This window comes from Hyperoodon ampullatus, assembly GCF_949752795.1.
Source record: "Hyperoodon ampullatus genome assembly, chromosome: 6".
Taxonomy (NCBI): Eukaryota; Metazoa; Chordata; class Mammalia; order Artiodactyla; family Ziphiidae; genus Hyperoodon; species Hyperoodon ampullatus.
Window position 1 is genome coordinate 68,415,776 of NC_136919.1, and position 288,358 is coordinate 68,704,133.

Here is a 288,358-nt window from a genome sequence, read left to right on the forward strand (position 1 = left end):
TCATAAAGATCAGAGCAGAAATAAATGAAATAGAAACAAAGAAAACAATAGCAAAGATCAATAAAACTAAAAGCTGATTCTTTGAGAAGATAAACAAAATTGATAACCATTAGCCAGATTCATCAAGAAAAAAGGGAAAAGACTCAAATCAACAGAATCAGAAATGAACAAGGAGAAGTAACAACTGACACTGCAGAGATACAAAGGATCATGAGAGATTACTACAAGCAACTATATGCCAATAAAATGGACAACCTGGAAGAAACGGACAAATTCTCAGAAAAGCACAACTTTCAGACACTGAACCAGGAAGAAATACCAAATATAAATAGACCAATCACAAGCACTGAAGTTGAAACTGTAATTAAAAATTTCCAACAAACAAAAGCCCAGGACCAGATGGCTTCACAGGAGAATTCTATCAAACACTTAGAGAAGATCTAACACCTATGCTTCTCAAACTCTTCCAAAATATAGCAGAGGGAGGAACACGCCCAAACTCATTCTACAAGGCTACCATCACGCTGATACCAAAACCAGACAATGATGTCACAAAAAAAGAAAACTACAGGCCAATAACACTGATGAAGATAGATGCGAAAATCCTCAACAAAATACTAGCAAACAGAATCCAACAGTACATTAAAAGGATCATACACCATGATCAAGTGGGGTTTATCCCAGGAATGCAAGGATTCTTCTATATACACAAATCAATCAATGTGATACATCATATTAACAAACTGAAGGATACAAATCATATGATCATCTCAATAGATGCAGAAAAAGCTTTCAACGAAATTCAACACCCATTTATGATAAAAACTCTCCAGAAAGTAGGCATAGAGGGAACTTACCTCAACATAATAAAGGCCATATGTGACAAACCCACAGCCAACATCGTTCTCAATGGTGAAAAACTGACACCATTTCCACTAAGATCAGGAACAAGACAAGGTTGCCCACACTCACCACTATTATTCAATATAGTCTTGGAAGTTTTAGCCACAGCAATCAGAGATGAAAAAGAAATAAAAGGAATCCAAATTGGAAAAAAAGAATTAAAACTATTACTGTTTGCAGATGACATGATACCATACGTAGAGAATCCTAAAGATGCTACCAGAAAACGACTAGAGCTAATCAATGAATTTGGTAAAGTAGCAGGATACAAAATTAATGCACTGAAATCTCTTGCATTCCTGTACACTAATGATGAAAAATCTGAAAGAGAAATGAAAGAAACACTCCCATTTACCACTGCAATAAAAAGAATAAAACACCTAGGGATAAACCTACCTAAGGAGACAAAAGACCTGTATGCAGAAAAGTATAAGACACTGATGAAAGAATTTAAAGATGATACAAACAGATGGAGAGGTATACCACATTCTTGGACTGGAAGAATCAACATTGTGAAAATGACTATACTACTCAAAGATTCAGTGCAATGCCTATCAAACTACCAATGGCATTTTTCACAGAAGTAGAACAAAAAATTTCACAATTTGTATGGAAACACAAAAGACCCCGAACAGCCAAAGCAATCTTGAGAAAGAACAATGGAGCTGGAGGAATAAGGCTCCCTGACTTCAGACTATATTACAGAGCTACAGTAATCCAGACAGTATGGTACTGACACAAAAACAGAAATATAGACCAATGGAACAGGATAGAAAGCCCAGAGATAAGCTCACACACATATGGTCACCTTATCTTTGATAAAGGAGGAAAGAATATACAATGGAGAAAAGACAGCCTCTTCAATCAGTGCTGCTGGGAAAACTGGACAGCTACATATAATAGAATGAAATTAGAACACTCCCAAACACCATACACAAAAATAAACTCAAAATGGATTAAAGACCTAAATGTAAGGCCAGACACTATAAAACTCTTAGAGGAAAACATAGGCAGAATACTCTATGACATAAATCACAGGAAGATCCTTTTTGACCCACCTCCTAGAGAAGTGGAAATAAAAACAAAAATAAACAAATGGGACCTAATGAAAGTTAAAAGTTTTTGCACAGCAAAAGAAACCATAAACAAGACAAAAAGACAACCCTCAGAATGGGAGAAAATATTTGCAAATGAAGCAACTGACAAAGGATTAATCTCCAACATTTACAAGCAGCTCATGCAGCTCAGTATGAAAAAAAGAAACAACCCAATCCAAAAATGGGGAGAAGACCTAAATAGACATTTGTCCAAAGAAGACATAGAGATGGTCAAGAAGCATATGAAAATCTGCTCAACATCACTAATGATTAGAGAAATGCAAATCAAAACTACAATGAGGTATATCACCTCACACTGGTCAGAATGGCCATCATCAAAAAATCTACAAACAATAAATGCTGGAGAGGATGTGGAGAAAAGGGAACCCTCTTGCACTGTTGGCGGGAATATAAATTGATACAGCCACTATGGAGAGCAGTATGGAGGTTCCTTAAAAAACTACAAATAGAACTACCATATGACCCAGCAATCCCACTACTGGGCATATACCCTGAGAAAACCATAATTCAAAAAGAGTCATGAGGGGTTTCCTTGGTGGCGCAGTGGTTGAGAGTCCGCCTGCCGATGCAGGGGACACAGGTTCGTGCCCCGGTCCGGGAGGATCCCACATGCCGCAGAGCCTGCGCGTCTGGAGCCTGTGCTCCACAATGGGAGAGGCCACAACAGTGAGAGGCATGTGTACCGCAAAAAAAAAAAAAAAGAGTCATGCACCACAATGTTCACTGCAGCTCAGCACTATTCTATTTACAATAGCCAGGACATGGAAGGAACCTAAGTGTCCATCAACAGATGAATGGATAATGAACATGTGGCACATATATACAGTGGAATATTACTCAGCTATAAAAAGAAACGAAATTGAATTATTTGTAGTGAGGTGGATGGACCTAGCGTCTGTCATACAGAGTGAAGTAAGTCAGAAAGAGAAAAACAAATATCGTATGCTAACACATATATATGGAATCAAAAAAAGTGGTTCTGAAGAACCTAGGGGCAGGACAGGAATAAAGACGCAGAAGTAGAGAATGGACTTGAGGACACAGGGAGGGGAAAGGGTAAGCTGGGAAAAAGTGAGAGAGTGGCATGGACATATATACACTACCAAATGTAAAATAGATAGCTAGTGGGAAGCAGCTGCATAGCACAGGGAGATCAGCTCGGTGCTTTTTGACCAGCTAGAGTGGTGGGATAGGGAGGGTGGGAGGGAGACGCAAGAGGGAGGGGATATAGCGATATATGTATACGTATAGCTGATTCACTTTATACACAGCAGAAACTAACACAACAATGTAAAGCAATTATACTCCAATAAAGATGTTAAGAAAAAAAAAAAAAAACCCAGCTAGTACCTAGTTGTAGGAAAACTGAAGAGGAGCATATCATTGAGGAATTAAATCAGCATGAATCAGCCCTTAAAAAAAAGAAAAAAGAAGATCGTCTCCCAATCAGTTTATGGACTTATACCTCCAAACTGGCTCCTCTCCACACAATCTAGAATGCATTTGAACTTCCAATATGCTTAACTGAAAAGATAAGAGATCTGGATTAGAAAACAGCTGACCTGAGCTGAATCCCAGATGCTTGCAACTCAGCTGAAATTTCTGGGATAAATAAATTATGAACAAAAACAACATTTAGAAACTCTGGTGTCAGTGAGCTAATGGGCAGCTCCAGATAAAGACTGTAGAAGCAAAACATTGTCATTTGAGGATGCTAATAGAAGTAATTATCTGTGTGCCCAGAGGGGGAAAAAAAAACCCAAAACACTAAAAGCCCATGATGAATCCATAGAATCAGTCAACAAAAGAAAATTTCTAGAATTATTTGACCTAATTACAACTGAGGATTTGTCGGCTGTTTTTGTAAATGTCTTAAGGATGTAACACTCACCACAAAATGAGTTATATCATTAATAGGTCATGCAAATGTAAAACTCAGAGCCACAAAGAGCCTACGGACTATGGACAAAGAACAAACGAAGCAGTGGGAATAAAATGAGCAAATTAGCCACAGGATTAAGACACATTGAAGAGAGAAGGAAAGAATCTGAGGCTCTGACTGTGCAAAAGTATAAATGTAATACAATAAATGCAGAACCAAAGATGTGTATTCAGTGAAAGGACATTCTAACTCTAAATTCAGTTTAGATTATCAGCTTCAGCATGCAATTATCTCTGATTTATTTAACATCTCTACAAAAAAAGAGAATAAAACTATTGCTGAAATGTAATTAGCAAGAGATATTATTCCTGATCCCAATGGATTATTTTAACTTAATCAACCATGATTTAAGAGCCTAAATATTTGAGAGTATATAACTACATTTAAGACATGACTTGTGGCAGGGACAATCATTCTCAAAACATGTTTAACCACGTGCGAATCAGAATCTTCCTTTGGTGAATGCACCTTTCCAGGAAGTCCCATAACCTGGAAACCCCCAAAGCATCTGTTTTCCCTGCCTCTGTTCTTGGGTTGCTGAATGTTGCCTGAGAAAATCATATTACCTTGTAAGTTGGTTCCCTAACATTTTGTAATTTCAAAACTCAACTTTTTCTTTAAAGTTGCTTAAGAATTGCTTGCATATTGCTCTTTTGCTCTCTTATGCAATCCCCTAGTCTTTTACTGCTCCAAATTTTACTATCCTCCTTCAGGTCTGTTCCATTTATCATTTTCTATGTTCTTCCCCATTCCTCATGATAATTTAGCTTCCTACTTCCTAGCCATAAACTGCCATAATACTCCCTTGTCTACCTCTTATCTATACCTACATTTTTGCCTGTTGTTGTCTCCCTTCCTGTCTTAGAAGGGGAAAGGGAGTGGTGGAAATCCCTTCTGCTCTCCAAGTTTTATTCTTCAGTTATGCTTTGGAATATATTCTCTCGTCTCCATCAAACATTATTTGACCAACTTCTTTATTTATTTTTTCTTTCTCTCTCTGTCACCTTCTTCTTCTCCTTTCTCTTATGTTCAAATCTTCTAAGAAAACATTTGATTTTTCTCCATAACAAGCTACCATCTTTTTCTCTTCTTCTCTTCACAACCCGACTTTGAGGCCTTTGCCTAAAGCAGAATTTCTCCATCTTGGCACTACTGACATCTCGGGCCAGATAATTTTTGCTGTGCGATCTGTGCTGTGCACTGTAGGATGTTTAGCATCCCTAGCCTCTGCCTGCTAGATAGATGTCAGTAGCACTTCCCTAGTTGTGACAAATAAAAATGCCTCCGGACATTGTCAGAGGTCTCCTGGAGGGAAAAATCATCCCTAGTTGAGAACCCCTGTTCTAAAGTTACCATCTCCCTGTGTTTATGACCAAATTGCTATTCAGCTCAGTAAAATATGAGTTCTACTCTGACAACTCTATGCAAACTGCTCAGTCACAGAACAACAATATCCTAATGACCAAATCTGATGGTCTATTTTCTGTCTCATTTTTTGAGCATTTGACTTTGTCAGCAGTTTCTTCTTATTGAAACCTTCTTCTTCAGTGACTTTCTTGGACCACTCTCCCACTTGTTCTTCAATCTCTCTTGCTGGTTCCTCTTCCTCTACCCTACTTTTAAATTCCACAATGCTCATCTTTCCTTGAAAGTTTAAGTCTACTTCCATGACTCTAACTAACCAAATGCATATAGGCCAGTCACTCCACAAACTTAACTCTTCTAAGACTGTTTTGCTGAACTCTTATCAACACACTGATAGAAATCAAGGTATTTATTCCCAGTTATATCCCAAATGCACTTAAAAACTCAACATGCTACCTGGACTTCTCAGGTACATATTCTAAAATCAGGTCTTTTGTTGTTCACTATATCCATTTAGTGGACTACCATCCACCAGTCAGCTGTCAGCTAAGCTACCACTCTACTACAGTCAATATAAACTCTTCCTCCGTTCTGAATTCCCAAATCTGTCAGTTGTCAAATCCCTTGCATTTTAGTTCTGAAGTCTCTTTAACTCTGTTTTTTCCTTTTCATTCCTATGGACATTACCCCGATTCAAATAATATTCCACTTTTACATGGACTCATGACTTTAAACTTGCCTCTGATCCATCCAATTCATTGTATCTTTCTAAAATACATATCTGATTTTTCCATATCCATGTTTATAAAGCTCTCAGTGTTTCTCATTGTCTATAGCTGTATCTTCCAAATTGTGGTTCTCATAACTTTTGGTGACACCAAGGATGATTTTAGATGACGTGTACTTTTTTGCTGTTATTTTAAAAGTTTTGTGCTTATTGTAATTTGTATTAGGAAAAATATAGCTAGTACATCAAGTCTGTGATTTCATAGGCATATTACTGAGAATGAAGCTAAGTAAAAACACCGAGTCTATTTAAAATCACTCTAAGGAAAAAAATATCAGGTAAATAACAGCATATAGTGGTGGCAAAAGTTATGCAGGTTGTGTATAAGTGTCTAAATTATAAACCTACTAGATAAAATGGTAATTATGAGCCTACTGAAATCCAAAGTCCTTAAGTAGGCCATAAAGTTGCTTTCATAATCTGATCCAACCTCCCTATTGTGACTTCTCCCACAATTCCCCAATAACCACTCTATAGTCAAGCTACACAAGAACTTTCTATTACTGAACCTGCGATGTAATTTTATGCCTTCCTGTCTTTGTTCTTGCTGTTTCCTCTGTCTGGACTAGCACTGTGGCAGTTCCAGTGAATTGCTTCTCTTCGTATCCAGTCCAATATCTTATTGGAAGAGATAATCAAGAGGATGTGACCTGTGGTTGACCCTTGAGCAGGACCTGGACAATCAGAGCCTCCTCACCCCTTCCCCTGTCCTTAGGATGTACACTCTGTCTACTGTTGCCACAGTGGGAGCCTTTTTCAAGGCCACAGACTTGAGAGAGCACTGTGTTATTGAGAACATCTAGGTGGTACACATACATGACTGAACCCCATTAAAGCCCCTATATAAACTTTTAAGATTCTCGTGGGTAGATGTGGAGATCGATTCATCTTGCAGTTGGCAAGACAAGCCTCGAACATAAGTTCCCTTTCCTATTAAAATTTCCACCTGCCAACCTGGAGTAGCCTGCCTCCTTCTTCAGTATCTCCATGCTCTTCGTGTTCAGGGGTCAATTTCAGGTTTCCCCCAGGAAACTCCAGAGGTTGAAATTAAAATGTCTTTCTAGTGTGCCTCTTGTGTGGCAAGTTTAGAGTTCCAGGCTCTCTTGCACCTGGAGTTCTAGATGTGGGTTTGGACCCACCAATCAGAAACACATGCATGAGATTTCAGAGTTGGAAAATGACTCCCATGAGGCTGCACTTCCGTTGCTTCTGTTCCTTTTTTTTTTTTTAATTTTTCAATTTTACTTATTTTTTTTATACAGCAGGTTTTTATTAGTTATCCATTTTATACACATCAGTGTATACATGCCAACCCCAATCCCCCCATTCATCCCACCACCACCACACCCCACAGCCACTTTCCCCCCTTGGTGTCCATACGTTTGTTCTCTACATCTGTGTCTCTATTTCTGCCCTGCAAACTGGTTCATTTGTACTATTTTTCTAGGTTCCACATATTTGCGTTAATATACGATATTTGTTTTTCTCTTTCTGAGTTACTTCACTCTGTATGACACTCTCTAGATCCATCCACGTCTCTACAAATGACCCAATTTCGTCTCTTTTTATGGCTGAGTAATATTCCATTGTATATATGTGCCACATCTTCTTTATCCATTCATCTATCGATGGGCATTAACGTTGCTTCCATGACCTGGCTATTGTAAATAGTGCTGCAATGAACGTTGGGGTGCATGTGTCTTTTTGAATTATGGTTTTCTCTGGGTATATGCCCAGTAGCAGGATTGCTGGGTCATATGGTAATTCTATTTTTAGTTTTTTAAGGAACCTCCATACTGTTCTCCATAGTGGCTGTATCAATTTACATTCCCATTAACAGTGCAAGAGGGTTCGCTTTTCCCACACCCTCTTCAGCATTTGTTGTTTATAGATTTTCTGATGCTTCTGCTCCTTCTGTAGCAGCAAAGTCATGGGATGTTGGGTTTTCTGAAGAAGCAGATGGTCTTGCATGGGGCTGAGACACAGGCCAGGAGTCAGGCATTTGTGGCAGGTTTATTGTAACAGAGGTGATATAGTTCCAGAGTCAAGAGATGCGGTGGAGGATTTCAAACTCTCTAGCTTTTGGATCATTCTCTAGATTCTTAATGGTGACAAAAGTAGCTGCTCTTCTGTCAGCCAGTCCCATGGTACTGCTTCGGAAGTTGTTCCTAGAAACTCAAACTTGAGCCTGGTTCTCCAGGTTCTGCAAGGTTTCTGTACCTAAATCTTTATATTAAATTTGCATGTATGATTTGTAAATATTTATGTATATATGGGTAAATATATAAATAAATATATATATATATACATATTTATATTCATTGACATACTCAGAAAAAAAAATGTGCCTGCAGAAGAACCTAAGACTCCTCACAGTAAAAAGTGTCAAATCCCTGTGTTTCTTTTACCATGTCTTGCACCAAAATTGCAGCTTGTTTTGGAATCTCTGCAGCAACCCGATACCACAGCTCTGGTTATTTTATATCCATAATTCACTGAGTCAGTGGGTGGCCTTTTATCTCCCACATATTATCAAAGTGTTTATTATGAACTCCCACCATCTCAAAAGAAGAAGTTGTATAAGAAACCAAAACCCCAGATGAGGTCCTCTGTCCCCACCCCAAGCCTCCTCCCCTATTAAACAGGAGCCCTCCTTGCCACAGTGAGGTTATATTTGCATCCAGAGAGAGCAGACAGTGAATTTCTATCTTTCTTGGCACATTGTGCTGGTTATTTCAAAGTCTTTAAAAGAAGATGTTGTTATTTATTTATGTCAGGTTTTCAGTACCGTTCCAGGCACTGCCTGTTTGAGTTCTGCCTCTTTCTTGATGTTTTAATTCACTGCTAACAGCGATGTATTTCTTAGCATGCAGGTTGAAAGGTTGACCTCAGCCTAAATGCCGCTGTTAATCAGACTCCCTGGTTTGGTCCAGCATTTTAATTCATTTAATGAATTAATTTATTTATATGTTTGTTCATGTTTTCTCCCTGCTTAGAAGTTAACTATAGCTGTGCCTACCTATCTCCATGGCTTAGTAAGTCAAAATTCAAGCAATTGATGCCTGTTTACACACAAAATAGACAAATTTTCCTCCTCCAGAGTCTCCTTTGTTGTTTGGGATTAATTTAGGCATTCTATTACTCTAAGGCAAATAAAATATAATACTGGTAACTAACATTAATTGAATATTTAATACGTTCTAAATGAATCATATGCAAAAAATCACTTAATCTTTAAAAAGTCCTACGAGTTTGATCCTAATTTCACAGTTGGAGAAACTGAGGCTTAGAAAAGCTAAATAAGGCTTCTAATGAATATAAAGGATTCCCAGGTGCACATCTATGAACAACACTGTTATTTCTCAGGCCACATCACTCTGGGCGTAAATTAGTCTGCTCAAAACCTTAGAAAAATCATAAACCTCTTGTTTTGACTCTATTCTTAGACTGGTGGCTACTTCAGACTTGAGCAAAGCACTAACAACCAGCTCTAAGAAGAGTGTTCTGAGGGTTTCCTGTGCTCATTCCCCTTTGGGAAACTAGATGGTCCTTCCACTTCCTTTCTCTCTTGTTATTTCTGGTGCACTTCTGCCTACAATGCTTGCTGCTATTTCTTTCTAGTCTCTATTCTAGATGTATGAGTATTGAATCTAGGAGTATCCATTCTGCCAGCAGTGGTCAACTTTAGAACCAGAGAACTGAGAGGTCAGAGCCCTGAGCAGTGCCAATTTTGAACTGATACCAGAACCAGTGGTTTACAGCAAGTCAAAGTGGAAGGAGGGCCTTGTAGAAGACTAAATGAGGGAATCAAAATTGCTGTGTGACTGGCAAGGCCAAAGCCATGGAGAAATTAGCTGGAAGAGCCAGGGCCAACATCCATGGAATCAAAGCTGGGTCACTGAAGAATCCCTTTACCTCAAACGCCCTTTGAAAGTCCTCATTTTCTCAGTTAGCAGAATCTCAATGTTGACTCCGAGGATGTCCACATACAATCATCTTGTAACTAAAAAACATTCTTAATGTTTCCCTTTCTGATAGAATAATTCCTGGCACACAGTAGACACTCAATAGATTTTAGTTGGAAGAAAGTGCACGCATTCTGAAATGGAAGTGCTCATCTATTAAAATCAGGGATAGTTAAGTCAGGCTGAGAGATATGAATTGCACGGAACAATCTCACTTGGTTTTCAACCATTATGATTTTAGAGCTGCTTCTTTTGGTACTTCATTGCTGTTTATGCCTGGCTGGAAAAGATTTATCGGTTTAGAAGGAGAAGATGTGCATACCTCTGCACATGGAGACACTTAATGCTTCCCCAGACATCAAATAACTCTAATGATGTTTTGATGAATTAAGGGTAAGTGAATCAGAAATTTATTGATTCAATTTCCTTTGTAATACACAAGGGTTTAAAATTCTGGGAAGAGCTCAATTTGAAGATACCAAGTTTAAGACACAGGAAGCAAAATTTGCCGAACTACAGTACAATCATTTTCTCCCAATCCAAACTGAGGATGTCTATAAAATCAATGGTAAATACATTTTTTAAAAGTTTGGTTTAATGTAAAACTAGTTGAACCTGGGTTATTGGTCCTGGTCTTCTATCTCTACTTCCATAAAACGAAGTGACAAAAATGATAGTATTTTTTTAGGACTTTAGTATCAGTCAGGCGCTGTTCTAGATGCTTTACATAGACTACCATATTTAATTCTCAGGATAGTCCTATAAAGTAGGCACTACTCCTGTTATTGTTTTATAGATTAGACTACTGAGGCACAGGGAGATTAAAGACTGTCCCAGCTCAAACAGTTAGTAATTGAAAAGCCTAGCATACAAACCCAGACAGTCCCACTGCCATCTACTTTTAATTCCTTTAACTAGATATCCTCTAAGGTCCCTTCCAGGCTGATGTTTTTTGACTGTTCGTTCTCTTTCATTTTGATGTTAGACGCACTGGAACCATATCCACACCTGTGGAGGACCAACAGAGGGAGACAAGACACTTAAATAATTAAATGAAATATCTATGGATTCATGGGATACGTGTTATTTTGGAAAATGGGTCTGGGGAATCTAAGGTGAAAGCCGAGATATGTCTTCCAGGTACCTCAGGAATCCCAATGGCTAGAACATGGCTTATTGATGTGTCCTATGGTCTGAGAAAGTGGGTCAACAAAAGGTTTAATACTGTTTTGACTTAGCCCTGTCTGGGATGGTATGCTATCCCTACTCAAATGCTCTGAACTCTACAGAGCACCAACCATTTCCACTAACTACTTCCACTGAATTTTGTTAGTCTGACACATAGGTTATAAATTAAGAAAAATATAATTAATGTTTGCTTTTCATTTGGGGATGTAGTATCTATGGTTAGGAGAAGAGTAAAGTACAGTGATCAAAGGAACACAAAAAAAATCATAGAAATTACCAAAAATAAGAGACTGTTTAAAGTCTGATAGAGCCATAAAATGGAATATTTTACACATTAGAAATGTTGGTAAGCCCATGTTTCTCAAAATATGAATGTTCAAGATAAAATATATGAAAAGAGGAGAATAAAATACTGAACACAAATATGACTATAACAATGTAAAACAAACAATAAATCAAGCACAAATAAAAGACTGGAAGGAAATTAACCAAAATATTAATCATGTTTGTCACTACATGGGAAAATTATACAATTTTTCTCTTTTTTACGAACTTTCGTTTTCCAAATTTTTTATAATGAGCATGTGTTTTTATTATCATGAAATAAAACCTGATGTAAAAATACATAAATATTTTTTAAAAGGCTCTCTAAAATTTTTGACAAAATCTTTACTAACACATGCAATTCTTGTGAAAGCCCTAATGATGGCATGACATCCAGCAGAAGAAATATATGTGGTGGTATGAAAAAAGTATGGAAAGAATAGTACATTATAAATCAGATGATGTGGTTTCTTGGATTTGCTATTCACTAGCTCTGTAACCTTGAAAAATCATTTAACCTCTCCAAGCCTCAATTTCTTCATCAGTAAAGTAGAGATAATAATATTTTCCCTGTATACCACTGAGAGTTGTTGAGAAGATTGAGTATGTACAGAAAAGCTTTGGAAAAGTTAAAAAAACATACAATAGACATCATTCTTATTAAAGAGTAACAGTTAACTATTTCAATCTCTGTAAATAAAACAGGGATTTCTATTTATGTGTTCCTTAATTAACTCTGAATATTTACTTTTCCAAATTCCTTTGACCACTTGTGAACAGCTCTATTTTTGAGTGTAATAAATAAAGGCTAGAATTTACCACGTTCTAATATAAGTGGTGATAAAATGAGGAATGGAGTACATGTGACAAATGATTGAGGGAGCATCACTGACCCCAACATCTCCATTGGAAATCCTGGTAGAACCATGGAGGAAATTTTACAACTATTGAGTGAAACAGACATAGAAGATCCTCAGAGGCAGAACATGGCTCGGTGATACAGGATGTCAGGAAAATGGAATTATTAAATTAAAGAACAAATGCCTTCTTTCCTTTCTTGTACAAACCTGCTTTTACAACCACTCTAAAAACAAATCATCTCAATACGATATGTTTAGTGCTACAGTGGTATGTGCAAAAGGCTTTAGGAACATGGCGAAGGATGGGCTCAACCTGCCTACAGAAGTTGGAGAAGACTTCATAAAGTAGGAGATGATGGATGGAACTGGATTATGTGGGATGTTGTATGAGGAAAGAAGGAAAAAGCGTTCCAGGAAGAGGGAAAAGGAAGTGCAATGACAGGGCCATGCCAAGGAACATGGACAGTTGTTGAGACTATCCAACTGTGTCTAGAGTTACTTGGGAAAGAAGTGGGAGAAGAAGGTAATAGGTGGGACCTGTGCAAAGTGCATTATGGGACTTTATGAAAAGTGTATACTTCAGTTTAAAGATAATGGTAACAACTACTGTCTTAGAATATTGGAATTACGTGGGCATATTAGGCTTTTCAAAAGTTAACACCAGCAGCAAGGCAGTGAATGGACAATGGGAAATTTTCTGGTCAGCAGAGACCAGACAGGGAGACACTTTTTTGTAAGGGATGTTAAAAGCCTGAAGGCAATGATGGCAAAGTGGATAAAACAGATTTAAAAGATAATTGGGAGGAAAATAAAACTAGCTCACATTTATAGATCATTACTATGTGCCAGTCACTGTGTGATGAGCTTTACATGGTGTGTCTTATTTTATCCCTAGAACATTATGGTTTAGGTATCATTATGATGCCTATTTTATGGGAGGTACTGGAGATGGGGTACGGATCTAGCCTGCCTAATTTTGGCATAGAGATGGGTTGCTGGAGAAAGGTTGTGAAAAAATGGGAGAGGTCTAGGTGATTTCCTGTGGTTCCAGATTGGGATGAATGATAGAGAATATAAAAGAGGGGCATGTTTGAGGAGACTGATAATAGAACTAGTATTGGAATAGGTGACTATGAGATAGCTGGCTAGAGATTTGAAGAAACAAGTGGAAACACTGATTTAGCATCAAGGAGAGAGATCTGGGTTGGATACAGTAAATGCTTAATTAATTCAGTGGGTAGTTAAACTATTACTAAAAGAAAATGTTTATAAAAAGTCAGCTGGGTTAATTGAGAGACAGAAAAAAAAAAGAAAGGAAGGAAGGGGGAAAGAGAGGGGAGGCAGGTGTGTGGGAGAAATATGAGGGAGGGATGGTGAGGGGGGGAAGGAAGGAAGGAAGGAGGGAAGGAATCTGTATGAAGGGTGCCAGACCATCAACCTCAGAGAAGCAGAACCCCAGAATGTACTGTCAAGTTACACTGAGGGCTACTGGACTATAAGGACATGTTTTCTTTTCTTAAATCAGAAAAGAAGCCTAATGAAATGCAGGCTCTATTGCGGGTATGCCAGGGTGATCTGGGGTTGACAAAGAAAATGTCTTGCTAACCTCTGTGCTTAGCATGGCCTCCAAAACCCTGAGATATTTGTTGTAATCCATTATTTTCCCCCACACGAAAGAACACTACAGTTCCCTTTGAACTCTGTGTTTGATCAGTTAATGAAGAAATCCAGTATTTATGCTGAGATGCAGCTAAAGCCACATCTTGACTTATTGACTCTTCTGGCTTTGATGGAGCAAATTACATACCATCTTAGTGCAGTCAGAATATGCTTCTCTGAGAACAGTTACCTCCCCCCCACCGACCAAGTTCCTCTCTATTGATTCTTTAAAAAAAACCACCACAGTATCTAAAACAAAACAATGAAACCAGTGCTCATTTACATGGGTGAAGTATTTTAAACTGTGTACTCCTTCTGAGTAATATTCTCCAATGTGAAAGCTATTAATCCTTTCTGAATTTTAACAAACCCAAAGAGCCTCTCCATCAATTTCATGTGAGAAGGGCTGGTGAGGGCCACTTTCCACAAACTTTAATTTTATAATAGATTTCTTCAGTTCAAATGGGCTTTTGACCTAGTTAATTTAATTGTCTTTGTTATTGATAGCTGCAGAGCTGTAAATAAAGTTAGTCTGAGAATATGCTCCTGAGGTTTACTATCTTTTTTTTTTTTTCCCCAGGCTTGCTGTCTTTATTAACAACATCAGGGATGCCAGGACCCAGGGTTTACTCCAAACAACATTTTGGATGACCCTCCACATGACAAAATTTCTTTTTGTTTCTATGAAGGTATACTGTTTTTCATCATAACCAGTGTAAGGGGGTGATATAAAGTGTTTATTATGGCAGAATATGAGGCATCAAAATGCTTTCCTTCCTCGGAACCATGCTTCCACTGGGATCATCCTGGGCTGGCTCCATAACCACTTTGCCAGGGGAAATACATAGTTAAATAAATTAAAATATCCAGTTTGTTGTACCTTTCTGCTTCGTCTGACTCATGCTTCTCCTAACTGAATAAGGAGGATGGATACAAAGTGGCCTGGAGGGGAATGGTCTTTGCTGAGGCTGGGTTAAGAAAGAGCATCTGGGAAGAGTATGTTCCCTTCCTCCTTGTCATCCCCTGTGGAGGTTGTTTGAGTCACTGGAATTTCTGGAGTGTGGGAGAACCTTAGGGGAAAATGGCTAAATGGTAGTGCCTGGGGGAAGAAGAAAAGACCAATGCCCAAGATTTTTACATTTCTTGAGGGTTGTTGTTTTTGTTTTTGTTTGTTTGTGTGTGTGTGTGTGTTGTTTTTGTTTGTGTGTGTTTTGTTCTGTTTGTTTGCTTTAGTCTTTCCTACAGAGAGCTGAAGAAATCATGAAATATCATCATCATGGGTCCATGCAAGGCCTAGCTCATTTTCCCTCCCTCTTTTTCTTCCTACCTTTCTTCCCTGCTGACTCGAATCCTTGCTCCTATTTCCCACATCACCAACAAATAGGCAACTATTTGTTTGACATGTATTCTAACATGTTTGACATGTATTCTTTATATATATATAACATCTGTATATATATGAGTTATATGTATTTTTAATGGATAAAAATGGAATTAGGCTCTAAATCTCATTGTTACTTCCTTGGTTCACTCAGCACTGTTTTTTAAGATCTATGTGTGTTGCCGGGGGTCCATCTAGTTGGTTGCTTCTAAGTACTCCGTGGTATCCCGCTGAGTGAATCACCATGTTTTACTTATCCAGTCTCCCAGCTATAGACAACTTGATTGCCTCCAACTCCCCCTTATCTAAAAAAAAATGCCACACTTAAGTGTCCTTGTGTACACTGTCCACTTTTCCTTCTGATATATATCCAGGAGGTATATTCATAAGACATACTACCTGGCATTTGATTCATTTTGGCTAGAGCGGTTTACAGAAGGACTACACCAGGCTGCATTCCACTGGCAGTACATGGTGGTTCCCTTATTCCCATAGTTCCATCAAAGTTTGACATTGTCCAGAATGGTAAACTTAGTGCATCTTACTACTGATGAATTAGATTACCTCTTTGTATGCTTGCTACCCTTTTGAGGTTTTTCTTTTGTATATGACCTGTTTATATCTTTTGCAGTTTTTTCTATTTGGTTCTTATATTTTCTTGTCAATTTTCAGGATTTTAAAAAATGATATATGTAAGTTCCTTATAAACTTTAGACTTTACAAGTAACTCCTTCAAATTTATTATTTACATATTAATTTTGTTTCTGATGTCGTTTATTGAACAGAAATCTTTAATTTTAGTGTGATAAAATCAATAATTTGTTTTGCTTCTAAAATTATCCTATGTTATCTTCTATTATCTTTATATATTATCTTTCACATTTACATCATAATCCTAAATCCTTAATCCTGGAGTTCCATATTAGTTTGAGAATACATATTTATTTTATTTATCTATTTTTCTATTTGTCATCTATCAAGAAACAGATGGCCAATTTTCTGAAAAGGCCCTCTTTTCCCATTGGTTTGTGGTACCATTTAATCATGTATTACATTTATCTATATATGGGATTTTATCACTGAGCCCTCTATTCTGTTCCAGAAATCTATTTGCCTGTCCTTGCACCACTGCATGAACAATTTTTACTATAAAGACTGTGTAATATGTTTTTTTTTTAAGACCATACTTCATTCAGATTTCTTTTGCTTTTTTTTTTTTTTAATTTTATTTATTTATTTATGGCTGTGTTGGGTCTTCGTTTCTGTGCGAGGGCTTTCTCTAGTTGCGGCAAGTGGGGGCCACTCCTCATCGCGGTGCGCGGGCCTCTCTTGTTGCGGAGCACAGGCTCCAGACGCGCAGGCTCAGTAATTGTGGCTCACGGGGCCAGCTTCTCCGCGGCATGTGGGATCTTCCCAGACCACGGCTCGATCCCATGTCCCCTGCATTGGCAGGCAGATTCTCAACCACTGCACCACCAGGGAAGCCCTGTAATATGTTTTAATAAGACAAGTTTCCCCTTTACATTTTCAAAGGTGACATTTTTCCCCTTCCACACAAATTTAGAATACACAAATTTAGGTACACAAATTTAGAATACGACTTTATTAGATTGCTCTAAAAATATCAAGCTGAGATTTCTTTGGAATTACATGCAATTTACAGATTCATTAGAGTATCTAATATATTGTATATTATCAAGTTGTCCTATTCAGGTGTATGCAATGTCTCCTCATAATCAGTTCTTCTATGTTCCTTAATAGAGGTACATTTTTCCTCCCCCAACAGAGAGCTTGCGTACTCTAGGTTAATTCCCAAACCTTTAAGGGTTTTGTTTCTATTTTGAATGGTATTCTATTTTTGGTTATATTTTCTTTTTGTCTTGACTCAGTTGTTCCTCATCCCTCCCCCACCTTTAGGCTTATGTCTGAAAAAAAAAAAAAATCAGCATTCTCCCTTCATAGAAGGGCTAGTATTTTCTTCATGTGGTGGATCTAAAATACACTGAAGGGCTTCCCTGGTGGCACAGTGGTTGAGAATCTGCCTGCTAATGCAGGGGACACGGGTTCGAGCCCTGGTCTGGGAGGATCCCACATGCCGCGGAGCAACTAGGCCCATGAGCCACAACTACTAAGCCTGCGTGTCTGGAGCCTGTGCTGCACAACAAGAGAGGCCGCGATAGAGGCCCGCGCACCGTGATGAAGAGTGGCCCCCGCTTGCCACAACTAGAGAAAGCCCTCGCACAGAAACGAAGACGCAACACAGCAAAAATAAATTAATTAAAATACACTGAAATCCCAAATATGGCTGAGATTGAAACTTTTATACCTATGTCCAGTCCAGGATTTATAACAATAACATTTTTATTACTAGAGAGATTTGAACTTTCTTTTAGGGAGTTTAAAATATTTTGCAAATATCACCCCCTTAAAATCCCACAGCACTTCTAAGAGATAATGATGTAGATGGCATGGGTAAGACACTGTCTTATCTGTCATCCAAGGCTAAATCTTGACTTCATTTGATGTACCAACCAGTGAGACTCAAGGATGAGCCCTACAGCAGTGAAGACAACTCCCTGACTAGCACAATAAACCTATGCACAAGCTTCGCAATGGGCTCCCTACATAGGCACCAGTGGCTGAAGCCAGACCAGTGTCCCCATGAGGAAATATTTTGCTTTGCCTATATTTGCCTTTTCCTCCCACTCTCTTTCCAGCCTACCCTTTCCCCATTTTTTTCTTTTTTCCAAATCCAGATATATAAAAAAACAGTCAAAGTTAACCCAAAACAAACTGCCAAATATATTTTATAAGCTTCAATGTACGACTTAAAATGCCAGACTATTAAACACCAGACATCAAGTGCATTCTCAAGGGCAATGACTGTAGGTGCAATGTTTTTACTAGTCTTTAGCCAACAGCCTGTGATCTCTGTACCTGTATTATTCTACTCTCTTAGGAAAAAAGAAAAGGTCTTCTCTCTCTCCTCTTCCTCCTTCTCCCACTCATCTGTCTTCCCCTCTTCTGTGTTAATAACAGACCTTTTTAAAATGAGGCAAAATAGGCAAAAGAATGTTGTAAAAGCATAAACACATATTATTACCATTTTATCAGTGATATCCAAGGAGATTGATAGAAGAAATGAGAGGAAAATATGTCTTCAAATCTTGCCCAAATAAAATTGGAATTTAATTAAAATAACATGTATTAGTTTTCTTTTTTTTCCTTATGACTTAAATCAAGACATGGACCTGAGATAAATTTAAATTTTTACAAAATTATTCTCACAAGTACTTCTATGATATTTCCTCCAAAAGGTGAAAACAAATATGTTTTAGTCACTTTGATAAAAAATCCAACTCTAAAGATAATAATAATTCTTCCCCACACAATAGCACTACTCATACCATATTCTAGTATATACATATTTACTTCTGGTGACTTTTCCAGATTTATAACAATTTAGTTTCAAGTATTCCCTAATCACAAACCACTTGATCTGGGGATGATTTGAAAGAAGAAAGGATGAAAAATAGGTGTGGTTTCTGTAACGCAGAATTGGAAGATGTGAAAGCATTGAGAATGATTTTGCTTTTAGAATTTAATCCAGCTGCCTATTTATATTGTTGGGATTGAACTTTATGGAGAAGGGACAGATGGAAAATTAGCCCAATCTGCAAAGTTTCAGTGTTCTCTGGCTTGAAGTTATGATGAACAGAGAAAATATTATAAGTAACCCTGTCTTTGAGGACAGCATTTGAGAAATAAAAGTAAACTTATTAAAGAAAGATTCCATCAGTCTCCCTTCATCTCAGGTATACAAGTTACTCTGTGCCCCTGGGATGGGTTATAGACCTCAGAGAAGAGAATCAGTAATTTCAAACCTTAAATAATAAAGTATCAAAATTGGAGAAAAATTACACTGACACATTTTAGTTTATGTATAGATCAAGTTAAAACACAGAAAGGATTTAATCCACTAAATTAGTTGCTTAAAAAAATGTGGGAGGGCTTGAGGAGTAGACTCTAGGCACAGATTCCCAGAATAAATTTGAAAGCAACACTACAAAACTGACTCACCAAAGGAGTTGCTGCCACTGACACAATAAGAAAGGTGAGGGATAATCACAAAGTTCAGGAACAGGGAAGCCATTGCCTCAACTGTGGGCTCTGAACCACACTCCTTTGCCACCATCTGAGGACCAAGAAGCTACTGCCAAAACAACTGGCTCCAAAACCACACCATCAGAGTCACAAGCCATGCCAACAGGATGGATAGTCCATCAAACTCTCAATATCCACAAAATTATGAACTGGATGCTTAAAGCCTTGTTTCTTCTATTGCTGAAAAATCAAATGCCCACTAGCAAATGTCTCCCATTTCATTTTTGCATGCCAGTTCTTTCATGGGTGCATCTGCTTGGTGGGAACCAAATAGTTACAGAATTCAGGCTCTAAGGCAGTCTTGTAATAAGGTATAACACAAGGGGATTAGAACAGAGTTGAATGAGTTAATATCTATCACATACCACAGTAAGCATATTATTTGCAACCAAGCAAAACAAATTTATGGGCATCTCATAAAAACTGTTGTGGTAGGAAGATCTTGTAAAGTTACCAGTGGACAAAAATGACAAGAGAAAATTAGTTGTAGTCCAAATTTATATTAATTTTAGATGTATAAATATCACTGGACCATTTATTTAGTATTATTTTACTAGAGGTAAAAATATTTTCAAAATCATCATCAGTTTACGTACAACCTCAGTCCCCCTGACTGTATTTTTTTTCATAAGTTCTCATACTTTCATCTGTAATTCCTTTACTGTCAGAATTGTCAGAGACCTAACTGTCAAAGTTAGAGAGGGCATATTCAATATGAATCATTTCTATTAGTATAGAGGTTTATACTTCCAGTAATATATCATCTTAAAATCTCCATCTTCATGTTTTCCTTTTTCCTACTACACTGTAGAACTTTTATCCTAATCAGTCAGAGATATCCAGATTGTTTCAAATTGTATTTTTGAAAATGAAAAGTGAAGGCCTAATTACAGAAAGACACACAGACCATCTATGCATTACACATGGCTTTAGAGAGACTAAAGTAGGGTAACCTGGGCTGGAGAGTGAGGGGTGCGGGTTGTGACCTCAGAGTGGATCTGGCCTGACAGGATGGGGTGGGGCATTTGGAGAGAAGTAACGTCAACATTGTCCAGCCATGAGTGTGGGCTATGCAGAAACCTGATTGGGAACTGGGCCAAAAAATAAAAATAAAAAATAAACTCTACTAATGTCTCCAGAACTTATTACTACTCCAGAGAGTCCAACTCATCACTTGGGCAGCATTCTGTATGGTCTCTGAGGTGAGGGCTTTCTTCAGATCAGAAGTAAGAAGCTCATCAATGCCACAAGACTTTACTAAGCTCCATGTTGCCTGCCCTTTGAGAAAACTTTGCTCATTTTAAAGAGCCCAGAATACCCATAAGCCTCGGATAATAGAGTGTGCATGTACCGGTAGTCAGGAAAGAGATCGAATGCAAGGTAACTCTTAGAACTAGTACTAGGGTGGCCCCAGACATTGATGACACACTTGCTTATTACCCAGAATACTAGAGGTGTTCATTTACATAATCTCCTTTGACCCTCACAATATTCCCAGGCAGAAGACACAGAAGTTATTACCTTCATCTAACAGCTAAAACAATAATGCTCAGAGAGGTTTTAAAACTAGCCAAGAGTCACACTCTCATAAGTGATGAAACACACAATTGGAACCAAATTTTTCTGACTCCAAGACCTGTGCTTTGTCAATGCATTGATTCTGTTGATGTATATCCACTGTAGAGGGGAAAAAACAAAGAAAACTGTACCACAAAGTTGAATTTAGTCAAAGTGTTATTCTAACTGCAGTAGATTGAAATCAGTAGGTAAATTGCCTTACTAAGAGGAATAGGATTCTTGAAACCTGAACTTAACTTGTTTGAGTAGAAATATATCCTGAAGCTACGTTATCATAAGAAAACAAATTTTAAGAAAATCATCAGTGTCAAAGCAATGACTGATTTGGTCAATTCAACTAAATTCCCAGTTAGTTACATGAAAAAAAGTTTAAAACTAGGAAAAGATGCAGTCAAGGTAGTTTTTGATGTGAAATCAGATCAACAATCATTACATTTTTTCCCACTTTTTAAATAATGGTGTTGGCAATGTAGGGAAAAAAACTCTGGATTTATAGGATCCTATATTAATGTTTCTCATTACATTATGCATCATTTATTAAACTCTATATATTTCTACACAAAGACTGAATTGCCAATCCTAATTTTACTACCATCTCCTCTACCTCCTGTGCTAGAAAATTAATTTAGATAATTTATTTGGTATTCTTTTTCTTCTTTATTCATTCCATACAATTTTAAGCACTACTAGGTGACAAGTACTGCTACAATGAAAATTTAATGGCATTTCTGCACGAGAGAGAAGCTGACCCTGAAAAACTGTGCTTGAACCAGAATAGATCTGGTGTTTCTAGCTCTAGGCAAAAGCTCTCAGGGAACCCAAGAGAGAATCCTTAAACAAAGATATAATTGATGACACTGGCTATAATAATTAGGCAAAATTTCTGGTTGAGTGAAGGAAGGATTTCATCATGTTTAAGATACTGAGATCTGAAAAACGAAACAACCCAAATGTCCATCAATGGATGAATGGATAAACATACTGTGGTACATCCATGAAATGGAATAGTACTTTGCAATAAAAAGCGATGACTTGTTGATTTTTTCAACAACATGGATGAATCTCAGTGCATCTTACTACATGAAAGAAGCCAGACTCAAAAGCCTTTATGTTTTATGATTTCATTGATATGACATTCTGGAAAAGTGAAAACTATAAAGAAAGGAGACACATCAGTGGTTTCCAGGGACTGAGAAAAGGGGAGGGGTTGATTACAAAAGGGTATGAGGGGATTAGGGAAGATAATAAAATTGTTCTATATCTTGAGTGGGTGGCAGTTACATGATTGGGTACATGTACCAAAACTCATAGAACTATACACCAAATAAGATCCTCTCACTGTATAGAAATTAAATCGAAAAGATGATATTGGGTTCCAGAGTTTGATTTGTTGGGCTCAAATCAAATCCTACCTCAGCTGTATGTTATTTATATACTTTGGGCAAATTACTTTGCTTATTCATGTTTATTTTAGAGTCCTCATTTATAATACAAATATCAATAATATTGACCTCATTGAGTAGTCATGAGGATTAAGTGAAGTAACCTATGTGAATTGCCTAGCACAATGCTTGACATGGATTTACTTTCAGCAGAGAGAAAATCATAACTTCATGTAAATAACAGCTGCATACTTACCACTGCGGCCTCTTTTGTTATGCCTATCGTCCCCCCAGTATATCCTCACATTCACACAAATTCTTCCAGGACCACAATTCATGTCCTGGACTTTCCCATTTGCCCCCAAACACCAGTAAGCCTACCGTAAGTACACCACCATTCCATCCTTCTCCTTTTGCCAGTCACTGGTGCTTAGAAGAGCTGGTTCCATGACACATTTTCTCTTAATGGCAGCCACACACCGTGCTTGCCAAGCCTAGAAAGAAACAGATGACAGCACACAATTCAATCATCTCTCTGTTGATTTATTCATGGTGACTGACCGTTCCTATTTTTTCTATCCAAAATATCAAAGAATGTCATTTATAAACAAAAATAAGGAACGCTTGCAATAATATATGCAACTCCTTCCTTGCAGTTTGTTTCAAAGCACTACATTATTAGGTCCTGGAAACTCCTCTAGGCAGCATCATTTGGTACTGCAAAGAGTCTAGTTAGTTTGGAGGTCAAGAAAAAAAATGGAAAGTACTTTCTTCCAATATCAATAGTGAGGAACCATGGCATGGATCCTCTAAAACAATGGATAGTGCCCAAATTCTCTACATGGTACAGTGCTTCATTTTGGAAAACATTATCATCTCTTTTTCCAACAGATTGCTTTTGTAATTATATTTTGCTTATGTCACTGCCATTACTTTGCATTCTCTGAAAACTCAACAAGGACAACTGGGGTGAGAGGAAACAAAATGACCTAGGGATATACGAGACATCTTCTGGAGGTCAAAAACCTGAATGTACAGTATTACTTCCTCAACTTGATACCCTAACCAAAAGAAGTGATATCATAAGCCTTGGTCTTATGTTACATGCAAATTATTCTGGAGAGATAACATATTCAATCTTGTTAGTCATTAACATCTTAGTGAGAACAAGTTTATAACATGATTTGTTGATGGGGGTGAGGATGGAGAAGAGGAGTAAATAAATGAGAGCTTTTGGCAACCATAGAGAGTGGGGGTGATACATTGCTAAGGGTTGTAATGATGGAGAAAGTAGACACCGGGGTTACTAAAGCCCAACTTCTGTTACTAACAGTTATCAACTCTTTCAACCCTTGGATCATAAAGTGGCTTATTTTTTTTAATGTACTTGGAAGCTGGTTGTACACTGAAATGTTTCTGAATTTTTTTCTACATAACTAAATAGTACTCCTTCTGATTCTTGCTGCAAAAGTGAAGTGCTGGCATCCAACTAGTCACATTAATGCAATATAGCCTTATGTGAGACTTTTTGGAGAGAACACACACACACACACACACACACACACACACACACACCTCCTACCTGCACAGACTCTTTTGCCTGTTTTATAAATAGAGCAAAGTTTAATTCCACTCATTATCTGTACCCTGTGCATGTATACAGTATATTACACTTTCTGGGGTAGTCTCAAAAGATAGCCAATAGCAATGTTTCCCTCCTCATACAAGTGTTCCATTCTATCCATCAAGAAGTAGAGTATATTTCCCTCTTCTTTAGTCTAGATGGGAACTCTGATTTGTGACCAGAAGAGTGTGGTGAAAATGATATTTGGGACTTCTGAGGTCAGACCTTAAGATTGACAGTCCCGACTTCCTCCTCTTAGAAGCCAGCTGTCATGTAAAAGCTCCAGGCTACCATGTAAGAGACCACCACGCTGTGAGTAGCTGGTCACATGGACTATACAAGTGAGTGAATCCCAGTGAGTGACCCTAGTGGACCTCACATCAAACAAAAGAACCACCCAGCTGAATGTATTCAACTAACAGAATGAATAATAAATTGTTGTGTTTTAAGTCACAAAGTTTTGGAGTGGTTTGTTATTCAGTAATACATAACTGAAACATTTCCCTTCCCCATTCATTCACATGCGTCACATCCCACAAGGATTAAAAAGAAGAAAGTCAATAAACATGCATACCAAGAATTATAGTTGATCCTTAAACAACATGGGTTTGAACTGCATGGGTCTACTTACATGCAGGTTTTTTTTTTCAATAGTAAATACTACAGTACTACATGATCTGTGATCTGAGGTTGGTTGAACTGCGGATGTGGAACTGAGTGTATGGAGGAATTGTAAATGCAGAGGAAATGTGGATGTGGAGGGTCGACTATAAGTTGTACTCAAATTTTCAACTGTACATAGTGTCGGCGCCCCTAACCCCCACGTTGTTCAAAGGTCAACTGTAATTAAGATGCATACACATTCATAAGTTATACTCTGTATGTCAAGACTCCAAGTAACCAAAAATTTGCAATTTAAATTAATCTTTCCATTTAAATTAAGCCATCATGACAGACAACTTTTTTTTTTAATTAAGAAATCAGCCTCCATATCCATTAAGTTTGCAGGATCCCTTTCCTATGTGGTATCCCATTCTTCTAATATAATCTGAAGGCAGTAGTAAAACCAGAAATGCATGTAATTGAAAAGTACATCCATCTATTCATTCATGTTGTTTTCTCCGATACACGTTTAAAAAAATTTATGAGCTTGTTTGAAAAATGTGAAAGAAAAAAGATCACAAGAGTAACCATGATTTATAAAGGTGAAACCCTCATGTCATGAATATTTTATCAGGGAAATGTGGAAGCCATCAGATTTTATCCAAGCATACTCCTCAATCTGATGTGGTAAATTCATAAATGGACCAACACCCATTATTAATGGAAATGATCACTGGATACATAGGAACAGCACAAGGGCTACAAAACAAACATCAGTTTCAGGAGGCTTCCAGGAGTTTTGGAAATAATCTAGATCAAAGGTGGTTAAAGGTCACTGCTGAGGAGAGAACAAGAGGTCAAGATTTTCTTCATGCCTTGCAGATCAACATCAAAGTGAGTCAAAAATCCCATAGTCTAGGGGCTTCCCTGGTGGTGCAGTGGTTGAGAGTCCGCCTGCCGATGCAGGGGATGAGGGTTTGTGCCCCGGTCTGGGAAGATCCCACATACCGCAGAGCGGCTAGACCCGTGAGCCATGGCCGCTGAGCCTGTGTGTCTGGAGCCTGTGCTCCGCAACGGGAGAGGCCGCAACAGTGAGAGGCCCGCGTACCACATAAAAAAAAATAATAATAATAATCCCATAGTCTGCAGGAAAATTGGGCCAATAGCTCCCCATTTTTCCTAGGACTAGATCAGATGCTTCCCTCAGAAGCCACTTCAGTGAGGAACCCAGTCACCTTTATCTTTCATGAGTGTAGATCAATTTTCCCAAATGTCCAATAGTTTTTAAGCTCTGGAGAGAGCTTAAAAACACACACGTTCTGAGAGCTCTGGAGACATTGATATACACAGTGGAGAAAGCAAAAGACATTTTATGAAGGAGAAACAGCTGACCACATTCAAGAAGCTCATAGTCAAGCAATTAGTGATACAACTAGTGGCAAAATAAACACCCATTGATCCCCAGCAGAATAGGAGGCAGCACAAAGAACAAGGTAAATTAAAAGCAGATCAAAAGAGAAGCATATTCAGTAAAGAGCTCAGGCGGAATGCTGCCAAGGCCAGCTGAGCACTGAGGTTTCAAATGGCAAAGTCATGATGGGTTGGATGGCCCAAGCTGTGCTTTGCCCTCAAAAGAGTTTTCAAAGATGGCCCATGGTGATGTGATTTCATTCTCAAGCTATTAATTTCATTGAAGAAATCTGAAACTTTCCAAGAGTCATTGGGAAAGACGCAGAAAGGGTCAGAAGTTAACTTAACAGCAGGGGCACTCACTGAGACTAACATGTTTCCTTGCAGAGGAAATTAATCATGGATTTGAAAGCAGTCTTTTCATGACTCTGAAAAACAAAGTCTGTACAGGTGTTTGTGCCTCCATTAATGAACTCCTTAACCTGGAGCTGAAAGTAGTCTGTTTACATTGACATCAGATCAGCGCAAAGCTGCAAGGTGGATGGGGAAATACAATTATTAAGGGACAGAGGACATAATGAGAAGGTGTGCTAGTGAGGAAGAAGCACATATATGTTGTGTATCAACGTTCTTGATTCTAATTGGCTGTGCCTTGTTGGTGGGGAAAGTTGGTGGTTTTCCTTACTTACGAGATTAACCCCAGAACAGAGCATACATGTTCAAGAGTCAGATGTGGATAGCAGAGACATTTAAAAACCTTTTAGAATGCAAAAATGTTCCTTAGTCTTTCCCTTACTTACTATGAATCATATTATACATATTAATATATGCACATACAAATAAATATATGTATTTTAAAATCAACTTTATACGGGGAAAATGGAATCTTTTTTATAGTCTTTTCTATATCTGGTATCTAGAAAGTAGGTACTCAACATATTTTTTACTAAATAAATGAAAGGAATGAATGAATGAATAAAGTTCATGGAAGTGTTCTGGAAATATAGGGCACATTTATATTTTTACTTAAATATTTAGGTTTCCTTCTTTGATTTAGAGCCAAAGTGGTGCAGAAAAAAAAAAAAAAAAAAAGTACAGCAAGGCAAAACAGAACACAATGAGCTAGACAGATAGGAATTTAGATTCTCATTTATGGAGTTTTACCAACTTGCTGGGCCTTGAGAATTTCACCCCCTCTGGATTTTAGTCTCCTCAGCATAAAAGGTAGGAAGGGCAGTGGGGTGAATGTTATTATGTACAAAGTGCTCTCCAGAGACAATATTCTATGACTCCATAAAGAAGGTGTATTTTTAGAGCATGATATGGGACTTCTCAGTAGCTTCATGAGATGAAAGAATCATAACATATGAGAGCTAAGGAATAATTTCAATAAAGAAATAGAACAGTAAGAAAATATTTTATAGGATCTGGTTGAACACCATACCTTAAGGAAGATAAATGATTAAAATATGCAGGATGAATGGTGGCCCCATCAGTCTTAAATATTTCCAGTCATGCCTATTTATCTAGAAGCTGATCTGGGATTGCTTAACTAATTGATGTGAATGTGAAAGCTCCAATGGCATTCTCTCTCTCTCTCTCTCTCTCAATCTCTCAATCTCTCTGTGTCTCTGCTTGTCTATCAGTCTCTCTGTCTCTGTGTGTCTCTCTTTCACACACACACACACACACACATACACAGACAGACACACACACACATACACACACACACATGGCAGACCAAAAAAAATTCCCAGGGGCAACCTTCAAACAATCTAGCAAGTAATAGCGGCATATAGCCTCCATGCTTCTTTCTGGCCTAGTTCCTAGCCAACGAGGCTTGAGGAATGGTATCTCCCTTTCTCTCACTAGCCATACATGAAGCAGCAGGTTATTCTGATTTTACTCTAATGATAAAGAGATTTGTGAATTAAAAAATGCTATCTTCATGTCTAAGAGTCCCATATTTTTGCTATACATATGCCATTCTATAATCTTCCACAGAGTAACCTGCTTATTGAAAGATAGCTTCTACTGAATGAAGCTAAAATGGACTAAATCAAAACAAATCTGAATTCCTCTGGTTTCCTCATTTCCCTCAGCCTCACCCTTCCATCTCTTAATTAGCTGACAAAACAGCTCAACTTGTAAACATGCATGAAAAGTGTGCAAAATGTCCTCTGAAAAGAGATGTTGGCAGTTTAGAATATGCCATTTTAGACTTATGATCTGTTATAACATTTGATTCACTTATTGAAAAGCAAAGATCCATGCTAGTTTTTTTCCTCCTTCATTAGTAAAATCAACTTTAAGGTCTCCAGGAGGTAAATTATTTTTAGAATTAGTTTTTATTTTATTAGTCAGGTTGAAGAGTGTCAAAACTGCACTGAAGCCAGTGGCACTTCGCTGAGCTTATTAATATTGATAGGATCACTCTGTTCTGTGCTGAGTGACACTGCTAACCTTCCGGGATGACGAGGATTCTTTTTAAAGTGACCACACAATTAAAAAAAAAAAAAAAAAAAAAAAAGATCCTCAGGTCTTTTCTTCTGGTGTTTTTGAAAAGGGAAAGTAGAATGTCTGCATCAGTTTTCTATGATTCAAATTATTCAACTGATGTTTCCTGAGCAACAATTTTGAGCTAACACAATGCTAGATGTTGAGGCTTCAAAGACCTCCAATATGTGATCCTACCCTTCAAGGGCTTCAGTCTACCCGGTAAAGACTTCTCTAGCACCTTATGTGCCAGGTGCTGTGTTGAGAGCTGCAGATTTTAAATGGTTACAGTATGGTCTCTATATTCAAGAGACATTAACTGAGGGGATAAAAGAATTATTCCAGTATAAAGAGCCCCAGGGGACCAGTGAAGTGAGAAATTATGTTCATGGGGAGGAAGTCCTCAAGGACAGATAATATTTGAACAGGGTTTGGGAAGATGGGTAGAGTCTGAGAGATGGAGATTAGGGATGCAAGAAAGGAGGAAAGGACTAAAGAGATGTTCAGAGGGGACAGCATGAGCAAAGAGAAGCAAATCTAACATAGAATATAGTTAGGGAATAGCAAGTAGTTCTGTTTAAACAGATAATGTGTTTGGGGATATAGTGGGTGATAGCAGAAATTGGGTTGTGGCCATGGTGCTGAACCTGGAATGTCAGCTGGAGTAGTCTGAGCTAAATTTCCACACAGTGAGTACCTAGCAAAAGTTTCCAAGAAAGGAATCAGATCCACTGCTTATAACAGTGGTTTTTGATGCAAGGTTACATTAATCCTTCCATAGGCAGGCATCACACTTGGGATAGCATTTTACCAAATAATTCTATTTTTCTTTTTGTAGCTGGAACACAGTTTGTCATTTCTGGTATAATCTATCAATCAAAATAATGCTCAGTAGTTATGGAATGAGAGTCAACCTTTGATTTACCATAGAAGATAAGAGGACATTTTACCATTTATATTAAATGTACAATCAGGAATTTCTTAGACTGTAACTGCTTTCAGTGTGATCTCCATCACTGTTGCCAGCACATTGTATATTCACAACTGAGATTTCAGAAAAATAAGATTCTGAAAACTTCTTTCATAGCATAGGGAAAAGAAAGTCTGAGGTCACCTGTCTTGAGTTGCTTGGGAATCAGTCTGGATCTAAGAAAGGACTTGGGAAAAATAGTCTTTAATCATAGCTTTGCCAGTCACTATGTTAAATGTAAAATGCATGCAATGAATTATAGGGTCTTTTGTTTTTCCCAAAACTTTTTCTGAAAAATAAAATAAAGCACATTGAGTATTCAGAACAAACATTACAGGAATCAGCAGAACTGAATCTAATATAACCAATATTAGAAACAAAACTCCGTTACCTTGTAAAGCATAATATTATACCATGAGAGATAAGATGTTGACAACTGATTTCATTTTCATTCACTCCTAAACACTATCTAATAAATAAATTAGCAATAGCATTGATGAAATAGACACAATTCAGCCAATTACACTGAGCTAATGGTTCCCCAGTCTAATTGGAAAGACAAATGTAAAGAAAAAATCATAGTATGAGTTGATAAATGTTTAGAAGCTAGGTAAAAGGTGAAGGATCAGCTAACCAGTTGCATGTCTGATTGACAGTATACTCCCTTCATCAACAAGATGCTATTCTCTCCTGAGTGATTAGTTCAGAATTAATAAAACAATTTTAACAGTGTTTTCACTCTAGTGTGGAAGCCAGGATCTAAGTCAGCATTCTCTAGCCTTATTTGCTTGAGTTATATCACTCTAATCTGTAGCAAAAGGAAAGCCTTCTGGCTTCCTTGAACTGGGAGTCCTTTCTGCCCTCTGAAGCACTCAGAGACCTCCAACTCTTTGTCCACGTTTTACATAATTGTCACCAAAAACAAGGACTTTATTAAGCCTCCAGGTAAGTGTGTCATCGTGGTGACACTACACAAAGGGAACAGGAATTACCCTGTCCTTCAGTGAACCAGATAGGCAAAGGCAAACAGATGCCAGCAATTATAAAAACTGAAGAACTGCATCAAGTCCAAAGCTAAGCAAAGAGAACAGTTAAGCATGTAGGATCCCAGAGCAAGGCTGCAGGGCAGGCAGGGACATGGTCTTCAGCAAATTCTGCACATCACCCAATCTTCAGACCCTAAGGTGGGACAGGGGCTGGGGGAGTCAAGTGGATGGGCTGGCCCATCTACCATTTTCCCATTCTCCTTATTTCTCTTTTTAGTCTCCTCTTATGGTTTTCCATCTAACAGATAACCAGACTAATCCAATCTGCCCTTGAATGAGAAAACATATATATATATATATATATACACACATACCTATGTATGTGTATATATGGTTATATATGGTATATAATTATAATTAATTTTCTCTATATAATCTCAATTATATCACTTATATTCTTAAAATGGGCTGAGAAATAACTTTAGCATTGTCATATGTGCAAAATTAAGCTTTTTTGTGACTAAATTAGTTTTGACTCTCTCCAATGAAAGTTGTGAAGGCCCAACTCGGAAAGGAATTGGACCCTGTAGGACTGACTGATTATAGGAGCAAGTAAGTGATACTGAACAATAAGGCATGATTATAAAAGGAAATGGTATGATAGAGAATTCCCTTTTCTCTTGCAAACGTGTAATTTTTTTCAGATTTTCCTAACTGAGAAGTGGTGTGTTTGTCTCTGATTTGTTGAAAGGGAGCAAATATTAATATGGCAACAGATGCCAAATAGCGTACATTGAAAAGCTCCAACATGAGTTGATATAATGTAGATCTTATTTTTATGATGTAATTGTGAATTATGTACTTTGTGCACTGGTAATTAGAGAGCTGAACAGATGGAGAAGGTTTAGCTTAAAGTGATGTGTCCATTAAAATAACCCGCACTGCCAAGAGTCTATTCATGTTCATGAGTATAGCAAATTTGTTCTATTAAATATGATTGGAAGATAAGGACTTATTGTCATTGTGTTGGAGTCATCCATCTAATGATCTGTAAATGTCAAATCTACCTATTATCCTATTTTGCTTTGCAGAGGGTTGTAACTGGACATTTTGGCTGCTGTGGAAATTCTGATGTTTGGCATCTCTTTCTCTCATTATTTAGACATTAACACTAAAGAAAATCAAACTAGCCACCAAATAAAAATAGCAATTTTAACTATTACTTTAAGTGCATATCTTTTAGTTTATTGCTGAAAGGATAGATGGCAACTAGTTTTTTCAATGTGAATATTATATTTTTCTATTCTCACTAGACATGTTTGTTCTTATCCCCCACATCTTTTCCCCAACCTTTTTCGATGGCATCTAGGGCTGCTCTTCTGCTTAGTTTTAATCTGCTTTCACAGGGAGGAGAAAATGAGAGTCCAGATTTCTCATGTGCTCCATCTGGAGATAATGCCACAGCTAAAGCATCACAATTGAGGGTACAGAGGCACACCTTCTCATATATTGTTGGTGAGGGTATAAACTGATGTGCTCTTCTGGGAAGGAATTTGGCAACATGTACCAGATGTCTTAGACAATTCATTACCAGGATTTCCAACCTTGAGAATCTATCTTGTAGAAATAACCACAAACATATAGACAAATACACACAGGCCCAAGTATAACAAAAAAATGCAAACAGCTTTATACCTAAAAACAATCATTGCATTCAGTATATAATACCTAATAATAGGAATTAGACTAAATATACTATAGAGGAGACGGTTAAGAAAATTATAGCATAGCCACATAAAGAAATGCTGGATAGAAATTTAAATTACATATGTGAAGAGCCTCTAATAACATAGCAAAATAGTTATAATGTAGAATAGAAAAATATGACATTTAAGATACTAATAAATAAAGATAATAAACACTGAGTGTTTTTTATATACCAGGTAGTTTTCTAAGCTCTTTATAAGTAAAATACCATAAAATACTCTTGTAACCCACTGAGGTAAGTAGTAGTAGAGCTGATAGAGCTGAGAGGAGCTGAGATTAAAACTCAAGTACTCTGATTTCAAAGAATTTGCTTTTAGTTTTTATTCCGTAGTGTGTCTTCAGTGAATAGCAACTAGGTAAAAAATAATACTAAATACACACACACACACGGCCTGAAGAAAACCATTTTATAGTTTTTCCAATCAGAAGATGGATTCTATTTCCCCACCTGGAATCTGAGTGGCACATGACTTGCTTTGAAAATAAAATGCAGTGGAAATGATTCTGTGCGGTTTTCAAGATGAGGCCTTAACAGGCTTTGCAGCTTCCACATTCACATTCTTTCAGTGCTGCCCTGAGATGGCCATGCAAGGAAGCCAGTCTACCCTACCGAAGAATGAGAGATCACATAGAGGAGAACAGAGATGCCCGAGCCCACGGCCAGCATCAACTGCCAGACATGTAAGTGAAGCCATCTTGAACTTTCCATCTCAGCCAACTCAACAGCTGAATGCAGTCATGTGAGCGAGTTCAAATGTACATAGAAAATACCAAACCAAACCTTTGAATCTTGATGAAAAATAATTCATTGTTTCAATCTAAGTTTTAAGATTGTTTGTTATATAGCAATAGATAACTGATATGGCCAAAATACTATGAGATGTTTCTAAAGCAATTATGGGAATATGTGTCATATTTTTCTTTTTTGTATGAAACTAATGAAATCTCAATATAGAAACTGTTTAATTTCTTTAGACTTTAGAACCTAACATGGACATTCTTTTGGAATAGACTCGACAGTTTTCCCAGGTTTGCCAGACAAAGGTGGAAGTCTTTCTGAAAGAACCAACCCTTGTGAGGCATGGTTAGTATGTCATTTCATGGTCGCTGAAAATAAATCTTCCTGAGTTGGGCACAGAATGAGCAGCTGTTGGGCAGTTAAGTGTTGAGATGAGGAATCTGCAGTCTGGGAGTCTGAGAAGGTGCTATGACTATTTCTCCCCATCAGCAGAAAGAAGTGCCGAGCTAACTCTCAGAATAAACACTAAACTGGGGACCATTTCACATTGGACCTCGTCTCTCATACGCTGACCCTTTAACTTTGTTGTTGGTGCTAGGCCACTCTCATATTAAAAAGAAGCTGCAGTTCAATTAGTACCTGCTTATGCTCTGGAAATTCTGCCTCCCTTGTTGAGTCACAGAAAATCTGACATTATAATCAGGGTGGAGCAAGGCAACTGTCAACAATCAAATTAGGAAGTCAGTATTTTATTAGAGAAATTGTGATGAGGATTAAAATGTCAAACTGAAAGTCAATTTCCAGCCAAGTGACATTTGTTACTGTTGATCATTTCGTTCTCTTGGAGAACTCTCCACTCCCTTGGCCTCCATGAACATTTCTCATGACTCTCTTTCTGACTCTCTGGCCAATGTTTCTAATTATCTATCAAGTTTTCTTCTTGAAATGCTCATCCCAAAATTTTGGTCTCTACTCTTCTCATCCTACACACTCTCTTTGAGTGATTTCATACACTTCTGTGGCTTTAATTACCACTGACTCCCCAATTTGCATATTTAGTTCCCAGTTCCGGGAACAATATCTAACTCTCCACTAGATGTCTTCATCTGAACCTTTCCCAAGTAGCACAGTGTTATCATAATCAAATAAAAGTTATTCTTTCTCCCAGATCTCCGTCCCCACCATCATTTCCATCCAGCTTTTTTCCGGGCTTTTAATGGAATATCCAATCAAATTGTGTTCTTTTGTACTCCTTAATATTTCTGAGAACAGTATTGCATCCATTCCCAGTAGCATGGCACACATAGGGTTCATGATCTGACCCCTGCGTCACCCCCCAGCTATTTTCTTTACACTGTTATGCCCTGAGCTGTAGTTATAGCCAATGAATTTCACAGTGGAGTGTGCCCTCACGCCTTCCTGCACTGGTATGTACAGTACCCCCTATGCAGAATACTCTTTCTTTCTGCCTTCCTCTGGCTAATAACCTCACCTTACAAAACTCGATCCAAAGGGACTTGTTGGAGGAGGCTTCTCTGACTTCTCTTCCCTGCAGCTGTGTAGATGAGCAGTCCTCCTCCCACACTGTGTTATGCATCGGTCCATCATTGCATTCTATCATATGGCTTGTAACCAACTCTTCTTCTCTGTCTTGCCTGGTAGACCTGTTTCCTAAGGGCAGGGACTGTGTGTTTTATCTTAGTAACTCTATTACTTAATACAGTGCTTGGCTCCTAGTAGGTGCACAAGGCATTGTTTGTGGAATGAGTGAATGTAATATAGCTGATCCACAGGACAGGGATCACTCTGGAAGGCTCAGCGTGAGTGTACAAGATGCGACAGAAAAATCACGAAGAGTTTGAATATAAGACTGAGTGACTCATGATGCTTAAGCATGTAATCAGTCTGTGTCCAATCTCGGGTGCTTTGCCAAACAACCACATGACTATGATTTTGCTAGTCACATTCCTAGATATAACAAAGGGATCCTGCCTTAGCCACTGGTGATAGGGTCAAATGTCTTACTCCTTGCAACTTGCTGGTCTTGTAATGACCAAGGTAATACATTACTACCACTTCCCACACAAGTTTATAGCTACCACTAGCAGAACCACCTCTCCTCTAGGCTCCAGCACTAGTCACTCAAATCTGAGGGAACTTGCTGGTCTCCACTCCCCTCTTAGATCCCAGGACATCCCCAGGTTTACACTCTGAGCATTCTGGGAGGGATTATTTGGCCAGTCTTCATTAACTTGAATAAACGAGAAAAATATGCACTTAAAACTGCTTCTCCAAGGCATACTAGACCCTTTCGTCTATGGCATTTGCCTGTTTTCACTTTAGAAAACTTCCCCCTCTGCCACAGCTGTGGCAAGAGCCATGCAAACTGCTGAAGTGTTTTTTCTCTCCGCTATATGCACCATACCATGGCCGCATATACTAACCGGAAGGAGTGTGTGTATGCTCACAGGCTGCACCTCCCTCTAGGACGTAGCTCTCTTCTTTCTGCCAAGGCTATTTACACCAGTTAAAACATCAAGCCATCAGTCTGCTGTGCCTGGACAGCTAAAACTATTTTAGTGCTAAGCACTAAAATAGGTGGTAGAGCATATCTAAGCTCCTGATATGGAGCTTAGAATCTCCTTAAGATAAAGAACATATGAAACATAACAAGGTTATGTAAGTAACAAGGTTAAAGACAATATGATAAATTGCTTGAGAGATTATGGCTCAGGTCTTTACCCATGGCACTTTTAATTTAATCCTCATCACCATTCATTGAGGGAAAGTATTACTAGACGAGAATTATGGGTGAGGGAATCAGGGATCATAGGTGAGAGGTAACATTCCCAACACCACACGGCCAGTGTGAGTCACAGCTGGAACTCAGGCTTATGCTATGATGTAATCTCTATCATATACTTTCCTCCTAGAGCCAGAGGAGTTTGGAAGAGATGCAATTGCTGTGGGTTGGAGTGCTCAGGAAAATCTTCACAGAGGAGGTGAAATAGAAGCTAGGCCTTAAAGTATTGCCAGGATTTACAGAAATGGAAAGGAAATACAAGAATATTGGGGGCAGCAAATATTTTTAATCGCACCCTTTTGTAAAACAAAGGATGGAGACGAAGCTAAAGATTCCTTGGCAATCCAGTGAGCCCTAAGAATTTCCTTTTTCAAAATAATGATATTTATTCAACCTGTAGACCAACTAACTTGCTTGTGCATTCTTCTCTCCACAGTAACACCAGGGTCACCGGCAGCTCTGGAGATCAGAAACAGAAGGGATATTTGCAACTTTACTCTGCTGTGATAACTCCTGTTTTCTCTCTGAGCCTGTCAATTTGATAACCCTCACTAACATTGAACAGGACTGAAAAGAAATGGGTCAGATAGCCATTGCTTGCAGTTTATACAATACAAAAATGAAATCTTGAAATAACACCAGCTGAAGAGACTAGCCATTAAATAAATACAGATACTTCTTTCCCGATCAATGAGCATATCATTGAATTGTGAGAGGTCTTCACTAATGCGAGTCAAATGTTGACTGATAGGGAAAAAACTATTTAGCTTATGAGGCTTTTATCCATCACTGGGGAGGTCTGAAAGAGTCACAGTGGTGTTTGAGCTACAGCTTTGTTTGCTTGGTGAAATGAGTTCAGTGGCAATGTCCTCCTGGGTATACCTTGGCAGGGAATCTGAATTTCCTCCCCAAAAAGGTTGTAGCCAAACAAACTCTACCACAAATATCTGATCTTCTGGGTAGCAGGAGAGAAAGTAGACCAGGTGACTAGGGAATCAAACAATCGGAGACCTACGTTGGTCTAGGCCTTTGTCTCGCAAGGAACTGAGATTTCCTCAATAAGCAGGTTCTCTTAAATGTGTCTTCCTTTAAAAACATTTCCTTTGATTTCTACTCTTCACTTCAGGAAGTAATTTCAATTAGTTTTTAGACCAAAAAACGCGGGTATCCTTTATTCCTTGTTCAGGGAAATAAGAAATCAAAAACCTGAACCATAAATATTTTATTTGCCTTTGGTCTCAACCCAGGTCACTCTTGAACTCTGCCTTTATCAACAACTTCTACTACTGCATCCTAAGGCTTCTTGTCTTTTTCCATGTAGAGTGTCACCAAGAGAAAGGCCACAGAGTATGTGTTCTCTCAAGTGTCTGTCTTGACTCAAACCATGACGTCAGTGTCACAGAGTTCTTCCCAACCAGCACAAGTACCACCCTGCTTTGTTCTCAGCTCAGTTTTTTGAGATCAAACAGGCAAATACAAGCACACATCCTTTTTCAAATCACCTCATGAGCAATTCCCTGTGAACATGAGCTTAAAACACAGAATTGACTTAAATGAGACCACCTATATTGAACATTTGGCATCATGCTTAGTGCATAGATCCTACTCAAGAAGTGTAGACGCTTCCCAGAACTTCTTGGAGAAATAACACATATGACCACAGTGAATTCGAGGTTACATTTGTATTCACATGTAGCCTACACTTGACCATCTCATAATTTACTAGTTACCTACAGAAAGTCTTATAAAGTTCTCAGTCTCTCTACAGACGCTTTACTTCCAGAGGCACAGACAAGGCAATCAGAATTAAACCACGCAAATTTCTTAAAAGGACAGAAGTACATCAAACTCAATTTACAAGATATCTGTGTCTTAAAGGAAGTTTAGTATCTATGGGCTAAACTCCACTTGAGTCCACAAGGTATTCAAGTTTATATGTTGACAACTGACTGTGACGGGTGCATAAAGGAATAACTGGTTTCATCCTGATCTCTCACGCTTTCCTTTTATGGGCACTTCCCAGTACAGGGTGGTAAACCAGTAATTGAAAACAGATCTCTGAAAAACACTGGGTAATGAGCACAGAAGTTGCAAGCCAAGTTTCATTTATACTCATCTCTCTTCCACAGACAGACTTTCATTTTTACCTCCCTTTCCCCTCCAACCTCTGAATTTCATTGAGTGTGTATGTGTGCATGGTATTTGGGTAACTGATTTGAGAACTTTGCTGGATCTTTCTGTCTGAGGCATTTATGCAGTGTACATGGAGATGAATGCAGTACAGGTGAAATGTAGCACAGGAAGTATGCAGTACAGGAAGTATCCCAAAGGGGGATAAAAGGTGGTGGGAAGGGAGTAGTGACCTGCATGCTTGCGGTATATATTTCCCTCTTAACTGGCAAGCACTCATTCTGATTTGGCTCCAGTGGAATGTTTGCTCTGTGACCTAGGCCAAGCCACATGACCTCTTGAGCTTGTCTTCGCATCTGTAAAATGGGGTTAATACCTCGTAGGGTTATAGCAAGAATTAAGTGACAAACCGTACATGAAAACATTTGTCAGTTTCTTGATGCATATCAAGTACTCAATAAATATTAGTCTCATCCTTTCTGAAGTTCAAAAGCAAAGTTTGTGAGAGTAGTCCATTCTACTGAAGGAAACCAAAAGGCATATATCAAATTCCACTTCTTCCACTGGAATGTCAGCACGCTGGTACATGTGCTGTATCTGTGCAAAGAGAATGAATTGAAACGGTTCATGCAAATTCTATTGAGGGAAAAAAAAATTCAAAACTGCAGGCAGGATTCACAAAGAAGATGATTTCCTTTAGATCTGAAGCCTGATTTTCTTTCAACATTCTCTGATTTCTTTTAAGCCCTGGGCCCACAGGCATATGCTTATATTCTGGCTGCTTGGAAGCATAATTGGTTTCTGTGGTGACTTGGCAACCTTCTTTTCTCCTATTTCTCCTTTATTTTCATCTCACAGAAGAACTGCCATTCTTCTTCCAAGTGATAGGTGCTTGATACACACTCCCTAGCTATGGTCTGTGGTTAGGAACTTGGATTTGCCTCCTTTTCCTACCCATGGGTAGAATATGTTCTTTTTATGATACATGAACTTGAGATTGCAGAACTTTTGATCTGGTTCCTTTATGGCTTTACTGGGTAATGGGTGAAAGGACTGTAAGTGAAGTTTTGGGGGAAAAGGAATGGGAACATTTCTCTCTAATTCCATGAAAGACTTGATTTAGAATATGTCCCTCTGGTCCTATCAGGAGAGGGCTTCTATAATTATGGATTACTTTGATAAAGCCTCTCTTTAAAATGCACAAAAGTGATTCAGAATCCCATTTTTTAAAAAAAAATGAAGTACAAAGCATTTATATACTTTGCTGATTTACTTATTAGAAGAATTCATCATGATTTCAATGAAATAGTTTAGAGATAGTTAAAACCTAGGTTACACAGTTGGTATGTGCTTGGTACTGTATTTTACTTCACAAATTATTGATGCTTAGCCATTTGCAAGTCCAGCTAGAAATTTATTGATCTTCCCCATTCTTGTAATTTGTATCTTTGTTAATATTTTCCAATCGGTACTACTACTAATAAAATATCATACATTTATTAAATGACTGTATGTCAGGATATATATATGATTTAATACTCCCACCAACACTCTGTGAAGGTACTGTTATTCCCATTTTATAGATGAGACTATTTAGGAATTAGAAGACAGGATATTTTCTCAAGACTGAACAGATACTAAATTTTAGAGGCAGGATTCAAATCCAAGCAATCCAGGTCCCTGCAGGGGCATCCTAGAGCCCTCAGCATCTGGCTGACCTGCCACATGATTGCAGACATAAGCAGGTCTAGTAGAGATCCACTAAGCCCAGCCCAGTTCAGCACCACATCCTTGCTGACTTCTAGAAACACCAGAATTAATAAAACGTTATTATTTTAAGCCACTGAGTTTTGGGGTGGTTTGTTACACAGAAATAGCTAACCAATGCAGTGCTGATCTGATTGGAAGTTTGTTAGTAAGTTTACATCCTCAATTGCAGAGTCATAGCATGTTCAAACCTATCTTAATCAACTTCCTCATTAAAACAAAAACAAAAACTAACATACACACACAAACAAAAACAGAATTCAAAAAACAAGGCCAGAAAGTTTAGTAACTCTCACACTTATCTCCTTATTCCCTGTCTGAGGCCCTTCCTGTTGTTATTCTGTTTCTATAGGGAGAATTTATTAAAGGCTAAAGTAAAGCAGCAGATTAGAAATAGTCTACATTTCTAGGCATACAAAAACCACACTAAATGGATTCACCAGAAATAATAGTTTAACACATTTCTTAATGCTGAGCATGTATACACAATCTTTGTTCTATTTTTTGGTGAGTGTCCAGACACATGACACTTGCTTTTTATTCTTCTATAGGGACCTTATGAATGGATTTGAAATGCGATTGCCAACTAGGCTTAGCAGACCTTATAAAAGAAAAGCGTTGTGGGACTTATCCATCAACTTAACACTCCTATCCTCCTTAAATCATAGAAATTCTAGAACTAGTATTTATTAGCTTGTTCTTTCTGTACATCAATTACCTTAGACCCTATATGCTGCAGCTCCATCAAAAGCATTAAATAGTTCCCAGTGGCAAATTCCTGGTTATCTTTAGCTCATGCTGTTAAGTAAGTTTCCACAGTCTTTATAGCTCCAGATTTTATTGTATTTTTTAAATTACTTGGTTTCAGCTGTTGAAGCCTAAGACTTTGACTTAAAGAGAAACTACTTGCCAGCATGTCAGTGTCGAATTTGACTTTTCAGCTTCGCCAAGGCCGATGTGTTTGGGGTATCCCTGCTATGTTGGGGAGTTTTCAAAAGATACTTGCTTGGGTTTCTGACATTAATATTTTACATCTATATTTCTAATAAACTGATTGACCCTCCATCTTGCTAGGTCCTTGACCACTTTGCTGGCTTGCCTCAGCTTTCTCCATCTGGAGGACTTTATACTTCACAAGCAAACTTTCTGCCTTTTTAAATTTTACTGTTTTCTGGATTGTGTGACTAGGGGTGAAAGCACATACTTAGCTCCCCTGATCCTCAAGGCCTTCTTTACCATGTCCCTGTTCCTCTTCCTTTCTTCCCTGGGCTATTAATATGACTGGAATGATGCTCCTATTTCACCTGCTTTTTTCTTGCAGGATGTTGCCCCTCCCTCTCTGCTTCCTCTACTCTTCTCAACCAGATGAGCTCTGCCTTTTGGATACATAGTTACTCTTTTAGGGGCAGGCAGGAGGGAGAGACACAATTAAACTCAGTCACAACTGTGAGGTGGTATTAATGCCTACAAGGTCCTGCCTGGAGTTTTCAAGTTTGTTATAATGTTTATACTGAGTTCACTGTCAATGTAGCAAAACAAAGCAATTGACCAAGTATATTATAAGTTATTTTTAACAAATTCTGTAAACTTTTTCTTACAATGCCATTTCCATGAGGCAAGGAATTTTGAACTGCTCTAAACAGAAAAACAGGCCAATCAGCTTAATGATTCCCCTGTCTAAATTTTCAATTTTTTATTAGTATTGCAATTTTCTTCATTCATTTATTTTGGGAAAATGTCTGTCCTGCGTTGATACAGCTTTTCTTCCATATGATATGTTTATTTTCTAAATAATTTTTTTTACCTACTTAAAGGTAAATAATTTTTCTACCTACTTAAAGCCTGCTAGACTTTAAGACTTTTAGTGTGGCTAAACTACTTCTTTTCCTCTTCTGTGCATGTGTCTTATTTTCTTAGAGCAGTAGTTTACAAACTTAACCACCCTTGAACACACTATCCAAATATATTGGTATTTATTCTTAAAAATATATCTAATAAGTGAATACATCATGAACATTATAAAATATTATAAAAATGAGAATTGAATAACAAAGATATAAAAAGTAGCTATGTTTTCTAATATATCCTTCCTGAATATCTAATACATCGCATTTGGACACAGTGGCTTGGAAATGTTACACTCTCTGCATGTTATTTATCTGGTGAAATATTTTAATATCATCCATCACTGAAATGGTGATAGGTAAGAACTTGGAAAATAAAGTTATCTTTAGACTCCAGATTTATTATATGCATGTTGAATTAGAAAGAACTTTCTGTGTTTTTAGTCACCAGATAGTTATTGATACTCCACAAACTACCTGCCGCATAAACTTCTATTGTAATCTATAATTCCCTGTCTGAGAAGGAAGATACTTTTATGGCCATAATAAAGTTAAGAATTTCATTTCCTCACCAAAAGATGCTAGCTGGCTTGTTTTCAGTTGACAACCCTTTGAAATTGCTGAAGCCAAACACATTTTGCCAACAGGGAGTAGAGCGCCACAGAACATTTGCATGGGCTCTGATTTGAAAGAGCTTAGCAAATACTATATAGGAGCAACTGAGGATGACTGAGAACAAAATAGACTTAAAGACATTATAGATAGAACAAATATTATTTCACACACATGTGTAGGAAGAAAACTGGGAGTGGTTTGTTACCACTTTAAGACAATTGTACTTATATAAATACTTAACTTCATTTTAAAAAGCCATGCTAAAAGTATTTAATATGCTTTAATAAATTTTCCAAGCTGTGACTATCTTCAAAACCTATACATATACATTTTGCTCTGTTGATCTCTGATTTTAGTCTGTATAAGTATCACTTTAGGGAGAAATATATATATATATATATATATATATATATATATATATATATATATATATATATATTTAGGAAGTTTAGTGTAACACCCAGGATCCCCCAGTGAGTCTTTTGAAGATGGATCAGGGATTCATCTTTGAGAAAGATGTATAACTTGTTCCCTCTGATTCCAAAGGGAAGAAAATATGAATGGAATTTTATTTAAAGGTTCCTTTTAGAGATGTGAGGAAACAATGTTATTTCAGAACTGATCTGTTTTACTCTTTTTCTGATGACTACTTGAGCTGTATGTGCTTTCCTGTATGTTAAACACACGTGTGCATGCTCGCGTGCATGCACACACACACATACAAATGTGTTTGCATCATCCCATCGTATTATACCATAGAGGCATACTTTTGTAACAATTTAGATACAGCATAAGTAACAGCTGTCAAATGAACCTAACTACTGAATCAATTAATTTGGGTATTTTTATTTTTGACTAGCAACAAAAACAAAGTGAGAGATGCATATGACTGAGAATTTATTTTTGGTTTCTGCTACTAAACTTCTTTCTTTATTTCTAACCTTTCTTTCTTCAGCCTTCTATTGTTGTTATAAATGTTTTTTCCACCTTATTGCAGTTGTGATTAGCTTGGAGGTACCTGTATTAGAGTAGAATCTACCAGAGGCTTCAGAGCAGCATGCCTGGGTTCAAGTCCCAGCTCAGCCAATTACTCTGACTTTGTCTAATCTTCTCATGATCCACCCACGCCCATTTTCGTGTGTGTTTTAATAAATATAAACATAAGTCATAAACCTAGAAAAAATTCAGAAAAGTATAAGGAAGGTAACTAAAATGATCTAGAAACCTATTACTCAGATACAATCACTGCAAACATTTTCATGTATATACTTCCTGATTATATTTAGATATAAAAATTGCACACTTAAACATAAAATAAGATTATACTTTACATACTGTCTTGTAACCTGTTTTACTTTGACAATGTATCATGGCCATGTACAAGTACATATGTTTTTATTTTAATTAATGACTACTTAATATTTTATTGTGTAGACAACCTCTTTTTACTGATTTTAATTTGGGGCATTTCAGAATAAATGGTGGAGAAAATCTATTTGCATAGTTGTGCTGCAAATGTAATTGGAGGAGTATATATTCTATATACATGCCATTTTTATACATAGGGTAAGTTCAATCTTCTACTTTTAAATATGAGGAGAATTGGGAAGAGTGTAAGGTTTTAAAAGGAGGGAGACGGTAAGAAAGGTGTATAGCAATATGGAAGAGAATAAAGCAAACATAAGATACTTGTTTTCTCCTTGCCTCTCCATGAGTTCTTGGTATATCTGCTCATTCCTGAAAGGTAAAGAAGCTTACTTTTATAGACTCAGAGAGTGAACGCTGATGCATCATCTATTGCATATTTTCCTTCTCATAACCTAGTCTATTAGAGGATGCTGAGAGTTTATCCATCAAAGTCCTTTCCAGGGAGAAATAACTCTTGGTGGAGACCAGAAAAATTGGCAAGAAGGAAGTGAGGAAATAAAGAGAATATGGAAGCAGCAGAGAAAAGGAATTTAGTTCATTTCTTTCACTTTTACTTTAATTGAGCCAAAATCATATCATTATTCCAAAGTATGTTTCACTGTATATTTGCTTAATGTGGGCTCCATTTCCATTACTGCATACAATATTTTATTCATGTTAATGTTTACTATGACATGTGTACTCTCTATCCTATTTCTTTAGGAAGAACCATTTTACTTGCAGATATTTTCAGAATTGCCCACATTTGTGACAAGTCGAGTAAGAGGTGTCAAACTCCTTGCACAGGTCCTGGCACACAGCCCTCAGAGATGTTTATGGAAGCAGATGCCAAATCTTTCAAAGTGAGCCACCACCACAGTCTCAGCCCCTTCATTTTATATTTAGAAAACACAATTCAGGGAGCATAAACTGTTAGCTTGTTTTCCTGCTGAATGGATTACTAGCCTGGTGTCTACACTTATAGAAAGGAATGCCTTTAAGTCCTCATGTACTTTAACAGCTATAACATTTGCAGAAGCTTCTGAATCAATCTTCCATCTTTCTGGTTTATTGTCATTTAAGAACAGATGTGAATTCCTTTCCTGTGTGAAATTTCATGGCTGGACTCAGCACTACTCTCTGGGCCTACAATTCGTCACTCTGTCAGACTGTGTTGAATTCCAATGTTGGGAAACTGTGGTATATTTCAGCAAGATAATTTTGTTTGCCATATTTCAGTTACCTTTAGGTATAGAGGGAGCCACTCATGAAGAGGAAGATTTAGGTTGTATCAACATTTAATGAACACCTCACTATATTTCCTCCTTGGGCCCCTCCCCATGACTCACTAAATAATAGTATAGCATCAGCTCCTTGTTTTTGTCTCTGCTAATCTTTCTCATTCTAATCAGGCACTGCTGTCAAAACTGTGGGCTCACAGTGATAAGTGCTCATGAAGTAAATAGATAGTCAGCCTCTCCCAGCTTAAGTGCTCCTTTGCTGCAGGGTATAAGCATTTGCCCAAGTTTTAGTTTTTTTGCATTCTTTCTAAGCAGAGAATTATTTAGTTGCTTTATTCTTCTGCTTCTATTCACTAATCTCATATAGTTGGATGTGCTTCTCTTTCTAACCTAGCAAATTTAATTTTTATAGGAAGATATGTATGTATGACATTATAGGCAATATGGCTAAGTGTATCTAGCATTTATCTATAATCTATCAATCAATCTATCATCAACTATTTACCTAGTTTAAAAAGTACTGAGACCTTGTGAACCTATTTTTTATATTTTTGATTTGTTTCTAGTGAATGTGGGTCTGATAAAATGTCTCATGTTCTTGTTGTTTTCTAGTTCAACTGAATAATTCATAAATGGCTCCAATTTAAAATAGAAAACCCATGGGCTTCCCTGGTGGCACCGTGGTTAAGACTCCAACTGACAATGCAGGGGACATGCGTTCGATCCCAGGTCTGGGAAGATCCCACATGCTGCAGAGCAACTAAGCCCGTGCACCACAACTACTGAGCCTGCGCTCTAGAGCCCACGAGCTACGACTACTGAGCCCACGTGCTACAACTACTGAAGCCTGCACGCCTAGAGCCCGTGCTCCGCAACAAGAGAAGCCACTGCAGTGAGAAGCCCGTGCACTGCAAGGAAGAGTAGCCCCCGCTCACTGCAACTAGAGAAAGTCCACGTGCAGCAACAAAGATCCAACTCAGCCATAAATAAATAAATAAAATTTATTTTAAAAATAAAAAATAAATAAAATGAAATAGAAAACCCACTTTGAATCATTAGCTATATAGGGGGCAATAGCTTGATCCTTTTCATTTTATTTGGGAAAATAAACAAGCATACAAACATAAAAACACAAAAGATGGAGATGTACATCCAATCTGGTGTTTAAAAAGACAGATTTAATCAAAAATAAATAAATATCTCTTTCTCATTTCATATATTGAAGAAGAACATTGAATTCACTGCTGGGCAGCACAGTTTGAGAAGAATAGATATAAAGTGAAACGCCTTACGAGGAGGTTACATTGTGAGAGAAACCCCAACACATGTTATTGACGAATCTGGGATAATATTTCTTTATAAAGAAAAAAACCTCAAAAAGTGAGGCATGGCAGGCATCTTTAAATAGTTGAGAGGCTGTCAGGTGGAAGTGGGCTTTTTCTTTTATGTCTAAAATGTATCATGAACACCAGAGACTATAGTGACTTAGATGGCAGACTCTGTTTAATTATAAGTATTTGGAATTCTCTAAGGGGGTCCCTAATAAATAGCATCCTTCTTTCCCACTTGAGTTCTGAGGTTTTTGAGAACAACAGAGGAGTGCCAGATAAAGATCAAAGCACTGTACTTATTAATGATTGAGTTCAACTGGAAGGATGCTCTTAGTGTGAAAACCAACCGCAGAATTAGGCAGATTCCTGTCTCAGGCAGCATCAGGCAGAGAGGCCTCCCCACAAAGGTGATGCCCCCAGAAGAAGGAGGGATGTGTATTCCCATGTGTTCCCAGATCTCACTTCAAAGAGGAGGAACATCAGCGCTGAGCCAATCATGCCCTGTATTCATCTCCATCAACCAGAGAAGCCATCTGCTTCCTTGGTTATAGAGTGAGTAAACAGGGCCAAGAGAGTCCAGGGGTGTGTTTAGGGAAACCACCTTTACATAGAAATCAGAAGTGAGGATAACATACCCCTCAAAAGGATAAGGAAAGTCTTTTTTATTGATCAGTACTCCCCAAGTTTCATGTACTGCTTTTGGAGTGTATTGAATATTTCCACTCATTCAATAATAATTGTTCATTGCCCCCAAGTTCTCAGGCTCTGTGCTAAATGCTGGGGACATAATAGTGCAGGAAAATAGGCACAATTCCTCCTCTCTTGGAGCTTAAAGTGCAAGAACATGTAAGCTCAGGGTAGTTTATCATTTGGTGGGGGTGTGGTAGAGTAGTGACTCTTTACTTTGGCTGCCCTTGGAAATCACCTGGAGAACTTAAAAAAAAAAACTGATGCTCAGGCCCCACCCAATTCTGATTCTGATTTAGTTGGTCTGAAGTTTAGTCTGGGCATGAGGATTTTCAAAAGTCCCCAGGTAATTCTCATGTGCAATCAGGGCTGAAAAACCACTGTGGTTAAGGGAATTTGAGGGTAGGATGGTGGATGAAATAGATGCCTATGCAGGTCTTGATCATGTTGATGCTCCCAGTGCTGGTACATTTATAGGTACTCAAAAATTAATTAATTGATTAAGATGATAAGCATTTACTGAAAGCTTCCTATGTACTAATTACTGTTCCAGGCAGATGATCATGGTGCCTGCTCTCAAGGATCTTACATTATGGAAAGTGGAAATTATATTCAGTGAATAAACAGAAAAATTAAGAAGGTAATTTCTAATAAGGAAATGTAAAGACAATAAAATAAGATGATAGGGGAACCTCAGTGATGGACCACTTTGGATAGAGTGGTCAGCAAGAGCCTCTGTGTTGAGAAAACATTAGAACTGAGACCTAAAATATGGTAAGAAGCCAGTTTCTGGGAAATAGGGTTCCAGGTAGAGAGAGTAGTAAAATGGGAAAGTGCTTGATGCAGCTGAGAAATGTATGGAAGGCTAGTGGTTGCAACTTGGTAAAGTGGCAAACAAACTTGTTTTTCTTGGGAATCATAACTATTGACTTAGATAAATCTACAGGGACACTTACATTTCTGACAATATGGAAGACTTAAAAACCCTGAATGGGGCTCCCCTGGTGGTGCAGTGGTTGAGAGTCCGCCTGCCGATGCAGGGGACATGGGTTCGTGCCCCAGTCCGGGAGGATTCCACATGCCACCAAGCGGCTGGGCCCGTGAGCCATGGCCGCTGAGGCTGCACATCTGGAGCCTGTGCTCCACAACGGGAGAGGCCACAACAGTGAGAGGCCCGTGTACGGCAAAAAAAAAAAAAAAAAAGCTCCGAACTTATAGAAGATGGCGGAAGACTAAGATGCGGAGATCACCTTCCTCCCCACAGATACATCAGAAATACATCTACACATGGAGCTGCTCCTACAGAACACCCACTGAATGCTGGCAGAAGACCTCACACTTCCCCCGGACTTAGAGAAGATGGCGGAAGACTAAGATGCGGAGATCACCTTCCTCCCCACAGATACATCAGAAATACATCTACACGTGGAACTGCTCCTACAGAACACCCACTGAACGCTGGCAGAAGACCTCACACTTCCCCCGGACTTATAGAAGATGGCGGAAGACTAAGATGCGGAGATCACCTTCCTCCCCACAGATACATCAGAAATACATCTACACGTGGAACTGCTCCTACAGAACACCCACTGAACGCTGGCAGAAGACCTCACACTTCCCCCGGACTTATAGAAGATGGCGGAAGACTAAGATGCGGAGATCACCTTCCTCCCCAGAGACACATCAGAAATACATCTACACGTGGAACTGCTCCTACAGAACACCCACTGAACGCTGGCAGAAGACCTCACACTTCCCCAAAGGCAAGAAACTCCCCACGTACCTGGGTAGGGCAAAAGAAAAAACAGAGACAAAATTATAGGGATGGGACCCGCCAGTGGGAGGGAGCTGTGAAGGAGGAAAGGTTTCCACACACTAAGAAGACCCTCCACTGGTGGACACTGTGGGTGGCGGAGGGGACAAGCTTCAGAGCAACGGAGGAGAGGGCAGCCACAGGGGTGCGAAGGGCAAAGCGGAGAGATTCCCACACAGAGGATCAGTGCCGACCAGCACTCACCAACCCGAGACGCTTGTCTGCTCACCCGCCGGGGCGGGCGGGGCTGGGAGCTGAGGCTCGGGCTTTGGTCAGAGCGCAGGGAGAGGACTGGGGTTGGCGGCGTGAACACAGCCTGAAGGGGTTAGTGCACCACGGCTAGCCGGGAGGGAGTCTGGGAAAAAGTCTGGAGTTGCCGAAGAGGCAAGAGTCTTTTTCTTCCCTCTTTGTTTCCTGGTGCGTGAGGAGAGGGGATTAAGAGCGCAGCTTAAAGGAGCTTCAGAGACGGGCGCGAGCCGCGGCTGAAAGCGCGGACCCCAGAGACGGGCGTGGGACGCTGGGGCTGCTGCTGCCGCCACCAAGAAGCCTGTGTGCGAGCGCAGGTCACTGTCCACACCTCCCTTCCGGGGAGCCTGTGCAGCCCGCCACTGCCATGGTCCCGGGATCCGGGGACAACTTCCCCGGGAGAACGCATGGCGCACCTCAGGCTGGTGCAACGTCACGCTGGCCTCTGCCGCCGCAGGCTCGCCCCGCATCCGTACCCCTCCCTCCCCCCGGCCTGAGTGAGCCAGAGCCCCCAAATCAGCGGCTCCTTTAACCCCGTCCTGTCTGAGCGAAGAACAGACGCCCTCAGGCGACCTATACGCAGAGGTGGGGCCAAATCCAAAGCTGAACCCCGGGAGCGGTGCGAGCAAAGAGAAAGGGAAGTTTCTCCCAGCAGCCTCAGGAGCAGCGGATTAAACCTCCACAATCAACTTGATGTACCCTGCATCGGTGGAATACCTGAATAGACAACGAACCATCACAAATTGAGGAGGTGGACTTTGAGAGCAAGATATATTTTTTTTCCCTTTTTCCTCTTTTTGTGAGTGTGTATGTGTATGCTTCTGTGTGAGATTTTGTCTGTATAGCTTTGCTTTCACCATTTGTTCTAGGGTTCTGCCCATCCGTTTTTTTTGTTTGTTTGTTTGTTTTTACTTAAAAACATTTTTTTCTTAATAATTATTTTTTATGTTTCATTTTAATAACTTTATTTTATATTATCTTCTTTCTTTCTTTCTCCCTTCCTTCCTTTTCTCTTTCTTTCTTTCTTTCTTTTTTTCTTTCTCTCTCTTTCTCTCTTTCTTTCTTTCTAATTTTTCTCCCTTTTATTCTGAGCCGTGTGAATGAAAGGCTCTTGGTGCTCCAGCCAGGAGTCAGTGCTGTGCCTCTGAGGTGGGAGAGCCAACTTCAGGACACTGGTCCACAAGAGACCTCCCAGCTCCACGTAATATCAAACGGTGAAAATCTCCCAGAGATCTCCATCTCAACACCAACACCCAGCTTCACTCAACGACCAGCAAGCTACAGTGCTGGACACCCTATGCCAAACAACTAGCAAGACAGGAACACAACCCCACCCATTAGGTGAGAGGCTGCCTAAAATCATAATAAGGCCACAGACACCCTAAAAGACACCACCATATGTGGACCTGCCAACCAGAAAGACAAGATCCAGCCTCATCCACCAGAACACAGGCACTAGTCCCCTCCACCAGGAAGCCTACACAACCCACTGAACCAACTTTAGCCACTGGGGACAGACACCAAAAACAACGGGAACTACGAACCTTCAGCCTGCAAAAAGGAGACCCCAAACACACTAAAATAAGCAAAATGAGAAGACAGAGAAACACACAGCAGATGAAGGAGCAAGGTAAAAACCCACAAGACCTAACAAATGAAGAGGATATAGGCAGTTTACCTGAAAAAGAAATCAGAATAATGATAGTAAAGATGATCCAAAATCTTGGAAACAGAATAGAGAAAGTGCAAGAAACATTTAACAAGGACCTAGAAGAACTAAAGAGGAAACAAGCAATGATGAACAACACAATAAATGATATTAAAAATACTCTAGAAGGGATCAATAGCAGAATAACTGAGGCAGAAGAATGGATAAGTGACCTGGAAGATAAAATAGTGGAAATAACTACTACAGAGCAGAATAAAGAAAAAAGAATGGAAAGAACTGAGGACAGTCTCAGAGACCTCTGGGACAACATTAAATGCACCAACATTCGAATTATAGGGGTCCCAGAAGAAGAAGAGAAAAAGAAAGGGACTGAGAAAATATTTGAAGAGATTACAGTTGAAAACTTCCCTAATATGGGAAAGGAAGTAGTTAATCAAGTCCAGGAAGCACAGAGAGTCCCATACAGGATATATCCAAGGAGAGACATGCCAAGACACATATTAATAAAACTGTCAAAAATTAAACACAAAGAAAACATATTAAAAGCAGCAAGGGAAAAACAACAAATAACACACAAGGGAATCCCCATAAGTTTAACAGCTGATCTTTCAGCAGAAACTCTGCAAGCCAGAAGGGAGTGGCAGGACATATTTAAAGTGATGAAGGAGAAAAACCTACAACCAAGATTACTCTACCCAGCAAGGATCTCATTCAGATTTGATGGAGAAATTAAAACGTTTACAGACAAGCAAAAGCTGAGAGAGTTCAGCACCACCAAACCAGCTTTATAACAAATGCTAAAAGAACCTCTCTAGGCAAGAAACACAAGAGAAGGAAAAGACCTACAATAACAAACCCAAAACAATTAAGAAAATGGGAATAGGAACATACATATCGATAATTACCTTAAATGTAAATGGATTAAATGATCCCACCAAAAGACACAGACTGGCTGAATGGATACAAAAACAAGACCCACATATATGCTGTCTACAAGAAACCACTTCAGACCTAGAGACACATACAGACTGAAAGTGAGGGGATGGGAAAAGATATTCCATGCAAATGGAAATCAAAAGAAAGCTAGAGAAGTAATTCTCATATCACACAAAATAGACTTTAAAATAAAGACTATTAGAAGAGACAAAGAAGGACACTACATAATGATCAAGGGATCAATCCAAGAAGAAGATATAACAATTGTAAATATTTACGCACCCAACATAGGAGCACCTCAATACATAAGGCAAATACTAACAGCCATAAAAGGGGAAATCGACAGTAACACATTCATAGTAGGGGACTTTAACACCCCACTTTCACCAATGGACAGATCATCCAAAATGAAAATAAATAAGGAAACACAAGCTTTAAATGATACATTAAACAAGATGGACTTAATTGATATTTATAGGACATTCCATCCAAAAACAACAGAATACACATTTTTCTCAAGTGCTCATGGAACATTCTCCAGGATAGATCATACCTTGGGTCACAAATCAAGCCTTGGTAAATTTAAGAAAATTGAAATTGTATCAAGTATCTTTTCCTACCACAACGCTATGAGACTAGATATCAATTACAGGAAAAGATCTGTAAAAAATAAAAACACATGGAGGCTAAAGAATACACTACTTAATAACGAAGTGATCACTGAAGAAATCAAAGAGGAAATCAAAAAATACCTAAAAACAAATGACAATGGAGACACGACAACCCAAAACCTATGGGATGCAGCAAAAGCAGTTCTAAGAGGGAAGTTTATAGCAATACAATCCCACCTTAAGAAACAGGAAACATTTCAAATAAACAACCTAACCTTGCACCTAAAGCAACTAGAGAAAGAAGAACAAAAAAATATCCCAAAGTTAGTAGAAGGAAAGAAATCATAAAGATCAGATCAGAAATAAATGAAAAAGAAATGAAGGAAATGATAGCAAAGATCAATAAAACTGAAAGCTGGTTCTTTGAGAAGATAAACAAAAGTGATAAACCATTAGCCAGACTCATCAAGAAAAAAAGGGAGAAGACTCAAATCAATAGAATTAGAAATGAAAAAGGAGAAGTAACAACTGATACTGCAGAAATACAAAAGATCATGAGAGATTACTACAAGCAACTATATGCCAAAAAAATGGACAACCTGGAAGAAATGGACAAATTCTTAGAAATGCACAACCTGCCAAGACTGAACCAGGAAGAAATAGAAAATATGAAGAGACCAATCACAAGCACTGAAATTGAGACTATGATTAAAAATCTTCCAACAAACAAAAGCCCAGGACCAGATGGCTTCACAGGTGAATTCTATCAAACATTTAGAGAAGAGCTAACACCCATCCTTCTCAAACTCTTCCAAAATATAGCAGAGGGAGGAGCACTCCCAAACTCTTTCTATGAGGCCACCATCACCCTGATACCAAAACCAGACAAAGATGTCACAAAGAAAGAAAACTACAGGCCAATATCACTGATGAACATAGATGTAAAAATCCTCAACAAAATGCTAGCACACAGAATCCAACAGCATATGAAAATGATCATACACCATGATCAAGTGTGGTTTATTCCAGGAATGCAAGGATTCTTCAATATATGCAAATCAATCAACGTGATATACCATATTAACAAATTGATGGAGAAAAACCATATGATCATCTCTATAGATGCAGAGAAAGCTTTCGAAATAATTCAACACCCATTTATGATAAAAACCCTCCAGAAAGTAGGCATAGAGGGAACTTTCCTCATCATAATAAAGGCCATATATGTCAAACCCACAGCCAACATCGTCCTCAATGGTGAAAAACTGAAACCATTCCCACTAAGATCAGGAACAGGACAAGGGTGCCCACTCTCACCACTATTATTCAACATAGTTTTGCAAGTTTTAGCCACAGAAATCAGAGAAGAAAAAGAAATAAAAGGAATCCAAATCGGGAAAGAAGAAGTAAGCCTGTGTCTGTTTGCAGATGACATGATACTATACATAGAGAATCCTAAAGATGCTACCAGAAAACTACTAGAGCTAATCAATGAATTCGGTAAAGTAGCAAGATACAAAATTAATGCACAGAAATCTCTGGCATTCCTATACACTAATGATGAAAAATCTGAAAGTGAAATCAAGGAAGCGCTCCCATTTACCATTGCAACAAAAAGAATAAAATATCTAGGAATAAACCTACCTAAGGAGATAAAAGACCTGTATGCAGAAAATTATAAGACACTGATGAAAAAAATTAAAAATGATACAAATAGATGGAGAGATATACCATGTTTTTGGATTGGAAGGATCAACATTGTGAAAATGACTCTACTACCCAAAGCAAACTACAGATTCAATGCAATCCCTATCAAACTACCACTGGCATTTTTCATGGAACTAGAACGAAGTATTTCACAATTTGTATGGAAACACAAAAGACCCCGAATAGCCAAAGCAATCTTGAGAATGAAAAATGGAGCTGGAGGAATCAGGCTCCCTGACTTCAGACTATACTACAAAGTTACAGTAATCAAGAGAGTATGGTACTGGCACAAAAACAGAAATATAGATCAATGGAACAGGATAGAGCGCCCAGAGATAAACCCATGCACATATGGTCACCTTATCTTTGATAAAGGAGGCAAGAATACACAGTGGAGAAAAGACAGCCTCTTCAATAAGTGGTGGTGGGAAAACTGGACAGGTACATGTAAAAGTATGAGATTAGAACACTCCCTAACACCATACATAAAAGTAAGCTCAAAATGGATTAAAGACCTAAATGTAAGGCCAGAAACTATCAAACTCTTAAAGGAAAACATAGGCAGAACACTCTATGACATAAATCACAGCAAGATACTTTTTGACTCACCTCTTAGAGAAATGGAAATAAAAATAAACAAATGGGCCCTAATGAAACTTCAAAGCTTTTGCACAGCAAAGGAAACCATAAACAAGACCAAAAGGCAACCCTCAGAATGGGAGAAAATATTTGCAAATGAAGCAACTGACAAAGGATTAATCTCCAAAGTTTACAAGCAGCTCATGCAGCTCAATAACAAAAAAACAAACAACCCAATCCAAAAATGGGCAGAAGACCAAAAAAGACATTTCTCCAAAGAAGATATACAGATTGCCAACAAACACATGAAAGAATGCTCAACATCATTAATCATTAGAGAAATGCAAATCAAAACTACAATGAGATATCATCTCACACTGGTCAGAATGGCAATCATCAAAAAATGTAGAAAAAATAAGTGCTGGAGAGGGTGTGGAGAAAAGGGAACACTCTTGCACTGCTGGTGGGAATGTAAATTGATACAGCCACTATGGAGAACAGTATGAAGGTTCCTTAAAAAACTAAAAATAGAACTACCATATGGCCCAGCAATCCCATATACCCTGAGAAAACCATAATTCAGAAAGAGTCATGTACCAAAATATTCATTGCAAAATGAACATGTTCATTTGTTCACTGTCTATTTACAATAGTCAGGAGATAGAAACAACCTAAGTGTCCATCATTGGATGAATGGATAAAGAAGATGTGGCACATATATACAATGGAATATTACTCAGCCATAAAAAGAAACGAAATTGAGTTATTTGTACTGAGGTGGATGGACCTAGAGTGTGTCATACAGAGTGAAATAAGTCAGAAAGAGAAAAACAAATACCGTATGCTAACACATATATATGGAATCTAAGAAAAAAAAAAAGGTCATCAAGAACCTAGGGGTAAGACGGGAATAAAGACACAGACCTACTAGAGAATGGACTTGAGGATATGGGCAGGGGGAAGAGTAAGCTGTGATAAAGTGAGAGAGTGGCATGGACGTACATACACTACCAAACGTAAAATAGATAGCTAGGGGGAAGCAGCCGCATAGCACAGGGAGATCAGCTCAGTAGTTTGTGACCACCTAGAGGGGTGGGATAGGGAGGGTGGGAGGGAGGGAGACGCAAGAGGGAAGAGATATGGGAACTTATGTATATGTATAACTGATTCTCTTTGTTATAAAGCAGAAACTAACACACCATTGTAAAGCAATTATACTGCAATAAAGATGTTAAAAAAAAATACAATCACCTTTTCAAATTTAGAGCTAAGCTCACAAGAAAGGAAAGGAAAATCCCAGAGGCCAGAAATGAACATGGAGCTGGAAATCAGAAATGTAAATGAAAGATGAAGCCTTTGCCTCCCTGTGGAGGGAGAAAGGGAGGTGAAGATGGAGAGAGTGAATAACTATACTGCTTGTATTTTAATGGCGCCTACAGTTCCATGAGACAAGGCAGACTTCCAGCCCACACACTGTGTAAAGCTGGAATGGATAACCCATTGTAAAGTCAGAACTCATGAAGCGTTCTACCCTCAATAAAAGGGTGGACCAGTAAAAAAATATTCTGCCCACTGGTAAGGGAAAACTACTAGGAATCCATCTTGGCCTGAGTGTTAAATAAAGGCTCTGAGAATTTGTAACCACAAGTCTGCTGCCAGGAAGGCCTGTGTTACAAGTTTTTAACTATAGTGTGATCTGAGAAAGAAAGCACAAATAGAAAATTAAATTAAAATGTCACAGATTAGCTGTCTCTGATAGGGAGAAAAGAGAATAAGATAAGGAAGAGGCACCTGGAAGGCTTCAAGTGTACCACTTATGTTTTATTTCTTAAGTGGAGTTACAGTAGGAGTTTGTAATCTTAATTTTAATTGTATGTCCACTTTTAAAATTAAAATTTCAAATATTGATATAAGATATAAAACTTTTAAAATAATGTCAAATGGTAAACTATAGAAAAAAGAAACAATCGCTTGACTAATATTTGGTCACAGATTTTCATTATGTGAAACCCAATACTGTGAAGACAATTCTACACATCTACTACCGTATAATTTACTCCTAATTATCACTGTGCAAATACTCATGTAATGTGTTATCTATCCAAGGCAACCTTCACTCCTTCCCAACTCAACAGCACATAGTTTCTTTCCCATTTCCTTGATTCTCTTGTTAGTGGTCACCAATATCATCATCATCACCACCACCACCATCATCATCATACCTAAATTCTTAACTTTTGTATTAGATTATGAGCTTCTTGAGGGCGAGACCCACATCAGATTCATCTCTGTATTTTCATACAGTAGATATCACCACCATCAATCAGCCTTAATAGAAACTAGGTTGTACTGAGGATTAGGAATACAAAAAAAAAAAAAAAATGAGAAGGAGTCTGGCCTAGAAGAGCTAATAATGTAATTGGATAGGGAGGGCATGCGGCAGTGTGGAATAATGACATCTTAACAGCTGGCATGAGATTTCTCTTGAAAAGAAACTATCTTTGGGGAGAAAACATCTTGATATTTTGGGATAGAAGGTAAGACCCTGATGGCAGAAATATTCACAAGCCAAACAACCAAAGTGATGGCTTAGGTACTCTGCATGAGAAACTGAGAGAAAGTTTGTTCTACTGTGAAAAGGAAGGGGAGAAAAGAGTGACTGATGGGGGAAGAGAGGTCCCAGACAGATGGTATGAGGCCTGGGGCATGACCTAGTGAATAAAAAGTCCCTCTAGGTGAGATGACTGAAGGAACAGGGATCTCCCACATTCAATTTACAGCTGTTTGTGTTGCCATGAAGTGGGTCCCTTCTCTATTATTCTCAATTCATCAGTAATAACTACTGCATTATGAATGCTTTCACTGAGGAAGAGAGACTCTGTGGAAACTGAGAAGGGGCTGAATTTTATATTTAGGTGTACCCCAAACAGAATAAAGGCCATACTCTAGGGCATTAAGATGATCTACAACCTGAAATATTTCAAAAGGAGTATAAGCCCACAATCAGAGGTGACCATATGAAAAGTAACCCCTAAAGGACTTTGAGGAAATCCTGAGGACGGCTTTGAATTTCCACTAGGTGTTAAATAGACTTTAAAATTGATGCTATTTAGCTCTAAAACTACCAAGAGAGCCTTGTTAACATCTGGGATTCATTTTCAAAAGGCAAATAGCAATATAAAGTGGAAAATATTAAGGACCAAATGAACACTACTCAGTGTTAAAGCAACATAGACGTGGGACATACTGAAGTTTGTGAGGGTCAGGCATGGAATTCTAGAAGAGACACTTGAGCTAGATATCCAAGGAAGAATAAGATGGAGGGGAAGAGAGAAAATCAGTGAGGAAAGTGATAAAGGGAATGATTAAGTACAGACATGGAAATGGGAAGGTTGGCCACCTGAGAGCTAATATGTGCTCAAGGAAAGCAAGCAATCTTTAACAGTAGTCCAAGCAAAATATAAATTATTTAAAAAAATTTTTGTACTACATTCCCAATCTAAATACGAATGGTGTTAGGAGTTTTCTGGTTTTTTGGACTAACTACTCTATGGCTTCCCTCATTAGTACATGTAACTGTTTCTATGAGTTACAAGTAGCCAACTTGCATATTCTTGCCAGGCGTGGGAACTCTGTGTGTGAGTGTCTTGTGTGTGTGTATTGTGTACATGTCAATCACATATTTGGGAACAGATAGCAAACCAGCCTATTTCCTTGGAATTATCTCAGAGGAGTGCAGGTCTCTAGGAATGGATAAAAAGCCTAGTGGTGTTCCAATGGGCTGCTCTCTAGTGGTGGTCCTTGTCAGATGGAATATCTGACACTTTGCTTTCTGACAGTGGATATGTTTGGAAGAGTTGACATGAGGCCTGAATTTCACATTGCTTCTGAGGCTACAGGTAGCTGAGCCCCGCCCTGGGAGTCTGAAAGCCAGGCTGTGGCCCAGGTGAGGTCAACAACAGAGACACCCAGGGAGGACTGAGTAACAAAAGGACACATGCAGCACCACCACCGAGCACACATCACCAATCTGCTGCAAGAATGGTAAGATTACTTAGCATTTATATGGAACTTTTCGATCACTAATTAGTTAATCCACAAAACTCCCCTGTGAGGAGAGTATTTTTAGTTCTTTTTTGTTTCCACATGAGGAACCAAAGACATAGTGAGGTTAAACAACTTGCCCTAAGCTAAACATCAAGTCAGTAAATAGCAGGAGTGTTGTGGGAATATAGAGTTTCTAAATTCTTATTTTGTCCACTTAGTCCATAAATACCCCTTGGTCTTTGGGGAAAGATGGTCAAGTTGATCCTCAGAGAGATGAGACCCTTCACTACAATAAATGGTATCTTTTTTCTGCTAATAAGACCTGCTTAGGGAGAGTTTCTGTTTCAGGAGTGGGTGCTTTTTGCCCACTCTGAAATAATGAAACCAAAATAACATCTACTGTAGCAGGGCATTTGGTTTTGTGAGCTGGGATGAAGGGACTGCTGGTGTGTTCCCAGCAGCATTCAGGCACGGGGATTTCCGTGTTGTACTTTGTAAAGTAGTGAGTATTGGGAATAAGAAGAGGCTGAATGGAGAGGGGAAAAAGGAGGCAAAGAATGGAGCCCACTTCTTATCCAGCCTTTTGGACAGAGTCTGACTCTTTGTGGTTTGAGAGATGCGGACCAGAAATTGATGGAAGTATTCTTGAGAGTTTTTGAAACGGTAGCACAAAGATTACTGCATCCAGGTCCAGATGAGCAGGTGTGGTTACGAAAATGGAGGAGGCCCTTCTGTCTGTTCTGCAAAGATTAGAAACATTGGAACAGTCGGACACAGTGTCCTTGGCACATACTTTGATCACAGCACCATCAGCAGGGGCAATGACAAGGCTTCTCCAAGCTGCTTTGAAGACAGCAATGTCAAGGAGAGGGATCAAGAGCAGTGGAGAAAAAAACAGGCTGAGTTTTTTAGGGACCCTCGTTGATGGACTGGTTTGTGAGACACCCTGTTGAAGATTTCCAGAAGTACTTGGCATGCATTTTGGAAACATGCAAGTTTATCACTCAGAGTCACAGCAACATGCAAGTTTATCACTCAGAGTCACAGCATATGTAACCATGGCTTTACATTTATGGGAACAAGCTAGTGAGGGCAGGGGCCATTTGGAGTTTATCACTGCAGTAGATCCTCTTCCCCTTTGCTGCACATCTTACCTTCCTTCTGTTCCAGTAAGTTAATCATGTTTTTTTTAAATATTAAAAGTGAAAAGCAGTTCCATATGCTTGATGATGATGTCTTACAATTACATCTGAGAAGGCTGAAGAACAATCTGATGAGACTTTCTTGGTTAAAACACTTTTACAATGTAGTGCAGTAGGAAGAGCATGGCTTTGGAATTAAGAATCCTGGGTTCAAATCTCAAATCTATTACTCGGAGCCATAAGCTTGGATAAGTCATTTAACTTAATTAGTTTCAATTTCCTTAACTATTAAGTGGGAACGTAATGCTATCCTCATGTCATACATGTCTGGGGGCCAAATGGCATGACATACGCAAAAATGCTTTGCAAAGTGCAATTTATGATTTATAATTGCTACTTTTGCATGATTACTTGCTGTTACACATGTTTCACGGATTACTCAATCAGGAACTCTATGAGGTAGGCACAATTACTATGTGGATTTGTATCAGTTAGGGTCCTGCAATAAACAAATAGCATCCTCAAGTGGGAATCACCTGAGGAGAGTTTAAAAAAGGAGCTGTTTACAAAGTCATGGGCATGGTGTATGGAAATTACAAATATAATGGTACCCTGGTGATGCTCACAGAAGGCACAGTTAACCATCCCTGGGCCTCAAGGGATGAGAAAAGGAAGCAGTTACTGGAACCTGGAAATAACTGCCTGGAGAAATCCACCCAATAGCTCTTGTGGCCTTTGGTCAATGGCCTTAGCCAGTTGTTGCCAATACCACAAAGAGTAAGTCAGGGAAATCAATACCCTGGTAACATTCTCTTCTCTTCTTCTATACTCTTGGCAGCCAATTAAAATGCAATGTCAGAGGGCAAATGAACCCACTCTCATAGTCCATTTATGGGATGACCATATTTCTGGGTTTGCCTGGAACCATATCAGTTTATACCCTTTCCTGATATGGATAGCCCCTTCCCTTTTACTTCCATGTGTCCCATTTTGGACAATAAATTAAATTTCCATTCTATCTAGAATGGTTTGCCTCCTAGTATTGGTACAAGATTGGAGAAGGGAGTTCAGTGGATCTGGAGGGGGGAAACAGAACAAATCCCACACATTATTTTCCAGAAGAAGAAATAAAGACTTAGAGCCCCAAACAACCTGCCCAAATTCACACAGCTAGTGAAGGCCAGAGTGGGGTTGAAGGCAGGCAGTGTGAAAGCAGTTGAAATACAGAAGCTAAGTTCATAACCACTGCTGCAGGAGGTCCCTGACATGCAGAGAATATTTACCTAGAGGGGGATTAAAAAGTTTGTTTTAAGACTCAGTGGCTCAGGCAGTCAGTATTATGGGAAGAACTTTAGTTGCACTGGTGAATCTAGCATAACTGAATATCATATTTTCTTATTATTACATTTGGCTGACAAGAGGCTAATGCCTTACAAGGGGAACAGACGGCCAAATCTGTAGTTCCCATGTCAGGAGGATTTCCTGGATGCTCCCCTTAAAGGAGTGTATCAAATCTGCTCATTTTAAAAGACCTCTTAGGGCTTCCCCTCGTGGCGCAGTGGTTGGGAGTTTGCCTGCCGATGCAGGGGACGCGGGTTCGTGCTCCAGTCCGGGAGGATCCCACATGCCGCAGAGCGGCTGGGCCTGTGGGCCATGGCTGCTGAGCCTGCACGTCCGGAGCCTGTGCTCCGCAGCGGGAGAGGCCACAACGGTGAGAGGCCCGCGTACCGCAAAAAAAAAAAAAAAAAGACCTCTTAGATGTACTAATTCAACACTCGTACAGATAGAAAACCATCAGTTCATCCTATGATTTTGCTCTATTTCAGTCAATTCTCCACAGTCTTTTTGGTGGAGTGAATCTTCCTAATGACTTACACTTACGGCAATAAGTGAAAACAAAGGCAATAAAGAAAGCCCAAGGATGTTTTATGGCTTTGGTCTTTTTTAAAATGATGTCTCCTGGAGATGAAAGTTGGGTCTTACAAGGTAATCGAAGAGCCTCCCACAACCTTTTTAAGATGCTCTGCTTCAGCCTGCCTGCTAGAGACTGGATGCAGGCAGTACATACTCAACCACAGCTCTTGGCAGGGAGCTGTGGCCTATTTGAGAACTTGTTTCCTTAAACCAAGTACAGTAAGACTGAGCCACATAAAATTATTTTGAAAGCAACTCATCACCATTGTCAGAAATAATTAACTGAGCTCTTAATTCTTTTTGTTTGGAGAAAATTATGCAAACACATGATGCTTTCCCTTTGAAAGCTTAAACTAATTTTGTCACGAGTGAAAGGAATACACAGACATAAAAATAAGATATTGAGGGGGCTTCCCTGGTGGCACAGTGGTTGAGAGTCCACCTGCCAATGCAGGGGACGTGGGTTTGTGCCCCAGTCCGGGAGGATCCCACATGCCACAGAGCGGCTGGGCCCGTGAGCCATGGCTGCTGAGCCTGTGCGTCCAGAGCCTGTGCTCCACAACGGGAGAGGCCACAACAGTGAGAGACCTGCGTACTGCAAAAAAAAATAGAAGATATTGAGGAAGGCGTGGATGGCATTGAACATAATATATACCTACCTACATACTTTTATATATGCATGTACATATGTATATAATACATATTTATGTACATACATATACAAGTATGTAGGTAGGTATATATTATCTTTGGTTCCATCCACGTCTTTCTCTATAACATATATACACACACACATATATGTGTATATATATGTTATTTCATATATGTGTGTGTATATAGATATATATATATACACACACGAAAGAGAGGGAGATAGAAGATAGTGAGAAAGTCCACCCCTAAGTCATATATGTATGTATGTATATATATTTGTAAATTAACTTTAAAGGTGGCTAATAGGGACAATTTTTATAATAGAGAAAAAATTTAAGCCTTCTTATCTGAGCACCAAGGCACCAATGCCATATTTTCAACTATCTATACAACCTCTGTGCTTGGATGTTTCATGATCACATCAATCTCAATAAATTTGGAAGATAAACTCTTCCTCTAATCAGGTATTTTTCCTCTAATCAGATCTCTTTCCCCAAAGAACACCAATATTTCGGAGTTGGAGAGATATTTTTGCCCATGGATCATCTAGCTTATGCTTGAACTCCTGAACAGTTCTCAAACAGTTCATTCCAGCATTGACTCTTTGGGCTCTGCAATACCCTCCAAGAAAAACTAGGCCCAGGGTGGGTTCATGGAGATCTTTGCTGGGCAAAGCAGGGGATGGGGAATTGGCTGGCATGAAGACTGTGGAGTTCAAGGTGATCTCAGTCGGGGGTTCAGGTATTAAAATAAAATTGAAAGCCAACCATACAGTCCAATAGACTGTCAAATAGACTGTTATTTGAGAGACAAAAGCCAAAGTCTGAGGCAATGGGGTCAATCAAGAAAATATGAAACTGAATTAATTGGGTTCAAACTGTGGATCACAGGCAGCATACAGCTATTGGCTCCCTAAACACAATTTATATAATTTTATCTAAGGGTAGGATAACCTTATTAAAAAGTTAAATGAGCTTAGTCAAACAAAGTCTGAGAGGGAGAATAAATGTTTTTGCCTCTCCCCCTAGGCTAACCCCTCAAGCTTGCTTTGATGGTATTCTTACCACTTTCTCCTTCATCAGTTATCCCCACATCTCTTCTTTATCTTCAGGCTTTGTTTTCCATTGATTCCCCTATTCATATAAAGTTACTGTGAGTTCTTCTTGCCAATTCTTTTGCCCCCACAAGTTAGCACGGTCCCCTTTCCCTTTTTCAATGCTGAACACTTTGAAAAAATAACTGTACCCTCAATGACTTTCTTTGCTTCCCATTTTTTTTGTCACCTGGCACAATCTGACTTCCCCCCTCACAAGTTTACTTAAAACTGCACTCCACTAAAATCACCATGGGCTTCCTGAATGCTAAATTCAATGGTACTTCTCAGTGTATATGACTAACCATTCCTTCTAGAAAGCATCTCAACATCTGGCCTTAATAATGTCACTATCGTTGGTTATCTTCCTAATTCTTAACTCCTTCAATGATTTCTCCTCTTTTTTGTCCATTAAATGTTTTTATTCCCTAGGCTAAGATCCAATCCTTAGACCATATCTACCATGTTTTCATTCTGAAGCAATCTCATTAAATGCCAGAGATTCAATGTTAACACACCTTTGTGGCTGAAACTTATTCTACAGGTATAGCCTTGACTTTTCCTCTAGGTTCCAAGCAAATATTTTATATTCCTTTTGGATGTTAACATAACGATGACCTATTAGTACTTCAAACTCAGTATGTTCCCACTAGAATTTATTTTCACATGTCCCAAACCTGCTTTAGTTCCACATTCCTTATTTCAGTTAAGGATGTTACCATCCTCTCACTTACATAAACAAGAAATCTTAGTTAAATGGATGCCAATCAATTTTACATTCAATTAATAGGCTTTTAAGAGTCTACCTCTGCAGGTATTCCTAAATTGTTTCTTTTATTGTGACTATTTTCACAGCTCCCAGTCAGCAATACCTCAAGTTGACCTCATCATCACCAATCTTTCCCCCAACTGCTTTCCATAATCCATCTTCCATGCATGGTCAGGGTTATCATTATAATGCATTGATTTAATCTGTTGATTTCTCTGCTGAAAAGCTTCTATGACCCCCTCATTGGCTTCTTGATAAAGTCTAAATTTTCTCCTTGGGATTCAGACCTTCCCTGATTTTATGCCTCCTACATTGCCTGTCTATGTCCTTCCACCCTCCTCCCTAGACCATACACCCTAAATTTCAATTCTGCCTCCATTTCTCAAGAATGTCATGCCCTTGATGTTTCTAGCTTTTCCAGATCTTCATTTTTCATAGTCTTAGTGAGTCTTTGTGAAACCTTACCTAATTACCTCAGATAAAATAAATACCTATCCTCTCTGAATGCTTCTACTACTCTTTTTAGAAGCACGTATGGACCTGTATTGCTCAGTACTGAACTCACTACTCTATATCTGCAACCCTCATTCCAGATTTTAAACTCATGAAACACAGCCTTGTCCTCTTACAGTTTCCTGCAATGCTTTTCATAGTTCATTGTACAGAGATATATTCAATAAATGTTTACTCTATTGAACTAAATTCTTATTGCTGATTCCTTTGAAATATGTACTAGATTTTCCATTCTTTTTATTCCAACAATGCTATCCCCAATCCAGGCCCTAGGCACAGTTCACCTTGTTTACTACTTATGAAATTTCCCTTTCAACTCATCTTGTGTAAGTCATCACTTTCATTATGTTATTCCCTACTTCCAATCCCAAAATAGCCTTGATTTGTTTTGACACCAAATTCAGACCCTTCTGTCCATCTCTCCAAGTCATCTGAGATCCCCATCTCCTCCCTCTTCAACCCAAACTTGCTTCCTAATACTCATAAACTATATTCTTCATACCAGTCAGATCCACTTCGCCCTAAATTCCATACATTCCATGCAATTCTCACCTTTGGGCCTCTGCTCACCCTGTATACTTTACCTGAAATATCCAACTTTCATGTCATGCAATGTCTAGCTCAAATTTCACTTTTTCTCTCAGGCAATTTCTCATTACCATTCTTCTATGCATGGCTATTGTACTTAAAATCAGTATCCCAGATGAACAATCAATTGTGTTCTCATTGCTATAGGTTGGTTAGTTCTCTCTCTCCAGCTGGCTCTGTGAGGCTAGGTGCTATCACGCATATACTTCTCTATCCCTGCCAGCACTTTTAAGGACACTGCTGGTCACATAATGCTTACTAACTGATGAAGAATAATCATAAATGGGGGCTCCATTCCCTAATAAAATGGCATTATATAATTCATATATCAATACAATTCCAGGAAATTGCACATGGTGAGTGGCTTTTAGAAGGGCTGCCATGCTCTGGATTGGGATGCCCAGCCCTAAGCTCAAGTGGACACGATGAAGGACCAGAGAAGCAGCCGGCTGAGCCTGCCTTATTCAATGAGATGGTTTATTGTGCCAACCTCATCTGCCGATCCCATCAACCCTAATTATAATCAACTAATTCTATTAGCTTCTTAAACCTATTTCAGGAGAGAGTGCATTATACTAAGCAAGCATCATCGAGTAATAGAGTTATGCTCTTTCTACATCAGGCTTCATTCTAGTCAGTCAAGCAGAAAGAACATTTTGCATTAATGTTCTCATAGAAGTGTACAGTTTTCACTTCTAAAACTTTGTTTCTTTGGTCGATTATTTTAGTCTGCAAAAGTGCAAAACAGGTGTGATATTTATCTGCTGATTCTTAAGAGGGATAGGCAGAATGAAACAAAGGAACGTTTTATTTCATGCCATCAGGGAAGAACCAACCTTGATTCTGCAAAGCTTATTAGCTGGAGGTAATAGAGAAGGAAAGGTGTCTAGGAATGCTGTAACTGCTGACTTTATGGTGTTATGCAGAACATTGTGTCTTGGGGCTATTTAAAAATATTTCCCCAATCCAGAAAGACACCGTTATTCTCCACTCCCCAGAGTTCTGAAGCAGGTTAACATGAAATTTAATATAATATTAGGTTGAGATTCAGTTGTAGAAATAAGAAAGGCAAACACGTTGTCTATTTATCTACACTTTGGAAGGTGATGCCGGTGACAGAGGTGCTTGCCAGGAGTGAACTCCTAATCTGCAAACTAGAAGAAAGCATTAGGGATAAATTTCAAAAGATATAAACCATGACTCTTACATGGATGAAAAATGAACATGTGTTAAAGATTTTATTCAACTCCTTAATGAGGGAACTGGTCAGATGTTGCAACCAGCTCAAAGAAGAGTCCACAGAACACATGCATTTCTAGATTGGACACAGGGAAAGTAATGTGCCAATGGAGGCAAAACTAGCTCTTCTCAGGTGGGGAGAGAAGTCAGTGGATAGAATCTGCTTGTCTCTAGGCAAGAATGATTTTTCACCACTATCAGCTATCTACAATTTATAGATTTGTAACATGGCTACACTAGAATCAGAATCACATAGCCTGAGATGGTGTGATCTAGATAATGCAGTTTTCCAGTAAATCATCAACGTTTCCCTACAAATACTTCTAGGGTAATATGTGAAATATAATGTGCTCTTTATGAATTGAAGGAATAGGCCTTTCTCTAGGAAACTCAGAAAGAAAATGTTATTAAATATGATCCTAGGTGTACTTTATTTACTTATTTATTTGGTCGTGCCATATGGCATGCAGGATCTTAGTTCCCTGACCAGGGATCGAACCTGTATCCTTTGTAGTAGAGGCACAGAGTCTTAACCCCTGGACCACCAGAGAGGTCCCTCCTAGGTCTACTTTAGATGCTTGTTTAAATATGTCCAGATCCTGGCCAGAAGTGTATCCTTGAGCATAAGCCCTGCACACCAGGTCTGAAAGAAACTTCTCACTGGATGGGGATGATTTTAAATGCTTTTTCCCCCTCTATTTCCTTTTTTTTTTTTGGTTGTTGTTGTTATTCATATTTTCTTCCACCTTAAAAAGAAAAGAGCGACCACTTTCATACACAAAACAGTGGTTAAAATGATCAGTCAGCAGCAGGTAGGGGGAGAAGTAGGAAGCAGGTGGGGAGAAGTAACAGGACGGTACCAGCAGCTTCGGCCACTATTAACAGGCTTGATTCTACCCTTAGAACTAATCAGGCTTCTCCACCTCATCTAGGTCTTAATTTTATACAGGGACAGGAGCCATTAGCAAGAGGTTCCAATCAACACCAGAGAAAGGGAGGTGTTAACCTAATATTTGGAAAAATTCTTGAAATTGTGAGCTGTTTGTGGACAAAAGCTCTCTCTATGTATTACGTAAAACTATCATAACACTTTAGTGCCTGTTGCAAGAACTTCATGAATGTCTCTTTCATGGTGATTAGAATGTCTTCATTTGCATCAATAAAAACAAGCAAGGATGAACAAACTTTTCGACTTAGTTTTTTATTGTTGATCAACTCTTTACTCAGACCTAAAAGCTATCTATTATCCCTCCTTTCCTCCTCCTCGGCCCCCGCAGCACAAGGTTAGGCTAAGTTAGATTTTTCAACTTGTATGAGCATCACACCCACTCAAGATGAGCACTCTTACGCAAAGGAATTAGTTTTTCTCCCATCCAATCTATGCTTTCATTTTGCATAACCAATGTGTCCATTAAAAGATCTCTCTAACCAAATAGCATCTCCATCACTAAATGAGACTTTAACTGTCTGGTAAAAAACCCTTAAAATATTGAGGTTTTTATTTTCCCTCCAATTTCCCCTTCTTCTGCCCCTTCTTTATTATGGCAGATCTTGGAACTAAACAGTCTGGCCCACAAAACATAATATAATTACTATCTGGTCCTTTATAGTGGAAGTTTTCTGACCCCTGGTTTAGGATCTTGTCTCTGCCACTTTTTCATCCCAGTGACTTTGTACAGGTTATTTAGTCTCCTGATGTCTCAGTTTCTTCATTTGTAAAAGGGGACTAGAAATGATAGAACTCTCTCATTCGTTTATTATGAGGACTAAAGAGCTAAAATACAGAAAGTACCAAGCAGAGCATCTGGAATTTAGTAAACTCTATATGAACATTAGCTATTATTATCATTATTATTATTTCTATTTTTTCACTACTGCTAATATTTCTGTTATGCTCATATCTCCATTTATAGGGTGGCTTCTTTGTGTCAGGCACTGTGCTAATAATTTTTCATGGGATTTCTGTCCTCTCCATTTTTACGAATGAGGGAACAAAGGCCTGGTCAGCATAAATAACTTGCCAAAGCCACTTAGCAAATAGAGAAGCTAAGATCTGAATACAGTTCTGACTTCAAAACTGAAGTACATCCTACGATACCAGGGCTTTTTAACTTCTTTTCCTTTTTTTTTGTAATGAACCCTTCATTTTCCCTCAACCAAATTTTACCCAACATCCTGATTTTTCTGGTGGCTCAAAATGTTTCTTCTCTAGCTGATCTGGTCTATAACTCTGCCTGCCCCTTGCTGCCCACTGGCCCTTAAGTCAAACCCCGGGGAACTGTGTGTCTCCTTGAATGCAGCATGACAATGGCTGCACGTGCTCTCATGTCTGCTTCAGCAGCATAGAAATCTCGGATCTTCTTGCAGGACCATTCTTTGAGGATGGTGAAGAATGAGGGTGAAAGGTCTTGCCAATATCATATTAGCAGATTCCTTAAACTCAGCTGTAACAATAACATAGCATAAGGTGTTCAAATCACAGCTCTAGCACTTTCTTGCTCTGGGAAACTGAACACATCATTTAACTTCAATATGCTTCAATTTCCTCATTCATATGCCTACCTCTAGCATTTGTGCAGCCTGGGAAAAGAGTATGAATGGAGGCCCACTTATCATACATCCAATGAAAGATCATAACTCAAGCTAGTATACTGTTTTATCTTCTATCATTCTAGAAAGACAAAGTTCACATGTAGAATTCTCAGGGTATCATATCGGGACATGGTGGCACCAGGACAGCTGGCCAGTAGCTCACACTCCTTTCTTCCACCACGCTTTTCCTTTATGGTAAGGATACAATGTTTACACTACTCTGACCATGAATGTGAGCTCCTTCCATGACTCCCACAAGCAGCTACCACTTGGCTTTCTCTTGACCATCCAGTTGAACATGCACCCTTGGCTCCATAGACCCTTTGTCCACTGGGAGGGGTAGAGCTGGAGAAGAGCCTAAAGCAGAGCCTACTGAAGCACAGGGGTCAGGACAGAGACTCCTCTTGCCCTGCCCCAGGAGTGGTACTACTTATTTGTATATTGAAGATAATAATGGAGAATCCACTTATTAATAAGAATTAATAAGTTAATATATTTAAAGTCCTTAGAACAATGCCCAGTAAATGGTAAGAACCATATATATGTTTGCTATTACCATTAATTTTAACCCCATTGTCAATGACTAGAAATCTATGCTTTTGCAAACAACCAATGAAGAATGTGACTGGTTTGAGATAGATCTAGGAGTAAATACCAACTTGAAAAGAAATTACATAAGATGGAATGACCTTATATAAAGTCAGTATAGATTCTTGGCCAAGTCTTCTTTTCAAAACAACTTTAAAAACATATGAGATGCTAAATGAACAAAAGTTCAATACTACGCTATGGCAGTTGAGAATCTAGAGATTAACCTCAGTGTCAGTGAACTGATGACAATCAACTGGGATGCAAATCATACCTCTCCAACCAAATAACTACGAACGCTGGTACATTTTATGATTCTCTACTGCTATTCTTAACGAAGAGAGGCCATCTTTTGATCCTGTTCTCTATTACCAGTTCATTAAGAGTATATATCTAAAAGCAACCTACTAACCTTTGAAATTATATGTAGAACAAGTGACCAGAGAAATAATCACTGAGAACAACAAAAAATAATGCTAATACAACCAATACAGAATCATTTTAGAGTTAAATAGTGACAATGATACCTGCAATTTATCAAGTGCTTTACATATTTACAAATTAGAACCATTATTTTCATTCTACAGGTGAGAAAACTGAGGCTCAGGAAGGTTAAATGACTCTCCCAAGGCCATGCAGTTTGTGAGTAGCAGAGCTGGCATTTTAATCCAGAACTATCTGATGCCTAAGCCACCTTTTTGACTCCAGAACATGCAGTCTCTTAATGTGCAATGCAATTGAAAAGAGTATATTGTTTTATGTACAACATAGTGCCTAACAACTCTCACCCAAAGTGATCATCCCTGTGCTCTAGTGAACTTAATTCAGGTTTATGTGCCGCTTGCACGTGGCTGTTGCCATTTTGGTTTAGTCCCTGGATTGTCAAAATCTTCACTAATGTAGCCGTCATGGTCCCTGAATTAAGTTTTTTACTAAAATATCATAGACATAAACATCAAGAATGCCTACTGACAAGCAAAAAAAAGAAATCCCTAGCAGAAACCACATTCTATACGGTTTCTTTACCCCAGTCTTGGCAGGCAGAGTTGTTTCTTTTTAATTTTAGTTCTGGGAAGGGATGGCCAGAGTCATCCCCTTGACATTCTTTGCACAGATCGTTTTCTCCTCTGCAAAGATGTTTCCTCTTTTGTTCCATGTCTGCAGTGTCCCTGCCACCTGGCTGCTCATGAAAAAGGAACAGATTCTAGAACATCACTTCCCAAGGTGAGGTATATCCATTTCAATCTCTAAGGTGAGGAAACTGTTGGTGCAGAAAATCACTAAACAAAAAAGCATCTCCTTCAAATGCCCTCATGAAAGGACACATTCCCTGGCAGTGGGATGAGGAAGTGAGCAACCATTACAAAGGGGTACCAACACAAGGAGTATCTGTTCATTCCAAAGTTCTGTGCCAGTCTCCCAGATCTGTTAGCCATTGAGTGCTATGCTAGGCCAGCATGGAAGCACTGACAGCAGAAGAAAGACCCCAGGCTTAATGTTAGGTGTTGGAATTGATGCCAAGGAAAGCCCTTGCTTTTAGCAATCACAGTCTCCGAGATCCAAAAATCAGTGCTTGACCAAGGCCAATGTCATCTCAACTCCTCACAAGGGCATCCCATTCTATCCTGATATGATTTTGCTAAATACAGAGCTCTGTTTTCCTAGAGAAAGCTGTGTTATAATGGAAAGAATTTTCTAATCTGATGTAATATTAGCTTTCAATTCCCAACTTTTGCCTCTTACTATCTGCATAAACTCCACCAAATTCCGTGAGCCTGTTTTCCCAATGACACAAAGGAAAAATAATATCTGCCCCTTGGTGTTCTTGTGAGAATCAAATGGTATATTGTATTGAATATATGAAACCTCCTTATAAAGCTAATAACATTATCCAAGTCTATGTTGGTACAGCCTAGTTACTTCTGTTCTATGGGTCGTCTCCATTTTAAATTGGCCTTTTGGTTTAGAAAGGAAGCTATTACCAAGAGCTGTGGAAGTCAAGAGTATAGGCTCTAAGTATCCTATCTTTTCTCCTAATCTTCTAGCAGTGTTTCATCATAAAGTGGTTGTCACCAACCCTCTCTTGAACAGCCAAGATCCCCCTGTATAGGGGTTGTGTTAGGTGACAGTGAGATATGAGTAGGGCTTGTTAAAGAGAAAGGGTAAGCGCCTTCCACTTCTGGCTTCTTTGATTAAAATTATACATTCCCTTGACTCTTCAGTGTTGTCAAGGAATTTAGCTGTCATCCATCCACTGTATACTCCAGATTCCTTTTTTGGACTGCTGGCAGTATGATTATTGACAGACAAGCAAGTCTGAATACTGAGGCTGGTGAATGATTGGCATCCTTAAACATGGTAAACGTGAAGACTTTTCATGTGTAAGACACTGATTCTCCTTCTGGCAATGATGAGGGATGGGTCATGTCAAAACCAAATGAGAATCTACAGTTCTGTGAAAAAACAGACTTCTCAGAAAGGAGAACTTGCTGCTGGATCTGACTTAATCAGTCTTTTCCCAAGTCTGCCTTCTTTGCTTTTTCTCTTCCTTTGCCTTTTTCTTTAGAGAATGATCTTTACTAGTTCTTCACCTCTCTTGCCTCACCTTCCATAATAAAATATACAATATATAATCAACACATAACATCCTAACTGGTTTACCTTCACAGTGTCTTCTCAGAATTGTGTCACTTAAATCTCAGCGCATTCACCGATCTAGCTGCATAACCCTGAAAAGCTTATTTTACCATTCTCTGATATGGAGCTGCAATGCCATAGGCTTTCCCTGCTCAATCCTCATGCACATATACTCACACCCCATTGGGGGCAAAATTAAGAAAAAGAAAACTAAAAACTGGTTATATACACAGGATGGAAGTAGAATCTTGTGTCTCCCAAACAGGAAATAGTTGATCAAATCTAATGAGCTTTCAGCTCATAAAAAACAATGGAGTTGGGGCTTCCCTGGTGGCGCAGTGGTTGCAAGTCCGCCTGCCGATGCAGGGGACACGGGTTCGTGCCCCGGTCCGAGAAGATCCCACATGTCGCGGAGCGGCTGGGCCTGTGAGCCATGGCCGCTGAGCCTGCGCGTCCGGAGCCTGTGCTCCACAGCGGGAGAGGCCACAGCAATGAGAGGCCCGCATACCGCAAAAAACCCCCCAAAAAACAAGGGAGCTACACAGATGGTCAAGGACAAATGATTTTGAAGAGAAACAGAAAATAGCTTGAACTCAAGAAAACTCCTTGGTATTTATTTGTTTGTTTGCTTGTTTTCAAATGTGCAGATTCTACAAACACTAAGCATATTTTATGCCAGGCACTTCCTCCTCTACTTCAATTCATTGACATTTATATATAATAAGCTGGCTCACCAAGTTACACGGGCAAATGTTCTACAAAAATATAGTTATAAAGAGTCTTAGGCATCATCAATTCCAATCCTCATTTTACAACTGAGTAAACTGAGGTCTAGAGATGTAAATTGACTTGCAGAAAGTCACATAGTCCACGGCAGAGATGAACCTGGAAACCATGTCTATGGAGTTCTAATTCATGATTCTTCCTGGTACACTAAGGCCTGGCAAATCTCAGAGAAATAAGCCAAACATTTTGGTGGAGATGAACCTGGAAACCATGTCTATGGAGTTCTAATTCATGATTCTTCCCGGTACACTAAGGCCTGGCAAATCTCAGAGAAATAAGCCAAACATTTTGGTGGAAATCAGAATGTTATGTCTTTTCCAAAGAACGAAAAGAACATGGGCCTCTCAGCAGAAATTGCTGAAATTTAGTATTCCTAAATTCTTGTATAGCCCTGCAACTTGGCAAAAATCTTTCAGAAGACTTGTGCTATTATCAAAAGGATAAATGGGTGGCTACTTACTCAAAACAACACTGGAAGAAAGAAACATAGAAGAGTGTGACATAGATGCCTTCCCATTGCATAGCTGCTATTCTCCAAGAATCTCATAGAGAAAACACTCTTTCAGGAAGTGCCAGCTGAGCAAAAGTGGAGACCTAAGAGCTTGCATAAAATTCACAGTTTGCAATCCACAGTGGAGCCTCTGAATTTTAAATTCTGTGGTATGACAATGACATAAAGCAAGTTTGTTTGTTTCTTTTTTCTTAAAAGCCTAATAAAGACATTGTTCAGAATATATTATTAAATCTTGGCTGGAGCCTTTAATCTAAGGTCTGATGCCCTAAAAGTTCAATCACCACAAAATGCCCACCACAGCTGGTATGCTGACTTGAATGGCAAGTCACAGAGCCAGCAGCATTGGCAAAATGACAACAGCTACACACACACACACACACACACACACACAAATACACACTATATTTTCATGTGTATATGTGTGTGTATATATATGCAAGCCCATACCACTCTCTTTGATAATAAGAATCTTTTACCCTCTGAAGAGCTGCAGAAATCTCAGCTACTACTGTAGCCCTGTTAACAGCCAACTCTGTGACAAGGGCCTACTCAAAAGAGAGGAGAGTCAATAAAAGTAAAGTGTAAGTGTACTGTTAATGACAGGTTCTTCCAGGCACTTTCCCCCAAATTATACCATTCCTATTCAAATACCATCTCAAGAGTCTCAGACAGTGTCAAGTGCAATCATTGTTATTGCAGTTGCCAAGGTAATCAATTGAAATCATAATGAAGGGAACAGAAGGAAATCAATAGAGTCTGAAATTACAAATAAAGAGAAGCTATCGTTTAAGAGCATTTGGCTGAAATCTTCCATATTAATGGAGTCAGAAATGGCTGTGTCATTCAGAAGCAGTGTGGTGCATAATTCAGCCGAGTGCATTAGAACACCTAAAAGAGGCTGCAATAATTAGGACTGCCTACCAAGAATCTGTCCACCTTAGAAGGCATATTGCTGAGTTGTTTATTATAGCTCCAGTGTGTTTTTATATCTCAATATTTTCAATCATCTCCCCAGCACCCTTAGGTAGGAGGCAGGATTAGCTTGCTCCGAGACATTAAGAACAGGTTGTTAGTCCAGTCTGACTCTGAGATTAGGAAGTAAGGGGGACTAATCCATTTTATTTTAGAAGTATGTTCTTCTACAAAAATTTTATTGATTTGGTAGAGCAATATATCTGGTAGAGAAAGCAAGGGATAAGTATGGAAATAGATTATAGGAAAATTGATTATTGCCTAGTCTTTAATCACATGCCTGAAAAGTTCACTGGGCTCCATTAGAGTGACATAAACGTTTTCAATTTCACTGTTATTTGTAAAGGTAAAATGAACATTCTAGAAGTGCCTAATACTCATGATCAACTACACCCTAAAGAGAGAACAGGAACCAAATGACAATAAAGGTTGAATAGCTATCCAGTTCTTTTAACAGAAAATAGTCCATAAAAAGGATAAGGAATTATGAAAAAATCATGTACTTTCCTATATTGGCTTATCTTTGGGAACTGAAAATGACAGGTTTATGGATTTCAGCAGAAATACATTTATTTCATTTTCAATAGTCTATGACAGGCTTTCCATATTCCACTCCACTGCTTTGCAGGCCTTGGCTTACAGGCTGTCTGTTTGAGAAATCCTAAACTTTTAATCTCAATCTATAGATGGCAGGAATACATAAAAAGCTTACATGTGTTTGGCATCAATATCACGAGAACACTGGGACTACAAGCATATAATTTATACATATTTAACTACACCCTTTCGGTCAAAAATAGAAAAAGGAAGAGAGGAATACAACAATTAACATAGCGTGAGTTCTGATTGCCATTCTGCTCAGTGAACCTATACCCAAGAATGAACATGAGACGGGAGGTTAGAAGATATTTTTCACACAGCAGGCTTAGTTCCCACATGCTTCTCAGAGAGTAAGCATTATAATTCTAGTGTTTTAAGATATTTATCTGTTTAACTATTTATTTACCATTTATTTATTTTTATGCCACATGATCTCTACCTGTAAATTGACTCCTTCATGTGGTACTCAACCAAAGAATTATCAAATTTCTGCAGACAAGACAGTGAATAAACTCTCCACACCATGTTGATCAAAATTGTTTTTCCAGTTTTAAATATTAGCCAGACATAGAGAATGTTGGACTGTAAGGCTTGGGTGCACAGTCTGGATAAAACCAGTTAATTATGTGCATTTCACTGATCCTTTGTCAGTTGTCAAACACTGAAGGATCAACCTAAAGATATACTGAACTTATTGAGAAAACTGTGCCCTTATTGTGCCCTTCTCCACCACGGCAACTTCCTATGATATTTTCAAAGATAATTTTAACTATATGTAGTGTTGGCTGATTTTAGAACCCAAACCTCATCTGAGATATAAATTCTTCATGCATAAATTTTCTGCCAGGCCTTAGCACTCATTTAATTCACAACAATAGACACATGTTTTCTAGGACTTAAAGGTCACTTGTTGGTCTCTTTGGGGAGCATATTAGAAATGCATACATACTCTCAGGATTCACTCCAGATCTACTGCATCAGAATCTGTACTTTAACTAAATACCCAGATACTTAATATGCAAGTTCATGTTTGAGATCCACTGTGTTTGAGAGGGAAATTTATGGCGTAATAGACCCTAGAGCATTATCCAATTGCTAATTAAGAAGAAAGCAAGAGAGAGAGAAAGCCTAAGCACATTTGTGCAGGCGTAATAGTTGGGGCAGAGTTCTATTGCTACATGTACTAGCATATTATAATCACCACATTAGCTTTGGCATTATGGTTATTAGTAATCATAAATAGATTCAGAATGTGTTTGTATTTTATAATATTGAATTATCTCCCCTTCCACCTCCAGGCCAGAAGAATGCATGTAAACAAATAATAAAAAGATAACATGATAACTGCTATAATAAAGATATAAATAAAATGCTTGGAAAGCTGAGAAAATTGAACCATCCATTTTGCGTGCAGAGATTGAAGAAAGACTTTTTCAAATAGACAGGTGGATACTGAGGAGACGGGTATTCCCAACAACAGGAACACAAGGGGTAATGAAAGGCTTTGCCATTTTGTAGTTGCTAAGTACTTGAATGTGCCTAGAGCTTATGGTGTATGTGGTTTTGCAATCTCTTTAGGGGAGGTAGGAGAGGAAAGGATGGACAGGAAAAGATGAGGATGAAAAGATTGGAATAGGGTAGAGAGAGCTGGACTCTAATGCTGAGGCATCACCACAAGGCCTAAGATTAACATATTATAGAGTTATTGAACCCAAGAGTCAAACTTATTAAAGCTGATATGATATGGTCAGATTTTTAATGGTTTTATCAAAGCCACTTATATAAAATTGCATTTGTGTATTAAGACTAGGTTGCTGAAAAATCAATGGCTGGTCCATCCAATAAAATTGAAAACCTGGTTTTCAGGATATGAAACACATTATAGTGTTTGATATCATTTTTTGCAAAAGAATATACAATAAGTCGTATAATACTTAAATATATACTTTATCTTCCTAGTGTTAGGGGTGGCTGCTCATTCGTTTTCAAACATATAAACCTCCGACTCTAACACCTATGGATTTTTAAATCTTTCCCAAGATACACATGTAGTAACTTGGGTGATTTTGTCTTCATATCCTTCTCTGTGTCTGGGCTCTTGTACCCTCATGTACTATCTGTACCGGGTGCTGTACCGTGTGAAGCTAAACAAGAAACTCAGTTCCTCCACCAGCTGCTACAAAACGAAGCTGCTCAGGCATTCTTAAATGTTTGAAGGCTCAAGAGAGAATAATACCACACAGCACAGAGTTTTGTGCTACCCACAACTCCTCTTCCCTTTCCCCTCTCATCACTATGACCCTTCCCAAAGTCTTAAGAAAAGGACAAATACTTTCCCCTCTGTTAGGGAAAGCAGCTTCCTCCCCGCCTCAGGAGCTCACCTTCTACTCCAAGCACTTACTAAAGTAGTTGTCAAAAGTAGGAACTATTCTATGCCTTAAAGGAATTGTGATAGCCACCGTTAAGAGAAAAACTGTTTAACTTGTTACTCAATATATACTATTGAGACACACAATACATTTGTGTGTGTATATGTGTGTATATATACATGCATGTACTTATACATATTATATATATACCCACACATACAGATATATATATATACATATATTTGTACATAGTGTATGAACATATATATACATATATTATGTACATATATAAGCATAAGGTATGTGTGTATATTCATTAACATACATATGTTGTATATATATACATATATTTGTACATAGTGTATGAACAAATATATACATATATTATGTACATATATAAGCATAAGGTATGTGTGTATATTCATTAACATACATATGTGGACAGAAGGTTGGAAGGATATGTAAAACAATGTTAACCATGGTTATATATGGGTAATGAGATTATGGATAATTTTTACTTTCTTACTTTCCCCTATATGTCTGTGTTACATACAGGAATATGTAATTTTAAAAAATTGGTTAGTAAAAGGGAATGTGATGATTTTATTTGAAGGAACAGTTTCATTTGAAGAGTGAGCAAAAGCTGACAAGCAAGGGCTTCCTGATTCAATAGGTGCTGATGGACTTGAGGCAATCTATGTACACTATGGTTTGGAGAAGTTGTGCCTTGAAAAGAAAGGTCAATTGAGATGGTAGTTCTAGAGTAGTATTTTTTGCACTCCTCTTTTTTTTTTTTTAGGTTTTATTGGAGTATAGTTGATTTACAATGTTGTGTTAGTTTCTGCTGTACAGCAAAGTGAATCAGATATACATATACATATATCCACTCTTTTTTAGATTCTATTCCCATATAGGTCATTACACAGCATTAAGGAGAATCCCCTGTGCTATCCAGTAGGTCCTTATTAGTTATCCATTTTATATATAGTAGTGTGTATATGTCAATCCCAGTCTCCCAATTTATCCCTCACCCCCCACTTTCCCCCTGGTAATCACAAGTTTGTTTTCTCCATCTGTGACTCTATTTCTGTTTTGTAAATAAGTTCACTTGTACCATTTTTTTTAGATCCCACATATAAGTAATACCATATGACTGACAAGGGATTAATCCCCAAAATATACAAACAGCTCATGCAGCTCAATATCAAAAAAAGAAACAGCCCAATCAAAAGATGGGTGGAAGATCTAAATAGACATTTCTCCAAAGAAGACATACAGATGGCCAAAAAGCACATGAAAAGATGTTCAACATTACTAATTATTAGAGAAATGCAAATCAAAACTATAATGAGGTATCACCTCGCACCAGTCAGAATAGCCATCATCAAAAACCTACAAACAATAAATGCTGCGGAGGGTGTAGAGAAAAGGGAACCCTCCTACACTGTTGGTGGGAATGTAAATTGGTATAACCATTATGGAGAACAGTATGGAGCTTCCTTAAAAAATGAAATATAGGGCTACCATATGATCCAGCAATCCCACTCCTAAGCATATATGTGGAGAAAACTGTAATTCGAAAAGATACCTGCACCCCAATGTTCAATAGCCAAGACATGGAAGCAACCTAAATGTCCATCGACAGAGGAGTGGGTAAAGAAGATGTGGTACATATACACAATGGAATACTACTCAGCCATAAAAAAGAAAGAAATAATGCCATTTGCAGCAAAATGGATGGGCCTAGAGATTGTCATACTGAGTGAAGTAAGTCAGAGTTCTAGAATCATATTTACTAAACTAATTCCAGAGTTGGTGCTTAAGGAATTACATGTAGAAAACACTGTCTAAAGAAATTTTTGCACTATGTTTTATCTAGCATTTCCAAATGTATTTGACATAGAATCCACTTTTTTGCATGGAATACTATGAAATACTAATGAAAAATTATTGTTCCATAGAACACATTTTGAGAAATGCTACTTTAAGGAATAGTGGAGTTAATAAAAGTTTATATTTGCTAGACTTGACTATGCTTGTGGGTCTAGGGGAGGGAGGTTGTGAAGAAGAAATTGAAGATGTAAGACAAAAGGAAAATAGTTTTTTGACCAAAGTTCCAGAGAAAGCATAAGGGGATGAAAACTAAGACATTCCTACTCAAAAGACTGGTTTCTAAACCAGCAATTTCAGCATCAATTGTTGACATTTCATTTTAACAAGGTTCCCAGGAGATGCATTTGTACATTAATATTAAAGAAGCACTGCTCTAAGAAAAAGGAATCATGTCAGAGGCCTGAAAAATGTGGGAAAACGTTTGAAACAGCTAGTGTGGGGAATGTGACAGGGAATTGACAAGGGTCCATTTGATACTGATTCTAATCAGTGTCTTGGTTTGGTTGTTATTTAAGTTTCTCCAGTGAAGCTCAGAACTCAAGAGTAGAGAAACAGAATTATGGCTGTGGCCCAGGTTGGGGATTGACAGAGGAGCATTACTGAAGAACAAGGCAGTAGGAAGTCCTAAAGCAACCGAGAGAGTAGTATTGAAATAGCTGAGTTAGAGGGCATTTGAGGATCCAAAAAAACCAGAAGGAACCTGATGCGTGGAGGGGATTAGGAAAAACTTCAAGAGGTGTGAGGTGAGCAAAGTGATAGATAAGGAAGTCAGGTTTGGAAGTGCTAATTTCTGGTATTTCATTTGTAGAGGACAGAAGATGAGGAAAACAATGGGAACAGATAAAGGGGAAGAGATGATAGGAAAGTCCAACGGGTACAGTTTTTATGCTGTCTACAGAATTGTCATGCAAAGTGCTGGGTGGGTCAGAATCTCCTCCCTTCTGTGGTTCCAGAGTGGGCTGGAATGAGCCAATGTAATCCCCAAATAAGGACTGTTTTTTATACTCTTCTAGATTTTATATGTGGCCTTAACCAGCTTATAGTAAGACTCTTGGGTTATGCCGTTTTCCATGCTGGCTATCAAGGATCAGTGAACAGAAGTGGGATTACTAGGGTGAAACCAAGTTTCATTTTAGGAGAAACAGTAGAGAACATGCAAAGAAAAGTTTCAATGCAGAGAGGAGTCTGGTCACAACAGAAGTAAGATAATCAAAGGGAAACTTTATGCACAAGATATTACTAACTACTACTACTGCTGCTGCTGCTGCTACTAGTAGAACACTGACTATTTATCAGGTACCTCTAAGCACCGTGTGTATTTATTACCTCATTCAATCTCCAGAATAGCTCTATAAGGTTGGTATCATTAACACATCCATATTGCTAATAAGGAAACTGAAAGATGTTAAGTAATTTATCTGAGGTCATGCGGTTAATAAGAGGTACAGCCAGGATTTGGTCCTATTTAGCTAATTCCAGATTCCATGTTCTTATTCACCTCACTATACCCATTATCTTTATGCAGATGCAGTGACCATTTTCATCATCATCACCCTAATCATCATCATCATCCTCATCCTCATCACTATTAGGTCTTATATAGTGATTTAAGATTTATGAATTACTACCTTCATATGATGAGAAGGCTTTTAGAGCTTAAATCAAAATGTATGGTTTCAACATCCAATTCCTTGCTCTCTACAATCTTGCTCTAGACCAGCAACACCAGTAGCACTTGGAAGCTAGTTACTGAATCTGAATCTGAATTTTAACAAACTTCCCTAGAGAATCTACATTGTTTGAGAAGTTCTAATCTACACTGTTCTATGTTGCAATGTATTGCCACGAAGGACCATTTCTGGGAAAAATTGAAATAAGAGTTTTTATTATCAGGGCCTTCCTACTTTGTCCTCTTTTTTTTTTTTTTTTTTTTTGCGGTACGCGGGCGTCTCACTGTTGTGGCCTCTCCCATTGCGGAGCATAGTCTCCGGACGCGCAGGCTCAGTGGCCACGGCTCACAGGCCCAGCCGCTCTGTGGCATGTGGGATCTTCCCGGACCGGGGCACGAACCCGTGTCCCCTGCATCAGCAGGCGGACTCTCAACCACTGCGCCACCAGGGAAGCCCCCCTACTTTGCCCTCTTATAACTCCACTTTCCTCTCCTAGGAACCTACATCAGTTTGAAAGTTTCAGCAGCAAATATCAGAACACCATAAGTGTGACGGGCTTCAGCTATGAGGAAATGAGTTATATAACAGGATGTCAACAACTCAGAGTTCAAGGCTTACTGATTCAGTGGTTCATCCAGGCCATCACCAAATTCCTTCCATGAACTATGACCTCAAGTTAGTTTCTCTTGGCCATAAAATGGCTGCAGCATTTCCATGTTTTACCTTCCTTCACAGAAACATTGAGAGGAAGAATTAGGGAAACTTCTTTGTGTCTACTTGATAGATGAGGCTCCAAGTAGATTTTTCTCTCATGTCTTACTTGCCAGAATTGGGTTGCTTGTTACTTCCTAAACAAATTACTAGGTAAGGGAAAGGGATTGCATCGACCAGTTTACACTAATCTCTGGGATGGACTGGATGATGGAGAATCAACAAACATGGTTACCTCAGAATCCAAGTCACCCATGCTGCCACTGGCTTCCAGGAGATTACTGCTCCTATCTGCCATCCTGGTGTCCTGCTTTCTGCCCTCTTCCTCTACCTCCTCTCAGCTTGTTGTCAAGACACTCTTATAAACTCATTCATAAAATATTAATGACCAGTCAGATTTTGCCAGTGTAATCCATCTGAAAAGCTAATCCAATTCCAGGTGACTGTTCCCAGTTGTTTAGACAGCAACATCCCTTAAGTGGAAAGCTGAGTTCAAAAGGCAACTACAGTTAGATAGGAAAATAATATAAAAATAAAAGAGATTCCCATTGCTTTGATGACGTTTGGAGTGCCAAGAACATTGGACTGAGAGACCAGCGATAAGGCAGCTAAATCTGGAGAGAGGTGGTGCTCTGCCGATGTACACAAGTCATTTCACTATCTGAGCCTTGGTTCATTCATCTGAAAAGTGATCATACTTTGGCCTGGTTCACCTCGTACCATGAGGACAATAAATGATAATGCATAGGATGAATATCAGAAAGCAAATATAGAGTGTTATTATTCCTCCGGTACAAAGAACAGTACCTTGCTCTAGATATTGAATATATATTTGTTGAATGAATGATTAACTGTATTTTCACCTTTCCAAGAAAAGGTATTTAAATTTAACCCAACAAAGCATATTTTACAGTTTCTATCATGCTTCAGTAGCAGGTGTCTAGTGGCCTTTCCAAAGCTCTACAAATCATCCTAGTCCATTTATAAAAACTTACCTCTACTCTAGTCATATATGAAGGAAAAGAGCAGCTTTACATTATTTTGAGTAAGGTAAAATACCTATGAAATTTCATAAAAAGTTACAGACATGCCCTTTCATTCATTCATTGATTCATTGATTTATTGATTGATTGATTGATTGGTACACGGGCCTCTCACTGTTGTGGCCTCTCCCGTTGTGGAGCACAGGCTCCGGACATGCAGGCTCAGCAGCCATGGCTTACGGGCCCAGCCGCTCCGCGGCATGTGGGATCTTCCCGGACTGGGGCACGAACCCGTGTCCCCTGCATCAGCAGGCAGACTCTCAACCACTGCGCCACCAGGGAAGCCCTCATTTATTTTTTGAAAGTAAAATATTTATTTCTTTGATTACAGAAAGCAGTACTCATTGCAAAAAGAAGATTGGAAAAAGTATAAGATACAAGTTTAAATCTTATAAAATCCTATCACTCAGGTATAACCACTAATAAAATCTTGGCCCCTTTAAGGCTGTTAGCTTTGAATATTATTAATTTATATTCTTTTCTACCCATATATACACACACATTATTGTATAATAAAAATCATACTACATATGCTGTTTATCAATGAGCTTTTTAAACTCATCAATTGGAAATGTATATATTTTCAAATCAGTAAATATAGATAAACATTATCGTATTTTATGGTGGCCTGGTAGTTCTTCATGTAGATAACAGAAGATTAATTTAGTCAGTCCTCTGCAAATGGAATATTATGTTTCTCTCCATAGAGTTTGTTTTTTTCTTCCCAAGGAAGGCAGCACTTATTGTCATTTTTTTAAGAAGCAGGTTTTGGAAAAAGAAATGAGCTTCAGAAATTCTGCTTCTTCCCACCTGAATGACAATGTGTGATGCTATGGAGATCAGATGTTTAGGAGCCAGAGAGATGAGTGGCATCTGACCAAATAACATCTGTGTAATGGCAATTACATCACAGCCATTATTTGAAGTGCTATTGTAGCTCTGAAGAGCAGTAGAGAAACAAATACACATAATGCAGCCAGCCATTAGCCCATCAAGGAAAGCATGCTTATTAGAGCACTACAGAAATAAAGTCATTTCAGAAGAAAAAAAACACACTATTTCCCCCTCTTTTGGAACCTTCGCTTTAAACACAAAACTTGCCACAGATAATTTTCAGACACCCTGCTTTACCCAACAGCACCATAATTTTAGCTAGAGAGCAGAAGATTAAACGTGGAGGTTCTCTAATCTATTAAATTCTTTTTGCTTCTGAACATGAAGTGTGAGTTACCAGTTCCAGAGTTTGCCTACATATTTCAATGCCTCTGTCACTCCCAATTGTCTTTATACCAGAGGACGTTCATCTTTTGTCATAAAGGTCTCAAGGAGGCACCAAGTCACACGATAGGTCCCTGCTCTCTGACCCACCAGTCTCCAAAGACCTGATATGCATTTTGTCATTTTGGGGGCCTTCTTGTTCTGCTTTTTCCTACACTAATCATCTTCTCTGACTTTTTCTCCACTTCCTTTACCAGAAGACAGCCAGCATCCTGCTCTCTTTACTCTCTTTCCTACCAAAACTTTCCTTTAAACAGAACCCAATTCATTCATTCACATTACTATTTAACTATTGTGATGATAATGCTATATTACATCCCAAATCTCAGTGGCTTCCATTAAAAACCATTTATTCTGGGTCTACAGGCAGCTCTGCTTTAGGCTGCAGTTTGGGCTCAGGTCTGCTCCACATTTTTCTCATCCTCTTTGGACCAGCAGAAACCCAGGCATGTTCTCCTTGTGGTGACAGGTAGGAGTACAACAGGACATATGGTAATATTCCATGCCTTTGATGGTCTTGGCCTAGAACTGGCACACCATCACTTCTCCCACATTCCCTTGGTCAAAGAAAGTTTCATGGCCAAACTTGACATCAAGCTAATGGAAAGAAACTCTACTTTTAAAGGGAAGAACTTCAAGGTCACATGGCAAAGGGTATGGATATACAATTCTACAGGGAGGGCATGAAGAAAAGGGGAACAATGATCTAACATACCACACATCCTGAGGCTGATAACAGATTGTTGGTCCTTCTTGGGGAAATTTTTAACAGAGGAAACCAGCTTTAAGCCAAATTCCAATGAAATTCTAAATGTGTGTTTACAGAAAGCAATACACTCGAGATGAGAACATTCCAATTTTAGTATATGTGCTGCCGAAGCGAGCACCAAGATGAGAACATTCCAGAGTCCCTTTACAGGAACTCCTTTCCTACTCATAGAGTAGAACCAAAATGATAGTGAGCCGGTGGATAGATGAGAAGTCATCCATCTACTGGGAACCTGAAAGCATGTCCAGAAATAGTCTTGGGTTTGGGATTACAATGGAGACGTAGGTTTAAATCCCACTATTTCAGTTGTGTGACTTATTTTCCTAAGCCTTAGTTCCTTCACCTGTGAATGAGACATTAGGAATAACCACTTCTTAGGATTGCTGAGGGGACAGAATTAAATACTGTATATAAATTGCTTTGTTTCTAATAAAGTGCCTGGCACATAGTAGGCATATTCATAATTTTCCCTTCATTTATAGTCATCTTTCAGAAAAGAATTACCATGTTTATTATACTCTGAAGAGGAAGTAAACTGCGTTTGTTAAATAATGATCCAGAAGCCCATTTCAGGCTATTCTTTTTTTTTTTTTGCGGCACGCGGGCCTCTCACGGCCGCGGGCCCTCCCGCTGCGGAGCACAGGCTCCGGACGCGCAGGCTCAGCGGCCATGGCTCACGGGCCCAGCCGCTCCGCGGCACGTGGGACCCTCCCAGACCGGGGCACGAACCCGCGTCCCCTGAATCGGCAGGCGGACCCCCAACCACTGCGCCACCAGGGAAGCCCAGGCTATTCTTTACTTACTTTGTGCATTTCCTGCTGGTTCTGACATCCTTTCCATTGAAAATGACTCTAACACAGCCCTCTAACCTGTTTAAACATAGCTGCTGGTAGGCAGCTTTTAGGTACATGCTAGATCTTGGGGGCTAGAGAGAATGGGTTGAAAATGCAGTGACACTTTACTGTATTCCTAGCAACTAAACTGAGTTAATCCATGCACAGTATTTTTTCGTTTCCAAAGCTGCTATCCACAGCAAATACTGAAAGTGGGAAGCTATAGCAGGTTCCTCCTCAAAAGCAGTAACCTACTAACCATCACTTTCACTTTCACCAAATCCTCATAAATTATTTTATATCAGTTCAATCTTTAATCTGGTTGCAGCTCTTCCAGATTAAATGAGAGGTTCTTAGTGAAATTGACTAGCATAATGCCTAGCATGGAATAAGAGCTCAACAAATCCTTTTGAGTCTAGAAAAAAATCTGAAATGTCTGTCTAAAATCACAAAAGTAATAACCTCCAAAGGTATGATTACTTGTAGTATAGACATCTGTGGATTATCTCACTTTCTATATTGGGTTGGCCCAAAAGTTCGTTCTGGTTTTCCGAAAGATGTTATGGAAAAACCCGAACGAACTTTTTGGCCAGCCCAATACAAAGACTCATGCCCTTTAAATTGGGTAAAGAGACTCAGAGAGGGAAACAATGTTCTTAAGGTCACAGATCTAAAGAATGGTAGAGTTGGGACTTGAATGCAGGCATTTCCACTCTAAATCCAATAACCTCTCAAAGTCAGCCACTTCTTTACAGAGGTCAAGTTTCTGATTCAGTTGTGATAGATCACACAAAACTACAAAATGGCACAGAATGATTCATGTTCTACCATCACCCATTTTAAGAAGGATCAGCTCTTTTTCAAAAGCAAATGTGCTTTTTACTTATCAACATAGCTCACTGAGTAGTTAGGAGAGTGTGACACCAATAGAAAGAGACAAGCCTGACAGTATGCTGAATTTGATAAAAATTGTTTTAGATAATCTTGCAGAAGTTTTGGGATCTGGGAAATACCAACTATAATCTACTAATCAAGTTTCTATTTTAGTTTTAAAATATATGCATTTTGTGAGAAACAGAATTCTCATCTTAGCATGCATGTACTTTATGCAATGAATGGAGTACTAAAAATTGTGTAAAATAATTTTATAACACAAATTATTATATGCTTATACCGAGGTTGCTTAGTCCTTCATAGAATCAATGAATCTTAGAGCTAGCAAAAAGTCCTCAGAACTTTATCCAAAGCCGCATTTTACAGATGAACACTCAGACCCAGAGAAATTAAAGAAGTGCCCCAGTTATAGGTAGGTAGTGATAGACTAGAACCCAAGTGTTCTGTCTTCCAGCCAAATGCTTTTTCCATTGTAATACTAGGAAAACAAACAAAGGAACAAAAATCTTTGTGGTAAACTATTTTGAAAAGAAAATGCTATTTTTATAAATATTCAATTTTAATGTATCTCTTATTCTGACTCTTAATGTTGTATATTGAATTGCTTTTTAGTAGAATGCATATACATGTCTATACAAATGCATATATCTATATTTATTTTGGTTTCCATGGTAGCTATTTGCTTGCTTCAAATCATTAGATCCTCTGCAGCATGGACTTATTTTTTCTAATCCCCAACAGTCCCCGACACATTTATGATATTGCCATATGCACACTGGGTACTTGATAAATATTTGTGGTTGCTGATAGAACTGCCCCTGCTGATAAACTACTGTTGGAAAAGCCTGAGGTCTATATTAGAGAGAAGCTTTTCTCTTTTAAACTATCGATTGACTCTTGTGTGACATTTAATAAAACCTTTCCATTACCACTTACATAACAGCAATTAAAACCCTCATCAAATCTATCTTAACTGCTTAGAGTCTTCCACTGGGGAGCATTTTCCTTGGTAAACATCTGCAGTAAAAGGCTATTTAATCTTCATAACTGAAACAGCCAGTTATGGTAATTCGTCTCTTTTATTGTCAGTTTACATTGGAATCACACACAGCTCTAGTCCTTTCAAAAGGTACAGAAGAGAGCATAGTTCCTCTAGCAAAAATAGCTAGTAGTGAGGTCCCTGTCACTGGAAGCAGGCACATCTGGCCCAAGTGATCATTTGTTAATAACACTATCCAAAGGATTTCTCAATGGGAGTGAGTTAGACTAATGAAGACCTATGATGCCTTCCAATTAGAGATTCTTTATTTCTAGGTTCTCCAAGTCTAAGAATGATGTTCTCAAACACTGAGAGAGTGACTCCATATTAAAATTCTGAAACCAGGTTTCAAAGATGGAGAAAAAAATCTCCATTTATACTTCATTTTCCTTTTTAAAGTTCTTTAATTTGTTTCACTTCATAATAAGGTGGGGAAATACTCACTTTGGAGCATTTAAATAAAAATAAGGCAAGACGTAAAATTGTATATGCAATATAATCTTGAAATAATAATAAGAGTAGTAATTTGCATGTATCAAATACAGGCATGAGTCAAGCACCATGTAAGGGGCTCTGGTTGCTTCACTGTCTGTTCATATATTGATCATACATGTGTCACTGAGTCTTTTCAAATACAGCTTCCTGGGGTAAGTTACATTTAAGTGGAGTCTTTAAACACAAATAGGAGTTGGCCTAATATAATTGGTGATTTAATTGATGATATACATGTGTGATATAATTTAGATTGCTGAGTAGTATTTTCATTTTACAGAGGAGGAAAAAGAGGCTCAGGGAAGTTCAACAAGTCACCCAAGACCCACAGATAGTAGTATTTGAGTTAGTATTCAAATCATGCATATCTTACTTCAAAGTCCACAAGGAGCATTAAAAAAAAAGTGGGGAAGATAACACATTAAAATAATGGTAATGGTCATTTCTTTATACAGTTTGTTTTTATACTTTCTATATAATTTGTGTCTTCTAACCATTCTACAAAGAGCACCTACGATTTTTTTTTTTAATTTTGACTTTATAGTGTGGTTTAAGGTTCAGAGCAAAACTAATGGGTAGGCACAGAGATTTCTTGTATATACCCTGCCTTCACACATGCGTAGCCTCCTTTATTATCAACATTCCCAACCAGAGTGATATACATTTTTTTACAATTAATGAACCTATACTGACACATCATAATCATCCAAAGTCCACAGTTTACATTACAGTTCACTCTTTGTGCTGTACATTCTAGGGCTTTGGAAAAATGTACAATGACATGTATTCATCATTATCGTCTCATACAGAGTATTTTTACTAACCTAAAAATCCTCTGTGTTCTACCTATTCATCCCTCCTTTCACCCAACCCCTGCCAAACACTGGTCTTTTGCCTTTTTCAGATGTCATACAGTAAAAAACATACAGTGCTTAACTTTTTCAGATTGGCTTCTTTTACATTTACTTTAAATGTAAATGGATAAAGTTCTCTAGTCAAAAGATATAGAATAGCTGAATGTATTTAAAAAAAGATTAAATAATATGCTGTCTATCAGAGAGTCACTTTAGCTTGAAAAACACACATAGACAGAATGAAAGGATGGAAAAAGATATTTTAAGCAACAGTAACAACAACAAAAAGCTGGGATAGCTAGAACTCATATCAGAAAAAGACTTTAAAAATGGTACAAAAAATGAAAAAGAAAGTCATTATATAATGATAAAGAGGTCAATCCATCAAGAAGATAGTTATATCAAACATTTATACACCAAACATCAAAGCACCTAAATATATTGAGCAAATACTAACTGAACTAAAATAAGTATACAGCTATATAATAATAGGATCTGTAATATCAACTATTAAAGTTGGTACCAAGCTACAATTGTTTCACTCTCAATAATGGACAGATCATCCAGACAGAAAATAAGGACGGAAACAGTGGATTTGAACAACATTATAGAGCAAATAAGCCTAACAGAGATATAGAGAACATCCCATCCAATAACAGCAGAATACACATTCATCTCAAGTGCACATTAAATATTTTCTAGATAGATTATATATCAGGCCACAAAATAAGTCTTAGCATATTTAAGAAGACTTAAATCATACTGAGTATGTTTTTGGACCACAATGGTATGAAACTAGAAATCAATAAAGAAAGAAAACTAGAAAATTTACAAATACATGGAAATTAAACAATACACTCCTGAACAACCAATGCATCAAAGAAGAAAGGATAAGGAAATTTAAAAGTATCTTAGAATGAACAAAAATGGAAAAACAACATACTACAACTTATAGGACACAGAAAAAATACTTCTAAGAGGAAAGTTCATAACAATGAAGGCATACATTAAGAAAACAGAAAGATCTCAAACAACCTAACTTTATACCTTAAGGAACAAGAAAAGTAGTTAAGCCCAAAGTTAGCAGAAGCAAGGAAAAATAAACATTAAAGCAAAAATATGTGAAAGTTTGTACTCTTTTACCAATCTCTCCCTATTTCTCCCACCCCCTATCCCCTGGCAACCACTTTTCTACTCTCTGTTTCATTGAGTTCAACTTTCTTACTCTTTTTTTTTTTTTTCAGATTGCACATATAAGTGATACAATGTAGTATGCAGTATTTGTCTTTTTCTGTGAGGCTTATTTCACTTAGCTTAGTGCCCTCCAGATTCATCCATGTAGTTACAAATGGCAGGATTTCTTTCTTTTTTAAGGCTGAATTTTATATGTATATATAACAAATTATTGATCCATTCATCCATCAACGACACTTAGATTGGTTCTATAACTTGGCTATTGTGAATGATGCTGCAATGAACATGGGAGTACACATATCTCTTTTAGATAATGGTTTTGTTTCCTTTGAATATATACCAAAAAATGGAATTTCTGGGTCATATAGTAACTCTATATTTTAAAAATTTATTTATTTACAGTCTTTAAAGGAGTAAATCTATTTTTAACTTCCTCTGGAACCTCCATACTGTTTTTCATAATGGGTATCAGTTTACATTCCCACCAACAGTGTCAAAGGGTTCCATTTTCTCCACGTCCTCCTCAGCGTTTGTTATTTCTTGTCTTTTTTGAGAATAGTCATCCTAACAGGTGTGAGGTGACATCTTATTGTGTTTTTTGGGGGGGTAGGGTCTTCTATGTTATACTAAGTGAAATAAATCATTGTGGCTTTGATTTGCAATCTCCTGATAACTAGTGATGTTGAGTACCTTTTCAATGTTGGGCTTTTGTGTGTCTTCTTTGGTAAAATGTTTATTCAGGTCCTTTGCCCATTTTTTAATTGGGTTATCTACCTACCTATCGATTTATTTATTTATTTATTTGCTATTGAGTTGTATGAGTTCCTTATACATTTTGGATATTAACCTCTTATCATATGGCTAATTTGCAAATTAGGTTACCATTTTATACTTTTGATTGTTTGCTGAGCAGAAGCTTTTTAATTTGATGTAGCCTCTCTTATTTATTTTGCTTCTGTTGCCTTTGCTTTGGGTATTTGAGTATCAAAACCCAAAGCATAATCATTAAGACCAATGTCAAGGAGATTTCCCCACCTAGGTTTTCTTCTAGGAATTTATGGTTTCAAGTCTGATGTTCAAGATTCAAGCTGAACTGATTTTTGTGTATGATGTAAGGTAGGACTCTAGTTCCATTCTTTTGCATGTGACCCAGCACCATTTATTGAAGAGACTATCCTTTCCTCTTTGTATATTCTTGTCTCCTTTGTTTAAAATTTATTGACTACATATGCATGGGTTTATTTCTGACCTCTTGATCCTGTTCCATTATTCTATATATCTGTTTTTATGCCAATACTATACTGTTTTCATTACCATAGCTTTCTAATATAGTTTGAAAGCAGGAAGTGTGATTCCTCCACCTCTGTTCTCCTTTCTCAAGATTGCTTTGGCAATCTTGTACAGACCTAGGTTAACTCTTACTATATTTCTCAACTTCTTCTTTCTCTCTTGCTGTAAAACGTACATTCCTAGAGTGTCTATTAGACCAGAACTTTTAAAAAAGTTTAATTTTTCAACTTTAGCTTTTATTTCTATTGATTTTTTACACTTACATAATTTAAATACAAACAATTCTACATCTTTTTCTTTATAACACAAATAGTTTTTTTAAAAGCAGTGCCCTGACCTATTGTCATCTCTTCCTGCTTCTGCAGATTAAAAAAACATTCAATTATTCAATTGGTAATTCAATCATATTATCAGTCAATAATATGGTATTTGCTTTCATATTCCTAAATGTCATGCTGACACTGCAGCTTCTTGATTCTCAAGTTTAGATATCATCTCTTAATTTCTCGCATTTGCCTTTCTCCTTGCAAAGGAAATTTTGCAATTCGATTACTTCAATATTTCATATTTATATTATTATGATCATGTTATTCTCTTTTAAGAGCTGAGTCATATGGTCATTTATCATTAATTTTTTTTCTGATCAACAGTTAGTATTTCCTGCAGTTAGTATTTGGTTTTTTGTTTGCTTTCTATGTACTTATCATTCAAGGAACTCCAAACTCTCTACTATTTGTGTAAACCTCCTCTCAATACACTGAAACATATTTTCTATTACTTTGATATTCCTAATGATGCCTCATTGGGAGCTTTCTGACCTACTCCAATATGGACTGTTTATGATTTAGACCTGCTAAATCACAAGCACAGCTGTCTTCTTGAGATTTCCCTGCACCATCATCCTAAGGATTTTGCCCTCCTGTCTCTTTTGTTAGAGACAGGAATGAGACAGAACATTAGGAGGAGATTTAGTTATGAAAACCCCATCTCTGACTATCTCTTCCACAACTAATTTGTTGCCTATTCCTGGGCCTTTGAGGATTTCCGTGATATAATTTGCTTCTCTGTCTTCCCCTTTGTTGCCTTAGGATTTAGCTTCCTAGGACTGATAAATTATCACTCACACACTATCTTGTTTTATAGCTACAAAATTGTGTTGCTATGTCTTCTTTTCCCTTCTCTTTGTCCTTATGGGTTGCTGCTTTAACTCTTTTTCAGCAAGGCCATATTACTGGAGTTTGGGGTGAGAGAAGATCTAAATATAAATTTTCAATCTATCTGGCTGAAATTATAGATGAAAATTGCCAAACTTTAAATGTTTCCAAAATTTGTCAACTAATAAAAATCATTATTATTATTATTGGCCACGCTGTATGGCTTGTGAGATCTTAGTTCCCCAACCAGGGATTGAACCCAGGCCCTCTGCAGTGGAAGCACAGAGTTCTAACCACTGGACCGCTGGGGAATTCCTAATAAGAATCTTTAGAGATTTTTTAAAAACACTTATTCCGGGGTTTTATCTAAGATTTACTAAATTGCAAGCTTCAGGGAAAATGCCAGGGAATTTGTATTGTTAACAAGTGCACAAAGAGATGATATGATAATCTGATTCGTGAAACACCATTTCAAGGTGTGAAAAGAAGGAAATTTTCATGAATAACTTTAAGATGTCAGCATAGCCCTCATACCAAAAATATATAAACATTTGCACACACACAGGCATACACACAAACTATAAGTCACTCTGAATTACAAACATACATTCAAAATTTCTAAATAAGTATTAGCAAATTGAATATAACATTATAATAAAAGAATAATAATTACCAAGTTATGAATCATCAAAAAATTGCTAGAATGTGTCAGGATTAGGGAGGTTTTTTTCATGTAAATCACAAAATGAACCTTTTAAAAATATTTATGTAATGATCTCAGTACATGTTGAAAAGCATCAAGTAATAGTCAACACGCATTTCAGATAGTTATCAAACAATATCCTTCTAGGAATCACACACACACACAAAAAGTCCTTGACCAGATTAAGTGCTAGACACTCATAAACACCTTACTCAATGAGCTAATAATAGAACCATTTCCATAGAAAGCAGGAAAAAGGCAAAGACATCATTATCTCTACTATTGAATGTAGTTGGAAGCCTTCATCAATGCAATAAGATAAAATAATAGAGGTATACATATTTCAAAAAAAGAAACTAGCCTGTCATTTTCTACTTAGAAAATCCAAGAGAATCATCTGAAAAATAATGAGAATTCATTTAAGTGGTGTCTGCATACAAAATTAACATTTAAAAATTCAACAGAATTCTTAAATACTTACAGTAGTTAACTAGAAAATAGACAACAGATTGATGAACAAATGAGTAGTCAGAAACAGTACATGATAAAAGTAGCAGAGAAATAATGGAATATTCATAAAATTATTTGGAAAATATGTTCTTTTAACTTAGGAAATTCATATCCAACAAAATAGAAAAATGTGCTAAGTCTATAACTAAGAAATTCTTGAAAGAGATATGTGACTAATAAACATATTTTAAAATTAAATCTCATTAAGCATATTTTAAAAGCATATTTTAAAATCTCCAAGATATATTAAAATTATATTTCCCTCACTGGGAAATACAAATTACAATACCAATCAATTTTTTTGTCATTCACACGGGCAAAAATTTTTTTAATTTGACTCTATCTGTGTTTGTGAGAATGGTGGGAACAGCACTGGGATATATTTTTCTGCTAACACAGAATTTAAAAACCCACTTGAAGGAATTTTGCACCATCTTCCAAAATTGAAAATATATAAAACATTTACTCAGGTGTTCCATTTCTAAGAATCTCTCACATAGAAACATTCTCATATAAGCAGAGAAAACTATATCCCAAAATGTTAATTGAATAATTATTTTTAATGGCAAAAATATGTGGAAAATAGACTAGACATTAATCACAAAGGAAGCTTGAAACTGATATGCACATAACTATGGCTGTGTAATTCTTTAGAGGAATGATATATGTACTATCATGGAAAAAGCTTCAAGACATTCTAAGTAAAAAGCGCAAATCACAAGGATACATAAAATGATACCATTTAAAACAGAACTAAAGGGTTACACATGGAATGATTAACAGAGGTTACCTCTAGTAAGAGGAGTGGGAGTTAGAAAGTGATATTTATCTCTGCATTTTTTATGTTTTACAACAAGATACAATATCCCTTATATTACTTCAGAAATTATTTATCTACAAAAGTAGTCTTAGTTTCTGAAATTCATTAGATGCTGTTATGAGAATTTTCTCTTAAAATATTGGCCACTATAGTTGTTTATTTTTTCTTCATCTTTATCTAAATGGGAATGTGAATTTGAATTCTGCCTCAGCTCCTGTTGATTTGACAGAATAGAAGGAAAATAGTCTTCTTTTACCTCATGCCTTCTCAGATCTGCCAACTTGACTATCTTTTCTGTCCTATTGGTCCTTATTCACGCTCTCATTTCCTGAGAGATCCCTACCCTAGTTTTCTCTCTTGGCCAGTTAAAGCTTTTATCAAACAGAGAGAATGAACACCTACATTTGTGTGACCTATGTGCTGTTTTTATGAGTATTTCGAGATAAACCAGATTAGAGAAGGATACTTTTACTTTATAATGGGGTAGAGGGGAGGTGGTAAGAGAGCTCCCTGAAGAGGAGGTCTTCCTTGGCCTTGCTTCTTGGCATGAGCTGTGAAGTTTTTGAGGTACGCGGGCCTCTCACTGCTGTGGCCTCTCCCGTTGCGGAGCACAGGCTCTGGACGCACAGGCTCAGCGGCCATGGCTCACGGGCCCAGCTGCTCTGCAGCATGTGGGATCCTCCCGGACCGGGGCACAAACCCGTGTCCCCTGCATCGGCAGGCAGACTCTCAACCACTGCGCCACCAGGGAAGCCCGAGTGAAGTTTTATTTCTTATGACAACTATAAATTTAGATGCATGTCCACTAGCCTTTCTTTTTCCTTTTATTTTTATCATTTTAGCCTTTAAAAATGAAACCCAAACAACTTAATAAGCCAGATCTGGCTGGGTATGGCTTGTGGCAAAACATAAAAAGGAGGAGAAAGGAAAAAGCCAAACAAAAGAGTAAAATAGTATCACAACTGTTTGGATATAGGTAAAAAATAAATCAAATAGGTATTCACACTTTAAAGAGTGCCTTGAATTTTTCTCTACTGTAAACCCTTTATAACAGATCAATACCATTTACACCACTCACTCACAGCAAGCAGTAAATGTCTTTCATCTCACCTGTTTCTAACCATTTAACATCGTTAAAAAGATGGCTAGAAACGTCAATTGAGGTGATTTCTCCTAACCTGAAAATGGGTCAGTTAGTCTTGGTGACATTCATTGCATGAAACAGGACCTAGAGAAGGAACGGGGGAGGGAAAGTCACACAATGAATGTAAATGTATTAGTTTTCCAAGTTCATGAAAGTTAAGTTGGATTTCAGGGTTCAACAAAACAAGCTGAAAGAGGGAATGAAAATTCTGCTCTTATACTGTATCTCTAACTTGTTTGATACATTTGTACTATGGATTGCCTAAAATATTGATTATGCTGTAAGTATATCAAGTTAAACAATAACTCTGAACCTCCAGCCCTGGACATTTGTCATGTCAAATCTCTTCAGTGGCAGTGGAAATTGGTGATCAATGCCATTATAAAAGGAACAGATATTCATTATTAATAAACATGGCAAGGCTGAAACGAGGTAATTAAGTAGAAATAAATTAACTTCTGCTCTATTGAAAGGGAAAAAGCTGCCAGGATTGATTGCTGCATTCATTTAATTAATGTTTTAGTGCAATTCAGAAATAGTAGAAAGATTGAGGAGTGGCACATGCTATATAACATTCCAAAAAGGGAATGGGGATATTTTAGGAGAAAAAAATTGCTTTTTATCAAGTCTCACATTGCCTAAATTAATTGCTTAATTCTGGCAACATGATGTTTGTTGGAGTGGGTTTTACACTCTGGAACCCCAAACCCATTTCTTCTATGTAACCTGGCTAAAGAAAGGAATGAAACATGAACTTTTGGCCTGGGCAAACTATGGCTAAATTGATGCCTCTTTTAGTTTGTGAATGTGTTCACTTTTCCTAAGGCCCAGTGGGAAATGTGCTGAGTACTCCCTTGGCAATTTGGCATCACTGCTGGCTCCTTGGAATTCACTGCTGCATTGCAATGCAGAAGCTGGGAACTACATTTCCTAGAATCCCCTTCCCCTTATTGTTCCAGGTTCCAGTCAGCCCATAGAACACTTGTAGAAGAGCTGGAAGGTATTAGAAAAAGAGAGGCCAGTATGCTACAGGCAGATTTATGGGATTAAAGCAAATTTCCAGCTAATCCTGCAAAGCCATCCATTTTACGCTTGTAGACTACACAAAAAATTTCCCAGAAATTCTTAAGATCTGCAGTGGCTTATAAGTAAGCTGTTGAGAATCGTCCGCTTCAGGACCAAGAGGCTCTCTGGTACTCCCTGTCCTTTATTCCTCTGTTTTTCTCAATAATTGATAAGACTAACCTCCTTTGTTAAAACCCTCACACTTGGAATACATAGAGTTGCTTCTGTTTTCCTTTTCAAAGTCCCCTGACTGATATACCATTGTTGAAATCATCTTTGGATCATTGGAATGGATGTTTTTCCCAGTAGTGATACCTACTTCATCCAGAGCTAAGCATTCTCTTGGATGCAAAGCTAGAATTACAAATACCAGAAACGTTCTAAGTCTGTCACCTTGGTGAGTCTGACATGATATGACATTAATTCTGTGATTAATAAAGATCACATGATACCAATCAACATGAAAATCTTTGTTACATATAAGAGATGCCTCTGTCTGAACAGTCAGAGTAAGGGGCAGAGAACTGCGAGGGGCAGTGATATCCTGAGTGGAGATGCAAAGGAGTATTCAGGAAGAAGACTGAGGTTATGGAGGGTGTGTTTACCATGTAACAAAGATTCTAGGCGTGACAGAAGAAAGATAAGAGAGAAGAGGAACCGTGAACATGTGGGTCAACAGAAAGTAGCAGAGCAGAAAGGAATAGGAGTAAGAGGCAACAACGGGATGTGAATCATGAAATAGCTGGTACAAAATGTTATCGCTAAAAATCAGCGTGGTTGACCCGCTTCTGTTAAAACAGTCTTACTAAATGAAATGGTAGCAAGATTTTATTTGTTTATTCAGGAAATACTGAGCATTTTCTAAGTTCTAGTAACTGTGTTAAATGGAAGGTTTATAAAGCTAAACAAAATAGTTATTATTCTTTTTGAAAGTGTTCTCCAAAGAGTGAGGGGTTATAAAGAAGAGCCAATGTAATTCCAACTGGATTGTACCACTTCAACTGAACCTAGAAATCATATCCTGTTCAAAGGGAAAATTTTTTAAACGTTCAGCATCCAAACACTCCAGGTGTTCTCAAAGTTCTCACACATCCCTGCTGATCGTCTGTGTTGCCCACCGCATCAATACTGAACGCCTTAATTAACACTCTTGGTTGCAAGCAACAGAACCAACTCAATTTAGTTTAAGAATAAACAGGAAATTGTTGGTCATCTACTGAGTATTACAGGTTGGGTTCTCTAGAAGGAGATACTGAGGTGGAATTTGGCACATAGGAAATGTCTTAGGTATTCTAGCAAAGTGTGTTTGTGTGTGGCTGGGGTGGGGGGTGGGGAATGAAAGCAGATATGGTTAGAAAGAGAAATTATCCACTCACTGTGATCAGAAAGGGATATGGGCCATCCTGGAAAGGGCAAACTTTGGGTGAGGCAGCTCTCTGCAGCCAAGGCAAATCCTGCAGGCGCTGACAACATTCTCAGAAGTTAGGGGAGCAAGCCTGTTCCTGAAGGGGGATGTAGGTGGCACATCTTTATGGCCATCTAACTGTCTTGTGTTGTCTAAGAAAAAGAAAAATAATCAGGTCTTCCAGAAGGCCGGGGACTTGGGCAACTCTGGACTATTGTAGTAGCATTTTGTGGACTTCGTTTCTACATCTCTGCTTTTAACTTTATTAAGCTTTCAATGTCTAATCCTTTTGTCTCCCAATTCCAGTTCCCAAAAAGAGACTTTGACTGGCTCCGATTTGATCAGGTAATCAACCATGGGCCAATTCTTTGCAGTCAAGGTCCTATAGTGCAAACATGGCTTCCAGGATCCTGTTAGTAGATAAGTGGTGGTGTTGGTGGTGAATTAGTTCTCAGGAAAGAGAGAATGGCTCATGGATTGGGAAGACACCTCAAAAAGTAATCATGTAATCAGCAGCCATTGAAAGTGTTTTGTGATTAAGTCTCTTACATATCACTTATGCTGGGGACTACAATCATTCAATGCCCTAGGATCTTTGTTAAAGGGATGAAATTTGTAAAATTTGCTCTTGCCCAAGCTTATCAAAATGTGTTGGTAATATCTCTCACCCACCAACATTAAGCATAGTTAGCTTGGTATCTCTGTCACTAGCATATATTTCCTGGTACAGATTCCAGGACAAGATGCTTAGATTCTAGGCATGACAGTACATTTTCATGATGAATCACTGTGAGCAGTCTCTAGAAAATAATGTAAGGTATCCATGATGATACCTAAGTGAGGCTAGAGAGAGGGAGAGAAATGTGAGCCAGGAACTTAGTGTTGTATTCTTTCATTATTGCTTTAGACATTCATCACAGAAATGTAAGATGGGACTACTGCAAAAACAAAGGAAGAGCTATAAGCCTCCTTAGAGCTACTCAGTTTCTAAAATGTTTTACAAGTACATGAAATGCTACAATTACTGAAAAATTTCCCGCCCTACTAGAGAAAGGCAAGAGATTGATCAGCAGAAATAGAGAAGAGTGAAGATTAAGTAGTCCTTGAAGTCTGAGTCTTGCCTAGAACGTATTGATGAATAGAAACCACTGCCTTTTTTTTTTAAGCCATGGATAATTCACTTTATAGTGTTGAGGCTGTGTTCCCTATGAAAGGCCAGATGGCAGATATACACCAATTATTCATTCCTCAAAGATAATGTCACTTATAGCATGAGAATACACGAAAAGCCCATCTATCAAAAGTTATCACCTCCAGGCAGTAATGTATAGATTAAATACTCTGATGGTCCTTCCATTATAAAACTATACTAGATTTGGACAAAGTAGGATTTTTAATGAATTGCTAGAGCTAAATAAGAATAATCTCTAAGTGACTAAAAAAGTGAGGTTAAATAAAGGTAGTTGTAATCTTTTCAAGCTTGTGCAAAAAGGGGTGAGATTACCCTAAAGGCAACTGCAAATATCAACATAGCAATGAGGGGTAAGGTTGGGGGCATAGGGAGAAGACTGTGCCTGGGGCCAGCAAAAGATGGAAAGTTGAGTCTGAGGATCCTATCTTAAGCCTGGATCCGAAGGGGCTAAAATGTTTCCCACATTCCCATATGTTTTACCATCAACATAATGCTAGATTTTTACGAGATAATTAGTCAGTTGGTCACACCACTAAGTGATGCAAGCAACCTAATTTTTTTTTATTTTCTGTAGCCAGAGGAATAAAGCAAACTTTACCCTACAACCAATCACTTTACAAAGCTTTGAAAAGACAGCAAAATGCAAAGGCAGAGAGTGTAAGCAGTGAAGTTTACACTGATGGAAGGAAAGTTTATTGGTTTTCGTAAGAACAAAAAAGACTAAGAAAGAAAATGTGATTCCATATAGTGATAACATATTTTGGCTGGAATTAAGCTATTGTCCCTCAGCTTCAAATCCAACCCTCTCTCCCCTGCTTTGGTGATACTAGGACTGAAACTCTGAAAGTCATGTTTCTCCTTTGCCAGCTGGGTCCCTGTTACAGTTTATCAATAAAGAATGTAGATGGACACTTGCAGGTAGGAGAAGAAAGAGGGGACTTGTGTTTTCCTGTTTGCTTTCTGTGAATTCCAATAGAAGCTGTTGATCATAGTAGTGATTCTAATACTCACAAGCCAGTCTTATTGTGCTCCTCAGAGATATCAACAGCAGCCAGCCACACATCTGGCTCAGAAATTTGAGTCCCAACTCTGTAGGATCCCTCCTGTAAGCTCAGACTCTCTACCACCAACTAAGCAGCACCACTTATACTAGATTTGAGTCTCAGCTACATGGGGCTGATCCTCTAAGCTTCTAAGTTTTCATTATTCCAAACTCTCCTCTTTGTGTCTCCACCTCTAGGGAGTGGTAGCTGCTTCCTGCAATTCCACTCTCATGAAACCTTATTATTCCATTTTTGTCTATTCAATTCTAATTAATGATTCTTTACATTAAATCCTCTCTACTGAAATAACTGGTGTGGCTTCTGTCTCCTGACAAGATCCTGATGAATACATATATGGGACTCCTTATTTCTTAAACCAACTATTTTCATCCTTATTTTATCTTAGTGAAAGGTGGCCAAACACCTCAAAGGTCAAGCAATTTGAGGAATGAAATGATAGAGCGGGGAGCATGCAAGGAAGAGAAGGGAGTCATAGGCTTCTCTACTTCCTGGGCTGTGAGGTATGAAAGAACATGATATAGTTGACCTCAGCCCCTGCTCCCCAGCAACCTGAAATAACAATTGCAATCTTGATTTTAATGAGCTCACCACTGAAAATCAATCAGCAGTTGAGATCAAATGTTGAAACAAAACAAAACCAAAAAAACCCAAGCTATCAGCATTCACATAAAAATTCTGTCTTCTTTCCTGTTGATGTTTCCATTTGCCAACTATTTAAAAATGAGACTGCAGTGAGCAGCAGCAATTGCTTTATATTCAGTGCACTTAAATGAATGTTTGATATAAAGGGAAATTAACTGCATACAGTCCTTTTCTGTCCATGGTATTAAGCATGAGGTTTCAGTTCTGCACCACGTAGTGAGGGAAATGCACACACAGACCATTAGGACTGAAGAAATGACTATTCCATCTCTGAGAACTGTTCAGGATGATGTGGCTTCCTTCTGCTCTATATGGAGAAAGAGCTGTGTGCTTACGGGGAGGAGTGGGCATAGGACAGGGTGTCAGTTCAGACTCTCTTGAAAAGCCTAAGGTATTGAGCTAGTCATCACTGCAGTATACTTCAAAGGCTACGTACCCCAGACTGCACACCCAGATAAGAGGTTACAAGGACATTTGACATATTTTCAGGGCCTAATTGATGCCACAGCTGAGAGTGCCTCAGGGTAATTCTTGTGCTAAAGTAGGCTGGCCAAGTTGTAAAAAGATTTTTTTTTTTAATGTATCACTAGTTGGTTTGTTTCCCTGATAAATGTTTCTTTCTCTTGCATTTTTATCTTCTTGTTCTGGCAACTGTCAGGTAAAACTTAGATGGCATCCAACTTGAGAAAAGAGAAAGGAGTTTTTAGTTCATAAGTAAGATGAGGATGAGCAGAGAGAAAGAGAACAAAGTAACTCTGATAATAAGAAAAGTAAATGGATGTTGCTATGGATGCCATTGAGACTCTAAGAAATATTATTTAAGTAAATTGTATTTTGAGCATTAGAAACATGAAACAAAAAATGCAAATGTGAGGGCATTACTCATTGCTGTTCAGTTGTTTTTTAAGGAACTCCTAGGCTGTTCTAGAAGATGATCAATGTTGGCCTCTATCCAATCACCACACAGGCATGATAATGACACTGTCCCTTGTCCTGATGCTGGTGGTACATTTCCGGCTCTGGAGCAAATCACTTGAATCTTAATGAGCAAACATAGTTGTCTTTCAAAATCCTGGATCTACTGGGCAGGAAAGTTACCTACCCACTTGATTCACAGAAAAGAAGGTCAGATTTGCTCTGACATAAACATCTATAGCGAATGAAAGAGAAAGAAAAACTAACTTGATAGACATTTTAATAAGTGTGCACATTTATAATGGCTACATTGTTCCATATGATGGTCTGCTATGGGCTGCATGTTTGTGCCTCCCCCCACCCCACCCCAAATATTTATGTTGGAATCCTAATGCTCAGTATGATGGATTTAGAAGGTGGGGCCTTTGGGAGGTGATTAGGTCATGAGGGTGGAGCCCTCATGAATGGGATTAGGGCTCGTATAAAAGAGATCCCACAGAGCTCCCTAACCCTTTCCACAATGTGAGGATACAGTGAGGAGTCAGGGATCCAGAAGAGGGCCCTCATCCAACCATGAACTGTTAGAAAAAAACTTCTGTTGTTTATATGATACCCAGTGGGAGGTATTTTGTTAAGGCAGCCTGGCAGACTAAGACATGGTCTCTCTTAATTTTTCTTCTTCTCAATAATTTTGAGCAAATTTAACAGAAGATTAGTGGGTATGTTTGTGTTTAAGATATTAGGAAATAATTGAAATAGGTGGGCTATATCAGTGTCTTTTAAGGTTTTGAAACTATGGATAAGGATACTCATTTGATGCTCGGATGATGTTACTGTAATAGGTTATCAAATTCACCTCTTTGACATATATTGAGCACCAGCTATATACCAGGCTATGCTTGGTGCTAGAGATATAGAGATAAAAGACTGCCTTGAAGAATTTTAGTTTAGTATGGAGATTAAAAAAACCTAATCCTAGCAATGACAAAAAGTATTAATTGAAAGCACACCATGCTGTGAGAGTTCAAGAATGGAACATGTGGGTGTTGGAATGGGTGGAGGGGAAGAGATGAGTTAATAATGAAAGAGTTCCTGGGGGAGGAAAAAGGTGTTTAAACCAAAGGGAAGAAGATGAGAGATGATACAGAGAGGTAAATGAGCAATAAATAGGACTAAGGAGTTACTCTTGGTTTTGCCCTGTCTCCTTTCTTGGTTCTGTGCTTTGCTGACCCCATTCATAGATTCTCTAGGCTCCCCCTCTCCTTACCATCAGGCTTACTCTTCCCAGAACTAGGACATCCATTTTGCATTCACCAGAGAGCCATACAACACCTCACGCCCTTCCCAGATAAATGAAGTCCTTGGGGGAATGGCAAAACAATGTTTGTAGGGGCAAACTCATTTTGAAACACCTTACAGGATGTTCTTAGGTTCCTTTGAAGAAAGTTGCACTAGAAATAGAGGCATATCCTTGGACACAGTGTATCTACTTCTAGGAATCCATCCTACATAAATTAGGATACATAAATTTTATACATACACAGATATACAGACACAGACAGACAGACAGACACACACACACACAGCACACTATATATATGGTATATGCCTTCTGAAGATTTTGTCCTGGTTTCTCTGCATCTTCCCCATCTCCACCCTCCACTGAGATCATCCTTTACTAGAACAGTTCTTTTGGTGTTTAATGGTATAGAATATGGAGGTTGAGGGGAATGAGAAGAAAAACAAGAAACAGATAAATTAGGGTAGAGGAAGTACCTTAGAAAGGAGTTTTGAAGAATTCTAATTTTTATAATGAAAAGAAACTATGGATCTACTTACGTAGATTTAAAGATATGTCTACCCATATGCACTGATGCAGTTTCTTCAAGATATATGTATTCATAAAACGCGTTCATACATACATAGAAAAAAGCCTGGAAGGATACCCTCAATACTGCTAACCTTTATTCTAAGGAATGTAATTGAAGTAGTGGGCAAATTTTCACATTTTACTTTGTATTCTTTTAAAATAAGCATGTGTTAACTTTGTAATTTGACAAAACCATAAAAATTTTTAAAAGAAAGGCATAGATTCACAGTACTAAAAAAAAAAAAATCTGTGGCATTCATTTTGCCTCTACAAAAAATCATAGACGCCTAGAGCTGAAAGGGAGCCCAAGAGACCACCCAGCCCAGACAGGGATGTGTCTAGCCCATCCAGCAGATGGTTTCATATTCTTTTCTTTATGTTCCCTGGGAATGGAGAGATTCCCATGGTAGTCTATTCTTGGGTTCAGTTATCCTTCCCCTCCTGAAATTTCCACTTCTGAAGAAATCGATTCCCAAAGGTAAAAGACATTGTTAGTAAAGGATTATTTTTAGCTATTATTCTGAAGCATATGGGTTGAATGATGATGGTTAAAAATTTCAAATACCTGATACGTGTGCCAAGAAGAAATTATCTGTTGAATGACTTCTGAGTGACCCAGTATAAGTCATAGCATCTGAGATATTAGCATGTCCTAGAGGGAAGAATCTGAGTAAACTGGACACGTTTCTAACTATGACTTAAAGAAAGAGGTCTCCAGAATCTTGACTTAGTTCTATCATATCCTGGATTCTTGAGTATTCTACCACCTCACAACGGGATTAAAACCAGCTGCTAATTCTAATCCAAGAAAAGTTTACAGATAAATAATTTTAGATATGCAAAACCGTACAACTTGGGAAAGAAACAAGAAAACTCATCATCAAATTCCCTAACTGTATTCCGTAAGACTAGCTTCCAGGGTCTTTTTCTACTTCCCTCTATATCTAGAAAATATGAGAGCATTTTCTGCCCAGAACATAAATACTCCAAGAAAGCCATTTCTAGCATATTTGTTGCCATGTCCAAATAAGAAATAATGGTTTAAAGATGAAATCTAAAATCACTGGGGTCACTTTAGAGTTGATCTTGATTAAGATTATACCCATTCTGAACCTAGTCTTCTTTTTGGTTATTCTCATAAAAATGGCAGCATCAGAGATGTCTTGTTGAACTATTCATTTTGTAGCAAATAAAAACACCTTTCAGCCATGTGGTGTCAGGAGTTGTAACTCACATATACTCTAAAGAATAAATTATTTGCTAATATTGTATGAAGACTGGAAAGCATTTCAGGAGGTTTACTATTGGTATGCTTTCTTACTAGCTCTCTCCCACCTTAGTAACCTAACTTACATCTATGCACTTTAGATAAATATGCCAAATCTAAGTTGCAGGCAAACCTTTCACTATTGACCACTCAAAAGAGTTAGCTATTTTCAATTAATTTTCAGGTAAAATGAATACAATGCTTACTTAAGGAGATACATCATGTGTTAACTTTTATTACTTTAAGGAAACACTTTCATTCTAAAAACTTATTATCCTATTAGGATTATAGTTCAATATTACATATCTCACATGATGAAACAAAAGCTACATAATATTGCTTCACGTTCTGAGTAGATAAATAGAAACACAAACCTTGGGGCTTAGTAGAATTGAAACAGACCCTTAAAGTTGGAGGCCTAGGAAGTTGCAGCCTCAATTTTTTGCATGTTCAGTCATTATATTCTGGCCAGGAGGTGGACGGTGAGGTCAAATGATTAGTCAATAAAGCCTTAGAAGTGTTAGCTACGAAGAACTACCAAGATCTCCCGTATAACATTTTATTCCATATAAAACTACTTTTCATTCACTAGCCCACAGGTTCTCCACAGGGAAGGGAAAAGAACAATTTTGCCCTTCAGGGGACATGTGGTAACATCTGGAGATGTCTTTTGTTGTCACAATTTGAGGGGAGTGGGTGCCCCTGGCATGTGTTGGGTAGAGGCCAGGGATGATGCTGAACATCCTACCATGGATGGCACAGCCCTCACAACAAAGACTCCAGCCCAAGACGTCAATGATGCTGAGGCTGAAAAATCCTGCATTACAATGTTAATCTTTCTATTCCTTGAAAAATCCGAGGCTTTTCCACTTGCTCTTCTCTCTCCGTGGAAGGCTTATCCCCCTGGATCCCACTGTTGCTTGGAGTCTCTTCTCTGCTCAAATGTTACCCCTCAGAGGGTCTTCAGTGCACCCCAATCCCAGTTCCCACACCCCAACTCCCCATTCCAGCCAGTCTCTACTACATCTCCCTCTTTGCTTTTCTTCATGGCATATTCTATTTATTACTGTCTTGTCACCTCTATTTCTGTTGTGGAAAGAACCATGCTTGCCACATAAGCATTTGTAGTAAAAGTGAATATATACTTGTTTATATTTATGTTTATTCACATTCACACTTGGGATTATTTAGCTAAGACATTATCTAGGAGTAATACAGCCACAATTTATTGTGCACTTGCTATGGGGTAGACACTCTTCAAAGAGCTTTGCGTGGATTATTTCATTTAATCCTCACAACAACTCAATCAGGTAAGTATTCTAACAATTTCTATCTTACCAGTGAGGAACCCGAGGGTGTGGTAACTTACCAAAGTTAAGCAGTTAATACATGAATAGGCAGAGAGTCCACCTTGGCAATGACTGTGCTTTGAACCAGGGAGACTGCTCAAGCTCCTTCGTTATTAAATACGAGCCAAACTTTGTTTAAGAGACACAGGTGGATTTCCACATTTTTCCATGTGGGTGACCAAAGCCATAATTTTATTCAATTCATTTCAATTCAAGAGAAGTTTATTGACCATCTTCCAGGTTCCAATGCTGTGACTACTACTCAGCTACTGAGCACTCAAAGATGAATAATCTCTCCTGATAATAAGCAGACAGATCTCAATCGTTCTTTGGCAAATGACAATCCACAATGCTGGGTGGTCTCAGAGTCCTCTTGCAAAGAAAAGTTGACCGCATGGAACTGTCCTGCTCTTTCACTTTATCTTAATGCCATTAACATATACAAAATGTACATATTGTGTATGGCTTGGTGAAACAGTTTATATATAATGGACCAATCTGAAGTGCTGAAAGAGCAGAGTTTGCATTTAAAAATGCTGCCCATGTCTTGGGTCCTTCACATGCTTTTTAAGTTAAGAAAATTCTCTCTCTTAACCTTTTATAAATACAGTTCACAATTATATTGAATAAATCCACAGGCTGTTATTTGGAAACATAAAACAGGCACATGAACAAATTCACAGCAGGGTAACAATTTTCTTTTTCTTTTAACCTCTTGCAAATGTCAACTCGCCATTCCCCAAATTGCTCTTAGGAGAAAATAAAGGCGATATAGTTTTAAAACACACTCTAAGGGTGCTTGCTGTCAGGAGCGGAGCCATCTTGGCTTTCTCAGTTGTTTCTCTTCCCATTTCAGAATAACCTGCTTGGAAGGTCCTTGCCTTCAGCCAGATAACCCAGGTGTGCAGGAAAGATCCAACTATTTTCCTGACCACATGAAAAATCTTCCAAAAATGGAAAAGAAAAAATACGTGTGACCACCCCATCCTATACAATGACTCCTGGCAGCTATAAAGTATTTGAACCTAGAATTTATCAAACTTTCTTTCTCTTTCTCATTTCAAACAAAAGAAATTGATGAAACACAGTCATAGAATATCACACATGGACTTTGTTACTACAGGATATTCCTTATCAGAGATTATCTATTCCTTCTTCCTGCTTCAAGGAAAAAACTATACTATACATTTTGTCTTAAAATTCTGACAACATATTGCTTTAACATACCTTTATTGTACGCCCCTCCCATCCCTCCAAAATCTAATAGCTCTTATTACCAGCAGGGTGATTTTTTTCTTTAGTCAAGATGAAATTCTTCTATTATTTAATGCAATTTCTCTGTCTTGGGAAAAGATGGAGAACTATAACAAACTCTCTTAGCAAAGTACCTTCAGTTAATAGCAGTGGATATTTTTGTACTGCTTTAGATGTTTACAGAGGACTTTCACATACACTGTCTTATTTGAGAGTCAAAACATCTCGTCTCATTGTAGACATGAGGAAATTGATACTCACAGAGGAAAAGGCCAAGTAGCTAGTATGCAACAGAACTGGAATTCAACTTGAGTTATTTCTGGCTTTTTTCTCTTGAAGAAAAATGGAACTCTCATTTGTTTTAGCGGGTAATATTATGACACCATTTTCTCATTTCCTAAGGTTCTTTTTGAAATTTTACCAAATATTCCACATTTCTTAAATTATGCAGAGATGATTCTGGACATTGTTGAGGATAATGGGTGATGAATTCCTACAAATTTACACTGTGTGTGTGTGTGTGTGTGTGTGTGTGTGTGGCGGGGGAGGGCAGTTAGCCCACAGTACATTCGTGGTATAAAATGACAGTTCGTAATAATGACCTGTCTTCTGTTATTATTTAGTCATGTAACCTTGGCAAAACACCTCGCTCTTGGGACTCCGGGTCCTCATCTAAGAAGTGAAGTGAGAAGTTCAGAGTCACTGTTGTGAGAAGTGAGAGAGATTTCAAGACCAGGTGAGCCAACTTCTTGGACCTGATTTCCAGTCTATAAAGACCTGTTGAATTTCACTGAATTTGATTTTGCCTCTGAGGAAAGAGGAGCCTGGAGAAAGTGAAAAATTGACCAGTCACACAGCAAGAAGGCTACAGGATTCTGACTCTTGGTTCTTGGTTTGTACCCTATAGTCATACTTTTGGATCTCTAAGGACATTGCTCCCTTTAAAAACCTATGATTATTAAATGTTTTCTGTCTAGCTAGCCATTCTCTAAATTACATTCTGCACGTTATTTCTCTCCTTAAACGCCTTACTCATTACTGGTCTGCAATGAACTCTCAAGTGCTTGCTCAGACTACAACTTTATGCTGATATATACATTTAAAAAAAAATTTCCAAGGTGTGAATCATTTATCCCTACTTAGGACTAACAATAAATTCCAGACATTGCTACTTCCCCTTTAAAGCCCTACCTAAATTATTTTAGAAGTTTATTATGAGAGGAGACCTAACAAAACATTTAAGAGAGCAGGCTTATCACAATTTCTAGTTTTATCAGAGAGTTAATCAACAGCAACATGCTGCCTTTTCCAATTCATTCATCCAACAGTTTACTGTAGTTTTTAAGAGACCAGTTCATATCTGCCACTTTCCTTCAGTTTAACTTTGGGCAAATTATTTACCAAATCTAAGCCTCAGTTTCCTGATCTGTAAAATTAGGAATATTTGTAGTGCCTAATCATGGGACAGGTTTTAAGGAAAAACAGAAATAATACATGTAACAGACTAGGCATAACAGAAGGTTCCATAGAAATTGCTCAGTAAATACTGACTCATGAATAAATGACAAATATTTATAAGGTATCACCTATAAGACTGGTGCTGTGCTAGGCACTTAGGTCACAATTATGGACAATGTGGACAATATTTATCTTCCACCCTGGAGGAACTCACAGTCTAGCAGTGAAGACAGACATGGAGTCATGTGGTTGTAACAAAGAGATATATGTCCTATGATAAAGGGAGCACCAGGACCCATGGTGACATAAAGAAAAATGTGACCATCTTGGCTCTGGGGAAGTCAGAGAAGAAGCCTTGAAGGGAGAGTATGTGGGTCAGATAGAGAAGAAGGAAGCTATGATCAAAGAGCAATGAGAGGCCAGAGCATAGGACATATGGTAGGAAGTACAGGGTCATCAAACTTGAACTGGTGTTTTGGGACCAGATTGTGAAGGACCTTGAGGACCATGTTAATAAGGAGTTTGGACTTTGATTTTGGATAAGAGCAAGCCTGTTAAATAGAGAAGCAATGCAAAGAAATGTGTTTTTAGGAAAATGACTCTACTGGACATAAAGTGCACTGGAAAAGTAAAAGTCAGAGGACAAGAAAACCAGTTCAGGGGCTTTGTCATGGCTTGGAAAGGAGATACTGGGGCCTGGACAGTGATGTTGGCTGTGAGTGTGGACTGGAGATTGTAATAAGGAGCACAACGTTTGCAGCCATCACAGTGCATGCTGCAGGTTAGAGACCTCTGCAAATATATCCAAAGTATTAGAGCTCCACAAAAGATGCACTAATATGCTTTAATTTAAGACTGCTTTGATGGTGGTAAAAGTAAAAAGCATAGATTATGTGGAATAGTCCTTTTTTATTTCAATGAAAAGACTAAATTAGACGCTTTAACTTCCTCAACCACTCCCAGGACTTTTCTAAAAGGTAAAAATACTGGACCTACTCATTTCTTAATGACTGACTCCCACCTCTTCCCCAGGTTGGGTTAGATTCTTCTGCCTTATACTGTAGCCTGAGCTTATCTCAAATTAGCCGTTATCACACCTGTATTAGAACTGCCTTTTCACTGACTTCCATTCGTGTCCAAGTCACACGAGGGTGAGGGCAGGAACTGCCTGCTGATCCCCATTGTATTCCCATGCCTGGCACATAGATGTGCTCTAGAAATGAAAGAATAAATGGAGGAAACAAAGTCTTGGCTAGGAAGATAGGAGAAACAATCATGCCTGATATAGGTCTTGAATACAATAATACATTTTTCTTCTTTTGCATAAATCTATGCATTTTCCATCCCTATATGAATGGCAGAGACATACTGGGTTTAGATTGCAGGCCCAAACAGTCTCAAGGTACCTTTTAGTATAGTGAAAACTATGTGGTTTCTGGAGTCAGTTATACCTGTGTTCAGATTCTGCCTTGGCCAGATATTATTAGTTAATTCCAAGACTCGGTTTTCTCATCCATAACGTATAGATAAAAAGTAATTAATATCAAAGGATTGAAAAAGGATTAAATTAGATAATATGGTAGGTGATAGATGACATATATATATATATATATATATATATATATATATATATATATATATATATATATGGTAGCTGTTATTATTAGGTACTTCTTAATAGTTTCTAACAATCTGAAAAGCTTAAAAACCTTAAAAACAACTAAGAGGCCACAATCGATGATGGTATCCTTCTGAGCCGTGAGAAAGCCTCACCAGTGAGAACAGAGATTTTCATGAAAGAGTAAATTTTTTCCTGCTATCAAAATGGCTCCACATAGTCACCTAATAAGCCAATTAACTTAAAAAAGAAAATATTTCTACACATTCACATTGTAAATCAACTATACCTCAATAAAAAATTAAAAAATAAAAACAAAAGAAAATATTTCTCAGCACTAACTACCTGAAACTTACAAGTTGGAACTGTTCAGAATAGAATTCTGTACTTGAGGAGGCAAAGCTTTAAGAAAATGATCAATGAATTTCCAAAAGTCAGAATTTGGGTAAAATCTAACACTTCATATATAGCAGTTGTAAAAATAGTTCCATGACAGAAAAAAAATTACAAAGAGCTATTACGGGTTCAACAACACTCCTTAATGAGTTACAATTCATTCATTATAGCAGCATCACTGAATATGTTTCAATAATAAGGTGCTTATTCTGTCTGCAAACATTATTATGTAGGTATATGGAATTACAGATTCTACAATATCTGAGAATCTTTTATGCTCTTCTACTGATAAGTTGGGAACAACTGATATGAATTAAATAAATTAGTGAAAGAATTCAGGACACATTTGTAATGTAAATGTCTACTTCTTGTACATGCATCAAATATTTTAATCAAGGGAACTCTTTTTAGATAATCTGAAAGAGGACAAAACAGTAATAAGACCATTTGAGTATATTTCCTTTCTTGAACTGTTCTTGTTCTTAGTTTAGTTCTTAGTTCTTACTCTGTGCATCACACAATATTCCAAAATTTTATTGAACTTCCCCATGTAATTCCACATATCATTTAAAAAAATTCATGGATATAAATTTCACACTTTTGAATATAATGCTAACTTATCCATTATATGCTTACTTCAACAACTAGGTTGAAAGCTCTTTGTGGATAAAAATAATATCTTTTACTTCTTTTATACCCCTAAATACTTAAAAAAAATTTTTTATTGAGTTATAGTTGATTTACAATGTTGTGTTAAGTTTCAGTTGTACAGCAAAGTGATTCAGTTATATATATATATATTTTTATTCTCTTTCAGATTCTTTTCCCTTATAGGTTTTTACAAAATATTGAGTATAGTTCCCTGTGCTATACAGTAGGTCTTTCTTGGTTATCTATTTTATATATAGTAATGTGTATATGTTAATCCCAAACTCCTGATTATTCCCCCACCCTTTCCCCTTTGGTAACCATAAGTTTGTTTTTATGTCTGTGGGTCTATTTCTGTTTCGTATATATAAGATCACTTAAAATTTTTTTCTCCTAACAATTTTTGACAGTGTGGGAATAATAAATAATTGTCATTTAACAGGCTAGTTGGCTTGTTAACGTTCTTAAAGATCCTATGAGAGTTTTAGATCAGAATGCAGGTCTACTTTGGAACAAAGGGTAAGTGTGGGTAAAGACAAGGAGAAACTTTATTCATGAGCTGTGTCTGACCTTTGAGGTGTGGGAGAGAAAAAGAATAGCTGATGGCCGTGGGGCCTTGGGTCCACGTGGCCTGCAGTCATCGCGGTATCTCTGCCCTCCATGCTGACAGATCCAAATTAGTCTCCCTCCAATAATGATTCCCAAGTTAGTTTTAGTTAATGAACTGAAAGGAGCTGCAGGTACTTCTGGCCATTAACTGCCTTTCCTTGTGGCTCTGCAAGCTTGCAAGCTTTCTCTCATCCCAGAAGCCAATGGCAGCCATCGAAGGGGCCTGCTGTGAGGCAGATTGCAGGGAGACAAATCTGTGTGAGGCAGGTTCTCATTTGAGAGCCCTTGCCAGAGCCAAGAAGCTCATGCTTTAAGTTTTAATTAAAGACAAACTGAACCATTTTGGGGAAAAGTTTGGGCACTCCTTGCCGGGAAGACAGCCATATACTCTGTGTAGCTGGGGTTATTGCGGGCTCGTCTCCATCTGCATAGTTGGATGCTGAGGGCAATACAACTACCAGGTGTTAGGAAATAAGATGTCACTCTGGTCCTCGAAGAAACTTAACAGCACAAAATGGATAAATGCATAGGAAAAACAGAGAAACACAGATGTATTTCCCATACAGATATAGACAAATACAAAAATAACTTTAGAGAGAAAAAAAAAGATACCATAAAATTACCAATTGAGAGTTTTCCCTGTAAATAAATCTTATCGTACTGACTGAAGAGGCAGTTGGACTTTATAAACATAAAATAAGAAGAGTGTTTCAGAGGTCTTACTCTCCCACACTACATACTTCCGGAAATTAACTCTTATAAATTTGTCTTAGATGCTCCTATGGTATTTATATACTTGCAACACTTGTAGCTATGAGGCCCATTACACCTGGGGCTCTGGTTATTTTATAGATATGACTCATTTCTTTTGGTCCATGCTCTTTCCCAAACCTGAAGAACTTTTGCCTCCAGACAATATATTGAACTGATACCCACTAATAAACATACTAGAATTTAATGTGAAACTTACATAGAAAGAAGGAAACAAGTCGAGCATGATATCCCACAAGAGTCAAATATTATTCCCTTGAAATCCCACTATGTCTCCCAAGACTGTCTTAATGTTTCTGGATGAAAAATTTGTTTCAGAGTAGGTCCTTTTTTAAAAAATATTTATTTATTTGGCTGTGCCGGGTCTTAGTTGCAGCATATGGAATCTAGTTCCCTGACCAGGGGTTGAACCCAGGCCCCCTGCATTGGGAGCACAGAGTCTTAACCACTGGACCACCAGGGAAATCCCCAGAGTGGGTCCTTATAATCATCTTAAACACATTTCTTTTCTACCTTCTATGCTGTGTGGCTCATTGCTTTTGGTCTATTGCCATGACTGACTTAGCTTCTTTTTTGATGGGTTAACCATTTCCCTAGCTGGGGTCTTCTCCTAGCTAGAGTTGTACTCCTTCATGAACATCCTCAGGGCTTCCTGGGCACTTGAGGAATTATAGAAGTGATATGGTTGGAGACCACAGGTCTTTCAGAAGAGTACACAGATTTTTTTTCAAGAAAGCACACAGTCAGGAGTTCCCCACCTGCAGGTTGTTTTACCCAATGATACTTTAGATGCTGCTGAATGCCAAAAGCTGGCTCTCTGTGGAATTATTGTGTCTCCTAGCAGAGCAACAGAACAAGCGCCAACTTCTTTCTTTAGTTTCTAAGAAGGTCTTTCTATGTTAGCAGATAGCCCACTCTAACTAATAAGATTTGATTCTCTGAATCTCAGTTTTTCCTCCAAAGGATAAAGAGAATGCTTTCTATGGTGGCTGTAAAGATTAAAGGTAGGTTTAAGAGGCATCTGGTTTAGTTCTTGGCACATAGGTGTTAAAAATGGAATCGATCATAAAACTGGAGGCTTAGAAATGTCTTAGGATCCTCAGTGGTGATGCTGCTCTCCACGCCCCGTTCAGGTGAAGGTATGTTAAGTCAGGGAGATAGGACATGAGGGCCTGCACTTATCTTTGAGAATGTGCATAAAGACCAAGCCCCTCATGCTTCTGAGAATCTGTCCCACTGCACTTCCACTCTTCCCTGGTTGATAAGATGGAGGAAAGGAGACAAAACATGCATCTTATTATGACTTTGGGGAATCAGGCTCTAACCAGAAAGCTCCCACTGAAGGAAAGAATCTGGGCACTCAGACATGTCGATGAGTATAAGAAAAATACAGGATAGGCATTCAGAGTTGGGTTTTTAATATAACAGTATCTCAATACCACTTCTTAGCCTCCAACTCCTAAAGCCACTAGGGTGTGGGAATATAGGGAATTTGAGATTTTCTCAGGTAAAAAAAAAGAATGTATGGGATTCATTTGCTTGAACTTCAGAGGCTGTGTGGCTCATTTAGCTTTGGCAGGTAGAGGGGCTGTTTATGTCACCAGTGTCCACCAGTCACCAGTCTCACCATCAAGGATAATTCTCCTCTCTTCACAGTTCTGCAATTAATACCTATGCCTGGGTATAGTAAGCCTTCAATATGTGTTAACCAAATGAATGAGTTCATAAAAATGGTATAATGTGTGTGGATCATGATGGAGGGCTCTCATCAGTTCACCCCAAGAGAATAGAGAATGAAGAGGTCTAAGCTCAGAAAAGTGCAATGACATTTTATAAACAGCATTATGTGTTCTTGGCTAATGGAGGGGTAAATAGCACAGTTGAACTAATTCAAATTATAGAAAATCATTTATTTCAAAATTTAGGCACTTATAGCCAGTCTTTTTTTTTTTTTTTTTTTTTTTTTGCGGTACGCGGGCCCCTCACTGTTGTGGCCTCTCCCATTGCGGAGCACAGGCTCCGGACGCGCAGGCTCAGCAGCCATGGCTCATGGGCCCAGCCGCTCCGCGGCATGTGGGATCTTCCTGGACCAGGGCACGAACCCGCCTCCCCTGCATCGGCAGGTGGACTCTCAACCACTGCGCCACCAGGGAAGCCCTATACCCAGTCTTTGTAACTACTTCCAAACCTGTCTGGACACATAGCTTTATACTCTATTTAAAATATTTTCAAGGAAGAAGATTCAGTGAGTTTCCCCAATAAACATCTTCAATGTCTGACCGACTTATCTGATAATTTACTTTCCCTTGAAGCTATTTCTCCTTTGTTCTGTCCTTTGTGGTAACAGCAAATAGCTAATAGCCACTATCTACACATCCAAAGACCTTTTGAGGTAAATTATAGAAGACACAATTCCCACTTTCAAAGAGCATAGAATCTACCAAAGGAAAAGAAGAAATGTATTGGCTATGCTTGAGTGAGAGAGAGCTATTTGGGGTAAGACAAGTTAAATGACTCTTTATATATGGCAGCAGACTATGGTGTACTGTGAAAAGTTCATCGTCAGTAAAACAATACTACTTCTCAGGGTCTTTCAGGAGAGAGGATCACACAAGTATCCCCGTTAATAACTGGCAATAACAGGAAATGTGTACAATTTTGAGGCCTAATTTTTGAAAGAGGAAAACTTCTTATTTAAGCCAAGGTTATTTGTCTCAGAGCAGAGCAGCTAAAGGTATATTCAAACTAATTCATATATATATATATATATATGAACTATATACATTTAATATATATAATATGAATTATATATCTGAATGTATATATGTGTGTAAACATGAATTTAAGTGAAGGAAGGAATGAGTTGACTCAAGGAATATGCATATGGAAAAGTGTCTAGCAGAATGTTTGTACACAGCTGATACTCAGTTTTATTAAGTGTCTCTTCCCTTTCCAGTTTGTGTCCTGATGTAGACTTATATTTAAAGCAGTGGTAGTCTTTAGTAGGTAGTGTAGCCTACTCACCTTGAGATTGCCATTTTCAACTCACAAAGCTGATGTTAGGTGGGTAGGGCTGCTGGTTTCATTTTTAAGCCTGCAGCTGTAAGCTAAGACCACTAGTCCTAATTCAGTAGCAGCAAAGTAGGAACTCTGCAAAGATGAGGCACCACTAAATTCTCACTGGGCTCATAGCAGGGGCAATGGGTAGTCATGCTCTAGGGTTAGGGAGTCAAGCCAGGAACCCAGAGGTCATTCCCTCAGGGTAAAACAGGTCAGTCCCAGAAAGCTGAGCCTGGAAGCTGATGATAGAGACCAAGTTGTGATAGGAGGCCAAAACCAAGCTCCTAAAAAAACTGAAACAGAGAGAACAATTGTATCAAAATTCAGAAAGAGCAGCTGGAGAGCAGGATACTGAAACCATCAAAATTTGTAAATAAGAGGAGAGAGAACCAAGATGGAGTCTGGTGCCAGTTATCATTCAGTCTCAATCCAAGTAATACTGAGTTTGAGATTGAACTTAGTCTTTGCTTTGGGCAGGAAACTTTCCTAAGTTTCATATTTGGTCAGGAGGGAAGTCTGGCTAACATTGAGATGAGGGGAAACACATGCCTATAGAAAGAAGTATTGAAACAGACCAGGAACAGGGTTGACAGCACTCCTGACCCAGCCAGAGCTGACACACAATCCTGCCATGTTCATTAGTTTCAATCTTTCCTCTTCTAGATAAGATCTAATAAGGGATTTGAGTTTTCCATCTTCTTTTTCCTTTACTAGACCACTGATGGAGCTATTAATGAGTGTGAAATAGCCACAGAGCAGACAGCCTTAGAGAAGAATAGATGAAACAGATGGCAAGACTAATCCACAAACTGGATAAGGTCATTAAGAATCCACTCATCATCACTATTAAACATTCAAGAGGTGGTTTTCCTGCACATTAACTTGACAGTATAATATGAGTCACAGCCTTTCTGGGGCTGTTTCAGTATCTGTAGAATGTGAACCTTAGACTAGCTCAGCAGTTATTAAAACTGCTCGGCGGAATCCTAGGGTTCTAAGACAGTCCTTCAGGTTACCTCAAGAAACAAGAAGTCTCAGGCCTCTACTTTAAAGCTATGCTGCATTTATATGTTTTATGCAGTGACACGACAGTCAGATTTCTCCTGGTGGAAAAAAAAAATGGTCCCACTGCTAAGATAAAGTTTGTGAATCACTGGGCAAGGAAAATCCTAAGGACATCCCTGGCTCTAACAATCTGGGACTCTGTACTGAACAATCATCACACCTCTTGTCTACAACTTCTTTTCTATCCAGGTAATGTTGATATGGTTAAAAGGCAATGCCATATCCTATATCCAATGTTTATCACAAAATGTAAATCTGCTGCCTAAATTCCCACTTCCCAAATAGACAGGATATAAGTAATAAATTAACATTTTAAAAAGTAACACATCTTTAAATTATTCAAAAATAGACCATGTTTATATTTTTCAATGATATCTCATTGTCAGAGCTATAGTTTAGAATAAGCTAAAGTACGTGGTGGTGGGCAGTCCACCAGGACAAAGGGCAGTGGTGCAAATTTGAATTTTGGGAAAAAAAGTGGAGAAACCACTGAGAATGTCCACGCCCTGGTCCATCTCTACCACACACACCCTCTTTTATCCCTTCCCCTATTTTTGTGTCTGGGAGAGTGGCTTGCTTTGAACATAGTTAAAAACAAGAAAATTTTCACTGAACCCTGGCACATGCTTGTGCTTAAAATGCACTTAAATACAAACAAAAAGTTTATGCTTAAAACTTATGTCTCTTAATTCCTTTAATTCATTTTACATTTATTTATGTGGCACCTCCAATGAGTCAAGTGTCAGGTTTCCCTCTCTCTCTCTTTCTCTCTAGATGTATCTAGACCTACATAGAATGACTAAGACACAATTCCTTTCTATCTAGGAGCGCCAAATATGTGAAAATGTTCTGGATTCTAAAAGTAACATAAGCTCATTTAAAAAGTCACACTCAGTATTGACAGCCATGAAGTTCAACCACTCATATTCTGCCTTTCAGAGATAAATATAACATTCGGTATATCTTTTCATACTGTTGTATCTATCTATTAAGATACCTATATGAACATATTATTTAAAATGAGGTTCTACTGCATGTTGCTCTTTTGCAATCTGATTTTTTTCAGGTAAGGTATAAATGGTAGATGCTACCAATTATGCAACTGAGTCCAGTGGGGCCAATTTTGTCAGTGACACCAAAGACACGTAAAGTCAACAGCCAAAACAAATGCCTGCTTGAGACCCAAGTCAAACTGAGTTGAGAAGATGGGGCAGAGGTAGCAGAGGGCAGAGGCACAGCCCTGGGGCAAGGTCAAGCGGCGGTGCTCCACTGTTAATTCAGGGCTGTGGGGGGTATAGGCTGGGCCTTCCTCCACACACACTCCTGTCCCTTTTAAAGCTGTCATATTTTTGTGTTGCACCCTGACATACAGGGGATATTCTTATCTTTTGGGCAATCTATGGATTCACTCTGTCAAGTCAGAAGTTGAAAACTAGTAGCCCACAGGCTAAATTTGGTTCAGAGGTAGTTTCACTGGCTTGTAAGATTTATAAAGAAAAAAATGAAAAGACCTATATTTAAATTAAAGTTAAAAAAAACTGGATTGCTGACCATTCTTTAAAAGTTCACTGTAATCTTGTAATTCTATGTGAAACAATTGGCTGATGCTTTAGGGCAGGGGTTCCCACACTTTGCTGCATATTGGAGTTACCTGGGGAGATTTTGAAACTCCTGAGGCTCAGGTTGGACCTCAAGCTAATTAAATCAGAAGGTCTGGGAGTAGGAACCAGGTATCCGTGATTTTTTAAGATGCACAGGTGTTTCCAATGTCCAGAAAAACCTGAGAATAACTGCTTTAGGGCCCTTTGAACTCAGTATTCTCTCTGCCTGAAAGATTTATCCCTTCCTTTCAAATATCCTTGATGGCTACAGGTAATTCACTTTCTACCCTACCTGCAAATTTCCCTTCCCCAGCATCTGATATACCTTTACCCTACTTTGCTCAATTCTTCAGCACTTGTCATCATTTAGCTTATTATGTGTTCACTTATTTGTTTGTTATCAGTCTCTTACTACTAAAAGATAAAACCCCAATACGGCATGGAGTTTTGTCTGTTCATTGATATATTCCCAGTATTTAGAACAGGTCCTGGTATACAGCAGGTGTAATTTGTTGCATAAGTGTGGAATGATACTGAGAAGCAGTTGCTTTCTTTAGAAAGGGCATGTGTTGTTCTGTTTGCCACAGCCTGCTTCACTCTTCTAAGTTATCTTCCTGAGTCCTTTATGAATCTGTGACTCTGGATTTAGCTATTACCCTTAAGTTCAAATGGAAGTAAAAGGCATAGGAAATATTCAGTTAAGTTCATGGTTGGTTTAAGATGAGCTGCTAGAACGCTGAGAAAAAAATACATGGGTAAAGAAGAACTTCCCAATCATGATGTATTTGAGTGTTTCTTTATTTCTGAGTTAAAAGATGAATCATGACATTATCACACTCTCTGATCTCAGCTCAGTTTGGTACTCGACATACGGCGAATGAGGTGTAATCTGTTTAATAAGTTTTTTCTTTTCTCAGCAAGGGTGTAAACAAGTTGTTCTATAGCAGAGCACTGATCAAAAGTGGCAAACGTCATTATCCTTGGCAGATTACCAAGAATTCTGCAATTAACAGCAACATGAATAAAACTATTTTATGGACTTTAAAGTAAATGTAGCTTGATGAAGGAAAAACATTCATCTTGCCACAAATTAACCTAGTGTTAAAACTCTTCACACTGAATACATTTCTAAGGTTACTGAGAATTGCTGTGGAAAGAAAAGTAAGTGGAAACAAGAAATAAAATAATCTGTCACCTTGAAAGCTCTACTTCTATGAATTCATTAGAGAACAGTGTTTATTCAATACCCCCATGTGCAGAGCCCTGTGCTGGGTACTCAGGGTTATAAGGAAAGAAAGAGAGAATATTAGTCCATCAGCACTTACATAATACAGGGAATGAGTCCATGCAACAATTTAGACTAAAAGGAGTGAGTAAATATTGTGTTATATTATGGAGAAAGTGAGATAACTACGAACTGATTCATAAGAATTATATAAAATTTTGAAATTCTGTTCCTCTTCTGAATTTATGTAGCAGATAAATACAAAAAATATGAATAAAATATTTATACTTGCCTGGCAATATCTGACAGTATCTGGAGAAAAAGAATATATCTTCTATATCTGAGCTCATATAATCTATAAGCCTGTTTTCATGTGTGTGTGAATTATATTTCTATATTGAATGGTAAATGAACACATCTGTGTATGTGCCAGTTATCTACTTGCTCTGAGATATATCCCTTGACCTCTCCCTCTTAGCTTTATACAGGAGGCTGATTCCTAGAAACTACATTTCTCAGCTTCCCTCTCAACAAGCAGATTCAGAAGGAGGCTCTGGCAGGATATGAGAAGCTGAAACAAAGGGAATATCCAGGATGTTTCTTCCTCCCTCTCTTTGCTTTGGGTGGCTTTGTCAGCAGTGGCTTAATATCCTACCTTGTGCCAGCACCAGATGGGGTATCCATCCCTTTGCAGGGAAGCTCCCCATCACAGTCCTCCAAGTAAGTGGACTAGACACTTTCTTCTTGTTCCTTCAGCCTTACAGGGGCAGCAGTGATTTCCTGCTATTGTTGATGTTTGCTTTGGTCATGCAAGACCTGTATAATTAGTTCCTTGGTTTAAAATCCCTCTACTGACCTACTGAATTTTCTTGCTGCTTTCCTCAGGGACTCTAACCGACATATACTGAGTTTGTATACTTTTAAAATAAACTTATCTGGTACTATCCAAATTGGCATACAGTGGGGATGGACTTACTTTTTCTACCTCTTTGTGAGGAAGTAGAGAAATGCTAAACTAGAAGGTGAGATTCAAGATGAGGTGGAGAAGTAAAAAACCGAACCACACACAAGTCCTCTTAGAAAAGTATAAGTTCAGAGGTGTATCTAGAAGTTGGTTTTCTATGTTTTTTTTTTTTTTTTTTTTTTTTTTTTTTTTTTTTTTTTTTTTTTTTGTGGTACGCGGGCCTCTCACTGTTGTGGCCTCTCCCGTTGCGGAGCACAGGCTCCGGATGCACAGGCTCAGCAGCCATGGCTCACGGGCCCAGCCGCTCCGCGGTATATGGGATCCTCCCAGACCGGGGCACGAACCCGTATCCCCTGCATCGGCAGGCGGACTCTCAACCACTGCGCCACCAGGGAGGCCCGGTTTTCTATGTTTTTAAGTTTAAAAAGATTAGCCATTCTAAACCGTTCTCTATTCTTCAAACTTTCTCCACCATCTGATTGGTCCTCAGTTCCATGTATTCTACCTCTCAAATGTTTCTTGCATCTGACCCTTTTAAAGTTTCCTTTGACACTCCATTGGTTCAGGTAGACTCATACTTATCTCCTTAAAGTGATTTCTTCAGTCCATCCTCCTCAAGACTGCTAGTGAGTGCTTTCTAAAAGTTAACCCGGCTCACTCAAATACCTGACTACTTAAAACCACCTAATGAAGCCCATTTCCTACACAATAAAATTTAGACTCCTTTGCTGTTCATATACAGTCCTTCATGATTTGACCACTACCTATCTCTTATCCTTATTTGTGTCTTCACATCTCTCTATTTTCTATCACTTCAGCTGTTCTGAAATACTTGCAGTTCCTTGTATGGTATAAGCCATACAATGTCTGTGTTTGCAGGTATGCGGTGTTGTGATGAGAGTGTATGCAATGTCCTCCCCTTCTTCGTGGCTGTGAAAAAACCTGATTCATCCTTCAAAACTCAGTTTGCCTATCAGCATTCCTAGGAAAATTTTCCTGGCCTCTGAAAGCAGAATGACACACTCTTTGAGCTGGTAGAGTACCCTGTGTTTTAATTATTGCTCTTACTCAGTACTGTTACTGGTTTGCATATGCTTCTCCCTATCATGACTCTAGTCTCTATTGACCATTCTGTCCCAAGCATTGAGCCCAATATAGTAGAGCAGCGTTATATTTTTATTAACTGACTGGAGGCAGTTTTGGCTTAGTAACACCTATACTTTGATGTGCATCTCCCCGGAACTTTTCTAAGACTCCCCTCAGAGAGGGTAGGGAAGTTCTGAGACCGTTGATTCAGCTACCTCCCATGTTTTTCTCTGTGGAGCACACTGGGCCCCAGTCGTGAGCCCATTCTAGGTCACCCTTATCCACCTACTCATTTTTCTGTCCTTTCTACTTCTAGAAGCTCCAAAGATGAAGGGAAATATCTGCTGTGGTATAGAAAGTTGTAAGGAAAGAAGATTGTCCTCTGTGTGTGTGTGTGTGTGTGTGTGTGTGTGTCTACTGCTTTGTAACTTACTTGTTACATATAGTGTATCATTTTATGGGTAAAAACAACCAACAATTGTTGATTGAATGAATGATCTCTTCCACTACATCTTTCTGTATACCCAAAACTGAAGCCATACCAGATAAAAGATCATTCTCAAGAGACTGCAGACTTTTAAACCTACAGTTCTTACCTCCATGTTGTTGCCTCAGCCTGGAATATACTTCCCCTCATTCTCTAACTACTAATCAATCAGAGCTGAAATCAAATGCCATCACTTCTGCGAGTGTCTTTCTGATCTGTCAAAGAATAAACAGCTTTTTCCCCCTCCCCATAGCTTGTTGTCACTATCTCTATTTGGCATTTACTTTGGTCTTCCTTATAAGTTAATATTAGGTTTTTCAAATGTCTATCTCCTCTATGTGCGATTTTCTTGCGGGCAGGATACCTGTCTCCCTTATCTTATCTTCTTAGAACTCAGCATGCTCATTGGCACATAGAATAAACCTAACAAATATTTAGATAATTAAATCAAATTGAAATAAATGAATTAATCAAAGAATTCACATATGGATTATTTTTGAACCAGTAAATGTATTAGTTTGTGTGAAGACACTGAAAGCAGGATGAGCTCTCAACAATTTCGTGAGGTGTCAAAACTTGAAAGTGGCACATTTAAAACATGAATCTGGCACCTTCAAACTTCTGTTTCCACCACTCCTCTGCTGTTCACCCTCAGTCTCACATGACAAGGTTAGGTACAATATCTCAAGGCCTTGGTATGGTATCTAATATTAAAAACGTAATATCGACCAGTCCCTCCCATCAAGCCTCTTAGATAGCCTCATCCACCAGAGGGCAGACAGCAGAAGCAAGACGAACTACAATCCTGGAGCCTGTGGAACAAAAACCATATTCACAGAAAGATAGACAAGATGAAAAGGCACAGGGCTATGTACCAGATGAAGGAACAAGATAAAACCCAAGAAAAACAACTAAATGAAGGGGAGATAGGCAACCTTCCAGAAAAAGAATTCAGAATAATGATAGCGAAGGTGATCCAGGACCTCAGAAAAAGAATGGAGGCAAAGACTGAGAAGATGCAAGAAATGTTTAACAAAGACCTAGAAGAATTAAAGAACAAACAGAGATGAACAATACAATAACTGAAATGAAAACTACACTAGAAGGAATCAATAGCAGAATAACTGAGGCAGAAGAAAGGATAAGTGATCTGGAAGACAGAAGGATGGAATTCACTGCTGTGGAACAGAATAAAGAAAAAAGAATGAAAAGAAATGAAGACAGCCTAAGAGACCTCTGGGACAACATTAAACTCAACAACATTCCCATTATAGGGGTCCCAGAAGGAGAAGAGAGAGAGAAAGGACCCAAGAAAACATTTGAAGAGATTATAATCAAAAACTTCCCTAACATGGGAAAGGAAATAGCCACCCAAGTCCAGGAAGTGCAGAGAGTCCCATACAGGATAAACCCAAAGAGAAACACGCGGAGACACACAGGAATCAAATTGGCAAAAATTAAAGACAAAGAAAAATTATTGAAAGCAGCAAGGGAAAAACAACAAATAACATACAAGGGAACTCCCATAAAGTTAACAGCTGATTTCTCAGCAGAAACTCTACAAGCCAGAAGGGAGTGGCATGATATACTTAAAGTAATGAAAGGGAAGAACCTACAACCAAGATTACTCTACCCAGCAAGGATCTCATTCAGATTCGATGGAGAAATCAAAAGCTTTACAGACAAGCAAAAGCTAAGAAAATTCAGCACCAACAAACCAGCTCTACAACAAATGCTAAAGGAACTTCTCTAAGTGGGAAACATAAAAGACGAAAAGGACCTACAAAAACAAACCCAAAACAATTAAGAAAATGGTCACAGGATTATACGTAACGATAATTACCTTAAATGTGAATGGATTAAATGCTCCAACCACAAGACACAGGCTTGCTGAATGGATACAAAAACAAGGCCCATAGATATGCTGTCTACAAGAGACCCACTTCAGACCTAGGGACACATACAGACTGAAAGTGAGAGGATGGAAAAAGATATTCCATGCAAATGGAAATCAAAAGGAAGCTGGAGTAGCTATACTCCTATCAGATAAAATAGACTTTAAAATACAGAAAGTTACAAGAGACAAGGAAGGACACTACATAATGATCAAGGGATCAATCCAAGAAGAAGATATAACAATCATAAATATATATGCACCCAACATAGGAGCGCCTCAATACATAAGGCAACTGCTAACAGCTATAAAAGAGGAAATTGACAGTAACACAGTAATAGTGGGGGACTTTAACATCTCACTTACACCAATGGACAGATTATCCAAAATGAAAATAAATAAGGAAACGGAAGCTTTAAATGACACAATACACCAGATAGATTTAATTGATATTTATAGGACATTCCATCCAAAAACAGCAGATTACACTTTGTTCTCAAGTGTGCATGGAACATTCTCCAGGATAGATCACATCCTGGGTCACAAATCAAGCCTCAGTAAATTTAAGAAAATTGAAATCATATCAAGAATCTTTTGTGACCACAACGCTATGAGGTTAGAAATGAATTACAGGGAAAAAAAAAAACCCACAAAACACATGGAGGCTAAACAATATGATACTAAATAACCAAGAGATCATTGAAGAAATCAGAGGAAATAAAAAAATACCTAGAGACAAATGACAATGAAAACACGACGATCCAAAATCTACGGGATGCAGCAAAAGCAGTTCTAAGAGGGAAGTTTATAGCTATACAAGCCTACCTCAAGAAACAAGAAAAATCTCGAGTAAACAATCTAACGTTACACCTAAAGGAACTAGAGAAAGAAGAACAAACAAAACCCAAAGATAGCAGAAGGAAAGAAATCATAAAGATCAGAGCAGAAATAAATGAAATAGAAACAGAGAAAACAATAGCAAAGATCAAAAAAAGTAGAAGCCGGTTCTTTGAGAAGATAAACAAAATTGATAACCCATTAGCCAGAATGATCAACAAAAAGAGGGAGAGGACTCAAATCAATAAAATTAGAAACGAAAAAGGAGAAGTTACAACACGCACTGCAGAAATACAAAAAATCCTAAGAGACTACTACAAGCTACTCTATGCCAATAAAATGGACAACCTGGAAGAAATGGACAAATTCTTAGAAGACTGAACCAGGAAAAAACAGAAAATATGAACAGACCAATAACAAGTAATGAAAATGAAAATGTGATTAAAATCTTCCAACAAAAAAAAGTCCAGGACCAGATGGCTTCATAGGTGAATTCTATCAAACATTTAGAGAAGAGCTAACACCCATTCTTCTCAAACTCTTCCAAAAAATTGGAGAGGAAGGAACACTCCCAAACTCTTTCTTGAGGCCACCATAACCCTGATACCAAAAGCAGACAACGGTACTACTAAAAAAAGAAAATTACAGACCAATATCACTGATGAATATGGATGCAAAAATCCTCAACAAAATACTAGCAAACAGAATCCAACAGCACATTAAAAGGAACATACAATATGATCAAGTGGGATTTATCCCAGGGATGCAAGGATTCTTCAATATATGCAAATCAAACAATGTGATATACCATATTAATAAATTGAAGAATAAAAACCATGTGATCATCTCAATAGATGCAGAAAAAGCTTTTGACAAAATTCAACACCTATTTATGATAAAAACTCTCCAGAACCTGGGCATAGAGGGGAACTACCTCAACATAATAAAGGCCGTATATGACAAATCCACAGCCAACATCGTTCTCAATGGTGAAAAACTGAAAGCATTTCCTGTAAGGTCAGGAACAGGACAAGGATGTCCACTCTCACCACTATTATTCAACATAGTTTTGGAAGTCCTAGTCACGACAATGAGAGAACAAAAAGAAATAAAAGGAATACAAATTGGAAAAGAAGAAGTAAAATGGTCACTGTTCGCAGATGACATGATACTATACCTAGACAATCCTAAAAATGCCACTGGAAAACTACTAGAGCTAATCAATGAATTTGGTAAAGTTGCAGCATACAAAATCTCTTGCCTTCCTATACACTAAGGATGAAAAATCTGAAAGAGAAATTATGGAAACACTCCTATTTACCATTGCAACAAGAAGAATAAAATACCTAGGAATCAACCTACCTAGGGAGACAAAAGACCTGTATGCAGAAAACTATAAGACACTGATGAAAAAAATTAAAGATGATACCAACAGATGGAGAGATATACCATGATCCTGGATTGGAAGAATCGATATTGTGAAAATGACTATACTACCCAAAGTAATCTACAGATTCAATGCAATCCCTATCAAATTACCAATGGAATTTTTTAGAGAACTAGAACAAAAAATCTTAAAATTTGTATGGAGACACAAAAGACCCCGAATAGCCAAAGCAGTCTTGAAGGAAAAAAACGGAGCTGGAGGAATCAGAGTCCCTGACTTCAGACTATACTACAAAGTTACAGTAATCAAGACAATATGGTACTGGCACAAAAACAGAACATACATCAATGGAACAAGATAGAAAGCCCAGAGATATACCCACACACCTATGGTCAACTAATCTATGACAAAGGAGGCAAAGATATACAATGGAGAAAAGACAGCCTCTTCAATAAGTGGTGCTGGGAAAACTGGATAGCTACATGTAAAAGAATGAAATTAGAACACTTCTTAACACCATACACAAAAATAAACCCAAAATGGATTCAAGACCTAAATGTAAGACCAGACACTATAAAAGTCTTAGAGGAAAACATAGGAAGAACACTCTTTGACATAAATCACAGCAAGATATTTTTTGATCCACCTCCTAGAGTAATGGAAATAAAAACAAAAATAAAAAAACAGGACCTAATGAAACATCAAAGCTTTTGCACACCAAAGGAAACTATAAATAAGATGAAAAGACAACCCTCTGAATGGGAGAATATATTTACAAACGAATAAATGGACAAAGGATTAATCTCCAAAATATATAACAGCTCATGCAGTTCAATATTAAAAAAACAAACAACCCAATCCAGAAATGGGCAGAAGACCCAAATAGACATTTCTCCAAAGAAGTCATACAGATAGCCAAGAAGCACATGAAAATCTGCTCAACATCCCTAATTATTAGAGAAATGCAAATCAAAACTACACTGAGTTATCACCTCACACCAGTAAGAACAGTCATCATCAGAAAATCTACAAACAACAAATGCTGTAGAGGGTGTGGAGAAAAGGGAACCCTCTTGCACTGTTGGTGGGAATGTAAATTGATACAGCCAGTATGGAGAACAGTATGGAGGTTCCTTAAAAAACTAAAAATAGAATTACCATATGATCCAGCAATCCCACTACTGGGCATATACCCAGAGAAAACCATAATTCAAAAAGACACATGCACCCCAATGTTCACTGCAGCACTATTTACAAGAGCCAGGTCATGGAAGCAACTTAAATGCCCATCGACAGATGAATGGATAAAGAAGTTGTGGTATGTATATACAATGGAATATTACTCAGCCATAAAAAGAACAAAATTGAGTCATTTGTAGAGACATGGATGGATCTAAAGACTGTCATACAGAGTGAAGTAAGTCAGAAAGAGAAAAACAAATACCGTATAATAACACATGTATGTGGAACCTAGAAAAATGGTACAGATGAACCGGTTTGCAGGGCAGAAGTTGAGAGACAGATGTAGAGAACAAACATCTGGACACCAAGGGGAGAAAACCACAGTTGGGTGGGGATGGTGGTGTGCTGAGTTGGGTGATTGGGATTGACATGTATACATTGATGTGTATGAAATTGATGACTAATAAGAACCTGCAGTATAAAAAAAACAAACAAAAAACTAATACTAAAGTTTCTTTGGGTTATTTGTATGGAAATATGTTAATATAAATGTTTCAGACATTACATGACATTTCTAAAAATCTTATATATTCTGGTATAATGTGAAGTCATAATTCTAGTTATTACTTTACAATGTATATCTCAGAGATAACTAAATTTCCTTGTCAATTGAATTTTTATGAACTTTCATCAAATCTTTAACTGTGGTCATTTTTAAGTCTGTTGTCATTTACAGACAGTTCTGGATGTACTCTGATGCTTTTGCAAAAACGTTCCCATAAAAGGGTTTCATCTTCAAGGCATTCATGGAAAAGACTCAAAGACAAGTACAGGTTTCTGGTAACTGACTATACTGCTGGACTGAATGAATAAGCATTTTCAGAACTCTAATGGAAAACTGATGAATTCATAAAAGTGTTAACAAAAATCAAGATAAAAAACAATTAACTACACAGGACTGTGAACTGATGAGGATGATTATAATTTTTGTGACTTTCTTTTTGAATAAAAATAAAAAAGTCCCACAAGGACTCAGAGGCAGAAAATATACAAATTAATTTTCACTGCAAAGTAAAGGAGCTGTTACAGTGGAGGATTACTGGACTGAATGTCAATATTATGACATAGTATGAGTGTGTTTCGTGTTTGGTAATTGCAATCATTGTTGCTTTTGTTGTGGTCATCCATTTACAATGCTTGGTGTCAGTTTATTTATCTCTTGTAAAAATAAAATACAGTGTGTGTGTGTGTGTGTGTGTGTGTGTGTGAAAAAAAAGAGATACAAGTTACTATGTATAAAACAGATAAGCAGCAAGGATATATTGTATAACACAGGGAATTATAAGCATTTTCGTGTAATAACTAAAAAAAATAAAAATAAAAAAATAAATAAAAAATAAAAACTTAATATCTAATCCTCCCAAGAGCAGTTGCAGTTTAACTGGAAACTCTTGAAAAACAGTTAGCCAAAAAGGAACCAAAGGAACAAATCATGATGGGACTTCAGACAACCTGACAACTGGGAGAGGAAGGATAATGAGTCAGGTATGAGCTTTCACAGTCTCTCTCAAAGCACAAATACCAGCAGTTTCTGCCTTATTTTTTGTCTGGATAACTGTATTTGGACTTGAGTATGAATAAAAGATTTCTAAACACACAATATTAAAGGGACTATGCCACAGTTAGATTTCAACTCTTGTCAACAATCACCAGTATTTTCTCCCAAATGGAATAGAAATCAATCCTTAGAATAATTTAAGCATTTGAAAGTAGACTCCTATTATTTTAACCCTGCACAATGGATAGAGAAACAAATAGAAGCCCGGAAGTACCTTCAACATGAAAAAAGCTATCAGGTGAACATTAGTTTCTCCCTGACTTTGGTCCATTACACAGCTGCTTTGCTAGTGTCCCAACAGAGCAGTAAAACTGAAGGCATGAGTAGGGAATTGCTGATATTTATCAGGCAGGAGCAAGTTAAAATGAAAAGAAGGTGAAGTCAAATAAGTAAACCATGTGGAGCTTTCACCAGACATCTTTCTTCCAGAGAATGTAACACACTTTAAAAACCTCATCTCATTAACCTCTATTGGATGTTTTCCATGCTTTTGTAAATACATATAGTTTTAAATAGACATGTGTCAGAATGTATTAGTGAACTTATTGAGTAATTGGTGTTGTAGACTCAATTCTTTAGTGCTCACCTTAAAAAATAGCCATTGGCCAAGTCAAGGCTAAGAGAAGACTATGGAAAGCAGATAGGGAAAGTGGATGAACCAAGCAGGGGAGAGATTCAATTATTCTGCTTCTATGGGTTGTCAGGTAAGATTAAATCCTTTGATCTTTTATGTTCACCAAGTGACTTCTTCTTAGAGACTTGCTTTATAGTGTTGCCTTGTCAGGTTTTTCCTTTGTATTCTATATATACAAATCAGAGACATCAGACACAACATTTATATGTCTCTTACTCCAATCATCATCTGATTTGGGCAAAATAATGAAGAAATCAAAATCCACTCTAGTGGCATCCAATCTTCCCATTAAGCATCACCTCCCACACCCAAGGTCTCCTTTAAAGACTTATGTCGTATGCTTTCCTACTATCATAGATGACCTGAAGAAAAGACTAGAAATACTAACGGTATCACTCCTACTCAGAGAAATGAAGCTAAAAGTCCTTAAAGGAAGAAATGAACATATTAGAGTAAGATTTCAGAGAGCATAAAGAAGGCAGGCAAATACTCTAGAAGCCACATAAACCATGGCTAGCTCTGTCAGTGAGTGAGACAGTCTAGCTGTCTAGACTGGATCAACCAAAATACAAATTTGGAAAGCCATTATGACTCACAAACCATAGTGTGTGTGACACCAGAAACATTTGCTTTGTCATTGACTTTGTTGTCAGCAAATTTCACTCAGGACTCTTGTCCCTTTGATGTATTTGCATCAAAAATTATTGATATGTATGTTCCTATGACCATTTTCTTAATTGTTTTGGGGTTTTTTTTTGTAGGTCCTTTTCTTCTCTTATGTTTCCCAGTTAGAGAAGTCCCTTTAGCATTTTTTGTAGAGCTGGTTTGGTGGTGCTGAATTCTTTTAGCTTTTGCTTGTCTGTAAAGCTTTTGATTTCTCCATCGAATTTTGGTTGTAATCTTGGTAGGTAGGTTCTTCCCTTTCATCACTATAAATATGTCATGCCACTCCCTTCTGACTTGTAGAGTTTCTGCTGAGAAATCAGCTGTTAACCTTATGGGAGTTCCCTTGTATGTCATATGTCATTTTCCCCTAGCTGCTTTCAATAATTTTTCTTTGTCTTTATTTTTGCCAACTTGATTTTATGTGTCTCGGTGTGTTTCTCCTTGGTTTTATCCTGTATGGGACTCTCTGCACTTCCCAGACTTGGGTGGCTATTTCCCTTCCAATGTTAGGGAAGTTTTCGAGTACAGTCTCTTCAAATATTTTCTCGGGTCCTTTCTCTCTCTCTTCTCCTTCTGGGACCCCTATAATGCGAATGTTGTTCCGTTTAATGTTTTCCCAGAGGTCTCTTAGGCTGTCTTCATTTCTTTTCATTCTTTTTTCTTTATTCTGTTCCGCAGCAGTGAATTGCACCATTCTGTCTTCCAGATCACTTATCCATTCTTCTGCCTCAGTTATTCTGCTATTGATTCCTTCTAGTGTAGTTTCATTTCAGTTATTGTATTGTTCATCTCTGTTTATTTGTTCTTTAATTCTTCTAGGTCTTTGTTAAACATTTCTTGCATCTTCTCAATCTTTGCCTCCTTTCTTTTTCCAAGGTCCTGGATCATCTTCACTACCATTATTCTGAATTCTTTTTCTGGAAGGTTGCCTACCTCCACTTCATTTAGTTTTTTTTCTGAGGTTTTATCTTGTTCCTTCATCTGGTACAGAGTCCTCTGCCTTTTCGTCTTGTCTATCTCTCTGTGAATGTGGTTTTTGTGCTACAGGCTGCAGGCCGGTAGTCTTCTTGCTTCTGCTGTCTGCCCTCTGGTGGATGAGGCTATCTAAGAGGCTTGTGCAAGATTCCTGATGGGAGGGACTGGTGGTGTGTAGAGCTGGGTGTTGTTCTGGTGGCCAGAGCTCAGTAAAACTTTAATCCGCTTGTCTGCTGATGGGTGGGGCTGGGTTCCCTCCTTGTTGCTTTCTTGGCCTGAGGTGACCCAACACTGGAGCCTACCTGGGCTCTTTGGTGGAGCTAATGGTGGACTCTGGGAGGGCTCATGCCAAGGAGTACTTCCCAGACCTTCTGCTGCCAGTGTCCTTGTCCTCACGGTGAGACACAGCCACCCCCCACCTCTGCAAGAGACCCTCTAACACTAGCAGGTAGATCTGGTTCTGTCTCCTATGGGGTCACTGCTCCTTCCCCTGGGCCCCTATGCACACACTAGTTTGTGTGTGCCCTCCAAGAGTGGAGTCTCTGTTTCCCCCAGTCCTGTCAAAGTCCTGCAATCAAATCCCACTAGACTTCAAAGTCTGATTCTCTAGGAATTCCTCCTCCCATTGTCAGACCCCCAGGTTGGGAAGCCTGACGTGGGGCTCAGAACCTTCACTCCAGTGGGTGGACTTCTGTGGTATAAGTGTTCTCCAGTTTGTGACTCACCCACCCAGCAGTTATGGGATTTGATTTTATTGTGATTGCACCCCTCCTACCATCTCATTGTGGCTTCTCCTTTGTCTTTTGATGTGGGGTATCTTTTTTGGTGAGTTCCAGTGTCTTCCTGTCAATGACTGTTCAGCAGTTAGCTGTGATAGCGGTGTTCTCGTGAGAGGGAGTAAGAGCAGATCCTTCTACTCCACCATCTTGCAAACTGTACAGCTAGCAGGTCATTTCTGATATAAGAAAAATGCAGTAGAATCTGAAGAAGTATTGGAAGTAGAAGCAGAGAATTATCCAGGATACAAGTGCAAAAAATATATAATATACTGTGAATACTTATGATGGTATAAGGTACTGAGTTTCAGAATTGGAGACTAAGGCACATAGCTGAAACAGAAACCACTAAGTTGGGCACATTATAACTTTAGAAACCATCCTTTTTATGGGGCGAGCGCCCTCCTGACAGGGTTTGTTGATAAATGCCAGTTCACCAAAACTGCCAGTGCTGTCCATCTCATCTTTCCTTCCTTCCTACTCTGGTAGATGGAAGAAGAGGGCTGAGTGAGAGATGTAAAGGTCCTGGGCAGGTAAGGAGAGGGCAGTGCAATGTTCATGAAGAAAGGATATTTCTTTCCCTAACTTCCCTGTGGAGGATGGAAAAGTGTGAGGAAGGCCCCAGGAAAATCACTCATGTAAGTGCAGGAACACTCATGTTTATCCAGCAGCCTGAACATCTACTTAGCTTCTGGATCTTGTTTATTGCCTGTTTTCCATCAGAACACAGGAGAGATGGTGTAGCGTGGGCCAGGATTGACTCTCTCCATTCTGTGTGCTCCAGAGGTATAGAAAATGGGATTCTCCAGTGCCTGCACGTTCTAGGGCAGGGAGGTTGCTGAAAGTGCATAAGATGCAGGAAACATCATAGAGTCATAAAGAATAGGATAGACAATAGAGGAATGAGGCATGATGCTGCCAGCTGGAAATTGGCTGGCAGATATGGACAAACATCTCAAGGGGCCACCAATACCCAGGGGCATTGCTAAAATACTCAGAAAGGCAAGTGCAGGTCTAATTGGCAATGCCACTCTTTCTATCCAAAGCCCGTGGGGGACAGCTAGGTCAGAGTTATGGCCAATCAAGGAAGTAACTGAAACATAACCCAGGGCAGTGTATTTGTTAGAAATGTGCTTGGCTGCAAGTAATGCAAAGCCTACTTTTCAGTGGCCTTAACAAATAGAGATTTATTTTTCTCATATAATAAGATATCATCAGATGGGAAGTTGCTGCTGGCCTCGATTCTGTTTTGTAACAATTCTGAAATTCTCTCAGCCTTTCCCTCATGGCTGCAAGATGGCTGTCTCAACCCCAGGCATCCAGTCTGCATTTAAGGAAGGAAAAAGTCTGGGGGTGAGAAAGAATCTAAGTCTGTTACTTTTATCAAGAAAATAAAAGTGTTCTCAGAAGCTTCACAGCACACTTTTATCTCATTAGCCAAAATTGGATCACATTGACATTGCAGCTGCAAGAGATGTAGGAAAGATTTTAGCTTCTTCAACCTTTATATTGGAGGAGTAGTTTTCCAATAGTATCTGACACTGGGAGTCATACTGAAGGAAGCACTGCCTTCTAAGTCCCTCATTCTGCACTCCTACTCCAAACAGACCATGCAGGGGAGAGAAAGGTGAAGGGGAGCCCAGAATCTCACCCATGCAACAAGACACTGAGGCTTGCATTTGGCTTGTGCTGATGAGGAGATGGAGATGCGGAAGAGAAAGAGAAGAGTCCCAAACTGCATATGTCTTTTAATGAAGTATTAAAATGAACACAACAGAGTCTTAAAGATCTAAAATGAGGGTACTCTACTAATTGAAAAAAACACAAAAAGAAAAAGAATTGGATGAGAGGTTGTTAAGGGAATCTTCCACCAGCTAGAAAGGAGGCTTTGAATGAATAGTTAGTAGCTCTTATTAGCAGAATAAAATCATTTTATTCCTGTGTACCTAACAAATTCAGACTCCTCACTAGACTAGTTACACAAAAGTTAACTATTAATTTATTACAGGACCCCAGTGGGTAGATTCAGGCCTTCTTTAGCTAAACTTCTTTTGTTTTATGACGTTCCAATTGAAAGGAACCCTTAAGAAGACACACTTCATTAAAATACACACAACCCATTTTTGTGAGATCCTCAGGGTTGCTATGTAATCAAATACATGCTTGACAAAGTTGCATCTGAATAGAGCCTGGCTCTATTTGGGAATAATATGTGATTTGCAAGTGATAGATTAATTATTATTGCCAGTTCTTCATTTTCCTCAAACTAACTTTTGGGGATTTGTACCCCCTCTACATACACACATCTGACATACTATTTAACTGTGTAGTATTCTATCATTTCTGTCATCCTAACACATCTTTGCTTATACTTCCTCAAAGAAACAAATATACTCTTTCAAGCTTAAAATCAAACTCAGTAAGTCATTTTCCAAAATCTGCTTTATTTAATTAAGGGAAACCATTGGAGCCCTATGTTTGTCATAGTATTTTAGACATAAAAACTGGGAAATTTTAGATACTTCTAATACTGTTAAGGAGAAATAAACTGATTGGATCTAGTATGAGGTTTCTGATATTCCACTCCACAAACATTTATAGAATTTCAACTATGTGCAGTCACAATTATATGCTGTGAACATACAAAGGAAAAAAATATTCCCGGTCCTTGAGAAACTGAAAATTCAGCTGTGGATACATATACTAGTAGCAGCATAAGCTAATATCCATAACACATTGTGATAATTGCCATGACAAAACTATTTATAAAGGGCTAGGGAAACACAATTGAGGGAATAACTATACCTGTATAAAATTTATTATTAATTTATGAAGGAAAAATTAATTAAATGAGTTAATCAAGGTCTGAAAGTCAGCTAATTTCTTCCCTGTTGTTTGAGAGAGCAGTGTGTCCTTCTAGGCATGAAAGGAAGAAAACCATTTCTCACCCAGCTAAAGAAAAGATTCTCAACCTAAGTGCTGGCTGCCTCTGAAGAAACCTGCAGAGAAATTTTCTTATACTGCATCAGGTATAACAGAAGGAAACAGCTGGAAGCTGAGGGGCAAATATCAGCAGCTCCCATGTGATTAAAAAGAATTGCCAAATGCAATTGGTATATTCCTCCTCCTAGCAGTATCTTTTTCTCTTGGTTATGTGCTAAATTTAAAAATAATAAATAGTAACAGTTATTACTTATTGAGTGCCCACATGTCACTTATGTTTAGTCTGGCACTGTAAAATGGAACTTACTAAAATGGAACTTATTTCTAAACTATATAGCAATTCCACTATAAAGTAGACACTATATTACCTCCATTTTACAGACAAGGAAACCATTAAATAGAGAGAAAATTGTCCACAAGTGGAAGACTTAGGAGTTGAGTTCAGTTTTGTCTGACTTCAGTGCTTATGCCCTTCCCACTGTGCCATGGAAGAAAAGACAACACCATTATTGATGCCTCAGTTTCAGAGCAAGGGGAGGCATTCCTCTGTGTGCCTCTTTTTAGCCCTCCTTTAGAAATATACATGCAGTGGCCCCTCCCCCCTTGTAGTGTGACCTCCTCAGCCCTGTGTAAAGTCAGTGTTAGAGTTTAAAAACTGTTCTAGACTACCAATACTCTTCTTTCCATTGCTGCCAATTGATTTTTTTTTCCCCCTCAAGTCTGATTTAGGTTTTGCTAGTAAATATTGTTTCTGTCTCCACCCTCACTAGCAAACACAGCTGGTTTTGGCTGTCAGAGATTCAAAGAACCTTCTGCAAAGATTTAAACTATATGAAAACAATCAGAATGAAAAAAGGAAAGAATGTTTAAGCGAAAGATAACATCTCAAAATACAGGTTTGGCTTGGCTTGCATTTTTTGGAAGCCAATCAGAATTGAGGAAGAATTGATATTTTCATTGTCATTCTTGTCATGTGGTTCTCCTAATGATAAAGTCAACATTAAATTCCTGTGTTTTCCATTATCTTACAGCAAAGAAGCATGTCTTTAAGTCCTCACTTGGCTGACAACTGACCTCAGCCAGGTCCCTTTCTCTCACTGCATGTGTGCAGTTTCCTCAAATATATTATGAAAGGCTAGACTAGATGTTTCAGCTCCAGTTCTAACACTCCATTTTTACAGGTATAAATTATGGAAACACTATTTCTTAAGTGCAGTGATTCTATTTCCTCTAAATCCGTGTTTCTTCTAGATTTTACATACCCTTAGGGGCTTAAAACTTTGTATCAAAGGTGAATGGAGGGGCTTCCCTGGTGGCGCAGTGGTTGAGAGTCCGCCTGCCGATGCAGGGGACACAGGTTCGTGCCCTGGTCCGGGAAGATCCCACATGCCGTGGAGCGGCTGGGCCCATGAGCCATAGCCCCTGAGCCTGCGCATCCAGAGCCTGTGCTCCACAATGGGAGAGGCCACAACAGTGAGAGGCCCGCGTACCGCAAAAAAAAAAAAAAAGGTGAATGGGGTTACAGGCTATACATGACATAAATTTGGGGGAGGATCAATGCAACTCAATAATTTTGGGGGTAAGGCAATTTTTAAAACACCTGTTATTAAGGTATACTTGACATACAACAAATTGTACATATTTCAATTGCACAATTTCTTGTTTTGGCAAATATATATACCTGTGAAACCATCACAAAATAGTGAATATAAGTTGCCTCATGCCCCTTGGAATCCCTCCATTCCCTTTCTCCACTTCCATCTCTACTGAACTGCTTTCTGTCACGATAGATCAGTTTGCATTTCCTAGAATTTTATGTAAATGAAATCACAGAATTTTTTTTCTTTTGCCTGTCTTTTTTTAACTTAATATAATTATTTTGAGGTCCAGCCATGTTGCTACATGTGTCAATATATCATTCCATTTTATCAGTGAAAGTATTCCATTACATACATGGATATACCTCCTCATATTCGTCTATTTATCTAATGGGCACTTGGGCTGTTTCTGGGGCTTGGTGTTTGCCATACTTAGGTCCAAGTGATGTCAGCCTTCTCTAGCAGTCAAGCTTCTGGTTTTCATGGATTTGTCAATCCTGATAAAACTATCATGGCTGTAGACCTAGAGATGGTGCCTCCAGGTTATAACATCACAGATTCCCACTATTCTTATCTGATGTTCAGTAGCTTTTCTTGAATAATGCTTCTAAATATGGTATATTCCTAGAGTCCTGAAATAGTTGTTTTTAGCAATCTTTTCCAGTTTATCACTGCTTTTTGGAGAGAGGATTTGCCAAGCTACTCACTCTGTCATTCCCAGAATCCCCTGATTTTTATCTTGGTGTAATTTTTCTGACAAGTTACATGAAGAACAGGCTAGTCCCTACTTTTGAGAAAAGTTTCAGCTAATAAAGAAAATAGAATTTGTGCCCATGAAATTAAAATACAAGACAAAGACAAAGGCACCGTGTGAATAAGCAACCATTGAGTTCTTTAGGTGTTCAGAGGAAGGAAATATCATTCCCTCTGGAAAGGATTAGGAAAAGCATCCGAAAAGGGGAAAGCATTTGAATAAAACTTAAAGGGTTGGTAGGATTTCAACAGATATTGAAAGACTGAGCAGAGCAGTTGCATAAGTAGTTTGCTGACCTGGGAGTTGTTTAATTTCTGTTTGTAAGTTTTAAAAGTACTGTAGTATACGAATACATTTTATTATAAAAATATTTAAATAATACCGTTGGTAATGTTCAATCATCTCTATTTCCTTTGCCTCCCTCATCCTTTTCCCTCAGCTCTATTTCATTTCTTTCCCCACCACTATTTATAAGCTTTTTCCTATGCATTATCATACATATATATGTAACAATGGATTCCTGAAAATTTGAATGGAGTGATTTCATCCACAGTTAGATCAAGGAAAAAAAAAAGGAATCTTTCTAGGGCTAGGTTTATGGTGACACAGACAAATATTTATAGAGAATATCACCAGCAGTAGCAAATAGTTTACTGTCTGAGTAAGCCTAAGCAAGCTACTCAATAGCTAGGGACTTCAGTTTATTTATTAAGATACGCTAGGCTATGCTAACCCCCATGATCCCAAAGGCTTAATGCAATAAGAGCTGGTTTCTCATTCACTTCCAATGTTCTCTGAAATGGAGGAGCCCTTCCCTTCCAGCTGCACAGACTGGGAAGAAAGAGAGAGTAAAAGATTGTGCAAGATATTCCATGTCAGGCCTGGAAGTGATGTACATCATTTCGGCCTACATCCCATTGGACAGAATTCAGTACCAAGTATGTTCAAGGTGGGCTGGCAAATTAGTCTTTTTGTGTGCCCAAGAAAAGTTTAAAATAGTTCAGTTAATTTATATCATTTTCTCTGCCACAAGTTTCCTTATCTGCGAGGTGTGTGGTCAACTAGATGATGATAACAGCCTTCCCAATTCTATTCTTTTATGAGTATTGCATTCAATGAGAGAATCTGACCTCACTTTGGCATTCAAGTGGATTGAGTTTATTTTAACTTTAGTAATTTAAGATTTTTGTCTACCTGTCATTGTGTTGTGCATCATATCAAGAGACTATTGGATATGACAGTAATCTGGCTGCAACATGTGTCACCCCACTGAGCACCAGTGTTGATTTGGCTGATCTGGCTGACTAGGCGAATGTCCTCTTTCTCCCTCACCACTCCATGTGTGTTCCACCTGAAGGTGTGCACTCAGTTGATGAGAATGACTTTCCCCAATAGAGGAGGACCATTTTTCAGTCAAGGGTATGTAAATAGCTGAGCTCTGCTGCTGGAACCTCCAAACAAGCTCTCAAGGTTCATTTGTAGAAGAAATGTAGGGTGGTCAAACTTTCAAGGCTCCAGGCACATCCAACTGAGGTGCTGCATGGGCAGTCTGCCTTTAAAAATAATGTTAGATTATCTGAGTCATGTTCTTCCTTGCAAAATTCTCCCAAACTTCAAAAAGTAGTGGGAAAATGTAGAAACAGAAATAAAATCATTAGTTGTCTTCTAGGCAATGTGATATAATTGGAGGAGTCAAGATTTCTGAATTTAAGTCCCAACTCTGCTGTTGATGATAGACGATTTTGGGCCAATCATTTACATCATTTAGCCTCTCTGGACCTACATTATTTTCATTTCCATTTGTTAATAATTATGACTAACTCACTGGGATGTTATGAGGATCAAATGACAGAGTACACGGGAAGCTGCTTTGGAAACTATAAAAACCTATACAATTTATTTATACAATTTATAAACAATAAACAAGAGAGAATACAAAAGGGCAAGCAAACAAGAAACAGAAGAGAGCTAGAACTGCAGTATGCAGGAGAAACAGACCCTCAGAAGGGAATCAACGTTGGGTTTTGAGACCTCTGCAGCAATCCAAGATGGAAAACAGGTAGAGCTGGAATTCTAGAGAGAAGGGGAAACTGAGGAGCAGGGTGGAGACTGGGGGACAAGTGAGAAGAGGAAGGGATGAGGCACTGTGAGTAAAAGGAATAAGTTTATAGAGTATTTTTAAAAATAATTTCTTTTATTTTAGATCAAATTTAGATTTATAGAAAGGTTTCAAACATAGCACAGAGTCCTTGTCTACGCCTCATCCAACTTGCCCCACTGTTAACGCCTTATATAACTATAATATATTTGCCAAAAATATGACATGTAGAACACCAAGCTGAAACAGTATCTCACAGAAATAACAATGTACTGATTTATACACACCACTAGCACTATAAGAAACGGACACTGGTACATTATTATTAACTAAATGCCAGACTTTATTGGAAAACCTAAATTTTTGCTAGTTGTCAATTCAGTTTGCTGAGCTGAGCTGAGCTGAGCTTAAACTGATCCCTGTCTCCATGTGTCCCTTAGTTAACTTCTGGCTTGCTGACTCAGTTTCCAAAAACACCTTGGGAAGTAGAGTCATCACATTAGCCTTTCTTTGTCCTCAGGACAACATATATCTGTGTCCTGATGAATAGATATTCTGGGAATAACTCTTCAATCTTACTCTTCCTAGGGAAGTCCTTTGGAGGTAGCAAGGTAAGATGATTCAGCCAGCTGGGACAGTAAAGATAGTGCTATTGTTTTGCTTTTCTTTAACTTAGTCATAACCCACCAGGCAAAGAGCAATTACTTTTAAAAACATAAGGCATATTGCATAAGGCCCTAGGGAGAGGAGGCATTCTGAGTTTTCCACCTTCTACATAATTATTAGAGATAATGGAATATTACTCAGCCATAAAAAAGAATGAAATACTGCCATTTGCAGTGGTATGGATGTACCTAGAGAATATTATGCTTAGTGAAATAAGTTAGACAAAGAAAGACAAATACTATATGATATCACTTATATGTGGAATCTAAAAAATAATACAAATGAATATAATACATGCAAAATAGAAACAAACTCACAGATACAGAAAACAAATTTGTGGTTACCAAAGGGAAGAGGGAAGGTGGGAGGGACAAATTAGGGATATGGGATTAACAGATACAAACTACTATATATAAATTAGATAAACAACAAGGATATACTGTATAGCACAGGGAATTATACCTATTATCTTGTGATAACCTATAATGGAACATAATCTGCAAAAATACTGAATCACTATGCTGCACACAATATGCTGAAACTTACACAATATTGTAAATCAACTATGCTTCCATTGAAAAAGAGAAAGCTTGGTATAGCAGCCCTTCCCCAGACCACCCCAGGATAACCTGAAGGTCATTCTTAAAGTTTCATCTATTTGCAGTGATCTTCAAATGGTGATTTATAAAAAGTGTTTAGGTATGGAGCCACAATGACTCTTAGCATTTAGTAGGTCTGGAGTGAGAGATGGGAAGCAGCTTAGGACAGTCTCACACAGTGAAGAATTGTCCTGCTTAGCCACCAAGCAAACACTGGTGAATACTGCCAAGGAAAAGCTACATCTTTGGGATATCCATAAGGTAGGTGCTAAGAATTCATTATCAGCTTTCCTAGAAATTAGCATCTCCTATTTAGGCTAGCTCTTCAGGAGAATACCAATTGTCAGAAATGCAATGCCATGTGGGTATACTTCCTTCTCCATCATGGAGGAAGAAAGGAGGCAAATTTCTAGGAACTGTAAAGCACAATAACATAAATAAGAATAGCCATAAATGCATATACACATTACATGAATGGTTTTCTTTCTTTTGTGTGTCAGTACTACAGCAGAAATAATTATACCCTAGTGCTTGCCAAGTTTCTTAATGTAGTAACAGTTGCAAGTCATTCTCTTAAATTAATAGAATTCTGAGAGCAAATATCACTAAATATCATGAAAATGATTCTCATTATTCTACATATTTTCTCTCTGTATCTGTGTGTCTCAAAAAGGCCCTAAAAGCTTCACCAGGGGCAGGAGTTCAGCACTTCAACACATGTGCTTTTAAAAATGTTGGAAAATTCACAAATTAATTTGTCAGCTAAACTATGTAATCAGATCATGATTTATTCTCCTAGAGTACAGCTAGTAGGTTGCTTTTTTCTTTCCTTTTTCAAAAGGGGCAAAAAGATGTCATAGTTCCAAGAAGAGTTTTGCCAATATGTAGAGCTTTTTATTTTTAATCAAATTTTAAAATAATTAATTATTATTATTATTTTTTTTTTTTTGCGGTACGCGGGCCTCTCACTGTTGTGGCCTCTCAGGCTCCGGACACGCAGGCTCAGTGGCCATGGCTCACGGGCCCAGCCGCTCCGCGGCATGTGGGATCCTCCCGGACCGGGGCACAAACCCGTGTCCCCTGCATCAGCAGGCGGACTCCCAACCACTGTGCCACCAGGGAAGCCCTAATCAAATTTTTTTTATTGAAGTATAGTTGATTTACCATGTTGTGTTAATTTCTGCTATACAGCAAAGTGATAGAGCTTGCTCAAGGTAGAAATATCAGTCTTCCTTGGCTTAAGTTCATGGTATGGGGGTTATGGAACTGTGCAGAAATGGTCATTAAAAGTGTCATTAAAAAAATCTATTCATTCCCTTTCCCATTACAGGCTTTGCAAATGCAGCCCTGCTTGCAATTTCTAGAAAGCTAGCTACTTATTTTCTAGCCAGTATACCATTCAGAGAATTATACTAGACTTGCTTCTTACAACAAACACAAACTGATTATCTCAGTCAGTCCCTTTACCACTCAAACCTTAGCTAACTTCATTTTGGCTCTGATATTTACTAGCTTTGAATGGGAGGGCTAGGGATGGTATCCCTTCTAACCCCATGAACACATGCTAACTGTGCTATAGGAGGTAGAGCCAATTTAGAATCTTCACAGAATTTCAACAAAAAGGAAAAAAATCATGCAACGAAATAGAAATTAGTCTTGGCTGAAATCTTTGCACATTCTCAGCATGATTTTTTTTTTTTTTTTTTCCGGTACGCGGGCCTCTCACTGCTGTGGCCTCTCCCGTTGCAGAGCACAGGCTCCGGACGCGCAGGCTCAGCGGCCACGGCCCACGGGCCCAACCGCTCCGCGGCATGTGGGATCCTCCCGGACCGGGGCACGAACCCGTGTTCGCTGCATCGGCAGGCGGACTCTCAACCACTGCGCCACCAGGGAAGCCCCTCTCAGCATGATTTTATATGCAGTTAGTATGTTGATAAGTATTCCAAATACAGAGTAATCTAAGTTTTAATTCAGGATACTAAGTGTCACTGAAACAAAACCATCTCTTAGTTTAGCCTATGGATGCAGAACCAGTTCCTAGACCATTGAGTTTTTACCAAAAGATAGATTTGATACCTACTTCTGACAAAGAATAACCACCTATACCAACCTCTGTTTTATTTACCAAGGATAAATAATTGAATTTAAAGATAGCCTTAAGAGATTCCATTTTCTGTCACAGGAAGTAGCAATTAGAAGTATCTATGATACACACGCAGAATGCCATGTATCCACTGTCAGAGACAATGGCTAAGTCACAAGGAGATAAAGCATTAGTATTATTTTAATATCTTATATGTGCTTATTGTTTTCTCTGCAGTATGATACTGTATTGGAAATTTGGAATCAACGGCTTGGAATCAAGGGCTCTCCATGCTAAAAGGAAACTCAGAGACAAACTGGACAATTTCTTCTGCTTTATAGATATGGAAGTTGAGGTCCAGTGAGGTAAGGTGCTTTGCTCAAGACTGCCCAAAGTAATAGAAGACCTTCATCATAAATTTCCTCTTTTACAAAATACCTTTCTTTTTTTCTGGGGAAAAAATGTAAATTTAACAGGGAGCAGTTATAATGTTTATCGCTACCCAGATGTTCTCTGCTGCTGGATTTTGTTATACACCCTTAAGATAGTGTAGAGGATGAATTTCACTTACCTTATTCCTACTGTATGTGTTGCAACTGAGCCAATTTTGCTAGTTAGTCTTATATAAGAAACCATAAATGTTTTCATATTTTGATCAGACTCCAAGATCCTTTTTCTTATTAGAGGTTTATATATTCCAAAACATCATACATAAAATTCAAGATACAAGTCAAAATAAGGCCTTCCCAATCTTATTTCCCTTTATATTTTTCTCCATTCACCATATATTATTAAAAAATGATGATACGAATTATATAGTGCTGAATCAGAGAGAAACTGTTTTGCTCTAATCTGATCAGGTATCTTATCTAAGCATCTATAATCCATTGATCAGGTCACAAGCTTAAATATACAAAGTTCAAGGAATTACAGCAAATGTGTCTTCTCAAGTGGTTAATGCTGCTTACAGATTAAAAGAGACCGCATTTGTTAAAACAGTGACTGGCAGCAAAAAATAAGTCTATCGTAAGAAAGTGTATTTTTTTTTTTTTTTTTTTTTCGGTACGCGGGCCTCTCACTGCTGTGGCCTCTCCCGCCGCGGAGCACAGGCTCCGGACGCGCAGGCTCAGCGGCCATGGCTCACGGGCCCAGCCGCTCCGCGGCATGTGGGATCCCCCCAGGCCGGGGCACGAACCCGCATCCTCTGCATCGGCAGGCGGACTCCCAACCACTGCGCCACCAGGGAAGCCCAGAAAGTGTATATTTTAAGGGTATAGTTAAAACTCTTCATTGAGAAGATAGTTATTGCCTTGAGATGAATTCAGAGATAGGAACTCTTTCCACTGGCAGCCCAATGGAGTTTCATGACTTTTTTGACCTCAGCCATCAATATTATGGCTTCTAGCCATCCCGCCTATTTTGGTCTGAGTGCACAGGTGGCAAAATGACAAATAAAACAGTTGGGACATAGGTTAAAATGTCAGTGGCGGAATTTGAGCCACTATAACCTAGGGAGTTGAGTAATCATAACAGTACCACAGCATCTGTGAATTCAGACCCATGGCTCTATTCCAGACAGTGAAATTCAACTTACCTTAGCAGAATGAGTTAGTACTGACTTTCCCTCATGGATTTCCCACTTGTAATAGAGGCTCAGGTTCATCCACTTAATTCTGTTGTAATGACAGACAGAATCTGGGAGTCACAGTTTCTGAGATCAGCTGACCTAGGAAAAGTTAGATAATCAATACTACTTTGGATTATAGCCATTTTCTCAAATTACCCTAAAGCAGTGAACACGTTATCTCAACAATTTGTTTCATTTTTTAACCTACCTATAAATAAATAATGTCTCTGAAGTGCATACTGAATAACTATAATGTCTTATAGATTAATGATTAGTTAACATAATTCTAGCACTACCAAGTTTCCTATAGAAATTTGTCATTAAAATGGGTCTTACCATTGGATATCTTGTAAACATTGCTACTGTCCTAATATTTATAAAAATAAGTTTATTTATCTTCAGAGTTTTGTTTTACCAGTCCATAATAGGACACTTGACTTAGTTTCACAATTTAAAAAGGAAGTAATAATTGGTGCAGTCTTTAAAAAGCAGGAGTACATGTGTCCCATTTGCTTTGGGTTGTATCCTACCATACTGCCATAGATCTCAGGGGAAATACTGCTAGAGAAAGATGATTTTGAGCTGTTCCTTTGGGTTGCTTCTCACTGAAATGTTTTGAAATCTGAAATTCTACTTTGCCATTTTCACGAGTTATTTAAAGCAGTCCTTCTGCACACTTGAGAATGATGAGGATTTAAGGGTGCCAAGAACCAGCTTAAGCTCACTGTGAGTGAATTCTTGTTTCGGAGTCCTCTTATCTCCCTACCAATATCATACTCTCTTGAGGAATGCTAAGAAATCTTGTGGACTTCAGAGATTTTTCACATTGCCTTTTTATTTTCTTAAATATCCTGTTTGATTTAATTTTCTTCTAATTTTGGAAAGTAATATTTAAATAAAATTTCATGCTTCTGTATTCTTTGGAATCAATGAAAGATATTCTCTCTCTGTCTCTGTCTCTCTCTCTTTTCACTCCATCTTACTGGGACTAGCTGTGACAATATAGAAAAAAAGTAAGAGCACTAGCCAATAACCCGAAAGGCTGGCATTCATAATATAAATCAGAAAATATTTCTAGCTATGTGTATTTCTTCACCAAAATCTGTCCATTTGCACTGCCCCTCTGATGGTCGCTCCTAATGTTATCTCTTTACCTGTATACCTAAGAATTGTTTTCAGATGGATCTCTTTCTATTTACATGGTATCGTTTGCTGTCTACCTTCTTTATCTAGCTAATAGCAGATGTTTACCTACATGCAAGGAATATTTCTCTCAGGTATGTTATGAAGCCCCTCACTGGGGTGGGAAAAGAATCCCTGACACCTTTCGTCCTGAATATCCAGTACTTTCTCTTCTTCTGAAATATATCACTGCATATGTATTTTAATTAAACCCAAACTGCATTCACAGAGGGGTTTATGTGTTACCAATTATTCCTAATGAGGTTTTTTCCTCTCCCTTTTGAATGTTAAATCATCATCTGTCTTTCAACATGTGTGGAAAATGCAGTATAATTATTGTAAATAATATCTTTTCCTAAGCATGAATTTGGGATTCGGGCAGTTTACGTTTCTTTTTCTTCCAGCAGCTCAAAACAAACAAACAAACAAACAAACCAATTCAGTTGTCTTACTGTGGGTGTTTTCTAAAGTATAGTCACAAAAGAGATTGTGAAAATGACAATGTTGTGTTTGATATTTATTCTCTCGCACTGACTTCCATATCAAAACCGCTAAGTTGGGAAGACAAAAGATGCTTTCCCAACTGCTGGTAACACGAAGCTCCTTTGTATTCTGACTCTTCTCTTTCTCTTACATCAGCATCAATAAGAATTTTGTGGGAAAGACTGAAATGTCAGTCTTTCCGAGGAGCAAGCAAGTCCAGTTTATTCTTTGCCCTGTAATTAAAGCCTGTTTTTGTGAGAAAAGTAAACCAATACCCAGCAACCCAAGATAAACTGCTATGCTATTTTTAATCTACAGGAACCCTTTCAACAGTATGAACCCTTGGAGACTTGTTACAGTTTTTCATTCTTGAGCCAACAGAAGAAAGATTCACAGAGGACAATAGTGGGTAATAGTCTTACAGTATTAAAATGGGATGTCTTCTTTTAAATGCTTGTTTCTAAACAAACAGCATTACAAAGGAGGAGGATGGAAGTGGAGGATTTGATACATGTTCTTCACCCACCCAAAATATGGATGCAGTCCTTCCTTCCATTTCCCTGAGGAAGAGCCTAACCAACTCCAATGTCTGACTTTGTTACAGACTTAAGAAAAAAAAAAAAAAAAAAGAAGTTCCAAGACAGAAAGGGAGAAGATCTTAAAATTTGTTATTAGACATTACTTCTCCTCAAATTCCACCATAAGGGGTCTCCTAGAGCCAGCTTCCCCCTTAGCTTTCAGATGACAGCCACATTCTACTTCTAGGCCACCCTCATCCTCAGAAATATACTGTGCTCAGCTAACTCTTTCCTGAATCCCAGGCTCGTCTTCTCATGTTTGGCCGCTAGCTTATCTCTCTAGAAAAGAGAAAAATCTTAACCCCACAATAATTTCATCAATTCAGGAAAGCAACTCTTTCAGTTTTTAATACCAGTTAGGGTTTCCTCCATTCAATCCCCTCCTTCTATTATTTGATATTTATATAATCTAAAGGTGCCTTAAAAGGATTTCCTAAACCAAAATGCAGCCTCTCCCCAAAGATATGTAGAGCCAATCCTATGAAATTTTTAAATAGTAAGGTTTTGAACAGGTGAGTCTTTTCTCCTTAGCTCCTGAGTCCAAAAAGGGTCTTCTCACTACAAACTACTTTGTCCTGGTTACGGAAAATGTATACTATGTGAGCATTTGTAAAGGATTTCTCAGGGAAAACAACACCCTCACTCCTGAGACTTTAATGTGTCAACCCTCTATTCTAGTGCTGTCCAAGAGGAATACAATGGAAGCCACAAATGCGACCCACATATGACATTAAAAATTTTTCTCCTGGGCACTATAAAAAAAAGGAAAGAGGTGAAATTAATCTTAGTAATATATTTCATTCGACCTAATATATCCCCAATATTAGCATTTAACACATGCTCAATATTAAAATATCACTGTTGTTTTTCTCTCTTTTTTTTCATAAGGAGGCTCTGAAATTCAGTGTGCATTGTACATTACATCACATCTCATTTGAAATTAGCTACATTTCAAATGCACAATAGCCATACAAAACTAGAGGCTACTGTACTGGACAGCACAGCTCTATACCTTCACTGTCAGGTGAGTCCTTTATCTAGACTGAGAGAGTGAATACACAGATAGACAATGGCCAAATCACATATGACATAAACTCTGACCCAAATAAGAAGCCCAGGAAGTCAACCCACAACGTCTGCAGCAACTGGCCCAGAATAATAAGGACTTGGTCAAGGACTGCCAACTTTGCTTTCCCTCTCCCACCCCATCCCTACGTCTCAGGATCAACCAAAGAAAGTCAAATATGCTCCCCAATCAACCACATAAGATACCCACTTCTCGTTAGCTGCCTCCAGTTTTACATACCAACAAGCTCCAATCAGGGCATACCTGAAACCTCCTTTTTCACTAGAAAACTTTCCCACTCCCTTGCCTGCCATTGAGTCATTGTTGAACACAAATGGTGGCAGCTGACTGCTTCAGAGAGTTCTGAATTAATAGCCTCTGTTTGTTTTCATTTGGGTGGTCTTAGGTTATTTCTATAAGACTTGAGCTTCACTTTTGGTTATGTAGAAATTCTCCCTTACATTTGAAAATCCAAATATGTGAACTCAGTGAGGAAGGGGAGGAAGGTGGTACAGGGAAGATGTTTTTGAAGTTGCAACTTGAAGTTGCATGAAGCAACATGAAGGAGCATGAAGAGCAGCTATATTTTGCTGAAAACACACACATTGTGGTGTTTTGTTGTTGTTGTTGTTGTTAAAGATATTACTTTCAGGTAGTGGCAGACAAATGTTCACCAAGATTTAGGCATAATGTGGTAGAATGCTCGTCGGGAGCTGAGAAAAGGGTGCTTCCTCATCTCTGCTTAAAAGACATGTACTTTCAAATATGGAGAGGAAAACAGTCCTTGATATTCCTGGATTTTTCACAATCCATTTTCCACTCTGTAGCCTGTGCCTGTAGAGACACATCTTAAAACCTCTCTGATAATACAGGCTGGCGGTTGAGGATTTTAGGAGCAGGCAAGATGTCTGCCCAAAATGTGGGATTAGCACTTCATTTTTGGCTGAAGCTAAAGTACGGAGAAAGCCCAAAGAAAAATCATATTACTTCTGTGGCTGCACAAACAGTGGAATAATATATATAAATGGTACTAAGACAATCTAGAAAATGTTTGCAAGCCCAGCAATATAAATGCTGTTTTTAAGACTTGAATTAAAGGAAAATTTAATCAAGGGAAACAGATAATGCCTTTTTGTGTGTGTGTGTGTGTTACGCGGGCCTCTGTTTTGGCCTCTCCCGTTGCGGAGCACAGGCTCTGGACGCGCAGGCTCAGCGGTCATGGCTCACGGGCCCAGCTGCTCTGAGGCATGTGGGATCTTCCCAGACTGGGGCACGAACCCGTGTCCTCTGCATCGGCAGATGGACTCTCAACCACTGCACCACCAGGGAAGCCTGATAATGCCTTTTTTTCTCAGAGTTAAGTGAAAACTGGATCCATCTCTTGTTAAAGAAATTTAAGGAATTTCTTTCCAAATAGTGCCTCTCTGCTTAGAATTCTGACCCATTAAAATGGGTTTAAGGTGGACAAAATGAAAGCCTTTGAGTTTTGAAGTTGCCTTTAAATAGAAATACTTTATTTTAGGAAAAAAATTAAATGAAATCCATTTAAGGAAATTATGAGGCTCTACAGAGAAAGAGTATCTAATTATTTGCAAAGCATTTATGACCTGAGAGTCCAGGGCTCCCTGTTACTGTATTTACCATGTTATAGCCACACCTCAATGCAAGGAACCTTGGGGACTTGAAAGGGTCCGCAAAGTTAATCACTTCCCACTCCTGCAGTAACTAGTTATCTGGCAGTGTCCCACTCAATCTGTTTTAAAATGTTATATGAAATGCACTATTTTTATATGAAATGCACTATTTCTCAGATTCTATTAAAAAAAAAACTTCCTCTCACTATAGGCCCACTTTGAGATAGTATTACATGGCGAGAATGTAGCATTCCTGCCCTCTAAAAGATTTACAATATAAATATCATCTAAAGAGGGAAAATTACATCACCTCACTAAGAAGATGAGCTCTAGTTCATCAATCACTAATTGGGAAACTTAGCCAAATATTCATATAAATGTCATATCTCTGTCAGACAGGACACAGAGAAGCGGTTTTGATTTGGTCATAACTTACATCGCCTGTGAGCCTTGATATCTGCTATCTTGCCTGTGCAGCAAGGGTCTTATCTAGGATGTGAATTTCACTGGAAAGCTGGCTGTCTTGAAAAGGAAAGAAGAGATGAGAAAGAAAAACTAGACTCAGAGGACCAACAGCATTTTCATTCCTGAACAGTTCAGATTAACTCATAAACAACAGAAACATTTCATGGCTGGGCCATGGCACTCTGTCTGCTGTCCACATTCCTCATCCTTTGGAGGAAACTGGCCCAGCCAGGGTGACCTCTCTCACTAGTAATATGGAGACTTAAACTGCTTCTAGGACATGGTTCTTGCCACAGTGTAGCTACATATGCTGTAAGACATTAGAGAGCCAGTGAAGAAATTTAGTAATGACAATTCCCTCCTTTTTCTGTTTCAGACCCTTGGTATCTGTTGATATTTACTGAAATAGAAAATGTCACAAGGTGATAGAAGAGTAAGAGAAATCCCTCCCTACTGCCAAGTGCACACACAATGGGAAAGGTAGCAACTGGGGCCTCTGCTAAAAACCACATCATATGTGATTTGAAAGCTTCCAGAGATTAAGTCTAATAAGGTATCCATTTTGTGTCATAATTATGTGATCCACAACCATCACTGCTAAACCTGAGCTTGGTGTTTAATTTGCCATTCATAGTGTGTCACTCCAGACTTCAGGAATTTGGCTTCAACGCCCTCACGTTAAAGTCCTCTTGTAACACGTCTTCCCTACTAGATTATACCTGCCTAAGAATATTTATGTATTGTTTATATGTTGTTAGCATTTTACTCTAAGTCACTTTTATGTATTAACTCACATTAATGCTCACAGGAAATTTTTGTAGTAAGCAATAGAACTATTGAATCATACAGATGAGGAAACAGGCACAGAGTGATTAAGTAACTAGCCTAAGATTTCTCAGCCAGAAAGTGGCCAAGCCAAGTTTGGAACCCAGTAGTTTGGCCCCAGCCTCTCAGCTCTTAACCACCTACATACACTACTGCTTTCTGAGGACCAAGCCTATGTTTTCCTTATCTCTTTGTTCTCAGTCCCTAGTACAAGGCCTGGAACAAATGTTCAATGAATCGGGCATGACACTGAAAGCAGAATCTCTATGTAGTACTCATCACACTGAGGTGTAGATGCTCAGCTAACATGATCCTTGAAGCTTACTAAGTGCTGCATCCTCTATCAGGCTGACCTTGCTGTCATCTCTATTACTCAATCTGGACTCCTCTTTTTTGCCTGGGATTATTAATAAAGCCAAGGTAATAATAGCACTGTGATCATATCTCTGCCTTCTAACCTGTTCCTTCCTCTAACACTAGTTTACCTCTTTCAGTCCCTCTTTCTATTTCTAAATGAAATGTGAAACCTCTATGTACTAAACAATGGAAAAAAATGACCAGATATTGACTTGCTAATTATATAGCAAAGGGGACTTATTTAGTAAAGTCTGCCTTCTATAGTCACTTTAACTTTTGGTCAGTCATAATCTTCAGGAATATCACTGGTTAAAGAAGTTGATATGGGCTTCCCTGGTGGTGCAGTGGTTAAGAATCTGCCTGCCGATGCAGGGGACATGGGTTCAAGCCCTGGTCCAGGAAGATCCCACATGTCATGGAGCAACTAAGCCCGTGAGCCACAACTACTGAGCCTACATGCCACAACTACTGAAGCCTGTGCACCTACAGCCTGTGCTCTGCGACGAGAGAAGACACCGCCATGAGAAGCCCACACACCGTAATGAAGAGTAGCCCCCACTTGCTGCAGCTAGAGAAAGCCCATGCGTGGCAACGAAGACCCAACACAGCCAAAAATAAATAAATTAAAAAAAAAGAAGTTGATATGATCATATCACAATCCTATCCCTGAACCAAATCCCCACCTAGTGGAATAAGTCAGTTCCTTTTGCTTCATAACATTCTCACCTCATCTATGCAACTAAAATGTTTCCTATTCTCCTCAGTATATGTGTTTTGGAAACCAATTAAAGCAGGAGAAATAGGCACATGCCATCTATGTGTTTCTGGAATATGAGTGCTAATAGTTTCAACATTGGGAAGGTAAGGATCTACGTCCTGGAGTGGATATTCAGATTGCCTAGAGGCCAAGCACTTCCCTAGAAGTCAAACACTTTCTCCCAGTTAGGAGAGTATTATGGAATGGGGAGGAGGGCATTACTGAGCCTTGGACTTCATCACTGGTACATTAGTACTGAGGATACAATGATGAATAAGACAAGTCCCTGGCTTCAAGGAGCTCATAATCCATCAGAGGAGACAAATTATTTCTCAATGTGTTACCTATTATAATAGTCATCTATATAACATATCACAGAATAAACATATGCAGGAGTGGCTCCATAAGTTTCAGGGTCCAGTGCAAAATGAAAATGCAGGGCCCTTAGCCACAGCAATCAGTCAAGCAAGAAAAAGAAATAAAAGAAATCCAAATTGGAAAGGAAGAAGTAAAACTGTCACTGTTTGCAGATTGCATGGTACTATATATAGAAAATCCCAAAGATACTACCAAAAAACTATTAGAACTCATCAATGAATTCAGTAAAGTTGCAGGATAAAAAATTAATATATAGAAATCTATTGCATTTCTGTATACTAACAATGAACTAGCAGAAAGAGAAATTAAGAAAATAATTCCACTTACAATTAAATAAAAAATAATAAAATACCTAGGAATAAATCTAACCAAGGAGGTAAAAGACTTGTCCTGGAAAATCTCTAAGACACTGATGAAAGAAAATGAAGACAACAAAAACAAGTGGAAAAAATATACCATGCTCATAGATTGGAAGAATTAATACTGTTAAAACGTCCATACTACTTGAGAAAATCTAAAAAGTCAACGACATTCCTATTAAAAAACTCCCTGATTTCAAACTGTACTACAAAGCTACAGTAATCAAAACAATATGGAATAAAAAAGACACATTTTTATTAGAATAGAATAGAATAGGGAGTCCAGAAATAAGCCCACACTTAAAGGTCAATCAATCTACGACAAAGGAGTCAAGAATATACAGTGGGGAAAAGACAGCCTCTTCAATAAATGATGTTGGGAAAACTGGACAGCTACATGCAAAAGAATCAAACTGGACTACCTTCTCACACCACACACAAAAATAAACTCAAAATGAATCAAAGACTTAAATGTAAGACTGGAAAACATAAAACTCCTGGAAGAAAATATAGACAGTATGCTCTTTGACATTGGCCTTAGCAATATTTTTTTGGTTATGTCTTTTCAAACAAACAAAAGCTAAAATAAACCAATGGTACTACATCAAACTAAAAAGCTTTTGCACAGCAAAGGAAATATCTACAAAACAAAAAGATCACCTACTGAATGGGAGAAGATATTTGCAAATGGTATACCTGATAAAGGGTTAATATCTAAAATATGCAAAGAACTCATATAACAACATCAAAAACACAAACCCCCCAATTAAAAACTGAGGAGGACCTGAATAGACATTCTTCCAAAGAAGACACAGAGATGGCCAATAGACACATGAAAAGATGTGCAACATTGCTAATCATCAGAGAAATACAAATCAAAACCACAATGAGATATCACCTCACACCTGTTAGAATGGCTATTATTATCAAAAAGACTACAAATAACAAGTGTTGGTGAGGATATGGAGAAAAGGGAACCCTTGTGCATTGTTGGTGGAAATGTAAATTGGTGCAACCACTATGGAAAACAGTGTAGAGATTCCTCAAAAATTTAAAAAGAGAACTACCACGCAATCCAGCAATTCCACTTCTGGGTATTTTTCCTAAGAAAACAAAAACACTACTTTGAAAAGATATATTCACCGCTATGTTCATTGCAGCATTATTTAAATAGCCAAGATAGAAAAATATAGAAGCAACCTAAGTGTCCATCAATAGATGAATGGATAAAGAAGATGTGGTGTGTATACACACACACACACACACACAAGAAATATTAGCTGGCCAAAAAAAAAAGAACGAAATCTTACCATTTGAAACAACACAGATGGACCTAGAGGGTATATGCTAAGTGAAATAACTCCAAGGAAGACAAATACTGTATGATTTCACTTACATGTAGAATCTAAAAAACAAAACAAATGAACAAACATAACTAAACAGAAACAGACTCGTAGATACAGAGAATAAATAGGCGGCTGCCGGAGTGGAGGGGGGAGTAGGAGGATGGGTGAAATAGGCGAGAGAGATTAAGAGCTACAAACTTCTAGTTACAAAATAAATGAGTTAGGGGGATGAAATGTATAGCATGGTGAATATAGGCAATTATATTGTAATATCTTTGAATGGTGGCAGATGGCAGCTAGACTTATCACAGTGATCATTTTGTAATGTATAGAAATATCAAATCACTATTTTGTGTGCCTAGAACTAACACAGTGTTGTAGGAAAATTATACTTCAGTTATAAAAAAAATATGGAGACACTGGGAGGAAATGCGTCAAAATGCTAATGGGTTATCTCTGCAGGGGGATTATTGGGTGAATGTTATTTTTTACTTTATGTTTTAATGCATTTGTAGTTGTCTGCTATGAAAATGTATTGCTTATAAAATTAGAAAGAAAACAATAAATACTGTTAAAAATAGAAAAAAGAAAAGAAAATGCAGGGTTCTTGTTCATAAATTCTTAAGAATTTCAAAAGGCATTAAACCAAGCGCAGGTCCCTTGGACTGCACATCCATGAAGCTGGCCTTGAACACATGGAAGAGGTAATGGGATCAGGGTATGGAGCACTGAAAAGGCTTCGCAAGAAAGTGATACTTGTGCTGGTTCTTGCAGGATGACTAAGAGTCTGGCACGTGGAGAAGGAGGAAAGCACATTCTGGGCAAGAAAAGAAGTTAACAAAATAAAAAGGAAGAGTGTGTGAGAGCAGGTTGCCAGTCTACTTTGGGGATAACAAACTTAGACCAGAGAGTCATGGACTGCAGGATGCCCGGAATACATCTATAGAGGAAAGTGGAGGCCAGCGTGTCAGGAGCTTAGAGAAATAAACACAGGAAAGAATGAGGCAAATCATAATTTAATTGTAGTTTCACCACGTACTGCCTGTGAGTTCTTTAGTAAGTGACAATATCCCTGAGCTTCAATTTTTTCATCTGAAAATTGGAGAGTTCTAGCCTTGGCTCAGCCATTAATTAGTTGTGAGACCTTAAATAAGTCACTTTCCCTATCTGAATCTCAGCATCTCCACATATAAAATGAAAAGCTAAGGCTAGATGAGTGGTTTTCAAACTGAGCTCCGAGGAGGTGCCTCAGGAGATGTGGGGAAGGTGGGCGAGGGTGAAGGGACAGCCCAGCAGGATTTAGCCACCAAACACTTAAACTAGAGCGGCAACATCTTTATCAGTGTTATATATGTATATGTGTGCATATGTATTTGTTTTTATATACGCATATATGTGCATATTTACACATGCATAAATATATATTTATGTGTATTATGTATAGCATATGCTATATGTTATATGCTACAGTATGCGTTTATGTATATGTATGTTACATCACTTCATAAATATGTGCTATATATTATGGTATAATAAAATATCTTATAACATACTTGTCATATACGTATTATTTATTCAACAAAGCATCTCAGTTGCCACATCTGAAAACTGGGGATATTTAATAGTACCTCACTTATAGGCTAGTATGAAGATTAAATGTCAAAAATGTATGTAATGTTCCTAAAAAAGTATCAGGAACAGAGTAAGCATTGCTTAGTCTTAGCCCTTACTCTTTTATAAGTCACAATTTAAGCCCAAGAAGTCGGGAATATGTGCATCTTTTGTTCACTTCTGTCTTCCCAACACCTTGACAAGTGCTGGCACTTAGTGGATGCTCACTGTATTTGCTGAATATATGAATATACAGTGTCTACAACACACTAGTTTCTAGGCTAATGTTTGAGATGTAAAGGTAAACAGAAACATGGGCCCAGCCCTTGTGGCTGTTAAACATACAAACACACAATTAAAGAACAACTGGAATTTGTGTTTAGTGCTTTATCAGGATTACAGATAAGAATTAGTTTGAAGAAATAGCTCCCTCTCTGCTAACAGTTGGAAACCTCCAAGAGTGAATAGTCCCAAATGCCTGTCAAAGTTGTAAATTTTTCTAATATGGGAGGAAATAGGCAGAGAGATGGAGGGAATACTTCTCATCGAATAGCAGGGAGCAACCTGGCTGAGACTTTGGGCACGTAGAAATAGAAAGTAGGAATGATTGCCTTAGGAAAACAACTTTTCCCTAATAGGCTATATTCTCTATGTTCCTGCTGTGTCATCCTGGGAAGTGAAGAAGGAAGAAGAGATGGGCCCTGTCCTTAAGAAATTTCCCATCCATTGGAAAAGAAAGCATTACGATACATTCATAAAATAGTAGCAAGACCTTTCCTCCACCCACTGCTGCCATAAGCAAAGATATTCCCAGGGAACGATGTTGAATGGATTGGATGTGCTCTGGGAATGTTTAAGAAACAGATGAATTTACAGCAGAGAAAAGAGAAGAGGTGGCTGAAAATCTGGCATGGAGCAACTGGCTAAGTGACGAGCCTTCTATCCTGGGGCCAAGGACATAAGCAGGTGCTAGTGTGAGGCAAACGGGTTAGCAGAGATCAGCGTCTTGGGGGTGATGAATGAGTTAGCAAACGGCCCTATGGACACTTCCTGTTACTCAGATGGCTGAGTATTTTCACAGCAATAGAATTTCTTTGAACCCAGACGCCTGATTGGACTGCTATAGCCGTTTGTCAATTAGCTATGTTGCAACAATTATTTAATCCTACAAGGACAAGGAAAAGTAAAACTAGGACCCCCCAGGGCAATCATAACTCACCCACATGGCTCATACATGTTCATTTGGTTTCTACGTGGATTGCTTAGTTTATGACATGCTCAGTATGTAAGAGTTTTCTTAGAATTAGTGTACATTGTCCTTAATCAGAAATATGTCATGCAACAGTCTTTTTCTCCAAATGAGTATTTTACTAGTGGCACACAGCCTGTGATCATTAAGCCCAAAATTAAAGAACATGAAACAATTAACATTTTTCATTCCTACTGTTTCTTTTTTTTTTTTCTGTGCCTATGTTTGCAGGAATGGGAATGTTTTAGTTTCTCACAGAATCATTTGAGTAATGTTATTCTAACAATTTGAAATTCTTATCTTCTTTAAACCATGTAATTATGTACTAAACAAGGTAGGAGAAAATGCCTTTTCACTCACATTTTTCCCAATGCAGAGACTGTGATGAAAATCAGATAGTAGAGATTTATGTCTGCTGGGCTGGCAGTCATTTCATATTTACTTGGACTATGAGACTGAAATCAAATTGGAGGCTCCCTATCCAGGAATGTGTTATTTGCTATCTAAATAACTATATGTGAGCAAATCAGATGTGGATAAGATGTTTCCATCATCACTGTGTGTGTTAGCTCTGATTCTTGAAGTCCTAGCTCCATCTATGCTAGTTTTATCAAAGCTGCTCTTTTTGGTTTAATGTATTTGCTATGGTTGGACGGGAGAGTCTGTTCTCAATTTCTCAACTGGTAATAACAAAGGAAAAATTTAATGAAAGGAACCAAGGAAATACATTTTGTACATGAAAGTGGTTAATAGACAAACCCACTGCTGGATAAGGAATTAAGGGGGAAATTGTTCAAAGAATTTGTGGAAGCAGCAGGAGTTTGCTTTGTTCACACTATACAAGCCTCAAATTCCAAAATGCCAGATTGGAGACTATTTATATTTCCATTCTTCTATCTGGGGTCTTTTGTCTACTTCTTACTCACAATCTTACCTTTAGTTTGCAAGTAGAAAAAAAATATGATGCAAACCTATTTTTGTCATACAACTTCATAAACTCTATTTGACCTTAACTTTGTAAGCAGAGATATGCTTATTTACCAACAGTTATGCTATCAGTCAAGGGTCTTGTTTGCAAACCTACAGCTGATTTTGGATATTTTAAACAAAAAAAGGAATTTTTTTTTTTTTTTTTTGGAAAGGACACAACAAATACATCAAAGATATTTTAACAGGATCTCTCTGGTAAGAAAAGCCTTTCACTGCTGTAGATCCCCAAGGCTCCTGGTCACTCTCACAGCTACCAGGAATAATTCCTACCCCTCTTTTCATTAAGGAACTCAAGGCCCCAGGTAAGAAGGTCCAGCTGGCAGAGACAAGGTCTTGTGGCTGCTTGTGCCCTGCTATGAAGCCATAGAGAGACGGAGCATCTTTCCTGTTCAGGTTCTACAATGGAGGAAAGACACCATCCCCTTCAATGCTATATCCGTGGGCTGTTACCTCCAAATGGGAGAAGGAATTATATATTAGAATCCCCCGAAATGACAAAGGTTTGCTACTTCCTCTTTATTAATGATTTTATTTAAAGTAACAGATTATAAACATATTGATACTTTTAAAAAAAGTAAAATTGAACATTTCTGCACTCTTGGTATTTGATATGCTTTACAGTAAACCTTTTGGGACTCATTTTGTATTTAATGGGAATATAAAATTAGAGGGAGCTTTCATCTTTAACTGATACCAGTATTATCTCACAGATCTATAAGTAGTTTAAATGTCTAACTCTCCTTCTTAATTCCCAGCTCCATGAATAGCATGTTTATTTCAAAATGACTACTATGCCCTTACTACCTAAGGAATCTAGTGTGGATGGCCCCCAAAACCATTGCCATCCTCCTTCTCCCTTGAACATTCCACTATAGAGACTGGAAATGCACATACTTTCCCAGCCTTTTTTGCAGAGAGGGGTTTGTATGTAAGCCACTTCCAGATCATGACATATATGCAAAATTCAATCAGGGAAGCTTCTAGGAAAGTTATTGTTTACTGAAATTAAAGGACAGATGCAGCCTAAGCAATGCCCCTCACTTCCTCTACTTTCTACCTTGAGCATGGTCAGTGATACCTAGAGCTAAAATGAAAAGGCCAAAGAACTGAGAGATGTTAGTGCTGACATCTCAAGTCTCACACTGTTGGGTCTGTAACAATTTACATCCAACCCTCTCTTCCTTGGGGACAATTTAAGTCAAGTTTGCAGTGACTTGCAGCTGAGAGCATTCCTAAGTGATATGATGGTTTCAACAATTGACATCCATTCATAACTGGACATTTCAAATAACCTATTCCTACTATTTATTGAGCATTGATTTCAGGCTAGCACCATGGGAAGTGAGGTACAATCCAGATTCTCAAGGAGAAAAATAGTATATATAAGAAGATACATAAATAATACAATGTGGTAAATGCTAAAATGGAGTCATGTTCCCTGAGCTGTGAGAACACAGGTCAATTTTGGTATGAGCTATTAGGACTACCTCCAGTAAAATGGAATAATCTGGTAATACAGCAAGTTGTGGCCTATTTACCATGTTAGCAGGGATACTTAGTGTTTGACAATGAATATTATTATAGTAAATTATTATTTACAATGAATAATGAGAATAGCATATATTTGTTATTTATTATTATGGACACTTTTACATCATTATCTCATTTTATCTTAGAAAAACTGGTGTGAGGTGGGACACATATGTAGATGGGGGAAATTGAACTCCAAAAGTATCTAAATCAGGTTTTGTCAGCCTTAGCATTGTTGACATTGTAGGCTAGATAATTTGTTTTTATTTCACTGTGGTTATTAGAAGAGTTAACATGAGATCTACCTTCTTAGCAGATTTCAAAGTGTACAATATGGTGTTGTTATTTATAGGCACAGTGTTGTACAACAGATCTCTAGAACTTATTCATCTTGCATAACTTAAATTTAATACTCGTTAATTAGCAACTCTCCATTTCCTCCCTTCCCCTAGCTCCTGGAAACCACCATTCTATTCTTTGCTTCTGTGAGTTTGACTGGTTTAGATAATTCATATAAGCGGAATCATGCAGTATTTGTCTTTGTATGACTGGCTTATTTCACTTAGCATCATGGCATCAAGTTTCATCCATGTTGTTGCATATTGAAGGATTTCCTTCTTTTTTAAGGCTGAATAATATTCTACGTATATACCATATATTTTAATCCATTCATCCATCAATAGACATTTAAGTAGTTTCCATATCCTGGCTATGGTGAATAGTGCTTCAGTGAGTATGGGAGTGCTACTGTCACTTTGAGGTCCTGACTTAGGATAAGACTTCATTTGTCTGCGGCTATCCTGTGCTCTGTAGGATGCTTAGCAGCATCTTTGGTCTCTATCCACCTATAGTACCATCTGCCTAAATCCTGCTTATAGTACCAGCCTCCCCCAGTGGTGAAAACCAAAAATGTCTCCTGATATATAGCCAAACGTCCCCCGGGATGGAGGAACAAATTATCGCCTCCCCTCCAGTGAAAACACTGGTTTAGGGGACTTGAACAAAGTCACTCAGAAAGTGTGACAAAACCAAAACTAAAACCTACTCCACCTGATTTCCTGGTCTGTCCTTTCATCTTTGGAGAACTGGAATTCAGGGGATAAGATTACCCAGCTACTATAACCACTTATATACAGATATATGCCCAAGGATAACTCAGAACATACACTTTCCAGATATAAAGTCAAATCATCAAGTATAAATAGACACCCAACACATGAAAAGGATTACATGAGGCGCTCTGAGGGCAACTGTAATAATGTGCCACCTATTTCATGTGCCTATTTCTCATATTTCTCATAACCTCTGCAACTGGGCCAACCACCCTAGATTTTGAGGCCAAGCTTCTTCCCAATAGGAGAAATTTAAACAACTGCATGTCAGTGGACCACAATCACAAGATTAATTTAGACTTTGTTGAGACTGTACTCTAGTTCAGGGCAAACTTTCTTTGTCAAGGGCCAGATAGTAAATATTTGAGTCTTTATTAGACACATAGTCTCTATCACAGCTATTCAACTCTGCCTTTGTAGCTAGAAACCAACCATAAATAATATGTATATGAATGGATGCAGCTCTGTTCCAACAAAACTTTATTTACAGAAACATGTTGGACTTGGCCCATAGGGTATAAAGTTTGCCAACCTCTGCTCTAGTTGGATGAACTCTGTTTTTTCTTTATTTCCATATCAAATCCTTCTTCTATCCATCCCAGTATCCAAATTGCAGTCTATAAGCTCAAAGGTACATGATTTATAACTTCCTTTACTTTTCTATAACTTAAATTAATTTCTGTTTCAGGCCTGCTTTCTGGTAGGTGGCAAAAACTAAATCACAGCCAATTCAGATTCATCTCAGCTTATTCATAATACATTCAGGATTATCTCATTGATTTTAGAGCTTTCTCCATCAAATCAGGATGTTTCCCTCCATTCCCAGGTTGTGTCTCTGTTTAGGAAGGCTCCTGTAGTGCCATGTATCAGGGGAGAAAGTAACAGGTCCCTTGTCTTGATCCGTCCACTGGTCTTTTTTTTTTTTTTTTTTTTTTGTGGTACGCGGGCCTCTCACTGCTGTGGCCTCTCCCGTTGCGGAGCACAGGCTCTGGACGCGCAGGCTCAGCGGCCATGGCTCACGGGCCCAGCCGCTCCACGGCACGTGGGATCCTCCCAGACCGGGGCACGAACCCGTGTCCCTTGCATCGGCAGGCGGACTCTCAACCACTGCGCCACCAGGGAAGCCCGAGTCCACTGGTCTTAACATTCCTTCTGGTTTCTGCTTATTGCTCTCAATGTACTTCCTGTTTTAATATAGGTTTTATTATTATTTAGCTATGGTCAGGCCAACAGATCAGGATATAACTGCCATTGTAAAGATAGTTTGTTTACTCACAGATTCCAAAAGGAAGAGGCACGCCACGTGCCATGGGGGCCACATGAGGAAGCACTAGGGTCTCCAGGAGGCAGAGGGAGAGGCGAAAATGATGGATGAGAGATTTTACTGTGGTTTCTGTAGGAAGAAATGAGTGAAGCAGGTTAAGCAGGCTTAGGATTTGCTGGTTTGAATAATTTCAGCTGGCTCTGGGACACAGGAACTCTCCCTAGTTGTCTGGTACCTGGCCATGGGGTGATTAGGGTAGGTGGATAGTGGCATAGACTGTAAGAGTTTAAAAAGGAAGGTGGTTGGGAGCGTGGGCTCTGGATTGGTTGGTCTGCACTTGAAAAACTGGCTATCTGGACTAGCAAGTTGCTCACTATCTCTAGGAATTGGCTAAATCTGGGAGGGACAGTCCCTCCAGGATCTACAAGGACTCTGGTATTAAAGTATCGTAATACATAAAATAAAAGACACTGTTAATACACTTCCCTCTTCAGACTACAAGGCCTTATAGACCACTGCTCTTTGGGCTGAATTTATACCACTCTCAGGCATGTGGTGAAAGTTCTGAGGATCCTAACACCATGCTCAGGACACAGGAATTTCATAAGGTTACCTTACAGTGAACTAGAATCTTTCTGGCCATCTCTACTCCTCTGCACGGCACAGAGGAAACAGCCAAAGCCGGCTGCCACCTCCAAGTCCAGTTAGGAAATAAGGCACTGATCTATCCTACCATCAGTCCTCCCAGACTTATTTGGGTTTCTAAAGTTTCAATACGATGGAAAAACAGAGGCACAGGACCCATCCTCATGTGTCTAAAACCTTGCTTTCCTCTGGTTTAACTCTCTCATCCAGCCTAAAGAAATTTAACCTTGCTGGAGGCAGAGGAGAGATGAAGTGGGAAAAACTAGCTCTTACCAGCTTTGTATTTTTCCCCCATCTACTGCTTAGTGCATAAATGTTATGCCCAGTATTCCTTGGGGCTGTGGATTTTGAAAAGAAAAACCAAGGCTTTTGAAACTCATATCTCTTTTTCTCTCACACCACTCTCTACCACAGTTTTATTTATTTATTTATTTACTTGCTGTATGCGGGCCTCTTACTGCTGTGCCCCTACTTGCGGAGCACAGGCTCCGGACGCGCAGGCTCAGTGGCCATGGCTCATGGGCCCAGCCGCTCCACGGCATGTGGGATTCTCCCGGAGCGGGGCACGAACCTGTGTCCCCTACATCGGCAGGCGGACTCTCAACCATTGCGCCACCAGGGAAGCCCAATCTACCACATTTTTAAAAAAGTTTATTCGACACTTAAAAGCTGAGCTTTGACTCTTTTTTTCTTTTGTAATGTATCATAGGAAGAGCCCTGAGAAGAAGAAACATATTGGTAAATATAACAAAATATTATCTTGCAATACCAGCTATATGCACTGGGTACCTGTCTTATTCCCCTTGCTTAACTTCCACCTGGAAAGCTTGACTCTTCTGTCCTGGACTTTCTCATCCTGCTCCTTCTCTGGCCGCCCTTACAGCCTCCCCTCCCTGGTGGCGCTGTGTTCCTCCTGCTGAATAATGTTCCCACATGTACAGACATAAAAAAGGAGTTTCTGCCCTGGAGGTAACTATGGGAATTACATATTCTGCAATTTCACCTAGTATAACTTTTCTCTTCTTTTTCTTTCTTTCTTTTCTATTCTTTTTTTTTTTTTTTTTTGCTCTCACAAACCTGGATACCAGAACATCTGGATAAAAAGGAAAAAGTTTAATATGTCAGTTCTCTACCTTAGAAACACTGAGGGACTTTTAAATTTAAAATGCGAGGATAGATGAGAAATTAAAACTAAGTTTAAGGCTTTAGTGTGCAGCCAAATATGGTTTAACTATAGATTCTCAGCCCTGTACACAAAAAGGACCAGCTCCATTTCCATGCATTTTTCCATTGTTCCTTCAGTTCTTCAATAAATATTTATTGAGCACTCACTATGAGGCAGAAACTAATCTATTTGCTGAGGATACATTAGTGAAAAAAAGAGAGAAAGTCAGCCACCTTCATGGAATATACATTCTAATTTCAGGAAAAAAATGTTTAATTACTAACATTTATGTGGCGCTTATTATCTCTAGGCATTGATCTAATCCCCACAGGAGCATGATGAGTTAGCTTTATTACCATACCTGTTTTAGAGATAATAGTTAGCAAGTTGCTCATGATTTCAGCGCTAGTAAGAGGTGGAGCAATAACTTGAACGCAGGTAGACTAGCTCCAGTGTCTATTCATGTTCTCAATCCCTCTAGTCTACCACCACTAGCTTATAAGTAAATCTGTAAGAATTCAATGATTTCTATGAGGAAAATTAAGTATAAAAAGGGAGTAGAGAATGCTAAGGAAGGTTAGAATCTTAGACAGGGTAGTTAGGAGAGACTTAACTAAGACGTGATTTGAGTAAAAACTTGAAGGAAGTGAGGGAGCAAGAGAGATAAATATCTACAGTAAAGATGTTTAGGAAGAAGGAATAGCAATTGCAAAGTCCCTGAGGCAGAACCATGCCTGGAAATCCACAGGTGCAATTTTGCATTGTACTTCATCAAAATAGATCACACATGTTTAACACAAAATGCCCATCTTTGAGTTCTTCTATTATTTTGGCAAAATGCAAAACTTTCGAAAATAATTTATCATGTCTTCTAATAATTTCAAAACAGCATTTTTATAACTTGGATGAAACTAAGAAGAGTTAAAAACAAAGAGTAAGAAATAAAAGAAAGGCACTATTACTCCTTGATATTGCTGTGCTGCATTATAAGAGATTGATAAAATGTTGGGCAAACAAAAATGAAAACAAGCTCTGATTTTACCGTATGTTTCTTTCAAGGTGAGAATGATCATTCTTATTCTTACTAATTAAAAAAAAAAAAAACTAAATGGCATGAATACTGTTCTTGGTAATACATGCACCATGCTAATGGTAAACCTTCAAGGATCTGTCCCCAAAAGAGAAAGAATGCAGAGCGCTGGTCTTGGCTAGCACTAAGTTGGAGTTTGTTGTTGCATTTACTTTGCCCTAGACGTCTCCAAACTCATCTTCAACCAGTTGATATTGTTCCTGATTCACAGGAATTAGAGATTAAACAGCTTGCAAAAGAGGCTGCCCAGCCAGACTCTGGCAGAATTTATGTGAGGCTCACAAGTGCCTGGCTGTTTTGCTCTGCTCTGTAACAGATGGCTTGTTTCTAAGGACAAAGTTCTTTATTTTCTTTCAAGTTTTCTATGGGTTGTAAAAAGAATGGGGGTGCTGGCAGCTCAGTATTCACCCTCCTCAGTCCTAGACGACATTCATCAAGGTCTAATGGGTAGAAGAGATCTTAGGCTCAGATTCAAAAGAATGGGACACAGATCTCAGCCTTTTCTCTCACTAGAGGTTCAATTTATAAAAATGGACTTTTTATCCTCTCTAAACCTCAGTATCCTCATTAAAAATGAACACAAAAATTACTTCTCTACTGTTTTCATAGTATATTGTAAGAAAAAAGTCAGATAGTAGGTTGAAGTGCACTAAAAATTAAAGTATTTAGCAATAAAAGTTTTTCTGTTATCCTGTCTTATTTGTCCTACCTTTTTATTTGTTCATAATTCTTAACATTTTCCCAATCTGTTCATTCTCTTGTCTAACTTCTTAATCTTTCCTAGCCTCCTCTGTCTTTTTTTCCCTATATTTACTACTTAAGCTATTTCCCTTCAAACCTGACTTATTTTTAAATTATTTTGAATCAGTTCACTAACCTAAACATTCCTTAGTACTATAGTTTTGCTGATTCTTCTCCTCTGATATGTCCTCATGTCTGCACTTAATTTGTATGTATTCTTAGCTGACATTGGCCAGCATTCACTTTGATATAACACAAGGGTCCCAGCAGTAAACTAGATTTCATCCAAGTCTCTGACTGTACTGGTTTGGCCACACTGCTCCCACCTGCCTGGACCAAAGAGATGAAATGCAAACGGCTGGTTCTCTGGAACAGAAGGAATGCTAATGCATTTGGGTGGAAGTATGGAATCCAAGCTGAGTAAGGTTAAAAAGAAAAGGGAGGGGAACCTAAAAAAGACACAGCAAATCAGGACACACAGGAAAATGGTGTTCTGAATTAGATGGAAAGTTACTCACAGACTCTTTAAGGAGACTGAAGAGGTTTTTTCCTCCCTCTTTTCCACATTTTCCCCACTTTTATATGCAATATTTAATGACTTTCATTAGAAATATAACCTAGTCTCAAAACACTAATATGAAGATTGAGTCAGAAAAAAAAAAATTCTCCTCTGATGAATTATCTGATGTCTTTGGAGGCTAAGCTGATGTTAATTTCTCTTTCTCCTCTGCCATCCATTCTCCACTATGTCTCCCTGTCTTTATCCTGTCTACTGTATTTCCTTCAATCCTGTACTCTTTTCACTTTTTTTTCCAGAGAAAAAAGACCAGTGTCTGGTCTCTTATGCTCTCCTAGACTATGCTCCTCTTGAAGTCAGGGGTTGCCTGGTTTATACAGTATTTATATTCCCAACTCCATATACTAAGGTAAGTCCTCAGTAGGTTGATAAATGAACAGCCCTCACTTAATCTTGTATGGACTCACACTGCCATCACTAAATTAATCTTGCATACTAACGAAATGGTTGGAGATTCCATACTACTTCTACTTCTGATCTTAGTGCAGTGGTGGCCTCAAACTCTGTACCTTAGAGTCCGAGGGGCTCCTTAGATTCTGGATAAAAGAACACAAAAAACAGTGCTCCAGTGAGAAAACACAACCATGTCTAGTTGCAGCTTGGAATCTCCAGAAAAAGATGCTGAGACATTTTGGGGTGCGAGGTGTTTATTAGGGATCAACATCTATGAAAGTTGGTAGGAAAAAGCACATTTGGGAAGAGAAAGATTGCAAACTCTCACGTAGATCCAAAAAGCTTGAGCCAACCTAAGCCAGAGTGGGGGTAGGGGATGTCTGGAGTAAATACTGCTTGGTAGAGACGGTCTTATGCATTATGGGCCAAAATGGCTGTATCTTTGTACTCCCCCACCCCCAAAACACACACACACACACTCAGTCACTGTGTGGGCTATGACCTCGGGTGAAGAGGCTCTTTGCAGCTGAGGTCCACCCTGAAGGAGCTGCCAGCTGGAGGCTACTGGCTGACCACACTGCCCACAGCTGGGCAGCTAGTCTCTCCTTGAAGGGAAATGTGTGTGGCACATGATCTCTTGCAACCACAGTTGCAGAAAAGGTGGACATTATTTTGGGTGATAAAGTTGCTAGCCAAGAACTTCTACGCTTGGTGCCATTGTCCTCATATATCAGATACTAACAAAGGAGCAGGGGTCATATGCCAGCCCCAAATATGCTTCAATGAGCATCTGCTGTTAGCTGTATTAGCAAGAAGTGAATAGGAACTGTAAAAATTAATCAGAGACTTTGCACTTGCTGAAATATTTATGAGAAAGCGGTTATAAACCACTGCAATATGGTTTTCTCTTCTTTCTCTCTTTCTCTCCTCTCCCCTGATCCTCTGTCTCCTCTCCATGCTATCATGTCTTCCCTCTCTTGTTTGGACACTTCTGACTTTTACAAGTATATTCCCCTTTAGGGAATAAAAGGGGTCAGGGAGAAGGGGGCTGAAATTGATTGTATGAACTACATAGAAAGTCACCATTCTGGAGCAGTTGCATCTGTGAAAGTCTGTACCTATTCTCAGTGGTCCATGAGGATTGTGTGGTTTCCTGGCAAGGCCTGACCAAAGCTCCAGTGTTGTCTGAGGGTTCTTTCCTCCTGGGGTTTCACATATGTACAGATGTACTTCATTATAGCTTGAGCAGAGGTGTCACCAATAGCAATTACATCCTAACTTAATGGTTTTCCAGAGCAACTGAGCAAAAAGAAGTCATCAAGAGTTTACTCTTTTCTTCCTTGTTCAGACATGGGTAAATTAACATACAGCTGGGATTTCAAGAATCTCAAGGAGGGGCTGCAAATGAATCTATTAATTAGTGTTTGTTTGGGCAGTAGGCTGTTAAAATTTGACAGAAAATAAGAAGAGTACTATTTGACTTCTTTAGGCACAAATGTTTGCTGAGGGAGGTCTTCTAAGGGCAATGTTCATTACTCTAGGAAAGTTCTAGGGAACAGTTTTCATTCACTCTATGTTCAATGACTGAAATCACGACCATGGCCTTTTACTTATAGGTATGATCCATGTATCTGTAGCTCTGCTATAAAGGTTCAAATTCCTTATGTGTGTGTGTGCACGTGTGCGGCATGTGTATGTGTGTGTGAGAGAGAGAGAGAGAGAGAGAGAGAGAGAGAGAGAGAGAGAGAAAGAAGAGAGAGACAGGGAGGGAGGGAGGGAGAGGGATAGAGAACGTTCATGTGTGTGCTATGGGGCATGGAGGAAAGAGGTATCACACTTCACTTGACATAGTAACTACCAAGTGTCACTCAGAATAAATAAAGTACTAGATGGCAAATTTTCTCCCCAGTCATGCATGCATAGTTAAACTCATAGAATGTTAATGTTTACTGAGCATTTATTGTATATAAGCCTCAGTTCTGAAAGTTCTCTAAGTATACATGTTATTTAATTAAATCTTTACCACAGCCCTCCCTACTCTTAGGTGCTATCGTTATCTCAATTTTACAGATGAGGAAACTGATACTTAGGAAGTTTTGTTTTTTTGTTTTTTTTTTTTGCAGTACGCGGGCCTCTCACTGTTGTGGCCTCTCCCGTTGCGGAGCACAGGCTCCAGATGCACAGGCTCAGCGGCCATGGCTCACGGGCCCAGCCGCTCCGCGGCATGTGGGATCTTCCCGGACCGGGGCACAAACCCGCGTCCCCTGCATCGGCAGGCGGACTCTCAACCACTGCGCCACCAGGGAAGCCTGATACTTAGGAAGTTTTAAGCAGCTTGCTTAGGGTCACACATCTAGTAAGTGGCAGAGCCAGGACTGAAGTCAGCTCTCTGTGGCTCTAGAATGGATGGTCATCCAGACAGTAAGTGGCAGAGTTGAAATTCAAACCCAGGTCTTTTGACCCCAAAACTCATGCTTTTAACCAGATTTTACAGCCTTGGTATTTAGAAAACAACTTAAGAAATATTACATCTGAAGATGATATGTGGAAGCTGAACCCAAGAGCAAATACACACATATACCTATGCAATAAAACAAGCAAAAAACAAAATAAATGTCCTCCTCCTAATTTATGATGCTCAAAAGGCAAGGAAGTGTCTTGTCCCATAGGTTTTCTCTCCTTTTCTCTACCTTAGCTCAACGGGACCCACGATCCAGATTCTTCGGTCCCTCCGGAAGGTTCAGCTTTGTGTTTTGTTTCCTCAATAGCTGAAACAACAGGAGTGTTCTCCTGCCTCCTTCACAATCTCAGATCTGATCTACCAAATAATCCAAAATCAGCAGAAGGAAGGAGATAAAAGAAGGAGGCCTCTGTCTCCCAATCTTTTCCAAGGGCTGCTGTTTTTTCTTCTCCTCAAGAGGAACAACAGTAAAAACGAAGCAAACACATACAAATCCCCAGGAAATTCCTTTTTCCAGAGTTCTCAGTCACTAATTTGGCTAACATTGCTGCTGGTAACAGACCCAATGAATCCTCCATAACTGATGTGAGTTGCATAGGGAAAAGACTGGGAGGAACTCTTCCCTTCTCTTCTGTAACAGCAAACAGCAGAAATGAAAGAAGCAGGGGATTCTGCAAAATGCCAACTGCCTAGAATTAAGAACAAGAGCTTTTCTTGCCAGACCTAACCTACGCTGGCCATCATGAAATGGTATATACTGTCATTTTATAGTAATTTGATCATCAACAGCTTATTATAATTCTTAAGATCACATATTTTGCTGTATGTGTGTGTTAGTGTGTGTGTGTGTGTGTAGTAGAAGGAGAGAAAGACAGCTGGACAGCCACAAATGAGAACAAAATAGTTGTTGTTATTGTTAGTTCTCCTCAGAATGACCCTTCCGTCTGGAAGAACAATGTCCTATGATCTTTGGCTATGCAGGCTTTACATCATCCATATTACCCTGCAGCAGCAACAGATTGATGTGTATTTTCACTGTCCCCAGAGTTGTCCTCTAATCCTTCATTTGCCACTCCAGCACAATTGCACAGAAGCAATAGCAGGTATAGTTAGAGTGCAAACAATTGATTCCAATCTATCAATCACTTAAACTACAGTCTAGGACATCAAAAGGTAAAAAAACAAAACAAAACAAAAAAACTTTAAAATCAAGAAATGCTTTTGTCCATTCCAGGTCAAGGAAAATCATCATACAATTTGGCTTTATTCTTTGCCTTTAGTATAGTTTCCCACTTTTCAGTAGATGAAATTTAATGTCTGTGTGTGAACATTCAGTAACGAAGTAGTAGTGGACGTGATGATAAGCATTTTTAAACTGCATTTGAGGAAGAGCAGCTTCTACCTACCACAAACTTTGGATTCTATTATTAACTCTTCTGATTGGACATCATGGAAATAGGGCTTAGTCTAATTAACTTTAATGGATTTGGGGGAATTTAACCTTAGTTCATGGGCTCTCAAATATATACTTAAGGATAAGTGAGTAAACAGAAATAATATTTAGGAACTCAAGTACTTTTGATGCAAGCTAATGAACATTCATCATGTAAGGGACTGGTCCTATTCCTTTAAAAGATCAAAGATGACAGAGCCAAAGATCCCACCCTCAAGCTGCTTATAATCTAGTATAGAAGGGTAAAAGGCTACACATATGATGGAGTCATCTACAGTTCTGTATTTGAGGCCATTGTTCCTAAGTTTAAATTCTCCAATCCCACATTTATCGCCACTAGAATCAAAAGAGTCAATGCTAGAAATTGAAAGGCCATTATACCTTGGAATTATAGGAAGAGGAAGGAGACAGGAAGGACACTACAGGCAGAGAAAGCATACTGGAGTCAAAAGGATTACTAAAATGCTCCATATGAGGCATTAAGAGGGTGCACCTGGTACTTAGGTTTGTGGCTTCTTCAATAACTGTCTACGGTTAAATATAACCTAAAAGGAACAATGAAAAACAAAGGGAAAAGCTATCTCTACAAAAGAATAATACACTCTAAAAATTCTTAGGCATTTTCTCCTCATACTTCTAAGAAACAAGTCTTTACAGTTACAATTTGAGTTTAACTTTTTGAATGTGAAAAGCAATTCCATATGTGTATATACTTTTTGCAGCCTGTGTGATTTAGCAAAAAACAGGCAAATCTATTGCTTTCATACTTATATTAGAAATGCCAGATGCATAACCACAATTTAGATTTGATTTTTTTCAGCTCAAACAATAGTGTTCCTTTAAGCAAAATTGGCTTGACTTTGAGAGTGAATGCGAAAACTTAATGTTTTGAAATCTTGCAGAATAATTTGTTGGCAGCTCAAGATCTTGTTTTGCCAAGTTTTACTCCAAAATAATTTTCTTACTCAGAGCTGATACAGGGAATGGCAATTCTCACTTGACTGTATGGCAGTTACACAACTGAGCCAACTGGCACGCTGGAAGAGGGAGGACATCTTAGATTGAGGGAAGAGGCCTGGTTATTTCAGTGATGGGGACTCAGAGGCCCAAAGAGTACAAACTTGCCCTATTAACTAGTAGACAAGGCAGGACTAGTAATATGTTTGAGGTGAAGAGTTTTCAAAAATATTGCCCGAAAAAGACAAAATTAAAGAGAACTCCAGGAAAATGGTGGCTTGAGACATTCCACACACTTCCATTTAGTGCTCTAACTCCAACTCAGCCTCTTCTTGTGGGCCAATAGTCAGGGATGAGCCAAGACCTGTTACCCTACTCTCTCCCCTTTGCGTCAGTACTCTAGAGCTCAGTACAAAAGTCCAAGGAAAGGATGTGAAAGCAGCCCTCCCTAAGGAGAAAGTCCATTTCAGCTTTCCTGGACTTCAGGGTCTCCCTGACCCTAAGAATCTGCAGAGGAGGTGAACATTTGGGTTTACTCATCTCTACCTCTGAGATTCAGAGAACAGAAAGAGATCACAGAGCAAAGATGCTCTGTCTTCACTCACTGAGAGAATAGAGATGGACAGTCTGCTGTATGTTCAGCGAGCCATAGTGCAGAGATGGATGCTCCCTCCATTTACTCTCTGAAGCACTCCCATGGAAGCTGTCCTGATTAGCAGACACAGAAAAATGGCATCACATTAAAAGGGCAAATAAGCCAGAGAGCAGAATAAACAAAAATCAGAATAGACTACCAAAGAAATAGAGATGCTTCTTTTAAAACTACATTTAAAAGAAGTAAAAGAACATGTACAGGGCTTCCCTGGTGGCGCAGTGGTTGGGGGTCCGCCTGCCGACGCAGGGGACACGGGTTTGTTCCCCGGTCCGGGAGGATCCTACGTGCCGCGGAGTGGCTGGGCCCGTGAGCCACGGCCACTGAGCCTGCAAGTCCGGAGCCTGTGCTCTGCAACGGGAGAGGCCACAGCGGTGAGAGGCCCGCATACCACAAAAATAAAAAAAAATTAAAAAAAGAACATGTACAGAAATCCAGATATAGCACCCAGCACAGTTCCTGGCACTAAAACCATGATTTTTTTTAAATTTAAAAATTGAATAGATGAAGTGAAAGAGAAAGTTAGTACTATAGATGCTTAAGCTGGTGCCTTAGGAGATCAGGTTGAAAACTATATTAAATCATAGAGGGAAAAAAAGAGAAAAACTATATAGAAAATGAGGGAAAATATACACATTTTGAAAAAGAGATTCATGAGAAAAATAGAAGTTCTAGAATAAGAAAAAGATGCAAATGGAGACAAAAATTAAACAAATGGTTGATGAAATTTTCTGTGAGCTGAAGAATACCTGGGCCAGCAGATTTTAAAAGCTCATCAATTTTGAGATAGTACCTACACCTACGTGTGTCCTTATCAAATAACTGAACTCCAGTGATGAAGACAAATAAATATTTAGTGCAGCCAGATAGAAACAAGTAACTTACAACAACAACAACAAAAAGAATTAGATTGGTAATGAATTTGTACAATTCCAAAACCGTGAGGTGGTGGGATAGTATCTACAGATGCTTTCAAATAAAGGACTGGGTATGTGATAAGACATTATTCCCCAACAGTCTATAAGAATGTTATTCAAAGAGATTTTTTTCACTCATATACTCCATCTGAGGAAACACTTAAGAAAAGACTCAAACCAGAGAATAATAGATCTGAGCCTCATGACAGCTGGAACAGAAGAAGAGGTAAAGCTGCTGAGCAAAGAATTTTGTAATAGATTTATAATTAAATATAATTGAATAATAATAGCCTATCTGGAAATTTTTACACTAAGGGATAAACAAGAATTTGTAAAATAAAACAGGCAAAATGTGTGGAAAAATCTGATAATTGTATGAAACTCTTAAGTATTAAATTGTTTTAGAAGGAGTTCGGATGGAGAAAGAAGAGTAAAATAACAGCATTCCAGAAGTCTCATATGATGTGCAGATGGGGGGAAGTTAGTGAGCAAGTGAACATATTCTAGAGGTCTTGCCTTATTGGGAGGAGGGAGAGAAGCAGTAGAGGAATTAAGAACCTTAATAGGGAGTTATGACCTTGTTTTCATATAGTTTAAAATAAATATGCATATAAATATGAGAAGGAGGACAAATAAGGTAACCATTAATGAAAGTTAAATTATAGTAGAACTCCTTAGGTAAAAAGCGGAAAGAAGCAATTAATAGTTAATAAAACCATACAAACATAAGGAAAAAGAAAAAAAACAGAAAACATAAAATAAAGTAATAAAGTATCAATAGTATGTATAAAATCAACTATATCATGATCGAAACATAAAAGACTTAATTCTTCCAATAAAGACTAGGGAATATTAGACTGGAGTAAGAAATCAAATCCAAGCTATCTACTATTTATCACAAACACAGTTAAAAATGAAGTGATGAAGTTTGAAAATAAAGGGATAGACAAAGACTACGTGAATATAAATAAAAACAAAGTAGAAGGGACAATATCAAACTAAGACTAAGTTTAAAATCCCTAAATAGAAAAAAAAGGAGAGAAATTACATAATATTAAAAGGTATAATTTATGAGGCAAGAAAAACAATCATAACCCTGTAAACAACAAACAACACTAAAGTTAAAGAAATAAAACAAAACCTATAGCAATTCTAGGAGAATTGATTAAAAGATAAATGATGGTAGTTTATTTCTATTTTGATTTTTCAAACTCAGACAGATCTAGTAGAGGAAATATTAATAAGAACATAGAGAAATTAATAATATATTCAATCAATTTTATTTAATAGGCCTATTGAATCTTCTATTTTGGGAATAGAGAATACTTTTGTTACATTCAGTAGAAATATATAAAAATCAATCACATATTTGGATATGAATAAGACTTCAATAAAATTTTTCTATCATAAAGACCACATTGAAAATAACACAATAAGAAAAAATGCTTAATTGTAATATCTTATCCTATTTGAAATAATGAATCCTTTTTTTATATAACCTTTGGTTTAAGAGGGAAGTAAAAGTTAAATTACATCTGTCTGGAAAGAATGAAAGTAAAAAACACTGTGTACTAAAACTTTTTGAAAGTTTTTTTAGTTTTTGGGAAACAAAAGCAATATTCATGACAAAAGGGATGACTTTAAATGCCTTAATATTAAGTAAGAATGAAATGAAGGGAAGTTAACATTCATCTTAAAAAACGTGAAACAGGCCTGTGCGGCTATTCGGTGGGGCTAATGGTGGATTCTGGGAGGGCTCACTCCAAGGAGTACTTCCCAGAACTTCTGCTGCCAATGTCCTTGTCCACACGGTGAGCCACAGCCACCCCCTCGCCTCTGCTGGAGACCCTCCAACACTAGGTAGCAGCCGTGTGGCTGACAGAGTCTTGGTGCTCCAGCTGGTGTCAGGCCTGAGCTTCTGAGGTGGGAGAGCCGAGTTCAGGATATTGGTCCACCAGAGACCTCCTGGCCCCACATAATATCAAACGGTGAGAGGTCTCCCAGAGATCTCCATCCCAACGCTAAGACCCAGCTCCAATCAACGACCAGCAAGCTCCAGTGCTGCACATCCTATGCCAAACAACTAGCAAGACAGGAACACAACCCCACCTATTAGCAGAGAGGCTGCCTAAAATCATAATAAGTTCACAGACACCCCAAAATACACCACCAGATGTAGTCCTGCCCACCAGAAGGACAAGATCCAGCCTCATCCACCAGAACACAGGCACCAGTCCCCTCCACCAGGAAGCCTACACAACCCACTGAAGCAACCTTACCCACTGGGGGCAGACACCAAAAACAATTGGAACTACAAATCTGGAGCCTGTGAAAAGGAGACCCCAAACACAATAAGTAAGCAAAATGGGAAGACAGAGAAATATGTATCAGATGAAAAAGCAAGGTAAAAACACATCAGACCAAACAAATGAAGAGGAAATAGGCATTCTCCCTGAAAGAGAATTCAGAGTAATGACAGTAAAGATGATCCAAAATCTTGGAAACACAATGGAGAAAATACAAGAAACGTTTAAACAAGGACCTAGAAGAACTAAAGAGCAAACAAATAATGATGAACAGCAAAATAAATGAAATTAAACATTCTCTAGAAGGAATCAACAGCAGAATAATGGAGGGAGAAGAACGGAAAAGTGACCTGGAAGATAAAACTGTGGAAATAACTACCGCAGAGCAAAACAAAGAAAAAAGAATGAAAACAATTGAGGACAGTCTCAGAGACCTCTGGGACAACACTAAACACACCAACATTTAAATTACAGCGGTCCCAGAAGAAGAAGAGAAAAAGAAAGGGACTGAGAAAATGCTTGAAGAGATTATAGTTGAAAACTTCCCTAATATGGGAAAGGAAATAGTTAATCAAGTCCAGGAAGCATAGAGAGTCCCATACAGGATAAATACAAGGAGGAACATGCCAAGACATATTAATCAAACAACCAAAAATTAAATACAAAGAAAAAATATTAAAAGCAGCAATGGAAAAGCAACAAATAACATACAAAGAAATCCCCATAAGGTTAACAGCTGATGTTTCAGCACAAACTCTGCAAGCCAGAAGGGAGTGGCAGGACATATTTAAAGTGATGAAAGGAAAAAACCTACAACCAAGATTACTCTACCCAGCAAGGATCTCATTCAGATTCAACAGAGAAATTAAAACCTTTACACACAAGCAAAAGCTAAGAGAATTCAGCACCAACAAAACAGCTTTACAACAAATGCTAAAGGAACTTCTCTAGGCAGGAAATACAAGAGAAGGAAAAGACCTACAAAAACAAACCCAAAACAATTAAGAAAATGGTAATAGGAACATACATATCGATAATTACATTAAATATAAATGGATTAAATGCTCCAACGAAAAGACATAGACTGGCTGAATGGATACAACAACAAGACCCGTATATATGCTCTTTACAAGAGACCCACTTCAGACCTAGGGACAAATACAGACTGAAAGTGAGGGGATGGAAAAAGATATTCCATGCAAATGGAAATCAAAAGAAAGCTGGAGGAGCAATTCTCATATCAGACAAAATAGATTTTAAAATAAAGACTATTACCAGAGACAAACAAGGACACTACATAATGATCAAGGGATCAATCCAAGAAGAAGATATAACAATTGTAAATATTTATGCACCCAACATTGGAGCACCTCAATACATAAGGCAAATGCTAACAGCCATAAAAGGGGAAATGGACAGTAAAAAAATAATAGTAGGGGACTTTAACACCTCACTTTCACCAATGGACAGATCATCCAAAATGAAAATAAATAAGGAAAGACAAGCTTTAAATGATACATTAAAAAAGACAGACTTAATTGATATTTATAGGACATTCCATCCAAAAAAAAACAAGAGTACAGTTTCTTCTCAAGTGCTCATGGAACATTCTCCAGGATAGATCATAGCTTGGATCACAAATCAAGCTTTGGTAAATGTAAGAAAATTGAAATCATATCAAGTACCTTTTCTGACCACAATGCTATTAGACTAGATATCAATTACAGGAAAAACACTGTAAGAAATAGAAACACATGGAGGTTAAACAATACACTACTAAATAACCAAGAGATCACTGAAGAAATCAAAGAGGAAATAAAAAAATACCTACAAACAAATGACAATGAAAATGTGACAACCCAAAACCTATGGGATGCAGCAAAAGCAGGTTTTTGTTTTGTTTTGTTTTGTTTTGTTTTGTTTTTTGTGGTACGGGCCTCTCACTGCTGTGGCCTCTCCCGTTGTGGAGCACAGCCTCCGGACGCGCAGGCTCAGCGGCCATGGCTCACGGGCCCAGCCGGTCCGCGGCACGCGGGATCCTCCCGGACCGGAGTACGAACCCCCATCCCCTGCATCAGCGGGCAGACTCCCAACCACTGCGCCACCAGGGAAGCCCAGAAAAAGCAGTTTTAAGAGGGAAGTTTATACCTATACAATCTTACCTCAAGAAACAACAAACAACTGAGATGAACAACCTAACTTTACACCTCAAGCAATTAGAGAAAGAAGAACAAAAAAACCCCAAAGTTAGCAGAAGGAAAGAAATCATAAAGATCAGATCAGAAATAAATGAAAAAGAAATGAAGGAAACGATAGGAAAGATTAATAAAGCTAAAAGCTGGTTCTTTAAGAAGATAAACAAAAGTGATAAACCATTAGACTCATCAAGAAAAAAAGGGAGAAGACTCCAATCAACAGAATTATAAATGAAAAAGGAGAAGTAACAAACTGACACTGCAGAAATACAAAGGATCATGAGAGATGACTACAAGCAACTCTATACCAATAAAATGGACAACCTGGAAGAAATGGACAATTTCTTAGAAAAGCACAGCCTTCCAAGACTGAGCCAGGAAGAAATAGAAAATATAAGCCAATGAATCAGAAGCACTGAAATTGAGACTGTGATTAAAAATCTTCTAACAAACAAAAGCGCAGGACCAGATGGCTTCACAGGCGAATTCTATCAAACATTTAGAGAAGAGCTAACACCTATCCTTCTCAAACTCTTCCAAAATAGAGCAGAGGGAGGAGCACTCCCAAACTCATTCTACAAGGCCACCATCACCCTAATACCAAAACGAGACAAAGATGTCACACACAAAAAAAAAACTACAGGCCAATATCACTGATGAATACAGATGAAAAAAATCCTCAACAAGATACTAACAAACAGAATCCAACAGCACATTAAAAGGATCATACACCATGATCAAGTGGGGTTTATCCCAGGAATGCAAGGGTTCTTCAATATACGCAAATCAATCAATGTGATACACCATATTAATAAACTGAAGGAGAAAAACCATATGATCATCTCAATAGATGCAGAAAAAGCTTTCGACAAAATTCAACACCCACTTTTGATAAAAACCCTCCAGAAAGTAGGCATAGAGGGAACTTACCTCATCATAATAAAGGCTATATATGACAAATCCACAGCTAACATCGTTCTCAATGGTGAAAAACTGAAAACTTTTCCACTAAGATCAGGAACAAGACAAGACTGCCCACTATCACCACTATTATTCAACATAGTTTTTGAAATTTTAGCCACAGCAATCAGAGAAAAGAAATAAAAGGAATCCTAATCGGAAAAGAAAAAGTAAAGCTGTCACTGTCTGCAGATGACATGATACTATACATAGAGAATCCTAAAGATGCTACCAGAAAACTACTAGAGTTGATCAATGAATCTGGTAAGGGAGCAGGATACAAAATTAATGCACAGAAATCTCTTGCATTCCTATACACTAATGATTAAAAATCTGAAAGAGAAATCAAGGAAACACTCCTAGTTACCACTGCAACAAAAAGAATAAAATACCTAGGAATAAACCTACTGAAGGAGGAAAAAGACCTGTATGCAGAAAACTATAAGATACTGATGAAAGAATTTAAAGATGATACAAACAGATGGAGAGATATACCATGTCCTTGGATTGGAAGAATCAAAATTGTGAAAATGACTACACTACCCAAAGTAATCTACAGATTCAATGCAATCCCTATCAAACTACCACTGGCATTTTTCACAGAACTACAACAAAAAATTTCACAATTTGTATGGAAACACAAAAGACTCCAAATAGACAAAGCAATCTTGAGAAAGAAAAACGGAGCTGGAGAAATCAGGCTCCCTGACTTCAGACTACAGACTATACTACGAAGCTGCAGTAATCAACACAGTATAGTACTGGTACAAAAAGAGAAATATAGATCAATGGAACAGGATAGAAAGCCCAGAGATAAACCCACACACATATGGTCACCTTATCTTTCATAAAGGACACAAGAATATACAATGGAGAAAAGACAGTCTCTTCAATAAGTGGCGCTGGGAAAACTGGACAGCTACATGTAAAAGAATGAAATTAGAACACTCCTTAACACCATACACAAAAATAAACTCAAAATCGATTAAAGACCTAAATGTAAGGCCAGATACTGTAAAACTCTTAGAAGAAAATAGGCAGAACACTCTATGACATAAATCACAGCAAGATCCTTTTTGACCCACCTCCTAGAGAAATGGAAATAAAAGCAAAAATTAAAAAAATGGTACCTAATGAAACTTAAAAGCTTTTACACAGCAAAGGAAACCATAAACAAGACAAAAAGAAAACCCTCAGAATGGGAGAAAATATTTGCAAATGAAGCAACTGACAAAGGATTAATCTCCAAAATATATAAGCAGCTCATGCAGCTCAATATCAAAAAAACAAACAATCCAATCCAAAAATGGGCAGAAGACCTAAACAGACATTTCGCCAAAGAAGATATAGAGGTTGCCAACAAACATATGAAAGGATGCTCAACATCACTAATCATTAGAGAAGTGCAAATCAAAACTACAGTGTGGTATCACCTCACACCAGTCAGAATGGCCGTCATCAAAAAAATCTACAAACAGGGCTTCCGTGGTGGTGCAGTGGTTGGGAGTCTGCCTGCCGATGCAGGAGACGTGGGTTCATGCCCCGGTCTGGGAGGATCCCACGTGCCGCGGAGCGGCTGGGCCCATGGGCCATGCCTGCTGGGCCTGCGTGTCCGGAGCCTGTGCTCCGTGACAGGAGGGGCCGCAGCAGTGGGAGGCCCGCGTACCGCCAAAAAAGAAAAAATCTACCAACAATAAATGCTGGAGAGGGTGTGGAGAAAAGGGAACCCTGTTGCTCTGTTGGTGGAATGTATATTGATACCGCCACTATGGAGAACAGTATGGAGGTTCTTTAAAAAACTAAAAATAGAACTACCATATGACCCAGTAATCCCACTACTGGGCATATACCCAGAGAAAACTATAATTCAAAAAGAGTCATGTACCACAATATTCATTGCAGCACTATTTACAATAGCCAGGACATGTAAGCAACCTAAGTGTCCATCGACAGATGAATGGATAAAGAAGATGTGGCACATATATACAATGGAATATTATTCAGCCATAAAAAGAAACGAAATTGAGTTATTTTTTTTTTTTTTTTTTTTTTTTTGTGGTACGCGGGCCTCTCACTGTTGTGGCCTCTCCCGTTGCGGAGCACAGGCTCCGGATGCGCAGGCTCAGCAGCCATGGCTCACGGGCCCAGCCGCTCCGCGGCATATGGGATCCTCCCAGACCGGGGCACGAACCCGTATCCCCTGCATCGGCAGGCGGACTCTCAACCACTGCGCCACCAGGGAGGCCCACGAAATTGAGTTATTTGTAGTGAGTTGGATAGACCTAGAATCTGTCATACCGAGTGAAGTAAGTCAGAAAGAGAAAAACAAATACCGTATGCTAACACATATACATGGAATCTTAAAAAAAAAAGGTTCTAGAGGCAGGACAGTAATAAAGACACAGATGTAGAGAATGGACTTGAGGACACAGGGAGGGGGAGGGGTAAGCTGGAAAGAAGTGAGAGAATGGCATGACATATATACACTACCAAATGTAAAATAGATAGCTAGTGGGAAGCAGCTGCATAGCACAGGGAGATCGCTTGGTGCTTTGTGACCACCTAGAAGGGTGGGATAGGGAGGGTGGGAGGAAGATGCAAGAGGGAGGGAATATGGGATATATGTATACGTATAGATGATTCACTTTGTTATTCAGCAGAAACTAACACAACAATGTAAAGTAATTATACTCCAATAAAGATGTTAAAAAAAAAAGGTGAAAATCTTCATGGTGACTGTAAATAAACTATTAGAAGTTTTGGATTAAAAAAAAAAGTGAAACAACAAACCTACCAAAACAGAGTAGGGAAAGAGAATGAATTTAATGCAATCTGACAGTAATGGACTAGAAAACAAAACAAAATTTAAAAAAGAGATAAATACAAAAGCTAGTTTTTTGACAAGCCCCAAGAAATAAACATTTTATATTCCAAATTAAGGAGGAAAGAGAGAAAAAGGACAAAAATCTACAAGGTAATGGATAAGAATATAACCACATCTAGAAACAGAATAAATTCCAAGAACGTAGGAAATATTACATGCAACTCTACGGCAACAGATTTATAAACCTAGAGAAAATGGGTAATATAAATAACTCAGTTAAACGAAGAAGTGTCAGAAAACTTGAGTAGATGAGGCAATATAGGACAGGGTGAAAAAGCATAAATATTTTCTATCAAAAATAGCAACTGGTAACATTATAGTTGATTTTCACCAAGGTTTTAAAAGAACAGACCCTTGCATTTTTCCCTCCCATTCTTTGTGTCTTTCTTCCTTTGTACCTTAGACAAACATTCTAGCGTTTAGTATGTCAGTCACTGTTTTAGGCTCTAGAATGCAACAGTAAATAAAGCAAGGTTGGGCTTCCCTGGTGGCGCAGTGGTTAAGAATCCACCTGCCAATGCAGGGGACATGGGTTCGATCCCTGGGTCAGGAAGATCCCACGTGCCATGGAGCAACTAAGCCCCTGTGCCACAACTACTGAGCCCACATGCTACAACTACTGAAGCCCGTGTGCCTAGGGCCCATGCTCCACAACAAGAGGAGCTACCGCAATGAGAAGCCCGCGCACTGCAACGAAGAGTAGCCCCAGCTCTCCACAACTAGAGAAAGCCCACGTGCAGCAACGAAGACCCAACGCAGCCAAAGATAAGTAAGTAAATAAACAAATAGATTAATTAAATAAATAAAAATAAAAAAGTTTAAAAAAAAGGCAAGGTCCTTGTCCCCAAAGAGTTTACCTTGTATTTTACAGTTCTTAGATAAAGATGGTAGACTGCTCAATTCATTTTACAACATCATAAATTGTAAAACTTGTAACAGTATCAAAAAACAAATCCACAGACCAATCTCACTAACGAATATAAGTATAAAAATTATAAATGAGACATAATCAAATAGAATGTAGATAGTGTTGAAAGCCAAAGCTAGACTGACTAAAATTGTCTGTTCCAGGATTTTAATCATGGCCATAAATCAGGAAATCCATCAATATAATTCACTGTATCAACAAATGAAAGCAAGAAACAGTATTTAAACATACAAACAGAAAAAGTATCTGATAAAATTCAACAGTTCCTGAAATAATACTCAAACAAATTAGGAACAGAAGGAAAAGTATTAACTACATAAAGAGGTAAGATATTGGTCCTGTTATTAAGTAAACTCTTTTCCTAAAACACAGAGCCTTTTCCCTACATTTGAAGTAGTTCTACGGAATTAAAGTTTTTATACTAGTTTTTACATTTTACCAGAACAATTATAGCCATACCAGTTACAATGCAAATTCAGGATTTAGACATAGGCAAATCTAAGCATCCCCTGCAAAATGAAAGGCCAAAAGCCCAATGAGTTTCCTGTGGAATTTCCAGTCACTTGACCTTTGCACAGGAAAAGTGCTTAATAAATATTTGTTCAAGGTGAGCGAACCATTTAACCTCCATGAGCCCCAGTTTTCTCATAGAATAGGAAGGCATGCCCTGCCTGTCTCATCGAGATACTAAGACAATACAATCAATAATGTATGTGAAATTGTTTTGTGAACTGAAATGCCAAACAATTGTAAGTTCTTTTGGTTAATATAAAAGAGAATATGCTTAGATGTCAAATGAGTAATGAAGACAAATTCTAAGGGTTTTCAGAGAAGTCTGAATGAGGTCATTCTAGGCATGCATCCTCAAGAAAGACTTCTTGATGGACACTATCCTGGGCTATACACTTATCCTTACATCCTCTGGCCATCACTATCTGTTATTACAATTGTTCATGTTTTGATTGTTCTTGATTACCCTGAGGCTTATCTGGAATTCTACCCATTTAGTTGACAAATATTTAATGAGCATATTCTATGTGTTAAACATAGACATTGTTTTAGACAAAAGTGGCCAGTCTAGTTTCTTTCCTCAAAGAACTTACAATATGTGAAGAAATATTTCCAAAACTTCAAACATATGTATACTAATATCATTATTTATATTGTATCAACTATCTTAATTTTGTTTATTCAATGTTTTTCTTTAACTTCATTCAGTTTCTAAATTTATATCTTATGTTAGCTTTGACTTGAGCAATCCTATTCCTGAAACACCCAACTTTATATGCTAGTTTCACATTTTTCAAATACATGTTAAAGATTGCACATACACACACAAATTGTTTGCTTATTTGTGTGCCAGCGAAATGATCTCCCAAACCACCAGTAATACATGCATCTTACTCTTGAAAACAGAGAAGGAACACAGAGTAGTTCATAGTAAACTACTATGAGATGCACACATTGTGCTCTAGGGTTAGTTTAATGTTGAGGCAAGTCTTGTGTCAGGACTAAATTTGGCAGGTAAGAGGAAAAAGCTATATTCTCTTCCCTGCAGCCCCTTATTAGGAAGGTCAGTTGTCAACAAATGCAGAGGCAGACCCCCACCAGAGTACCTGAAACAAGAAGTTGAATTTGTTGCTTGCTAGGGAAGGAGAGGCTATGCTTGTAGAACATAATTTATCAAAACAAGCAAGTATAGGGTGTTGGGAAGTGTGGAGTTCAGAATTGGTAGGCTTTCAGAAGGGCCTGGTTACAGGATTGTTGGTCCTTAGTGCAGAAGCCTAGAGAGAAGGTGTTGCTAATGGGCTCTCAGAAGCTGAGGCTACCCTTGATTGGCTCTCAAAAGCTGGGGCTGTTACTGACTGACTGACTCTCAGAAGCTGGGTTCTGATGCACAAGAGCAAAGGCTCATTTGGAAAGGGTTTAACACCAGCGCTTGTGTGGCTAAAAAAATATTCAGTACCTTCCCTGGAAGACATGAAAATTTTATTCTTGCAACCAAAAAGGAGAGATAAGTAAGTAACAACATTTTTCTAAAGTGGACAATGAATTGATTTAACCAACTAGCTTCAAAACTGTATCTACTGAAGAATTATTTAAATTATTTATTTATTTATTTATTTATTACAAATAGTAAAACCTGTTAGAGCAGCACTATCAGTTTAATCACAACTGCCCAGACTACCAATCAAAGCTTAGAAGGAAAAGTGCCTGTGTGTCCATAAATAAATAAATCTCTTCTGCTACTTGCTCGGGAACCCACCATACAGAGTTGCCTATGTGAAAATCAGCTTCCTTTGAGTATGTGCTCTTGGAACTTTGCATGATGTCTTATTACTTATGGTCCATCTCAGTTTTAGCCACCTGTCGAAGGTGACTGCCTGTTTTGGAGGTGCACCTCAGAATTCCCAAAATGAATTTTGCATATGCCATACAGCCCTTATTTTAACTTTTATTATCCAAAATATCCCCACTCAATTTAGCGAAACACTGGTTACTCAATTTTTTCAGACACAGTGACTAACAGACAGATATATACATGTATAGTGCACATGTGGACTCAGGAATCCTCAGGTGCACAGATGGCTTACTTCCGTGTTAGAAACACATTTTTGCTGATACCTTAAATATGGAAGTTATGCTTTTCTGTCTCTTTACTCCCCCACCCCTCTGAACTGCATAGAGTAGATCCAGGCAACAGATTCATGATTTTAAAAATATGTGAAATATAATTTCTTTTATATATGTATAAATACACAAACATGCACATATATACACACACATATATGCCCTTCCATTAACTTGTGTGTGTGTGTGTGTGTGTGTGTGTGTGTACTTCTACTAACTGTCCTAAACATTGGGTAATTTTTTTCTTTAAAATGTATTTGAAATTTAGTTTATAAATAATTCCCAGAATTTAGTGTCATGGGACAAGGTTCACAATTAATTTAGGCATAACAACAAGTATGTAAGCCTCTTATATCACTAATTCATATTCTGTAAAATGTTCTCAAGTATTATACTGCAAAGTTATCATTTATGCCATGGGAGTACAGGATTCATTGTTTTAATTAATCCTGAGTGATCAAATTTTAGAACATTAATATATATTGGGACTGCTCTGTTGCAAATTCAATAACACCTTCCTGGAGTGTGACACTGCTATTATCTTTCCATGTAGACTCCTACTGTGCTTTTTCTCTTTATTTTTGGAAAAATAATGCGACAGTTAATTAATATTCTCTAGGTTTATATATCATGATATATAATTCACCACAGTTGCTAGGGAATGTGGCCTTTCCTATTATATTATTAATAAACAGATATTAATAATGATAACAGTAACAATAACTTTCTTATCTGTTCTTTCATTCATATTTATGAATCATAAAGCTTGCTGAGTTCCTACTAGGTGCCAATATTCTGTGAGATGCTTCAGGAGATACAAACATGAATAGTTTGCAATCTAATGAGAGGCTTATATTGTTACTCACAGAATCTCGATAATTTATAATGTGAACATGAGCTGTGAATGTACATAAAGTGGTTCTGACTCGACCACTTACAACCAGGGTTGGTTGTGACAAATTACCTGATTATTCTTAAGCTTCAATTTCTGTATCTGTAAAATGAAGACAGTGGTAATAAGATCCTCACAGAGACTGTGGAGCATCACTGAAAGTATGTGAGCAATATGCCTACACAGCACCCAGAACACTGTAAAGACATACTTAATTTTAAAAACTAATTTAATTGTTAAAATTCTAGAATATATGGATAATTTTGTTCAAAGAGCAGGAATGATTATTTCCTATTACACAGAGAGGTATAGAAAAGGGAAATTACTTATTCAGGGTCACCCAGCAAATCACTGGCAAGTCAATACCAGAAGTATCCTCAAGAAAAAGCGTGTCCAAATGTGGCTGGCATCAGTCACCCAGAGCTTTTCTTTAACTCAGAATAAAGCTTCTTGAGTGAAATCGTCAGATTAGGGATGACTCACAACTACTGTGGAGAAGCAAAGGACATATTTATTAGTTTTAAACCATGCACTTGCTTCCAACCCACCAAAGGATGGGATATGGCTTGCAAAGTTCTGACCATGAATTAGAATTATATACTGTATGCATGGTAGGGCTTACTTTTGCTTTTCTACCTACAGCCTTGGGTCTGATTGTGCTGCATCTCTCAAACAGTCTTTACTCCTGGCCAAAAGAAAATAGCCCTTGCTCTAAAATGCCCTCCTGAGTGTGTCTGTCTATTATGTTCTTTGAGACTCTCATTAGCTTATCTCTATGCTATAGATTGCATTTGGCAAATCCCCAGTGGGCAGGATTCCATTTAAAAACAAAAACTTAAGGATTGAAAGTGGAAAAGAAATTGATCTCACTGGTATTTCCAATGTACCACTTCTGGTAGTTTGTTTGCTTCATCCCTCCAGAGAGGGAAGGATGGCAAAGGCACAAGGTGTGTCTTTTCCAGCTGACTTTCTCAAGTACTATGTAGAAACAAACTAAATCAACAAACAAGAAAATACAACAGTGGGGGTTTTGGTGGTCTACCTTCCCCATCAGGTGCATGTTCATCTTGTGACACACCTTGCATAGTGCCTGGCACAAAGAAAAGCTGCCAGGCAGAGTAGAAAGAAAATTATATACATTTGGAGTCAACCGGATAGCAGTTCAAATCTTTTTCCAGCTCCTTGCTAACTATACTATGTTAGCTAAATTATGTAAATTATTTAAGCATCAGTTTCTTAATCTGTAAAATAGGAATAATGCTACTTTCTCTATAGAGTTTTCTTGAAGATTAGAAGTAGAAAATGCAAAGCATCTGTCACACAGTAGAAATTTAATAAATAATTTATTATTATTACAGTAGATGCCTAATGAATGTTTGCTGACTGAGAGATTATGAATTATGATAATGCTTATTGTGAGCCTCAGAACTCTGTACCTATTTAAAAACATGCATCATTTTTTTCCTCCATTTCAGAAGTACTTTTCCCCATACAGAATTATAGAATAGGGGGCGGGGAGGGATTTTATGTAATTGAGGTACAACGGAACCCTTATACATAAAAATCCTCTTAAATGAATGAGCCAACATTTTCTCACTGTACATATATTTTATATATATATAAAATATATAGTATCGACCAAACTATACATACTATATATATGTGTGTGTCTATATATATATATATATATATATATATATAAAAATAAAATACAGTATAGTATATAATAACATGCTCACTAAATTGGAAGAGAAGTATAAAACGACTCCACGCTGTCGCTTTGCAAGAGCACTGCGTTAATGCCCATGTGCAGAGGACGGACAGCAGCAGGCTAGCTAAACAGCCACCATATGGCCAGCTGGAAGAAGAAAAACCTCCAGGTAGGAGAGCAGAACTGTTCCAAGGACATAGTGAAGTAGAGTTTGCAAGAACACGGCATCAGATGACCTGGGGTGCTTAGGGCAGGAAGGTGATGAGGGTCAGGCCTACACTACAGCAGTCAATAGACTATGGGCAAGACTTGCTTATTCATTTTTTTTGTTACTATCGCTATTTTTAAGCAAAGTGATTGATATTGTTATTATTTTTAAACAAGATTTTGTTCTGCCATGGGTAGGGGAAAGGATTGGAAAAGTTAATTAAATATTATAGAGGGCACACCAGCTGGGGTTGAAAATGGGATCATGTTATTGTCTACAGCACATAGTTTACTAGCTCTGATTCCCACCTGCGAGTGCAAATCCAAGAGACAGACATCATCATGCGGGTGCTGTAATGCAGGTGTCTCTTTGGAATCACACATACCTGGGTGGGTTCAAATCTATTTTCTAACTGAATAACCTTGGAGATATATATTTTATTTCATATATTATCCATACATATGTGTAACTGAGCTGTACTGAAGATTAAATACAGTATTAGGTACTCGGTAAATGATAGCTATATTATTTTTATTCAAAATGGCACTTTCCTTGTACACACACATACACACACACATCACATGTGGCCCTGACAAGGAGAGGATATGTGGATTAACTTGACTCCTGTCCTTAGGTCGACTTCCTTTCAGAGGGCTCCTACTCCTGTTCTATAAATAAACCACATAGAGCTTCCCACCATCTCACCAGTTTTTTCCATCAAACTTGCCTCATGTGTCATCTCTCACCAAAATATACTCCCCAAATTAAATATAAGTCAAGGATTGAGGGGGCAAAAAATCCTTGTTATTGATCCACATATGCAAACAGACTCTTCTCTACTCTTCACTGAAACAAACCCCTTTCCAGAAAGCCTCATTAACTTACCAATAGTATGAGGATGTATATCCAGAACTGTAAACATTTAAAATTAAATATTACACATCTATATTTTTAAGAGTCCTTTAGTTGTTTTAGCCTAGTTAGCCTTCAGCCTCCTTCCATGTTTCTCAGTCCTTGCCCTCTTTTTTCTCCTCCCCATTCTGGTCCTCTCTAATCTGCTTTCCACCTGTCTCCCATCAAATTCCCTTCCTCTAAGTTTCTGAGATTTAGAATTCCAATCTCTACCACTGTCCTCTCAATTCTAGTGATAGAAACTATTTCCTGGAGTTGCTATTTCCATGATATCTTAGTTATTTGGTTAACAAATTTATACCTTATTAATGATTCTTTATCTTAATTCTCCAGGTTCCCATAAGTGGTGCGGAATCAATCTCCTAACTGGGCCCTGTAGATAGAGCTAACCCTTGTTGAGCATCTCCTATGTTCCAAATATTGTGCCTGTCCTCTACATTTCTTATCTCAGGTAAGTGACAGATTATGTGGAAGAGTATCAGATATGTTTAGCAGCAAAGAACTAGTCTTTTTCTTGTTCTCACCCAGGTAAGGCCCCAAAGTCTAGAAGGATCATTATCACCCTGATCTTCCCATCTTCAGGTAGAACTGTGCCTGCAGAGGACTCTTAACCACGTGGAGAATAATGTCACCAGCTACTGCATCTTGCAACAGTCCCTGTCCAATAGAATTTTCTGCAATGGTGGAAATATTTCATATCTGTGCTGTACAATATGGTAGCCACTGGTCACATAAAGCTACTGAGCACTTGAAATGTAACTACTGTGACTGAGGAACCGAATTTTAAATTTTAATTAATTTTCATTAAAATTTCTATATATGGTCAGTGATATTATAATGGACAGCAGAGTTAGACTTTTCAGGGCAGCAACAAACTTGGGTGGGGTAGAGGAAGCACCTTTTGGTCTTCTGAAGGTACAATTTCACAGGCAACACAAATAGCAATTGGGACTGTTGAATTGTGTGCCTAGGTGACTTGTCAATGAGCTTTCATGTATAAAAAGACTGTCAAAAACAGATCATTCATGCTGAGGCTCACCTCCACAGGTGCCAGGGAGCATCTTGACTCAGGGAAGAAAGCAAATCTATACTCCATGATTAGCATGTGATTATATTTTACAGACAGGCATCAATGCCTGGTGATTTTGATGCACTTGGCTTTTATCTTGTGAGATTTATTTAAAGAAGCATATGCATGGCTTAGAGCCTTAGGGAATGATAACATAAAAATAAGAAAGCAAAAGAAAACCTGCTTCATTTGTAAAAAGGCTTATTCCTCTTTCAGTACCTCCAAATTCTACACCTGCAACCTCTTTTCTTAACAAGTCCTTGGCTAACTGAACCCTTACAGAATGTCTTTCAGAATCCACCCATCAGAGAAAGCTCTTGCCCACACTCCGTTCCCCAACCCCCAGCTTTTAGTAGAAGAGGCCAAAAAGGGCAAGGGAAAAACAGTGCTGATTAGGAGGATGAGAAGAAGGAGTTAGAATGAGTTTTCATTGTATTTGTAATGCTTTATTTCTTTAAAAAAAACTGGAAGTATATATAAATAAAATTTTAACTTATTTCAAGATGATGGAAATTGTTTATTCTTATTCTTCTTACTTTCCTTAATTCAATTTTTTAAAACATTAAAAATGAAAAGAAAAGCAATTGTGAAAAAAAACATTAACTCCAGACACTATCCTGCTCTACTTTTCTATGTTGGTATTTTCAACTATTACCACTCTGGAAGAGATGGATCTTTACAGTGTCCATGTTGTTAACTTAATGTTGTCCAGTAACTATTTATGTTTAACTTTTTTCAAGTTCATTTGGTATATATTTGGAAATGTCCCTGAACAAGATTGTTTCCATTAAATAGCCACAGGATGGGATAAGGCACTTAGAATATATTGCAAAATTGCCCCCCGCTTAACCCTCAGCTTTACATATATACATTTCCTTATGTAAGTTTGCACAGTACTTTATAGGCTGTTAAAAGTAAGACTTCACTAAAGTGCTCACAATTTAAATAAAGGATAGTGAGTAGGTTAAAAGTCCAGAACTAAAAGAACAAAAGACTAGAACTCAATAACAAAGTTACACTCTAACCAGAGTATTTAAAGGCACCTGCTTTTTCAAGTTGGTTTCAGCTTCAAATTTTTTTTTATGGGCTCTTGAGTTCATTTATATTTATCAGATTATGTATGCCAATTTTGGTTTGGAAATGATCATTTTTGATATCTAAATATTAAATAGAGCACACCTACTCTTTTCTGAGTGATTTTGTTTCTATGGCTGTTGGCCTTCTGAATGCTGGACTAGTTCCAAAGGTGAGAAGGGTAAAGGCTCTTTTCCAAGGATATCTCAAATTCTTAGCTGAAATATGTTACTTGTGATAATAACTTTTTCTGACTGTCTCCTGTTTTGCTGGCATTGTCTATGTCACCCATACTATGAAGGCTGCACTGGAAGTGCTAGAATTGTGTTTCAAAGAGAAGAATAATTTTAATGTTCTTTCAAATTTCTCATATAGGAACGTACAAAAGCTTTATGGAGGTTGATGAGTAATGATACTCTTATTTGATATGGAAATTTCTGAAGTAAGTATTAGGATCCTGAAGTAGGATCAAAGAGAACTGTAATACTAGACATCATTGCTACACAAATTCTCTACAGAAACAGCAGAGAAATATTGAATTTTATATAAAATACTCCCATATTTTTACTCATTATAATGGACTTTCTCATCAGACATCTTTTTATACTATGTCTCTAAACAGATGGTATGCTAGTCTTTTAGCAAGTCATTTATTTTGGGCAGCCTTGTATAGATTTTATTAACAACATGCAGATTTTGTTTTTTTTCAATGTTAATTTAATACATACAATTATGTACAGATAACAGTGTTTTTTGACTCAGTACTCAGAGTCTTTTATTATTACTGCACATTCTATTTTGGCTATTATACTTGTTTAATCAAAAACTATAATCTGCAATATTTCTTGGTTTCAACAAAACAAGTGATATGATACCTCACTATTAGAAACAGTGACTCACAGTGGTAATGATTGGGGGGCTGTGTGATAAGTGATAAGACAAATACAACTGGGAGGCTGCCCTTACCACACCAATTATTAAGAATCTCTTCTTATAAGTAATAAGTGGAGTTAATGTTGTCATTCCGAGGACATTTTAAATGATAAATTTCTTCTCATCCAAATGAATGCCATCCAATATTTAGAAAAATCTAAGTTTTCACAATGATTTTTCCCAAAATTTTATTTATTTTTTTAAGCTTTTTTTGCCATGCAGCTTGTGGGTTCTTAGTTCCTCAACCAGGGATTGAACCTGTGTCCTCAGCAGTGAAAGCATGGCGTCCTAACCACTGGACCACCAGGGAATCCCCTTTCCCAACATTTTAGAAAATGATACACAACATATAAGAACTATACTAGTTCATAATCAGTTTCTTAAATTGTGAATGTTGCATTGACTCACATCTGTTTTTGTGAGTCCAGTGCTTCAGTGAAGGAGCAATATATTATGGTGGCCTTAATCAAACCATGTAATTTCTCTGAGTTTACGATGAGTTTCTTCATTTATAAGGCAATTTAGCCAAGACAAAAATTTCCCAAAGTTTCCATGGAATGCTAGCTACATTCCATAGACCTAAAAAGCAATGTTTTCCATCATCAAAAACATTTGAGAAATATTATACATAAAACTCTCCTTCTGGTGATTCATATTAAATATCAACATATTACAAGCTCATTAATTTGACCCCGTAATTTCTTTTTTAGTATGAATTATCTAGTAATAACCCATAGTGCTCATGGTAAAACAGCAAACAGACTCAATGTGATATATGACATTGAAACATTTCTTATATAGCAGAGGTAAGTTCTAGCAAGTGATCAAGAAACAAAGAAAAGTCATAAATAAGTAATCCTAGGGCTGAAAAAATAGAAATAGCTATAGTTACAACATAGATGATCAAAAGAGAATACTATAAACATTTTATTCCAATGTACTTGAAAGCCAAGATGAATTTTCTATAATTTTCTGAAATTGCTTTCTAGAAATATTATCAAAAATCACTGAAGAAAACATTCTACATATCGATTATCATTATTAAAATTGAAATCAGTAATCAAAAATTTACTCCAGGGCTTCCCTGGTGGCACAGTGGTTGAGAGTCTGCCTGCCGATGCAGGGGACACGGGTTCGTGCCCCGATCCAGGAGGATCCCACATGCTGCGGAGCGGCTGGGCCCGTGAGCCATGGCCGCTGAGCCTGCGCGTCTGGAGCCTGTGCTCCACAACGGGAGAGTCCACAACAGTGAGAGGCCCGCGTACCAAAAAAAAAAAAAAAAAATTTACTCCAAAGCGTTTCTCTACCAAATTGATTATACATTCCTCTCCTAAAAATTTCTTCTAAAAGTTTATAGTAGGGACTTCCCTGGTGGTCCAGTGGTTAAGAATCTGTGCTTCCGGGCTTCCCAGGTGGCACAGTGGTTGAGAGTCCGCCTGCCGATGCAGGGGACACGGGTTCCTGCCCCGGTCCGGGAGGATCCCACATGCCGCGGAGTGGCTGGGCCCGTGAGCCACGGCCGCTGAGCCTGCGCGGCCGGAGCCTGTGCTCCGCCACGGGAGAGGCCACAATAGTGAGAGGCCCGTGTACCGCAAAAAAAAAAAAAGAATCTGTGCTTCCACTGTAGGGGCCACGGGTTCAATCCCTGGTCAGTGAACTAAGATCCTACATGCCACGCGGCGTGGCCAAAAAAATTAATAATAATAATAATAAAATAAATAAATGAATACAAGTTTTTAGTAAATGCCTTACTAAATCTTTCTTCAACAGAAAATCCCCAACCTATAAAATTGTATTAGACATAGAAAATTAGGGAAAGCTATCTATCTGTTTTGTTTTATGGGACTAGTATAACTTTATAACAAAACCAGATAATTCAGTATACCAAAAATAAAATAAAATTAAAAAACAATATTAAACAAACCAAAAAACCTGAGACCAATCTCAATTATAAACAAAAAAATTAATTAAAATATTAGCAAATAGAATATGGCAGTGTATTAAATACTACCCTACCAACCATAGATTTTTCCTAATTACAAAAATATAATACAGCTTCAAAAATATAATAGAACTTAAAAGAAAATGTTCATATATTTATCATAATAAGTGAATACATGACATTCAATGCAATTCAACATCCACGCTTGATTAAAAAAAAACTCTAAGAAAGCTAAAAATAGAAGAGAATTTCTTTAATAAATATTTACAAAAGAACTACCTCAAATCCTCTACTCAATATTAAAACTCTACATGCAGTCCCAACATGAGGGTTTTCACTATTGATTATTTTATTCAATATCACATAGGAGGTCCTAGGCAATTTAGTAAGACAAAGTAAAGAAGTAGGAGGTATGAGAATTGGAAAGAGGAATGCTTTATAGTCACGTGACCCTAAACTAATATGGAAGAACAAAGGATCAAGAACAAACAGAAAAGGCTAAGATAATTTTGAGAAACAAGGTTGGGGAGACTTTTTGTGCCATATATTAAGCCTTATTAAGGCTCTAATAATGAAGACAATGTGGTCTTGGAACATGAATAGATAGTGGACCAGTAGAACAGAGTAAAGAGCTCTGACAGGGGAACTTAATATAAGACAGAGATAGTATCACAGATCAGAAAGTAATAGATAATGTGAAATTGATTATCTACATGCAAAGCTAAAATATGATCCGATACCTATATCACACTTGACATAAAATTGAGTTCCAGGTGGATTAAAGATCTGTATGTGAAAACTAACACTTTAAACTTTTAAAATAATTTAAAAGAAAACTTTTTTTAACTGATCTCAGGTTAGAGAAAAAGTTTCTTGAAATCATTAAAACACAGGCACAATAAAAAAAAAAAACCTGCTAAAATTGATGACAGCGGAATTTCTGTTCAAAGTCTCTCTATAAGTTTAAAAACAAGGAACAGACAAAAAGAAGATGATTGATAAAGATTAATATTCAATTTAAGAACTCTTATTAATTATAAAAACATCAAACAACCTAATGGAAAGGAAGAAAAAGGATATAAACAGGTACTTTACAGAAGAAGAAATCAGAATTAATAATAAACTTATGAAAAGATGTTCAACCTTAATAGTAAACAGGGAAATATTGATAAATCAAAAGGAAATACCATTTCACATCAATCATATCAGCAAAAATTGAAAAGTTTGCTAATGCCAAGGATTGATGAGGATGTAAAGGAATACAGGCTGGAGAGCAATGTGTCATTAAATTGCTTCAACACAGCAATGCTAGGTCATACAATTTCACAAGGAAATATACACAGTAATATTAACTATAACACTGTGGTGAATAGAAAACCTTAAGAAGAACGTAACTGTCCATCCAAAAGAAAAATGAATAGACTACGGTATATTTATATAGTAGAATACTACACGACAGTTAAAATTAATGAATCATAGATAAAAGATTAAATATCAAAACAAAGTACAGCAAAAGAAGCAAGTTGCAGAAGGACAAAAACTGTATAATATTCTTTGTATACGTTATGAAATTTGTAAGCAATATATTGCTTAGGTACATAATGCTATGCTCTAAAACATGGATGGGGAAGATAGTAACTTTCAAATAGAAATTATTTCTGGATGGGAGGGAGGTAGATGGGATTGGAGAGGAGCACACAGGTGGATTCAACTATATCTATAATGTCTTAGTCCTTAAAAATATCTCAAGCAAAAATAGCAGCATTTAAAAATTTGATGAGGCTGAGTGGTAAGTAGTACATGGGTGTGTGTTTTACTGTTTTTATATTTTTGAATGTTTTTAATATTTTAAAATAAAAATATTTTAATAAGAAACAAGAGTACAGTGAGCTTGGGAAACTCAAATATAACTAAAACCAATAACGTATGACTGTCCTAGCTTGTAATGATTTGCCTGGATCTCAAGGCTAAGGAATCACTGCATTAACTTTTTCCCAGCTCTAACTGGGACAAAACACTTCCTTTTTCCCCAGCATCCATCTTTGGCTTCCAACCTGGATTGCTTACTGGGTGCTCCTTTTGTTTCCCTCCTCAACTCTACAGCAACACCCTTGTACAAAGCTTTCAGACTCCAGCAGCTGATTCTTAATCCAGATAGTGCATACTGAATCATTTCCCTTGACAGACCGGTCCCTACCCATCTGTTTAGATTCATCCCTGAACATGGGTATGCTGTGGTATAGTCATACTATGAACCATTTCACAGCAGTTAAAATGAAGGAACTATTACCACATTTCTCACCATGGATACATCAAAACATAATAGGAAACAAAAGAAGCAAGTGCTCCTCCCAAGAGCCATTTATTTTGCCCTCCTTGGATTGTACCCACAGCATGGTCTCAGCTGGAAGTAGGCACTGCCATTTCATGGCTGCAGAAGTTGAAGATTCTGAAACACCATGGGAAAAGCTTCTGCTCTAGTGTTTATTGAAAAAACATGAGTAAAATACAAAAGTATACCTCTGATAGGTTTTAACATTGTAAAAATTATATATACAGACCAGGACTGGAAGAGAATGGAGAAAAATGGAAATAGATTTTTTTTTTTTAATGTGCCAGGATTGTGGGTAATTTTCTTCCCTTTCTTTTTCAATCTATTGTGTTTGTGTAACAAGTTATATTAAAATGTTAAAATGTAGGTTGTAGGACAGATAGAATCAAATCTGTAATCTTTCTGGTAATGATGAGTGAGTTTTCTCAGAGTTGATAATGGGCTTCAATTCTGCTCTCAGAAGCAGTTTATCTACAATTCCAGGACAGCCATTTTCCACTGATCACATGTTCTGGAATAAGAATGACAGGGCACCACTGTACTACATGGTGTCTGAAATTTTAATTACAACTTGCTTTTCAAAGCCTTTTACAGATTAATTACTTCATTTGCATTGCAGAAATGGTGAACAAAGGTTACACGTATTTCAAAGGCAGTTGGTGGAGTTAGTGTGAACAAACTGCTTGACCAATGCTATTGGAATGTTAAGATCCGCTGGTGGAATGACCATAGTCCAGTAGATGCCACACTGGGAAGGTGATGAAGCGCTTCTGGGGGCAGAAGTATAACATCTGATCAAAATGATAAGCTTTGGTGTTCAGGAGTCCTTGGTTCTAATCCCAGCTCTGCCACTGGGTAGCCTTGAGCACCATATTTGGCTCATCTAAATTTCAGTTTCCTATTTGGAGAAACGGGGATAATAATGACCTGACAGAATGAACATGAGCATGAATTGAGGTATTAGACATACAACAGCTAGCCAGGGACCTGGTCCATAGCAGATGCTCAGTACATAGCTGCTTTTATTTTTCACTCAGCTCCTTTTCCCTGAGTTTTACTATAGATTGCACTGAACTAAGTAATATAGGTGGGCCATCTCTGAGCAGGCCTATAGGTAGAGTAGCAATTTATGTGAACAGGAATTGCCAAGGATATTGTAAGTCTGGTAAATGCTGTTTGAAGAGTACTCACACCTATGGATTTACAGTACGCTCCAAGTCTCCGTCCCATGAATCTCTCCACCTAGGACAAATCCATAGATGTGTATCCATATCACATAGAGCTGAACACACACTTTTCAGCCTGCAGATCCAAAGTAATCTTGTGAGTAATAGTGTTTCAGGACCCCACGTGCTTGGGTTGGTAAATCATTCCTAAACTGGCAGTTTGCTAAATGTTCTTATTAACGGTAAAAGAATAAAAAGAAAGCAAAGCAGAAACAAAAGTAAGGAAGGAAAAAGCAGAAACAAAAGTAAGTCTGGGCTTTCAGACTTACTTAGGCAAGTCACTTTACACCCTCCCTATCACCCCTTAATAGGTAACAAAAGGGAAGAGGAATCTATTGCAAACTCCAATCCATTGTTACCGGGCAGAATCTGTAGAGCTGTGACATAGGATCTGGCAACTAGAAGAAACCCCTTTGCCACAAGCATCCAGAAAACCACTAGTTTATCTCTCTCATTTTCTTTTTTCCAGAGTCAATACATTCATCTACAACTACTGCTCAATGATCAAGGAAGGAAAGGGGAGGGGAGGAAGAAGGATGGACCAATGACGTTGATTTGAGCTTAGGAAAAAACTCTGAAAGCAGCTGTTTTCACAGATGCATCTCCTATAAAATCCCAGAGAAGCTGCACCTTGTCCTTGGGAATATTCCAAACCATATCCTATTGGCATCAGTCCTGGTGGGATACCAATCATCTAAAGACTCTATATAAGAAACCATCCTGGGAATTCCCTGGCAGTCCAGTAGTTAGGACTCCACGCTTTCACTGCTGAGGACCTGGGTTCGATCCCTGGTCAGAGAACTGAGATCCTGCAAGCCATGCGGCCAAAAAAAAAAAGAAAGAAAAAAAAAAGGAAAACCTTCCCACCTCACCCCAAGTACTCAGTTTTTCTCTTTCTGTCTGAACTTTGCTCATTTTTACTGAAAAAAAAAAATACAATCGATCTCACACTAAAGTTTTTATATTCCTCCAGGGTATTTTTCTTCCATTTATTTCAGGAACCATGCCCAGAAAATATTTTGAGAATGAAATTACACCAAAAATGAAATAACTTACAGAACCTCAACCTTTTGGGGCATGATTTCATATGACTTATTTTAAATAACTGCTGGTGTCTGGAATTGCTATAGATATTTGTCCTGTTGCATCATTGCAGGATATCTGACAAATGTTTTATTGGCAGCTTGCAAAGGAAAGACAAGTGATGAAGACAAGGCTATGGAACATAATATGGCAGGGTCTGTATGGAGATCCCAGCTCCTCTGAGCTCTCAGACTTACTTAGGCAAGTCACTTTACACCCTCCCTATCACCCCCTAGATTTCTTGCCTGGCAAGCAGGGACAATAATATTTTTCCAATTTACCTCTCATGGTTGTCATAAAAATAAAAATTTAAAAATCTATATGATGGTCCTTTGAGTAAAACATAAATGTACACATAAGCCCTTGCTATTTTTTTGCCTCCAAATTCCATTTGGGGACTTATTCTACTGGAATTAAGTTATAGTTTCCCACAGCTGTCATCTCTCACCTACCTCTGCAAAAACAAAATCATTTACAGAGTGTTACAGACTGAATTGTGCCCCCCAAAGCTGTATGTTGAAGCCCTAACACCCAACATGACTGTTTTTGAAGACAGGGCCTTTAAGAGGTAATTAAGGTTAAAAGAGGTAATAAGGGTAGAGCCCTAATCTGATAGGACTGGTGTCCTTATGAGAAGAGGAAGAGACATCTGAGGTCCTTCTCCGTATGCACAGAGAGGAAAGGCCACATGAGGACACAGCGAGAAGACAGCTGTCTGCAAGCCAGGAAGAGAGCTCTCACCAGGAACTAAATCTGACAGCACCTTGACCTAGGACTTCCAGCCTTCAGAACTTTGAGAAAATAAATGTATGTTGTTGAAACCACCCAGATGGTGGCTCCTTGTCAGCCTGAGCTGACTGATACAGAGAGAAAGAAAATAGGGGTACCTGTTTAGCCCCACTCTGGACTCAGGATGCTATACTCCTAGCCTCAGGCCACCTATGCCCCCAATACCTTAGAGGGCACTAGAAAAAGACTATACAGACCCATTTCTCCCTCTTGCCTTAACCCTTTCCCTTCCAAAGGTAGCCTTAGTATCTGAGGTTTCCACCATTAAGCACACCTTCCAGCCACAGTTCGGAATCAACTAAAATACAAACCTTGAGGGCATCCTTATATCTGTATTCATTGGCTCCATTAAAGTAGCTTCCCAGCTTGTGAAACGTCCCCAAGAGCCTCACTGGGGATGCCCTCATCTGCCACACATATCCCAAAGCCCCAGGATATAGATGCCTAAGATTTGAGCTAAACCATAAGGTGACTAGTCTTGTATCCCAGTTGTCCTTACATGATGGAAAAATTTTCCCAGCTGCATCTAAATTGTGGGCTGTTTATTGTGGTTGAGATTTAAAGCCATGTTAATGTACAATGATAGAAGCCAATGTTAAGGTTTAAAACTTAATTTTATTCCTAGATGTTTATTAATTTGTTGTACCTTGTCCAGCTGAATCCAGCTATATTTCAGACTCTACTAAACTAATACATGATCTGCTGTAACTGCCTGCTGCTTGGTCATCCTTCCAGACACTGTGGGCACGTCTTGGGTCAGAAATAAAATAATATTTTTTAAAAAACCCTCTGCATTCTATATTTTTCTTTTTCTTTTCCTTTTTTTTTTTTTTTTTTAAAGGAGGGAGACACATTGACATAAATCCCTAGCAGGTGATTTTGCAAGTCTCAGTGTAGCCTGTGCTGTTACCCAGACTGAAGAAAACATCGTTCCATTTCACTGCCAACTCTCTGGCCATGCAACTGCCCTCAAATGGACTTTGCTAAAAGGGCACTTCAAATCAGCACCACAGAAAGGATGCCATTCTGTGCCTGTCAAAGCCATTTTCCCTCTTCCTTTTCAGCTGTGCTTTTCCACCTGCAGAAAACCCCACCTACTTCCTGAACCAAAGCAGGCATTATGTGAGGAGTCCTGGCTTTACTAGCAGAAGGGGTCCAAAAATAGCTGTTTAGCCACAAATTCAGAATCTGGTTTGCCTGGTGTGAGTGCTGGGTACCTGGGGCCTGACCAAATGGTAATCCTCTCCTTCCCTCTGTATTCTGGGCCTGGGCCACACGGCCTGGCCTTCTGCCTCAGCTTCCCGCTAGGACTTCAGCCCTTTGCTGAGTCACAACACTCTGGACTAAGGCCCTACACATTGCCTGGCTCCTCAAAGACATTTCCCCTAGGGAGAAAAAACATGCTCTCTCTCCTTTCTGCCTTCTTCCTTATTACTGACAATCACTGTCTTTCCAACAACTGGCTAGGCTCCTGTCTGAATACAGATACCCAGATGAATACCACTGTATTATAAAGACTGAGTATTTGGTGCCAGATTTAAATACATCCTGGTGGGGGACAGTGGCTTGATCAATTGTCCCCTTTTCATCTGTCACTTGTGGGACAGGAGCAGAGAACTTTCTCAGCCCCCCAAAACTTTGTATAACTCTGATCTGGTCTAACCTCCATACAGATAAGGAACCTAGGACTCAAGAGAAAAGATGGGGCAAGACTCTATGGACCATTCATTATTCATTAGTCTATTCAGTAAATATTCACTGAATATCTACAATGTGCAAAATATACACTGCTGTGGTTTCACTCTCATTTGAAGGCTTTTTCCCACTTCAACGTAAGTCCCACCACTACTTTATAACGAATCTTCGCATATTGAAAAATGAAGGGGTCACGACACTGAGTTCTCCCTCTATTAAACCACAGGCTGTACATGTAGACAGTAGAAGAGGATCAGGGAGACTAGCCTTTCCTTCTGCAATCTACAGGAGCCACTTTTGGTACATGATTAAAGGAGTGAGTCCTTTCCCCAGCCTTGTGAATAGTTTCTACAGTCCACAGTTTGTGGATTTTTCTGTAGGCAAGGTGGAGGGGCAAACTCATGACTGAAGAAGAGACAGAAAAAGTCCATGAGAAAAAATTATGATACATCATGAAAACTTTGGGGAAAAACAAGTTCCTTGAACATTAGCTAGTGAAATCTTTGATGACAATATTTTAAAAGCTCTGGTATTGTCTAGGATCCTAGGAAACGACCCTTTGGCAGTTCTTTAATTGGGAGTTTTCTTGTTAATCCACATGCCATAGACTTGGCTGAGTATTCCATGGAGCCATAAAACAATAATCCTCAAACAATGTTGTGAAAGATTATGTCATCATGAGAAAATGGGGTCTGGCCAAATGTACGTTACTCAAACAGCACTTACACTTTCTTATAATAAAATAGCCTCTGCACTCTTTGGTGTATATTTGTCCAGTTTTCCCACTGAAGGTCCCCAGAGGCTCTTTTTATTTGTGGAGTGATTGCTACAGAATGGAGGCAGGGTCCAGAGGCCTCACCCAGTCTCCTCTGTGAGGATTAGAACTATTTTCTCATCTATCTCTAGTCTCTGTGCAGACACTATATAAATTACTTTCTCTGTATTATTTAAATTTCACTGCAATGACCCCTCATTAGAAGCAACAATAAAGTTACTTTCATTTAAAAAAGTATACATATACGTGCACGTGTGCATATGTAGACATATATACACAGGTATATATGTATATTTATCTACCTTTGAGGACATAAAAGGTAAATAAATATTGCAATTCATTTTTGTATTATTTTGCGCTTAGCTATACAAATTTTAATACTTATAATAAACATTTTGAGCATATTGATGCTAGGTGCCTTGCTAATTGCTTAATCACAGTAACACTGTAAGGCAAATACTATTATTATTCCCATTTTACGTATAAGGACATTAAAGATAAGAACATTAAATAACATATCCAAACTAATGCAATTAGTAAGTGTCAGGGCCTGAGAATTAATGAAACCCAGGCCTTTCTAACTCCAGACCCCAGTTCTTAATAATTGAGCTACACTTTCTCTCTTGGAAGGACAGAGATGTGGGTAGGAAGAGAGGACAGACCTGTTCTATGCGGGTACACCAGGAAGCAATCAGAACATACACTTCTTGAACAGGACATCCTATTCTCCACTACCCCCCACCCCCCAACAAATGGGCTTTGGATTTGAGGAACTTATCCAGCTCGCTTTCATGAAAGTAACCCATTTTTACGGTTATTTGGTGCTCTTTTTAACTTGGAGAAGGGGGTATTGGGTGAGGAGGCTCTCTGCTTGTGTTTAAACAGCACCATACATAATAAAATAAAATATGATGGTGATGAATGTCATGCTGGGGGGTACAAATGGATCTATTTTCCCAGCTAACGGGATGTTCATCCAATACATTCCATCGTACCAGAGAAAGGGCTGAAAATAGCAATAGAGAGACCCTGACATTGTCAACCTCCAAAGAGCAGATTTCTAACTAATAATTTTAAGAATTAAACCAAGTCAGACCTTTTCATTTGCAAAATAGCAGTATTCTAACTTTAATAACTGTAAGTACCAGGTACAGTTGAATGAATGAATAAGCAAATTCTACATTATCATACTTTCTACTAGTCTTGCTATGGCCTTAGTCACCATTCTGATAACCAGGTCCTTGTCTTGTTCCAGAGTCTGCATTTTTTCTGTTTACTACAGTTTTACATTATGGTAACAATGCAGGAAGCCAGAAGAAAGCATACATTAGACAAACTTCACTCTGGCTGTACCCTAAGCGAGTAAAATATACTTGGGTCATTAACAAAATTTGGAATTAAAAATAAAAGAAGGAGTTAATGTGATTGACAGGACTTTCCCTTACATATAATTAAAAATTGGGGGACAAAAAATTATTTCAGATCTCAGAGCAACTACATTGCAAACAACCTTCCTCCCCGGAGTCTACCGTGTTCTACACTTTGCTCAAACAAGTTATTTTTAGGCACAAGAATTCTCAGGGTTTATAATTATTTTCAAACATGAACTCTTACTGAATAATCTGCCTGAAGAAGAACATTCTGGAAGATATAAAAAAGGATCCTAAACCATCAACTATCATGAAATTTTAAATTTTCCTCTGGATGTTTTTTTAACCATATTTCACAAAGATAAGAAAAAGGAACATTTGTTCAGTGAAACTTCAGGCAGGAAAAGATGAACTCTTAGATTAAGCCAACTGCCCATAGGCAGTTTCTCTTGGCTTTTTTTTTTTTTTTTTTTTTTTAAGGATTTAGAAAGTGTTTCCTCTTCTCATCAAGTGATTTTGGCACTTTTGATTTGCATTACTTTTGGAAAGAGCAAAGTTAGTTAATTAAAATCATAAACCTAGATGAGTTGGGTTAGGTTTCCACTCTGCTAATAGCACTGATATGTCACAGCATTTTAGACTATATAATTGTGTAGAAGTCACTATTTTACCTTCTTTGAAATACTCTCAATTGCTTTCTTGTGAGGAGCTCAAATAAAATTTTTGGTTTTGTTTTCTAAATGGTAAAGAAGTGTTCATGCCAATAAGAAAAGTAATCGTGTTTCTGGATATGTAAACGTGAAATCTATAAAACAAATGTTTTGATAAAATATGTCTTTTTGGCACTGATTTATTTGGCAATCAAAAGTGTTTTCCTGAGGAACAAAAGTTTTGTGGAACCCTCTGATCCTAAAACTGACTGATTACAGAAACTAAGTTGTAGAGCCAAGAATGAGAATTTATTTCTCTATCCAAATCAGAAGATGCTTAGATTTATATACCCTCATTGAAGTTGTCTTCATGTGTGTAGTTGCATTACCCACTATTCCTACTCCTTTGTCAATAATTCACACTCACAAAACAGTCAAGTTTCTGTTGGATCTAAAATACTGACATTTTGGCCAGTGGAATCAAAACAAGGTCAAACCAATTTCATTGTCTTTATGTACCTGAGTCTTCAGATTTTAGTAAATTTGATGGACCTGGTCCAAAAATATTTGTAAGCTGTAATAGACTGCATTTCATTTTCCCCACCTTCAAACTAGGAGCAACACAGGGAAAGTGTTAATAATAATTATAACCAAATCTCTGAAAAATAAAAACCTTTTTCCCTTCTTTCAATCTAGAAGAGGAAGCATCCAGGAATGATAACCTGGAGATAAAAAGGAAGGATACATTTTTAAATTCATTGAGGCAAATAATGAAAGTAACACTTCAGGAATCCTGGACTTGCATGGTAGTTCTGTCTTTTAAGTGTGTGATGATTCTCCCAAGCCTCAGTGTCTTTATTTGAAAAATAGGTCTATAATGCTTCTCCTGTGTATATCACAGGATTGTTATATCACAGTGGTTATTTTGCGTAAAAGTGTTTTATAAATATTTAAGTACCAAGCCATTTTATTATTAATATTATCACTCTTTTTAGATGATTTTTGTTGGTGATTTTAGTTGATGCTGTGTTGTTTCGAATGATAGCCTCCCAGGAGAATCATCTCTGTTTTCATTGGGATTCCAGAGACAACAGTCAATGCTATTCAAGTAATCTTTGTCATGCAAGCAGGTCTGCATAGAACACTAGGTAATTAATAGTCCCTATTTTTTGATCCTGACAAAATGAATGATTAAAGCATTCTAAACAGTCAATGAACCTGACTCTTTTAAAAGATATCAACTATTTTATTACTTTTCTCTGGAGTGACTGCCCAAATCAGGAAGGGGCAGGGGCAGATATGCGAATAAAACCAAGAAGACATTCTCAGGTTAAATCATTCAAAGCAAAATTGTTATAGTGCTAGGAGATCGCAAGCACACTTTATAAAATTATACATCCATCTACTTGTTACTGCAGTTCTATATAATGGTAACAATTTAGGAAGGTAAAAGATGGTGGATGGATGGATGGATGGATGGATGGATGGATGGAAGGACAGGGGACAGATGGATGGGTAGATAGATGAATAGATAACTATTGTATACAGATTTATAAAATTAAAAATAAAATACATGCTTCCAGTAGGGATTTAACAATGCAGTCAAGTAGGAGAAAGAAAAATTTACTCGTAATTCCATACCTACAGAAAATGAATGTAAATGTTTTAACACATATTAATATTCTTCATAGTATTTTCCTATGCATAGTATTCTGTTTTACATAATTGAATTATACTTATATTAGCTTTTAAATCAGCTTAAAGGTTAGGATATTATTATACTTATCCTAACGTAAAGGTTAGGATATTATTACACGATTAAAATGAATAAATTTTAAGTATACAATTTGATAATTTTTGACAAATATATACTCCCATGTAACAACCTCCCTATCAAGATACAGAGCATTTATATCACTCCAAAATAGTCCCTTGTTCTCCTCTGCAGTGAATACCTCTTAACCCTTGACTCAGGCTACCACTGATCTGCTTTTTGTTACCATAGATTAGTTTTACCTATTCTAGAAATTCATATATGGAAACATAGAGTATATAATTTTTGTGTCTGGCTTTTATTTGCTCAAAAATAGTATTTTTGAGATTTATTCATGTATAGTCAGTTTCTTCTTTTTATTTTTGCTTATCCACCACAATTTTGTTTATCCACTTACATTCCAAGGAACATTTGGATTGTTTTCAGTTTTTTGGTATTAAGAATAAAGCTATTATGAACATTCATATATTGTACATATAATATATATATTGTATATATCTTAATAGAGATGTTGTTACATAGAAGTATATATTCATCAAAAATCATCAAATTATCAAATGCTTTGTTCATTTAATATAAAATGAGAGTAATATTTTAATTTTTTCCAAAAATATCATTTTAAAGTCTGCCTAATTTTTATTTTGTGGATATACCATAATTTATATAAACATCCTCTATATTTGTATATTTAAATTGTTTCTAATTGTTTTCTTTTATAAATAATAATGCAAGGAACATCCTTGCTTTTTCTCTACTTTGGGTGTCAGCAAAGTTTTTCAGAGCAGTTCAAACTCAAGCTGACACACAAAAAAAATTAAAGAAAATGCTCAATAATGTTCTTTTCATTCTTTGATATATAATATACATGAAAACACTAGACTCCCTACCAGTATAATTAAAAATGCATTTTAAATTCTAAATGCTTTCTAAAGAATTTCCTCTCTTCTTGCCTTTTTTTCCCTAAGAACTTCTGAAGAATGTGAGCTTCACTTATTATTTCCCCCCATTTTCAATTGACAATCGCCTTGATGAATAGAGGAAGCAACAAGCATCTCAACTCTCTTTGGATTAATTGTTAATTGTAAGGAAAGAAACTGTTCAATGAGGCCAAATGTGCAGGTGTTGAGCACTGTTTATTGTTGTTTTTTTTAAAGCTTGGGAAATGTGTTTTTGCAACATGGCAGTCAAGCCTGCATAAAGAAGCAAAATATAGAATAACAGAACAAAAAAGAAAATCCTTTTTGGAGCCAAAAAATAATCCAAACAAAGCATCAAAGGTAGAGGCTATAGTGACAGAACTGCTGGGAACTGAAGTATTTAAAATACACCTGTGTTTGTGCTAATTGAAAAACTCATATTCACAACTTTTGCAGTCTTTAAACAAGCAATATACTTAATGTTTCTGTTCTAAATGTTCTCCCAATATTATTTTAGTGAGAAAGAGAACACTGGGTCCATTTCTACACTTTATCTTAAAAAACAAGGCATATTCAAGGTTTTTAAAAATTTAACTCATGCAGGTAGGTAATTTCTCCAATGTATCCCTCTGCTTTCTATACCAAAACATGGATTCTTGAAATATCCCAGTTCCCTCAATTATTCTATGCAATTCTTATGATTGTACTCAAATATTCCTGATAATTGTGTATTTGCATATCTTGTCTTTCTCTCTGGGATTTTATATCGCATCATGGGTTTTGTCTATCCAATCCACATTTCTCTTCTTTTGGACTTTCAGGGGACTGTTTCTCACTGATATCAGGTATGTGAGTCTGGTGCAGCTGCCACTCTCAATGTCTACTTCTATGGACTGAATGTTTTGTTTCCCAACAAAATTCGTATGTTAAAGTCTAATCCTCAATGTGATGGTGTTCAGAAGTGAGGCCTGGAGGAGGTAATTAGGTCATGAGGGTGGAGCTCTCATGAATTGGATTAGTGGCACTATAAGAAGTAACAGGAGAGAAATGATCTTTCTCTCTCTCTCCACTAGGTGAGGATACAGTGAGAAGACAGCTGTCCGTAAGCCAGAAGAGGGCCCTTGCTGGAACCCAATGATGCTAGTACCCTAATCTTGAACCTTCAGGCCTCAGCATGTAGAAATAAATTTCTGTTATTTAAGCCACCTAGTCTATGTTTTTTGTTTGTTTGTTTGGTTGGTTGGTTATGTTGCTGTTGTTATAGCATCCCAGGCAGACTAAGACACATATTTAGCTAATAGTAGAGGGGGAGTTCATAAGACACAAGATGGGTAACTGTAGTTACCTACACACCTATCTATGATGATTGGTCTAAAGTGATAGCAAATCACACAAATCAAGTCAGAGCCCTTGCCTATGACTTTTTTTTTTAATGCAAGCCTGATTCCAGGAGTTGATCAGCAGTCTCATACTGATTCACAAGAGCTGATTGCTAAATTTGCAGGAACTTTGTAAGCCAATCAATAAACAGCTGATAGCTTGAACTCTACTGTGATGGGAGTATTCACACTACGGAATCTAGAAAGTGCTTAATCAATATACACCACGTTAACAAAATGAAGGATGAAATCATATGATTGTATCAACAAATTCAGAAAAAGAATTTGACAAAATTCAACAAACACCTTTTCATGATAAAACTTTTAAGAAGTTACGAAAAGTACTTCAAAATAATACAGACAATACATGACAAGCCCACAGCTAACATCATGCTCAATAGTGAAAAGATGAAAGCTTTTCCTTTAAGATCATAAATAATACAGTGATGCCTACTTTCACCACTTTTATTCACTGTAGTATCGAAACTCCTAGCCAGAGCAATTTGACAAGAAAAAGAAATAGAAGGTAACCAAATCAGAAAGAAAAGTAAAATTGTCTCTGTTTGCAGATGACATGATATTATTTATACAAAAACCCTCAAGATGCCACCAAAAAACTGTTAGAACTTTAGAACTAATAAAAGAATTGAGTAAATTTGCAGGATACAAACTCAATACATAAGGGAGATGCAAGAGGGAAGAGATATGGGGACATATGCATATGTATAACTGATTCACTTTGTTAAAGGCAGAAACTAACACACCATTGTAAAGCAATTATACTCCAATAAAGATGATTAAAAAAATCAATACATAAAAATCAGTTTCATTTTTATATACAGCAATGAACTATCAAAAAGAAAAGTTAAAAAAGCAATCCCACTTACAATAACACCAAAATGAATAAAACACTTAGGAAAAATTTAACCAAGAAGGTAAAAGACCTGTACACTGAAAACTATAAAACATTGATGAAAGAAGACAACTAAATGGAAAGATATTCTGTGTTCATGGTTGGAAAAATTAATATTCTTTAAATGTCCACACTACCCAAAGTGATGTACAAATTCAGTGCAATCCCTATCAAAATTCTAATGGCAGTTTTTACAGAAATAGAACAAACAATCCTAAGATTTGTATGGAACCATAAAAGACCACAAATAGCCAAAGAAGAAAGAAGAACAAAGCAGGAGGCAGCATACTCCCTGATTTCAAAGCTATATTTCAAAACTATATTATAAAGCTATTAATCAAAACAGTATGGTATTAGCATAAAAAGAGACACATAGTCAATGGAACAGAATAGAGAGCCCAGAAATGAATCCACACACATAAGGTCCATTAATTTTAAACAAAGGAGCCAAGAATATAAAATGGGGAAAGGCTAGTCTCTTCCATAAATGGTGTTGTGAAAACAAGATATCCACATGCAAAAGAATGAACCTAGACTACTCTCTCACATCATACACGAAAATCAAGTCAAAATGGGTTAAACACTTGAACATAATACCTGAAATCATAAAATGCCTAGAAGAAAACATAGGGGGTAAATTCCATGACACTGTTTTTGGTAATGATGTTTTGAATTTGATACCAAAAGCAAAGTCAACAAAAGCACAAATAAACTAGAGACACTACATCAAAATAAAAAGCTTCTGCACAGTTGAGGAAACCATCAGCAAAATGAAAAGGCAACCTATTAAAATATATATCCAATAAGGGGTTAACAAACAAAATATACAAGGAACACATATAATTCATTAGCAAAAAATAAATAACCCAATTAAAAATGGCAATAGACCTGAAGAGACATTTTTCCAAAGAAAAATGGCCAACAGATACATGAAAAGGAGCTCAACGTCACTAATCATAAGAGGAAGGCAAACCAAAACCATAATGAGATATCATCTCACACCTGTTAGGATACCTGTTATCAAAAAGACAAGCAATAACAAATGCTGGTGAGGGTGTGGAGAAAAGGTAACCCCTGTGCACTTTTGAAGAGTATGAAAAGTTGTATAGCCACTATGGAAACCAGTATATAAGTTCCTCAGGAAATTAAAAATAGAACTACCATATGATCCAACAATCCTACTTCAAGATATATATCCAAAAGAAATAAATTCTAAAATCCTATCTTTAAGAGAGATCTGTGCCCCATGTTCACTGTAGCATTATTTACAATAGCCAAGATATGGAAACAACCTAAGGGTCTGTCAATGAATAAATGGATAAAGAAAATGTGATATATATATCTATATATATAGATATATATATGGAATATATATAATGGAATATTACTCAGCCTTCAAAAAGAAATTCTGCCTTTTACAACAACATGAATGAACCTCGAGGGCATTATGGTAAGTGAAATAAACCAGAGAAAGACAAATACTGCATGATTTCACTTATAAGTGGGATCTAAAAACAAACAAACAAAAACAAAAATGCAAATTAAAAAAAAAAACACCTCATAGAAACAAAGTAGAATGGTACTGCCATGGAGTAGGGGATGGGGAAATGGAGAGAGGCTGGTCAAAGGGTACAAACTTTCAGTTATAAGATGAATAAGGTCTGTAGATCTAATGTATAGCATGGTGACTATAGTTGATAATACTGTATTGTATAACTGAAATTTGCTAAGTAGAACTTAAGTGCTCTCACCAAAAAAACAGTAAATATGTGAGGTGACAAATGTACTAATTAACTCAATTATGGAAATCCTTTCACAATGTATACATAAATCAAATCATAATGTTGTAAACTTTAAATATAGTATATATTTATCAATTACACTTCAATGAAACTGGGAGAAAAAAGAAATTGAAAAGTATTACAAATTAGGTTTTTGCTTTTTTTTCTTAATTGCGTGGAGTTTCTTTACCTATTACTTTCATGAGTTAGATATAAAAGGGCAAGGACAATATCCTGTATTTATCATTTTTCTACCTAGAAGGTATTCCTTAGGTGTCTAACAAATCCTGGTTGAGTCACATCATCAGGCTTTGATCATCATGACAGTATTATAATGAGATGTGGTGGTGTCAAGATGGGAACCAAGAGTTAGGATGTTGGGTTTTTGAGAACTAAGATCTCACTTCTGTAGTACAGCATTGAGTATTCAGGCTTTGGAACAAGAGAGAGCTCAATTCAAATCCTACTTCTGGCCCTCACAATCTTACTTGGACATGTTCCTCAAGCCTGCCTTTAGGATGGTTGTGAGTAACAGTACTTGGTAGAGAGGCATAACCTTTCCCAAAAAGGGAATTTCCTCTCTGCTTGTCGCCATGTGCTTCCCAGAATCCATGGAATGCCTTGATATACATTTTTTTAATTCCAAAATTCTTGGCAATGATTTCTAGACCACACTGTCTGCTGATAAATACTTTTTGTTTGTGTAGCAGTTTTTACTTTATGAATAATTTTCCCCACTCCTTATTGCATTTGATCAGATTCTGGAAATGTATACTATGTCTAACTGACATGGCTTTCATCTCAAGGTATATGACAGGGAAGAGCAGGTCCAATTTGAACATTAGCTTGGTGACTAATTAGTAAATTTTGAAAGGTCCTGTTTACTGTTACCAGCAACATCTTTTGTGGATAACATACCTTATAAAGTTTCCATGGATTATGAACCCATCACCATATATGTGATTACATAGCCTAGCAAGGTGGCAAGGAAGCCAACTCATCCCTATAACTATAGACAGACAGATAGATAGATAGATAGATAGACAGACAGACAGATAGAAGCTTAGGTGCAGAAGAAAATCTCTTCTTTGACAAATGTCACAGTCAAGTCAGTTTGGGGATTCTGGTACCTTAATTTAGTTATACACCAGGGCATAAGACTTAATTGTCATTGTCCAATTCAATAATCATTTATAGAGCACATTTCTAAATTAGAAGACAGAGGGATCTATATTTGGATCTCTAAAGCAAATCTTTGCCTTTCAAGAATATAACCTGAATTTTTTGGTCAGTTGAATCAAAATATTTTGAAGTAACACTATAACTTGCTAATTATCCAATGATTTTTCTTTCAGAAATTTATTGGTTGCCTCATGAAATTATAACAAAATACTTAAAAAAAATATCTTCCCTGGCTACTCCTTATCAACCTTCCAGGTATGATAATTATAAACCTCCCTGACCTGGACTCCATCTGTATTGCTGATCCAAGTGTCAATATGAGAACAAAATGAAACAGCCAAAGGAAGAAAAATATCATTTATTCAACGATCTTAACAGGAAAAAAAAAAAAAGATCAGGATGTAAACTTTAAAATACCACCATTGGGCTTCCCTGATGGCACAGTGGTTGAGAGTCCGCCTGCCGATGCAGGGGACACGGGTTCGTGCCCTGGTCTGGGAAGATCCCACATGCCGCGGAGCGGTTAGGCTCTTGAGCCATGGCCGCTGAGCCTGTGTGTTCGGAGCCTGTGCTCCGCAACGGGAGAGGCCACACCAGTTAGAGGCCCGCGTACTGCAAAAAAATAAAAAATAATAAATAATAAATTAAAAATTAAAATACCATCATTGATTATAGCACCAAGCTGAAAGAGGTGGTGTCACCAGTGCTTTGATAGTGTCAGCAGCTGTGATAGAGCAGAGCAAGAGATTCCAGAGAGTTCCTGGTTGTTTCCTGCCAGCATTGCCTCAAGGCCTAGTGAGGTTTATCTATGCTCCCTTCATCAGATCTTTTTCAATTGTAAATGAACCCCAACTGAAGCTAGTTTAAGAAAAAACAAAAGTAAGCATGACATCTACTGGCTTTTACACTAAGAAGTTAAAAGATCCAAGGTCTGACTAAATGTAGAGGGTCAAATATTCCTAGGCCTGTGGTTCTTTCCATTTCTTGCCTCTCAGGATCTTGGCTTCTTCTCAGGTAGTCTCTGCCCACATAGTGACCCCAAGTAGCACTCGTCCAACCATGATGGCCAAGGGCACAAATGTCTGACTGACCAGGCCTACATCATGTGCCTACCCCAGGAACCAGGAAGTAAGACCATCCCACCCAGACCTCATGACCTGGGGGTAGGTTCTTGTTCTCAAGCAAAGGTCAGCATTTTTTATTAAAAGCGGGGGGAAAAGATTTTAAGATATCAGGTGTCCATGGCTGCTTTTTGGTGTAACCCTGAGTAGGCAGTGTGGATTTAAAGCTTTATGCTTTAGAGTCAGACAGATATATATCCATATGCCAGCTCGGCCACTCCCTAGATATAGTCTCAGGCAAATTCCTTAATCTCTTGTATGTGTATATATAAAATGGGAATCTTAACTGTACTTAGCTCATAGAATTTCTATGAGTATTACATGAGATTACAGAAGGATACAAAGCATACTACCAGGCAAATAGTAAACAACCACTTAATAAATATTTAAAGAAGGTGATATAACTTAAAAGGATAGAAAATCTAAAGACATATGAATTTTATCCCTGAACAGACACTGATGCCATTTTTAATCACTGATAAGAAGGTAGAAGCAAAATCCAAACTAAACTCTTCTAGTGGTGGTAAACATTCCATGGGTTTACTAAGATGATTCCCAAGCTTTTCTTAAGGATTCTCATCACTACATTAAAGAATCTCTCTGTGGTCCTGGAACTTCAGGGGGTTAACCACTATTCAGCTTCTGCATTCTTATTACAAGTATATGAATGATTTTGAATAAATATTTTGAAATATTAAGATTATTTCACAGCTTGCAATTACTCCTTTGTACCTGTACATATTTTGATGGGAAAGGAGGGGGGAAATACAGAACCTACATAAAAATTCAAGTAAAATCTAATACAAAACAGGAATTGCTTACACAGCACAGAGATGCCAAAACTGCATGGATAAGTGATTTTGAAAACCATCAAACAGACATTCCACAAGGTCAACCAAAATGCGGTGTGCATGAGAGTAATGAGTGATTTTAGTCCAATAATCATTAAAATGCCTAAGAGAAAGGGTTTCTCTTCTGCTAGCATCTATTCTTTATTGGAGGATATCATTATATATATAAATTTTATCTTGCCTTTAACTGCCTAGTTTAGCTATAAACACTTAAAAAGAAATTCTTGCCAGAGGAGAAATCTGGCCTCAGCTTGGAGTCACTTGGGGTCAATGACAAGATGATGGTACAACAAGTAAACTAGTAAAACAGAAGGTAAGGAGCCTCTAATCCAAAAAGATTCATTTACTTTTCTTGCTTCATTCCTTCCTTCCTTCCTTCTTCCCTCCCTTCCTTCCTTCCTTCTTTCCTCTCTTCCTTCCTTTCTTCTTTCCTCCCTTCCTTCCTCCCTTCCTCCCTTCCTTTTATCTCTTAAGTACAAGTAATATGTGCACATTTTGTCACAAACATTTAAGTAATATTTTTACAGCAAAAAACACCAATTTAATAATATCCTGAAGTCATGTGCCATGCAATTACACAAACCCTGATGTTAGGGACTGAATTTGCATTATTGATTTCAATGATTTTCTGTGTCAACTCTGCACCAAAACACCTAAGTGAAAAATCTGGTTGACTCTCTGGATAGTATCACAACCAACAGCCACATACTTGCATAATTAAGTGTATTCTTAAAAATACTTCATGGATGAGATGTAGACATTGCTCATATGGATTTCAAGTGGAGTTATTTGTCCGTACAACTAAAATTGAGTACTTCTCCCTAGAAGTAGGACCTTGGTGAATAATAAAGAACTAACTAAAGTAGTTTCCATTTTTAAGATACCTACCCTGAATACTGAAGAATATCTATGATCTTTTTAAAGCACATGGGTTTTGGTATCAAACAGATGTGGGTTCAGCCTCAGATTTGTCACTTAATAAACATGACTTTGGAAAGTCACTTAATATATTTAAGTTCCAATTTTTTCATCTATACAATGAGTATAACAAAAATACCTTCCTCAAAAATTGGCTGTGGGGCTCAATATCAAAAAACACAAACAACCTAATCAAAAAATGGGCAGAAGACCTAAATGGACATTTCTCCAAAGACAAACAGATGGGCAACAGGCACATGAAAAGATGCTTAACATCAGAAATTATTAGAGAAATGCAAATCAAAACTACAATGAGGTACCACCTCTCACCTGTCAGAATGGCCATCATCAAAAAGTCTACATTAATAAATGCTGGAGAGGGCATGGAGAAAAGGGTGCTCTCCTACACTGCTGGTGGGAATGTAAATTGGTACAGATACTGTGGAGAACAATATGGAGGTTCCTTAAAAAACTAAAAATAGAATTACCATATGATCCAGCAATCCCACTCCTGGGCGTATACCTGGACAAAACTATAATTCAAAAAGATACATGTACCCCCTACTGTTCACTATTCACAATAGCCAAGTCATGGAAACAACCTAAATGTTCATCGATAGATGAACGGATAAAGAAGATGTGATATATATATATATATGTGTGTGTATATATATATATATATATATATATATAATGGAATACTACTCAGCCATAAAAAAGAACAAAATAATGCCATTTGCAGCAACATGGATACTACTAGAGATTATCATACTAAATGAAGTAAGTCAGAATGAGAAAGACAAATACCATATGATATGACTTATATGTGGAATCTAAAATATGGCACAAATGAACTTATCTACAAAACAGAAACAGACTCACAGACACAGAGAACAGACTTGTAGTTGCCAAGGGGAAGGTGGGTGGGGGAGGGAAGGAGTGGGAGTGTGGGACTGGCAGATATAAACTATTATATATAGGATGGATAAACAACAAGGTCCTGCTGCATAGCACAGGGAACTATATTCAATATCCTGTGATAAACCATAATGGAAAAAAAATTATTTAAAGAATGTCAGAAAAATCAGCTCAAATATTGGCTGTGGGAATTAAATAAATATTGCATATAAAATGCTAGCATAATAATGACATACAGTTAGTACACAACACATTTAGCTTTAGATACTTAGATTCTATACTTGTTTGAATTGAGTTTTACTTATTTGTTTTATTTTGTTTTTGAAAGTCTTGGACCCATGAATGATGGATTGAAAGATCAAATATTTTTCTACAAAAGTCTCATAGATCATGTGTCTTTTGAGCACAGGGATGAGCTCAGTTACCACCTTAACCCCAGTGACCCTCCACGGCCTGGGACAGAGTAGGTACTAAATAAATAAGTTGCGCTTGTCATATCCTCTTCACTTTTATTTCCCTTTTTGCATCACAGATGCAGACTTATGGGTAGGTGTGATTCTCCATAGGCAACCTTAGGTAGAATTCAGCAATTCTCTTCATTCCCAAAAGATAATCTGCTTCACTGGACCTCGGTAAAATAATGGACGTTTTCCTTGAGATCCAGCTGCGGGGCAGCAAACAGGGATTTATATTACATAGAGTGCATTTTCTGTTGTGGGCAGGATGTACTTCATTATAAATATGCTCTATATCTAGTGAGCTTGCATGTGTGTGTGCACCCGTGTGCTTGTGTACATGCACATGTGTTGGAGAAGATGCTTTATTACGTTTCTCACACTTACACTGACATTCATTTATCAAAAACTTTAATCTGTTATGCTTTAACTAATAAGTAAGGATAATGTACTCAATTCCAGATATTGAATCAAAAAGATTATAAATTGAAATTTATAAAAGAATGTTTTGAGTAGCAACAAAGAAGCACTGGTTCTGGGAAAGGAATACAGAAAGATTTTGACACACCATTTCTCATTAGATTCAGACATAGAAGCATTAGAGGTATTTATTTTGATGATTTTTAAAAATTCCTTCAACCACACTGTCAGTTCTTTGTTTTCTTGCATTTCCCTTTTTAATCATCTGTGTATTCCTCTCCTGTGGCCAATTTCCCTGATCTCATTTCTTATTTTCCTCCTATGTTCACTTCCTGCACTTGCTAACTTGATTTATCTTCCTTGCCTGGTTTCAGTTTCTAACCTTTTTCTTTATTTTCCTCTGACTTCCACTTATCCCCCAGCTAATCTTTTGACCTTTTTGTAATCTCTTTTTCTTTCCACATTATCTTGTTTTCAGAGTTGTCCTTATCTGCTTAGCTCATGGTCAAGTTCAGGGGCAACATTCAGTCTGAAAAGTCTTTAGCCTATAAATGGATTACCGGTTGTCTCAAAAGGCTTGGCTCACCCAGATACCTAGAAAAAGGCCCTTCTGTTTCTAAGGCCTTTCCAGAATAGATGGAGCCTCTACACTCTCTTCTCTGCTCTTTCCCACTTTCCCACCTGCTCACTGTTTTGAAATCTTCAGGCAGAATTTCTAAGTAAAAGAAAGCACATTGGTTAACTCAGGTTTTACCCAATCATTTGTTGTTTTCTCTCCATTTCCCCTCTACCCTCTGTCTTAGGGCTTTTAAAGAGTGAGGGGCAATTTGGCAGGGCACTGCTTGCGTCTTTCAGATTTAAACTGATACTCTAAAAAGCCTGGCCACCTACAAGGCAAACGTTTCCCAAGTTTCAATTTAGGTTTCATTAGGAACCCAGCAGCCCTGTGCCATTCTGCCTGCCCATTTAAACAAGGCCTCTCTCAGGGGATTATGCAGTTGCAAGCTGAAACATCTATATGCAAATGAGCCTTTCTGTATTTGCTATCAGCTACCACAGAAATTTTCCATTCCTTAAAAGCTATTTTTAAAAAGCAAACAGAAAACAGAAAAGAAAGAAAGAAAGGAAGAAAATCTCTTTAGCATAGACAGAAACCCTGAAGAAGAGTAGAAGACTGACTCCCATCCTACACATTTCCACTCTCTCTCCACCTACTCCTTCAAACAGCTGCAGGAGACAGAGAATTCCTGCCCTCCCTTATCCCTCACCAGGGAAAATACACATATCCTAAGGCAAGGTTATATTACAATTCTAACTTATCTAAAATAAGTAACTGGTGCACAAAAGGAGTAGAGAAATTTTTTTTGAAGTGAAAAACATAAGGAAGATCCAAATGGGTCTAAAGGTTTTGAATAAAATAAAGTTTGATATGCTTTAAAAATGCAGAATTAACTCTAGTAATTTGCATAAATAAAGGGGAATGGCACTGTGGATTTTATGATTTATATATCATATAAACTTAAAGTATTTTATTTTGGAATGCAAGGTATATTTGTGCTGTTAAAAAGAAACAACAGGCCCAAAGTGGAATCACCTATGCTAAGCCCCACCAAGATTTAATATTTAACCTAACTGCAGTTTCAGCCTCCCTCAGGAGTAGAATTTTAAACCAATCAGTCTGGAATTTCCTGATAAACACTGGTGAGGTAATCTGCCTTAAGACCCCTGGTCTTCCCCTAAAAGAAGGTAACCTGAAATAATCAACTCTCTTAACTTTCTTGTCCCACCTTCTTTCTGCCTATAAAAAAACTTCCCTTTTGTACAACTCCTTGGAACTCCTTTCAGATGCTGCCCAATTCATGAACTATTGAGTAAAATCAATTAGATCTTCAAATTTACACAACTGAAATTTATGTTTTAACAGCTTTGGTGGCAGTAGTGGGATCTAAAGTGAACTTCTGATGGCATTCAGGGACGAGGAGAAATACAGGGGTGGTACCCCATGAACCCTCAGTTCACTTCACTGTCTTTCTTGCTGTTTCTGAGGGCCGTAAGTTCTTCTTGGTTATGAGTCCCATTCTATTTGCATCTAGCCCCCCATCTAATTGGCTTTTTTTTACAGGACAGGGCAGCTTGAGCTAGTAGACAATTCTGTCCGAAGCCTAACTGAGCTGGTGGATGGTTCTGCCTGAAGCCAAGCCCTTAGCTTTTCACACAGCAATTCCTGGATTTTTGAGTGGAAAACCCCAGCCCTTGATTCTGTTTCCAGATTTCACATTGGAAACTGCTGGTGGTGGCTATAGTTCCCCATTTGTTGAGGTCTGTTGATTCAATCATTTTTCCCAGTTCAAAGTTCCATAGGAATTGTTGGTGGTTACCAGCTGGGATCAGACCGGATTCAAGTTAAACACAAAACAGCATTTGAGCTTGGACTGGGTTTGGCTTGACTTGGACCATGTCCAGGCTATAGCTAATGGGGAGTTCAAAAGTCAAAAGCCACAAAAATTAGTGGGCACAGGTAGAACGTTTAAAGGCTGTTAGAGCTCTTGCTGTCTCAAGAAGACTCCCCAAATAGGATAAATTGGTCATGGTTGTTAGGGAACTGTTGACCAAAACCACCCGCCTTGGCCAGGCACTATGATAACCACTTGCATGAGTTGTCTTGCAACAAGAGGTCTCAATAAGGAACACGGTGCTGTCACTGAAAACTAACTAGGAGAAATCAGGAGGGGCTAAAAGGAGGGAGGAGATGCCAGTCCATAAATTCTACCAACCTAAACAACAAACAACATACAAGGGAACTCCCATATGGTTAACAGCTTATTTCTCAGCAGAAACTCTACAAGCCAGAAGAGAGTGGCATGATATATTTAAAGTAATGAAAGGGAAGAACCTACAACCATGATTATTCTACCCAGAAAGGATCTCATTCAGATTCAATGGAGAAATCAAAAGCTTTACAGACAAGCAAAAGCTAAGAGAATTCAGCACCACCAAACCAGCCCTACAACAAATGCTAAAGGAACTTCTCTAAGTGGGAAACACAAGAGAGGAAAAGGACCTAGAAAAACAAACCTAAAACAATTGAGAAAATGGTAATAGGAACAGGTATATCAATAATTATCTTAAATGTGAATGGATTAAATGCTCCAACCAAAAGACAGGCTTGCTGAATGGATACAAAAACAAGACCCATATATATGCTGTCCACAAGAGACCCATGTCTGACTGAGGGACACATACAGACTGAAAGTGAGGGGATGAAAAAAGATATTCCATGTAAATGGAAATCAAAAGAAAGCTGCAGTACTAATACTCATATAAAATAGATAAAACAGACTTTAAAATAAAGAATGTTATAAGAGACAAGGAAAGACACTACATAATGATCAAGGGATCAATCCAAGAAGAAGATATAACAGTTATAATTATACATGTACCCAACATAGCTGCACCTCAATACATAAGGCAACTGCTACCAGCTATAAAAGAGGAAATCGACAGTAACACAATAATAGTGGGGGACATTAACACCTCAGTTACACCAATGGACAGCTCATCCAGACAGAAAATTAATATGGAAACACAAGCCTTAAATGACACAGTAGACCAGAGAGATTTAATTGATATAGGACATTGCATGTGAAAACAGCAGATTACACTTTCTTCTCAGGCGCATATGGAACATTCTCCAAGACAGATCATATCATAGAAGTCAAGCCTCGGTAAATTTAAGAAGACTGAAATCATATCAAGCATATTTTCTGACCACAATGCTAAGAGATTAGAAATCAATTACAGGGAAAAAAATGTAAAAACACAAACACAAGGAGGCTAAACAATACGTTACTAAATAACCAAGAGATCACTGAAGAAATCAAAGAGGAAATAAAAAACTACCTAGAGACAAATGACAACCAAAAAGGATGATCCAAAACCTATGGGAGGCAGCAAGAACAGTTCTAAGAGGGGAGTTTATAGAAATACAATCCTACCTCAAGAAACTAGAAAACTCTCAAATAAACAATCTATCCTTACACCTAAAGGAACGAGAGAAAGAAGAACAAACAAAACCCAAAGTTTGTAGAAGGAAAGAAATCATAAAGATCAGAGCAGATATAAATGAAATAGAAACAAAGAAAACAATGGCAAAGATCAATAAAACTAAAAGCTGGTTCTTTGAAAAGATAAACAAAATTGATAAACCATTAGCCAGACTCATCAAGAAAAAGAGGGAGAGGAATCAAATCAGTAAAATTAGTAATAAAAAAGGAGAAGTTACAATGGACACCGAAGAAATACAAAGTATCATAAGAGACTACTACTACAAGGAACTCTATGTCGATAAAATGGACAATCTGGAAGAAATGGCCAAATTCTTAGAAAGGTATAACCTTCCAAGACAGAACCAGGAAGAAACAGAAAATACAAACAGACCAATCACAAGTAATGAAATTGAAATTGTGATTAAAAATCTTCCAACAAACAAAAGCCCAGGACCAGATGGCTTCACAGGTGAACTCTATCAAATATTTAGAGAAGAGTTAACACCCATCCTTCTCAAACTCTTCCAAAAATTGCAGAGCAAGGAACACTCCCAAGCTTGTTCTACGTGGCCACCATCACCCTGATACCAAAACCAGACAAAGACACTACTAAAAAAGAAAATTACAGACCAATATCACTGATGAATAGAGATGAAAAAATCCTCAACAAAATACTAGCAAACAGAATCCAACATCACATTAAAAGGATCATACACCATGATTAAGTGGGATATATCCCAGGGATGCAAGGATTCTTCAACATATGCAAATCAATCAACGTGATACACCATATTAACAAACTGAAGAATAAAAACCTATGATCATCTCAATAGATGCAGGAAAAGCTTTTGACAAAATTCAACACCCATTTGTAATAAAAACTCTCCAGAACGTGGGCATAGAGGGAACCTAGCTCAACATAATAAAGGCCATATACGACAAACCCACAGCAAACTTCATTCTCAATGGTGAAAAACTGAAAGCATTTCCTCTAAGATCAGGAACAAGACAAGGATGCCCACTCTTGCCAACATTATTCAACATAGTTTTGGAAGTCTTAGCCACGTCAATCAGAGAAGGAAAAGAAATAAAAGGAATACAAATTGGAAAAGAAGTAAAACTGTCACTGTTTGAAGATGACATGATACTATACATAGAGAATCCTAAAGATGCCACCAGAAAACCAGTAGACTTAATCAATGAAACTGGTAAAGTTGCAGGATACATAATTAATGCACAGAAATCTCTTGCATTCCTATACCCTAACAACGAAAGATCAGAAAGAGAAATTGAGGAAACAAACCCATTCACCATTGCAACAAAAAGAATAAAATACCTAGGTATAAACCTACCTAAGGAGGTAAAAAACCTGTACTCAGAAAACCATAAGACACTGATGAAAGAAATTAAAGACAATACAAACAGATGGAGAGATATACCATGTTCCTGGATTGGAAGAATCCATATGGTGAAAATGACTATACTACCCAAAGCAATCTACAGATTCGTTGCAATCCCTATCAAATCATCAAATGGCATTTTTTAGAGGACTAGAACAAAAAAATCTTAAAATTTGTATGGAGACATAAAAGACCCTGAATAGCCAAAGCAATCTTGAGGGGAAAAAAAAGGAGCTGGAGGAATCAGACTCCATGACTTCAGACTATATTAAAAAGCTACAGTAATCAAGACAATATGGTACTGGCACAAAAACAGAAATATAGATCAACAGAACAGGATAGAAAGCCCAGAGATAAACCCATGCACCTATGGTCAACTAATCTACGAAATAGGAGGCAAGGATATACAATGGAGAAAAGACAGTCTCTTCAATAAATGATGCTGGGAAAACTGGACAGCTACATGTAAAAGAATGAAATTAGAACACTCCCTAACACCATACACAAAAATAAACTCAAAATGGATTAGAGACCTAAATGTAAGGCCAGACACTATAAAACTCTTAGAGGAAAACATAGGAAGAACACTCTGACATAAATCACAGCAAGATCTTTTTTGATCCTCCTCCTACAGTAATGGAAATAAAAACAAAAATAAACAAATGGGACCTAATGAAGCTTAAAAGCTTTTGCAAAGCAAAGGAAACTACAAAAAAGACAACCCTCAGAATGGGAGAAAATATTTGCAAATGAATCAACGGACAAAGGATTAATCTCCAAAATATATAAACAGCTCATGTAGCTCAATATTAAAAAAAAAAAAACAACCCAATCTAGAAATGGGCAGAAGACCCAAATTGACATTTCTCCAAAGAAGACATACAGATGGCCAAGAAGCACATGAAAATCTGCTCAACATCACAATTATTAGAGAAATGCAAATCAAAACTACAGTGAGGTATCACCTCACACCAGTTAGAATGGTCATCATCAGAAAATCTACAAACAACAAATGCTGGAGAGGGTGTGGAGAAAAGGGAACCCTCTTGCACTGTTGGTGGGAATGTAAATTGATAGAGCCACTATGGAAACAGTGTGGGAGTTCCTTAAAAAACTAAAAATAGAATTACCATATGATCCAACAATCCCACTACTGGGCATATACCCAGAGAAAACCATAATTCAAAAAGACACATGCACCCCAATGTTCACTGCAGCACTATTTATAATAGCCAGGTCATGGAAGCAACCTAAATGCCCATTGACAGATGAATGGATAAAGAAGTTGTGGTACATATATACAATGGAATATCACTCAGCCCTAAAAAAGGAACAAAATTGGGTCATTTGTAGAGATGTGGCTGGACCTAGAGACTGTCATACAGAGTGAAGTAAGTCAGAAAGAGAAAAACAAATATCATATATTAATGCATATATGTGGAATCTAGAAAAATGGTACAGATGAACTGGTTTGCAAGGCAGAAATTGAGACACAGATGTAGAGAAAACAAAGTTATGTATGCCAAGGGGGGAAAGTGGAGGTGGGGGCGGGGGTGGTGGTGGGATGAATTGGGAGATTGGGATTGAGATATATACACTAATATGTATAAAATAGGTAAATAATAAGAACCTGCTGTATAAAAAAATAATAAAATTAAAAAAAATAAAAAATAACGTATAAACTTCAGGGAGATAATTCTTAACAGGAGAATGAAAAAGGAAAGGTCATTTGAATTAAGATGAATGAAAAAAATCATGTCTCTTCTCCACAAATGTTTTTAGAAAAATCTTTAGCCTCTAAGCAATGAACTTAACTTATTCCAACTGATATTTTATAACTAGTGCATTTTATATTCTCATACCTGTCTTGTGTCTACAATTTTAAAACGAAGCTATGAGGTCTCTATTTGCATCTGTATGTTCATGTATGTTTATATGTGTATGTTGTAGATGTGTGATTAATTTCTACCCTCAGATGGCATTGCTTAAATTAATTTGTAAAAGAGCTCTATTCAATTGGCTTAGAAAGAAACCAAGAACTGGTATAAATTAAGGGCTGAGCATTCTAAAATCTCTCAGAAATGTAATTGAAACTAACCTAAATGTTTTTCAGGTTCGCATGATCAAGGAAAACATTTGATATTAAAGCTAGTTTAAATTCATTGGCTTAGTTAAAACAGACATGTCTTTTGAGTTGCCAACACTGAATATAATGCAGACAAACAACTTTTATTCTACCTGGTTTTACTAGTAAAATTCATATTATCTCTGTTGCAAAATCTGTCAGCAAAAAAATAAGTTAGAATGATGCCTGATTTTTTCTAATATCTTATGAAGTTTTCATGGGTAATCTAAACACAATTGTTGGGAGTAAGTGATTTGGATAGATGTAAATGTTATAGAGTTTATAGGTAAAATAATTATATTTTATGTTATGTGTATAAGAAGTAGCTTTCAAATCTTTCAGGTAACTTGAAACTTTAGAGTTTTGCTAAGCTAAGCTAAGCTAAATGATGGAAATACATTGAAATTCTAGGTCATTTCCAAATAAGATGAAATAGTGAAACATTAATTACTAAACATAGGTTTATCTATTTTTGGCTTCTTATTACAAAGAAATGAAAGATATCTGGGATCTATTAGTAAACTTACCTAGTGCTTTATTGAAAGACTGTACTATGAAGAAACATATTTTCAGAAATTATGAAATGTATTCACAAATTTGCAAATCTAAAGAATGCTGGTATAAAAGACACAATTCACAATTGTTCACTTATGTTACACTAGAAATTAAGGTTTTAAGGGTTAAGAATTCTAATTAATATATGTAATTAAAATTACTAAAAATAAAAAGGGAAGCAATTCTATATGCAAGGAAAATAGGATGTGAGTTTTGGCTATAAAAAGGTATAAGATGTGAAAATGCATTTATTTCAGGGAAAAGAAAGTAAATTTGTCCCAAGATAAAAAACCGGTTATTTCAATATGGGAGAGAAGGAAAGACAAATTAAGTAGGAAGTTGGGAAGAGAGAAAGACAGGGAAAATTCACCTTGTGTAATCAATCTGGCTTAGAATGAATTGATATTATAGAAGTGTTTCAAGTAAGCTTTAATATCCGTAATGTACTTATATAAAACTAAAATTTTCTTTCATCTGCTAAAAGGACAAAGTTTTTCTGTAGCATTGGTCTGCTCTTGATAATAAGTTATTATAAAAGGTTTCTCTTTCCCTTTTAAGTAATATCTGCCTAGAAAGCAAAGATTTTGTGTTTTACAAAATAATTTCATGTGCTTTGATTGGTTTTCCTCACAATTATGTAACCTTTAGTATTTGCCTTAGAAATATTTTATTGTCATTTCGGTCAAATAGATAAGTACTATTTTATAATTATTTGGATTCTATTTGTCATGTGTTTGTTTTAACCTTTTGATAATATTGACAAGCTTCCCCAAATCAAATTCTAAATGAAGTCTTTTTGACCTGAAACTAACTTTGGGATTTTCCAGAGGGTCCCTGGAAAACCTCAAAAGATCTGTTCTTTCTTTTCATAAAAAGAGAGATGTTAAACTAACTAGACTTATTTAAAATATTAAATTACATGGAAAGCATCATCAAATAAAAAGTAATACTAAGTCTTCTTAATGCTCTATTTGTATACGTATATGTTATAAGTGTTCCTGAAGTTCCTAAAGTCTGATATGGCCTGGTATGATGTTATCATCATAATTCCAGTTATCATTTAAAAATATTGTGCATCATAGAAATAACCAAATTTTCCTGTCAATTTCATTATAATGAACTCTCATCAGCTCTTTAACAATGGGCATTTTTAAAAGTCTTTTTGTCATTTACAAACAGTTATTGTTTTACTCAGATGCTTTTGCAAGAGTGTTCTGAGAAAAGTGCTTCATTTTCAAGGAGATTCACGGAAAAAGTTTTAACAAGTACAGGTTTCTGATCATAAAACTGAACTGGATAAGAATTTCCAGAACTAGTGGAAAAGCTGGATTCAAACACAACAAGATTTAATAACATAGGACTGAATAAAGTGAGGAGGATGATTATAATTTTTATGACTTTTTGTCTGAAACATTGCTGGTTGTTTAATGTTCTTTTTCCAGGTTTAAAGAGACCTTTTCTCTTAAGCTATCTATGATTTATATCAATTTGGTAAAGTATACCAAACAAAGATGAAAACAAACAAAGATGAAAACATTTAGTTTTTTCTCCCTACTTAATCCCTCCAAAATTGGGGAACTCTTGAATATTTTTTCATGGCAATATAGTTAGTTATTTGTATAAATTCAGTAAAAATTTACTCTCCTTGTGACATGACACAACTGGAAACATTGGTTATATTACCAAAGCTTTGACTGCAATGTCATACTTGAGAGAGATATGAATAGACTCAGATATGACAAGACAGTTTTGAGGAACTAAGATTGACTTTATGAAGCCAATAAAGCCCCTTGAAAAAAACTGACCTGGTACCTTGCTTACAATGTTCCAGCAAAGCAATCTTATAATGGGCTTATACAGTCAATCACTATTCTTACTATTCTTGCTGCACTTATGTAAATAATCAGGCCAAGTTTTAATGCAAACAAATTAGTTTTACTGTGGCTACCTTTGGAAAAGAGTAAGGTTAACTGTAGAGAGAAAAATTGTGTTTTCACCTTTGTATATATTAGATTCTAGTCCTGTTAATTGTCTTTGAGATTTTGTTATAAACCTGTAAACTGGACTAAAACTTGAATTCTTCTAGTTTTCTCAAATACCTGACTCTCCAAACTAACATTTCCAATTTTATTCCATTTGATTTGCAATAACTGAGAACAAAGACTTCCCTTGAATCTCCTTGGATGGGACTATAAGGTCCTCCTCACTGCCCAGGTGGCAGCCAGACTTCAGGGACTTAAACCTTGGGCCCATATTTCCCAATGAAGAAGGAAACTGCACACAAGCTGAAGACCTCAAAATCAAATTGACTAGGAAGAGAAGTAGCTGACATAGATGTAGACTGCTTCCACCCAAGATGCCAGATCAAGACTTCTTACTTTAACTAATCATAAAAACTTTTTTTCTTATTCTTTTCTTTACTCTGACATTGGCCTAGGAAGATAATGCCATTACCCATACATCACAGGCCACCACTAAGGGGGGATAAACTCTGGAACTTAGAACAACTTCCTATTTCAGGATAGGAAAAAACCTGACTCCTGGCTTGAACAGGCCAATGTAACAATCCCTGTAAATGAATTCATTAACAGTGCCAACTTTGTGGCAGTGGTTTGTGCCCCTAGAGGATTTATCTTTGTTTGTGGTGGTTATCATTGTCCTTGAGCCTATGAAGCTTAGATGGCTGGCACATAACTGGGCAATGCCTCTTAGGTTATCTAACTGTGCCCCTAACTATCTACAAACAAACTGAAACGTGTCATTGGTCAACTTCCCTGAATTTTCATGGTTGAGTTAGATAGGACCTACCAGGAGGCATTCAGGATTAAGGATTCACTTTACTTAGCAGGGCTCTACTTCCCTGGATAGAAGTGAGTACAAATGAGGCTATGATCACGAACCTCTCCCCAACTCTTGAAAGTATTACAGAATCTGCCCAACAAAAATTCTTAGACCCTCTATCCAAAGTTTTTCTTGATAACAGGATTATTGTTTAGCTGGGCAAAGAGGAATCTGTGCTGTGGCCAACACTACCTGCTATATCTGGATTAATATTTTTGGGGAAGTTGAATCTCAGTTACAGAAGATCACTGAACAAGCCACTTAGCTTAAAAGAGTGACTCCTTCAAAGGGGTCCTTCTTTGGTTGGTTTGATTCTTGGGGATCATGACTCTGAACTGCACTCCAAACATTGGAATTATCCTGCTTGTAGTTATCATGATAATCCCCCTGGTGCATTGCATTCTCTCAAAAGCTTTAAATGCATGTTTGCAGCCACTAATCAGCAAGCAAAAGACCTCCCTAAGACTGAAATGTCAGACAAGGAACGAAGAGAATGACCAACAAAAATATTTTGAGCCTTAAGTCGTGACCTGTGAATACTACACAGATTCAGCAACAAACAAACAAACACCCAGGATCAATAAAAGCTCCAAGAACTTGCATGGTAGCCGAGAGTGGAGTAAACACCTTAAATTTTGATCCCTCTCTCTCAGTTAGGCTTAGAGCTTGATTTGATCAAAAGGGGGAACTGTTAAAAAGAAACAACATTCACTTTGCTGTACAGCAGAAACTAACACATTGTAAAGCAACTATACTACAATAAAAACAATAAGTAAAATAAAAGTACAGTATAGAAACAGAAAAAAAAACCCAGCCCCACATTGAGTCACTTATGCTAAGCTCCACCAAGATTTAATACCTAACCTAACTGCAGTTTCTGCTTCTCCAAGGAATGGAATTTTAAACCAATCAGTCTGGAACCTCCTGACCAACAATATTGAGGCAGTCTGCCTAAGACCACTTCCCTTCCCCCTAAAAAAAGGTAGTCTTGCCTGAAACAATCTACTCTTTAACTTCTTTGTCCCACACTCTTCCTGCCTATAAAATCCTTTCATTTTGCAAAACTCCAAGGAGTCCCTTTCTACTCCTTGATGAGATGCTGCCCGATTCATAAATCATTGAATAAAGCAAATTAGAACTTCAGATTTATTCAGCTGAATTCTGTTTTTTAACAGTGCTAAAGTGGGATATTGTAAGTACCATTCAAACGTGGCTATTGGTCCTTGAGCAGGTCTTCTGGGCATCAATTTCTTCATTTGTAAATGAGGGGCTGAGCTAGATAGATTAGTGGTTCTTAAATTATTCGAAGACTCCTCACTACTTTGTTTAACTTTGTATCTGAAAGCAATTTCAAACTTAAAGAAAATTTGCAAGACTGATGTGAAGAACACTCATTATCCTTCACCTACAGTCACCTATTGTTAACATTTTTATCCCATCTGTTTTATCATTGCTGCTCTCTCCCTCTCTTTCTCTCTCTGTATAGATAGACAGAGAGATAGTTAGATATCTATCTATTGTATATACAGATACAGATATAGAGGTATCTAGATATATAAATCTAGACACACTAACAGATCACAGGTACATATATGTGAATGTACATACACATATATACATATATGTATGTATATCCATTCACTATTATCTGAAATCCAAATTGAACTGGGTTACCCATAATTTATCTGGCAACCTTAGAGGGAAGAAAAAAAAAAACAAAGGGTACAATAATAAGCAAGTTATCAGGGTGGATAATAGGTTGCAAATCTTGCTATTTGAAGGGGACCGTCTGAGAAACCATATAGAATACACCTCAGAACTGAGCTACAGCAGGACAGAGAGCCTAGGGCATTATCCTTGGACTCCCATTCTACCTCTGTTGAAGAATGTCCCTAGGGCTGCATTAGCTCCTTGTCACTTTTGTGCTGCTCTAGCCTGTGGCTGAGCAAACTCCCAAGCATGAAAGAAGCTGTCAAGCAGAGAAGCAGGCATTTAAAGTAGGGAGTTATCCATGGTATACCTGAAACTGTCCATCATGGGTACAGGTAACATTCAGAGGTGAGCTCTGGGGACACGGGATAGGGCATTAAAAGAGCCAACTAGAGTTTCTTTTTACTAGCTCCTTTGCTTTGCTTCTATGCCCACAAAGCAACCTTGTGATTATCACACTGTTTCTTAATGTTACAGAGAAAGTGTAGTACAGTCCTGAGGCCTCCAGCCCTATCACTGATTGCTGCAGTGCATAGAAATCAACAGATATTCTGGTCTTTTACACTGGCTGTGGGAGCTAAGTCAACATATCTGCTCCTGAGATCTATACTCACTTCCGGCAAGCTGATAATTTATATTTCTGAGTCAGTAAGGCTGTGGGACAGGCCTCCAGACAGTGCCAAGATGTTAGCACATAGAATAGTACCCTCTAATGCCTCCTTAGAGGTACCTGGCCTCCTTCTCACAGCCCTACATCCTTGAAACAAGGTTTCAGTAATTGTGAGTCACTTTTCCTCTATTTTGAATTTTTACTATCTTCATTTTCCAGATGGGCAAATTGAGTTTGGATATTCCTCTCCAAAAGCCCATTTTCTGTGAATTATTATGTAAAGGCTTTAGCATTAAACCTCAAATCATTCTTAGCTTAATTAAAAGTACCAGGTTATTATCTATTCCCTCGTATCTACAATGTGGGATCTTGGATTCAGCTTGAGGAAGCTCACATTTCTCAGTGGAGTTTGATTAGTAGTAGAGAAAGCATGAGGCATCTCTCTTTCTTCCTGGCCTGTGTCTAACCCCAGGAGCTACTGGGAAGTACTCTGGGTTATGGTGTGAAATCAAAATGTTGAGTATTCTTCCTGGAATGGATAATTCCGAAACTGATAGAAGCATCGGCTTCAATATATAAATATATTTAAATTATATTTTTTAAAAAATCTGAATTAGAATATGGGTCAGCCTGGGTTCTTCAGGAAGCAGACCTGATTTTTCTGTTTACCTTACCCTGCTTCCTTCACTCCACTGTAGGTTTTATCCAAAAGTACTCCCATCATAAATCACTTGACAAGAATCTCTGCCTCAGGCTCTGCTTCCAGAAGTCTGACCTAAGCTAGACTTTGCAACTAGTGAGCCTGAGAGGCTAAAGAATTTATTCTTTAATTCTTCATCATTCCCCCCTTATGAATTGCCTTTACCAAACGTCACATATTTCAGATAGAGGAGAAAAAAGGGCATTCAACTTTTTCACTCATTACTCATTAAGTCATATCATTGGGCTTATAAATGAGTTACATTAGTATCTGCTTTAGCCTAGTAATGAGTTTGTAATGCTAAATTATAAATTCATCCTCTCTTCTTGCTCTTTCTCTGTCTGTATAAACTTTGCGCAATTACTTCAAGTAACAATAAACATGTAACTATCCATCAGAGAGAAGAGCTCACAGGTAGAGCTACTGAATGTTGTATTATTTCATTCAAGATATGGTTGGAATTTACTTGGACTAGACTAAATGAACTCCTTTCCAATAAGGTTTAGTTTGTCTCTAAATGAATCAGTGTCATAGAAATACTGCTGCACACATACTGTCCATATACACATTGTTGTCCTTTGCCTTGAGAGATGGAATTACATGGAACAAAAGGAAATCTTGCAGAGCCCTACTATTTCCATGTGATCTAACACAATCACTGCTCTCCATTAATTATAGCTATCTGAGAAAATTGAACTTTATGCCCATTAGGTTGGTCTTCAAACAAGCAAATCTGCCAGCCTTGAAAAATTACATACCCCAAAGCTGCTGGACATTTGTTCCTTATTGAATTTCTTTGTCTCTGTCTCTGTTTGCAACAAAAGTAAGACTTCCTAGAGAAAACATTTCTGCCTAAAATTATATAATTTGGCTACTAGTGATTTACATTAGATTTCCTTCTGTAATCAACAGTTCTATAGATAAGGGGAGAACATTCTCCCCTTTGGTGTCCAGAATTAATTATATCATAATCTTTCCCATACTTGGTGACTGTGATTTTCAGTTCATAGTAAGTCTTAAAAAACTAATGTTTCTATTTGCTTCCACTGAACAAGTGGGAAGGAGGGGTAAAGGATGTAACAACTGAGAAAAATCCCTTTACTCTTTTAAACTGTAGGAAAAGAAAGCCTTCAATGGATTCTTTTCTTTTTTTTTTTTTTTTTTGGCTGCTTATTTTGATAGTTCCTCTGCTGAAAAATTTTAACCCCACATTAGAGTGAAGATGGTTCATCATTATTCTCAGACCTCCCAGCTCCCAATGATCCATTACTAACATCCAATTAAGGCTAAGAGTGATAGTGATGTCAATGAATTGTATGTGCCTGACATTTGACCAAGGCAAACGCATCCTATTTGAGCTCGTCATTCCACAGGAACAAAAGTGCATGACTTTTCTGGCCAACTTTCTCATTTTAGAAAAAGAATATTGCTTTTTTCTATACTGTAAGTATCCTCCAATACATATTACATAAAATGGAAGTTCATTAAAAAGCTATCCTTTGGTTGGCTTTAAAGTCAATCATATGTGCATGAATGGCACATATATGTGTATCTGTGTTAATTTTTCTTTTGTTTTTTAGTTGAATTAATGCCTTTTATTTGAATAGCTAATAAATATATATGATCAAAAGTCATTTTAAAAGTTCAAATGGAAGTAATCTAACTGTCCATCAACAGATGAATGGAGGGGCTTCCCTCATGGTGCAGCAGTTAAGAATCTGCTTGCCAAGGCAGGGGACACAGGTTCAAGCCCTGGTCTGGGAAGATCCCACATGCCATAGAGCAACTAAGCCCATGCACCAGAACTACTGAGCCTGTGCTCTACAGCCTGCAAGCCACAACTACCGAGCCCGTGCACTACAACTACTGAAGCCCGCGTGCCTAGAGCCTATGCTCCGCAACAAGAGAAGCCACCACAGTGAGAAGCCTGCACACTGCAACTAAGAGTAGCCCCCGGCTCGCCACAACTAAAGAAAACCCACCCAGCAATGAAGACTCAACATAGCCAAAAATAAATAAATAAATAAATAAATAAAAATAAAAAATTGAGAACTAAGAACTATTTAAAAAAAGAAAAAAGAAAAAACAGATGAATGGATAAAGAAGATATGGTATATATACACAATGGAATACTACTCAGTCATAAAAAAGAATGAAATTTTGCCATCTGCAGCAACATGGATGGACTTGCAGGGTATTCTGCTAAGTGAAACAAGTCAGAGAAATACAAATACTGTATATTGTCACTTATATGTGGAATCTAAAAAATAAAACTACTGAATAAAACAAAACAGAGATAGACTCACAGATAGAACAAACTAGTGGTTACCAGTTGGGGGGGGGGGTACAAAATAGGGGTAGGGGATAAAGAGGTGAAAACTATTATATATAAAATAAATAAGCTACAAGGTGATATTGTACAGCATTGGAAATATAGCCAATATTTTATAACTACAAATGGAGTATAATCTTTAAAAAGTGTGAATCACTGGGCTTCCCTGGTGGTGCAGTGGTTGAGAGTCCGCCTGCTGATGCAGGGGACACGGGTTCGTGCCCCGGTCCGGGAAGATCCCACATGCCACGGAGCGGCTGGGCCCATAAGCCATGGCCGCTGAGCCTATGCATCCGGAGCCTGTGCTCTGCAATGGGAGAGGCCCAACAGTGAGAGGCCCACATACCGCAAAAAAAAAAAAAAAAAAGTGTGAATCACTATGTTGTACACCTGAAACTTATAATATTGTAAATCAACTATACTTCAATATAAATTAATTAATTAACTAAAGTTCACATGGGTATACAATGAAAAAGTAACCCCCCTCCCACCCCTGTCCTTCAGTTCCTTGTCGCCTGAGGCAATAGTTTTTACCAGGGTCCTGTGCAACTTTCTGAAGACATTCTGTCTCTAAATAAGCATGTGTTAAAGAAAAAAATGCTACACATATATCCAGCATTCTGCACCTTGTCATTTAACAGCATATCACTTCATATTCATGTACATAAAGCTGCCTTGTTCTATCTCTGCATGGGATTCCAGTAGATGGCTTTTCTATAACTTATTTCACTAGTGTGTGGACATTTAGGGTTTTTTTCCCCAGTTCTTTGTTCTTATCAGCAATACCACAGTAAATCTCCTTCTTTGTACACATGTTCATGCATAAATGTAGACTAAATTCCCAGAAGGGGAATTGCTATGTCAAAGGAGACATACGTTTTGAATTTTTATAATTATTACCCCATTGTCCTCTATAGGAACTGCACTGACTTGTATTCTCCTAAACAATGAATGGAAGTATCATTTTCCCCATATTCCTGCCAATAAATGTATTATCACAATTTTTTATTTTGACAGCGTAATAAGTGAAAATGTTATCTCATTGTAGTCTCAATTACATTTCTTTCATTATAAGACATGTTTAAATGATATTTATGTTTCCTCTCCTGAATTAATTCATGGTTTATGTTTTTTTCATCATTTTCCTATTTATTTATTGGGGCTCTACATATTAATTAAAGGAGGCCAATGTTATGTGTACTCCAAGAATATTTTTGTATGGAGTATCTTCACCTTTGCAACACCAAATGTTGATAAGTATTTTTGTTTCCTCACAAAGTACTAGGTTCTAATGGAATTCTATTATATAAGTTTCTATCAATGTCCATAGTTATACAACAGTAGTTACCTAAAGCATGGATTATTTTTGTTTATTCTTCTATTGTCAACTCAGCATTTCCCAAAATGTATTCAGTGATATATAAGTGTACACGAATTTTAAAAGTGCAGGGTAGAGGAAGAGAAGGAGAACCCTAGGGCCAAATAATCTTGGTTTAAACATAGTTAAATGGTGTTCTTTCTTTAAAGACTTATCAAGGTCTTAATGTGCTAAATCTCTATGAAAAGAGCACAGTATATGTGTTCCAGAATTATCTGCCTGTGTACCTCTTAGGACTAGAATCCTGCTGAACACAGTTTAAGAGAAAGTCCTTTTAAGTAAAGACTTCTACTTTGATTATGACTACTATTAAATTGTTTGCTTTGCAACAAGCCTTGAATTTCACAAGTAGCAACAAGTAATTTTCATGATAATATTCCTGATCAAGAAAGAGCCCTTAATTAAATTGCAAGTTCTGACAATAAATAGTTACACAGAAACATCATTCATTTATTCATGAGATTTTCTAATTATTCTTCCACAACAAAAATATTACATTTTGACCCCCACGCATACACACATGTTGCATATTTGATGGCATTATGACCTCAGGACAGATTTGAGTGCGTTGACTGTGTCCTCAGTTCATACTATGAGATTCAAGGCATAGCGGAGACAAACACATATCAGACAAGAATTTTGCCTTTAAGGTGTTTACTGTTTTGAAATTAAGTAACAGATATACCCTGTTAGGTGCTTTGTGTGAAATGTTTATGCATTTTATCTTCAGTGCTACAGCCAGAGTATTTCTCAACTTAATGATCCCATTTGACTCTCACATTGCATTTGGAGGTAGGTCATTGTCCCTGTTTGATAGATGATGGCATGGTAACAGGAAAGATGACATACCCAAAACATAGCACTGGATAGCGACTGAGCTAGAGCTATCACAGGAACCCACACCCTGTGCACCCTTTAGACACAGTTATACCCTCTTTGAAGCTGAGCGCAAGTGAGAAAGACCACATGTCAGAACAGTCACAATCACTTGTTCTGCCGCTAAAAAGAATACCTTTCTTTTTCCTTTCCTTTCCTTTCTAAATTAGCAGAACATATTAAAAATATAGAAATATTCAATATATGCCTAGGAACTCCTCAATGGAATGAATCTGAAATCCATCTGAGCAGGAATGAGACAGCCTGTACAACTGATACATGAGCCTTCCAAACAGTGAGGACTAGTACTAGAATTAATACAAGCTTTGGAAGCCACAAACCTGGACCTTGGGAATATAATGGCTCACCCCACTACCCTACCCTAGTGGTTCTTAAACTCCTTGTGTCATAAATTTATAAATCCTTTCCTGACAAAGATGTACAAATTTTTGCCCACAATGTTAGAGAGCCCTTGGACTCCCAGAAACCCTCCATGGGGTTTCAGCGGGAGTTTAAGGACTCCTTCATGGGAAAGGCATTCGTGGCAAACAGGTAACTCCACACTTCTGTTCTGTGCTGGAAATGTACAATATCTTTTTTCCTTTGTTTTCTAAAGTTTTATCTTTCAAGAAAAACACTTTATAGAGGACGGGGTAACCTAGATCACTTTGATCTCTAACCACGGTGGCATCAGCCCTTTCCTGTCCAATGCAGCAGGCTCCCTTATCAGCTGGCCAGGAATGGTCAGAACACTGTCATTCTCCCCGCCAAAGCACTGGCAATCAGCTCAGATGCATGGCTCATGTCAATAACCCTTTAACCTTTGTTATTTCATGTGTCCCGCACCAGAGGTGATTGATCCTGGTCACCAGAATGTCAGGAAGAGGGTGGAGCTGGCAGGACTTTCCTTGAGGTATTATGGGATGGGATGACTATCCAGGTGATCTACTCCACTGAGGAACAACGTGTTGATTTAATTGGAAATTTCTCACAAATAGAATCTGGTATAACTGCATAGTGGTATATGGAACAGCACGGGGCAAGTTTTCACTTATTCACTGATGTCCTTGAAGCTAGTATTAAAGCTACGAATTTTGTTCACAACACTGTGGGATATTTCACAGTTCTTTATTTTTCTAATTCCAGTGAATTCGATTTCAATTTTCAGAAGCATCTTGTTTTCAAAGATCTCTCCCTCTGAATTATGTTGTAGAGAAGTCCCGGAGGTTTATGTATCCCAACATATTGGAGACAGTCCTGGCCTAAGACTGTTGGGGCCACTGCAAAAATCCATATCTTCCTTCAAAGGCAGGATGATTACCCACTCTGTACTAAGGGCTTCTGAGGTCCTGGAACTTAGTGCTTAATCATTTTCCAATATCTTTAGAATCAATATTGGTCTCTTTTTCCTGAGATGGAGGCAGAGTGCAGGGGAGGAATATGCTTTCTGTGTTCCCAGCGTGTCTACAGTGGCAAACAAACAGAACAAAACAAGACTCTGATTCAATTATTTTAATAAATCACACTTACATATGTAGCAGCCTTTTATGTCACCTTGCCTGGATTACCACTGGCCAAGTGACAACTGACCATTCCCTTTCTCTCAGGATTTTATACATCGTCCTGGAACTATCTGGGCCACCACTGGGACTGAGGAGATGAGGAATTGAGAGTCTATGATTATCAAGGACCCCAGGAAATATCATTTTCTGGAAAAATTATAGGAGTGTCTACAATCACTAGATTTCATTAGTCCAGTTGTATTAATACATTTGTTTGGACTGCAAGAAGAGGTTATTCTTTCCATTCCCAATGTGTATCCATGCTGTATGGTTATTTATATTTTAAAATGGCTTATACATGAAAGCTTGAGTTTTTTTATTTTTATTTTTTAATGTGGGCCACTGATGCATAAAAAATAACTTTACCATTAAATAATGCTCTTTAGAAATGACAAGTCACTAAGGTACTCAGAAAAATATAGCGTTACGGCAGGGATTATGACTGCTGTGATTACTGCAGTGTCTTATATTATACCTAATATTTCTTTTAACTTTCCACTTGACAGCTGAGTGATATATGTTGGATCTCAAGCAGAAACTGTACAATCTTGTGGACTGAAAATTAGGAGTCAATAGGCCTTGGTTCTAATGACAGTTTCACTTGACAATAGCCCCATATCTCGGTCTCTCCAACCTGGGAAGATTGAAATGTCTGAAATGTCTCAAGGGCAAGTTTGAAATATCTGTGGGTCTCCTTATATTCAAAGGTCTCCTCCTATTTCCTTCTAGTTTCCATTGAGTAACCACCATGGAAGGACACAGAGCTGGGGGGTGGCAGGGTGGATGAAGGTTTTGCTTTTCCTTCTTTCTTTTTTACTTTTTAATTGTCTTCCTTCCTCTACTACCATCTTCTTCTTTGTTCTTTTTGTGTGTCTCATAATTACCCCCTCATATTTAATACCAGTATCACACACAGATATTCTTACAGTGGCCTCTCCTACTTCCTCCTGTGGAATGCTTCCAGCAGTCAATTTATTTTATTTTTATACAAGAGGGCTTGCAGTGTGGTGGTTTAAATAAGAATGAGGGAATAGAACTAGCATTTATGAAGTGACTAGTAAGTGTATATATTAGTTGCCCAGGTCTACTGTAACAAATTACCACAAACTGGTGGCTTAAAACAACAGAAATTTAGCCTCTCACAGTTCTAGAGGCCAACTGGAGGCTCTAGGGAAGAATCTTTCCTTGTCTCTTCCAGCTTCTGATGGCTGACAGCACTCTTGGTAGCTACATCACTCCAGTCTCTGCCTCTGTCTTTACATGACCTTCTCCTCTTCTCTCTGTGATTATGTGTCTGTCATAAGGACAATGGCTATTGGATTTAGGGTCCATCCAGGAAATTCAGGATGATCTCTTCTTAAGATTCTTATACCTGCAAGACCTTTTTTCCAAATAAGGTCATATTGACAAATTCTGAGGCACAGACAAATGTTTTGGGGACCACTGTTAACCCACAACAGTGTATATTTAACATATCCAAACCTGCTAGGTAGGTAATAGAAACTCCAATTTACAATGAGAAAACTGAGGTCCAGAACAGTTAAGTAACTCAGTAAGAAGAGGTGGACCCAAAATTCAAGTTTAGGTCAATATGACATCAAAGCTTAGGTCTTTCACCATGAGCCTTACTTGTGGTATCCAAAGGTGAACATAAAACCAGCTCAGAGGAAGAAGATATTAATATCTGTAATAAATAAAAAGCATTCTCTAAGCTAATATATTTTCTTTTAAACTTCTGCTACAATGGATTTTTCCAATGTAATTTATTATATTAAAAGGAAAAAGCCAGGTTTTTAATCTACCAAAAAGTCTCTTAAAAATAAAAATGGGGCTTCCTTGGTGGCGCAGTGGTTCAGAGTCCGCCTGCCGATGCAGGGGACACGGGTTCGTGCCCCGGTCCGGGAAGATCCCACATGCCGCGGAGCGGCTGGGCCCGTGAGCCATAGCCGCTGAGCCTGCGTGTCTGGAGCCTGTGCTCCGCAACAGGAGAGGCCACAACAGAGAGAGGCCCACGTACCGCAAAAAAAAAAAATTAAAAATTAAAAAATTAAAAAATTAAAATGGCATGAAAGTAGATGTTAAACTTCTGACATAGGGCTAGGATGGGGATGAAAAAGGTAGTTCTTAGTTTTTGTACATTAAAAAAGAAAAATCTGATCCATGACCTCAAATGTATTCTCTGCCAAATGGAATTTGGAAATCAAAGGACTTCAGCCAACCACTTCAATTTTCTATATTAAAGGACACCCTGGCAGTTTTCTCAGCCTATAAACCAATATGTCCAATGATCTTCTGAATATTTCTACATGGATATCCCACTATCACTTCAAATTCATCTCCAGTATCATTTTTTTTTTTTTTTTTTGGTACGCGGGCCTCTCACTGTTGTGGCCTCTCCCATCGCGGAGCACAGGCTCCAGACGCGCAGGCTCAGCGGCCATGGCTCACGGGCCCAGCCGCTCCGCAGCATGTGGGATCTTCCCGGACCGGGGCACGAACCCGTGTCCTCTGCATCGGCAGGCGGACTCTCAACCACTGCGCCACCAGAGAAGCCCTCCAGTATCATTTTTCATCTAACACTTCTGTTTCTACTTTTTCCAATTCCTGTCACCATGCCTCCATTTACCAAGCTAAGAATTTTTGACTCATTGAATTTTGTTGTTCTTTTCTTCACAGTGTGTCTTACGTGCATTCATTTATTCCCCAAGTGTTTTTGAGTATTTTTTTCTGGGCCATCCACCATGCTGGGTACTAGAGATACATAGTTTTAAAAAGGCAGACACAAGTATGTTCTTTTGGGGAGCTTATAGTCTATTTGGAAAAACAGACACAGAGCACATAATTACAAATATGACTCGAGAAAGCAAATGTTTCAAAGAGGAACATGCAGCTGGAGAATCAAATCCATCCCTATATTTCCACCCTCTCTGGCCTGCCCTGGTTGGTCCTTATCCTACCAGGTTCATGAGGCAGCCTCTCTGCCTTCAGTCTGACCTCTTCTCTGCTTATCTTATGTTACTCTCCTCTCAAGAGTTCTCAGTAACATGCTGATGCTTACAGACGCTGCTCTTTTATATGGCATGTAGGACTTTCCTTCTTGTGAGTCCAACTACATTCAATCCTGGACAGAGATCTTGGGGAAGTTGGGGAAGAGGTTTAGGGTCCCTTGAACATTGGGAGCTTGGCAATGCTCTATAACAAGCCCTATTAGCCTCATGAAACTTTTGCAAAAGCCAACCTGCCCATGCATTATCTGTCCTAAGATAACTGACTTATTCTAACCCCTAACATTTGTTCAAACTATTTTTTCCCACAGCATGGCTTTTTCCTCTTCTCTATCTCTCAAATTCGACCCCTGCTTGAAAGAACATCACTCTGAACCCTCCCTGATCCCAAGGGCTTTCTCTTCTTTCTCTGAAGTCAAGGCACTCACTGGCACACCTAGCCTCTAGGTAAGGGAGTTCAACTGGATTCTATGATGTTATTTTTCTGTGTAGGCCTCTACCTCTCCCAAAGAGACCATGAACTTCTTTAGAAGGGCTAGTCCTGCAGTTAGTGTTTCTTTGTCCTACTGCACCTTTTGCTTACTAGACAGTCAATAGTTCATACAATCATAGAGCTGTAAAGCTGGGGCCTGAGTAAAATGAGGCCCAGACAGGTAAGGTGACCACCCACAGATACATGAGGCCATGTTAGAGGCATGATTCAGACCAGAACCTAGATCTCTCCCTAGTAAATAACGCTCTTTTTACTGATGAATGAATGTAATAAATGAATATAGAGAAAAAAGTTCCATTCTTTTGAGGTTGGTCCATCTAGTGCTAAACCTTTCCAGACAGATGTCATCCTACAGATCTGCAGATGCTGTGGTTTCCACAGACTCACATAATAACCTTGCTATTGAATTTGAACTCTGATGCTCATCTTACCATCACTACTGCAGCTATAGCCTCCTCCTACCTGCCGCCTACCTCCCATTCATTCTGATTTATTCTTGGTTATAACTAGGGTTAGACAGACTTTCAAAACTTGAATTCAGAGCTGTCAGCTTAATTTCCCATGCCTGAGATTTGTGGTGTAGCAACTTGGGGAGACACAAGCACACACTTTGTCTATGTGAAGGAGGCTCTTGTATGAGATGATGAAGTTAGAGGGAAGATCATCCTGTGATATCTCCAGCCCTTGAGACAGCTGGGGCTGGTTCCAACATTTTTACCAGGCTTCTGAGCTATCAATCAGGTGTCCAGAGGTGGGACAGGGGCACCCCCACGAAATCAAGGCAAACTCAATGATTATCTATCTGCTGACACTGAAAAAAACACTTCATTCTTCAGCTCTTTGCAGAATGAGATGGGGGAATGGGGGCTATGAACAAATTAAAAGCGTGAAAATGTTTAATGAGTCCAATTATTGAATAATCAGTCACACAGTGCTTCTGCTTCAGAGCATTCCAGTAACTAGTGAAATTCTACAATACTGCATTGCATTTTCACATTCATGTAATCACATAAATGTTCCTTAAGGAACACCTCATGATATTCATATATCACGCCCATCCCTTCTATAACTCAGCATTCTCCTTCTGTCTGTTTCATTTTATTAGTCACTAATTTCACATTCTGACACCGAGATGGTTAGAATTTGCTGGCAACTGCGTGGGTAGGAGGCAGCCCAGTGACATTAAATATTGTGCTGTGGAATATTCATTTGTAAAGATAAACTGATGCAAAATTTACCTCAAAGATCTTGTGTAGCCTGGAATTTTGAGAGCAAAGTGAACTTAGTGTCAGAGTGAAGAGAGCTGACTCACCTTTAAAAGTCTTTTCCCAGACATGACTAATCTACCCAGGAAAGAGATGGAGCGATGACAGCAACAGCATGTCAGTGAGAAGACCAGGTGGAGTATGGCTCTAAAACGGTATTTCTGGACCCAATTCCAATGTCAGGGGTTGGGGTGGTTTGCCAGACCAATAAGCAATTCTCTAACACCAGCAAGGTGTCTTACAATTCAACTCAATTTTGACACTATCTACCCAAAGGTGGTGTCGGATTCTACAGGTTAAGAGTTCACTCGTACAAGACTGCCGCCCCCCTCCACACACACTTCAGATTCCAGTTGCTAGTCCAGGTTGTTACCTGTGCTTCTGACCAACTGGCTATAAATGAGAGGTTCCCACGACCCCATGCCTGGGTTCAATTAATTTGCTAGAGTGGCTTACAGAACTCAGAGAAACATTTTACTTACTAAATCACCAGTTTATTATAAAAGGATATAACTCAGGAATAGCCAAATGTAAGAGATGCGTAAGGAAGGTATGCAGAAAGGGTGAGAAGCTTCCATGCTCCCTCTGAGAATGCCAGTCTCCCCAAATCTCCACATGTTCATCAACCCAGAAGCTCTTTGCACTGAGTCCTTTTGTATTTTTATGGAGGCTTCATTATCTAGTCAAGATTGATTGAATCATTTCCTGATAGCATCACCTGGGAACACCTATCCAACTGAGATGATAGGTTTGAAAAGTCTGTAAAAATTCATCAGAAAGGACACAACAGCAAGGGTATCTAGCTGTAGGCTAGGGTTCTCAGAGGGAGCTTAGAGCTAAAAGTGGATGCATTCTGTCTGCTTAGTTAGGGAGCTTGTCTTGACCCACTTGGTTACTGAGAAGTAAGAGCCAGGCTGCCTGAGTCCCTATTCTGGTTCCCCAATTACCCATGGTGTAACTTTAAGGGAGTTACTTAATCTCTTTCTGCTTCAGGTTGTTGTTGTTGTTGTTTTTTAAAATCTGCATTTACCTTATAGATTTGTTGAAAAAATTAAATAGTCAATCCATGCAAATTGCTTAGAAGAGTACCTGACACATAGTAAGTGCTCCATAAATGTTAACTATTATTCTATATCTAAGCTTCCCTGAGATCTTAGATGTAGATTTCTGTACCAGAGTTATAAGTAAAATAATTTTCTAGGAAAAACTTATTTTCTGGTGGGACTAGAACTTTTTTTTTTGGTATGCTAAGACATCTTTCTATTTGTCATCTTATAGGATGGGTCAGGAACACAACACTACTTAAAAGATAAGAATTGTTTGCTACTCAGTGAAAGACTTTTGTGACATCTTAGCAACCTTGTAGATTCTGGAAAGAAAAAGAGAGAGGAGGGAGAGAATAAAGTAAATAAGTTTAATGGAGAAGTATATATGGGGGAGTACATTGTGTGTGCCTGTGTGTATGAGTTTAGGGAGTGGCAGTGGGGAGATATACATACTGCATCATAGAGAGATGATCTACTCTAATTGAAAGGATAGGACTTGGAGAGGCAGATTTCTAGATCAGCTTCTTCCCCATCCCTTCCTCATCCCAGATTGGTATCCTTTAAAGCATCTCTCAATATAAAAGGGTTCCATGGGGAAATTTTAAAAAAACACTTATTTAACCAGTAATAATCCATTATAATTGTTTAGGACCAAAAACTTTATAAAGAATTATGACACACATTATTTCAAAACCTCAACAACCCTTCAGAAGCTGTTGCCTGAAAGAAGTGACCCCCTTTACAGATGAGGACACTGGCATAGCTAAAGGTCTCATCTCAGTTAACACAGCTAGCAAATGGAAGGGCAGAGACTCAAAGGCAGGCTTCCTAGTTCAAGTGCAGTTACCTCTTTTCTGACACATCAGGACTGACACCTGCTCACATTTGCAGCCTGTTTGCACATCCAAATTGTTCCTAGTGTGCTTGGAAATATGTAAATTATTGTCAGTCTTTGTTCTGTCGTTTGACTTTAATTCAATAGACATTCAAAAACCATTTATTCAGTGCCTACTATATGTAAGATACTCCACAGGGATATCAAGGCATCTGTGAATACAAACTGGACTACTGGAATTTCCTTATGTGTTAGTTTCAAATTTAATCATGTCAGCCTCTTATGAATAATATTCCAGTTACAGCATTACATTCCAATTCATCTTGGGGTGTTGAGGGTTCTCATTTTTCTATTAAATGATGAAAACAATGGTGTTCCTTCCCTCCCCATCCTACCTCTCCACCATCCAATCTTAAAACATAATATGGAATAATTTAGCACATATTTAGTGATTTCCTATAAGAGTACATTTGCTTTTCTCATTTAAAAATATTTAAAAGTATACAAAATGTTTTAAAATATATTTCTATATAAAATCTCCCTGTATCTTCTGGATTATGTATTTGAGCAACTGTTCCACACAGACCTCTGTGCAAGCATGGAGATCTGGGGTCTGAAGGTCCAGAATGAATCTCAGAATCTTTTGTCTCAGCTCATAATGAGAACTGGCACTTAGTTACAATCTTTTGTTCATCACTGAAATAATTATTTGTGACATTTTTCAAATGCCCTAATTTTGTGGAAAGAACACACATCAAAGGTTGTGACAAACCCACAACTGTCATCAGCCTGGTAAAGAAAACTGGCTCCAAGCTGGTGGTCAGTAAACACATAAGTTTCTTTCTTTTCCCTCATTACTTTTGGTATTCATCTTGAGCTGTGGGGTGGCTTCCATGCGTGAGGTTAACAATATCCAGACACTTATAGATATTCAAGAACACACGTCCCAAGATCATTTTTCAGGATAGATTCGAATCAGTTTGGAGCTTTTTTTCATTCTCCTGGCTTTGCATTGAGAGGCTTGGGAAGTGGCTCAGTGTAGGAAGGATTTGAGAATAAGTTAGGTAAAAAGTTTTATGCCTTTAAAAAGAACATGAAAAAGACTAATATATGTGAAGAAGAGATTGCAAAAGTCCCATGGGTTACGGATGGCAACAGAGCCAGTGCTGCAAATGAGCCCCGAAATCTAAATTGGTTTAGAAATAGAAGAAAAGGCAGTATTCAGTGCCATTTTACAATAAGTGTTACCACTTAGTGCTCTAGTTTGGCTTTTTATGTATTTATGTGAGTACATTGGGTGTCCATCTGGATCTTTTAATCTACCCAGTTATATGCTTGGGCGTGTTCTCTGCACAATACCCTTTTTCCCAGGCCTCTGGAAATGTGAACAAATGCTGACTTCAGGGGGAAACAGGATTTTTGCTGATTAGAGAACAAAGCAAGAATGTTAAACCCAGCAGGGGACTTCTATTTGCCTACCATGGAAGGGCTGAGTGTACACTTTTGGAGCATATGGGTCTTACTTAGTGCTGGAGATTTGATCCTCTGAACTCCCACTAAAGGAATCACAAAGCTCTAGATGGCCAAGCACCACTCACTAAATTCAGAAGCCTTCAGATGTGGGTGCCATGTTCTCACACACATCTGTGCAGGTCCCTGTAATGCATCCAAAAATAAATGCTACCACTTAAGAGGATTTCAGGAGAAATGTTAGACAGAGAGAAGCACAAGCAGCTTCTAGCATCACCTCAATTTTTAGCTTACTGAGGAAATATCTAGAAATGAGTAACATGCTGCTGGAAGCAGCATAAACTAGTTGAGAACATAAACTCTGGAGCTAATCCACCTGTGTCCGTCTTTTGACTCTGCCACTAACTAGACATAAAACCACTGACCTTGGGTGAATTGCCTAATCCTTCAATGCCTTAACTTCTTTATGTTCAAAATGGGCTTGATAACAACAGTAGCTACTGTATATTTTGCAAATATTAAATAAGTTAATATATGAAAAACACATAATAAGCTCAATATGAATATTAAATACTCTTACTATTTTTTGGAGTGAAGGCATTTATACTAGCAATTATTGAGGACTTTTTAATGTCTCTTTCTTTCTACTAAAAAAAATAGGGATGAAAAGTATCTTCTGTTTCTTTCCAAGAATATAAGACAAACTATAGACTGTAGTAGTGGAATCTACCTGGAAGTGATATGTTTACTTAGAATAGTCAACCATAAACATAGCCTCTTCATACAGTGGAGTGAATAAAAGAGAATAATTATTTCATTCCAAGAGTTCTGTCTATGCTTTTCCTGATACTGATATCTTCCACAGCTTTTTTCTTTTAATGGACTGTATCCATGGACAACTTTTATTACCTGCTGTGAAGGTAGAGATCCATCTGTCTTATTCATCTCTCTGCCCCCAAAATAAGCTTAACATACAGGAGCTACCTCATAAATATTTTTCATTGAATAAACAAGTTGATATTTCTTCCATGTTTTTCCCACTTAAAAAGCCCCACTCCATTTATTCATTCACACACACACACCACACACACTCACATCTCTAGCTCTCCCTCTATCCTATCACCTCAAATAGAATTCTTATTTATTCCTCAAAGGTTAACTCAAAAACAGCTCATCCAAAATGCCTTTCCTCATTTCTCTAACTAAATGTGCTATACCCTTAAATTCTCATGCTTTTTATGTGCTATTCTTACTATACTTATTTTTTTTCCACCTTCATTACAATTATGCATGGAAATGACATATCCTCTACGGACCTATGAGGTTAGGCACTGATTTGTAAATATCTTATATAGTGGCTATCACTGAAAATGTAATAGTTGAAAAACTAAACAAATAAATGTGTTTATATATACATTTTAGACCAGTTCAGGCTAAAATCTGAACTAAACAGGTTTATAGTTATAATATTCAAATTGAACTTGTTTCCTAACCCCTAATTGCTTAAGTTGGTCAATAGCAGGTACTACTCCACCTGCACTCACTCTGAGGAGTAGCTTGGCAAGCTATTGATTTAAATATTTAGTTTTCCAAGCCCTGTGAATATTTGGGTATTATTAAACTCAACAGAATATTAAGAATGGTCTGTAAGATATTTTTCAAAATACGTTTCCTGAGGCAGGAGGTAGCTTTACTATTTACAGTCATTGCCATTCTTCCAATTGTGGCCTTACTCATGATGTCCTTGTTTTGAAGTTATCTTGGATTGTGAAAATAGGTAGCTTTTCTTAGTGGGTTCTGCTAGCATGTTCTCCAGAATATGTCCCTTCATCAAACATTACAAATGCTAAACGGTAAAGTCAGAGAATCCATGAATTTGCCCCTGGATTGAGTGACCACACATAATCAGCAACACTTGTTGGGGTGGAATGGCCCCATCTGACAATAGGACTGCTCTGCCCCTTCCCAGGATGGCAAGCCCATTGGCAGCACTGCTAAAAATTCTGACAAAGGTATATTCTGCAGGCATTAAATTGGATCGAGTCATTTCTAATTCTTGTTGGAAGCAGTCAGGGTATAAAGTATAAATAAATTGAGTAATGCAATCAGATTAATTTAGCAAGTTAGTGATTATAGCAATGCATTTTTAAAAGTCACTTAAGGAAAACAACTGGATTGAATGGGAAGGGCTGTATAATGAGAATATAGATCAAATCTTGACTTTGTCATCAACTAGTAGGCTAATTCACTCAAATTATTACTCTCTTTGACCTTAGTCTCCCCATCTGTGAAATGTAGATAGAAAATAAAACGCTCACTTATAGAATATCTTACTGAATGGCAGGCACCCTCACAGGTGGCACCCCCTTTATTCCTCTCAAAGGAGAGGCATTATTATGTTACTGATGAAGAAGCTGCAGCTCTTCATCATGCAGAGAGGTTCCACTGCGTGCCAGGCAGCAGCTACCATGCGGTGGAGACAGGATTTGAACCCGGGTCTATTAACCCCAAATTCCATCATCTCTTACTCTTCCACAGTGTATCAGACATTACCTACTCTGATGACCTACAGCCACAAAGAGGAAATGCAGTAGTAGAAGAGAGAATACTTTATAGATGGCTATGTTTATTATTATGACTCGGGTCTGAAAATCAGTTTTATTCAGAAACAATTGTCTATTAGGAAAAAAATATTAAATACCAAAGAGATATTAAAACACAACTCTTAGATTTGTTCACTAATCTCTCAGCCATATTTCTGTCTTCCACACTATATAAGGAGACAGTGGTTAGTCTTTAGCATGCAGTCATGTCCCTGCATCATTTTCTTCCTAACCACACTTCAAGCTCCTAGATTGGTTTCCTATTGCTGCTGTAACAAATTACTACAAGGTGGTAGCTTAAGATAAGACAAATTTCTTACCTTACAATTCTGGGGGTTAGAAGTCAAAAATGAGTCTCACTGGGATGGAATCAAGGTGTTGGCAGGGCTGTGTTCCTTTCTGGAGGTCCTGGGGGAGAATCTATTTTCTTGCCTTTCCAGATTTTAGAGGCTGCCCACATTTTTTGGTTCATGGCCCCATCCTCCATCAGTCACATCTTATTCTGACACTGACTCTTCTGCTTCTCTTCCACATTTAAGCACCCTTGTGATTACACTGGGCCCATCCAGATAATATAGGAGAATATTCTTACATTAAAGTCAACTGATTAGCAACCTTAATTCCTCTTGTCATGTAATATGACATATTCACAGGTTCCAGGGATTAGGAGGTAAACATATTTGGTAGGGTGTTATTCTGCTTAACACAGTTCTCCAAGGGGAAAGCCTGGATCTTAGACATCATTGATTAACTCTAGAGGGCTAACCATATCACTGGGCACTGCAATAGCATGGGCCATTGCAGAAGAGTATTCTGATTAAGAGTGTGGTTCCTAGAGCTATACACCTGGGTTCAAGTCCCAGTTCCGGTACTTTCTAGCAGTGTGACCTGACCAATTACTTCTCTATGCCTCTATTTCCTCTTCTGTAAATAAGGAAAATGAGAGTAATAAGAGCAAATACTTATATAGCACTTACCATGTATCAGGCACTGCTCTAAATCCTTTTACATATATTCACTCTTTATTGATCAAAACAAGCCTCAAAGATAGTTTCTATTATTATTTCCACTTTACAGATATGGAAATCAAGGAACTGAGATGTTCACTAACTTGTCCAAGGTCACAGAGCTAATAAGAAACAGAATCAAGGCTTGCGCCCAAGCAATACTGCTTCAAAACCAACACAGCAAATGTTATGTTAATGAAGATGAATTTGCATTGTCCTCACCAAGTTAAGGTCTATCAAGTACTTTGAAATTTTATCTGTGGTAAGCAGCTTTCAGTAAGTTCTCTCTAATTTACCAGCTTATTCAAGTCTCAGCTAGGTTCCCCTTACCTTGAAGCCAACCTTTGTTCAGGAACAATTCTGAGATATGCACAATAAGGGAGAACATGAGGAGACAGAGAAGTTTACTAAATCAATGATGTTCAAATACCTTAGTACTCTCTAGCACTAAGATATAAATGAAAATTTAGACTTGGCCTCTGCCTTCCTGGAATTAATGTATAGAATTTTCATTCATTCATTCTTTCATTCTTCATATGCATTTAGTCAGCTCTTGGCACTTAGTGAGCCCTCTGGGGGAAAAACAAAAATATTTAGTACAAAGTGTTTGCCCACTAAAAGCTTATAGCACAGTTGACACATGAACTGATCATGGTGCAATCAGACTGAATGAGTAACATTTGTTTATTTAATGGAATAGAATGATACATTATGAAGAGCAGCCCCTTCAAAACTAAGCTTTGGTTCCCAAAGCTACTCCATTCCTAGATCAGTGGTTTTGAACCAGAAACCATCTTGCCACCCGGGGGATACTTGGCAATATCCGCGGACACTAATTGTCACAACTATAGGGAGGTGACCACTGACATCTAGTCAACAGAGGAAAAGGATACTGGCAAACATTATAGCAATACAATGCACAGGACAGCTGCCCACAACAAAGAATTATCTGGTCAAAAATGTCACTAGCGCCGAGGTTGAGAAATCTTGCCCTACGTGTCAAGTCCTCATAAGCTTGGTCAAACTAAAGCAATACTGCAGGAGCTACCTCTAACCTTTTATATATCCTTGCTGTATTTTTTTTTAAATAAATGAATGAAAATGAAGGAAAATCCAGAACTGGAATTTGGCATATCAAGATGCTACTCTTAACTTTTCAAAACAAATCAAAATGGGAGCAGGGTGGTGGGAGAAGGATTCAGTAATTACAGCATTTCTGAATTAGAAGCAAGAGCAAAGACACCCAGAGAAAAGTATAATTTAGTGCTTAATCAACTAGCTGATTGAATTCTCCATAAGATTATGTTTGAGGCCCAAATGAATTACAGTGGTGATCTTGGGCACAGGCTTGAACAACTATCAGTCATACATGAGGTTGGGGCAGTGAGGAGATTTCAAATATTTAAAAGCTTCTGTAATTAATTCAATGAATTATAACAATAGGGGCAAAGTATAAAACTGCTTAACACAAGGCAACTCCAAGAAAAAATTGGCAGATAATTCCTGTCTCATCCTGTTGTGCTTGTGGATTGCAGCACATATGGTCTTGCACCAGGGGTTGTAGAACAGTGAAAGATTCTAACACCATATGTGTGGAAATCCTGCACCTTGCAGAGAGTGAAGGAGTGAGGAAAGCTTGTCCTTGAATCCTGGACCCTTATGGCCATTCTCTTCCTGGCTCAATAGCAGATTTTGTCCTCTCCATATGGTATTTTTAACATACTGTATTTCATCTTTAATGTAGTTTTCTTGGGGATTTTAATTGCTTATTTCCAGTACTAATTTCCATTCCTGTGAATACAAAGGAAGTAGATTTGCTTCTCTTTCAATAATATAAAAAGAAAATAATTATGAAAACTACCCAGCATGAATAGTATTTATAGTTTTCCAATGAAAGGTCTGCACTCTGTCAAATATATGCACCTGTACGCATATGTATATCTTTAAAATTCTGTATTCAGATTTGTGGGTGTTTGATGGAAGGAAATGCACTATTTAAATGCACTAAGACTACTGTTATTTATCTAATAGTTTGGAACCTGTGGATTTGGAGAGGACAATTTTCTATCATTAGAAAACTTTAATTGTTCTTTTTCACATTAAGCTGAAATAGTTAAGGATATTATAAAATTAAAAGGGTCAGATAGTGGACTTTTTAGGGGATACAACATAGTGATGTTTTAAGAGATTTGTCTATAATAGCATCCTAAAGTAAAAGAGGTCGGAAGAATTAAAATGATAGCTCATTGAAAGCACTTTACCAATATACCAATACTCTTACCTCTATTGGGCCTTCCCTTTTGGCTCTATCAACACCAAATATCGCACAATACTTAACTCTAGATGGTCTGTAAATTCATGGTCTCTAACTTGAGTTGAACTCCTTGGCAGTTTCTTCTCCTATTCTCTTTACTTGCCATTCCAAAGCTTTAGCAAGTGTCTCAAACCACTCTAACTTCCATCCCACTTGCATTCTGATAATGATCTCAACTCTTATTATTTTGAAGAACTGAGGCTGTCAACATACAGTTTTTCAGTTTTTGGCTTCCCCATCCACACATGTGCTTTTATTTCATAATCAAGCTCTCCCTTTCCTCTAGCCACAGATGGCTGTTCAGGGCCAAACCCTTGAAGTGATTCATTCCCATCTCCTCTGGAACCTGCTGTGCTCATCAATGGTCTTCTCTCCACCCTACATTTACCTTTCCATCAATGTGGCTCTTTTCCCACAGCCTATAAACATGCTTAGGTCTCTCCCACACTAAAAATTATAATCTTCTCTTTAACCTGAGTCTTTCTCTTTCCCTTCCTTTTCAGCCAGAGTTTTTGTTGAAGGACTGCCACTGTCACCATTTCCTTTCTTCCCACTCACTCTTCAACCAATAGCAATCTGGCTTTTCTTCTCATCATCCCATTGTAGCTGAGTTTGTGAGAGCTGTCGATGACTTCCCTTCTGCTAAATACCATAGACCTAAGCAAGTGGTTATCTTTCTTGAACTCACTGCGCATTGGCATTGTTGATCCCTCATTCCCTTTAGTTCCTTCATTTGCCTTGACTTCTCTGATACTTGGTGCTCCTGGTTCCCTTCTACCTCCCTAACTATTCCTTCCCAGTCCTCCTCTCTCCTTGGTTCATTGATCTTTTTCTCTTCAGGCTCTATTTGGTTAGTTTCATTAAAGTTCTTATAGAACACTACTCTCTGTATGCTGATGTGTCCCACAATTTTGTCTTAAGTTTCCATACCTCCTGTGAACTTAAGACTCACAGAGTCTTTTGCACAACACCTTTTGAAGTCCCACTGGCTCTTCATACTTAGTATATTCAAATCTGAATTCATTACATGCATCAAGACTCTGTCTTCCCCACCTCTATCCTCCACAAACTTCCTCATCCCCCTATATTCTGACCGCAAATAATAGAGCCTAAATCCACTTGAGCATCCAAGCTAGGTATCAGGAAGTCCCTCTCTTCCCTCTCTACACATCTAATCATTAAGTTCTGTTTACTTTACCTTGCAAATATTTCTTGAATATAAACCCCCCCTCCTTTAACATTACAACCACTCCCATAGTTCCCCCTTTAACCATGGCTCTTGGGGACCACTACAGTGCTTCTATAACTGCCTTCTCCAACCCCAGTTTTGCCCTCATAAATCCATTCTCCACACTACAGCCAAAGTAATCTGTGTAATATGCAAATCTAACTAGGGAGCCTTCACTGACTCTCTACTATCTACAGAATGATGTCAAAGTTTCTGAACATGCCACACAAGACCCTCCATGACCTGGCTCCCACAGATGTCCTCAGAATTTCTTTCTACCACTTTATCTTTTATCTAATTTATCTTTTATGCTCTTATAATAATGATCTGCTCTAGATCTCTAAACACACATTGTGTTTCACACCTCTGGATCTATTCCTTCTTTCAGGATCACGCTGCCCACCTTTCCTCTTTTAACTAACTGAAACCTATCTTTCAAACTTCAGCTCAGTTCTTATGATGGTTACTTTTTTCTTTTAAATAAATTTATTTATTTATTTTTGGTTGCATTGGGTCTTCATTGTTGCGTGCGGGCTTTCTCTAGTTGCGGTGAGAGGGGGCTACTCTTCGTTGCAGTGCGCGGGATTCTCATTGCGGTGGCTTCTCTTGTTGCAGAGCATGGGATCTAGGCACATAGGCTTCAGTAGTTGTGGCTTGTGGGCTCTAGAGCACAGGCTCAGTAGTTGTGGTGCACAGGCTTAGTTGCTCCACAGTATGTGGGATCTTCCCAGACCAGGGTTCGAACTCATGTCCCCTGCATTGGCAGGTGGATCTTAACCACTGCACCACCAGGGAAGCCCTTATGATGGTTAATTTTATATGCCAACTTGGCTACGCCATAGTATTCAGATATTTAGTCAAACATTATTCTAGAAGATGTTTCTAGAAGATATTTTGAGCTAAGATTAACATTTAAATCAGCAGACTTTGAGTAAAGCAGATTATCCTCCCTAATGTAGGTGGGCCTCACTGATCAGTTGAAAGACTTAATAGAAAAAAGACTGGGCTTCTCTGGTGGCGCAGTGGTTGAGAGTCTGCCTGCCGAGGCAGGGGACATGGGTTCGTGCCCCGGTCCGGGAAGATCCCACATGCTGCGGAGCGGCTGGGCCTGTGAGCCATGGCCGCTGAGCCTGCACGTCCGGAGCCTGTGCTCTGCGACGGGAGAGGCCACAACAGTGAGAGGCCCGCGTACCGCAAAAAAAAAAAAAAAAAGAAAAGAAAAAAGACTGACCCTCCTGGGGAAGAGGGAATTCTGCCAGCAGACAGCCTTTGGACTCAAACAGCAACTCTTCCCTGGGTCTCCGGCTGGGTCTCCTGTTCTAATCCTGCAGATTTTGGATCTGCCAGGCTCCAAAATCATGTGAGTCAATTCCTTAAAATAAATCTCTCTCTAACTAAATTTTACTCATAACTCCGTTTTCTCTTTTCATCTCGTTGGCTTAATTAATTTTCATTATAAAAATTATCAAGTCAAAATAAACTAATTTATTTGTTCATTTACAACTTAATAATTTTCCTGTTGGATTATAAACTCCATGAAGCCAGGGTCCTTATTCTTTGCTGCATCTCAAGTAGCTGGCACATAGTAATCATCAAAACTCATTTTAAATGAATGCAATAAGGATTTAACTGTTTCATAACTCCATAATGCTGGTGGGGAGTGATTACAAAAACATAATTTTTAAAAAAATTATTTATTGTATTTATTTTATTTTTGGCTGCACTGGGTCTTTATTGCTGCGTGCAGGCTTTAGTTGCAGCGAGCCGGGGCTACTCTTTGTTGCAGTGCGCCAGCTTCTCATTGCGGTGGCTTCTCTCATTGTGGAGCATGGGCTCTAGGCACACAGGCTTGGGTAGTTGTGGCACGCGGGCTTGGGTAGTTGTGGCACGTGGGCTCAGTAGTTGTGGCTCGTGGGCTCTAGAGTGCAGGCTCAGTAGCTGTGGTGCACGGCTTAGTTGCTCCACGGCATGTGGGATCTTCCTGGACCAGGGCTCAAACCCACGTCCCCTGCACTGGCAGGTGGATTTTTAACCACTGCGTCACCAGGGAAGCCCTGAAAACACAATTCTTGCTATTGAATATCTTTCAAACTACCTGGGGTGTTGAGGTTAACACTGATGAAATTCTCAAAGAATAAGGTAAGACAAGAGAGGTGACAAGTTGTGTGATGTGGATCAGGGCTAGAGGATTCAGTGGAAAATGAGATCTGTGAGGCTAGAGACATCAGGCAGGAAGCAAGACCCTGTCCTGGCCTTGTTGAAAGGGTAGAATTTTAATAAGAACAGAGAAAAGTGAATGAAAACAGGGAGACCTACATGAAGGGTAAATTAACCTGAGAATGAAAACATAGTAATTTTGACAGTGGAGGTTAGAAGCACCAGAAAGCGGCAAGAAAATTAGCTTGCAAGGAAAGGTAAGGCAATTGATTAAACAAGTTTAATGTTTGCTTTGGTAGCCAAATAGAAGCCATTGAATGCTTTTGGGAAGAGAGACCTAAAAAAAGTGAGAGGTTGGTTTATGAAAAATTAGCCTGATAGTGCTAGGCAGTGTGGATTGAATGGTAAAAATTCCAGAGTCGGGTAAACCTAACTTATCTCCCTGCGGTCTGTCCTTGCATCAATTCATTGGTACCTTCTTTCTCACTGCCCATGGCATTGTCGGGAATCTTCCCCCAGGCCTGCTTCACCCGGACCTGAGCTGGGTACTCTTGTTAGGTGAATGAGTGTGTTCAGCAACTTGTCTCCTTTTCTCCTTTCTTATTTTTGCCTCTTTCTCTAGTACAGTTAACAAGAGCCTCATACCAGCCCAGGGTGAACTGGAGTCCTATCCCAGATCTTTTCACCACTCATTGATATGTAATGTCCTAATCTTCAGGAATCTCTTAATATCCCATTGCCAAGTCTGACATCAACTCACAACTAAGGCTACTTAACCTTAACTCAATGTTTTCTGTTTGTACCCCTTTCAGAGGGTAAGCCTTCCCAAATTCAGGAGGTTTGGAGAATCCTAGTACAATAATCTGTCAGTTCAGACTAAAGTCAGGCTCATTGACAGAGTAGCTATGACCTTAGGGCCCAATTCCTGTAGACGGTTTTTGTCTTCTTTCTCATTATGTCCTGGGTTTGGCAACATCTATCTGTTCGTAAGTGGTGTAAAATATTTAATATTCTTAGAAAAGACTGCTCAACTCTGAATTGGCAAGGAATTATCAGACCCATTATGAGCCATTTTGAAATGACAAGAATACACATAGTCCAGGTAAAACTAAATAATCAAAATAAATAAGAACCATTTGAAATCAGGACTACTTTTCAATAGCATAATTAAGCTGTAACCCAAAGGAACTAGCCAGAAATCTTTGCTCTTGTTAAGACAGGTTCACACTGGCTTGCTGGCTTGAAACAATTTGATCCAGTTTTCAAGTGGTCATATTCAAACTAGTTTGATTTAGTTGAATTCAACTGGAACAAAAAAGAACTAGTTTAATCCAGTGAAAATCTCCCTGGGATGTAAAATTATACTCTCTGTAGACATCTTTGAACCTCCAGTATCTAATCCCAACACAGAGTAGGAACTTAATACATGTAGTTACAACCATGGATGACCAAACCTGAACAACTGAATATTAACCTGGTGGACAAGGGGACACAATGCACCCCAAGACAAGGGGCAATGACAAGGATTTTTCTCTCTGAAAATACAGCAATTGCTCTGTACAATACCATAGCCACTAGCTACATGTGTTTTGAAATGTGGTTAATCAGGATTTAGCTGTGCTGGAAGTGTAAAATACACATCAGATTTCAAAGACAATTTAAAAAAGCAAAATATCTCATTAACTTTTAAAAATTGTTTATACAGTCTAATAATATTTTGGATATATTGGTTTAATTAAAATATATTATTAACATTGATTTAATGTCTTTCTCTTTGCTTCTTTTTAAGAGGACTGCTAGAAAATCTTAAAACACACCTGTGACTCATGTTTCTGTTGGGCAGTGCTGGTGTGCAATGTCCTGCCACTGCTCACTCATTAGAAGCATCCATCACCATCTAATCAAAACTTGTGCTCACAACAGGCCCAAGACACTTTTCCACACACATTAGGAATGTGCACTTGAGTAACTTCCATTCTTGAATTCAAGGACTATCTTACCTGTTCTTCTAAAAACAAAAAACAATGAAACAAAAACAAAAACCTCTTCTCTCCATCTGTCATCAAATTCTCCTGCTTTTTCTTTTAAATATTTCCCAAATCTGCTCTTTTCTCTTTCTTTTCCACTGGATTTGTATACTCTTTGCCTCACCAAACTCCCCACTTCTAATATATTTATACCTTTGATTATGAGTATGTCTCTTAAAATGGAAAAAATAAAAGCACATTAAATTTAATATCATAGGCAATTTGTGACCTCCATGATACCCAGTCTCTCCCTGGACCACCAATTTTTTTTTTCATATTTCATTTAACCAACAACGGTGATTACTACATGCCAGCCACTGCCCTAAACACTTTTCCAACATCAGCTCATTCAGTCCACATAGCTCCATTATGAAGATCATTCTACTGTCCCCATTTCACTGATGGGGAAACAATACAGAAAAGTTGTCACTTGTTCAAGATCATGGCTGGCAGGGCCAAGATTTGAACCAGGTAATCTCTTTATTATTTACTTAGCATCTTGTGGCAGAGGTGGTCTTCCCTCCTGGTAGCTTCATCTCTCAAGGGTTTGCTCTACCCAGGCAAGGATGAACAGCAGCAGCTCTCAGCCATTCCCACGCTTTCCCTTGATCATGATTTTCCTTGCTTTTATGATTCATCTGTTCTCTGTCTCATTCTGCCAGGGTCCTTCCTTTTGATTTCCAAGATAGCAATAATCTAATGCAGATTTTAATCCAAATTATGGCACTAATAACTCTAAATAATACAGTTTCTTACACTGTAAAGGGTTTTCAGTTTACAAGGTACTTGAGGTACAATTATAAATTACCAGTGTGTAGATGGGAGAAAATGCGTCCACTTTGATCCTGATGTTTTGGAGAAACTTAGTTATCTCAGAGAAGTTTTTCTAATGGTGGGATTTCAGGCACCGTGATAGATCACTGAGTGGGAGAACACTGACATCACTGGGAACATTGCTTACCCTCCGTGAATTTTTATATAGTTCTATATTTCTTCATTTATGCATACATATCCTGTTTTGCTCACAAAGGGATTTGAGGCAGTTTTCAAACATAAATACAATGTAACATGATTAAATAAATTGATGAGGAAACTGCCACTGTTATTCATTTTCTCAGTGGTAAGAATCCAAATCTGCGTTCCAGTTGCCTCACATATCCATGATGGCCTGAAAAACAGAGGCACAAGGCACCCTCCAGGCCCACAGACACTCTTCTCTAGTACGGCTTTGCCCCAGATGACCTGGTGAGCTGAACGAGAGTTATCGTGGGTACTGAGTAACCCTGACTCTTATTTATTTATTTATTTTTTAGTTTTATTGAGATATAGTTGACATGTAACATTGTATTTGTCCAAGGTATACAACATTATGATTTGATATGTGTACATATTGTGAAATTATTACCACAATAAGCCTAGTTAACATGAATCACCTCAGATAGCAACTATTTTTTGTTGTGATACAGACTTTAAGATCTACTCTCTTAGCAACTTTCAAATATGCAATACAGAATTGTTAACTACAGTCACCAAGCTGTACATTACATCCCCAGAATATATTTATCTTATAACTGGAAGTTTTTATCTTTTGACCACCTTCACCCATTTCTCCCACTCCCAATCCCCCACCTCTGGCAACCACCAGTCTGTTCTTTCTTCTTTAAGTTTGCTTATTTTTTAGATTCCACATATAAGTGAGATCACACAGTATTTGCCTTTCTGTCTTATTTTACTAAACATAATGCCCTCAAGGTCCATCCATGTTGTTGCAAATAGCAAGATTTGTTTCTTTTTTATGACTGAATAATATTCCATCGTGTATATATGCCACATTATCTTTGTTCATTCATCCACTGATCAACATTTAGGTTGTTTCCATGTCTTGGCTACTGTAAATAATGCTGCAACGAACATGGGGGTGCAGATATATTTTGATATAGTGATTTCATTTCCTTTGGATATATACTCAAAAGTGAAATTGCTGGATCATATAATAGTTCTAATTTTAATTTTTTGAGGAACCTCCAAAACCTCACTGTTTTCCGTACTGGCTGCACCCATTTACATTCCCACCTGACTACTTTTAAAGATGAGCCTAGAGTCCAACATAATCAGCTGATATGAGCTTTCTTTTTTCTGGGCCCTTTTCAGATTCCTACTTGGCCTTCTAACACAGAGCACCTCCTAAGCAGAAGGCGCTTCTAGTCCTTGACTCACCACAGCAATTTCTTAGGAGGCAAGACAGAAAAAAAAGGAAAATGAAGAAATAAAAGTGATGCCTTCCATTTTGCTTTGTCTTTAATTTGGTTAGTCCACTCACTAAAATCTCTACCTCCTCTGTCACTATGGTAGCCTAATTTAATTAAGCTGGGAATTACACTTTGACTTTGAACTATTTTAGAGCCACCCCTTCCCTGGGGATGGAGTAAGGCTTCTAGAGTCCCTTTGGAACTGGAATTGTTGGGTACATGGAAGGGACCAACTGAGCCAGCAAGAGAAGAGCTTACACATGAAAAACAAGGATTATGGGAGGAATATAAAAAAGCCACATGGAAGATGAACAAACAAGAACACACACCCTAAGATACTATACACTTGCTGGAAGCGGTCTACAAATTTGGTTCTGAGCTTTCTAGCAGCCAAAGAAAAAGAAACGCAATGATTTATAAGAGTCAAAATGTCCATATTATAAAGTCAACACAGTTACTCAAAGAAATACAGTTTTTTTCTGGAATTGAGACCATTAAAGGGATTTTGTCCCTACATTCTTACTAAGGGGCCTGCATGATATAGAGTGCAATGTTCTCAATAACATGCCTTTATTAAGTTTCCTAGAACTTATCACATCTCTTGCCATGAATGCAAATCAGTAAAAGCAAATCTAAAAGGGCTGTTTCCTCTGGGTAAGGTAGTATACAATATAGCCAAAATTTTCTTTCATAACTAATAAATCACTGGACTCACTAATAAATGAGGTTTGCACTTTTACATTTTTAAATTATTTCTATCAGAGAAAGTTAATTAATATTGACAATTTAGGTGCCTCTTTCCAGCCTTTTTTCCCCACTGTTGGAGTTTGCCCTAGTAAGGGTCTTTCTGTCCATGGGACCCTAACCTTGTAATATATCCACAGGTAATTAGATCAAGGTAAGCTAGGCTGAGCTGAGTTAATCAGATTCCTCCCACCAAGAAATTAAATTAAGAAACACAAATCCTGCTGCAGTGATTTACTCTGGAGAAAGCAGCTGAAAGCACTAGAGTGAGTTTCATGGACAGCCAAACCAAAACCACACCAAAGTTGTAGAGAAACAGAACCTCTGACCCTTGAGAAGGAATTTAACTTCCATATATTCCTGCTGCATCGCCTGTGAGTGTCTCCTGTCAGAGGAAAGAAGAAAGACATATTCTTTTCTCAGACTTTGCACCCTATCATTTCCACAGCCTCCATATTTTCAGACAAATCCTGCCTTGGACATCCTTTCTAAGAAAATGGCAGGGTACCTAGGGGCCACTGCCCTGGTGAGGGCAGGATAAGGAGGCAGGTGCTGGGATAAACCAGTAAGTGACTGACTGAGGTGATTATCAAACTGGTGATGACATGGGAGGGTCTGATGTTTACACTGTTAAATTTATTTATTTATGACAAGACACATCGAGCACTTTGAAATGAAATCTTCAGGACAATCTCATGCACTGTGGGAGACGATGCCCCAAGATCCAGAAGGAAGAAATGGACACTCAACATCAACAGGATGTTAAGCATTAACCTGAGTTCTTGCAGATTAAGATGGCCATTTGCTACAGCAGGAGACCCAGGGAAATCAATACTGCAACAATTACCTCTCTAGTATTAAAGCACCTGCCAGTAAAGTGCCTTTGAGATCCCATTTCATGCTACAGACCAGCAGCTCCATTTCCTAATGGACAAGCATTTCAGCTCCTACTGCTTAGGTCTTGAAAACAGTAGTATCCTTTCAAAAGAGCCTGTAAGGCTCTTACTGATATCCTGATAGATGGCTATGAAATAGCCTGCTCTGGGAAAGAGTCACTGTCCAGAGTGAGCACTTGCTTTACCAGGAAGCAATGTCTGAGTCGGCTGAGATAATCAAGGCACAGTTGAAGATGCTGTCCAGTCTCCACAACCACTATCCATCTGAGGGTCATATCCCCCTCCTGACAAGGGGCTAAGCAATTCCTCATAATGGTGAGCTTTAAGGACAGCTGCAATGCGCTGAGAGTGTGCCACGACTGGAATGAAGGACACTCAGTTCCAGACAGATCCAAACTGACCACTCTGCCATGTGCCATGGGCATCCCTTCAGTCACCTGACATCCAAACAGCCCCAAATACAGCAAGAAGAGTAAAATGGGAAAACAGTAGGAAACCAGGATAAAACAGGAAAGTTTGGATAATTCACCAAGAGGACATTCTGGTTCCAAATAATGGAAGATGGAGGAATGGAGTGAAGTGTTAGCCAAGTTACACACCACATTACTCTTTTTAGACAGAAGTGTATGTTCTGTGGAGAAAGATTATTTAGTTCAAGTGATAAAGGATGCTAGTTTTTAAGGCAGTCAGTCTTCAAACTAAGATTCCAAAAGATTTCTTTTGGTTTGTGCAAAACTATAGCAGTAAAATGTCTTGAAGAAAGCTCCATCTTTTGTGGAATCAAAGTTTCAAGAAAGAGGTCAAGAGGGATTTACTAGATAGACGTGTCATTTGGGACTGACAGCCACAGGTTGTGGTTCTGTAAGAAACTTAGGGACTAATAGTTCCATGATCACAACCAAACATACTGGAAAAGAAAAAAACCTGACCCCGCATAAAAGAAAGAATATAAATAAACAATATCAAAAGAAAGTAAACCAGATGCTCTAATTGTAGTTAGAGAGAAAGTATGATGTAGAGAGGAAAGCCTGCTCTGGTTGTACCGTGGAGCTAGTCCTGGAGTAACTCTTGCCCTTATCACCTATTATCCCAGTGACATTGAGCACATTACTTAGATCCTGTGGCTATTAGCTACACATTTGTAAATAAGGAGAGTAATATATTCTATACATGACCGCTGTATAGATTAAATGAGATCAAGAATATAAAAAGTTTTGGTTTGTAAAAGGCATTCAGTACATGTTTATTTCTCCATTTTGATGTTGGTTTGATGAGGTCAAGAGGCATGAAACATCACAGATCCTAGAATCAAAAGGAATATTAAAGACTGCACTAGAGAGGACAACTGTACCCTGTTAATCAGTTCTCCTCCACGTTCCCTCTGAGAGAACTAGCTCCTTTTACAAACACTGAGAAGGTGGTCCTTTGTTTTGTGTGGAACTGAACAATGTGGTGACAAGGGCAGGACAAGGGCATCTTCCCAAGTTTTCACTGATGCTTCTTAAGATAATATTCCTGATTGGCTGCTTTAATTCATAGCATATTTATCCTCCTGGCTTTTTCTGGGATTATCTCCCTAAACTTGGTTCTGTCTCCCAGTAGGACACCTGAGTTGAAGGTGTTCATAGTCAGTCTGGGCTGAGAGCCTATAGAATCTGGATTCTTCTTTCTAAACATGGCACAAAGTAACAATGTTATATGCATAATAACAAATATGTTCTTATTTTTAAGTAAAATATTTTTAAAACTCAAAAAACGCAGAAAATATGTATATATATATATATATGTAACACACATATATATACACATATATATATGCTATATGCTTACTTTTTGACCACTTACAGGTTGCCACCTATGGTTAAAAATACATCATTAAGCAATGGAATACTAATCAGCCATAAAAAAGAATGAAATAATGCCATTTGCAGCAACATTGATGAACCTAGAGATTATCATACTAAGTGAAGTAAGTCAAAAAGAAAAAGACAAACACCATATGATATCAGTTATATGTGGAATCTAAAATATGACACAAAAGAACTTATTTATGAAACAGAAACAGACGCACAGATACAGAGAACAGACTTGCAGTTGCCAAAGGGGGTGAGGTAGGGGAGGGATGGATGGAGAGTTTGGGATTAGGAGATGCAAACTATTATATATAGAATGGATAAACAACAAGGTCCTGCAGTATAGCACAGGGAACTACATTAAATGTCTTATAATAAACCATAATGAAAAAAATATGAAAAAGAATATGTATATACATATAACTGAGTCACTTTGCTATACATCAGAAACTAATAAGCTAACACAGCATTCTAACTCAACTATAATTTAATAAAAAATAAATTAAAAAAAATATATCATTAAGGAAGTGCTTCCTGAGCAAGTTGGACAGAAAAGCCTCTCCTCTGAGTCCTGTGCTATCTTGTCCTGAGGATGTTTGCTTTCTTCTCTGTTCTCAAGTTCAAACCCCCTCATACTCCCTCAAAGGCTCTAGATCAGAGGAGAGACACTCTATATGGCCAAGGCTTCTAGGATCTCCAGAATCTGCCCTAGCCACTTCTAATCTTACAGGATTTGGGACTAGGCCATGTTATTAGCAATAGTTTGCTGAACAGCTAGGGAAAGTAAGAATTTTCCAGAAAGCTAAGATTTTGCAGTGGGGTGGGAGGAATCTGACAGATAGTGGGTTTTTAAAACTATTTCTTATATGTATGAATGAAAGAGTTAATAAAGGAGTGAAGAGTTAGAAAGAGATTTTACAGTGTGTTTCTAAGCTTCGGCCAATTTCATTTTTCAGAGTCACTATTATGAAATTTACTACGTAAAGTAGTACACTTGAATGACTTTTTAAAAATCTAATGATTTATGTCTTTCTTTAATTCTGGAAAACTTCCAGTCTATTATCTCTTGTAATAATTTCTCTCCCACATTCTGATACTTGCTCATTGGACACATCAATTATACATATGTTGGATTTTCTCAGTAATCCTCTATAACTTTGTTTTTATTTTTTTATGTATTTATCTTGTTTTACTGCATTCCAGGTGATTTCCTGTTTACTCATGATAGGCTATACTACGATGCACAAGAGAAACAAACAAACAAAAAAACTCAGAAAGCAGAACAACAATTTACTTCTTGCCTATGTCATGGTTTAATGATGTTTGGCGGCTCTTTGAAGAGATCTCCTCCAACCTATGACTTAGAAATGTATTGTGTAATGTTGTGATACTGCTATCATCAACATGTGGTCTTCAGTATCTCCAAGGAAGGAGAAATGCCTGGAGGATCACACAGGGTATTTTGTGGCCAGATCTAAAAGTGATATACATTAATCTCACTCATATTCTAATCACATAGCACCAATATCAATCCAAGGGCATTCAGGAGTGGTTTTCTTATGCGCCCAAGAAAATGAAATGCCATTGGTGACTATCAAGCCAGCCCCTACCACATTTATTTAGTTTTCTCTTCCACTATACTCTTTCTCATTTACTTTATATAGTCTACTATTTATCTCATCTACTAAGTAATTTACTTAATTTTAATTTTCAATATTTTTGGTTAATTTGTATATATGCCTTTTAAAATTTAATAAACTGTTACCATTTTAAGAATGCTATTTCTTCAAAAAAAAGAAAAAGGTCACGAAGAACCTAGGGGTAAGACAGGAATAAAGACACAGACCTACTAGAGAATGGACTTGAGGATATGGGGAGGGGGAAGGGTAAGCTGTGACAAAGTGAGAGAGTGGCATGGACATATATACACTACCAAATGTAAAATAGATAGCTAGTGGGAAGCAGCCGCATAGCACAGGGAGATCAGCTTGGTGCTTTGTGACCACCTGGAGGGGTGGGATAGGGAGGGTGGGAGGGAGGGAGACGCAAGAGAGAAGAGATATGGGAACATATGTATATGTATAACTGATTCACTTTGCTATAAGGCAGAAACTAACACACCATTGTAAAGCGATTATACTCCAATAAAGATGTTAAAAAAAAAAAAAGAATGATATTTCTTCATTTATCTCTTCCAGGATTCTAACCAAACTTATTTTAAACAGGTTGGCCATTCCCTTCATTATTACTTTTTCTTAGGCATGACTTGTCCTATTTGTTGGGTATGCCAAGTGACTCTCATTATTATAAATTTATTTCTGTGCTTTGTAATGTTTGTATGAAAGCTAATTGTGCATAAGAAATTTTTCCAATTTCTCCCTCAAGTTAAAGTCCATTGCTATTACAACAATTTTTTCTTTTGATGTGCTGATTTCAAAATTAATATGGAACTACAAAAGATTAAGAATAGTCAAAACAGTCTTAAAGAACAACAAGAAGTTGGGAAGACTTTACCAAAGAACTTGAAAATTTGATTAATTTGGCGTAAAATTAACACACTGAAAACACTGAGTCTTTAACCTATTGCTACTGAGTCTCCCATATCTTAACTTCCTTAAATACTGTTTTTATAGTTTTCTACATAGAAGTTTATTACATTTATCCTAGATATTTGGCATTGTTATGCTATTGAAAAAGGTGTCTTAAGATTTTACTTTCTGGGAAACACAAAAGATGCCGAATAGCCAAAGCAATCTTGAAAAAGAAAAACAGAATTGGAGAAATCAGGCTCCCTGACTTCAGACTACACTACAAAGCTATAGTAATCAAGACAGTATGGTACTGGCACAAAAACAGAAATATAGATCAATGGAACAGAATAGAAAGCTCAGAGATAAACCCATGCACATATGGTCACCTTATCTTTCATAAAGGAGGCAAGAATATACAATGGAGAAAAGAAAGCCTCTTCAATAAGTGGAGCTGGGAAAACTGGACAGATACATGTGAAAGAATGAAATTAGAACACTTCCTAACACCGTACACAAAAATAAACTCAAAATGGATTAAACACCTAAATGTAAGGCTGGACACTATAAAACTCTTAGAGGAAAACATATGCACAACACTCTTTGACATACATCACAGCAAGATCTTTTCTGACCCACTGCCTAGAGTAACGGAAATAAAATAAAAAATAAACAAAGGAGACCTAATGAAACTTAAAACCTTTTGCACAGCAAAGGAAACCATAAACAGGACAAAAAGACAACACTCAGAATGGGACAAAATATTTGCAAATGAAGTAACTGAGGAAGGATTAGTCTCCAAAATATACAAGCAGCTCATGCAGCTCAATATCAGAAAAACAAACAACCCAATCCAAAAACGGGTGGAAGACCTAAATGGACATTTCTCCAAAGAAGACATACAGATTGCCAACAAACACATGAAAAGATGCTCAATATCACTAATCATTAGAAAAATGTAAATCAAAACTACAATGAGGTATCACCTCACACCAGTCAGAATGGCCATCATCAAAAAATCTACAAACAGTAAATGCTGGGGAGAGTGTGGAGAAAAGGGAACCCCCCTGCACTGTTGGTGGGAATGTAAATTGATACAGCCACTATGGAGAACAATATGGAGGTTCCTTAAAAAACTAAAAATAGAACTACAATATGACCCACTACTGGGCATATACCCTGAGAAAACCACACTTCAAAAATATACATGTACCACAATTTCACTGCAGCACTATTTACAATTTCCAGGACATGGAAGCAACCTAAATGTCCATCGACAGATGAATGGATAAAGATGTGGCACATATATACAATGGACTATTAGCCACAAAAAGGAATGGAACTGAGTTATTTGTAATAAGGTGGATGGACCTAGAGTCTATCATACAGAGTGAAGTAAGTCAGAAAGAGAAAAACAAATACCATATGCTAACGCACATATATGGAATCTAAAAACAATGGTACTGATGAACCTACTGGCAGGGCAGGAATAAAGATGCAGATGTAGAGAACGGACTTGAGGATACAGTGGAGAAGGGGAAGCTGGGACGAAGTGAGAGAGTAGCATGGACATATATATGTTACCAAATGTAAAATGGATGGCTAGAGGGAGGCTGCTGCATAGCACAAGGAGATCAGCTTGATGCTTTGTGATGACCTAGAGGGGTAGGACAGGGAGGATGGGAGGAAGGCTCAAGAGGGAGGGGATATAGGGATATATGTATACTTACAGCTGATTCACTTTGTTGTACAACAGAAACTAACACAAAACTGTAAAGCAATTATACTCCAAAAAAGATATTAAAAAAAATAAATAAATAAAATTTTACTTTCTGCTTGTTTCTAGAATATGGAAATTCAGTTGACTTTTGTATATTGACCTTGTATCTGGCAATCTCGATAAACCCAGTTTTGATTCCAATAATTCTTTTGGATTTTTTATATATACCATCATATTATTTACAAATAGTGACAGCTTGCTTCTTCCTTTCTCTCCTGATACCTTTCTTTTCTTCTTCTTGCCTTAATGTCCAGCCTAGTATGTTAAGTACAGTTTTGAATAGTGGTGGTTGTAAAAGGCTTCCTTGTCTGCTTCCTTTTCTCACAGAGAAAGCTTCTCACATTTCACCATTAGTTAAGATGTTTACTGTAAACTCACTGTCACTACACTTTATCAAATTCTATTCTTTCTACTGATATTTCTAGTACGCTAATTTTTAAAATACGGGAATGAATGTTTTCCCCAGAGGATCAACTAAACAAAATATTATGTACTAAAACCTGGAAGAGTAGCTAACATTTATTGGTGTTTATTTTGAGTCAGGTATTACTCCAAGTATTTTACTTATATTAAATAATTTAATGGTCATAGCAACCACTGAGGAAGATTCTATTAATATAAACATCTTTCAGATGAAAAACCTGAGGCCCAGAGAGGTTAAGTACCTTGCCCAGGATCACACAACTTGTAAGTTGAGGAGCTGAGATTTGAATCCAGGAATCTCTATGTTTAAAATCTCTACGCAATATTGTCATTTCCATAACCCTCCTACACAGTATTAATATATGAGGTAAGTTATATTAAGCCCTGGGCATAGAACCACATGCAAAGTAGGTGTTCAATAAATGCCAGTTCCTTCTGCTCATCTACTGTCCTCTGAACCAGCAAAACAAAACAAAACAAACAAAAAAGTCATATATTCCAAAGTTTAAGGCTTAATTTGAACTGATTCTACTCTAAAGTTTTCACCTCTTGGCCTGTGAGGAGAGAAGATACAATCATGAACTTATTCCAATTAAGCAAATGATCTCAGTTTCTAAAAATTTCTGACTCAGAGAGATGGAGATCCTGACCACACACTCTCCTTCCATCTTTCCCTGCTTCATCCTGAGAACAGCAGACAGGACATGTGTCATTCTAGCTACATTACTGTAAGACTGTTTTATCTTCAGAACTCATGTTCCACCTGAATGCAGCATGATCAAATGAATGATATTTAAATGGTAATACATCAAGCAAGTTCCTGATATTCCATTAAAGTTGGCCAGAACATCATAATAATTTCCCCTCAAGCATTCTTATAGACTTTCCTTGCTTTCTCTTTTCTATTATATACACACACAGTTTCAAGTACTTTGTTTCTCTAGGGTTTTTTCCCCTTATGTTCTTATGACTATTTGTGTGCTTACAGTTAAAATTTATACACACTATTTTATAAATATTTTTTTCCACATCTGCCTTTCCCATAGAAATGTGCGTACCTTGATGGAAGGCACTATTTTATGTTTATTTTTGTATCCCTACCACCTTGCACAGAACATGACAATAGTCATAGCTAAATGAATGTTAGTTAAATGGATGGATGGATGAATGAACCCAACCAAGAGTGACACTTTAGAGCTCCATTTTGGGTTCTTCACCGACATTCTTTACTTCTGTTGCCCAGATCTCTCTGGGCATGAAAATACATCTATTCGTCTTTCTGCTTCAGAAATATTACCCCTTTTCTTCATGCTATTATGTTGAAATTGCTTCCCAGATGATGGACAGTTTGCTTTTTTTCCCACTGGCTTACCTAACATGACCCTCTGTGGTTTCTTAGACATGTTACCAGTCTCCTTTCCTTTCCTTACTGATTTGCATTGAGCAAGTGAATGAAAGCAAGGAACTGCTTCAAAGGAGTTCAACTTCTAATGCGCTGCTCACAGGGCTGCCAGAAATTACAGGTGGTGCCTCAATGCAGTCCTCTGCAAATAGACATCTAAACACTTCATAAGTCCATGCCTCTGTAATTTTAAGGTTTTAAGTCAGAACAACAAGGAACTGTCATTGTTTATCTATTCAACTCCCCCCAAAATGTCTGAGGTTGAAATGCAGCTGGTTGATCATTTTGGCTCAACATCTGAGTCCTGACTTTGGGGCCTGGGTAGATAGATAGAGGGCATCCAGAAAGCAATCCTACCTGCTGTACTTTCAGCCTAACAATATATTTTTGTGATTAAGTGCTTTTGTGGTGCATGTTTGCATGCAGTCATTGGGGGTGTGTGTGCGTGCTTAGTGGAAATATGGATGTTTTCTTTCATTCACCTTGAATGTAAATGCAGCTCCCTGAATCGCCTCGGGGTACTTTTCAAATTCCCTGTGATATCACCCAGTTGGAATTATGCACACTCATTTTCTAGATTCTGCAAAGAAAATTGTTGAATTCTCTGTGACATTTACCATAACTCTGAAAATTTATGCTGTTTTTTTTCTCTTCTCCCACCCCTATCCCCTTTTCAAAAGTGTTCGTCTTCTCCTGGCTCCATCTCCTTGAGTGTTAAATGCTTTTAGAAAGCATTCATTTTTATTATCAGCCATCTTGCTCTATTTTATTTGCTACAGAATTATTCCACAGTCTAGTCTGTTTCTTGGCTATAAAAAGAGAATACCATTATTTGGTACATCCCAGTCATGAATCGGGGATACCGTATCCGTCTCATGTGTGTTAAGTTTTAACTCAACAATATCAAAATCCTCTATAGACGGATATAATATATTCTAAATTCCTGAAGTAAAGGAAACACAGTGTATGGAGTCTTAATCTCGGCTTTTCTCATGATTGTCCCCACTTAAACATTTCCCTTGGCTTTCTATTAACAGGGGTTAATAGAAAGCCAGGGATTCTCATGCTGTAAGGTACCTTAAAATCTCCCAGATAGATTGTAAAAACTGTAGTTTCCCCACAACCTACTCTCAGAGATTCTGATTCAGAAAGTCTGCGTTGGGACCTTGGAAGCTGCATTTCTAAGAAGTAATCCTACTGGGTTTGATGCAGGAAGCACAGGGATCACATTTTGAAAAGCACTGATGACTGGATGAAATCCAACCTTTTAACATTGCACTACACCTTCTATCAACTATCCCCTAACACTCTCTTCTCTTTACCTGACACTGTCCTAAATGTTCACAGTCCATCTTTTCTGATCTTCTCACCACCTCTCCAGAGGTCCCCATGCCCATATCACTTCTTCATCTTTGCATGTGCTCAGAATGTCCTTTCCCTCTGCCCAGAGGGATCCCTACTCATTGCTTCAAGATCTATTTGCAATATCCCCTTCTTGGTGCAGCCAGAAGCCAGCAACTTTCTTTGTTATGAATGAAAAAATGAATCAATGAATCAACAACCACTTATCAAATACCTGCTAAGTGCTAAATGCTTAAATATTTGCAATCTCATTTACTTCTCCAATCTTACAAGGACCATTTATCCTTCTCATTTTACAGATGAGGTCACTGGTGTTGGAGATGATAAGTGACTTTTCCTAAAGTTAAAGTTAGTTATCAGGATGGATGATCAAACCCACCTCCAATGATTCCACAGTCAATACTCTCCCCTCCCCTTCACTGCCTTTCATAGCTCCTGTTCACTGAATTTCCTTATCACTTTATCTGTGGCTCACTGTGACCCTAATCAGACTCCACTGTACTTATTTCTTTACAGGCTTCCTTTATGTGCTATATGGTATTCTCTTCAAGGTCAGAGGCCAAGCTCTCTGCTCAGTAGCTAGACATAGTAGACATGCATTATGCTAGTTGACTGAATGAATGAATGATACACTGAGTAAATGTAAGCCTATATTATTGAGCACTTACTGTGGTGGATGTTGTCACTTTAAAGCCACTCAATATGCATTTCCCCTTTAAAATAGCTTCCTGATTTACTACTGGGATATTATCTTTTCCGCATTGTATGTAATTTTGTAGGCAGTGTAATTCTAGGCAACTCTCTTACACAAAAGAAACTGAAAAAGGAGAACTCTTGAGTGGTGACTCAAGGATTGGGGAAATTTTGTTAAGTTCCTTTATTTTAGCAATGGCAACAGTTCAGATTATTGAGATAGCTTCAGGGCTCCTGCCTCCTACTTTCTGGAGCTTCTGTGGTTCCCATCTATCCTCAAGCCCCATCCCCCAGCATCCTAGAGACCTCGTGAATCCTCCACGCCCAGGCAATAAATTCCCTTTTATAAGACACAGACAGATTCTGCTGCTCTCAGTCAAAAATCATAACTGATATGCCTATTCTTCAGAGAAGCCATTTTAGCTTTCCTTGCTGCACAGTATGATTTTTACAAGCAAGCAAAACCTATGGAATAGAACTAGATAAGTAAAAATTGCATGCTAGTCTTAGGACGTGAGCTGTGATAAGCAACCTGTAACATCAAAAGGCTTTTAAAGGTTTGTTTTGAGTTGATTATTCATGTTGACCCTTCTTAACAGAGTGGAAGCAGGGTTTTTACTCTCATTTTATAAGACAGGCCATTTATGGTGTCCAGAGGCAATGTAAATTTGTGATTCATATTTATACACGGCAATAGTGGCCACTGAGTTTGACATTATTTTCCCAAAGGGAATAATAAGATTTTATGAGTTTTTGCCAATACTTGCTTACTTGCAGATGTGCTTAGACAAGAGCAAGTGCCTTCCTGGTGCAAAGACTCTGTTAAGGGAAAACAAAGAATTGGAGTTCACAGCATAATAATAATAATAATAATAATAATAATAAAAGCTTATAGAGATTAGTGTACTTTGAAAGGGAGTATTTACATGCCCAGATAAAAAGCTCAGATTTGAAAGGTGTTTTGTTGCTACACAGAATAAGAGATGAAACTATTTTCAATAAACCTAGTGACTAATAAAAGCTCTCAAAGAAGAGGATATTCATTCATTCATTCTTTCATTCTTGGAACCAGCATTTATTGAACACTGGATACATGCTAGGCGCTGGGAATGAAAAGACGAACAAATACAGTCCTACAGAGGAGGTAATATCTGATCTGCATTTAGATAAATGAGCAGATTGTTTCAGCCCAAGTAGCAATAGCTTGGTACAGTGGAACCATTAATTCTATCTTTTTCTCAATCAATAATTTATCAGAAATATGCAGTTAGCTTCTTCTCTGAGCAAATTATTATGTTAGATCCTTTGACACAGGCAAAAGACACATCAAAGAAGCCTAAATCATGGTTCCTGCCCTATAGAAGTTTATGGTCCATTTAGAGAGCTAATATAAAACTTCATAAAGTAAAAGGGAATGACATGAGAGAATTTGTATCTCAGTAACTTGTGTAGTAAGTGCTGCAAGTGCTGTAAGAGTTCAGAGAAGTCAAGTTAGCGTATGATAGCACGATTGGGGAAGGAATCATGAAGGAAATGGGATTCAACATAGAACTGAAAGGAAAAAAAAAAGCTCAGAACTGGAAAGTGAGCTTAGAGATATTTCATGCACCTTCTTGCCCTTGCCCTGCATCCTCTCTCCTAATTTTACAGATTAAGAATCTGAGATTCAGAAAGATTAAGTGATTTGTAGAAATGTAGACAGCTAGCAAGTTACAGAGCCAAGATGAAACTTACAATCTTAAAATATTTTGATAGGAAGACAGAAAAGGGAGAGTTGTTGAGACTGTGTTGGGGAGTAGTGGGAAATTTAAATGGGTACGTGGGGGAGGTGACCATGGAGGTTTTTGAAAGCAGGAAGAGTAGACAAGACTTGAGGTTGCAGGAAGGGAGATGTAATTGGAAAATTCTGAGTGCACAGTGGTCCTACCAACTTGGGAAGCTGGTTTGGAAAGATGAAAAGCAGAAGAAGATTAATTATAGACAAACTGAATTTGAGATTATAGCAAAGAATCAGCAAACAAATATCCAGCTTTTTTCCAATATATTATATTATAACATCAACAGTTGGCAACATTCAAGAGATCTGACAATATTTACTTATCATTTAATGTTTCATTGCAGTCTAACATTTTAATGTTAAAAGACTTCTTTTTCAGAAATCCAACCACAAAAAAATGTAGCACCATTATATAAAAGAAGAATCTGGTAGGCACACTGTATTCTGAGTTCCAGCAACATACCTCCCTAGCCTCCAGCAACAACAAAGTTGGGTTTCCAGGCAAGTCGAGACAAAAGACCAAATTTGCTAACATTCTTATACAGAATTGCTCATGATGTCTTACTGAATAAATAGCCATTTGAATGAATAGGTGAGTGGATGGAGGGGTAGACAGATGGACAGAAGGGTGAATATGAATGAAAAGTCACCATGGCAAAGTCTGGAAGATTATTAAAGAAATTTCTGAAACATTACCTTGCTCTAAGTAGCAAATTTTATGTTTTCCCTCAAAAGATAGAAACCTTTTCAAAAATGTATTTACTCTTCCGATGGATACCCAAAGGAAGAGGAAGAATGAGTTTCATTTGGATTTAGTTGGTGTCTGCTTGATGGCACTCTTCTAAGTAAGAGGCAAGAGAGGGGTGATAAATCAGTTGACTGCATTAATTCATAAACATAAAATTTGAAATAAGACATAAGTGTTTCAAAGGACACTTTTTAAGCAAAGTAAATGGAGAATCCTTACTACATAATAATTTACTATTGATTGCATTTGAGAATATCGACAGGCACAATGCAATAGGTACACAGGATACACGGAGTTTCTCTTATAAATAGTACAATTTTCCACAAAGAAAACTGAGTATAAAATGATGGTTAAAAAAAAAAAACTTAGGCAAGTATAAGCACTTAGTAAGGTATATCATAGGAGTAGGTACTGAGAAACCAATGTTGATGTTTTACCATACTATTTGACTTGTTCATCATAAATATTTAGCTTGTTAAGTCACATTTAATAATCATAAAATGTAATTACACAGTAGTTACCAATGTCATTTTAAGTTTATTTCAAATCAGCCAGATTTACTCTACACTGCATAGATACTAAATCACCACAGAGCTCTTAGAACAATCAATATTTAATTAACTTATAATTACTCATACTAACTGCCTTTTAAATGTAAATTAAATGCTACCATGTGACATTTAAAGGGATTATCATTTTTCCTATTAGGTCACTGTATATTATGTTTATTGCCATAATTTATCCTTATTGCTAGTGAGAGTAATTGTAGTCTCAGAAGATGTATAAATTTGCAGAACATTAAGAAAAACAAGGCACTAATAACTGTGTTGTATTATCTTCTAAAGCCATAATTTAGAAGGAGAATAAATAACACTTTTTTTTATATTTAGCAATTCTGATCTTGTTCACGGGGACATACTGACTGCTTGCTGCTCAAATTTCCCAGGGGCTCAAAGGAATTCCCCCGTTTACAACAAATGTCCTGGTACCCTGCGGCGACCAGTCAGGGTCCAGGTGTGAACAGATTGCACTGATCCAGTTAGATGATGCTCTCTGCTTATAGATTCTATTCCCTTGAAAACTGTAGAAATTTTTTCAGGCCTCGGGGTGCCATTGAGAAGGAAGCTGTTTCAGTGCACTAAGTGGTACTCTACAGGTTAGAAAGCATCTATTAAGTACGTATCCAGAGTGGCAGGACTAAGGAACAAGAGATAGCTTCAGCTAGTAGATTGGAAATGGCTTCTAATTCGATTGTTAATTTCTGAGAGGGCTAGTAATCAGTCTTATATCTTTGGTATCCTTCATGGCATCTAGATCTGTGGCTGGTTTATGGCAAGCACGCTTCTATTACTTAATTTGCTACACAATGGGAAACCCCAATAATTTATTTTTAAGGAAGGTCCCTTACATTCAACACCAAACCACTCTAGCACTAGAGTCAAGCCACAGTTAAGAAAACTGAATTCAAAGATGCCTATGAAATCAGGAGATCCCAGGGAAATGCTACAGTTTTCAACAGGGAGACCCATGCCCTATCTACTAGAACATGAATTCCAATGAGAACAGCACCTGGCTGTAGCTTCAGGAGAGGCTCCATTTGCAGAGATGTCCTCAGGTGACATAAATCTCCAATGGTATGTGGCTACTGACACTGTGTTCCAATATTACAGATGTAAGAGGGATAACTGGAGACCATGGTGAGTAGGAAAGCAGGCCTCATCTATAGGGAGCAACTGATACTAACTCTAGCCAACTGTTAGCATACCTTCTAAATTTTACAAAAAATTATGGAAATCCAGATTTTTATGTGAAATCAGATCATATGGCAACTAATCTGAATTTTTTTTCAAGTATGAGTTTCCATTGTACAAGCAACATGAATCACAGCTTTGGATTCTATGTGGCTCATGGTGGTTAGTTAGCAATCTCCACTCTGTTGTGTCTAACACAAACCCTTCACTCCAATCCAACAGCTTCCCAACAGATCTCCAAGCCCCTTACTGCTCCACACCTGAACACCTGTCATTTTTCTCCACTACTTCTAGATCTGAATACATCATTCACTGGCTTCAATTTCTTCTGAGCTTCCCTGTTGTCTGGAATGAAGTCCAAATCTTTGGTGAACTCCATTAGGTCCTATCTACAGTCTTAACTCTAACTACCCCAGAGCTCAAGGTTCCTGTATCAAAAAACTCCAAACAATTCACAGTTTCCCAAGTATGCCATGACATTTTGCACACATATGTGAATGCACATGCTATTCTCTCTAAGTGCAATGCCTCCCTGCTCCTGCCCCCTCTGCCTGGACGATCCCACTTAGTCTCCAAGCCTCACAGTCAGTGACTCCTTTTCCATGAAGATTTCCCTACTTGTACCGATACTTTCTCCTTAGCTCCTTTAGCATTTATTACATCAGATTGTAAATATGTATTTATTTGCCTCTCCTTATCAGACTGTGAATTCTTTGGGAGCGAAGAATAATCCTTTCCATCTTTGCATTCTCTGTGCCTAATAAAGTGCCTGGTTTTTATTAATATTTTATGAATAAATGCATAAATCCAATATTGACACCTTGATATTTTATTGGCAAAGCACAGATTTTGTAAAATATGAACTGTATTTAGGGAGTATGCGTAGATATGTATGTGTTCATGGAAGAAGTGAGTTAATAAGTAAATGTATCAGCCAAAATATAGCAGATGGGCTATAAGAAATACATGCCAGTTACTGGACATTCCAGAGATACGCTGAAATGGCATTGAAGCAGGGCTGAAGGAGACTGTAACAGAAGCCTGGCATTAAGGCCATGAATGAATGGCCATGAGATAGGTGCCAATATAAAAGTCTGAGAGACTGAAAAGCAGTCTGTGGGAGAGTGAAATACTGGGTAGTACCCAAGTTTTGACTGCTCTAAGCATTCCACAGCCTGTCATCAAGTAGAAGTGTCTCTGGAATTTTGAACCTGCCCCTGAGACCCACCCATGAGAAAAGGAAATAAGGATGGGTTGGCAGACGTGCTGGGGGAGAAAGGGATGAGGCTGGATAAAGGGTGATGATCGTGCTATGGCCTAAATGCTGAACAGGCGATCTGGACTTTGGTCTACACCGACTCAGTGTGAACTTCAGGCAAAGCATGCACAGCATGTAAATTCTCTTGGCCTTTATGTCTCCATTTGTAAATAAAGGATGTTGATACAATATTCTGAAGATCCATTCCAACTCACTAGTCTGTGATTCTATTTAGTCTATGAATGTCTAGTTTCCCACTAGTTTCCCACATCTGGGGGAAACTTCTCTGAGTCTAGAATTGCTCAACCCTAGGGGTTGAAAAGACACAGACGTACTGCAATAATACCAGAAGGTGAGCTCTGTGGGGTCAGGGATTTTCATCTGTTAGGTTCACTCCTACAAGACCTGTATCCAGCATAGTAACTGGCACATACTAGGCTCTCAGTAAACATTTGTTGATTAATGAATTGGGGAAGTATCTCACAAAGACACTCCAAACCCTATTCTAAGCCTGGACAGGCTGTCTATATGCCAGTCTTACCAATAAGCTTGTGTGTGTGTGTGTGTGTGTGTGTGTGTGTATTCACCTGGAAATCTAGGTTATTCTTTCCTGTACCAACTTTTGGCAAAACTCCTTCTCACTGTGTTTTGGAACAATTCTATGCAGTGTGTGGTTATTTGTGCCACACAACTACAGCATGAATGTGGACACAGCCACATGTCAAATGAGTCTCATTCTGTCCTAGATCTACCCCCAAATGTCCATCAAGACTCTCCCAGGCATTGTAGGTTCCATTCCTGGAATCAAAGTGAGCCCAGCCAAAATGGATAATAGCACCTTCCTCCCTAGAAAGTATGGTCTAAACAATTCTAGCTCAGCAGTTGTCAAACTGTGCTCTTCATGGCCCTTGAATTCCATGAAATCACATGGAGAACTGAGTGGGTAGGGCTCTGAGCTCTCCATCTCCTACACTAACTGGAGAAATATGTTTATCTACCATGTGTTGAGTTTCCCATAAACTTTTTAATTTGAAGAAAGAATTCACTGTTTTAAAAATGTTTGAAAACCCTTGAATGGTCTACTCAAAATGTCCAAGTGCCTATAGGTGAATAATAGTAATAGCTAATACTAAGGAGCACTTACTATGTGCTATGTTCTGATCTAAGAACTTTACACGTATTCATTCATTTAATCCTCACAACATCCCTAAGGCATAGGTATTGCTATTACTCTCAGTCTTCAGATGCAGGGGCACAAAGAGGTTAGAAAACTTTCTCAACGTCATGCATAGCTAGTAATTAAATTAGCAAGACTGATATTCAAAGTGAGGCTCCAGAATTCATGCTCTTAACCACTCCATTATACTACCTAGGAAAAGTCAAAAGTAAGCACTCTCTGCCGGCTTCAAAGTAGGTTTTGCTTCTGGAAATCTCTCTAATAATTTTTGCATGATCCTCCTTGATAGACAACAAAATTTTCAAATAAAAATAAAAGCATTATCTGCCCTGGAACTTTAAAACTGCATCTTGCTTCACTTCCCTCAAACTCGTGGAATTAACAAGTTGATATGGAACTTGAATTTGTCCCCACACCATTTGGACTTCAAGGTTTAACTTAATATGGGGCAGCACCTCTGTCGTACACCTAACTGGCTCTGGCCCTTTAAGGCAACCCAAATACTCAGGTGCCATATACTTATCAATGAATAATGACAAGCTAAAAATACCCTAAGTTAGTCATGGCAATCCCCCTAGATCCTGCTTGCTTGTACCTCACCTGCTGCCTCTCTAAACCCCATCTCCATTCTGCTGTGAACTCTTGGCTCTGAAACCCTATTCCATCTTGCTCCAGGACCCATGGCCTTAGTGTTGCTTCTTGGCTTGCCAGAACCTGATGGGCTCAGATTTGGCTTGTTTCTATGGCTCTCTCAGCCAAGTACTGTCTCATGTTTGAATCCTGCTGTAGTCCCTGTCCTTTGGAATACAATTTCCAACACTAACCAGTGTCCTGGTCTAGGATGCCCAAGCCCCTCTCCTTTAGGGCTGTATGCAGATGTTGCCCTCCTCATTTTAGCCTAAATTCTAGTTTATCCCAATTCACTGTGCAGGAGCTTTTAGCATTCGCCACAGCCAGAGTTGGGTCATTTATAACATGATTGGAGCAACTGAGTAATGACAAGGTGAGACTGAATGAGTCTTTTAGAAACTCTAAAAAATGAGTAAGAAGATTGTAAAGAAAGCCAGGGAAAGGTAATTGTATTGCCTCACTTCCAACCTGTTACAACTGTAAAGAATTTTTAAAGAGGGGTTTCAAAACCGAGGCTCAGAGAATTGAAAACTGAAGATGTGCTATGGAAAGGTTCTCACCACTGGGGGATGGGTCACTGGAGGAAGCCCTCCCCTAGGTATTAATACACTTATACATTTAGTACTTTATGTAATCTCAGAAATTTAATGAAGTTATTTTTTTAAAATTCAGATATTTACGATTCACATGGCTGCTACTAATCCTCCACTCTTCAAACAAAGGAGAGCACGAATCATAGAAAATGGCCTGGATGAATCTTGCTGCATGTGGATTTCCAAGAATTTGTAACTGTATTTTCCAGCCCTAAAAGTCATTCAACTTGATGCACAACTATTAACTCCAGAGTCATAGGAAGTTAAACTGGGGTTAGGGTGCTTATAAATTACACTCTATTAGAATGAGAGAGAGATGGAGTGCCCTATGCTCTCTGCTAACCTATGCTGATTTTAATCCAAGTGTAATATTGACAAAATCGATATGCCTGGCAGTTACGCTTTAAAGGCATCATCTGAGTGGCATTTTGCAATAAATGATTAGCTGAATAGCTTGCTCCCTGCTGGGCCACTAGAGTTTGTTTTGTTTTATTAGTTATTAGTCTGCAACATTTAGAACATGTGACTTCTGAAAGAGACCCAGGATGTACTCATACTTAGAACAAAGAATAGAAGGGGTATGCAAGGGCTTTGAGGATGTTTGTTTTTCTTTCAGAAGAATAGGTTAGGCAGAGGAGTCATAAGCTTTTATTGAAGCCCTACTAGTTCTAGACACTGCCCAAGGCATTTGTCACGGTCATGAAAATGTCCCTCAGATCTCTGTGAGGAGAATGATTGATCTAGGCCTCAGCTGCTACACTGTGAAATCTATCACTGCCTTCTGTGGAGGTCATGTTTCCCATGAGCTGTTTCTAACCAACTGACTATGGTTGGATATTGAGGTAGGTCCATTTCTGGAAGATGAGGAACTCCTCTGGTGGGAGACTTTGGCTCAAGGACTTTCTTAGAACTATGCTGCAATCTAAGACTCTTCCACCCATGCCTCCTTCCTTCCTTCCCTTTCTCCTTCACAAGAGTCATATCTGCGCTACATTCTGATGGCTCTTCCAACTACACTTCCTTCACTGCTTACCCACTTTCTCTTACAGTCATTCCTCTAATAAATCTATTGCATACCTAATCCCTTTTAGTGTCTGCTTCTCAGATGACCCAGACTTACACAATAGTTTTATATACATTGATTTAGTTTACTCCTTACAAAAAGCTTATGAAATAGTTTATTAATCGAACTAATTTTAAAGCATATATAACTGATTCTTTTTAAGAAGAAAACATGTTCAAGAAATGGTAACAGGTGGGAAGAGGTCTAATTTTTGTGTGTCGGAAAAGTCCAGGGGAAAACCCTCAGGCATGGCTTGGTCTAAAGACTTGATCCATGTCATCAAGAATTACTTTCTGTCTATCTTTTGGCTCTAAAGTTCTCTGTTTTGACCCTATTCTATGAGAGCTTATGCTTTTGCATTAACTCCAGGTTTACATCCTCCTCTTAGCAACTCCAATGGTAGAGAGCTTCTATCTTTCCAACAACTCCAGTCAGACTCCTAGACATGGCATTGATTGACCTGAATCAAATCACATATCCGTACCTGAAGTAATCATCGTGGCCTGGAGGATAGGATACACTGATTCTAGCTTAATGCTAGAACATGATCCCACCCTGAACCTGGGGAAAAGATCAGCCTCATTTAGCCACATGAACTGAAAATAGGGAAGAGGTGATTTCCATAGTGGAAAATTAGGATGTTCTTTTCAAAAGAAGGGGAACAGTTTCTGAGCATCATATGTTGATCACAGAAATATGTTACAGATTGGAAAATGGAAAACCAGGAATGTTAAACCATCTGCAAAAGGAAGTGGTTCTTAAACTTTAGCGTGCATCAGAATTACTTGGAGGGCTTGTTAAAACACATATTCCTGGGCTTTACCCTCAGAATTTCTGATTTACTAGGTGTATATTGAGTCACAAGAATTTGCATTTCTAACAAGTTCCTAGGTGATGTTGATGCTGGTCTGAACCACTGCTCTGAATAAGTAAAAAGTGTTAACCCTTTTGAGTAATTTCTAAGTTCCAGGCACTGTTATAAGGTTTACATACATTATCTCATTTAGTCTTCACAATAATGCTAGGAGGTAATTCCTATTATTATCTCTATTTTAAGATTTTGGGAAGCTAAGGAAAAGCCTAAGTAACTTTACCAAGGACACATATTAGAAAGTGCCAATGCTGGAACTGAAACTCAAATGGCTCCTTAAACTTTCCTAAGACAAACAGCCAGGAGGATGACATCTGCCTTGGGAAAATAGAAACCAACTAGTTCCCCATTATTGGGTTACCCATGGCCTACGTGATTTGAAGTTTAAAAATCAATTAACTACCATTTCTCCAAGATCATCCATGTTAATTATATCTTAAGCACACACAGGCACATAAAGTGATTATAAAAAAAATGGTAATGGTTTCACACCAATTTATAACCCAGACCAGAATCCACACTATGGAAAACACCTAGAAAGGACATGTTTCTCTCAGATATTTCCTCTTGAGTTCCTGCTGCAGTGTGAAATTTTAATATCTCATCAACTATATAGCAGTCATAAACCACCATCCCTTTTTATCTAGTTTCTAATGCAAGAAAAAGCACCTTCTTAATAATGACCTAAACCTATCTCATGAAATAATGCTCAAAGATGATGAACTCTAAATTATGAGTGATTACTTTTAAATTCATGGCAACTTTCCTGAGCATTTTTACTACCTGCTTAATTTCTCCAGCAAACCATAGTCATTGTTACCCATAATATAAGCAATTCATCTAGAGGAAAGAATTCCTAGTTTCCTTAAAGGGTTATTGAATTTTAAAGAAGAATTTATCACATCAGACCATGGCACATCCTGCTGTCAAGCACAACCTGTGTTTACCAAAACTGAAACATAAAAAATTATTAATTCCAGCCTCCAAATAGCCTGCATTTGAAGCAGGGAAACCACAAAGGTCAGACATGAAGGGAAAAATAAAAGAATTCATGACAACTAGGATTTTAAACTCTGAATATTATGAACTATAATTCAATCTCAGGAGCTGCATTTATTCAATAAAGAATTGTAACAAATTTGCTATGCACAAGGCCCTGTGCTAAACACTGCAGAGGATGCAAAGAACATTAAAACATGAACACTTCCCTTAAAGAAATAACAGTCTGATAAGGGAATTGATACAATACCTATGTTTTTTGAACAGCTATAACTAGCTGGATCTCAGACTAGATACCTAGTTAGGGTAACGGCTATCGTGTTCTATCAAGGATATTCAAAAATGCAATAGCTCAAACAAGTTCTCCAAGGATGGGTACCTGGTCTCTGCTCCAAGAACCAATAAGGGACCCTGGGCTAAAAAGATACATCTGCCATCCTAACAGCATCTAGAATCTAGGATCTTGCCATCTGCGTGGACAAAACACAAAGGTGCCACTCTGTCCTGGTTCCACCAGGAAGAAAGAAGAAAGAGAACATGGAGACAACAGGCACAATGCCTTAATGCCAGAAGTGGCATATATTACCTCTGTTTACATTCCACTGGAAAGAATTTAATAATAGGGCTAGGCCTAATCACAAGGGAAGATAGAAAATGAGGGAGGAAGAAATTTGGTTGTCACCCAGCCATCTCTTCTCCAATACTTCACGTTTTATTTCACTTGGTGCTCACAACTATACAACGACGTAGCTATCTTTATTTCCACATTATATATGATTCCACATTATATATGAGGCTTAGAGAGGTTAAACAACTGGTACAAGTTCGCATTAAGCCATTGAACAGAAGAACTGGAATTCAAACCACAACACACCTGACTTCTTGCCCGTGCATGCAGCCATTATGAAAGGGAACAGCTATGATACACCACCTTCTCATCACTCTAAACACGATTGGCTTTTTTTTGTTTTGTTTTGTTTTGTTTTTTTGTTTTTTTGTCTTTTGGCTGCGTTTGGTCTTTGTTGCTGTGCAGGGGCTTTTCTCTAGTTGCGGCGAGCAGGGGCTACTCTTCGTTGTGGTATGACTGGCTTTAATATTGGGTAGAGTGTGAAAAGAAGTTCTTTTTCTTTTAATGTGAGAGTAGTTAATTAGTAATGATGTATATATGATTTCATAAAAGTTGTGAATCTTGACATGAGGCCAAAAAAGTACAGTCTGTGACCCACCTACCATGGACAGAGAGCCATTTATTTCTCTACAGCTTGTGTCCTGCTAATCTTTTCATCCGGTTTTTGTATTTTACTGGGGATAGTGTCGGGTAATGTTATTATAATTAAGTAGCCTCCAAATAGAAGGTGTTATTTGGCCAGAGCCAAGAGGAATCGCAATCAAGGCAGAGCTGGCTGTGAACGCTAAGCTGAAAACTATAACTGAGCTGCATGACATTTGAAAGATTGGGGAATTGTTTTTATTGTCGTTTTGTTTCACAAGCACCATTTGATTTCTATAGGTTTTTTTATTGACCATATTTCAAATGTCTGCCACCATGTACCAAAGCAGACAGATATGTGATGCCTGCAAAGGGAATCGTGAGCTGTCTGCCACTTGGAATGTGAAGACAGGCATAGTGGCTCTTTATTTCAAAAGGGTATCTGCCACTTTCTGAAGGTAACTCATGAATATCTGCAGGATTGGGAATACAAAGAGAAAAATAAAAGGAAGGATAAGAGAGGGCATGCTGGAGCAAGGAAACAAAAACTTTGGTAAATGACAGTGTTTAAAAAATATCTAAGTGAGTATTAAAGAGCTGAAGAACCATTTTGGATATCTGAGATTTTTTTTAAGTTCTTTAAGATGAAAGAGAATTCAGAACCCAGTGATTTTTACTAGACAGCTCATCACTTTCTGCTTAGGAATGACATCTGCTAGGCAGCTAGCATTCAGGACTGGAAGGAGTGATTAGCTTGGGCTCACTACACTGTCATACAACTTTACCCATGGCTGGCAAAACACCTATCAGTGAAACAGCAGCAGCAGCAGCAGCAGACCTGTCATCTCACTGAGAAAGGAGGGATGGTGTTGGCTGATAAGTGACAGAAAGCTTGACATCTGGCCATATATCATTTGAAAAACTCCACCAGACAAAAGGAAGTGCAGCAGATGTGTGATCTGAGGACAATTCAGGTGAAATAAACCATCGAATCTCCCACTCCATAGTTCATATATGCATCCAGAGCAATGGGCCAGGAACTACACCACACTATGGTCTTTTCTTCCACCCTGGGGTCCTCCAAATGTCTTCATGGCCGTGATTCACTTCCACTGTGTCCTATCAGGTAGGTACATAGTCTTGTTCTTTCTTATCCCAATATCCTCTCTAAGGCTATGGATCTACTTTAAGAGGCAGAGGAAACATTAGACAAGAAGTAGTAGCTCTTCTCAGATTGATCGAAGTGTCTATACACATTGGAAAATTCATCAGAGGCCAAGATGGGGTAGAAACAAGAGATGGATATTATTGTGAGACAATTCTCCATGGATCTCTCACAATTCTGCACATTTTGCCAGCAGAGACAGCTTTTGTTCCAGACTATTTTTTAAATAGTATCTACCTAGCAAAGAGCCTTGGAAGATAGAGATAGTTTCTCCTTATGAAGGAGACAGCGGGTTTGTTTACTGTCCAGTATAATAGAGATAATGTCTCCCCTGGGACAGAGGTTGGGTAGGTCTATTTGCAGGCTGTTATGAAGGACTTAGATTTCCTCATCTTGGGCTTCCTCAACTGTGACACAAACCCATTGCATGTACTGCATTTCTTTAGCTTCTGCATCACCCCTGTGAGACTTGGGTGCAAAGAGAAACCGATACCAATATGAAGCTCATGTTGTCTGAAGTGCCATGAGTAAGAAAGTTCTTTGTCTGTAATCCAGGAGTCTTGTCTTTTCTGCTTGCATCCATGAAACTATATAGCAGGCTGACTTGTTAGGTTGTCAGTAGGGTAAAACTGCAGATCCTTCCCAGTCTGGACAAGCAGCTCTCTGTAGTTTTGTCTAACACTTAGTCTCAACTTAATTCCAAGAAGACTTTATTTTTCCCTCATCTATGTACCACTGTTGTTTATACAAATCCTATTATGACACTATTGAAAGTCAATATTCAAATGAATGTCTTTCCCTCCCATGCTTTCTGCTCTTAAGACAAAGGTCCACGCCTTAGTCATTTGTTGTGTGTGTGTGGTACGAGGGCCTCTGATTGTTGTGGCCTCTCCCGTTGCGGAGCATAGGCTCTGGACGCGCAGGCTCAGCGGCCATGGCTCACGGGCCTAGCTGCTCCACGGCATGTGGGATCTTCTCAGACCGGGGCAAGAACACGTGTCCCCTGCATCGGCAGGCAGACCCTCAACCACTGCGCCACCAGGGAAGCCCCCTTAGTCATTTTTGTAGCTCCAACTACTAGTATAAAATAGATGCTTAATAAATGAATCAAGTTAGGGTATTTGAAACAGCCAACTGGCATTCCTCAGATATTAGTTGTCTTCTTGGCATACTAAACTCTCCATCTGGTTCCTACTTATGGATGAAGTTGTAAGATATTTTTGTCCAATCATAGATTCAGCCATCATGACAACTGTTAGCGCAAGCACTCAATTACCCACAATTTCATCTGGTGGTGGCAATACTACAAGAATGATCTATAGCTGAGAAGCACAAAGAGACTACTGCAGTGATTCTGCTTGTTGGAAAACCCCAGCAAAAAGTCCTGCTGCAGTTGAGTATTTCTCCAAATGTCTTTGCCTATATTCTACGGCAAACACAATCTGGGAATAAAGTGTTCTTAGCAGGACTATGGCGTCTTTTCTGAGATTCCAATGTTCCTACCATAAAGAAGGTAACAGTACCATGGTTTCCAAGACTAAGTGTGATTCCTCCATAGTTTTCCCAAGAAGGACAAACTTATTTCTTTGCCCTCCCATAACTCTTGATTCTCTTCAGCACCCTTCTCTTCCCCTCTCCCCCGACTAATGGGTAGATCTGAATGACAGATGTTCAAGGAGGCAATGATGGTTTCTGCTGTTCCCACCAATAAAATATGGTGTCATTTTCTAAAAGGGGACATTGAGAACAAATCTCTGTGGGAAGAGATTTATAGTTAGAGTGAAATAGGAACCTTTTCTTTTCTCAAGATCTTTTTCCTGAAGGGAAATAAAAATTCCCTCTATGCAAGCATAGTTTGATCATAACTATTGTATTAGGCACAATTCAAAAGCTCATCTTCCACCAAAGTAATGAAATATATTTGAAGCAGCTTCCTCAATCCTCTCACTCTCACTCTCAAGAAAAACCAAAGGGTGTAAAATTTTTCAGATTCTACAATACCCTTGAGTTAAAAGAAACTGGACACATGTGTAAAACAGATTTCTAGAGATGTATAAATAAATGTTACTAAATGAAATCAGTCTCCTCAAAGTCTATAAAAGATATTGTTAAGTACTGATGAAAGACAGTGTCTTTATTTCCACCTTTGAAGAGAGATTATATTTTAATTAAACAGCTTTATCCAGATTACCATATTTTAAGAATGAATAATTCACCTTCATTGCTTCTTCTGTTTCTTACCCCTCACTGATAGCACTCTGTGATTTAAAATGATTTGGGACACTGCTTTCTAATATGAAAGAAAAAAGGAACAAACAGTATATTCTAATAACCTAAAGGCCTGTGCTTGACTTTCAACTCAGCCACTTACTAATATGGGGCAAGTTACTTAAGTTTAATTAGCCTCAGTTTCTTCATCTGTAAAGTATCAAATATATAGTATCAATATTAAGGGTTTTGTGAGGGTTAAATAAAATAATATAAAAGTGTTTCCACAGTACTTGTTACATGGTGAGCGTTCAAAGGTTAATACTAGTTACCATTTTGTGAGACTTATGACATGCCAGGCACAATGCTAAACACTTTACTATTTAGTAGCTTATTTAATAAAATATGTATTATTAAAAGTCCTATTTTACTAATGAGGACATTGGCATCAGAGAAATTACATAATTTACCCGAGGCCATAGAATTAGTCATTAATAGCACAAGGATAGCAGTCCAGCCACATTTACTGACTTTGGGTCCAGGACTCTTTCCAATAAATATAAACAACTGGGACTAGATATGAACTGGTTCCATTTCATGCTTCAGTCTAGCCAAACAAACTGCCACTTACTTTCCCACAAACATACCCCAAAGGGTCACATCTTTACAAATTTCATGAATAAGTCTGACTTGGGATAATTTCTGATTCAGGGGCTGAGATGTACTGGTCTCTGCAGTCACCTTTGCTTCCTGAGGCAGAAGTTGAGATCAAGGGCACCTATTGTAATGGGAGATAATAACTATCCTTAGATCTGAGTTCAGTAAAGCATCAAACCCCACAAGGGGTTTGTTTGACTCTCTCCTCATCTGCCTGCATTTGAGTCTTAGGAATAGTCCACCGTGGACTTATTTCTCCCACTCCCAACCTTTGCATGTTGAATCTTTCCCCCTTTCCAGTCACATTCCTCCAAAGATAGTTCATGCTTCTTAAATATAAGTGGCTCTTTTCATAGTGAACTTATGGCTGGTACAGATGCCATCCTATACCCTTACTCTGGGCTTTATATTTTCACTGATGTTTGTATCAAGGGTCTAAACTCTAGCCTGCTCTCCCCTATAATCAAGTTCATAGTTTCATATTTATATATTTGTGTGTATATTAAAAAAATGCCTAAAGGATTTTTTGGTAGTAAAAATCATTTATATTTCTTGGAAATTTTTCAAACAGTATAGATACCAAAGTGGAAGTCAGCCCTCCTAATCCTATTCTACTTCTTGAAGGTGAACACTATTAATAATTTAGTGTGTATCATTCTAGACTCTTCTGTATATAAACATCTACCCAATTGCATATAAATATGTATATGGTATATTGTATAGTATAAATATATATAGTACATTGTATATGTATATATAGCAAACATATACATACTATATATATTTTATACTTATATAATTTCTTTAGATAGATGGAATCATAGATTCTGCAATTTGCTTTTTTCAATAAACAATATATCATAGATACCTTTCCATGTCGACACATATAGATATACCTAGTTCTTTTTGATAACGGTATGATACTCTACTATATTATTGTACTATATTTCACCAATTTCCTACTGATGGACATTCAGGTTGTTTCCAGTTTGGAAGCTATTATAACTAACACTGCAATAAATATCCTTGTAAATAAGTATTTAAGTACTTGTTAGAGTATTTTTATAGGATGGATTCCTAGAAGTGGAATTGCTGAGTCAAAGGGTATACACAGTTAAAATTTTGATAGACATTGTCAAATCACCCTCTTACCCACTGTATTTGAGAGTACTTATTTCCCAAAATATTCTCCAACATTGAATATAATCAACTTTTTTTTTGACAATCTGATAGGCATAAAAATTTTATTTTAATTTATAACTAATCAACTATTAATGAAATTCAATATTATAGTTTCAGTTCTACCCCCCCATGAAGCTCTATTAGTGCTACATCTTAATTCCAGTCTAGGTCTTCTGCTGATGTCCCTGACAACTTCACCCATCACTACCACACTTAAGACAGACACTTTGATCATCTACCATCCCCATCACTTTATACAAGAAACTGACACCCAAAGTGGTCAGACACACGCCAGAGTTCAAGCTGATATACAGTGAAATTGAAACTGAGGAGGGTCAATGAAGTTACCTTCTTACTAGTTACTGTCCTAGACAGATACCAAATTCTTATTCATTTTTATGTCCCTCCATTTGTGTCTGACATGCTGTAGTAAGTAATAAATAATTTTTTATTAAATAAATGAATTGAAATAAAACAAGCTCTTTTGTTCCCTCATGGTAAGGAGATGTATCAGCAGATGTCCCTAGTGATTGCGATATTGAAACCAAAAAGACAATACTAGGTTTTTATTTATTTCCTGTAATGTGATATCTAAATCATATTTGTGGTAATATGGAAAAAGACAGATACATATAAAATGTTCAACAGACAAGATTATTCAACCAAGTAGGTAATTATCAATCACATAAAGTGTTACTTTGTAGTTAAAAGCAAAGCTCTCAGAATGAGAACTAGGGTCCAGCACCATAGGGAGAATAATTGGAATAGAAGGATCTGGTTAAATTATTTAAAGTAAGAAATGGTCAGACTCAAATTGTTCCCAAAAGAAAATCAGAGCAACACAGTGGAAGGAATCTAGCTATGAGCAAA